The sequence below is a fragment of the Amphibalanus amphitrite genome, unplaced genomic scaffold (assembly GCF_019059575.1).
Source record: "Amphibalanus amphitrite isolate SeventyFive unplaced genomic scaffold, NRLGWU_Aamphi_draft 001001F_arrow, whole genome shotgun sequence".
NCBI classification, from domain to species: Eukaryota; Metazoa; Arthropoda; class Thecostraca; order Balanomorpha; family Balanidae; genus Amphibalanus; species Amphibalanus amphitrite.
In genome coordinates this window covers 44,931-270,198 of record NW_024882495.1, presented here as the reverse complement: position 1 = coordinate 270,198, position 225,268 = coordinate 44,931, and the positions used below count along the sequence as shown (strand labels likewise).

The window sequence follows — 225,268 nt, the reverse complement described above, 5'->3', positions numbered from 1 at the left end:
CCTTTGGCTATCTCAACTCAAATCTAATGTTAAGGTGGGAGGTCCCTTTAACCCTATTCCTGGCGGGCTCCGCCGGGACAAGAAACTGGCGGGGGGGGCCGATTCGGCCCCCCTGAGATCTCCAGAACGAAGCAAGATAGCGACAAACGGTAAACGGCATCGGATACGCACGGTCAAGATCTACAATTTTTACTAAGGTCATTTTCAGGTCAGGTCAAAGATGACGTCACAGGGGTCGAAAAAGTCAAAATGGCGGCGCTAGATATGGAGAGAGTTTTTCTCTAATAGCTTTCGAATTAGTCAAGATAGGAACAAACTAAGGGCATCATCGTGATCCTCTCGTCAATCCGCATCGAATGATATATATGTTGACCTCGCAAGGTCAAGGTCAAAGGTTGACCTCAGGTCACGTGACCTCGAGGTCATCATGTATATCATTCGATGCGTCTTGACGAGCTGAACACAATGAGACCATCCATGCGTCTGTATCTTGTTCCTGTACGGAGTTATTGGCCAAAACCCTTTGGTGACCTTTGATGACGTCACATGACCTCACAGCTGCCCAACAGCAAAACAGACCTCAAGGTAGTGAAGGTTGATCGTATATGAAGTCATGTATGGTATATGGGGCCATTCCGACCCGTTTTAGTGGTAAAAACAGGAAGTTGATTTTTCCCCCATTGACTTATAATGGGGAGGTCGCGAAACTGACCTGACCTTAGGTCACCGATATCAAAATTCCGAGATATACAAATTGCACATACTGGTACCCTAACTAAAGCCTGAAGAGAAGAAATTGATCGGTCAAAAACTCTAGCTCTGGCGTGATTGCAAACTTTTCTGAGGTAGGGTCACCAAACCGCCTCTGGTGACCTGACCTGAGGTCAGATCAACTCAAATTTTCAGACATGTTGCGTAGACGCCTTTTAGGAAAAGTCAGAAAATTTGAGCTTCCTAGCTCAACGCATTTGGGAGAATAACCAAAAAACCTCAGGGGGGGCTCCTGAGGCCCCCCCCCCGCCAGGAATAGGGTTAATAGTCAAATAAATTGGAAATATAATGAGTTAATTTTTGTAACAACTCTAGAATGTGTCGAACATGAATTAGAGATATATTTTAGCTGAGATGATACTATATCTGCGCATACATGTACATGAACTAGTACATTAACCCTCGCCGGCCGAGAAGGGGTGGGGCGGGTGCCGCCTAATAGGGCTTTTCGCGATACGCTTAGGGTAGACAGCTGAAACTTGGCATACCTAATCTTTTATTCAAGTTGGATCTTTTGACCTAAACTGCGTTTTCAGGTCAGGTCAGGTCACTGACCTATGACGTCATAAATGAGCCTCTGCGAGGTCCTCAGATGTTGCAACTTTGCAACGCCCTCAGTGCCAGAGGAACTTTCACAGGAAGATGAAACTTACAGGACTTAGTATCCTTCAGAGGTCTCACAACTTGTATATCTCGGATTTAACCTAAATGTCACATGAGGTCAGGTCGGTCACGTGACCTCACCATTATAAGTCAATGGGGGAAATATGAAAACTGTTATTTTGGCGCCGGAAATGATCTAAAACTGTCCCAAGCACATGAAATCGTGGTTTCATGTACTCTTCTCTTTGTATGGTCCGATCATCAGAATAAATGGATATCCAGGCCCGCCGACTCTCGCGGCCTCTCGCGGTAGGTATGTAAAAAAAACTAATAAGTCTTTTATTTATTTATTTATTTTACATCGTGAGCAATTCCGTCAAAACAAGAGGCTATTACATGCTCGTGTCATCATATAGCAATGGACTGGGGAAACGAGACTACATAACGCACATACTTGACACATGCTAACAGGAACAACACTACATCATCGCAGAATGTAGCATCACATTCCATGGTTGACATGCTGGGGCTCACGCTGGTGTTCTAACAAGAACTTCCTGAGCGTGGGCTTAAAGACAGCCGGAGTTGACTCTCGCAATGTCTGTGGCAGCTCGTTATAGTCAGATACCGCCGAGTAGAGAAAGCGGCGCCTCCCAAACTCCGACCTGATCGTGGGAGTCACGGTGACTATAAATAGTGGGAGTCACCAGCATGTCACTGCTACGGGTGTCTCTCCCATGTACACTCCGTCTAATGGACAGGCTAGCCGACAGCGCCGTAGGCTCAGACGTGGCTAACATTTTGTGAATCGACACAAGTCGGTGATACATGTAGGTACATGCTATCAGCATGAAGCCAGCCACGTTCATTGATGACGTCACTCACGCGATCGAATTTTTTTCGTCCAGAGACGACACGCGCGGCGAACCGAATCACCTTCTGAAGTCGACCGCGTTGAGTCGCATTGCTTGCCCCATAAACAGATAGGCAGTACCGGATGACGGAGAACACCAGGCCTTGTACCATGGTGGCCATCACCGACTGTGGCAGACTGTGTCTGCTGTGGCTCAGTCCACACAAAGTGCCGGTAACCGCCGTATGACGTCGTTTGTGTGCGTGACAAATTGAAATGTCATGTCCCTTTCAAACCACACACCGAGGTTTTTGACGGCGTCTGAGCAGGTGATGGTTGAGCCGGCGAATTTGATGCTGACTGATGGAATGCGACGGGTCATTTCTCGTGAGCCGAGCACGATGAACTGGGTCTTCGCTGCGTTGATTTTTAGACCATTTTGCTGTACCAGTTGTGTGCTACAGACAGGGCCTCTTCGAGCGACCCGACAAGCTGGGCCAGCTCACTCGGCTGTCCCGTGACAAACAGCTGGACGTCGTCGGCGTAGGCGATCATCTCCGTTGGGCCGCCGTCTACGTGCAGTGGCAGATCGTTGGAGTAGATGTTGTAGAGCAATGGCCCGAGGGCGGATCCTTGATAGGTGCCAATCGGGTTCATGAGAGGACTGGAGAGCGTGCGGTCAATAGATGTCCCTGTTGATTGCACCTGCACGCGCTGGTAATGATCAGCCAGGTAGCTTTGAAACCAGCGCGTGTCGACGCCGTATAGCTCCAGCTTGCGTAAAAGCGAGTGGTGCGGGATGGAGTCAAAACAGCGAGAACAGTCCAGCAGACACAATAGAGTGACTTCACGCCGGTCCATAGAACGAAAAACATGATCGGTGAGGGTTAGCAGCGCGGTGTCCGTTGAATGGTTGCTTCTAAAGCCATGCTGATTCGCGGAAAACAAATGGTGAGAACAAAATAGGCGTTCAACTGTTCGAACACGACTCGCTCTGTGATCTTCCCTATAGTCGGAAGAATGGATACCGGTCTATAGCGGCTGAAGTCATCAGCTTTGGAAGCCTTTGGAATAGGGTGCACGATAGTGAGTTTCCAAGACTCTGGAACGGCATGTGATGTGATGCTGGAGTTAACAATATGTGTCAACACTCTTACTTACTTACTTACTTACGAAGTACAGAATTTGGATAGGCCAGACTAGGCCTTTAGAAACCTTTCTAGTCGAGCTCCTCGTGCGTCTGACTATTCATCTGCGTGAGGGATGTCGTGTGCATGGTGTGCCCAGTGAGCGTCAAGCCGGTTTTTGAATTGGTTCAGGGTGTCGGATGCGACGACCACTGACGGTAGGCTGTTCCAGTCGTTGATGACCCGGATGGAGAACGCGTTGCGCCGGATCCTGGAGACCGCTCGCGGCTTGGCTAGTCTCCATTGGTGTCCTCTTGTAGCAGGAGTTCTGTCGGCTGCCATCTCGAAGAAGTTGCGAGGGTCCATGTCCAGTCCACCGCGGAGCAGCTGATAAACCGCGATCATATCTCCACGCTTCCGTCTGTAGTACAGCGTTGGTAGCTGCAGCACTTTCAGACGCTCTCGATACGGGGGTGTCGAAGATCGGGAACCAGCTTGGTCGCCCGCCTCTGCACCCGCTCTACCAGCCGCTGGTCCGCCCGGTTGAAGGGACCCCACACTAGGTTCCCGTACTCAAGGTGGGGTCGGACAAGGGCCTTGAGGAGCAGGGGGAGGGTTGATTTGTCAAGAAGGTGGAAGGACCGACGAATCACTGCCATCACTTGTGTTGCCTTCCTTACGGCCGCAGCAGCCTGCTTCCGGAATTTGAGCTGGGTATCCATGAGGACGCCAAGGTCTCTCTCGACATCCGACTCCGCGACTGTAGTTCCCCCCATCCGGTATGTGTGGTGCTGGCTGCCTCCGCCGATGTGGAGCACCTTGCACTTTCCAGGGTTGAATGCCAGCTGCCACCTGTCTGCCCAGTGAAGTGCCGCGTCCAGGTCCTCCTGCAGGGATGCCGAGTCGGACGGAGAGCAGATAGATCGATAGAGTTTGCTGTCGTCGGCGAATATCTTATCCCGCAGCTTAGCGGCTCCGGCAGGTCGTTCACGTACAGCGTGAAGAGCAGTGGAGCAAGGACTGAACCCTGTGGAACACCGCTTGGTACAGGAGCCCAGTCTGACTTGCTGCTCCCAACAGTGACTCGCTGTTTCCGTCCTTCCAAGAATGCGCCGATCCATCTCAGAATCTTGCCTCCGATGCCGTGAGCTTCAACTTTCCTCAGCAGTCGTCTAGGTGGGACTGTGTTGAACGCCTTGGCCAGGTCTAGGTATATGACGTCGCCAGGTCGGTTGCCCTCAATCATGCTGCTCCAATCTTCTATCGTTAGCAACAGCTGAGTAGAGCAGGACCTCCCTGGACGGAATCCGTGTTGGGCGTCATTGATCAGGTTCTCTGACTTAAGGTGTGCCATAAGCCGGTGCGGATGATCGACTCCAAGAGCTTGCACGGAACAGACGTCAAACTGACTGGCCTGTAGTTCCCTGGTTCATCTTTACTTCCTTTCTTGTAGATTGGAACCACATCTGCCAGTTTCCAGTCCTGCGGCAGGGTCCCCGTGTCCAATGACGATCGGTAGATGGAGGTAAGCGTGCTTGCTAACGAGTCGGCTGTTTCCTTGATGATCCGTGGGTGCACTCCATCTGGGCCCGCGGCGGAAAAAGGTCGTAGGGCAGCCGTCTTCTTTCTCACGAGTTCCACGGTGAGATCGATGTCAGTGACAGCTGGACCGTGGTAGGTGTTGTTCGGCTCCGGGATTTCTCCGGGGGGTTCCATGACGCAGACTGAATTAAAAAAGTCGTTCAGTGTCGTCGCTTTCTCGCAGTCGTTCGTAGTTAGGGTGCCGTCCGCAGAGCGTAAGTTCTCAACTCCGCTTGTAGTCTTCATCCTGGAGCCAGCGTATCGCCAAAAACCCTTGGGATTTTCTTTCAGGTTGGAGGCCAGTCTCCTTTCGAAGTCTTTGCGCAGGTTTCGGGTGAGTCGCCTGAGGTCGTTTTTGCAGCGAACGTACCTTGCATGACTGATGTCATCCATTTCTCGAGTGTAAGCGGCCCAGAGCTTCTTTTTCCTGTTCTTTAGCCTCAAGGCTTCCCTGTTTATGTAGATGCTTCTGTTTTTCCTTGGACACGCTTTGGGGACGCATGCGTTCACCAGGTGGGCTAACTCGGTCTTGAAGGTGTCGTAGCGTTCTTGCATATCCATATGCATTTCATCACGCCACTGTCTCCGTCTGATCAGGTTGTTAAGCCGTAGATAGTTGCCCTTGTTTAAGTTGAGTCGTCCCTCCTTCACTACCTCAGGCTGCATGTAGCAGCACACCTCAAATTGCAGTAACATGTGGTCACTGTTGCCAATAGGTGGGTGATAAGCAAGGTTGGTCACCAGGCCTTCTTCGTTGGAGAGGATGATATCTAGGCTGCTTGGTCTCTCGCCAGCACGGTATCTTGTGGCTTTGGTTACGTGCTGGGTGAGGCCGCATTCCTGTACGCCCTCAACAAACCTTTTGGTGTAGTGACCATCAGGAGCGTGGGAGAAGCATGGGTGTCGATTTGTATACCTTTGGGGGTGCTGCAGCACCCCCAATGCTCAAATGAGCACCCCCAATGGTTTTCCGGGCACCCCCAATGATTTTGTCCCTCAATAACTCCCACTAACTCTGCTTGAGGAAAATAATTGTTCTGCAGTCTTTCACTACAAAAAATAAAACAATTACGCAATTTACAAGGCATGAAATAAAGATGTAAAGAAAAGAAAAGTTAGTTTTAAGAAGAAGGGCGAAAAAAGACGTTAAATTGCAAAGACACTTGTGTGGGTCCGTCGTACACGGGTGTCGGACTCTTAGAGCTGCTGGTGCGTACCCTTTACAAGCCGGCAGGGGGCTCCAGAGACCGGCGACGGGCCCTCAGAGGCCGGCAAAGGGCCATCAGAGGCCGGTGGTACCTTCAGAAACCCTGCGGGGTCGTCTTTAGAGACCGGAACGGACTCAGACGCCGATGGGGCCCTCAGAGTCGCCGGTGTGGGGCCTTCAAATGTCACCGGTGGCAGGGTGGCCGTCACATGCGCACTAGTGGGGCCTTCAGAAGCTACGATGCTGGGCCCTCAGAGCCGCCGATATAGGGCCTTAAGAGGCACTAGTGTGGGGCCCTCAGATATGGCAATGTGGGGCCCTCGGACTGGAGGCGCCGGTGTGGGGGCTTCGCAGTCGCCGGTGACGGCCCTCACAGGCGCCGTTGTGGGGCTCTCAGAGACACTGGTTTAGGGCCATCACAGGCGCGCGTGGGGCCCTCAGAACTGCTGTTACGGAACGGACCCTTCATAGGCCGACAAAAGATATCAAGAGGTCACCGGTGCCTTCAGGAGCCTTGTGGGGTTCACTCGGAGACTGGCCTGGTGCGCTCAGACGCCGCTGGGACCCTCCGAGTCACCTGTGTGAGCCGTCAGGGTCGCTGGTAACTGACAATGGCCCTCAGAACCGCCCATGTAGGGTTTTTAAAGGCATTGGTGTAGGGCCTCAGAGTTAGGGGTGTGGGGCCCTCAGGGACGCCGGTGAGGGCCCTTACAGTCGCCGTTATATGGGCCCTCAGAGAAATGGGTGTGGGGCATAGGCGGGTGTGCAGCTCCTAGAGCTGGCTCCCTATAGGCCGGTTAAGACCCCCAGAGGCCGGCAAGTGGCCCTCAGAGGCTGGCTTGGGGCCCTTATGGAGATCTTAATGTTGGTACTTGTGGGCCCATGAGGTGTTCTTACGAGCCCTGTGGGGCCCTTCTGAGTCTAAATATAGCCAACGTGGACTCTCAGCGGCCAATTGGCGCCGCAGGGCCCCTCAGGCCCGAATAACCCGATGGGCCCCTGAACCTGATGGGGGGGGGGAAATCCCGTGATTATCAGTACCTTATGGTGATACCCAACCATGCCTTGCACGGTTGTGCCCCATGGCAAAGCTGCAATCTTTCACCCGGTGCAGGGGTTGAGCACCCCCAACCATTTTGAAAAATCGACACCCCTGGGGAGAAGTGATCGTTCCAGTCGATCTGGGGCATATTCACATCACCCGCAATCACTATGTGGGAGAACTTTTGGGAAACAACAGTTTTCAGCAGAGATAGGTTGTCAGTTGAGGTGTTCCCGTCACTGGATGGGCTTCTGTACAGACATCCTATGAGCAGCTGGTCAGCACCTAGCAAAGGTAGCTTGACCCACAGCTGTTCTTCATAAGAGTAAAGAGCAGGCTGGGAAAGACACCTCTGTAGCCTGCCACTTTGCACTGACAAATATGCAGATGCTTCGTGCGCCCCCCCTGTCCCAGTTTATCCTTGACAGGGTCAAAGTTCAGGAACATGGTATAGTTTGGAAGGGCCATAGTTGCAGGGTGCATTGGATGGCTCTGGGCTTTTGGGATGACCTCACACAAAAGTATCAGATCAGGCTCGTTGTTTGAAATGAACATGGCCAGGTCCTCCCTCTTGTTTAAGTATTGGTCAATGTTTGTGTACAGAATTGTTAGTTTCCTTCGACCACTTCTCTCCATTTCATCTAGTCATTTGTGATGGGAGATCGAAGAGGGTGGTACAGTGAGATCAGGCACTTTTTAACAAAACGAATACACAGACCGTCGGCGCCATCATCAAAGTCTGGTGATGATTGATGCAAGATTCTTATAGATAATGCTTGTCCACGTCCGAATATCAATTTCTTAGCTGGATATCTGCGAATCTTGCTGCGAATATCAATCTGCTACTTATTTGATGGTCGTGTAGATTTCGATGACCTTGAGCCTTGGATTTCGACATTCATGACGCAGTTTTGATGCAGTAGCACGTGGTTCAGCACGCGTGTTGTGTTGTGATGCGCGGTTGGACTCTCAACTGAAGGATATAGAGGCTATATAAAACTCAACTCACGCAGAAAACGAGAGATCTTGAGTTGGAGTTTGAGATGGATCAGCATGGTAAGAAGCAGCATGGTAGTACTGTGGGCATTACAACCAGTAAAACGCCTTCTGGGCGAAGAACGAGCGAGCGAGATGGTGAGCCCTGCACGTGCGGAAGGACGAGAGGGTACTTTGACTTCCAACGGGCCTGTGCAAAGCACCCTTCTAACTGGTAGGTAGCTAGCGGTGTGCCAAATTTGAACGAAATGGGCCCAGCCGTTCCTGAGATCTTGAAGTGGCATTCTGCACGTGCGCACGTGCAAATGGGGTCCAAACTGACTTGCATGACACCGGTCCCCAACCGTGTACCAAATTTGAGCGCAGTCGGCCCAGCCATTCTTGATGTTGAGATCTGGAAGCTCCCCCTGCACGTGCGCACGTGCAGTAGCACCCCAACTCAGTCGGGGAAACTGTGGTAAAATCTGCCATTTTTAGCAGTCTGCTATTTTTAACAGAAATCTGCCAAAAATGGGTACGGACCTGCTAAAAATGGGTACGCATGTGACGTCATCGTACCCAAATATAGCAGATTTGTGTACGGACCCATACAAAAACAGATTTGCGCACTACTTGAATCAAATGCGCATCAAATGCCTGGCAGATTCATGATGAGAATGTCTTAGCACGCCTGAATCCAACGTGCGTTGGATTCAGGCCGAAAAGATTCAGGCCAATGTGAGCCGAAGGCCCACGTTGGCCTGAATCCTTTCGGGGGCCTCCTGAAAACCTCAAGGGAGGGGCGGGCGCCCCCTCCGCCCCCCCTTGGCTACGTTCCTGAAGTACGGTACCCAGTTTTAAGGTCATAGGTCAAATGTTGATCTCTGAGGTCAGGTCAATGACCTAGAAGTTGGGAAAATTGAGACCTGTTGGGACATTGTAGTGTGGCTGCTATTTGGTTTTCGGGATGCTGAGTGCTGTTCACGGGCACCTGCGGTAGCTGCGGTAGCTGCGGCTCGGCGGTCAGCCGGGTAATGACGTCACAGAAAGTGGGGATGGGGCGGGTGGTGTGACGTCATACGGCTGCGGTCGGCTGCGGTCGCCTGCGTCTCCTGCGGTCGAAACGATCCGACCGCAGCGGCCGCAGGAACCATTTGTCATACAAAGTGGCGCGGCAGTTGCGCATTCGTGTTACTTGGGCGCAAAATTGACACAGCCGCCGCAGACGAACGCGTGATGACGTATACACAAGTGGGCGGGACTTACAGCCTGCGATCTACCGCAGCTACCGCAGTCACCGCAGGTGCCCGTGAACAGCACTCTGATCATGGATATCATGTTAGTTTTGATCACAGATGTTGCCTTGCATTTAGGCCAGGTCGGGACAGGTCAGGTCAATCAGTAGGGGTCCTGCTTGGTTAGGGTATTCGTGATAGGTAGGTGTCGATAGCCTCTGACAGCTTCGTAACTGTTACAAAGGCACCAAAACTACTTTTTTAATGTTCAAATGGTTGCTAAATTAGCCAGTGCCGGGCCGGTGCTCCCAGACTTCCGCGCTGGGCCGGGGGTGCCTGAACACCTCCCTTCTAACTTGGCTCCTGGGCCACATAGCGACGCGCGGTAAATGGCAGTCAAAAGAACATCCAAATAAGGACGAAAACACTGCAGTAATTTTTGGGTCAGGTCAAAGGTCAGATCACCAGAGGTCACCAAAGGTAAAATGTTGGCCAATTCAACATTTTGGAAACCGCCAACGGCTAACTCGGGAACCGATAGAGCTGCAGCGCCGCGGAAAAGCGCATTTGATAGCGCTCTTTTAATGCTCTTTTGCCAACATGTCCTCAGACTTGACCTCAGATCAACTGGAGGTCAGTTGGCTTCCAGAGGGCAAAAACTAAAAAAAAACGTTTTTACGAAGTGTTTTTCAGCAATAACATGACTCAAAAGAGCCACGATTTTACTTTTGCCAGCATCGTGTTTCACTTGTCGAGACCCTTCAAATGAACCATAATTTGACATTGAAAGGTCGTTTCTTCGCGATCGGCCGCTTTTTACGCGGGTGTTTTGCGAACAGTGGCGCACCGAAGGGGGCCTTGGGCTCCCCCCCCCCGCTCCGGCATTTTCAGGAGGCCCCTGGGCACCGCTTCGGGTACTTACTTTTACTTGACTTTCCTGCCTGACTACTTTAATTCTGCACAGAAGCACTATCTGGGCAGAGGCCAGGAGGCCTCTGGTAGGCGACCCTTGTTGAGCAGGAGGCCCCTTCTGGATGTGAGGTACCTTCTCACAGGAGGCCCTACCTGGGCAGGAATCACGAGGCCCCCTCTGGCAGGAGATCCTGTATGGGCAAGAGGCCCTGAGGCTCCCTCTGCACAGGAGGCCCTTTCTGGACAGGATTCAGGAGGCCCCCTCTGGTAGGCGACCCTTGATGGGCAGGAGTCCCCTCTGGCAGAGTACCTTTAATGCTTAGGAGGCCCCTTCTGGATGGGACGCTCCCTTTTGCACAGAGGGCCCTATCTGGGCAGGAGGTGGGAGGCCCCATTTGGCAGGAGCTCCTTTATGGGCAGGATACCCCGAGGCTTCCTCTGTACAGGACCCTTTCTTGGTGGGAGGCTACCTCTGCACGAGAGATTCTATGCGGGTAGGAGCCAGGAGGCCCCCTTCGGCAAGAGATCGTTAATACACAGGACTGGAAGCCCCTTCTAAATGGGAGACCCCTCTGCACAGAGGCTCTATCTTGGGATGAGCCAGGGGGCCTCATTGGCAGGAGGCCCTCTACATGTAAATGGGACGTTTCATCTACAGGACACCGTCTCTGGGCAGGAGACCCTATCTGGATAAGAGGGTTGGCTTCAAAATAGGTTGATGTTAGAATGATATGCTTCCCATAAAAATTCCTCCTGCTCAAGAACTGCTGTGAAAATATTTTCTGAACCTGGAAGCGAGAATGATCCTAAGTAAAAACTTTTCTTTACCTTTAGAGGTAAAGTCGATTGTGGGAAGTAAAACTAGTATCAGGTTCTGGCGAGTCGATCGGTGCCAGTTTCAGTCCTCTACCTCCACTGGGTGGGCCACAGTCTGCTGCGCAAATTTGGGGTCGTTACCTTTGTTGACCTCTGTAGCCCAAATGGGGAGTAGTAACAGACAGCAAGTGATTTGGGCCACGTATTCCACACCTTAACCCTCGCCGGCACAGGCCATTTTGCGTCCTTCGACGGCACAAGGGGGGGGGGGGGTTGGTACGACCCCCCTCGCGTTTGGCCCTGATCGAGCTAGAGCTTCGCGGAAAAAACGAGCGTGCTGCCCGTCACGAGACGAAGCCGATGATACCCAATTTTAAGGTCCTAGGTCATCGGGTGACCTTCCAGGTCAGGTCAATGACCCGAAAACCGGGAACATCGGGACCTGTTATAAAGTCGTAAAGTGTGGCTGCTATGTGGTTTTCCGGGGTGCTGATCACGAATATCGTGTTAGTTTTGATCAGAGTTGATGTCTTTAAGCATTTAGACCAGGTCGGGTCAGGTCAGGTCAGGTCAACCGGTAGGGGTTGTGACGGGTATTCGTAATACGTGTCAACCACCTCTGACAGCTTCGTAACATGTTACGAAGGCACCAAAACTACTTCGTTAATGTTCAAATGGTTGCTAAATTCGAATTCAGCTAAAAAAAACTGGCCTAGAAACATGTAAAACTCGAAAAAGTGAACCGAGGTCACCCGAGGTCACCAAAGGTCAATTACCTGACCTGATCTTCAGGTGACCTTGACATCCACCCTAATGCATGGGAGCAACATCAAATCACATGTTTGAACGTTGGAAACCACGAAAAGCTAGCAAACGCGCGGCTAATGCGAGCCGACATACGCCGAATCGCGATTCTGGCCAAACATGGTCTCGGAAAAGAGGTCACAGGTCAAAGGTCATTTGGGTCAGGGTCATGAAATTTTCAGGGTAGGTGTGAAATTGATCCATGCGAGGGTACTGAAAGTTTCGTCGCGATCGGCCGCTTTTTACGCGAGTTATTCGCGAAAAACCTTAGGGGGGGGGGGGTTACGCCATGTGGGGGAGGCCTCTGGTAGACGACCCTTGATGAGCAGGAGGCCCCTCCTGGATGTGAGGTACCTTCTCCCAGGAGGCCCTACCTGGGCAGGAATCGAGAGGCCCCCTCTGACAGCAGATCCTTCGTGGGCAGGAGACCCCCGAGGCTCCCTCTGCACAGGAGGCCCTTTCTGGACAGGATTCAGGAGGCCCCTCTGGTAGGCGACCCTTGATGGGCAGGGGCCCCTCTGGCGGGGGATTTTTATGCACAGGATTTTTATACTTTGCTACACCGGTTAATCTCAGCAAGTAAGAAAGCTAAAAAGACGCGGGGAAACAATGGATTGCTCGCTATGAGATCTTTTAGAACCAGTATAACGCCTTTTGGGGCGACTAACGGAGCGAGCGAGAGGGTGGGCCTTGCACGTGCGAAATTGCGAGGAGGTACCTCCAACTGACTTGTGCACGGCACCCTACTAACCGGTCTCTAGCGATGTGCCAAATTTGAGCGCAATCGGCCCAGCCGTTCTCGAGATCTGGAAGCGACACCCTGCACGTGCGCACGTGCAAAATGGGTCCCGACTGACTTGCACGGCACCCTACTAACCGGTCCCTAACCGTGTACCAAATTTGATCGCCATCGGTCCAGCCGCTCTCGAGATCTGGAAACGCCCCCTGCACGTGCGCATGTGCAGTAGCACCCTAACCGCAACACATTGGGAATGCATTGCCTGGTGGGTGCCTACCTGTATGCCAAGTTTCAGCGAAATCGCCCCAGTAATTACCGAGTTACTGAAATGGGAACAAATTTGGCACCTCTTATTGTTGTATTTTGCACGTGCAGTGGGGGTCACTCACATAGATGAAAAGTATCCGACCTTTGGTAGAAGGGATGCAGCTACCCTATAAAAATGACCGCAAGACAATCGCTCAAGCTGCTGCTGAGATATGGGCCTCTCAAAATCATTGCTTTTGCAAAATGCTTGAACACCCTTGACTTTTCACGTGGCACGTGCCACGGCGGTCACTGAGATGTATTCTTGTATTCTTGTATTTTCATAAATCACCAACAGGCTTACGCCCAATGACAGGTGAAGTCATACGCACACGCATGCATCAACATGCATAAATACCCCCCACCCCACCCCCACACAAACCACTTCTTTGCATCCGACAGAGGCCGACTGTCACATAACGCACGCCAGTGTTGACGCATACGCCGATGCCTCTCGCTTGAGCCGCCCGATCGAGTCAAAGAAAATATCTGACCTAGGCGAGAACTCAAGAAACTGATTGACGCAGCGAGGAATGCGCACAATAAGCCCTCCTGATATGGTGTTCACCCTGGCGAACGGCACATCAATGAATGGTGTGTTTCTGGTTGGCCTCGCGGATATATGGAGCTTAAAAGACCCAATTAAATATGATGATGAGATGAAGCCTTTAAACACCTTGCATAAAAACAGAACATCACACTTTGCGCGTCGTGCTCCTAAGTGTGGCACACGAAATGATGACAATAGGTCCGAGTACTTGAGCGACGAATTTCGTGGTGCGACAAGCCAGCCACATCAAAAACTTGTGTTGCACCCTCTCCACACGAACGAGATGAGATTTGGCCACTCCGCCCCATATCACTGAACAGTACTCGACCACAGATCGAACATTGGCGTAATAAGCCGCCAACACGGCCTGCCTGTCCAGCTTACACTTGGGGGAAGCCGACTGGAACGTTCGAATGAGGAGCCCGAGCGCTCTATTAGCCCGTGTGACCACTGAATGCACGTGATCGGCGAAATCTAGCTTTTGATCAAGAATGATGCCTAAATTTCGGATCGATGTGACATTTTCCAAAATAGTGCCATTGATCGAATATGTCGAGTCAATGGGGCTACGTTTAAGTGTGATTTTAAATGACTTGCATTTGGAGCTGCATTTAGCTTCAATTTCCAGTCGGCCGCCCAGCGTGTCACTGCGTTCAAGTCCCAGCGTGTCGCTGGAGCGTCTGAACATCATCATCGGACCTAACCTCGTGAAACAACTTCAGATCGTCAGCAAACAGCAAACAGCTGGCGGAAATAACAGTTGGCAGGTCATTCACATAGAGAGAGAACAGCAACGGAGAGATGTGACCCCCTTCCGGTGTTCCAGACACAACCGGAACCCACTCGGACACTTTCCCGTTCAACACAACGCGTTGTTTGCGCCTCTCCAAGTAGGACCTCAACCACTGCAGAGCGTTGCCGTCAACGCCGTACATCCTTTCGAGCTTATGCAGTAGCAAACAATGATTGACACTCTGAAATGCGCTGCTAAAATCTGTGTACGCGGTATCCAGCTGGGATTTGTTTGAGATGGCCGCCCATCCGTGCGACAGGAAGGACGCGAGGTTCGTGGCGCATGACCGGTTTGGGACGAATCCGTGTTGGAACGGAGAAAGGTGAGGCTGGACATGTTGGAAGAGTTGCTCGCTTACAATCTTTTCAAAGACCTTTGCACATAGGGGAAGAAGCGATACAGAACGGTAGTTAGCTGGATCGTTCCGCGATCCTTTTTTGAAAATGGGAACTATGTTGGCTTCAGACCACTTTTCAGGAAAGATACCGGATGAAAGGGATATGCGTAAAAGTTTACACAGAGGGGCGGCCAATTCATTTGCACACTCACGGAGAATGCGGGCGCTCAATCCGTCAGGACCACACGCCTTGCTGACGGAGAGCTCCCGGAGTAAACCACGCACAGCCTCCTCCGACACATTGAATTCCGACAGACGGTGGTCAACACAAGAAGGAACGTTGGGGAATACGGCGACGGTGGGGTCGGAAAATTTCGAAGCAAATGTGCAGTTTAGCAGAAGTAGTCAATGTATCAAAATGTATCAGTCAATGTATGTATCAAAAGTAGTCAATTACGGGGTAGAAGGGATGGGGCTACCCAGCAAAAAAAGACCGCAGGCCATTCGGTCCAGCGGTTGCTGAGATATAAGCCTCTCAGAAGCGTTACAGGCCGGGCCGGGCCGGGCCGCTCATACTGAGATTTTTCCGTTACCTATATTGAAAAGACTTCGCTTCGCTCGCTGCGCTCGCTCGCTCGTAATGAGCACCTACATTATTTACGTCGTGTAGGTATTCTTGTTGACAAACCAAACCATGCCAGTGGTATTATTCAGAGATATTTTATGGATCATCAATTACATAAGGAATTATTCAATTATTGGTGGTGATAACTCTGCAACTTTGCATTTTCTTGCTACATAACTTCTCCCTTTTGTGCTTTTATCTAGTCAACTCAATGTGAACTGACAATCAACGTTGGACCCCATTCCAGATCCACCAGTGTCTGAATTACTGCCGCTCATGCGGGCTGCATCAACGTCACCAGAAGGACCAAAGTGGTCTCGGAAGGGCTCTCCTGACAGCGACGAGGAATGGGGTCCTTCACAGAGTCTGAGGCACTCCCAGAGGGAAAGTGATTCCACTCCCATAGACAGTGGCTCTGAGAGCGACTTTCGGCCAGTTGTGAAGGAGGAGATAAAGATTGAAGTCACTTCACCAAGGGTAAGTTTATAAATGCATGGTGATCACCTCTCATTGTTTTTGTTTTTGTTTTTTGTTTTTACTGCAAGGTTGATAAAAGGGAATGGCAGCGCAAAATGTGTTCCAATTTTCATTTTTGTGGTTGAAGAGCATCTAATGTTTAATTGAATAATGTTGGTCTCTTGATCCGGTCTAGGTTGAGCGGCCGTCGTCTCCCTCGGTGTCGGACGACGATCCTTTGTCGGACAAAGCTCTGCAGTCTCTGGTGAAGGAGGAAAAGTTCCGACCTAGATCGCCGTCACCGTCTGAGGACTTCTTGGGGTTCACTGAGGTGGATCGAGACAGGTGAGGGCATGACTCAGTGTTGCTGAAATTTGAGTAGTTATTTGACATTCTAGACTATCCATTTGATGAAATGATATATATTTGTGGTGCTTCTTTTTTCAGTGCTTGTTTCATGTCCAATGTAAAAAGGGATATGCTACTGGGATGCCCGTCGGACAGTGAAGACTCGGCAGAAGGTAAGTTGACAGATGTCAGGAAAATGCATTTCGTCTCTCTATTTTATCATCGACCTTTGTATTGTACCTTTTGCAGACAAATTGTCAGTTTTTTAATTTTATTTGATTTAGACTCTACAAAGTGATGTAGTGGTCTGACAGTCATACGTTCTTTTGAATTGGCGCCTGAGATTAATGCCACCCAATCATACAAAACCATTCATTGTATTTCATTGCAGTCTTTGCCGAAGGAGAGTTCATGAAGAGTCCACGTCTCGTCATAAACTACCGTGATGTGGATGGTCTCGATGATGGTAACATATGTGAGTATTCTCCCTCCTTTTAGTCAATTACAACTTTTCCTCATCAACGGAGGAATTTACATGATAAGAGCTCACAAAATTGCAGACAAATAAGAACCACCAAACACGTACTGTTTCGGTGTAACAGAAACGTAAATGATAAAACCGTACTGTATCCTCCATCATGTCAATAATACTTTTCCGCCCTATTTTCTGACAGTTTGTGACGTGTGCTGCCGCGATTGGGACGGTGAATGTCCCGTCCATGGACCGCTAAAGATCATACACGATACCAAGGTAAGGGACTATCCTCCATAAGTCCATACCTATTATCTCTGTTCATGTTTTGTGTTGTTCTGTTTTAGTTACATCAGTAGGTGCCCCCCATATTTCAACATTTAATTTTGAATCTGTTCGATTTGGTGCTAAATTGCAAAATGACAATAGGTGCATGTGGAAGTTGTCGATTTTTATATATACAAAACTTTCTTGACAGTTATTGCCTGTGCTGCAATTTTGTCGATACTGACATGGATGCGACCAGTTCAACAGTTCTATGATCTTTGTTCCGAAAACATGCCGGCTGATTTCTATAGGTACAGTATAAGGATAAGCTCAATTCCTGCATTATATCATCCTCTGTCGACATTGCGCCCTACATAGGTACTAGAGATGTCAATCGGATACGAACTTTTTGGTATACCGATACCAAACCGATACCATCTTGGTATTTGGTATTTCAACCGTAATGTGTTTGGTATTTTGTTGGTATCATAAGCCCTCACTAATGTATAAGAGGCTAAGAAATCGGTAAAAAGTTGGTATTTCCCTCAGTTTCCCAAGTTGGTTTGGTTTCGGTATTTTCCCGTGGTTTTGGTTGGTATTTGGTTTGGTATCGGTATTCCGATTATCCGTAATTGACATCACTAATAGGTACATTACTATTCCAGGCACGACCCGGTATCGGAGATGCCGACAGGGACGTCAAGACCCTGCCGCCTTCTCTCAGCTCTGGTCAGTCGAGAAATCCAGCGTCTGGCACCGGTAAGTTAATGAGGCAAGACAAATGGCGATGCGTTTAGCAACTGCTGTATCATTTGGTAATGGTGCTTGTATTGCATAATTTGGTGTCCCGTGTATCAGTACAGTCATGTGTTTCTATTTAGGTGATTTCAAGTTATGCGTTTATTTGATTCCAGGAGTTTTGGCAGAAAAGGACCTTCCTGCGCGCCAAAGACTCGGTCCTTACGAGGGTATCTTGACCACCGAACAGGGTCAGGCTCGAACCACCGGGTACAGATGGCAGGTCAGTTTTGTCATTTCTGTCGAATCTCCTCTGCTCTTCTTGCGAATACATATTTTTGCTGGTTCATATATTGTATAAGAATATAGCGTCGGCCCCCATTGCTTTTACACTGTCACATGTCGCATCTCTTACTATGGAGTCATTTAGACGATTACAAACTTTTAGAACACATTTCAAACTAATGTTAGAAACATAGAAAATTGACAATGTTTTCATTGCATACGTGATATTTTTGTTTTGGTCCCAGGATTGATGTGATATTTTTGTTTGGTTCCTTGAATTGATGGACTATGTTTTTGTTTGGTACCTCAGATCAAGAAGGGTGACCGGGTGCATCACTCGGTGAATGCCGAAGACCCGAGCTGCAGCAATTGGCTCAGAAGGGTCAACTGTGCCCGCTCGGAGGAAGAACAAAACCTAGTGGCCTTCCAGTACCGGGGTCAGATATACTTCAGGTGTGTTGTTGTCTTGAAATCCACGGATCTGTCCTATCAAACTGCGTGTTATATTTTGTGTGCAGTTTGCCTTATGGTACCTGCAAATTTTCTCATAGATTCATCTAAGTTATTGATGACCATTGCTGTATTGACTGGATAAAGGTCATGTCATGACCAATTGTGATATATTGATCTCCCTATGCAGGACGTCAAAGCCCGTTCCGCGGGGCTCTGAGCTGCTGGTGTACTACGGAGACGACTCGGCCCGGGAACTGACCGTCCACTCGGAGACGTCTGGGCAGTCTGTGACTTCCTCTCCGGCCGGACCGTCATCTTCAGGTCAGTTCATCGTTGGCGGCTCCGAGGGCTATGGCGTCCATCGAAAGGATCCTGGAGATAAATTTACTTTCCTACCGACACTCTTGACTATGCTCTTGTCCGGTCCGTTCATTTTTGTTTGTTTTGTTGGGTTCGGCCCTTTCTGTCCTATAAGACCATTTCAGAGCCGGAAGGATGATAGGGATTAGGGAAGGCATTGGTCTGGACAGGCACCCCAGTGAGTCACCTGGGCTGAGCCCGTCCGGTTGGACAGGCCGCGTAACCCACTGGCACTCACTGCACCCGGCTACGGGCTAGCTCCAGTGGAGCCATTCCCGTATGGGTTATAGTTGCCCGTCCAGCCCGGAGCAGGGGGTTTGAGGCGTGGAGGAGAAGGATTTGACTGTCCTGAGGATGGAAACGACGGAACGGGTGGTCCGTTCAGTTGAAGCTGATCTAATGTAGGTATGTATGTAGGCTTGATGTATATTTACCAAACTACATGGTTTTGGTCTGTTGAACTGACATTTCGGTTTGCGATCTAATCCTTGCGCTTGAAGGTGAGGCGGATTGCCTCTGGTTTTGGTCAATGGTTCCCGAAAGAAACTTTAAAGGAAGGGTGCCACCTTTTGGACACAACGCAGTTTTTACAAGATTAGCCTCACATGAACCTAAAAACCGGCTTCACTTACCTATGCTCGAGACGGTCAGCATTGAATCCGCACGTGAAGTTATCATTTGCGAGTTTTGCTGCCAGCATTCGGGCAGGCAAAAATCTTCAGCACTATTTCCTCGTCGTGTTAAGGGTATTTTATAAAACATGAAATCAGCAAAGGTATGGATAAAAGTTATACTTTTGAAGCATGTTTTATCATTTTGAAAGGGTATATTTTTTCTTTATGGTATACACTTAAGTTTTAAAATTTTAATTGGGAAGTTTTTCTAGTAAGTTGCATGAAGGGTGAAGGGTTCCATAGATCTCTTAAGCATTGTAAAGGAAAAACCTTTACTCGACTTATTTGATGTTCTTTAACTGTTGGCAAATATGGCCAACAGTTACCTACTTGGTTACCTACAACTTAGTTCAAATCATGTTATCTTCTTCCTTTTTATTTGTTCATCTTTTTGTCTCAGTTGCGCCATCAATGCAAATGGCAGAATGATATGTTGCCATGACAACAGGATATGCCAGCCGTCCTAGCTGCCACATCAAACGACCTTGAGTTGTAGTGGTGATATAAACAACGATCTTTTTTTTTTGGCCAATGTATTAAATGCAATGTTTCGGTTTTTTGTATATTGTGGACGCGCTAACCACGTCTAAAAATTCAAATAAGTAAAATAGATTCATAGAACAAAAATTTCGGAAGGTGGCACCCTTCCTTTAACATATTGTTCAGTAACATATATTTGAACATTTAGCCCTCGCTGGGTCGGGGGGGGGGGGTGTTTTGACCCCCGTCTTGTTTTTTCGGCGTATATATATTGCGTATCGAGCGTTTAACACTTTCTTCGCCGTGTTTTCGAGTTCTCGGACTATTTTCTTGTATTCTCTTGGGTATTCAGACACGATAGTTCCAAAATAGGTCCCACTGTATTGATGAGTATGCGACGTTTCGTTCATAATAGAACATCTTCAGGCTAAATTAAAAGTACATATTTACAAAATTATACGAAAAGCTGCTTGACTGTGACTCTAAAAGTAGGGGAGAGTGGGGAAAGATGCCCAGGGTTTTACTATGTCATATATTATTCGAAAATGACGATCGGAAAGCAAAAACTTGGAGTTTCAACGGAAGTCGACATCATTTTTCTCCAAAAACATCACACTTTCGTGCCTGAAATATGATAACTTTTTTTGCTATAAAGCATTTTCCTGAAGAAGTCAAAGGGGGCATCTTACCCCACAGGGTGGGGAAGACGCCCCCTGGCGTTGGGGAAGATGCCCCCTGCACTATAAGTGACATAAATGGGCACGTGAATCGCCTGAACGAATCAGTAGTCCCTTCGAGCCTGCAGTAGACACCAAACGTCATCGTAAGGGCCCTCAAAAGTGGTCGTAAGGTGCTTCAGAGGTCATCGTTAGGGTCATCATAGTCCAGCGCGGCCAAACAAGCTTCCGTGGTGGCGTTCGGAGACCACTGTGGGGCCCTTATAGGTCTTCATGATGCTTGAGGGCCCTCGAGCCCATCGTGGGGACCGCAGATGCCAGCGCGGCCCGTGGAGCCAACGTGGGAGCCCTCAAAGGATATCGTGAGGGGCCCTGGAGCCAATAATGGGGCCCACCGAGGCCGTCGTGAGGGCTCTCAGAGTCGGATGCCGCCCAAAAAGTCGCTGTGTGGGCCGAGAGACCGGCATGGGGAGCACCCGACCGTACTGAACTCTCAATAGTCCCAGATCGGCTTTTGTCTCTCATCACAAGCATGTAATAAATGATTTGACGGGCTGCTTGAAGGACAGCCTACGGATTTAGGGGGGCGTCTTTCCCCATCAGGACAGGGGGCATCTTACCCCAAGGTACCGAAGTAACATTAAATCAGTACAATATGTTAGCCATAAAACTACACCCTGAAACAAACTGTTTGGGACACAGTACACGCATGTTAATGTATCACGACTATATCAAGGGACGCAAAAATTATCTACCTTCTTTGATATTTACAATGTTTTAACACCAAAATATTTTTCGAAAGCAGCAAATAAAAAACATGCATTCACCAGCCAGCCGTTGCCCAACTGAGCTTCGCAAATTTTTGTGCAGTTAACAAGGCAGGCTTCCGCTTTACGCTAAGAACATTAATTTCCGGGTTCAATTCTTTGTTTCGCCGCTAGAGGGGGTGGGGCGTCTTTCCCACCCTGGGCATCTTACCCCACTCTCCCCTATGTGGATGCGAGAGCAGCACGATAACTGATAAAGTAGGACATTTGTTTTTGGTTAACCCGCGCCGTGCTGGGGGGGGCGTTTTTACGCCCCCCCCCCTCAGGTTTTTCGCGAATATCTCAAAAACGGCGGCGCGCAGCGCCGCCGTTTTTGGTACACGTGTTCCTACATCATTTCCGCACATGTTGTGAAAATTTCAGACCTAGGCCGTTCAAGGTCAGGTCACCAGGTCACGTCAAGTGACCTTACCTCAGAAAAAGTTCAAAGGCTCGCTATAGCTACACCGACTGAACGATCACTTTGAAACTTTCAGCGATTGATATGAGTAACAGTATGTATAAAATGTATATCTCGGATTTTTGATATCTGTGACCTAAGGTCAGGTCAATTTTGCGACCTCTCCATTATAAGTCAATGGGAGAAAATTGAAATGCGCCTCTTTTGGACGAATATCGTTCAAAACGCTCTCAAACATCGGTTCATAGGTAAACATGACACACTGAATAGGAAAAATGCACCTGTGACCCCTCTGTGTGCCCCTGAGGTCATCTCAGGTCATGAACGGTCGCCAGCAGTTTTTTGGCTATAACTTTTGATAGAGACGTGCTAGAGCGGTGAAAACACGTCAGATGTGTTCAGCTCGACGATACGGATCGACTGATATGCAACATGACCCTTTTCGGTCAGGTCATGACCTTGAGCTGAGGTCAAATTTTCAAAATGACCTTTCAAGGTCAACAAATAGTTCATTCGACGCGTCTCGACGAGAGGAACACGATGCTGGCAAAAGTAATGTCATGGCGCTTATGAGTCAAAAGTTATTGACGAAAAAACGTTTTTCGTAAAAACGGCTATTTTTGGAGTTTTTGCCCTCTGGAGGCTAAACCGTTGACCTGAGGTCAAATCTTAGAACATTACTCAGAAAGGTCTGTAAAAGGGCTATCGAATGCGCTTTTCCGCGGCGCTGTAGCTCTATCGGTTCCCGAGATAGCCGTTGGCAGTTTCCAAAATGTTGAAATAGTGGACATTTGACCTTTGGTGACCTCTGGTGACCTGACCTTTGACCTGACCCAAAAAATGACCGAAGTGTTTTCGTCCTTATTTTTGACACTCTTTCGATTGCCGCTTACCGCGTGTCGCTACGTGGCCCAGGAGCCGAGTTAGACGGGGGGGCGTGAAAACGCCCCCCCCCCCAGCACTCGGCGGAAAGTTCAGGCCACCAGCACGGCGCGGGTTAATCACGTGAAAACTACCGGCAACTACTTCATATGAGCCGATGTACACATTTGCATACGGATGGCCGTCATCCTGACACAATGCTGCCCAGTGCCCAGTCTAAGGGTGCGCGGAGCCCGGCGCGCTGTCGTACAGCGTCAGCGCGCCTCGCATGTTGAGCTGGCGGTTGATGATGGGGTCCAGGTCTCGGTTCAGATACCCAAGAGAATACAAGAAAATAGTCCGAGAACTCGAAAACACGGCGAAGAAAGTGTTAAACGCTCGATACGCAGTTCTTTTCAACGAAACTTGCATTGTCAATAACCTGCTCCCCCACTATACTAATAATTGGGACTAAGTAAGATCTGCAATCTAACATAAATGAAGGTTGGCAAACAATGGCAATGGCTGTAAAATTTATCGACATTCACAACACCATACTTAGTTCCTCTGTTTGGGTAAAACATACAAGCATGTATAAGCAGCCGCCAGCCTAACAATATCCAATTTTCTGTAATATTCTGAAAGTTCAGTACAACCTGGGTCAATGAATCAAGTGGGACATGATGACAGAGAGATCCCATAGCTGCCCAGTGTTCGGGCGTACTGGAAAGCCGTGTTTGTGTTTCGAATGTGCCTCAATGTAGCTTAGTTGTGCGTCGGCGAGTCAGCCTGATTCAGTACTGTTTGGCTAGCGACAGGGGCACGTGCAGGGACGGAAGAAGGGCGACTTTGTTCATGGGCGGAAGTCGCCTGCTGGCCATGTGTGGACGGGTAAGAGGGCAGTGAGGCAGAGAGCGAGCAGGCGAGGGGACGGGTCCGTGTGTGGGGGGCGTTGTTGCCGTTAGAATGAAATAGAAGAGTAGACCGACTCGGACTTTTGTCGGAAACACCTGGCCACCAGCACCGCCCAACTGTAGGCACAGGTCAAGACGGCGTCGGTCCACATCAAACCCAGGGTGCTGGAGAACCCAGTGGTTGAAATGCTCCAGCGCATTCTCAACTTTGTTCTTATGAGGTGTGGCTTAACCCGGCAGGCGGTGGGCCTACCAGCCACCTTCCGCGCGGTGGGGGGGGCACTTTTTTGCCCCCCCCCCGTATCTCCGAAACTACTGGACGGATCCGGAAAATTCAAACGGCGTTCGATAGCCCTGTCAAATTTGTCGAAGGAAACCAAATTTCATTGACATCGGGGTTTTATGGCCATTTTTTTCATTTTCAATACACGATGTGCGCTAGCTGCTCCCGGGAGGGTGCTGAAAGTTTGGTGACGATCGGCGCAGCGGTTCTCGAGATATATCGAAAAAACTAAAGGGGGAAAAATGCCCCCCCCCCCCACCGCCTGGAAGGTTACTCGTCATTTACAAGGAAAGCCATTAGATTGTCTTGCTTTTTAATTCCAGCGGGAAGAAAGATGTCCGGATAAATTCGTTACAACCTGTGCAGCTGAGATCATAAGTGCGATCGTTCAAGGGCGCAATTTATGACCCATCCGTATTAGTTCATGTCTTTTCGAAATGCATAAAAAAACCGTGGGTCTTGCACCACCCACCCATGCGTTTTTGGACGTTCGATTTTCATCTGTGTCAGCCAACCGATCTTGTCCATTACTTGTCTATTGCCGTCGCAAGGTTACCGGCTGGTGACTGCCCAATCCATCACCGCTCCTCGACCTCTCCCTTCGTCGTGACCGCATGTCAGGCATCGGCCACCGCGCTGAGTGGCTACTGGCTCTCGAATTTCTCCGGCCAGCCCCAAATGGGACAACTGGGCCCTAATCCTACTTCACTGGCACTAAGGGAGCGATGCATGTCCTTCACTGTTAATTTTGAATCCAATCATTTTACCCTGATGTTGTACATAGCTGGCCAGAAACATTTTCGATCTCTCTCAATCTCTAAATGTGTTTTACAGGTATTGGCTTTACACTTCGGTGTCCCCACTGCGACTTCCGATGTCTGGGACAACATTATCTGGACGGACACGTGAAGACAAGTCACGGTCATAAAGACAGAAACGGCAGATTCAAGTGCGAGTTGTGTCAATACTCGACCGACAGGTCCGACTGTATGAAAAACCACCGCAGAACACACACAGGGGAACGGCCGTTCGGCTGCTCCATCTGCAAGGCACGGTTCTCTGACCGGTCACACCTCAACAGACACATGCGAACCCACACTGGGGAGCGGCCGCACGGCTGCTCCATCTGTACTGCACGGTTCACTCAACGGTCAAGCCTAAACAAACACATGCGGTCCCACACGCGGGAGCGGCCGTACAGTTGCTGTCGGTGCCAGGCCCGGTTCGCTGAACGGGGAAATCTCATCAAACACATGCGTACCCATTAGATATGTCAATCGGATAGACCTTCTGGTATACCGATACGAACTTGGTAATTGTTGTTTCAAACCTAATGTTTTTGGTATTTTGTTGATATTATAAATCTTCGCTAATGTATAAGAGGCTGTGAATTTGGTAAAAAGTCGGCATTTTCCTGCTATTCCCAAGTTGGTTTGGTTTCGGTATTTTCCTATGGTTTTGGTTGGTATTTACCATTTGGTTTGGTATCGGTATCCTGATTTTCTGTAATTGACATCACTAGTACCCATACAAGGAAGCGGTCATACGACTGCTCCATCTGCACGGTACGGTTCGCTGAACGGGGACACCTCAAGGCACACATGCGGACCCACACTGGGGAGCGGCCGTACGGCTGCTCCATCTGCAAGGCACGGTTCACTCAAGGGGCAAGTCTCACCTTACACATGCGTACTCACACGGGGGAGCGGCCGTACGGCTGCTCCATCTGCACGGCACGGTTCGCTCAACAGTCACACCTCAATACGCACATGCTTTTGCTGAATCACACGGGGGAGCGGCCGTGCGACTGCTCACACTGCCAGGCCCGGTTCACTAACCGGTCACACCTCACCAAACACATGCGTACCCATGCGAAGTGCAACCGCACTGCTGCCACTTCTGTCTAACGGTTCGGCAGTTTGACTCACAAAAGTCAGTTTTAAGTGGTACACAGTTTTAAGAATTACACAGGTTTGAGTGATGCGGTAAATGCTTTGATTAGCGAAATGCAATGCTGAAACGTGTTGACAAGTGCATGGCCGGCCGCCGTTGTATGTACGTTAGTTATTCGTGTTATAGCTGTGATTCTCGTTTGTGAGCTCCGTGGCTACCCGTGTCATATCTGGTTTGTTTGTTCTTATCCAGTGTGATTCAGGGGTTGTGTTTTAACCCTCGCATGTGTAGAGGGGGGGGGGGGGTCGGATGGACCCCCCCCATGGTTTTTCGCGAATAACTCGCGTAAAAAGCGGCCGATCGCGACGAAACTTTCAGTACCCTCGCATTGATCAATTTTACACCTACCCTGAAAATTTCATGACCCTGACCCAAATGACCTTTGACCTGTGACCTCTTTTCCGAGACCATGTTTGGCCGGAATCGCGATTCGGCGTACGTCGGCTCGCATTAGCCGTGCGTTTGCAAGCTTTTCGTGGTTTCAAACGTTCAAACATGTGATTTGATGTTGCTCCCATGCATTAGGGTGGGTGTCAAGGTCACCTGAAGGTCAGGTCAGGTCATTGACCTTTGGTGACCTCGGGTGACCTCGGTTCACTTTTTCGAGTTTTACATGTTTCTAGGCTAGTTTTTGGAGCTGAATTCGAATTTAGCAACCATTTGAACATTTACGAAGTAGTTTTGGTGCCTTCGTAACATGTTACGAAGCTGTCAGAGGCGGTTGACACGTACTACGAATACCCGTCACGACGCCTACTGGTTGACCTGACCTGACCTGATCCGACCTGGTCTAAATGCTTAAAGACATCATCTCTGATCAAAACTAACACGATATTCGTGATCAGCACCCCGAAAAACCCCTTAGCAGCCACACTTTACGACTTTCTAATAGGTCCCGATTTTCCCGACTTTGGGTCATTGACCAGACCTGGAAGGTCAACCAATGACCTAGGACCTTAAAATTGGGTATCATCGGCTTCGTCTCGTGACGGGCAACACGCTCGTTTTTTCCGCGAAGCTCTAGCTCGATCAGGGGCCAAACGGCAAGGGGGGGTCCAACCGACCCCCCCCCCCCCCTACACATTAGAAGCTGGAAAACGCCGCACACATGCGAGGGTTAAGCTAGCCGCCGCGCCCCACTGGGGGGGGGGGGGGGGAGGGTGCCGGGGCTATACATAGCCCTCCTCCCGTTTTTCTGCAATAACTTCCAAACCGCTTGACGTATCGACGCCAAACTTTCAGTAGCTTCGGCTGCATTAATTTGACACCTTGTGTCAAAAAATGAACTTCGTAGCTACCATAGGTCGGCCGGAAATGACGTCAGAGTGACGTCATGTTCGGCCGATTTCGACGCAAAACATTGAACCACGGCAATCGCTCCCAAGAGCTCAGTTTTTAAGCTAGATCCAATTTCTTTGCATGAAAGGACTCAGAATAGACTGCGCTATCAAACTGCTATCTCGGATTTTCAAAATTTTGAAAATTCCGAAAATTTTATATCATGAATTCATAATTTATATTTCTATATTTTTTCAAAAAGTTTTCGATTTTTCGAAGTAAAAAAAAAAAACGTTACATATGTGATAGAACGCATGTTTTGACTAACTCTAGCAAGTTTAGCTAATTATCCTAAAAAATGGCCAAGTTATACGCATTATTGCAAAAAAAAGATCACAAATGTTAATTTTTCTAATCAATTTTTCAGTACGTATTTGACATCGTGCACCAATATAAATAGCACCATCGTGTTCCTGAGCTCAAATTGCATCCAATAGACACCTTTTTTGTTCAAAAATTTTAACTTCAAATTTTGACCTTTTTTGACCTGCAAGTGACCTGACCTGAGCTAAATTCGACTCAAAATGACCTCGAATAACACAGACGACATAAAAAACACTGAACAAGTAGTGCATGGACGCGTTTCGATTATTAAATCTTCATCAGCACATGACATAATCACAGAGAAAACAAGATATAGCACACAAACATTCGAGCTTGTCACAGTGCAATCGTCTTGATTTTAAAAATTCATGCATATGACATATTCACTACTAATCCACCTGTAGGAGAATAGCCACGAAAAATTATAGCAAAATAGATCACTGACATATTATGACACATGGATAACGTCCATGCACTATTTGTTCCGTGTTTTTCTACTTGTCTCTTTCAATATACAGACGACATCAAATTCGAAACCTATGGCCTAAATGGACCATAAAACATGTGTCACGTGACCGACGTATGATACAATATTTCCGTGACCTGTGATGACTTGACCCTGACCTGAAAATCAAAGTACAAGTTTGGTACCCTGAGGATATCTAGAGCATCTGTTCACGAGTGTGTAAACCAAAAATGAGCCTGATCTGACTTGTAAGACGGCGGCCAGAGCCCAAAATGTAAAGAAGCAAAAATGCTAATAATTGTTTACTTTGACATGACCTGTGACGTCGTCAGTGACCTCAAGGTCAATAAAATTAGGTTTCGTTCGACAGTTTTTCCGGGGCTATCAGACGCCGTTTGAAATTTGACGATCGGCCCAGTAGTTTCGGAGTTAGGAGGGGGAGGGCTATGGAGAGCCCCCTCCCTCCCCCCAGTAGGGCGTAGGTACGCAGACCCCAGTGGGGCGCGGGTTAACATAGGAGGTAAGGACTGCCGCTGCAGTTTGTTTATGTTACAATTTGTGTGAGGAATATCCGGTAATTTGGAGATAATGCTTCTTTTTTGGCTCGGCTTCCTCTCGTATTCGCAGTAGTTCGTATTATCTGCGCACTTATGTGGACAAGTCGCGGGTCAAACGTATGTTGGAATGGAAGCGTGACTGGATGTTTCTGGTCTTGCAGCCTTCGGCGGACTACGTGCCGCTAAAGGGTGAAATAAAAGTAGTATTGCTAGATAGAAAAATGTACCTTCTGAGTTTCCATCAGGACATATGTGTATGGATCAGTACCTACCCACTACTGTGCCGCAGTCTTTTGTTTATGTACATTTTCAAGTTCAAATATCGTCATGGCCGAATGAACGCGTGTTAATTATGTTTCGGTGTTTGAAGTGTGATTACCCCTTTCATCCATGTTGTGCTCGCTGTTTATTTGTATTGCCTATGTGCTTAATATAAAGAAAATGCTCGCTACTACCCTTTCCATCATGCATGTAGGTATTTAAAGTGACCATGCCACCTTAACATTAGTTTTCAGTTGAGATAGCCAAAATGGGGTCCCTGGCCTGCACTTACCGGTTCAAGCATTCACAACATCGAGAAATGCCTCAAATCGAAAATATCTCATTTCAAAGGTGCAGCACTTTGGATTCAAAGGGGCTCATGCATTAGAATGCCCCCTCTGCATGTGTGACGTCAGTGCAAATCCAACGATTTTAACCTGCAGGCGGTGGGCCTCCCAGCCACCTTCCGCGCGGTGGGGGGGCATTTTTGCCCCCCGTATCCCCGAAACTACTGGACGGATTCAAACGGCGTTCGATAGCCCTGTCAAATTTGTCTCAGGAAACCAATTTTCATTGACCTCGGGGTCACCGATGACCTCACAGGTCAGGTCAAAGATAAAATGTTTCACCGTTCACAGGGCTTCTAGGGAAAGCGCTATAACACCGAGTAAAACGCATTTTGTCGAAAATCAGCGATAGGGCGTCAGTTTTCTAGTACATATGTTGCTAATAGAGGTCACTGGTCATACCAGGTCAGGTCACCAAAGGTCACCAAGGATCACCACATGAGCCCAACTTCACTAAGGTTGTGCGATGCATGTTTTATGGCCAGTTTTTCATTTCCAACTCAATGGTGTTGGTTATAAGACCATCAGGTATGGTTTAGGTGACTGTCTGGTGGAGGTCAGGTCAAGGTCAGGTCAAAAAAGGTCAAACTTCAAAGTTGATATTTTTGCATAAAATGGGTATTGATTCGATGCAGCTTGTCACGGTGAGTCAAATAGTGGTCTTTCTTTTGCGCTACGAGGTCTAGAATTGCTAAAACTTGAGTTTTAAAATTTGACGTCATCAATTTTGAACAGTTTTTTTCGGTATAACTTGGCCCAAAAAAAGAGATATCGATCTCAAATTTGGTATTTGGATAGAAGGTGGTAGGGAATATCATATAGGGGAAGTTGGGGCAATGCCGGAGTTGGGGCAAAGCCGAAATTCGAGATATTTCGAAAACTGTAAGACATGGATGCCACCTGTCAGTGATGCTCTGAAGCTTAAGTGACTACAATTATCGCATGTTTGTTACGAGTCGTCATTCGGAATACTTCGACTGTGAGGGCGCCAAGAGCGTTTTCAAGGTACGTTTCCCTTGTACTACATGCGCCTTTGAAGCTGCATTTCTTACTCATTATGCTACCGTTTGTCTGGCCAATTCGGTCAAGTAATCTTTAGCATGTCTTTGCATAAGTGTGCTGCCTATTTGAAATTTATACAGCACGTTGAAAAGTTATGGGCCTGCAAATGAAAGTATGGCAGGCTGGGGTAATGCCGAAAACGTGCGATTGCGCACGTGTTAAAAGCACGCTACGTGGACTTTACTGCTGTAGAATAGCAACGCGTATTTTTAGTCACACAAATTACACTTTCAACCGACACAACGGCCTGTTACCTATAAGGAATGATATACCTGGCATGTTCTTATTATATCACACAATTATAACTTCCAGTGTGCACCGCGTCCTCAAGCTCTTAAAACGCGTGTCAGCTTTGATCAATTCTGGATAAAGTTTGAGATAAAATGGCAAAACATCAATGTCGGCATTCCCCGTAGATCATTTCTCCCATTTTCGGCTTTCCCCGCAGTCCGGGGCAACGCCGAAAAAGTCACTTCTTTGATATTTTTAGTTTGTGCGCTTAACGGTATGCGAATTCATCAAATGCGCCTGGTATGTTTGAAAGGCAAAAGACTGGCCTCTCGAATGACGCCAACAAGAATAGCTTATGTTGTCTACCTTGCGTGCTACGGGCGTCAGAAAAAAAGTCTTCGGCGTTCCCCCAACTTCCCCTATATTCCGTTTTTTTTTCGACATTCAAAAAGCTTTTGGGATTTTTGGCTATTATATTCAAAAAATATATTTTTTTTTATTTCTGGGGGTCAAAATAAAAAAAAAATAAAAATCCGAGATAGTAGTTTTGTAGCCCTCCTAATTCTACATCTCTTATGTCTGAAACATTTTTCTGTATCTCTAAAGCTGTAGGCCTGACAGCTCTTCCCGCGAAACCTTTTTTTGGGTCGAAAATGGCAAAAATGACGTCACTCTGACGTCATTAGCGGCCAACCTATCATAGCCTTTGGAAAAAAAATGGTCACAATGTGCAATAGCTATTCACGGGAGGGTACTGAAAGTTTGGTGACGATTGGCGCAGCGGTTCTCGAGATATATCGAAAAAACTCAAGGGGGGGGGGCAAAAAAATGCCCCCCCCCCATCGCCTGGAAGGTTAAATCTTTTACTAAAACGTTTGGTAGCACGCGATGGTATATGCTGCTTTGCCCGCAATAAGAGCCGCACTTTCACATTAAGTCGCTAGGAACAGGGGAGATCACGAAAAGTAAACAAAGGTTAAAGTCTAATATCTTAAAAACCAGTGAATATTTTTTCGGTGAACTTAAAGGGACTATCCCACCTTCTAAAATGTTGTTAAAACCAGTTAAATTGTGCCCGACTTTATAGATTGGATGACCAGGAACACCATTCTGGTATTTATTTTTCATTAAACATCTTAGGCTTCCTATATTCCAAACACAAACTTTCAAATATGTGACGTCACAGCCCAAAATTACCTCCTTCCCCAGGCCACATTACTGTCATAAAGCTGATTCTTTTTACTCTGTAGGCACCACAACAAAGTTCAGACCAAGTTTTAAGCGATTTTTCAACGAAGAAACCCATTTAAATCAGAATGACTAAACGAGATGACGTCACACTAACGGTCGCTCCATGTTGAAGATAGGGCCTTGTACAAGGCCCATTTTCAAATGAAGGGAACGAATTTCTTCAACACCAAGAGGCCGCGGGGGTTGCAACCTAGATAGATAGTGGTTTCTGAACGTCGCCGCAAACTTGGCTATCTCAACTCAAACCCCATGTTAAAGGTGGGATAGTCCCTTTAAGTAAATATTCGTTTTTGCTCTTTCTGAACCGAGCGACATTATCTTCATTCATGCCAATTCATTAACTTTTTTGAAGGTGGGAGGGCCCTTTTGACCTGGCTCGTGGTGGGAACTACGAGAAGTGTAGGCATCTACTCAACCCGAACAGACATTGCTCAGATAAATAACTGATTGCGTTTTATTGGCTCTTGATAGCTAACATTTTAGAAAATGTATTCCTTGGCGTTGATAAACAGGCCTTTTTCATAGATAAGTTGGCTCTAAGTCCTATCTGTGCGCGAGTTAATAAACGTCAAGGGAGCTTTGCATTCCCTACGAGCTCAGCGCTCCGTTTCTGAAGGCTGTGCTTCTAGCGATAAATAGATCAACTCATGGGCGCTGATGGCTTGTCGCGTCAACATTGCCGCTGCCGTCCACGGCGCTCACCAAGGTGATCTGGAAACGTGACCAGCTGCGTGGGTCACCTCTGGGCGTCGAGATTGTTCCAGTGTATGTGCGACTTGTTTGGCATGGAACGTTCTTAATGGCCTTTCTTCTTCTTGCGTATTCTTCAGGCATCAGTGGCTCGGTCCAACGTCCCCACTTCGACTTCCGATGTCTGGGACAACATTATCTGGATGGACATGTGAAGACAAGTCACGGCCACATCGACAGGAACGGCAGATTCAAGTGCGAGTGTTGTCAGTACTCGACCGACAGGTCCAGAGACATGAAACACCATCGAAGGACTCACACTGGGGAGCGGCCGCACCGCTGTGATATCTGTACGACACGGTTCATTTTACAGTCACACCTCACGGCACACATGCTGACTCACACTGGGGAGAGGCCGTTTGGCTGCTCTGTCTGCACGGCACGGTTCGCTGTTCGGTCACACCTCAACAACCACATGCGGACCCACACTGGGGAGCGGCCGTACGGCTGCTCCATCTGCACGGCACGGTTCACTGAACGGTCTACCCTCACTAGACACATGCGGACCCACACGGGGGAACGGCCGCACGGCTGCTCCATCTGCACGGCACGGTTCGCTGTTCGGTCACACCTCAACAGACACATGCGGGCTCACACTGGGGAGCGGCCGTACGGCTGCTCCATCTGCACGGCACGGTTCACTGAACGGTCTACCCTCACTAGACACATGCGGACCCACACGGGGGAACGGCCGCACGGCTGCTCCATCTGCACGGCACGGTTCGCTGTTCGGTCACACCTCAACAACCACATGCGGACCCACACTGGGGAGCGGCCGCACGGCTGCTCCATCTGCACGGCACGGTTCTCTGAGCGGTCAAACCTCATCACACACATGCGTACCCACACTGGGGAGCGGCCGTACGGCTGCTCTATCTGCACGGCACGGTTCACTCAACGGTCCACCCTCACCAGACACATGCTGACCCACAATGGGGAGCGGCCGTACGGCTGCTCCATCTGCACGGCACGTTTCACTAAACGGGTCAGCCTCACTCAGCACATGCGGACCCACACGGGGTAGCGGCCGTACGGCTGCTCCATCTGCACTGCACGGTTTTCTGTTCGAGCAAGCCTAAACAACCACATGCGGACCCACACAGGGGAACGGCCGTACGGCTGCTCCATCTGCACGGCACGGTTCACTAAACGGTCTAACCTCAACAACCACATGCGGACTCACACTGGGGAGCGGCCGCACGGCTGCCCTATCTGCAATGCACGGTTCACTGAGCAATCAAGTCTTATCAAACACATGCGGACTCACACAGGGGAGCGGCCCTACGGCTGCTCTATCTGCAAGGCACTGTTCTCATACCGGTCACACCTTACCAGACACATGCGGACTCACACTGGGGAGCGGCTGTACGGCTGCTCCATCTGCATGGCACGGTTCGCTAGACCGGCAGACCTCACTATACACGTGCGGACCCACACGGGGGAGCGGCCGTACAGCTGCTCACATTGCCAGGCTCTGTTCGCTCAACGGGCATATCTCTTCAGACACATGCGGACCCACGCGAAGAGCGGCCGCACTGCTGGCTCGGTTGTTTGACACACAGACAGTAAGCCACTTTTCGGTGGTACACAGTTTTGGTTATTACACAGGTAGGTATGACCTATGCGGTAAATGATTTTCCAGACGGAATGCAATGGTGAGACGTGTCGACAAGTGCATGACCGGCCAAGAATGATAGCTATATTGGTGGTATAGCTATCATTCTTGTTTGTGAGCTTCGTGGCTACCCGTGTCTCATCTGAAGGACTGTCGAACTGTCGTTATTTTAAGCGCCGTAGCGCCATTTTAAGAGCGTCCGGTTGAAATAATGCTTCTTTGTACGGCTTTGGCTCCCTCCAGTATTTGCAGCATTCCGCATTATGTGCGCAGATTTTGTCGACAAGGTGCCGGTTTAAAGTAGATCGGCATTTTACGCCGTACGGTGTAGCGTAGTCTTATACATTGCATACTCGTACACTGTCTATAATGGTATATGCTCTGTCTGCATATCATTCCCCACTATAATGGACGTCAAGTACAAACCCGACGCCGTTCACACAGCGACATCCTGGCATGCCGAGCTGTGCCGCTATTGTAAGCCCGCCGACCTCTCGGTGCTCCGTGCAAGTGTATGTATGCTGCAGCGTCTTAATGGTACGTGAGGAGAAAGTCTTGCTTGCGCTTCTGAGGGATGATAACCCGGTTGTCTGAGCTGAGGCTGTCAGCATTTAATAAAGACATCAGTAGGGCGCCGATCCCGGACAGTGTGCGTCCCCTTCAAGGGTCGGGCTCAGCGGACGTCACCGCGATGAACAACTCGGCCGCCGCTTATCGTGGACTGGTGGACTTCCAACCGCGAGCTTTGAGCCGCCGCTGACCAAGCATCTGTCGTCGGAGCAGCTGGAGGGACTGATGGATCAGCTGCTGAAGTTTGGCTGCCCATGTTACACAGACACACAGTCAACAGAGCGGGCTGGGAAGGCCCCAGCCGAGGCGGCCGGCCTAGTCAACAGGATCCAACAGCAGCACGGCCACACCCTTAACAAACTGGCCTGGGGTACTGAAACCCATGGGTCGGCTGTTAAAAAATCGCACCGGCCTCTGGTACCTAACATTGGGATGTAGCGATGGAAAGCGAGCCGAGAAAATCCAGTATCTATGTAGTGTTTCGTTTCATTTGTGCCACCTCTTCAGATCGCCCATTCCAGTTGTAGGTATGTGATGTCAAATAAATTGTAATATATACTCATATGTCGCAAGAACATGTGGTAGCATGTGTCACAGATGGTTAAAAACAGGGAATATTTACCAATTTCCATACCAAAGTGACTATGAAACCCAGGTTTCACTTAAAAAGTCCCTTAATTAACCCGCGCCCCGCTGGGGGGCCGATTCTGCCCCCCCCCCGCCTAACTTCCGAACGGAAGGTCGTAGAGAGACGGGGAAAGCGGCCAACGAAAGGGCTCAACGAGACCGATCTTAAGAGCTCCAAAAATTTTGCTTAAATAGGTCAAAAGTCAGGTCAAAGGTAATAATAACAGGTTTTCACAGCATTGGCGTCTGAGCCCAGTTGGTGAAGAGGCGATTGACGGCTCTCATCCAGAACGCATCCTTAGGGTAGGGATACGATGTGCTTTACTTAAAACGCCATGGAAAGTTCAAGGTCAAGGTCAGGTCAGGTCAATAAAGGTCATCACAAAGTAGCCACTGAACGGGCTATGTGCGACACATGTTTTATGGGTCATTTTGCCCATAGAATGCAATGGCGATACTCACTAAATGATTTGGATCACATTTGGACGGAGTTCAGGTCAAGTCAGGTCACACTAGGTCAAATTTCGAAATTGGTCTTTTCAAACAAAATTGGTGTTTACTGTTTATCTAATTCAGTTTTTTTGACGGCGAATCCAACGGTGATATTTTCGTTGTCTTAGGTGGTCTAAAACTTCCAAAATTTGCAATCAAAAATTTTGTCATGTGTTATTTTGGCGGTTTTTTGGCCATTCTGTGACCAAAAATTGACGGATTGCCTCAAATTTTGTATGAGTATAGTAAATACTGGTTTTCATATGATGTATTCCGTTTTTTGAAAATTCAAAAAAAATTGGTTTTTATAGGTTTTTTCTAAAAGACAGTTTTTTTTTGAAAAATATGGAGACAAAAACTTATTTTACGTATTTGGTGGCTTTTTTTGGGCGATTTGCTGCAATAATGTATTTTTGGTGAATATACCGGGTGGCCCAGAAAAAAACGTTCCGAACTTTAGAGGCCTGTATATCAAATACGAGTACAAATAGCGAGCCAAAATTTTCATCAAGTTTGCGTCATTTCTTTGCGCATTGGTGTGCCAAATTATAACACTATACCATCATTTTCAAGCTGGCAATCTTGAGTTGAATTAAGCAAGACCTTTTTGCTTCTTTTGCCGATGTGAAACGATGGTGATGATTGGGTTAGACGTCCCATGTTATAAAAAAGAATAAAAAATAGAGCACGTAAATGAAACCAACACGTATGTTCTTATTTTAAATATTTTTGTATCACTTATGTGCCAAATATTCAAATACTGAGCCAAAATGGTGCTCATGGATGTCATTCGTTTTAACCCGCGAGTTGCTGGGGGGGGGGGGGGCGTTAAACGCCCCCACTTTTTTCGCCGGGCCATAGCATAAAAACGGCGCGCCGCAGGCGCGCCAAATTTTGGGTACCTGTAGGGAATTGAATGAAGTTTATTGTGACAAAGTTTCAAAAAAATGGGTCGGAAATTTTTTGAGATATCGAGGTTTTAGTGACGTCATGATTTCTGAGTTTTCGACCAAAAACGGCATATGTTCAAAAAATCATATAAAATCACAGAATAGACATACAGACATGCCGTAAACGCCACTGGACTGCTAATACCATGAACAATCAAATGGCTATCTTCGATTGTTGATTATCGTTCCGCATTTTCCAAAATCTTGAACTGAATCTTGGCAATTTCTCGTGACTACTTCACGACCATGATACATGCATTTCTTAAATTGAACTTTTTTAGCCAAACACGTACACATATGGTAAAATGAATGTCACCATCGTGTTCCACGCCCCAAATTACCCATAAAACATGTGTCACAGGCTGCGAATATTAGTTTTGATTTTCGGGGATATGTGCCTGCCCGGTTGACCTGACCTTGACCCTGACCTATGCTTGACTGACCCCTACATGGAGCTGACACTCTTGTAGGCCTTATATGATTGATTGTGCACCGTTTTGACAGAGTTTATGACGAGAGGCGCCCATTGCGAAGTCCTGAAGTCCATGCTGCTGAAAGCCCGATTTCAGGTGTTTGACCTGACCTTGACCTGACCTGTGACCTCAAAATTCAACTTAAAAGTACTCATCTGAAGCGTCTCGTCGCGTTCTTTCGTTTGCCGCCTCGTCCGTTTCGCTGCGCCTATTGGTTCTCGAGTTATCGGCTGGGGGCGTTTAACGCCCCCCCCCCCCCAGCAAACGGTGGGTGGCGAAATACCCCAGCAACTGCCGGGTTAACACCAAATCATGTTTCGAGCAGGAGTGGCACGATGCATGGATTACTGCTGATTACCCTCCTTTCAGTAGATCAAACAGTAAATCGACCGGATAAGGAAAACAAACTAAAGCAGACTGGTTCCTGTGCCAGAAGACCACAGAATAGCTTATGAAAAACAACATTGCCAGCAGATGCCAAAACAATATGGTTGAAAAGCTACCTTTTCCCAGGAATGTCAGCCAGGAAAGCATTTGAGCCACAAGATGGTTAAAAAACTGGAAACTTCTTCCGATGCCGCTGGCACAGAGCCATCGTGGTTGCCTGAGGGAATGTGTCATCCTGAGACCCGAACCATCAATGAGACTAGCTGCCAGTAGAAGTCATGGCTCTAGGCCGCGGTGCCGCGGGGTGAAAGTGACCCGTTCACTCACATTTTTTAGTAAACATCGGAGCAAAAAAGTAATTTTTACATGGCATGCTTGAAACACAAACCGTTTAAAAAGTTATTTACCGAGCACCATGAAAATCACACCATTTACTGAAAATGCGTGCCGCATTGACTATTCGAAGTTTCAATGTTGTATCTTTATCACTTTCTGAGAAATATTGATTTAAAGTTGGGAACGTTTTTTTTTCTGGGCCACCCGGTATAAACATTTAGACAATCTTGACCAGAAATGGCATGTAGTGACGCCACAAAAACGCCATTTTTTCAAAAAAATTCAAAGGGATTATGATGAAACTTGCACAGTCGATGTCAAATTGATGTAGCGTAAGGTACCCCGAATTTCGTGACAATATCTGCAACGGTTTTGGAGTTATCACGAAAATCCGGGAGGGGGGGCAGAATCTGCCCCCCCCCCCAGCGGGGCGCGGGAACTGCTATCGACCGTGCTACCATCTGTTGTGAGGATTTGGAACTAAGGCCGGGCGGGTGTCAGAGTGCACTCGGAAGATCTTCAACAGAGACTGTGGAAATGGAAGTAGAGGCGCGAAACACGCTGTGTGAGCGCGGAATTAGTGTCTTGTCTTATATTAGGCTCTTGCGATATGCTCCCCGATCACTAACAATATATTGTTGTCTCCAGAAGTGCAAATTTCACGAAAATCTGTCATTTTCTTATCCTTTTTGGTTTGGGGCCCGTTTTCAAATTTCGAATTTGAAATAAAAACAGTATTTTTGTGCTCAGCTCGACCAGACACGTCGAATCAGGGGCGGAAACATTAACTTTTTAATATTTTTGGAAAAACGGGTCACCCTAATGTGCATGCCTACTGATTATGAGTGGCAACTTTCAGACGAATCGGTTCAAACAATTGGCCTACAGGCCTTGCACTTCGTAGCGGTGCCAAAACTGCTTGCACTTGCACCGTGCACCCTACGACGTTCATGTGTACGTCACCGTGAAGCGCTCGTCAAGCTCCTCTACCAACGAACCAAATGTATTAGAATCTTGTGGCCGCCTGTATTAGAATATTGTGGCCGCCGAGCCACTGCGGCGCCGCCGCCGCCCCGTCCAGGCTCGGGATGAGTTATATGGCATTGTGCGGGGCGGGGCCGGGAGGAGACGGCCGGCGGCACGCGCAGCGCAATTGTAAATTTAAGATATGTCATTTAAGGCACGTAGGCCGCCAAGCTGGCGCCTTCCGTCACCTCGTCGCTGTTGTGCAAGTTCGCACTCGTTTTGGGCGTGTTCTAGACGTTTCGTAGCCTGTTGAATAAAAGGTGGGTCACGTACGACCCCCGGCCAGTCTGGGCCGGCGCGCGACGGAGGCAGCTGGCAATACAACGGCAATGTGGACATAAGGAGTTTACTACAAGCTATTTCGGCCTTGGAAGACTGCCGTGATGGGGAACGAGAAGGAGACCTGTGATGGTTCGGACGCTGCGGCTGATCTCCGCTTAATCCCGGAGTTTGACGGTGTGTCGCAGCCCGTGTGCGAGTGGCTGGACAAGGTCGAACTTGTGTGTCAGCTGCGCGGCATCAAGGGACTGCACGTCGTCGTCCCGCTGAGACTCACTGGTGGTGCGTTTGCGGTATATCAACAGCTCGGAGAAGATGAGAAGAAAAAGTACGAGGACATCAAAAGGGCCCTGACATCGGCGTTTGCTTCGGATCGGTTTGAAGCCTACGACCAATTTGAACGTAGGAGGCTGCGTCCAGGTGAGACGGTGGACGTGTTCGTCTCTGAACTGCGCCGGCTGGCTGGCTTGTTCGGAGGTATGCCGGACGACAGCCTGGCCTGTGCCTTCGTGGCCAAACTGCCAGAGTCAGCACGCCGTGCGCTCCGGGCTGGATCACGGATGGAGGACATGCCGTTTAGCCAGCTAATCGGTCGCGCTCGCGCCGTGCTGGCCGACGAGGAAACAAACACCGCGGCCGCCGCCGCTGGCACAAGGACTGGAGCACTCCCGGCCACAATGAAATGCTACTTGTGCGGGCAACCGAACCATATCGCCCGCGACTGCACGGCAGGCCGCGGACAGCGGGGCCATGGAGGCCCCCGTGGTGGACGGAGCCTCGTGAGGTGCTACAACTGCAACCGGCAGGGGCACATCGCCTCTGCGTGTCCGGAAAACGACGCGGGAGGGGAGAGATCAGCGCCAGCCTCCTCTCCTGTCGACCAGTAAACGGGGCGCTGCCAGTCGCGCAGCTGTCGGTGGACGGAGCGAGCTGCGAAGCGCTGGTTGTCGGTTGATACAGGATGCAGCCAGTGTGTAGCTCACGTGTCAGTTTGTCGGAGGTGGAACCGACGCCCGGTGAACGTGATGACAGTGAGTGGAGGGCGTTATTGGTGTGAGGGGTCAGGCGTGGCACGCGTGCAGCTGCGGTCCGGTGAATCAGTGTCCGTAGATGTGCTCGTCGTAGCACGTAAGCCACTGGGGTTTGAGTTCATCCTTGGGATGAATGGTATCAGAGCACTGGGTGGCGCTACAGTGAGTTCGGATGACCGAGTCAGATTCGGAGTTGAGGCAGCGGTGTCTCATATAGCGGCGTCAGTGGCCTCACCCGGTGACCGGGTCAGCTGTGATGGTGAGAGGACTGGGGTGTCGCGTGCAGTGGCAGCGACTGCACGGGTGAGTCATGATCAGGCGAGCAGTGAGGCGGCCCCAGCGTCAGGTGCAGCGGCGGCAGCTGCAGCAGTGAATCGAGCTGACAGCAGTAAGGGGGATCCGGTGTTGGGTGCGGCGGCGGCCGCCGCACCGGCTAATCGAGCCGACGAGAAGGACTTTGTGGTGAGCTTTGACGAGACAGAAAAGAAGTGGTTGGTGGAGTGGAAATGGTGTGGAGGAAAGGAGCCCGAGCAGCTGCACAATACAGCAGAGGAGTACGCGATTCCAACAGAAGCCCGACACGAATACGAGCGAGAACTCTCCAAGTGGGTGGCGAATCAATGGCTCGTCCCTTATGATGAGAGCGTGCACGGGAGGGTCAAAGGCACGATCCCGCTCATGGCGGTCATCCAACCGAAGAAGGACAAAGTGCGTCCCGTCATGGATTTCAGGGAGTTAAATACGCACCTGGACCCGCATACAGCTGACGCGGATGTTTGCAGTGAAAAAATCCGTGAGTGGCGTCGGTGTGGACGAAACGTGTCTCTCCTAGATCTGCGAGACGCTTACCTGCAGATCCACGTGCACGCATCGCTGTGGCCGTATCAGACTGTAGTGTTCCAGGGCAGACGGTGGTGTCTGAGCAGACTTGGCTTTGGGCTCAGTCTCGCACCGATGGTGATGAGAAAGGTGCTGGAAATGGCCCTGAAACGTGACCCGAGGGTGCACACCGCTACATCACCTTACGTGGACGACATACTCGTAAATGAAAACATCGCTACTGCATTGGAGGTGAAGGGTCATCTGGAGGCGCTCGGTCTGACCTGCAAATCCCCGGAGAAGGTGTCAGAAGGTGCTCGTGTCCTGGGCATTCGAGTCTGGGGGGAGCGGCAAGGACTGTTCTGGAAGCGGGACAACCAGGATCTACAGCCGCCGCCACAGCTGACGAGGAGAGAGGTCTTCTCGCTGTGCGGACGTCTGACAAGTCAGGTCCCGGTGTGTGGCTGGCTGCGTGTCTCCGCATCCTACCTGAAAAGACGCGCCACTGCAGCGACAGACGGCTGGGATGACGAGATCACCGACCCAGAACTCAAGAAAATGGTCATGGAAACGCTGCAGCGCGTGAAAACGGCCGATCCCGCACGAGGTCGCTGGGATGTCACCGGCGACGAGGGAGTCGTGTGGGTGGATGCCAGCTCCCTCGCCATAGGAGCCGTGCTGGAGATGGAAGGCAGCATCGTTGAGGACGCCTGCTGGCTTCGGAAAAAATCCCGAGACACACGTGAACCTTGCAGAACTGGACTCTGTTGTGCGTGGCATCAATCTGTCCCTGGCATGGAACCTGAAGAAAGTGACTGTCGTGACGGACTCGAAAACGGTCTATCACTGGCTAACAGATGCGCTCTCCGGCAGAGCTCGGATAAAGACGAAGGCGGCGAGTGAAATGCTGATTAGAAGGCGCCTGGAGACCGTGAAGAATCTGAGAGATGAGTACGGCCTCCAGCTGACCGTGAAGTGCGTTCCGTCAGTGGACAACAGGGCTGACGCACTGACGAGAGTGCCGAAGAAGTGGCTGAACCAACAAAGCGATCCTGAGGTCTGCGGCGCTGCCTTCTCGGCGCCGGATGTGGTCAGGATCCATGAAACAAGCGGACACCCAGGCATCGGGAGAACGCTGCGCCTGTGTAGGGAGCACGACCCGGCTGTGAGCAGGCACCAGGTGCGCAGTGTCGTTAGCCAGTGCGAAAGGTGCCAGTCCATCGATCCAGCGCCCCAGCGGTGGACACATGGTTCGCTGAGCGTGACTAAATGCTGGGACAGGATCAGCATGGACGTCTGTCACGTAAGCGATCAGCTGTACCTGACTCTGATTGACTGCGGTCCGTCTCGGTACGCGATCTGGCGGCGGATAAAGCGACAGGACACCGACAGCATCATCACCGCTCTGGAGTCGGTATTCCTGGAGCGCGGCGCTCCGAGGGAGCTGCTGACGGACAACTTCACCTCATTCCGCATTCCACGAGTTCGTCAGCCGGTGGGGCGTCAGCGTCCGGTACCGAGCTGCCCATGCGCCGTTCGGCAATGGTGTCTCTGAGAGAAACCATAGGTCGGTCAAAACAATCGTAGCGCGCAAAGGCTGCTCAGTGGCGGAAGCAGTCTACCGCTATAATGTGATGCCGCGCAGTGATGACCTGAACTCTAGTCCTGCCAACGTACTGTTCAACTACAAACTGAGAGTGCCGGACGTGGAGAGTGAGGAAAAGTGCGAAGAGAGTGAGTGTGCTATGTTCAATGTAGGCGATAAGGTATGGATCAGAGACCCTAGTCGCCGGTGTGATGTTCCAAGTTCCATAGGAACAGTCACCCGACAAGTGTCGGCGCAGTGTGTGGAAGTAGACAATGTCCCCCGTCACGTGAGAGATCTGAGACTGGCTTTCGTTCCCAGTCCGGAGAGTGGCCAGACTGAGCCGCCGAACAATGACCATGACGACTCTGGCCCAATTATCTTGCGAGAGTGTGCGCACGAAAGCCACGGGGAAAATGTGCCCCCTGTGACGTACGCTGAAGTTCTACGCCGCGGCATGCGGGAGAGACGCCCTGCCGTTCTGACCCAGTACGATGATTTGTAGATCAGGGGGGAGTGTATTAGAATCTTGTGGCCGCCTGTATTAGAATATTGTGGCCGCCGAGCCACTGCGGCGCCGCCGCCGCCCCGTCCAGGCTCGGGATGAGTTATATGGCATTGTGCGGGGCGGGGCCGGGAGGAGACGGCCGGCGGCACGCGCAGCGCAATTGTAAATTTAAGATATGTCATTTAAGGCACGTAGGCCGCCAAGCTGGCGCCTTCCGTCACCTCGTCGCTGTTGTGCAAGTTCGCACTCGTTTTCGGCGTGTTCTAGACGTTTCGTAGCCTGTTGAATAAAAGGTGGGTCACGTACGACCCCCGGCCAGTCTGGGCCGGCGCGCGACGGAGGCAGCTGGCAATACAACGGCAATGTGGACATAAGGAGTTTACTACACCAAATTTGATGTCGCTAGCTCAAACTGTACCAAGGCCAGAGGATCCCCGGTCAAAAAAGGGGAATAATTCTTCACCTTCCTTTTTATGACTTAAATATCCCTTTTTGTTGACAAAATATCCCCTTATTGAAATCTCCCTTCTTTTACACTTACCTCCCTTTTTTCTCCACAGCCTCCGTTTTTTTCCCACAACCTCCCTTTTTACCCCACAGCCTCCCTTTTCCCCAGAAGCTCATTTTTAGTTATGTCGCCAGATGTCATCATACATGCTTTAACTGCGGAAAGGAAGCTACACCAAAAGAAATCCACAAAAAAATGAAGCTAGTCGCACGTCTCACACGCCAAGGACCACGACACTAGAATGGGACATGATGCATTGTAATGGTGCATGGAGAAGGTAATGGCATTTTAAATTTGCCAGACCACAATGTGATTGGTAGAATTCAATCATTGCATTAGAAGTGCTACAATTTTTTGCAAAAATGTCTTCAGATGACAAACTTCAACTAGAAAAGGGGACTTGTGGTAAGAACAAGGGAGGTTTCAGTAAGAATAAGGTAGCGTTTTGCAGTGAAAAGGAGAAATTGAAAAAAAAAATTGTTTTGGTCATTTAAGGTTGCTTTTGGAATAAACAGGGAGCATTTGGTAAAAAAGGTAGAATTTGATAAAATTAGGGGAGCCGGTAATTACCAGCCTCAAAAAAGGAACCCGTCTCTGCCACGTGCCATGTGTACCATACAACATCAGGATCGCCAAATGATTAAATTTTCATGCCTACTGCTGACGGTCGACAAGTGAAGTTTCGGACTGATTGGTTCAACCACTTGGTCTACAACCTTGACATTGACAATACCTAGCAGAGGTGAAAACTGCTCGCACGTGCCCAGCACGTGCACTGTGCACCTCATCACGACCATTTTTACATGACCTTGTCATGTAGCGGTTCTCGACCTCTACCAGCCTGCCAAATTTGATGTCGCTAGCTCAAAATTTATCCAGACCAGAGGATCTCTTGGCAAAAAAATGTTATCGCTTCTGGCACGGGCGGTGTGCACCCCTCAGAGACGGAAACCTTAACGGACCACGGTTCAAGGTGGGCTGCATGTGCCCTGCGAGTTTACAACCTGTGCCGTCGGCCGTTTGGCCTTTAGCCCCGAAAATTGCAGTGTCGGCGTCATGGCACGTGCCACGGTGTGCGGATTGACACGGGACCAGCACCATCATCGTTTCCCCGGATCGGTGTGTCGAACGGTGGCCTACCCATTTGGGTAGTCTCGCTCCTCGTCTCGATGGGCCCAACCATTTGGGCTCCAGATGCCGAAATGCTTCAACACACAAAGACACACGCACACGCACATGCACACACATCGGTACAACGTTTATTGTCAGTCCCTCCCCAATGTGAATATATCCGAATGGAAACTTGAAAGCATGTGAAGCCATGCTTTCCATCCCCTAATTCCGGAATATTTTTTACGATTTTCAAAGTTGATGTAAAAATCATAGCCCACTTGTCCCCAGTCTCCCCTATCTATCTTTTTTTATTCAGAGTGAGTTCACTGCCGACACTGTCGCTTACGGTAAACCACACAGAGTCCAGATAACTCAGTATGTACTATTCACATTTCAGGCACGTCTCTTGCAAGGGACACGGCTCAGGAGTTTGCTGATGATGTGCCAGATCTGGGCACATGTGGACGCTCTGAGGGCGCAGCACTGACCGGAGCGGGCACGTCGACGCACCCGTCTGCCGGTGACCAGGCTCCGCCACACCGGTGCGACCTCTGTGGACTGGCGCTGCACGGCCTGGCCGAGTTCCAGAGCCACCTCGACGGCCATTCCAGACGCCTGGATGTCTCCTCCGACCACAGCGGTAGCGACACAGACGCCGTAAACACGGAGCAGGACGAATGCCGGAATGTGCGGCGCACATACCAGGACAGCAAACCGTCACTGGACAGTTCCGGGCAACAGCGGCGGTCCCACGCTTCGACTGTGTCGGATGGTGTTAGCGCCAGCCGAGTTACTGATGAGTCCGGAGACGGAGAGGACGGGGCGCCCGGGTCTGGTACTGATGAGTCCGGAGACGGAGAGGACGGGGCGCCCGGGTCTGGTACTGATGAGTCCGGAGACGGAGAGGACGGGGCGCCCGGGTCTGGTACTGATGAGTCCGGAGACGGAGAGGACGGGGCGCCCGGGTCTGGTACTGATGAGTCCGGAGACGGAGAGGACGGGGCGCCCGGGTCTGGTACTGATGAGTCCGGAGACGGAGAGGACGGGGCGCCCGGGTCTGGTACTGATGAGTCCGGAGACGGAGAGGACGGGGCGCCCGGGTCTGGTACTGATGAGTCCGGAGACGGAGAGGACGGGGCGCCCGGGTCTGGTACTGATGAGTCCGGAGACGAAGAGCACGGGGCGCCCGGGTCTGGTACTGATGAGTCCGGAGACGGAGAGGACGGGGCGCCCGGGTCTGGACCACACCGGTGTAAAAAATGCGGAAACTGCTATAAGTACGCTAGAGGACTTAAAACGCACTTGGCGACGCATTCAGATAAAGCGTCACACAAATGCAGTTTGTGTGAAAGGGCGTACAAAAGGAGAGATGTTCTTTTGAGACATATTCGAGAAGTTCATTTCGGAGATGTCAAACCTAAAACGAAAGACCTGAAACTGAGGCATGTTTGTGATTTATGTGGAAAAGGCTTCGCTGCGCCGATTGCCTTGAAAAGACACATTAAGTGTCACATGGGTGAAAAGCCATTCAGATGTGGCGAATGTTTTAAAACATTCGCGCTTAAAGGTGATCTGACGAAACATTACATGACGCACACTCAGGAGAGGCCTCACAAGTGTGAGCTATGTGACATGCAGTTTGCCAGGCGCACTACGCTCCAGAAACACATGAGAATTCACACCGGGGAAAAGCCTTACACCTGTGAGACATGTGGACAGGGCTTCTCCCGCCAGGATGTGCTATCAACGCATCAGCGCCGGCACACCGGCGAACAACCCTACAAATGTGGAATTTGTGGTGCGGGCTTCATCCATAAACCCCCTCTCATGGCCCATCTGAAAAAGAACGGTAAATGCGCGGGGAGCAACAGGCAGGGAGACTGTTGAGGAACTGGTGCACCGCCATGACCGTGTTCACGTGCAGAGGGCCCTGGACGACGGTCAGTGCCCCCAGGCCCTATCAGACATGTTCGTCCACCGTTCAACAGCGTCATCTCGCAACTCCGCGCAGTAGTATCGGGTATGCTCGACCTCATAAAGTGCAGACTCTCCAAAACCCAGCGAGTGTTCGCTGATAGGGCCGCGGCGGCGTGGAGCGCAAGCCGCACACATAAGGCACTAGGGCGCAAGATGGTGATGCATTTGGTTGTATTTTAAAACGCTGTTATATTGTAGTGTTTGAAACGTGTCGTTCGTGTCGCTTTTAAATATATCCCCAGTCTTTTTATACTCAACTTGTACAACACGTTTAATCATGTATATTTGATTGAGGATTGTTTTAATTTGTGGATTTGTGCGTTTTCTGTAAACCACTCGACCGAATTCGTATTAGCCATCACGTGGAAGAATTCTAATAAACGCTCATGGCTTATGGCTATGGCTAAGTGTCGTCTTCTGTCTGCTATCCGCCATCTAACAAAGAAACTAAATAAAAACTCATCGGAGGCTACCATGCTGTCCCATCACGGGCCTTCCTCAATTTAGGGCCCGTCGGCCTGCCGAGTTACCACTAACACCACAACACACGCTGCACCAACACAGCACCACGACACACTCGACGTCACCACATCTCGGCCTAACTTTTACGGGGGAGCCCGTCGACTCCGAGGACTTATCGATGCCCATCCCACCGACTAGGACTTATCAGGCCTGTCATTAACTTCCTACAAGAACGTAAAAACTCGATCTATGGACTCCTCAAATACCTTGATTACCAGTATAACGCCTTTTGGGGCGACTAACGGAGCGAGCGAGAGGGTGAGCCTTGCACGTGCGAAATTTCGAGGGGGTACCTCCAACTGACTTGTGCACGGCACCCTACTAACCGGTCTCTAGCGATGTGCCAAATTTGAGCACAATCGGCCCAGCCGTTCTCGAGATCTGGAAGCGGCACCCTGCACGTGCGCACGTGCAAAATGGGTCCCAACTGACTTTTGCACGGCACCCTACTAACCGGTCCCTAACCATGTACCAAATTTGAGCGCCATCGGTCCAGCCGTTCTCGAGATCTGGAATCGACCACTGCACGTGCGCACGTGCAGTAGCACCCCAACTCTGGCACATGGATATGCATTGCCTAGCGGGTGCCTACTAGTGATGTCAATTACGGAAAATCGGAATATCGATACCAAACCAAATACCAACCAAAACCACGGGAAAATACCGAAACCAAACCAACTTGGGAAACTGAGGGAAATACCAACTTTTTACCGATTTCTTAGCCTTTTATATATTAGTGAGGGCTTATGATACCAACAAAATACCAAACACATTACGATTGAAATACCAAATACCAAGTTGGTATCGGTTTGGTATCGGTATACCAAAAAGCTGGTATCCGATTGACATCTCTAGTGCCTACCTACATGCCAACTTTGAGCGCAATCGGCCAAGTAGTCACCGAGATATTGCAACAATTGCAAAACTGACACCTCTTCGTTTTGCACGTGGCACGTGCATGAGGGGTCACCCACATGCATCGGGAATAGTCCAATACTTGGTAGAAGGAATGAAGCTACCCTACAAAAATTCAAAAATCACCGCGTGCAAATCGGTCAAGTGGTTGCTGAGATATAAGCGTCGCAAAGTCGTGACCACGGCCGGCTGCCAGTGGCGCAGCCAGGGGGGGGGGTCAGAAGGTCAGCTGACCCCCCGAAATTTCTGTCAGGGGCCCGCTCTGGGATAGCGAGAGAGAGAGAGAGAGAGAGAGAGAGAGAGAGAGAGAGGGAGAGGGAGGGAGGGACGGAGGGAGGAGAGAGGTCCTAATATAATCGGACGAGCCCGCTTCGAGAAATGCCTACTGGGACACCACGGGTGATGGTCCATGGGCCCCAGGTGCAAAGGGCCCGGGCCCCGGGTAGATGGGGCCCGGGTCCCTGGGTAGATGGGGCCCGGGTCCCTGGGTAGATGGGGCCCGGGCCCCCGGGTAGATGGGGCCCAGGCCCCCAGGTAGATGGGCCCGGACCCCCGGGTAGATGGGGCCCGGGCCCCCGAGTGGATGGAGCCCGGGCCCCCGGTGGATGGGCCCGGGGCCCCGGGTGGATGGAGCCCGGCCCCCCGGGAGAACGGAGCCCGGGCCCCCGGGAGAATGGGGCCCGGGTGGACGGAGCCCGGGCCCCGTGTGGATTGAGCCCGGGCCCCTGGTGGATGGGCCCCGGAGCCCCGGGTGGACGGAGCCCGGGCCCCGGGAGAACGGGGCCCGGACCCCTGGGAGAACGGGACCCGGGCCCTCGGGTGGACGGGCCCCGGGACCCTGTGGATGGGCCCGGGCCCGGGAGAATGGGCCCGGGCCCCGGGTGGATGGAGCCCCGGGGCCCGGGCCCTCAGGTGGATTGGACCCGGGCCCCGGGAGAACGGGGCCCGGGCCCCTGGTGGGTGGGCCCCGTAGCCCCGGGTGGACGGACCCGGGTCCCCGGGAGAACGGGGCCCGGACCCCTGGAAGAACGGGACCCGGGCCCTCGGGTGGACGGGGCCCGGGCCCCCTGGTGGATGGACCCCAAAGCCCCGGGTGGACGGCGCCCGGGCCCGTGTGGATGGGGCCCAGGCCCCCGGGTGGATGGGGCCCGCTAGGGTCACCCACTTGCTCCGCAACGCGGATAAGGGGTACTTTTGATCGGTAGGCGTTTGGTTGGTCTTGTCTCCGTGGGCTATGTATCCATTTCCGTCGATTGCTTTTTGACGGCTAAACATTTTGGTTTGGGAAAAATATCCTTCGCATCGAGGTGTCCGTGCCAGATAAGCGTGCGTTCTACTATAGATCATGTCAAGTGTATTTTATAACATAGGTTGACGTAAGTTATTGAAAAATGAAAGCCAGCGATGAATTGCCATGTAGAGGTTTGGAACATTTATCTTTTTAAGAATGCTGTTGCTCGTCTTGCAAAAGCGATGCTTGGATTTTGGACAAAATTTAATGTTCTTTCCAACGATGCCATTTTCAATTGTCAAACATATCAGGTTATGTAGCAAAACCCATGTAATTAAGCAAGTGGCACATCATGGACAAATACTATGCTCTCCAGTCTGTTCCACCTTGTTTTTGATCAATTAGCTTTTCACATTTTTTCATGAGAAGCGGTACATTTCTCTTGCCTTTAGGTGTTGTTTGAGTTCGCCCCGTCTGACAGTCACCCGAAAATGGTATAAGGTCCAAAATCCGTATGAAACGTCAATTTTTAAGCAAAAGTGCCTCACAGGAGCACGTGGCGCGAGCCATTCCCTGCATCGCACACCATTCGATAGCCCGTTCGATTCACTACACGATACTGTGTTCCCCGTGCCGATCGGATCCACGGTTACCGAGATATTGCACAGGGACCGGACCCGTGTCGGGCAAATTTAACCATTTTCGCCCGATTTTGCAAGCCGACTTAAACATGTAAAGCATATGACGCGAATTTGCACTTTTTGGGCATGGGCCATGTGCTCACTATCGTCCCGATCGAACTGAGACCCCTAAAAGGCACGTTGTCCATCCTTGTTCTATAAGTTGCGCAAATTTCAGCGCGCTAGGTGCAACAGTCTGCAGGCCTGCACCCCGCGCTAAGTAACACCATGGAGTAACACCATGCCGGGACCTCGGTAACAGACAGAATCTACATCACCACATTACCACACCACAACAAACCCGGCCAAAGGCACTAAATGTCTGATATGAGCGCGTTAAAATTTCTTGTGAGCGAATTCGCGTAATGAAGAAGAATAATGGCACAATCTAGGTACTACAGCAGCCAATAGATGACTTTAGGACAGGCACATGGGACTACAAAGTAGGTACATATGTATATCATATATTGTCCGACAGAAGCAGGCAACAGCTCCGTTTGCATATATGCTATGCATATTACCGAAGGCGTACATTTCGGCCTCGAAAGATACGAATTCATACTTCATAGTGACAGTGCCTACCTATATTTCTGTCGTGGTCAATTTGCGTGGAAATTAACCCATTGATGACACACCGGGTGATTACCGAGCTATTGTTCTATCAAAATTTTCCGATTCAAACTCGTTCAGGGTTATCGGGCAGGTAAAGGGGGCCCGCCCAGCAGAATGTGTACCTATGAAATATGGAGATTCTGAAAAATGGGTGGGGGCCCGCACACTATGGGGCCCGCTTTGGAGGCGATGACCCCCCCCCCCCCCCGAAATGAAATCCTGGCTGCGCCACTGCCGGCTGCTCATACTCAGAAATTTCCGTTAATCTAAGGAAAGATTCCGCTCGCTTCGCTCGCTCCGTAATAATGAGTGGTAAGGCGGCCAGCGCAGCGCGGCGCGTCCCTGACCCAGCCCAACGCGTCTGTGCCGAGCGTGAGGCCAGAGGGATATACTGTACCGCTAAACCTGGGTGTGAGGCGGCGCAGTCTACCGTTGAGGCCAGGGGGATATACTGTACCGCTAAACCTGGGTGTGAGGCGGCGCAGTCTACCGTTGAGGCCAGAGGGATATACTGTACCGCTAAACCTGGGTGTGAGGCGGCGCAGTCTACCGTTGAGGCCAGGGGATATACTGTACCGCTAAACCTGGGTGTGAGGCGGCGCAGTCTACCGTTGAGGCCAGAGGGATATACTGTACCGCTAAACCTGGGTGTGAGGCGGCGCAGTCTACCGTTGAGGCCAGAGGGATATACTGTACCGCTAAACCTGGGTGTGAGGCGGCGCAGTCTACCGTTGAGGCCAGAGTGATATACTGTACCGCTAAACCTGGGTGTGAGGCGGCGCAGTCTACCGTTGAGGCCAGAGGGATATACTGTACCGCTGAACCTGGGTGTGAGGCGGCACAGTCTACCGTTGAGGCCAGAGGGATATACTGTACCGCTAAACCTGGGTGTGAGGCGGCACAGTCTACCGTTGAGGCCAGAGGGATATACTGTACCGCTAAACCTGGGTGTGAGGCGGCACAGTCTACCGTTGAGGCCAGGGGGATATACTGTACCGCTAACCCTGGGTGTGAGGCGGCGCAGTCTACCGTTGAGGCCAGAGGGATATACTGTACCGCTAAACCTGGGTGTGAGGCGGCGCAGTATACCGTTGAGGCCAGAGGGATATACTGTACCGCTAACCCTGGGTGTGAGGCGGCGCAGTCTACCGTTGAGGCCAGAGGGATATACTGTACCGCTAAACCTGGGTGTGAGGCGGCGCAGTCTACCGTTGAGGCCAGAGGGATATACTGTACCGCTAAACCTGGGTGTGAGGCGGCGCAGTCTACCGTTGAGGCCAGAGGGATATACTGTACCGCTAACCCTGGGTGTGAGGCGGCGCAGTCTACCGTTGAGGCCAGAGTGATATACTGTACCGCTGAACCTGGGTGTGAGGCGGCGCAGTATACCGTTCCAGTCAAACGCTGGGCCGTCGGGGGGGGGGGGGGCGAACATCACAATTAGTAGGCGAGTGTACAGTAGGTCTACTAAAAAAGTCCCCCGCTCCAGAGGCGGCCGGCCGGCCGAACCCCCGGATTCCAGCCCCGACTCTATTGCGCAGGCCGCGGCAGCGACACAGGTCAGGTCGCGGCGCCCGGCGAGTGGGTCAGTTGGCGGCGGCCGGCCGTGGAGCGAGGACGCCGTGTGTGGGGCGCAGAGATGCCGCAGTGCAGAGGAGGGGGAAGATAGCGACTCTGCACTATGCCGGAAATGATGCCTTTGTGATCTAAATTAAACACCTGCAGACGCAGTGCATATCCTCCCTCGCCCCATTCCTATTTTATCATAATCCTTCAATAATCCGTAATGAGTAATGACCACTCAACGCAAGCAAACAAAACAACCCGTTTAGCGGCTACATCATCTCGGATAAAAAGCGACAGTGATGATTAAAATAGACTTAGCGCGAGGGCAAATCGAGGGGTATATATGTATCACATACCGAGTATTTTATTCCCATCTAGCAAATCAAGATTGGAGATCTTGTCCAACAAGTCAGCGGCCGTTCTAGACACAGATAAATGCTTTGTTTTCGGTCGCATCATTATCTGCAATAATTCGAAGCGAGGTTTAACCCTCGCCTGCCGAGAAGAATGGGTGAATGCCGCCACCATGTATTTTTTGCGGTTGCTCAAAGCACACTGATGATAGAAGGCTGACATTTCATACGCCTTGCATTTAATTCAAGCCGGATCATTTGACATCAACCACGTTTTCATGGCGTCTTAAGTAAATCTCTGCACGGTTGTCGGTTATAAAATGATGCAAATCCGCAATGCACTTAGTGTCATATAAGCATAATGGGGAAATATGGAAACTGTTAATTTGGCGTCGAAAATGATCTAAAATTATGCCTCAAGCACTTCAAATCGTGACTTCATACATTCTTGGCAAGGTTTAATGCTTCACTTTTGCATTGTTCACCTTGCGTGACGTCATTTATGACGTCACTAGGACTAGGGTGATAGGAGTGCTTCGTCAATAACTCCCGATCAAAATGAGCTAGCCAGTCGGGACAGCCATCAATGGACTTTTATGCAACATATCCTCCTTTCAACAGCTTCGTGACCTGTGTTGCCCTAACATGACATTGACCTCAGGTAAACATCCTAAATTGCTTTCACCTAAACAAAAAAGCGTATAAATCGACGCGTCTGAGAACAGAAAACACGATTGTATCGAAATGACGATAATGCGACCATTTTTGCGAAGTTATTTACCAAAAACCGATCGAATGCCTTGGGGGGCGTTCCACGACAAATCGACAAATAAAAGATTAAATTTGCACCCTCATATTTTATTTTTCGTTAAAAACTGGTGTAAGGGGTTGTGATGGGCGGGGAAGCCAGCTGTGGCAAGGATTTTTTTCTCTGAACAACGGTTTCCGAGATATAGCCTCGGGCAATTCCTGGAGGTCGCGCTGCAGCCCTATGTTTGGCGGCCTATAACTCAGAAACCATCGGTTTTCTACGATAAAAACTTTATATGGTTCAACTCACAATCAGCCAACAAACATTTTGGCTATCTCTGATTTTCAATTTTTGAAAATTTTGATCACGTGACCTTTTGACCTATTTTTCGAAGAGTGACCTTGATATTTTCCCCACTGAAAGTTGCAATTTTGTCTGATGACGATTAAAGCCTTATCAATTGTCATTCATATGCGAAAATAAAAAAAGTGGATATCGCCCTGCGTTGACCTCAGGTCAGGTCATTTTTATGACCTGTCCATTATTACGAGCGGGAGCGACAGCGAGATCTCGAGAATAAAGCAAGATAGCGACAAGCGGTAAACGTTGCAGGGTACAAACGGATAAGGTCTATAATTTTTACTGAGGTCATTTTCAGGTCAGGTCAAAGATGACGTCACAGGAGCAAAAAGGAAGTCAAAATTGCGGCACTACATATATATGAAGTTTTTCTCGAATAACTTTCAAGGTATCCCAGCTAGGAACAAACCAATAGCACCATCGTGATCCTCTCGTCGATCCGCATCGAAACATATGTATGTTGACCTCGAAAGGTCGAAAGGTCAAAAGTTGACCTTAGGTCACGTGACGAGCGGGAGCGACAGCGATATCTCGAGAATAAAGCAAGATAGCGACAAGCGGTAAACGGTGCAGGGTACACACGGATAAGGTCTATAATTTTTACTGAGGTCATTTTTAGGTCAGGTCAAAGATGACGTCACAGGAGCAAAAAGGAAGACAAAATTGCGGCACTACATATGTATGAAGTTTTTCTCGAATAACTTTCAAGTTATCCCAGCTAGGAACAAACTAATAGCACCATCGTGATTCTCTCGTCGATCCGCATCGAAAGATATGTATGTTGACCTCGAAAGGTCGAAAGGTCAAAAGTTGACCTTAGGTCACGTGACATAAGGTCAACTTTTGACCTTTCGACCTTTCGAGGTCAACATACATATCTTTCGATGCGGATCGACGAGAGGATCACGATGGTGCTATTAGTTTGTTCCTAGCTGGGATAACTTGAAAGTTATTCGAGAAAAATTTCATATATATGTAGTGCCGCAATTTTGACTTTTTTTTTTGCTCCTGTGACGTCATCTTTGACCTGACCTGAAAATGACCTCAGTAAAAATTATAGACCTTATCCGTGTGTACCCTGCACCGTTTACCGCTTGTTGCTATCTTGCTTTATTCTCGAGATCTCGCTGTCGCTCCCGCTCGTAATAATGGACAGGTCATAAAAATGACCTGACCTGAGGTCAACGCAGGGCGATATCCACTTTTTTTATTTTCGCATATGAATGACAATTGATAAGGCTTTAATCGTCATAAGACAAAATTGCAATTTTCAGTGGGGAAAATATCAAGTTCACTCTTCGAAAAATAGGTCAAAAGAAGTTATAGGCCGCCAAACATAGGGCTGCAGCGCGACCTCCAGGAATTGCCCGAGGCTATATCTCGGAAACCGTTGTTCGAAGAAAAAAATCCTTGTCACAGCTGGCTTCCCCGCCCATCACAACCCATTAGACCAATTTTAAGCAAAAAATAAAATATGAGGGTGCAGGGCACTTGTCGATTTGTCGTGGAACGCCCCTTGGGACCCTTGACCTGCCCTAAGAGGTCACTGATATTTTAAAATCGGGTACCAGTCGCTGCGTCACGTAACGAAGCCAACGCTCGTTTTTTCCGCGAGGCTCTAGCAGCTAGCTCAATCATAGGAGTTAAACATGGGGTTGGGGGATCGCTCCCTTCTCACTCGCTATTTGGCCGGGATAGTGTTTGCAATTATTGTTAAAATCTAGCATTTTAAGATTTCAAATGACCCATTTTCCCGCCCAAGTCTTTCAATTCAAGGTCATAACACCATGTCACGTCAAGTGACCTTACCTCAAGGAAAGTTCCTGTGCTCATCATATCTAAATACACCGACTAACCGATCGCTTTAGAACTTTCAGCGATTTCAATGGGCAACACTATATGCATTTGAAACGTTTACTTTGCAAGTTTGACATTGTTGACAGAAAGGCCGGGTCAATTTTGAGATCGCTCAAGTCAATGGGAGAAAATTGAACTGTGACATAACTATGCTCTGGTGTAAAAATTATTGGGTTGTGCGAGACAGCCACAGTGATCTGCGGAGGCGAGACTGTTCCCGTGGGACGATTGCCCTGTCGGGACAGTCCAGCCGTCTCCCAAACGGTCACCCGAAGAGGATTATGTGTCCTGGAATGGATCCGACATCAACTACAGGTTGGCTGGTGGGGTGACCTCCAGTCCAGAGAGGGAAGCATGAAGACTAGGGGCGATGCGGATTGTTTTTTCCTGAGGATAGCGAGGACGGAAGGAATCTAGCACCCTTGACCCTTCCTCATACTGAATGTATTTCAATCGTTTTTTTTTCTCCACATCGTCAATGTGTCATGAATAAAAATATGAAATCTGGGAGGATAAATTAAAGATAGAAATTGTGGCCAACAGAACAATATCAGTTGCGTTCAACATACTCGTAAGCATGATCACACACCCAGCTTACATATGAGCCATGTAATAATTATTTTTGATAGACATGCTTAATTTATGAAATCATCTGAAGTGTTTGTAAAGTTCCACGATACGGATCTAATATCCTGCTATGCATCATGACAATTTCTGGTCAGGTCATGTCTTTGAACAATAGGCCAAATTTTTCAAATGACCTTTAAAGATCAACTTTTGATTCATTCGAAGCGTTTTGATAAGAGGAACACGAGGCTGGTAAAATTAATTTCAAGCAAGTTTTAAGCTAAAAACTTTTAAGTGTTTGTGGAAAAGCAATTGGTTTTCTCATAATACCGATGGTGGCAGTTGCTGTTATTTACGTGCTAAGCCGTTCACCTTAATTAAATCTGACACTATTATTCAGACAGCGGTAAACGAGCTGATTGTTGTATTAGGTTAGGCTCGGTCGATTTCAGAGTGGGAAGGATGACAGGAATTAGGGGGAGACAGGGGGCCCGGGCGGGAGTCCTGGACCTCATGCTCCGCTGGGGCCGAGCCCATCACGTGGGTTGGATTGCCCTGACACATGGATAGCCCTGGGCGGTGTTTCACGGCCCCGCGTTGCAGCACGCTGCGCTGCGCTGCTGCATTGTTGCGGCGGTTGATATGAATTCGGCTCCACGCTAGCGTTGCGAGCTTCCGAGTCTGTTGATGTTTCCATGGAAATTGGAAACCCAATGCACCGGTGCGCGCAACGCACCCTGTCCAAGCAAAATTTTACCACCGATGACCTCTGGTGCCATGACCTCTGGCTCTAACCCGATCTAAAATTGGCAGAAGTATTCTTCTTCTTCTTTTTGCTATTTTGACGCTACTTCGAATGCCACTTAAATGTCCAAAGCTGAGGTATAAGATTGATGCCCAATCCCCATTTCCCCTCCAACAGGGCGTGAAAGTCTAAGGCATTCCTGTGGGGCACGGGCTAACAATGAGTATCTCATAATCATTGTGGCCAGGCCATGAACATCTACTGCCATTCTTTAACACCGGTTTCGCTGCGCTGAGCGGTGGCCGTCCCGTTTGTTGGATTCTACAGCTGGCTGGCGGAAAGCGTTACCGGCCGCCCGTCCACCGCCCGCGGGCCGGACCGAGCGGTCCCGCTGACCCTACCTGACCTGATACCGGCGCGATACGGGACAGGCATACGGAGGTTCGGCTCAGCGGAGGCAGCGCCCACTGGTGCCGGGGACTTTTTTAATAGACCTACTGTACATACGGATCTAGAGGCATTTTCGTTTTTCTCCATCGACTTATTATGGAAAAGTCACGCCACTGACCTGACCTTAAAGGTCACGGATATAAAAAAAATCGGAGGTATACAAATTCTAGGCGCCCATAACATCATACAATCAACCAAGTTTGAAACCTCTCTGACAAACACCATGCAGGCTGGACATGATTGCAAACTTTTTAGGCTTGGTCAGTTAACTTGACCTGGTGGCCTGACCTGACATGACCTGGGGTCAAAAATATCACACATTGTCCAAAATTGATGTACCAAAAGCTGCTCCAAGCGGCGCGGCGCTACACGCCGCGGTTTTTTATTCACACGCAAAAAAAAAGCGGCAGGGTGGTAACATATGCCCCCTTCCCCACTGGGGCGAAGGTTAAATGTTGTTACGTTGGCCAGAGATGGTTATTTTTCTAGTGTTTGATATAGCTTTTTTTGTCATTTTTATGTTTTCTGCTTTTGCGTCCGTTTACAAAATCCCCAAAGGACAGTGAGGGGTGAGCGGCGCGAAGCTTGAGTTATTATGAGAGAACATTTGACGAACTTGAACGAACGAACTTGAACGAACGAACCTGAACGAACGAACTTATACGAATGCAAACGAACGTTGAATCTGCAGAGTTAAGTTCTTGCCGGTGGCTGGTGATCTGTTACACCGAACATGAAACAATTCAGATTGAGAGATATCTTAACTTTCCGTGATTTTGACTAGCTTTTGAACAGGCCGCGAAATCGTGGTGCCTTTACAACGGATTTTGACGGATCGTACCCTCGAGTCAGTGCTTGTTCTTAGAAATGGACAGGTACTACGAGCTCAGCGCTCCGTTTCTGAAGGCTGTATTTTTAACAATAAACGGATCAACTCATGGGCGCTGATGGCTTGTCCCGTCAACATTGCCGTTCACTGTCCACAGCACTCATCACGGTGATCTGGAAACGACCCGCTGCGTGGGTCATCTCTGGGCGTCGTTGTTGTTTCGGTGCGTGTGCTACCTGCTTTGTGCACGGAACTTGGTTAATGATCTTTCTTCTGTGTATTCTTCAGGCATCAGTGGCTCGGTCCAATGTCCCCACTGCGGCTTCAGATGTGCGGGACAACATTATCTGGATGGACACGTGAAGACAAGTCACGGCCACATCGACAGGAACGGCAGATTCAAGTGCGAGTGGTGTCAGTACTCGACCAACAGGTCCACAAACATGAAACACCACCAAAGGACTCACGCTGGGGAACGGCCGCACCGCTGTGATGTCTGTACGGCACGGTTCACTCAACGGTCACACCTCACGGCACACATGCTGACTCACACTGGAGTGCAGCCGTACGGCTGCTCCATCTGTATGGCGCGGTTCACTCGACGGTCAACTCTCAACACCCACATGCGGACCCACACGGGGGAGCGGCCACACGGCTGCTCCATCTGCACTGCACGGTTCACTACGCGGTCAAACCTCATCAAACATATGCGCACTCACACTGGGGAGCGGCCATATGGCTGCTCCATCTGCAAGGCACGGTTCACTCAACGGTCATACCTCATCACACACATGCGGACCCACACGGGGGAGCGACCTTTCGGCTGCTCTACTTGCACGGCACGGTTCACTGACCGATCAGGTTTTAATAAACACATGCGGACCCACACTGCTGCTGCTGCATTTTGTGAACAGCCGCACTGCTGCTCCATCTGCAAGGCACGCTTCACTCGACGATCGCACCTCAATACGCACATGCTGACTCACAGCGGAGAGCGGCCTTTCAGTTGCTCTGTGTGTCTTTCACGGTTCACTCGTCGGTCAACCCTCAATATACACATGCGGACCCACACGGGGGAGCGGCCGTACGGCTGCTCACGTTGCCAGGCCCGGTTTGCTCTACGGGGAAATCTCAGCAAACACATGCGGACCCACACGGGGGAGCGGCCGTACGGCTGTTCACATTGCCAAGCCCGTTGTGCTCTACGGGGAAATCTCAGCAAACACATGCGGACCCACACGGGGGAGCGGCCGTACGGCTGTTCACATTGCCAGGCCCGGTTTGCTCAACGAGGAAATCTCACCAAACACATGCAGACCCACGCGAAGAGCGGCTGTACTGCTGCAACTACTATTTAACGGTTCAGTAGTTCGGCACATAGAAAGTCACTTGAAACTGGTACACAGTTTTGGGAATTATGTAATACACTGTTATGACCGATGCGGCAAATGGAGGGATTGGCGAAGTAGGTACAGTCGTGTACAGGTTGATGGTCCTCTACTCTTTATCCACCGGGTTCCTATGGCTCAGCATTGGCAGCAGCCGCCTGGTACCGGTAGGCTGTGCCGCATGACCCGAAAGTTATGCGGCACAGTCTACCCACGCCGTTTGACATCGGCTCGGGTCGCCGGGTGGAGCGCTTTGTAGACCAGCTGTTGCGTCAGACCAGCGCGGGGGGAGGGGCTCGTCTCAGTGGTTGGCGTGGGCTGGCGAGTGGTGTGGGGCGTGTTGGTGGACCGTGGGGGCTGGTCGGGTGTGTGTGGTCACTTCCTGGACCTGCATTGCACATTTTGCGTCGCTTAACAATTGCATTCCTGTTTGATAAGCACAATGCACGAAGACCCAGCGAATATAATTTACTTTACTTGTGCATTGTGCAAAACGTGATTTGGCACGGTATCGAGACAACCATAGGTCGTGTGCCTATGCATGATGTTTAGCAGGGGCGCCGCCACGGATTTTTGACTGGGGGGGACGGACTGACCGACTGAAAACCCAATAGTAGAAATTCTTACCGTGGCTTTTTCGGTCGGATGCATTCAACGTTTAAAGCAAATATGCCACTTTTAACATAGGGTTTTGAACTGAAGTAACAGTTTTGTAGCTTGAGCTGAGACGAGAACAAATCAGGAGCTTTTATGGCCCAACGATCACCCTAGCCAAATATATCGGTATCGATTTTAGGTTTGAAGACTGAAGTCATTCCCATAGATTACACTTTGTCATTCTCTTACCGAGGAATCCATTCCCTTACGGAAAAATGCTAGCCAATCAGCATTCAGCTGGTTTGAACTACGTACTATGCTTGGTAGGTATTCCCTTAAAGTAATGGCTATAGATCGCATTCCCACCGAGTACCTACCTATATACACATCTGATTTCCGATTCAGTTTCACACGGCAAAGCCTCGTCTTCTATCACGGTATAATTGCTGATGTATGTCACTAATATGATCGATAATGCATATTGCATAGGTAATGCATGTTGCAAACCCGCGTTGGGGAGGGGGCGTTGTATAGTCGCAAATTTCTCTTTTGGTTTGTGCACGAATCGGCGCGAAGCGCCGCGAAAATTGGCAAAAAAAAAACATTATGCAAAACTGTTCCAAAATACGAATTTTGCAGCCCTTGTAACAAGCTTGATACCAGAAAACCTTAGGTCAGGAAAACTAAGTCAAGTAGTCAAGTCGCCTCAAAGTTTTGTGGTCCTGTCAACCGTATAGCTTATTTCTTAGAAGCTGGAAATTTAATGTAGCGTGACTGCAGAAGTGTGGGGTCGGAGCCGGAATCAGTCGGAGTTGACTGTTTTGGCCAGTTTTGGCCAGAGTCGGAGTTGAAGTCTTCGAAAATGTTCGGATTTTGACTTCGAGGTCGGATTGGTGTAAAGTCATGCTCTTGGCTGGTTAGACGAAATATATTAGGCCCGTGTTCGGCCAGTCGTGTTATACGACACACGTTGATCACGATATCAAAAATCGGCAGTTCCGCGATGACAGGTCGGCCATAAGAGCTGCAGATTTTGTTGGCCGAGGTGGCAGGGGTCGGACCAATGCCTGTAGGCCCACACCCCATATACTAATCTAAACCTCTAAACCTCGAGTATCTAAACCTCCTGGACCCTCTCAGATTCGGCACCGGCCGTTCCATCTCTTCCATCCTCATGACAGTAAAATCCTTCTCCTCCACGCCGCAACCCCCTGCTCCGGGCTGGACGGGCAACTCTATCCCATGCAGGAATGGCTCCACTGGAGCTATAGTCCTTTGCCGGGTGCAGTGAGTGTCAGTGGGCTGGGCTGCCTGTTCAATTGGTCGGGTTTATCCCAAGTGGCTCACTGGGGTGGCTGCCCCGACCAATGTCTCCCAATAATTCTTTCATACTTGCGGCTCTGAAATGGTCTCATTGGACCGAAGGGCCTAATCAAATTTCGAGTAGGATAACAACCAGTGAAACGCCTTTCGGGTCGACCAACGAAGCGAGCGAGAGGGTGGGGTGGGCCTTGCACGTGCGAAATTGCGAGGGGATACCTCCAACAACTTGTGCACTGCACCCTTCTTACCGGTCCCTAACGATGTGCCAAATTTGAGCGCAATCGGCCGAGCCGTTCTCGAGATCTGGAAGCGGCACCCTGCACGTGCGCACGTGCAAAATGGGTCCCAAATGACTTTTGCACGGCACCCTACTAACCGGTCCCTAACCATGTATCAGATTTCAGGACAATCGGTTCAACCGTTCTCGAGATCTGGAATCGACCCCTGCATGTGCGCACGTGCAGCAGCACCCGAACTGTGGCACATGGATATGCATTGCCTAGTGGGTATACCTACCTACATGCCAACTTTCAGCGCAATCGGCACAGTAGTTGCCGAGATATTGAAATTGTTACAAAACTGACACCTCTTCGTTTTTCACGTGGCGCGTGCATATGGGGTCACTCGCATGCATCGGGAATAGTCCGATGCTTGTTAGAAGGAATGAATCTAGTGCTACCCTACAAAAATTACCGCATGTAAATCGGTCAAGTGGTTGCTAAGATATAAGCATAGCAAAAGCGTGACCACGGCATACTCAGAAATTTCCGTTAACCTACGAAAGACTACGCTCGCTTCGCTCGCTCCGTAATGAGTTTGGGGGGGACGTCCCCCTTCCATTCTGAGAGTGGGGGGGACGCGTCCCCCCGTCCCCCCCGGTGGCGGCGCCCATGATATTTAGGCAATACGTTTATGAAAACGGTAGATTGATACTGGATGTCAATTCGTATGCTAAATGTCGGCACGTGTTAAATGAATGAATGAATCAATCAATCAATCAAACAATCAATGGACATGTATAAAACCGTAACCACTAATAGCAATCAAACCATCCTAACTCGGAAAAGCAGCCGGAGCCCTGATGAGGCTCGAACCGGGACACCACGCTGCAAATTTTGCCTATGATCCATCATCACTCCACCAAGCTAGAGTGACCTGCACCCGAACCCACAAAAACATTAATTGACTTTGCCGCCGACCTCCCGGCCCCGCCGCCCGCCCGGCCAGACTTTGTCCCGGCCATATCCACCGTCCGGTGTAGCTCAGCGTAGGAGTGCTCGACTGTCAAACTGACCGGTAGTGAGGGGCCCGGTTCGAAACGCTTCGGGTGCCGGATGTTTTTTTCTCGTTGGGAGGCTTTGCGTTTAGTCCACTTTTCAGAAAGATCATTTAGTGACTGAACTGTTTTCTTTCTTTGCTGCAATTCATGAGGAGACCGTATGCACCCTTACCTGTCCTTCCGCACCCCACTTGGGAGATGGGTGGTTGCCCCCCCCCCCCCCATGGGTTTTGTGAATATATCTAAAACGAATTTTTGGAGGGGGGATACGATCGGTTCTATGCGACAAGTGACCACAAGCGCCCAGCCCCAGGTCCGCTCACTCCTTACCCATATCACCCCCTCCCCACAACACACTCCAGCCCGCCTCATCCACTGAGCCGAGCCATAACGAGCCTCAGCGCCCCGGGGCGCGACCTGTCAGCGAACACTGTTATATAATAACAGTGACAATATATCAAATCCTTGAAACTCTATGAATGTCGTCTCGCAGATCCGGCAGTTTGGGCTTCAACGACTGAATGTTGAGGTGTCCAATTATCAGGTCTGGTCCAGTGTCGCCGTGGCGGCGCCAGCTCGCGCCGCCTCGATGTCCTCGACGCCTGGACGCGCCCCTGCCCCCGCGGCGCACGCAACCGCCGGCCCGCGTCCCCGCCGGTTCGCTGACAGGTCGCGCCCCGGGGCGCTGAGGCTCGTCATTGCTCGGCTCGGTGGATGAGGCGGGCTGGAGTGTGGTGTGGGGAGGGGGTGATGTGGGGAGAGAGTGAGCGGGCGGACCTGGGGCTGGGCGTGTGTGGTCACTTCAGTTGGTGACATACCAGGGAAATAAGCTAAAATTAGAGCGCTCTATTTATTGCTCCTGCCCTATGTTGAAGAGATACCCCTAAAAGCGTGATCTTTTATCGGCCCTTACGCAGCAAGGCAGTAATTCTCAGACCGTTGGATGGTATCAATAGAAAGAGAATGCGTCAAAGATTAACATGAATTAATTAAAATAACATTAAAATGTTAATTAAGCGTGGAAATTAGTCCCAAACATAAGCTAATTATTGCTCCTACCTCGGCGACGGCGCTCCCCGCAGTCGGCGGAGAAGCTAAAATAAAAGCCACCATCCTCCTCCGTAAGTCAATTTTAGAGCGGCCGAGTGGGCCGATGCGGGGCCACCAATTTGAGGTGAGACGTGGCTAGTAATTGCAAACCGCCATAGAAATCAATATCTTAAGACGTACAATATGGGATGATTACTCTGAAGCTGGAGTGAAAGCATGAGTAGATTGCAAGAAACGAAATGCATAGATGGGTTGAATTATGTACAATAGGCACAGCTCAGATGAAGCCATTTCTATGATGTTGACATATGACATAACCCTTCCTCTCCTCACCTATGACCTAAGTGCATTGGCAGTTACCGGCATAGTTTTTGAGCACGAGTGTAATTCGCCATCGGACCGCAATACATGTTGCAAGGCTGCTGCAATTACAACGAACATACGAATACTGCCTTCATTTGTAGACGTTTGTTTTTTAGGCGGTCTTTGACGTGCAAGGGGGCATACCTGTCGACAACTTGAGTTTCTCCGAATTTCAAAAACTCCCAGAATTTCAATTCCTTATGCACTGTTGTAGGTACAGCTATGTTCACAAGTTTTCGTTTCCTCCTGTTCTAAAAAGGATGATATTTGTCGATTTCGTGCGTCGCTGATAGGAGGGTGCGTTTAATAATTAGGCCCAACGCTTTCTGCATCCGCGAGTACCTTCAAAAGGGAACAACAGTTTCCATTTATTACACTATGGGACATGTGACAAAATGACCACTGGAACACGCATGAAACGGAGCTCATATTCCTAAAAATGTCTACAATCACTTCTTTTCTGACACTATTAGCAAATACCATCTCAAGTTAGGTGGTTGACAGACAGTCAATGGAGATCTGGGGAGACTGAGTGATGCCAATTCACCACTTAACTGATAATGAGGGCCGAGGGAAGAGAAACATGCAACATGCACAATTACTGACAACTTGACAAGTGACAAAACACTACCACTATTGCGCAGTGCACAACAAATTACAGCAGCCAGCCCAAAAAAATGCTTTTGGTGGCTAATTGCAAAACAAGTCACTAATAAATGTCTTAGTTGCAGCTGAACACTGCACAATAATCACACTGTTCACACATTGAGTGAGATGCCACAGGTGGTTTGAATCACACTTTGGTTCAACTGCAAATCTGAAGTGTTGTCATGAGGTTCATGCCTCCATGATCACAGCACTTTGGTTGTGGTTGGCATAACACTTGTAGTCTGCAGAGTTCCACATGAACTGCAGACACCTCATCTGGTGGTCTTCATGTTGCTCAACTTCTTCAGGAGGCAAATGTCGACCACCCAGCGGAAGCATGGTCCTGCAGAAAAGAAAGGTAATGCATAAGGTACAAACATTATCTGCTGAAACAGCTCCTTCTGTTGGCTGTTATTAAACTTTTAACATAGGTACCTAACATAACAACATGTATTCCATGTATATTACATTTGTTGAAGTAAAATACTGCCGGCTATTTCAAAACCAGAAAATGAAATTATATTGTGGCATAATTCACCTGCTCAGCTATCAGTATCAAATAATAATTAATTTAATATTTGGCATATTCTTTATAACACATTCATAGAATATTCTACTTCACGTCACAAGGACTCACAATCTTTCTGTTGGGTGTTTGATTGACGCATTAACTAAGTTTGTCTTAGGTTTTATTATTGCAAAAAAATTCATATTGCATTATTGTATCAAAATACTGCCAGCAATAACAAAACAAGAACATGAAATGCCAATGAGCAAGCCGCCTTTCCTTAAAATGGATTACTTTGAAAGGAATTTTAGTTTCTTTTAAGGAAAAGGAGAAATGATTATCAGGTAATTATCAGAAAACCACTCAACCAGCGAGTGGCTGGGTGGTTTCACAGCAAACATCAAGCCAAAACATATACTTACATCTATCTAACAATTGAGCCATTTGACTACTACAAGGATATGTGAGCAAAATGAGAATCCAATTATCCAATGTTGACTTCCTTGCAAAGTTTATGCCTTATTTTATGAAAATGTGTCACTAGAATATGATACTTATCATCGAATATTATTTAATTTACGATTTATTTCGATCGGAATGCACATGGAGTCCCGCGCCATTTTCGTCGACGATAAATATGATCGTGTTTCATGAAGAGATAAGGGGTTTCAATGGTCTTTCAAAGCAATAATTTGATGCAAAAATTTGTGGGAAATAATATGAAGCTGGTTCAAATGGCCATCAACCATTTAAAACACCGAAAATACTCACAACTCCGTCCCGACGACCACGCAGCACCGCGCACGCCACACTACTGGCACAATGCCAAAACTGCTGTCACAGCGGAAATGTTTTTTTTTTCTCGATTGCAATTGTGGAATTATTTATTAAACAGAAGATGATCTTTCCGAAAACCCGACTGATTTCATACACAGATGCATGGAAAATAAAAAAATCCCGGTAAGTTTATTTGTATTGTTTTGTCGATTTTGACATGCTCCTAGTTTGCAGCCATATTTCGATATGTTCTACAGGGCGTTCAGAATTATTTCAGGACCAATCTTTTCCTCATTCATTTTCCCGTCGATTATGAAATTTTTAGAGCGGAACAATTGGTTTCCAGGCGGTCCGAGCGGTTTTCGTGAGAAGGGTGCAAAAATCGGCGTCATTTTTAGAGCCTCGACACCAGCTCAACACAGGACCCTATGGGAGACGGTGAAGTAGCGGGAGCAATAAATAGAGCACTCTAATTTTAGCTTATTTCCCTGGTGTGTCACCGACTGACTTGTCGCATAGAACCGATCGTATCCCCCCCTCCAAAAATTCGTTTTAGATATATTCACAAAACCCATGGGGGGGGGGGGCAACCACCCATCTCCCAAGTGGGGTGCGGAAGGACAGGTAAGGGTGCATACGGTCTCCTCATGAATTGCAGCAAAGAAAGAAAACAGGTCAGTCACTAAATGATCTTTCTGAAAAGTGGACTAAACGCAAAGCCTCCCAACGAGAAATAAACATCCGGCACCCGAAGCGTTTCGAACCGGGCCCCTCACTACCGGTCAGTTTCACAGTCGAGCACTCCCACGCTGAGCTACACCGGACGGTGGATATGGCCGGGACAAAGTCTGGCCGGGCGGGCGGCGGGGCCGGGAGGTCGGCGGCAAAGGCAATTAATGTTTTTGTGGGTTCGGGTGCAGGTCACTCTAGCTTGGTGGAGTGATGATGGATCATAGGCAAAATTTGCAGCGTGGAGTCCCGGTTCGAGCCTCATCAGGGCTCCGGCTGCTTTTCCGAGTTAGGATGGTTTGATTGCTATTAGTGGTTACGGTTTTATACATGTCCATTGATTGTTTGATTGATTGATTCATTCATTCATTTAACACGTGCCGACATTTAGCATACGAATTGACATCCAGTATCAATCTACCGTTTTCATAAACGTATTGCCTAAATATCATGCATAGGCACAAGACCTATGGTTGCCTCGATACCGTGCCAAATCACGTTTTGCACAATGCACAAGTAAAGTAAATTATATTCGCTGGGTCTTCGTGCATTGTGCTTATCAAACAGGAATGCAATTTTTAAGCGACGCAAAATGTGCAATGCAGGTCCAGGAAGTGACCACACACACCCGACCAGCCCCCACGGTCCACCAACACGCCCCACACCACTCGCCAGCCCACGCCAACCACTGAGACGAGCCCCTCCCCCCCGCGCTGGTCTGACGCAATAGCTGGTCTACAAAGCGCTCCACCCGGCGCGGCGACCCGAGCCGATGCCAAACGGCGTGGGTAGACTGTGCCGCATAACTTTCGGGTCATGCGGCACAGCCTACCGGTACCAGGCGGCTGCTGCCAATGCTGAGCCATAGGAACCCGGTGGATAAAGAGTAGAGGACCATCAACCTGTACACGACTGTACAACGCTGAGACTTGTCCTTGAAATGCATGAGTGGCCGCCGTACGTTTTATTTTAGTGTTTAACCCGCGCGGGGCTGGGGTCCCCAGCCGAACGCGCGGGGCTGGGGGGGGGTAAATTTTACCCCCCCTGTTATCTCCCGAACTAATGGTCCGATTTGGAAAATTCAAACGCCAATCGAAAGCTCTCATCACGAACTACTAAAAACATGTACTTAATTTAAAGTTTGAGGTCAAGGTCAAGGTCAGGTCAAGGGTACAAATTGCAAGTTTCTACAGTATCGGCCTTGCACCGTAGTTGCCGAAGGATGGAGTCATGGACTGAGACTGATCGCCCAAAACGTGTTCTTAGGCTACCAAGACAATATTAGTTGCATACAATATCATTCAGAGGTCAAGGTCAAGGTCAGGTCAGGTCAGGTCACCAAAAAACAAAATATAGAAAAGGGCATGTGCGACACATGTTTTATGGGTCATTTTACTCATAGAATTCAATAGGCACACTCAATAAGTGATATGGACCACCTCTGGATGAATTTCAGGTCGAGGTCAGGTCAAGGTCAGGTCAAGTGAGGTCAAATTTTGAAGTTGGTTTTTAAGGCCTAAAAAGGTGTCTATCTGATGCAGTTTTTCACGGCGAATCGAATGGTGCTATTTTTGTTTCCGTACGAGGTCTAGAACTTCCAAAAAAGTCATTTTTCAAAAATTTTGTGTGTCGTGACGTCATAAAATTTTGAATAACTCCCACATTTTTGAACCGATTCTTCTCAAATTTGGTATGTAGGTGCACATAGACCACTTCTCTGACATATATTCCGGTTTTTTCGATAGACTCAAAATTTTGGATTTTATAATGATTTTCCCCAAAAAATCAGTTTTTTGAAAAAAATTAGGCCAAAATCCAAAATTTTCAAAAAACCGAGATAGCCATTTGATAGACAAAGTAAAATTACGTATAACCTTTTTTGTTACGTCTTGATTCCTTTAAAAATGAAGATGTTAGCGGCGTTTGAACTTTTGCCGTTTTTGAGGCGAAAATGGCGAACATGACGTCACTAAAACGTCAATTTCTCAAAAATTTTCCGACGGATTTCGCTCAAATTTTCAGGGAAGGTGTCAAATTGATGTAAGAAAAGGTACTGAAAGTTTGGCGGCGCTGCGCGCCGCCGTTTTTGAGATATCGCAAAAATTCGCGAGGGGGGGTAAAATTTACCCCCCCCAGCCCCGCGCGGGTTAATTTGTGATTCTCGTTTATGAGCGTCGTGGCTACCGGTGTCACGTCTGGCTTCTTCATTGCTACTAAGGATGATTCAGTCGTTGTATTGAAACTGTTCGCTTAGGGTTAGAAAAGAAGTGTCGTTTTTTAAGCGCTGTAGCGCTATGATTTGTGGAGAATATCCAGTTATATTTAGATAGTGCCTCTTTTTGTGACTTCAAATCACTCCAGTATTTGCAGTATTTCCTATTTTCTTCACAGCCTTTGTCGACAAGTCGCGGGTCAAATGTATGTCGGCATGTCTTTTAAATCTTACAGGTTTCTGTTCATCCTATGTAAACGCAGCTACTCTTAGGTATGTGCTTTCTGTATCTACAGGCGTCACTGCTATGTTTCTGGTCTTGTCGCTTTCGGCAGATTACGTGCCGCCAAAGAGTGAAATAAAAGTAGCATGGCTAGATAGAGGAATGTACTGAGTTTTCATCAGGACATATGTGTATGAACCAATACCTACTTTTTTATGTACTGCAGTGTTTTGTTTATGCACGACTTAGAAGTTCAAATATTGTCATGGCCGAATAAACGCGTGTTGATAATGTTTCGGCTTTTGAAGTATTGTTTCGTCTTTGCGGACCCACACGGGAACGGCTGTACGGCTGCTCCATGTCCGCGGCACGGTTCACTGAACGGCCAGCTCTCAATATAGGTACACATGCGTTCCCACACGGAGGAGGGCCCGTACGGCTGCTCACATAACCAGGCCTTGTTCACTGAATGGTCACACCTGACCAGACGCGTGCGGACTGACCGGGGAGCGACGTTACGACTGCTCCATCTGTACGGCACGTTTTGTTAGGCAATCGACCCTTCATACCGCACACATGCGTACCGTACCCACACGGGAGAGAGGCCGTACGGCTGCTCCATCTACGTGGCACTATTTGCCAGGCTAGCAAATCTCAACAGACACCTGCGGACCCACAGGAAAAGCGGCCGTGCTGCTGGGCCTGGAACTACCGTCTACCTGCAATCTGCATTGCATGCGTAAGGGGGCGCTCTGCATTCGAAAGAGAGGCAACTGTGAGACCTGTAGGGGCGCCGCTGATGCCCATTGGGGCGCCTGCATGTGATAGAGAGACGCCTGTGAAGCTAAAGAGGGCGCCTCCATGCGAACAAAGGGCGCCTCGGTAGAAAGAGAGTTGTTTGTGAAACGCTACTAAGGGTAGGGCACCGTCTGTGGCAAAGATAGGTATAGGTACTGAACAGAAGACAGAGAGGGGCGCCTTCGGCGCCCGTAAAACAAGGTGCGGACCTTCAGCACTGTCCGCTTAGGTGGTTACGACTTACGCCCCTGCCCTGAATCAAGATTGTCAATGATTTTCAAGTCACAAGGTCATGTCCTTGATTTAAAAGTCGAGCAGAAAATCCTGTTCCCCGGCCTTGAGGAACGGGAAATCAAATAAGTGCCTACCTGTCTGAATAAAGTTTATAGACCTGAGAGAGACTGACCGTCTTATCATCATTAAGACGGTCAGAGGAGTCGGACGTGTTTTGCGATGCTCTGATTCTAGAGTATTTTTCATGGTTAGCATTGTAGCACGGCTATAATTTGTTCTATCTGCGGAAAGTGCATTTTTTGGAGAGTACATTGATGCATCATTTCTACCGTTTGTAATTGATTCAAGCTTGTTTTTCACTCTCCAAAGTATTGAAAATTTTTGAATCTGGTTAATTTCGGCATAATTTTCTTACATCGCAAAATGCGCTGCTTGCGCTTGAATTTTTGCAGTTTTCCCCGTGCAACTGCATGACAGACTTCGTTACAGCGGATCGGGATAAAATATCAAGCTTGTGAAAACTGTTGATAAATAAGCCAGCATGGACTCCCTGGGCTCGGCCATTATCAAAAGTGAGCTTCTCTGCTTTGTCATTAACAAACTGGGAACCATGCCATTTGAAGTAATTGTGAGCACATGTATGAAGTTTTATTCACAACAAGCAATTCAAGATGCAAAAGATGTGCTCTGGGGCGAACTTATCACTAAGGCGTTTCCATCGCGCAAAGATCTCCGGAACATTAAAAGAAAAGTCTCCAGTGGCGGAATGAAAGAGAAAGCAGACATGGAAGATATCCTAAAAGCTCTCCAAGTCTGTGATAGAGAGGGGGTGCCTGTTCCCCAGTTCTACGCCACCGACCTGGGAAACCTTCCTCCCTCTACTTGCGATGATACAGGCATGGCTCTGGTCTTGAGCCAGCTCACTGCCATGCAGAGTGAGATGTGTCAACTACGTGAGGCTGTTCAAGCTCTAAAAGATAGCTCGCCTCAGCAAGCAGCAACATGGGCACAGGTAGTGCGATCTCAAACTGAATCGTCATCAGCTGAAGCTGGCATGTCAACTGAAGCCGGGCCACAGCAGCAGCGCGGTGCCTCTCACGCTGGAGAGACTCGACCCTTGCAGCAGCAACCGCAGCAGCAGCAGCAAGCGCATCAACAGGGCTCAGCTAGACAGACGCGTCAGTGTTCTGCGTCTCAGGGACAACAGCTCCAACCCCAACTGCTTCAGGAGCCGCGGCCCCAGGAGCCACAGCTGCAGTCGCAGCAGCAGCGGCGTCAGCAGCAGAACCAACAGCAGCAGAACCAGCCCACGGTTATCCGTGACCAGGTTCCGCAACCGTTGGTGGACGCTGATGGTTTTACTCAAGTGGTAAGGGCCAAACCAAGAAGACGGCAAATTGTTACAGGCTCCGCAGCGTCAGGTCAGTTTGGTCTGAAAGGTGTAGCTCCTCCGCCGAGAAAGGTCGACCTCTTCGTGGGGCGTCTAGATCCGTCTACCACTGAACAGGGTGTAGCGACCCACGTAGACTTTATCATTGGTGGTGCTGGCAATGCGGAGGTTAAGGAGATACCGCACTGCCTAGCTGCATACGGGTATAAGGGGTATGTCGTGTCGGTGCCAATGCAGTGTCGAGATGTCGTCCTGGCCGGAGACAAATGGCCCGCCCATGTGTCTCTGAAAAAGTACTTCCCTCCTAAACGTGTCCAGGATGGTCCTGGTGCTAGTCTTGCGCCACCCAGTGAGCCTCTCAGTCGGCAAAGACTGACGAGAAGCAGGAGCGCGAGCGACGTGGCCGCTGGTCGTGTTTAGTCTCGGCCTCCATGCTCAAAATATGTAGTCTAAACTGTCATTCATTGAAAAGTTCTGCACCTGACATAAGGTCACTATGCAATGACTATGACATTGTGTTCCTGCAAGAAACCTGGTTAGCTACTTTTGAGCTTCCAATGCTGAACATCATGCATGACAATTTTTTGGGCATAGGTGTATCGGCCATGGACTCTTCGGCCAACTTACTTAGAGGAAGACCATATGGCGGGCTGGCTATATTGTGGAAAAAGTGCATTCAGCCTTCCATTAAGGTCAGTGTTATTGATAAACGGATAATGCGTCTTGATATTGAAACAAATGCAGGTTTGGTTTGTCTCTTTAATGTATACCTCCCAACTGATTACGGTAACCATGATTGCTTAGATGATTTCTGTATGTTCCTTGGTCAACTCAGTTGTACGCTGAGTCAACAGCGTCACCGCTCGAACTTGTTGGGAATTATTGGTGATCTTAATGCCAACAGTCGTGGCTCTCGGTTCTTCACAGAACTACTCGAGTTCTGCGCAGAAGAGGGCTTATTCACTTCCGATATGTGCTTTCTAGGACCCTCCACGGACAACTATACATTTCTAAGCGCGGCACATGGCACAACTTCCTGGCTGGACCATTGCTTATGCAGTCCCACCCTGCATCATTTAATCAATGCTGTAGAGATACGCTTCGACATTTGTATAAGTGACCATTTGCCTTTAGTTGTCACATATAACTTAAGACCCTGCCGGCTTACACCATCAAGTCTGTCCGCTCAATGTGCGCCTTCTCTCAACTGGAGAGCTGTTTCCGTCGAGGATTTGTCTCGTTACAACGCTGAAATTCGCAATTGCCTGCCTTCGTACGATGCAGCCGTTGCAGAGATCCATCCCAACTGTCAGTCTGACTGTAACGTAACAGAACACGCGTATGCTTTGGCCGGTATGTATGATTACGTTACTCATGTAATTGTCCGCGCTGGAAACAGGTGCATCAAAAGGCATCCAATGGCACATCCAAAGTGCACACCCGGCTGGAATGGGTCTGTGCGTGCCGAGTATGTAGCGTCTCGCGGTGCCTTTCTTAATTGGCGTGCCGCTGGCTCTCCCAGGACAGGTGCTCTCTTTTCCCGAATGTCACTGGCACGTTCATCGTTTAAATACGCCCTACGCCGCTGCAAAAGGGAACGTGAGATCTTGCTGGCCAATCAGTTGGGTGAGGCTCTTTCCCATCAGCCAGATAATCGTTTCTGGGTTCTTGTCAGGAGGCACCTCGGTGGTGGCAGCCCCGCGGTGTCTAGCTTTGGAGAGGTGTCCGAGAGCTCTAACATTGTTAGGATGTGGAAGGACCACTATTCAGAAATCTTTAACGACCACAGTTGTGGTAGTGACCAGCAGTATCTGGACCAGCTTTACAGTACACCTTCAGATGATCTCCCCGATATCAGTTATGATGAGATCAGTGCTGCTATAAATAAGCTTAAAAATGGCAAGTCCCCAGGCTGGGACGGTCTATCCCCTGATCATCTCCGTCATCTGGATGGCGATATTAAGCAAATATTTGTGCTATTATTCCGCAGCTTTGTTAGCCATGCTTATGTTCCAGAAAGTTTGATGCATTCGATTATCGTACCCTTAGTTAAAAATAAGGGCGGTGCTTTGGATGATAAGTCGAACTATCGGGCCATTGCCCTCTCAACTAGTGTATCTAAAGTACTGGAACTAGTTCTACATGAAAGGCTAGCACCATACCTCCACACGAGCGACGCACAGTTTGGTTTTAAAGATAGTCATTCAACGACCCATGCTACTTTTGTGCTCAAGGAAGTGATCAATTATTATAATGTACTTGGCAGTCCAGTGTATGCATGTTTCCTGGATGCGAGAAAAGCTTTTGACCGTGTTTCGTACTCAAAGCTGTTTGGTATTTTGACCGACCGTGGCGTGCCTTCACAATACCTCAAACTGTTGCTGTACTGGTACAGGATGCAGACATTGGGTGTTAAATGGGATGGTCTTATCTCCGAAAAATTTCATGCTGGCAATGGCGTTAGGCAGGGGGGCATCCTCTCTCCGTTGTTATTTAGTGTGTACGTTGACTCCATTCTGTGCAAAGTGCGAGAAATGAGTGTTGGTTGTCGCGTAGGTGCATGTGCAACGAACATTTTGGCATACGCTGATGACATTGTGCTTCTGGCCCCCACGAGGGAAGCGTTGCAGACAATTGTAAATGAGTGCAATAGGCAAGCTCATCTTCTCGACGTTGAATTTAACCCTCTTAAATCTGTGTGTATGCAATTCCTCCCTCGAAAACCGTACTCGGCCACTCATCTGGTTAATTCCAGACCTCCTTCGTTGCTACTTTCTGGCCAGCAGTTAAGATGGGTGACGTCTTTTAAGTACCTGGGTCATGTAATTCGTGATGATCTGCGCGACATCGATGACATGCGCCGTGTTAAGAGAGCGCTTTATACCAATGTAAACATGCTATCAGCAGCTATTGGCTTTGCCGACAAAAGTGTACTGACGAAGCTCTTCAAATCGTACTGCACCAACCTGTATGGATGTGAGCTCTGGAACGTGTATCGTGACCAGCAAACGTTTCGAGAGTTGTGTATAGCATACCACAGTTGTCTCAAGAAGCTTGTCAAAGTCCCTCGGTGGAGTAGGAATCATGATCTGTGTCACGATCTTCACATGCTGACCTGCCCAATGCAAATCACCTATCGCCAGTTAGTCTTTTGGCTTCGACTCTCACAGGCCTCCAACACACTGATTGTGGCCTTGCTAGCCAGTTCCATCGGGAGCAACGGCTTGTCTGCCCGTATGCATACAAAACATCGCCAAAAGTACGATTTGCTGAATCTCAACTTATATGCCACTTCGTCGCCAGATCTATTCAATGTTTTTGTTGCACACATAGCAAGATTCGTTATGGAACGACGCAACCGTGTCTTATGACCAGTGCATCTCTCTGAGGAAAGAGTACCTGGCTTGTGTATTGGTTGTTTGGTGGTGTGTCTGTGTGTGTTTGTTTTAGTGTTCGCCTATATGTACCACTTATGGTATGAAATAAACATGTATTATTATTATTATTATAGATTTCTGAGTTACTGCGTTCCACGCCCGAACATCAATTTCTTATCTGGATGGTTGCGAATATCAATCTGCTGCTTATTTGATGGTCGTATAGATTTCGATGACCCTGAGCCTTGGGTTTCGACATTCATGACGCAGTTTTGATGCAGTAGCACGTGAGACCGCGCGCGCGTTGTTGTGATGCGCGCTTGGACTCAACCGGTTTATCAGGGGGGTTCGCTCCCGTGCCTTCAGCATTACGAAAAATGGCAACAACCCGTGAGCAGCATCAGCGCTCACGCACATGTTCAAGGAAAACAACGTGTAATGGACTGCTAACGACGGCCCTCTCCACCAATCAGCGTTCGGCATCTCGAGCGCTGATTGGCTGGTAGCAAACGCGTCATATGTGGGTCTCATTTTTTGCTATCAGTGAACGCGTTGTTTAATACACAGTGGCCTATGGAGAATGGCACGCGGAATTGAAGGTCAGTGTTTTATTGCTTCTTACATGCGAATGGGGGTATTTGAGTGGCATTTGACACCATTTTCGAAATCTACAGTGAATTTCTGATCGACTCATGTATATATTTTTATGAATTTGACAGTACTAGTGCTACATAGTCGGTGTTTTATGTTGGTGTTGTTTCTCTCGACCTTTGTCTTGGACTTATATCATATCTTTTCTCGAAAATGCTTGCCATAACCAGGTCTAAACTGTATCTGTATAAAGGGAATATGTGTTGAATATGAGGAGAAAGTAGTTATGACGATTCTGCCTATCAAACTGCCAGAAGGTGTGCTTGTAAGGTGATTGAAACTGCAGTACGGGTTGCAACTTGCAGATGTGGGTTTGACATTAGCATTGTTGTTGTAACCCCACTTGCTCTAATAAAATGGCAACATGGGGTTATGTACACACTATTGCACAGCCTGGTATTAAGCTGGTTGATATGTGGAGGATAATGAAAGCATAAAAGAATAGGAGCGTACTGCGTCTTGTGACTTACCTATGTCAAGTCATTTTAAATCAAATGATTGTGAATTGTGATTGTAACTTTTACTTCAATTATTATTGCAAGTTTTGACCTTTTTAATCATCAATTTTTATGTGTACCAATTTCATATGCCTCTGTAATGTCTGTGCGGCTTTGTGCAGTGTGCGTGTCTTGAAACAAACCAATTTATTTTGTACCTTTTTGTACTTCAACAAATGTATGTCAAAGGACAAAAATGTCATGTCTATTATCATTGACACTACTACAGCTAACTTTGCCTGTATTCCTATCTTTCAGAGGCATTCCATTCAATCTGCTTTCCAGTGCAGTACCAAGGAGGCTGCAACTGAAACTCGCACAAAGGCAATCAAGTGTCACTTCATCAGCCTACAGTAACAGCCCATCTGTAATCAAGATATGGATGAAGGGGCATAGAAGAACAACCAGTTCAAACATGAAAAGATTGTATTTTGTTTTGGACTATTTCTTAGCATAACAGAACAGTACACTTGCTGCTTTTTATGTTTGCCCTGTGTGCAGTTTTGAATAATTTTAACCATGAGATGCTTTTGTCAACTATTCTCTTTACATAAGCTTCCTTTGTCATGCATGTGTAATTTTGAGTTTACATGCATAATGTAGGCACATTTCCCCTGGCTTCATAGAAGTTAAAACTACTTGCAAGCTTTGGTTATGGACATTGGTATTTGGTGCTATATATGATGCTTCAAATGTGTCCAGTAGTTGATGAAGGGAGAAGAGGAGTAGGACAGCTGATAGCTATTACCAAAAGTATGTGCTTGTCTACACTTCGGGCTGTTTTACTTCCTTGAGTTAAAAAACCCTCATCTTTTGTTTCTTTCCTGTGTGCCCATTGTTTCCATGGTGCTATACATAAACGTCAAGTTTGAAGTTGGTATCCAAGTGAGCAAAATGTGTATTATTTCAGTCCGTCTTGAATCATTCGTCTTGAATTATATCCCTAACTGACATCCTGTTATTTGTCCTGCAATGTCTGTGCCTGTGTCCGCCGCTTACCTCCGGCTCCAGCCTCCAACCAGCCCTGCTGAGCTCTGTCGCCGGCGCGGTGTGTCGCAACGTGCTGTTTCTCCACTCCAGCCGACAGCTGCTAGGAATCGTCCTGTGCCATGCACCATGCGACACAGCAATTGTAAGCTGCAGGTCACATTCGGACTGATTGGCTCCGCGTATGTGCATCCGGCCGGGAGCTAGTCGATATCAGGGACGTGGGTCGGACTGTTGTGGCGGCGTGCACTGTGCTGGTTGAAGTTGTATTTCTGTTAGTGAAAAGCATTAATACATAACCGTGGCCGCAGCCCAATGTTATTGTGGATTTCAGAGGGAGTGGCCAGTCAGGAGGGCCCCATGTGGGTATGGATCCAGTGTCCAGTGGGATTGGCTAAGATTTCCGGCGATTGATAAACGCTTATATGATAGTAAACCCGTAAACCTATTGAGTTATGAGGGGAGGTCACGTGACGGACCTGACCTTACTAAACTCTTGTGAAAACACGACACATACGAACGGTAAGAAACCGACAACTCTTCTTTCTGCCAAGTGTCATCTTTCTGTGGATTTCTTGGCACTGAGTGTTCAGAAATTGCGTTGTTTTTGGACTGTGCAGAGGCTCACGAGCGACAACATAGGTCAACAACCTGACCTACCTTAAATATGCGACTTGTACCATAAGATCCAGCTTGATCAAAAGATAGGACATGTCAAATTTCATCTCTTTATCTCAAAAGAATTTTGAGCTATCGTAAAAACCGCCAGTGTGGCACCATATCGCCTCCGCGCGCGGTCGGAAGGTAAAAGTTCGACTCAACCTCAACTCAAGGCCCCTAACTCTTCAACAACAACAACAACATCAACTCAAGGCTGTGTATAAAACTCTTCAACTTTGACTTCAACTTATTCTCATCAAGGCCATCTATAGAATTATCATTCTGAGCGGACTCACACAGAAAACGAGGGATCTTGATTTGGAGATTGAGATGGATCAGCATGGTAAGTTCGGTATAATAGCATCGACTCACTTTTCAGAAGTAAGTAGTGCCTACTTACGTAATATGTATTCTTCCATTTTTAAAGTGACCATCCCACCTCAACATTAGTTTTGAGTTGAGATAGCTAAATTGGTGGCCATGGCCTTCAGTACCGGTTTGGGCACTCACAACAACATCGAAAAATGCTTTAATTCGGATATATGGAATTTCAAACTTGCAGTTTTCGGATTCTAAGGGGCTACTGCACTGTAATGCCCCCTTAAAATTTATGATGTCAGTGGAGATCTAACAATTTAAAATGTTTTACTAAAACGTTTGGTAGCACATTGCGGTATATGCTGTTTAAGAGCAACAAGGGCCGCACTTTCAAATAGTCGCTAGGAACAGCAGAGATTCCAAAAAGTAAACAAAAGTAAAAGCCTAATATCTTGTAAACTAGTGAATATTTTTTGGTGAAATTTGGTAGATATTAATTTTTGATCTTTCAGAACCAAGGGATATCACTTTTATGCCAATTCATTAACTTTTTTGAAGGTGGGAGGGTCCCTTTAACGAGCTAAATCCAGATATGATGATAAGGTAGGTGTCTCCAAAATATTAAAAAAGAAACATAACCAGACCTTACCTAACCTCAAACCTGACGCAATGATTTTGTCTAGGCATCCATCGATAAGGAAGAAGCTTCAACAGTGGGAAATGGAAAGTACCATCATGTAGGTCGCCACAAAACAATTCTAATAGTATTTACCCAGTGGTTTTAACCTTTGCCCCAGTGGGGGGGGGGGGCATTTGTTACCACCCTGTCCAGTTTTTTGCATGTGAATAAAAAACTGGTGCGAAGCGCCTCACCGCTTGGAGTAGCTTGTAGTGCATCATTTTTTGACAACATATGAAATTTTTGACCCCAGGTTGAGGTCATGTCAGCCTGCCAGGTCAGGAGGAACAGTAAAAATATTTCAGAATCACAATGATTTGGACTACTAGTGACAACAAAGGTGTCTTTTGCTGCTAGCCTGCTCTCTAGAAAGGTCATCAGAGATCATTTGAGGCTACAAACAGTTTTTTCATATAAAGCCAGGATCTAAAGACTAGCCCGCACCCCACTGGGGGGGGGGGCTATTTATAGCCCCCCCCCCCCCTCCCGTTTTTCTGCAATAACTTCCAAACCGCTTGACGGATCGACGCCAAACTTACAGTACCTTTGGCTGTATCAATTTGACACCTTGTGTCAAAATTTGAACTTCGTAGCTGCCATAGGTCGGCCGGAAATGACGTCAGAGTGACGTCATGTTCGGCCGATTTCGATGCAAAACATTGAACCACGGCAATCGCTCCCAAGAGCTCAGTTTTTAAGCTAGATCCAATTTCTTTGCATGAAAGGACTCAAAATTGACCGCGCTATCAAACTGCTATCTCGAATTTTCAAAATTTTGAAAATTTCGAAAATTTGATATAATATTCAAAATATGTATTTTTATATTTTTTTTTCAAAAAGTTTTTGACTTTTCGAAAAAACCGGAATATATGTGACAGAACGCTTGATTATGACTAACTCTAGCAAGTTTTAGCTAAATATCTTCAAAAATGGCCAAGTTATACGCATTATTGCAAAAAATTCACAATTATTAATTTTTCAAATCAATTTTTCAGTACGTATTTGACATCGTACACCAATATAAATAGCACCATCGTGTTCCTGAGCTCAAACTGCATCCAATAGACACCTTATTTGTTGAAAAATTTTAACTTCAAAACTTGACTTTTTTTACCTGAAAGTGACCTGACCTAAGCTAAATTCGACTCAAAATGACCTCGAATGACACAGACGACATCAAATTCGAAATCTATGGCCTAAATGGACCATAAAACATGTGTCACGTGACCGACGCATGATAAAATATTTTCGTCTGTGATGACCTGACCTTGACCTGAAAATCAAAGTAAAAGCTTGGTACCCTTAGGGTATCTAGAGCATCTGTTTAAGAGTGTGTGTACCAAAAATGAGCCTGATCTGACTTGTAAGACGGCGGCCAGAGCCCAAAATGTGAACAAGCCAAAATGCTAATAATTTTTACTTTGACCTGACCTGTGACGTCATCGGTGACCTCGAGGTCAATGAAATTAGGTTTCGCTCGACAGTTTTTCCGGGGCTATCAGACGCCGTTTGAATTTTGACGATCGGCCCAGTAGTTTCGGAGTTAGGAGGGGGGGGGGCTATGAATAGCCCCCCCCCAGTAGGGCGTGTTATACACAGACCCCAGTGGGGTGCGGGCTAGGTATAGGAGCACCTCTATTATTTTCCTGCTGCATTCTTGTTGGCAAACCATGTCATTGTCATTATTGAGAGATGTTTTATGGGTATTAATTCCATAAGGAATTATTCAATTATTGGTGGTGATAACTCTGCAACTTTGTATTTTCTTGCTACATAACTTCTCCGTTTTGTGCTTTCGTCTAGTCAACTCGATGTGAACTGATGTTGGACCCCATTCCAGATCCATCAGTGTCTGAACTACTGCCGCTCATGCGGGCTGCATCAACGTCACCAGAAGGACCAAAGTGGTCTCGGGAGGGCTCCGCTGACAGCGACGGGGAATGGGGTCTGTCACAGAGTGTGAGGAAGTCTCAGAGGCCGAGGAACTGCACTCCCATAGATAGTGGCTCTGAGAGCGACTTTCGGCCAGTTGTGAAGGAGGAGATAAAGATTGAAGTCACTTCACCAAGGGTAAGTGTTCAAATGCATGGTGCTCACCTCTCATTGGTTTTTAGCTGCGAGGTTAATAAAAGGGAATGACAGCGCATAATGTGTTCCAATTTGTATATCTGTGGAGGATAAACATCTCATGTTTCATTGAATATTGTTTGTCTGTTGATCCGGTCTAGGTTGAGCGGCCGTCGTCTCCCTCGGTGTCGGACGACGATCCTTTCTCGGACCGCGCTCTGCATTCTTTAGTGAAGGAGGAAAAGTACCGACCTCGATCACCGTCACCGTCTGAGGACTTCATCGGGTTCACTGAGGTGGACCGGGACAGGTTAGGGCACCGCATGATTCAGTGCTGTTATTGAAATTTTAGTTGTTATTTGACATAGTAGACAATGATATATTATCCTTGATGAATTCTAATAATATTTGCATTTGTCTGTTCTTTCAGTGCCTGTTTCATCAACAATGCAAAAAGGAGTCTGTTACTTGGTTGTTCGTCTGCCATTCGAGACTCTACTGAAGGTAAGTATATATATGTGAAGAGACTGTAAGCAATGGGTTTATCGTGATATCCTCGGTCTTACTTTTGTGCCCTTTTCAGAGAAAATGTAAGTTTTATTTTTATTTTTGGTTTCGTACTCTACAAAGTGATTGAATGGCATTATCGAACCATTCTTATGTTCAATTGCATGCACTCTATTAAACTGACGCGTTACCGAAATGCCACCGAATTATTGATTACCCTGTTGAATTTATTGCAGTTTTTGCTGAAGGAGTGTTCATCAAGAGTCAACGTCTCGTCATTAACTACCGAGATGTGGACGGTCTCGTTGATAGTAACATATGTGAGTATTCTCTCGATTTTAGTCAGCTAGCTATTCCTCATCAACGGACGAATGTACACGATAAGCACTCATATTGCAGACAAATTAAACCGAATACAGACGCATTGTTTCCGTCTAACGGAACCTTGAACGATTAAACCTTGGTCTGCTCTTCATCAAATCGCTAATGATTTTTTCGCCCTTCTTTCGGACAGTTTGTGACGTGTGCTGCCGCGATTGGGACGGTGAATGTCCCGTCCATGGACCGCTAAAGATCATACACGATACCAAGGTAAGGACTGGTCCATACTGGTCTGATTCGTATTCTTTACACATGACTCCTCTCACATTTAGACATTAAATAATATGACCAATTGTGCCTGATGCCCTAGTGATGGAACGACATGAGCTTCATGTAAAAATGATCTATTTCTTTCACATTTACGTAATCCTCTTTCTCATAGTTATATTATTGCTTTGCTACTGTCTTGTTAGCAGGTAATACTGTCATGGGTACGTGGTCAAGAACAGGTTCATGATCTATATCCACAAAACATACCCGTCTGATTTACAAACAGGCTTAAGATAATCTCAATGCGTGGATTGTATTGTCGACATTGCGCCCCACATGCGCTGAACATTCCAGGCACGACCCGGTATCGGAGATGTCGATAGGGACGTCAAGACTCTCCCGCCTTCTCTCAGCTCTGGTCAGTCGACAAATCCAGCGTCTGGCACCGGTAAGTTAATGAGGCAAGACAAATGGCGATGCGTAACAACTGCTGCTGGACGTTTGATGCATCATTTGGTGATGGTTGCTTGTATTGTATGATTTCATGTCCCATGTATCAGTACATGTTGTGTCCATTTAGTTAAGGTGAAGGCTTGTATTTATTTGATTCCAGGAGTTTTGGCGGAGAAGGACATACCTGCGCGCCAAAGACTCGGTCCTTACGAGGGAACCTTGACCACCGAGGAGAGTCAGGCCCGAGGTCGAACAACCGGGTACAGATGGCAGGTCAGTTCAGTTGTTTTGTTTTGCAGGTAAAAACGCATGTTTCCACTTAAGACTTGCTTCAACGATAAAAACTATAAAAACATTTTAGACCAATGTTGGCTACATGGGAATTTGATAATGTTTCCATTGCGTATGTCATATTTTTACTTTGTTCTTTGAATTGATGAACTATGTTTTTGTTTGGTACCTCAGATCAAGAAGGGTGATCGGGTACATCACTCGGTGAATGCCGAAGACCCGAGCTGCAGCAACTGGCTCAGAAGGGTCAACTGTGCCCGCTCGGAGGAAGAACAAAACCTAGTGGCCTTCCAGTACCGGGGTCAGATATACTTCAGGTGCGTTGTAGTCTTGGAATCCACGGATCTATTCTTCCTAACTGCGTTACGTATGTTATGCGCGGTTCGTCCTGTAGCCCATATTTTTCTTTAATGGATTCGTCGAAGTTATTAATGACAGTGTAAGTGTTGTGACTACACCAATCAAGCTTTCATCAATAATGCTATATTTATTTCCCTATGCAGGACGTCAAAGCCCGTTCCGCGGGGCTCTGAGCTGCTGGTGTACTACGGAGACGACTCGGCCCGGGAGCTGACCGTCCACTCGGAGACGTCTGAGAAGTCTGTGACTTCCTCTCCGGCCGGACCGTCATCTTCAGGTCAGTTCATCGTTAGCGGTTCCGAGGGCTATGGCGTCCATCGAAAGGATCCTGGAGATAAATTTACTTTCCTACCAACACTCTTGACTATGCTCTTGTCCGGTCCGTTCATTTTTGTTTGTTTTGTTGGGTTCGGCCCTTTCTGTCCTATAAGACCATTTCAGAGCCGGAAGGATGATAGGGATTAGGGAAGGCATTGGTCTGGACAGGCACCCCAGTGAGTCACCTGGGCTGAACCCGTCCGGTTGGACAGGCCGCGTAGCCCACTGGCACTCACTGCACCCGGCTACGGGCTAGCTCCAGTGGAGCCATTCCCGTATGGGTTATAATTGCCCGTCCAGCCCGGAGCAGGGGGTTTGAGGCGTGGAGAAGGATTTGACTGTCCTGAGGATGGAAACGACGGAACGGGTGGTCCGTTCAGTTGAAGCTGGTCTAATGTAGGTATGTAGGCTTGATGTATATTTACCAAACTACATGGGTTTGGTCTGTTGAACTGACATTTCGATTTGCGATCTAATCCTTGCGCTTGAAGGTGAGGCGGTCTGCCTCTGGTTTTGGTCAATGGTTCCCGAAAGAAACTTTAACATATTGTTCAGTAGCATATATTTGAACATTTAGCCCTCGCTGGGTCGGAGGGGTGTTTTGACCCCCGTCCTGTTTTTTTTTTTTGGCATAGGTATACTCGTATATCAAAAAACGGCTTCGTGGAGGGCTGCTATTTTTAGCACACCACTACATGCACATTTTCGGCACATGTTGACCTAAGATAACCTCGGGGACATAAGGATGGGTCGCGGGCAGACATGTGCATGGATCCGAGTGATGGATCTATAATCTCAGTGGATCTCGAGGCACATTACAGGTTTGGATCTATGATCCCACCGAATCCGGCGTGAAAATTTTATCCTGGATCTATGATCTCACAGGATCTGACGATAAACCAAAAGCATGGATCTATGATCTGAGTGGATCCCACCATGAACAACATTCGAAACCAGGTTTCCAAGTGTTTCTATGTCAATAAGTGCCATAAAACTATGGATTATGACGTGTTATCACATAAAAGCACTAAATAAGAACGTTTGTGAGTTGCAACGAGTGATCTTTTGGGATTTCTGTGTTGACCAAAAATAAATGAGGACCTATGATCCCACTGGATCTCAAGCAAAAATACTAGACTCAGATCTATGATCCCTACGGGTCTCTCGATAAATTGAAGAGCTGGATCTATGATCCCGACGGATCCGAGATCAGGATCCGTGGGATCAGATCCCAGATCCATTTTCTCGGATCCATGCACATGTCTGGTCGCGGGTGCCAATTTCCGGTCCTTTGTGTCTTTTTTTACTTGTAATTCGTTGTTTTAAAGTGTTTAAAATGACGTTCGTTTAAAGCAGGTACCTTCCAATTTTCTCCCATTGACTCATATTGGAGAGATCGCAATATTGAACTGACCTTACCTGACCGTTATTAAAATTCCGAGATATACATTTTGCACAAATTGTTGGTGTCATCAATAGCTGAAAGTTTCAATGCGATCGATCACTCTGTAGCTATGACAGGCATTGAGGCTTCAAAGGAAGTAAGGTCACTTGGCGTGACCCGATGACCTGACCTCGAGTGACCTCTAGAGCTCCTCGTCGAGAGCAGTTCTAACGTGCCGACCGTCAACAGCGTCAAACATCCGGCCAATATCCGTCTGGTGCATGTTTAGCTGCCGCGCGATGTTCCAATAGCACGTGGTGTCACAGAAAACCACTATCAACGACGAGCACTTACCGGAGCAGCCTCACGGCCAACGAATGGTTGGAGGCGCTCAAACGGACGGCACACCCAGACTCGGTTTCTGAAAGCGCACTGATGTCTGGTTCAAGTCACGCTGACTTCATGCGGGAAGGCGCGCCACCTCAAAGTCCCTAGAAAATGAAAAGTGATGCTGAGGGAGCCTCTTACCTTTCTGGGCTGACGGGCTATGACTTGGGAATAGCCCCGATCTTATTCCCATCGAAAACTTATAAGCACTGCTGCCCAACAGGAGGTGAATCAGGAGACACCGTCACCAGCACCGCCCAGCTGTAGGCACAGGTCAAGACGGCGTCGGTCGACATCAAACCCTGTGTGCTGGAGAACCCAGTGGTTGAAAGGCTCCACGGCACTCTAAACTGTCTTCTTATGAAGGTGTGGCTCAATCGCCATTGAAGGAAAGCCATCAGATTGTTTGGCTTTTCAATTCCAGCGGGAAGAAAGATGTCCGGATAATTTCGTTACAACCTGTGCAGCTGAGATAATAAGTGCGATCGTATAAGGGCGCAATTTATTATCCATCCGTATTAGTTCATGTCTTTTCGAGTTGCATAAAAACCGTGGGTCTTGCACCATCAATGGACGTTCGATTTTCATCTGTGTCAGCCAACCAATCTTGTTCATTACTTGTCTATTGCCGTCGCAACGTTACCGGCTGGTGACCGCACAATCCATCACCGCTCCTCGACCTCTCCCTTGGTCGTGACCGCATGTCAGGCATCGACCACCGCGCTGAGTGGCTACTGGCTCTCGAATTTCTCCGGCCAGCCCCAAATGCGACAACTGGGCCCTAATCCTACTTCACTGGCACTAAGGGAGCGATGCATGTCCTTCACTGTTAATTTTGAATGCAATCATTTTACCCTGATGTTGTACATAGCTGGACAGAAACATTTTCGATCTCTCTCAATCTCTAAATGTGTTTTACAGGTATTGGCTTTACACTTCGGTGTCCCCACTGCGACTTCCGATGTCTGGGACAACATTATCTGGACGGACACGTGAAGACAAGTCACGGTCACATCGGCAGGAACGGCAGATTCAAGTGCGAGTGGTGTCAATACTCGACCGACAAGTCCACCCGTATGGAACGCCACCGCAGAATTCACACAGGGGAACGGCCATACGGCTGCTCCATCTGCAAGGCACGGTTCTCTGAGCGGTCAAACCTCATCACACACATGCGGACCCACACGGGGGAGCGGCCGTACGGCTGCTCACACTGCCAGGCCCGGTTCACTCAACGGTCTAGCCTAAACAAACACATGCGGTCCCACACGGGGGAGCGGCCGTACGGCTGCTCCATCTGTACTGCACGGTTCACTCAATGGTCAAGCATAAACAATCACATGCGGTCCCACACGGGGGAGCGGCCGTACAGTTGCTCCCGGTGTCAGGCCCGGTTCGCTGAACGGGGACACCTCAAGGCACACATGAGGACCCACACGGGGGAGCGGCCGCACGGCTGCTCCATCTGTACTGCACGGTTCACTCAACGGTCAAGCCTAAACAATCACATGCGGTCCCACACGGGGGAGCGGCCGTACAGTTGCTCCCGGTGTCAGGCCCGGTTCGCTGAACGGGGAAATCTCATCAAACACATGCGGACTCACACGGGGGAGCGGCCGTACGACTGCTCACACTGCCAGGCCCGATTCACTCAACGGGCACACCTCACCAAACACATGCGTACCCATGCGAAGTGCAACCGCACTGCTGCCACTTCTGTCTAACGGTTCGGCAGTTTGACTCACAAAAGTCAGTTTTAAGTGGTACACAGTTTTGAGAATTACACAGGTTTGATGCGGTAAATGCTTTGATTAGCGAAATTCAATGCTGAAACGTGTTGACAAGTGCGTGGCCGGCCGCCGTTGTACGTTAGTTATTGGTGTTATAGATGTGATTCTCGTTTGTGAGCTTCGTGGCTACCAGTGTCATATCTGGTTTGTTTGTTCTTATCCAGTGTGATTCAGTGCTTGTGTTTTAAACTAGCCACCTTAACTCACTCCCCACGGGGGGGGGCGCGCTATACATAGCCCCCTCCCGTTTTTCTGCAATAACTTCCAAATTGCTTGACGTATCGACGCTAAACTTTCAGTACCTTCGGCTGCATCAATTTAACACCTTGTGTCAAAATATGAACTTCGTAGTTACCATAGGTCGGCCGGAAATGACGTCAGAGTGATGTCATGTTCGGCCGATTTCGACACAAAACATTGAACCACGGCAATCGCTCCCAAGAGCTCAGTTTTTAACGCCACGGTAAATGCTTTGATTAGCGAAATTCAATGCTGAAAAGTGTTGACAAGTGCGTGGCCGGCCGCCGTTGTACGTTAGTTACTGGTGTTATAGATGTGATTCTCGTTTGTGAGCTTCGTGGCTACCAGTGTCATATCTGGTTTGTTTGTTCTTATCCAGTGTGATTCAGTGGTTGTGTTTTAAACTAGCCACCTTAACTCACGCCCCACGGGGGGGGGGGGGCTATACATAGCCCCCCTCCCGTTTTTCTGCAATAACTTCCAAATTGCTTGACGTATCGACGCTAAACTTTCAGTACCTTCGGCTGCATCAATTTAACACCTTGTGTCAAAATATGAACTTCGTAGTTACCATAGGTCGGCCGGAAATGACGTCAGAGTGACGTCATGTTCGGCCGATTTCGACACAAAACATTGAACCACGGCAATCGCTCCCAAGAGCTCAGTTTTTTAGCTAGATCCAATTTCTTTGCATGAAAGGACTCAGAATAGACTGCGCTTTCAAACTGCTATCTCGGATTTTCAAAATTTCAAATATTTCGTTAATTTTATTTAATAAAATTCAAAATTTATATTTCATATTTTTCAAAAAGTTTTCGATTTTTCGAGAAAAAAAAATGGAATAGATGTGATAGAACGCATGTTTTTGACTAAGTCTAGCAAGTTTTAGCTAAATATCTTCAAAAATGGCTAAGTTTTCCGCATTAGGTATTGCAAAAATTCACAAATATTAATTTTTTAAATCAATTTTTCAGTACGTATTTGACATCGTACACCAATATAAATAGCACCATCGTGTTCCTGAGCTCAAACTACATCCAATAGACACCTTTTTTGTTGAAAAATTTTAGCTTCAAAATATGACCTTTTTTGACCTGAAAGTGACCTGACCTAAGCTAAATTCGGCTCAAAATGACCTCGAATAACACAGACGGCATCAAATTCGAGATCCATGGCCTTAATGGACCATAAAACATGTGTCACGTGACCGACGCATGATATAATATTTCCGTGATCTGTGATGACCTGACCCTGACCTGAAAATCAAAGTACAAGTTTGGTACCCCCAGGATATCTAGAGCATCTGTTCACGAGTGTGTAAACAAAAAATGAGCCTGATCTGACTGGTAAGACGGCGGCCAGAGCCCAAAATGTGAAGAAGCAAAAATGCTAATAATTTTTTACTTTGACCTGACCTGTGCCGTCATCGGTGACCTCGAGGTCAATAAAATTAGGTTTTCTTCGACAGTTTTTCCGGGGCTATCAGACGCCGTTTGAATTTTGACGATCGGCCAAGTAGTTTCGGAGTTAGGCTGGGGGCTATGGAGAGCCCCCCCCCCCCGTAGGGCGTTTTATACGCAGACCCCAGTGGGGCGCGGGATAACATAGGAGGTAAGGACTATCGCTGCTGTTTGTTTATACTATATTTTGTGTGAGGAATATCCGGTAATTTTGAGATAATACTTCTTTTTTGGCTTCGGCTCCCTCTCGTATTCGCCGTATTTCGTATTATCTGCGCACTTTTGTGGACAAGTAGCGGGTCAAACGTATGTCGGCATGTCGTCCAGATGTTACAGGTCTCTATTCATCCTGTATAAACGAAGCCGTTCTTAGATATGTGCTGTTTGTTTATAGGCGTGACTGGATGTTTCTGGTCTTATCGCCTCTGGCGGAATGGGGATTACGTGCCGCTGATGGGTGAAATAAAAGTAGTATTGCTAGATAGAAAAATGTACCTACTAAGTTTTCTCTGGACATATGTGTATGGATCAATACCTACCCACTACTGTGCCGCAGTGTTTTGTTTATGTACATTTTCAAGTTCAAATATTGCCATGGCCGAATGAACGCGTATTAGGTAATAAAGAAAATGATCGCTACTACCCTTTCCATCATGTATGTATGTAGGTATTTCAAGTGACCATCCCACCTTAACATTAGTTTTGAGTTGAGATAGCCAAAATGGGGTCCCTGGCCTGCACTTACCTACTGGTTCAAGCATTCACAACATCGATAAATGCCTGAAATAGAAAATATCTTATTTCAAAGTTGCAGCACTTTGGATTCAAAGGGGCAAATGGGTTAGAATGCCCCCTCTGAATGTGTGACGTCAGCGAAAATCAAACGATTTTAAATCTTTTACTAAAACGTTTGGTAGCACGCGGTGGTATATACTGCTTTGCCCGCAATAAGTGACGCACTTTCAAATAAAGTCGCTAGGAACAGCGGAGATCCCAAAAAGTAAACAAATGTAAAAGTCTAATATCTTGAAAACCGGTGAATATTTTTTTCGGTGAACGTTGGTAAATATTCGTTTTTGCTCTTTCTGAACCGAGCGATATCACCTTCATGCCATTCATTAACTTTTTGAAGGTGGGAGGGCCCCTTTGACCTAGTTCGTGGTGTAAACTACGAGAAGTGTAGGCATCTACTCCAACCAAACAGACATTGCTCAGATAAATAACTGATTGCGTTTTATCGGCTCTTGGTGGCTAACGTTTTAAAAAATATATTCCTTGGCGTTGGCAAACAGGCCTTTTTCATAGATAAGTTGGCTCTAAGTCCTATCATAGTGCGAGTTGGTAAATGTCAAGGGAGCTTTGTATTCCCTAAGAGCTCAACGTTCTCTTTCTGAAGGCTGTATTTCGAACGATGAACGGATCAACTCATGGGCGCTGATGGCTTGTCCCGTCAACATAGCCGTTCACCGCCCACGGCGCTCACCAAGGTGATCTGGAAACGCGACCAGCTGCGTGGGTCACTTCTGGTCGTCGAGATGTTCCAGTGTCTGTTTGGCATGGAACGTTTTTAATGGCCTTTCTTCTTCTTGTGTATTCTTCAGGTATCAGTGGCTCGGTCCAGTGTCCCCACTGCGGCTTCCGATGTCTGGGACAACAACATCTGGACGAACACGTGAAGAAAAGTCACAGTCGCATCGGGAAGAACGGGAGATTCAAGTGCGAGCAGTGTCAATACTCGACCGACAGGTCCACAAACATGAAACACCACCAAAGGACTCACGCTGGGGAACGGCCGTACCGCTGCTCTATCTGCAGGGCCCGGTTCACTGAACGGGGAAATCTCATCAAACACATGCGTACCCACACGGGGGAGCGGCCGTACGGCTGCTCACACTGCCAGGCCCGGTTCGCTCAACGGGCACACCTCACTACACACATGCGGACCCACACGGGGGAGCGGCCGTACGGCTGCTCACACTGCGAGGCCCGGTTCGCTGAACGGGGAAATCTCATCAAACACGTGCGTTCCCACACGGGGGAGCGGCCGTACGGCTGCTCACACTGCCAGGCCCGGTTCGGTCAACGGGCGCACCTCACTGAACACGTGCGGATCCACACTGGGGAGAGGCCTTTCGGCTGCTCCATCTGCCCGGCACGGTTCTCTCAACGGTCAAGCCTCAACAAACACATGCGGTCCCACACGGGGGAGCGGCCGTACAGTTGCTCCCGGTGTCAGGCCCGGTTCGCTGAACGGGGAAATCTCAACAACCACATGCGGGCCCACACTGGGGAGCGGCCGTACGGCTGCTCCATCTGCACGGCACGGTTCGCTGTTCGGTCACACCTCAACAACCACATGCGGACCCACACTGGGGAGCGGCCGTACGGCTGCTCCATCTGCACGGCACGGTTCGCTGTTCGGTCACACCTCATCACACACATGCGTACCCACACTGGGGAGCGGCCGTACGGCTGCTCTATCTGCAAGGCACTGTTCACATACCGGTCACACCTTACCAGACACATGCGGACCCACACTGGGGAGCGGCCGTACGACTGCTCACACTGCCAGGCCCGGTTCTCTCAACGGGCCTACCTCAGCAGACACCTGCGGACCCATTAGATATGTCAATCGGATAGACTTTCTGGTATACCGATAACAACTTGGTATTTGGTATTTCAAACCTAATGTTTTTGGTGTTTTGTTGGTATTATAAATCTTCGCTAATGTATAAGACGCTGTGAATCTGGTAAAAAGTCGGCATTTTCCTGCTATTCCCAAGTACAAGTTGGTTTGGTTTCGGTATTTTCCTATGGTCTTGGTTGGTATTTACCATTTGGTTTGGTATCGGTATCCTGATTTTCTGTAATTGACATCACTAGTACCCATACAAGGAAGCGGTCATACGACTGCTCCATCTGCACGGTACGGTTCGCTGAACGGGGACACCTCAAGGCACACATGCGGACCCACACTGGGGAGCGGCCGTACGGCTGCTCCATCTGCAAGGCACGGTTCACTCAAGGGACAAGTCTCACCTTACACATGCGGACTCACACGGGGGAGCGCCCGTACGACTGCTCACACTGCCAGGCCCGTTTCACTCAACGGGCACATCTCACCAAACACATGCGTACCCATGCGAAGTGCAACCGCACTGATGCCACTTCTGTCTAACAGTTCGGCAGTTTGACTCACAAAAGTCAGTTTTAAGTGGTACACAGTTTTGAGAATTTAACAGGCTTGATGTGGTAAATGCTTTGATTAGCGAAATGCAATGCTGCAACGTGTTGACAAGTGCATGGCCGGCCGCCGTTGTACGTTAGTTATTGGTGTTATAGCTGTGACTCTCGTTTGTGAGCTTCGTGGCTACCAGTGTCATATCTGGTTTGTTTGTTCTTATCCAGTGTGATTCAGTGGTTGTGTTTTAAACTAGCCACCTTAACTCGCGTCCCACTTGGGGGCTATACATAGCCCCCTCCCGTTTTTCTGCAAAAACTTCCAAATTGCTTGACGTATCGACGCCAAACTTTCAGTACCTTCGGCTGCATCAATTTGACACCTTGTGTCAAAATATGACCTTCGTAGTTACCATAGGTCGGCCGGAAATGACGTCAGAGTGGCGTCATGTTCGGCCGATTTCAACGCAAAACATTGAACCACGGCAATCGCTCCCAAGAGCTCAGTTTTAAGGTAGATCCAATTTCTTTGCATGGAAGGACTCGGGTAAACCTTACAGGTCTCTGTTCATTATATGTAAACGCAGCTACTCTTAGATATGTGCTTTCTGTATCTACAGGCGTCACTGCTATGTTTCTGGTCTTGCCGCCTTCGGCAGATTACGTGCCGCCAAAGAGTGAAATGAAAGTAGCATGGCTAGATAGAGGAATGTACTGAGTTTTCATCAGGACATATGTATATGAACCAATACCTACTTTTTTATGTGCTGCAGTGTTTTGTTTATGCGCGACTTAAAAGTTCAAATATTGTCATGGCCGAATAAACGCGTGTTGATAATGTTTCGGCTTTTGAAGTGTTGTTTCGTCTTTGCGGACCCACACGGGAACGGCTGTACGGCTGCTCCATGTCCGCGGCACGGTTCACTGAACGGTCAGCTCTCAATATAGGCACACATGCGTTCCCACACGGAGGAGGGCCCGTACGGCTGCTCACATAACCAGGCCATGTACACTGAATGGTCACACCTGACCAGACGCGTGCGGACTGACCGGGGAGCGACGTTACGACTGCTCCATCTGTACGGCACGTTTTGTTAGGCAATCGACCCTTCATACCGCACACATACGTACCCACACGGGAGAGAGGCCGTACGGCTGCTCCATCTGCGTGGCACTATTTGCCAGGCTAGCAAATCTCAACAGACACCTGCGGACCCACAGGAAAAGCGGCCGTGCTGCTGGGCCTGGAACTACCGTCTACCTGCAATCTGCATTGCATGCGTAAGGGGGCGCTCTGCATTCGAAAGAGAGGCAACTGTGAGACCTGTAGGGGCGCCGCTGATGCCCATTGGGGCGCCTGCATGTGATAGAGAGACGCCTGTGAAGCTAAAGAGGGCGCCTCCATGCGAAAAAAGGGCGCCTCGGTAGAAAGAGAGTTGTTTGTGAAACGCTACTAAGGGTAGGGCACCGTCTGTGGCAAAGATAGGTATAGGTACTGAACAGAAGACAGAGAGGGGTGCCTTCGGCGCCCGTAAAAAATGGTGCCGACCTTCAGCACTGTCCGCTTAGGTGGTTACGACTTACGCCCCTGCCCTGAATCAAGATTGTCAATGATTTTCAAGTCACTAGGTCATGTCCTTGATTTAAAAGTCGAGCAGAAAATCCTGTTCCCCGGCCTTGAGGAACGGGAAATCAAATAAGTGCCTACCTGTCTGAATAAAGTTTATAGATTTCTGAGCAGGGGCCCGGGAACGATTTTCAAGTTGGGGGGGCGAGCCTAAAATGCCTGACATGATGCATATGAAGCAGTGGCGTAGTTAGGGGTATAAGGGGACACGTACCCCACCCCCCCACCCCCCACCCATCGGGTTGAAAGGGACCCTCGGGTCCGAGAGGACCTGCGGTGCCATTTGACCGCTGAGGATTAACGATGACCATATTTCGACTCAGAATGGCCTCATAGGCATGGGCGCCGCCACCGGGGGGGACGGGGGGGACGCGTCCCCCCACTCTCAGAATGGAAGGGGGACGTCCCCCCCAAACTCATTACGGAGCGAGCGAAGCGAGCGTAGTCTTTCGGGAAATTTCTGAATTCTGAGTGAGCGGCCGGCCGTGGTCACGCTTTTGCGAGACTTATATCTCAGGAACCACTTGACTGATTTACATGCGTTAATTTTTGTAGGGTAGCTTCAGTCCTTCTAACAAGTATTGAACTATTCTCGATGCATGTGGGTGACCCATTATGCACCTGCCACGTGAAAAACGAAGACGTGTCAGTTTTGTAACAATTATAATATCTCGGTAACATACTGGGCCGATTGCGCTGAAAGTTGGCATGTAGGTAGGCACCCACTAGGCAATGCATATCCTTGACCAATGACCATGTGCCACAGTTGGGGGTTGCTGCTGCACGTGCGCACATGCAGGGGTCGATTCCAGATCTCGAGAACGGCTGGACCGATGATGCTGAAAGTTGACACATGGTTAGGGAGTAGGGACCGGTTAGTAGGGTGCAGTGCACAAGTTGGTTGGAGGTACCCCCTCGCAATTTCGTACGTGCAAGGCCCACCCCTCGCTCGCTCCGTTGGTCGCCCCAAAAGGCGTTTTACTGGTTGTTTTCCTACTCGAAATTTGATTAGGCCCTTCGGTCCAATGAGACCATTTCAGAGCGGGAAGGATGAAAGAATCAGTGGGAGACATTGGTCTGGGCAGCCACGCCAGTGAGCCACTTGGGCTGAACCCGACCAATTGAACAGGCAGCCCAGCCCACTGGCACTCACTGCACCCGGCAAAGGACTATAGCTCCAGTGGAGCCATTCCCGCATGGGATAAAGTTGCCCGTCCAGCCCGGAGCAGGGGATCGCGGCGTGGAGGAGAAGGATTTGACTGTCCTGAGGATGGAAGAGATGGAACGGTGCCGAATCTGAGAGGGTCCAGGAGGTTTAGATACTCAGTATATGGGGTATGGGCCTACATGCATTGGTCTGACCCCTGCCGGCTGCCACCTCGGCCAACAAAATCTCCAGCTCTTATCCGACCCGTCATCGCGGAACTGCCGATTTTTGATATCGTGATCAACGTGTGTCGCATAACACGACTGGCAGAAAACGGGCATAATACATTTCGTCTAACTAGCCAAGAGCATGACTTTAAACCAATCCGACCTCGGAGTCAAAATCCGAACAATTTTGAAGACTTCAACTCCGACTCTGGCCAAAACTGTCACTCCGACTAATTCCGGCTCCGACCCCACAGTTTTGCAGTCACACTACACTAAATTTTCAGCTTCTAAGAAATAAGCTATACCTACCGTTGACAGGACCACAAAACTTTGAGGCGACTTGACTACTTGACTTGGTGACCTGACCTAAAGTTTTCTGGTATCAAACTTGTTAAACGGGCTGCAAAATTCGTATTTTGGAGCAGTTTTGCCTGATGTTTTTTTTTTTTTTTTTGCCAATTTTCGTGGCGCTTCGCGCCGATTCATGCACAAGCCAGAAAGAGAGATTGTAACTATACAACGCCTCCTCCCCCACGCGGGTATGCATTACCTATGCAATATGCATTACCGATCAGATTAGTGGCATACATCAGCAATTATACCCTGATAGAACACTAGAGGCTTTGCCGTGTCAAAATTGAATCGGACATCAGATGTGTATATAGGTAGGTGCTCGGTGGGAATTCGGTCTCGGGTCTATTAAAGGAAATACCTAAACTACTTGCCTCAAACCAGTTGTTTTGCCACAGGTTTATGAGTTTTTATGCTTAAAATGGTCAGAAAATAACATAATGAATATTTGCAAAAGGATTTTATTTTTACTCTTACATAAGAAGTTAAGAACCAATTACCGTCTTTCGTAGAGGCCTGATATTGCAGCGGAAGTTGATTACGCGTTGGCCAATCATATTACGTAGTTCAAACCAGCTGAATGCTGATTGGCTGGCATTTTCCCGCAAGGGAATGGATTCCTCGGCAAGGGTCTTCAAAACCTCAAACCTAAAATCGATACCGATATCTTTGGCTAGGGTGATCGTTGGGCCATAAAAGCTCCTGATTTGTTCTTGTCTCAGCTCAGGCTACAAAACTGTTACTTCAGTTCAAAACCCAATGTTAAAAGTGGCATATTTGCTTTAAACTTTGAATGCATCGGGTCGAAAAAGCCACGGTAAGAATGCCTACTTTTGGGTTTTCAGTCGGTCAGTCCGTCCCCCCCAGTCAAAAATCCGTGGCGGCGCCCCTGCTCATAGGTCTCGTTAGTGCACCTTATGGGCCCTAAATAACCACACTAAAATCTCAACAAGGGCCCCACGCCGGCTTCTGAGGGAATCTTGCAGATTTTAAGGGCCCCTCGGTGGTCTCCAAAGGCCCGTTACTAGCCTCTGAGAGTTCTTACCGGCCTATGAGGGGCCAGTTCTAGGGGCATTTCCCGCCTGTGATGGTCACACACTTATTTTTCCGAGAGTCCCATAACGGCAACTGAGGGGGCCCTCATCGGCGCCTATGAGGGCCCACACCGGTGTCTCTGAGCATTTCACATCCCCAACTCTGAGTGCCTATACCAGTGCTAAAGCCCTATATCGGCGCAGGGCTGGTAGTGTTATGTCCTATTGACGTCGGGGACACAGTACCAGTAAAAGTTCAAGTACCCGGGGTCAAAATTACCACATTTAGTAAACTTTTACAGTAATAAATAACTTTCAAATAAAGCAGAAACTAAACGCGAGTAAAAGATATCATTGAATCCACAACGTATATCCCCTTTAACAAGGACATAAAAAGTCCCTATACCTAATACATACCTACAACATGGTTATGAACAATTAGTAGCCACAACTCACTTCCGTTAACAGCAAAACTACCGTCGACAGTTGCTAACGAAAACTAGATCAAACAAGATGAGCAAACACATACTAACAGAAGCTTAGACACCGACCCCGCTGTCAGCTGTGCACTGTGCTATTTCAAGCGGGGTTGATTGACGACCAGTTGTAGCCAGCTATACGACTAGACAAACGACTAGATTCGGAACCGGGGTCGGACCGGTTGGACATCAGACATGGTAAATTCATGCGGGGTCGATAGTTTCTAGCCGTCGTCGTTGTGAGCTACCGATACAATAGCGACACCTATTGCATCTGTTCGACGATCGTAGCGCCCCCTACCCTTTCCGGGTTCTTCGTCTGTTACGCTACCCGCTGACCGAGTGATGCCGTGACATTTAATTAACAAACTGGAAATTTCGAAGCGCGAGTCTGATAAGCAATTTAGTACATATGACTGCTCGTAAAAAAAAAATAATATAGAAATGAAACCTAAGGAAACGCGCATCGTAGTTGCATGCAGCCTGCATACCTACATGAATCGTAAAAAGGTCGGGGTCATTTTTCGCTCTCATTTTTTGGTCGGGGACGCAATTTGCTTTTTTACCAGCCCTGTATCGGCGGCTCTGAGGATACAACAGTCAACACCTGCGCATCTAAAGGCCACCCACTGGAAACTTTGGAGGGCCCCACACCGGTGACTCTGAGCCCTGAGGGCCCCACCGGCGTCTGACAGTACCATGCCGGTCTCTAAGGACCCCACAAGACTTCTTCTGCCGGCCTAAGGGCCCCGTGCCGGTCACTGGTTGGTTTGTAGTTCCTGTTGGGTTTCCCCCTGTTGGTTTGTATAGGGTTCGCGTCAGCAGCTCTAAAGACCCCACACCCGTCTGTAACGGCTCCACACCAGCGTCTATGAGATCCCAGAGCAACGCCTGTAAGGACAATCACACTAGCACCTCTGTGCGCCCGAACCGGCACCCATGCATCGCGGCCCATACCAATGCCTCTAAAGGCCCCTTACCGGCGCGGCGGCTCTGAGGGCCCTATACGCCGGTGATTCTGAGGGTGCTACCGATAACCAAATGCATCAGACAAGCCCTTAGTGTCGCTGAGCTTTAATCCCATAGATACCGGCCTTCCGAGGGCGCCACGTCAGTGCACTCATTGCCCCACACCCCTCCCTCACACCCGGAGCGGGTAAACTGTGTTATACCTATATTATAGTAAAGGCCTGGCTACACTATGCGTTTTCTTCGTGCGTTTTTTGCGTGATTGCGTGTTTTGCGTGATATCGTTCTAGAAAAAAAGAAGGTTATTACGTTTTTGTGATGTTTTTCACCTTAAATTTTAGTTACATAAGGGTTATACTAGCTTTTGTATATAACCAAAGTAAAAATTATATAGTTTATAACTTTTTTCCTAGAACGATATTACGCAAAACACGCAAACCTGCAAAAACGCACGCAGAAAACGCATAGTGTAGCCAGGCCTTAACGATTTTACCACCGTTGTACGTTATATATTTCTCAAAGTTTTCTCAAAATGGTCTAGTATAAAATCTGGCCTGCCAAACTCATGGCCAAGGCCAGGCCCAAACCAAAGCGGGATAACAATAGCAGATGTTGTGAAATCGATACTGTATCAGCAGAAACCATTCAGATGGCTAGGAAAATGCCGTGTGATGATGTTTAGATGGAAAACAAGAAGGAAAGAAGTCCGGAAAAGGGAAGAAAGATCCTTTCACGCTGCCTCAATGTTGAGGGGGCGCCGCCCCCTCGGCTCCCAAGTTGGGGGGCAAGCGCCCCCGCTGCCCCCCCTGTTCCTTGGTCTATGTTTCTGAGTTACTGCGTTCCACGCCCGGATATCAATTTCTTAGCTGGATGGTTTCGAATATCAATCTGCTGCTTATTTGATGCTCGTATAGATTTCGATGACCCTGAGCCTTGGGTTTCGACCTGAGTGCTGTTCACGGACACCTGCGGTAACTGCGGTAGCTGCGGTAGATCGCAGGCTATAAGTCCCGCCCACTTGTGCGGACGTCATCACGCGTTCGTCTGAGGCGGCCGTGTCAATTTTCCGCCCAAGTTACACGAATGCGCAACTGCCGCGCCACTTTGCATGACAAATGGTTCCTGCGGCCGCTGCGGTCGGATCAAGGCTATATAAACCAGGTAGAACGCTCCCGACGAAAAAGTGGTGACGAGCGATAATTAGTAGCCGCGACCCTCTTTTGTTCAAAACTATATCCGCAAGCAGCATTTACAGGCTAGCGGAAATCGACCAATCGGCGTTCGGCAATACTCAACGCTGATTGGCCCGATGCTCGTGACGAAATTGCGGGGGACTGCAGCTATTCCCCTATGGCGTTTAATAGACTTACGGCTTTTGAAGGGGATTTGTACCAGTTTTTGTTGGGTTTGAGGCCATTTTTGAACTTGGATATTCTTTCTGTGACTTTTGACTGTGTAATAACGACATTTAATCATAACATTTCTATATACTACCGGTGTCACATCGACCAAAAAGACCGTAAGTACATGGGATAGACGGACCACTGCTGATGGGGCCACACATGCCGGCGTGTGGTCATCGGAGGCCCATGAGGGCTCGACATAGGCCCTTCATGGGTCGGTATAGGCCCGGTGGGTCCAGTGCAAGCCTATCAGGGGCCGGTGCTGACCCAACAGGGCCCAGTGACATATAATGTAAGGCCGTCTAGGGACGTTGAGGGCTCATGGGGGCCATATAGGACCAATAGGGACCACATAAGCCAATCAGGGGCCATTTAGGCCAATAAAGGCACTTCAAGGGACTTGAAAAGGTCATTCAAGAGCTGTGGTGGGCCCATGAGAGGACGGCACTGGTCCAGCAGGTGCAGTCAGGGGATGTTGTACGGGTTTCTCAGTGGCCCATTTGGGCATATCAGTGACCAATTTAGACCCAGCAGTGGGCTTTGTAGACCTATCAGGGGCTGGTGATGGTTCATCAGGGGCCAGCGTTAGTCCATCGGGGCACGGCATATGCCCATCAGAGGTAATTGCGAGCCCACGCTGAACAATGCTGGCCCTTCAACGGCCCCATGGATCTACATTGACCCATAGGCCATGATGTGTCATGTATGCCCCTATGACAGGCCTACTCAGACCCCTGATGGACGTTCCCGGCCTCTGATGACCCTATGCTGAATGCTGATGGGGCTCTAAGAGTCTCCAATAACCCTTCGTCACCCCATTATTACCATACGCTGGCATTAGGGACCCCACATCAGCCGCAGGGCAGTCCGTACCATGACAGCATGTCTTTTCGGCCGATATTTCATCGGTAATATTTATCAAAATCATGATATTATGGTGCCATTATATAGGTAACAGTCATAAGAAATATATTTCAACTCGAAAACAGCTCGAAACAGCATATGATTTTAAAGAAACCCCTCCGAAATCCAAAAGCCTATTCGGGTCCATAGAGAATAACTGCAGTCCCCCGCAATTTCGTCACGAGCGTCGGACCAATCAGCGTCGAGTACCGCCGAGCGCTGATTGGTGAATTTTCCGCTAGCGTGTAAGTACTGCTCACGGAACAAGAGCTCGTCGACAATCCTCCACAAACGTCTGTCACCATTTTTCATAATGCTTAACAGCCGGAGCGTACCCCGCTGGGTCGGATCGTTTCGACCGCAGGAGACGCAGGCGACCGCAGCCGGCCGCAGCCGTATGACGTCACACCAACCGCCCCATCCCCACTTTCTGTGACGTCATTACCCGGCTGACCGCCGAGCCGCAGCTACCGCAGGTGCCCGTGAACAGCACTCTGGTTTCGACATTCATGACGCAGTTTTGATGCAGTAGCACGTGAGAGCGCGCGCGCGTTGCTGTGATGCGCGCTTGGACTCAACCTCAACTCAAGGCCCCTAACTCTTCAACAACAACAACATCAACTCAAGGCTGTGTATAAAACTCTTCAACTTTGACTTCAACTTATTCTCATCAAGGCCATCTATAGAATTATCATTCTGAGCGGACTCACACAGAAAACGAGGGATCTTGATTTGGAGATTGAGATGGATCAGCATGGTAAGTTCGGTGTAATAGCATCAACTCACTTTTCAAAAGTAAGTAGTGCCTAATTACGTAATATGTATTCTTCCATTTTTAAAGTGACCATCCCACCTTAACATTAGTTTTGAGTTGAGATAGCTAAATTGGTGGCCATGGCCTTCAGTACCGGTTTGGGCACTCACAACATCAAAAAATGCTTTAATTCGGATATATGGAATTTCAAACTTACAGTTTTCAGATTCTAAGGGGCTACTGCACTGTAATGCCCCCTTAGAATTTGTGATGTCAGTGGAGATCTAACGATTTTAAATGTTTTACTAAAACGTTTGGTAGCACGTTGCGGTATATGCTGTTTTAAGCGCAACAAGGCCCGCACTTTCAAATAGTCGCTAGGAACAGCAGAGATTCCAAAAAGTAAACAAATTTAAAAGCCTAATATCTTGTAAACCAGTGAATATTTTTTGGTGAAATTTGGTAGATATTAATTTTTGATCTTTCAGAACCAAGGGATATCACTTTTATGCCAATTCATTAACTTTTTTGAAGGTGGGAGGGTCCCTTTAACGCGCTAAATCCAGATATGATGATAAGGTAGGTGTCTCCAAAATATTAAAAAAGAAACATAACCAGACCTTACCTAACCTCAAACCTGACGCAATGATTTTGTCTAGGCATCCATGGATAAGGAAGAAGCTTCAACAGTGGGAAATGGAAAGTACCATCATGTAGGTCGCCACAAGACAATTCTAATAGTATTTACCCAGTGGTTTTAACCTTTGCCCCAGTGGGGGGGGGGGGGGGCATTTGTTACCACCCTGTCCAGTTTTTTGTGTGTGAATAAAAAACTGGTGCGAAGCGCCTCACCGCTTGATGTAGCTTGTAGTGCATCATTTTTTGACAACATATGAAATTTTTGACCCCAGGTTGAGGTCATGTCAGCCTGCCAGGTCAGGAGGAACAGTAAAAATATTTCAGAATCACAATGATTTGGACTACTAGTGACAACAAACGTGTCTTTTGCTGCTAGCCTGCTCTCTAGAAAGGTCATCAGAGATCATTTGAGGCTACAAACAGTTTTTTCATATAAAGCCAGGATCTAAAGACTAGGTATAGGAGCACCTCCATTATTTTCCTGCTGCATTCTTGTTGGCAAACCATGTCATTGTCATTATTGAGAAATGTTTTATGGGTATTAATTCCATAAGGAATTATTCAATTATTGGTGGTGATAACTCTGCAACTTTGTATTTTCTTGCTACATAACTTCTCCGTTTTGTGCTTTCATCTAGTCAACTCAATGTGAACTGATGTTGGACCCCATTCCAGATCCATCAGTGTCTGAACTACTGCCGCTCATGCGGGCTGCATCAACGTCACCAGAAGGACCAAAGTGGTCTCGGAAGGGCTCCGCTGACAGCGATGGGGAATGGGGTCCGTCACAGAGTGTGAGGAAGTCTCAGAGGCTGAGGGACTCTACTCCCATAGACAGTGGCTCTGAGAGCGACTTTCGGCCAGTTGTGAAGGAGGAGATAAAGATTGAAGTCACTTCACCAAGGGTAAGTGTTCAAATGCCTGGTGCTCACCTCTCATTGGTTTTTAGCTGCGAGGTTAATAAAAGGGAATGACAGCGCATAATGTGTTCCAATTTGTATATCTGTGGAGGATAAACATCTCATGTTTCATTGAATATTGTTCGTCTGTTGATCCGGTTTAGGTTGAGCGGCCGTCGTCTCCCTCGGTGTCGGACGACGATCCTTTCTCGGACCGCGCTCTGCATTCTTTAGTGAAGGAGGAAAAGTACCGACCTCGATCACCGTCACCGTCTGAGGACTTCATCGGGTTCACTGAGGTGGACCGGGACAGGTTAGGGCATGATTCAGTGCTGTTGTTGAAATTTGAGTAGTTATTTGACATTCTAGACTATCCATTTGATGAAATGATATATATTTGTGGTGCTTCTTTTTTCAGTGCTTGTTTCATCTCCAGTGTAAAAAGGGATATGCTACTGGGATGCCCGTCGGACAGTGAAGACTCGGCAGAAGGCAAGTTGACAGATGCCAGGAAAATGCATGTCGTCCCTCTATTTTATCATCGACCTTTCTCTTGTACCTTTTGCAGACAATTTGTCAGTTTTTTTTAATTTTATTTGATTTAGACTCTACAAAGTGATGTAGTGGTCTGACAGTCATACGTTCTTTTGAATTGGCGCCTGAGATTAATGCCACCCAATCATACAAAACCATTCATTGTATTTCATTGCAGTCTTTGCCGAAGGAGAGTTCATCAAGAGTCAACGTCTCGTCATTAACTACCGAGATGTGGACGGTCTCGATGATAGTAACATATGTGAGTATTCTCCCGATTTTAGTCAGCTAGCTATTCCTCATCAACGGACGAATGTACACGATAAGCACTCATATTGCAGACAAATTAAACCGAATACAGACGCATTGTTTCCGTCTAACGGAACCTTGAACGATTAAACCTTGGTCTGCTCTTCATCAAATCGCTAATAATTTTTTCGCCCTTCTTTCTGACAGTTTGTGACGTGTGCTGCCGCGATTGTGACGGTGAATGCCCCGTCCATGGACCGCTAAAGATCATACACGATACCAAGGTAAGGGACTATCCTCCATAAGTCCATACCTATTATCTCTGTTCATGTTTTGTGTTGTTCTGTTTTAGTTACATCAGTAGGTGCCCCCCATATTTCAACATTTAATTTTGAATCTGTTCGATTTGGTGCTAAATTGCAAAATGACAATAGGTACATGTGGAAGTTGTCGATTTTTATATATACAAAACTTTCTTGACAGTTATTGCCTGTGCTGCAATTTTGTCGATACTGACATGGATGCGACCAGTTCAACAGTTCTATGATCTTTGTTCCGAAAACATGCCGGCTGATTTCTATAGGTACAGTATAAGGATAAGCTCAATTCCTGCATTATATCATCCTCTGTCGACATTGCGCCCTACATAGGTACTAGAGATGTCAATCGGATACGAACTTTTTGGTATACCGATACCAAACCGATACCATCTTGGTATTTGGTATTTCAACCGTAATGTGTTTGGTATTTTGTTGGTATCATAAGCCGTCACTAATGTATAAGAGGCTAAGAAATCGGTAAAAAGTTGGTATTTCCCTCAGTTTCCCAAGTTGGTTTGGTTTCGGTATTTTCCCGTGGTTTTGGTTGGTATTTGGTTTGGTATCGGTATTCCGATTATCCGTAATTGACATCACTAATAGGTACATTACTATTCCAGGCACGACCCGGTATCGGAGATGCCGACAGGGACGTCAAGACCCTGCCGCCTTCTCTCAGCTCTGGTCAGTCGACAAATCCAGCGTCTGGCACCGGTAAGTTAATGAGGCAAGACAAATGGCGATGCGTCTAGCAACTGCTGTATCATTTGGCAATGGTGCTTGTATTGCATAATTTGGTGTCCCGTGTATCAGTACAGTCATGTGTTTCTATTTAGGTGATTTCAAGTTATGCGTTTATTTGATTCCAGGAGTTTTGGCGGAGAAGGACCTTCCTGCGCGCCAAAGACTCGGTCCTTACGAGGGCATCTTGACCACCGAGCAGAGTCAGGCTCGAACCACCGGGTACAGATGGCAGGTCAGTTTTGTCATTTCTGTCGAATCTCCTCTGCTCTTCTTGCGAATACATATTTTTGCTGGTTCATATATTGTATAAGAATATAGCGTCGGCCCCCATTGCTTTTACACTGTCACATGTCGCATCTCTTACTATGGAGTCATTTAGACGATAAAAAAACTTTTAGAACACATTTCAAACTAATGTTAGAAACATAGAAAATTGACAATGTTTTCATTGCATACGTGATATTTTTGTTTTGGTCCCAGGATTGATGTGATATTTTTGTTTGGTTCCTTGAATTGATGAACTATGTTTTTGTTTGGTACCTCAGATCAAGAAGGGTGACCGGGTACATCACTCGGTGAATGCCGAAGACCCGAGCTGCAGCAACTGGCTCAGAAGGGTCAACTGTGCCCGCTCGGAGGAAGAACAAAACCTAGTGGCCTTCCAGTACCGGGGTCAGATATACTTCAGGTGTGTTGTTGTCTTGAAATCCACGGATCTGTCCTATCAAACTGCGTGTAATATTTTGTGTGCAGTTTGCGTTATGGTACCTGTAAATTTTCTCATAGATTCATCTAAGTTATTGATGACCATTGCTGTATTGACTTGATAAAGGCCATGTCATGACCAATTGTGATATATTCATCGACCTATGCAGGACGTCGAAGCCCGTTCCTCGGGGCTCTGAGCTGCTGGTGTACTACGGAGACGACTCGGCCCGGGAGCTGACCGTCCACTCGGAGACGTCTGGGGAGTCTGTGACTTCCTCTCCGGCCGGACCGTCATCTTCAGGTCAGTTCATCGTTAGCGGTTCTGAGGGCTACGGTGTCAATCGAAAGGATCCTGGAGATAAATTTACTTTCTCTACCAACACTCTTGACTATGCTCTTGTCCGGTCCGTTCATTTTTGTTTGTTTTGTTGGGTTCGGCCCTTTCTGTCCTATAAGACCATTTCAGAGCTGGAAGGATGATAGGGATTAGGGAAGGCATTGGTCTGGACAGGCACCCCAGTGAGTCACCTGGGCTGAACCCGTCCGGTTGGACAGGCCGCGTAGCCCACTGGCACTCACTGCACCCGGCTACGGGCTAGCTCCAGTGGAGTCATTCCCGTATGGGTTATAATTGCCCGTCCAGCCCGGAGCAGGGGGTTTGAGGCGTGGAGAAGGATTTGACTGTCCTGAGGATGGAAACGACGGAACGGGTGGTCCGTTCAGTTGAAGCTGGTCTAATGTAGGTATGTAGGCTTGATGTATATTTACCAAACTACATGGGTTTGGTCTGTTGAACTGACATTTCGGTTTGCGATCTAATCCTTGCGCTTGAAGGTGAGGCGGTCTGCCTCTGGTTTTGGTCAATGGTTCCCGAAAGAAACTTTAACATATTGTTCAGTAGCATGTATTTGAACATTTAGCCCTCGCTGGGTCGGAGGGGTGTTTTGACCCCCGTCCTGTTTCTTTTTGGCATAGGTATACTCGTATATCAAAAAACGTGGAGGGCTGCTATTTTTAGCACACCACTACATGCACATTTTCGGCACATGTTGACCTAAGATAACCTCGGGGACATAAGGATGGGTCGCGGCCCGCGGGTGCCAATTTCCGGTCCTTTGTGTCATTTTTACTTGCAATTCGTTGTTTTAAAGTGTTTAAAATGACGTTCGTTTAAAGCAGGTACCTTCCAATTTTCTCCCATTGACTCATATTGGAGAGATCGCAATATTGAACTGACCTTACCTGACCGTTATTAAAATTCCGAGATATACATTTTGCACAAATTGTTGGTGTTATCAATAGCTGAAAGTTTCAATGCGATCGATCTCTCTGTAGCTATGACAGGCATTGAGGCTTCAAAGGAAGTAAGGTCACTTGGCGTGACCCGATGACCTGACCTCGAGTGACCTCTAGAGCTCCTCGTCGAGAGCATTTCTAACGTGCCGACCGTCAACAGCGTCAAACATCCGGCCAATATCCGTCTGGTGCATGTTAAGCTGCCGCGCGATGTTCCAGTAGCACGTGGTGTCACAGAAAACCACTATCAACGACGAGCACTTACCGGAGCAGCATCCCGGCCAACGAATGGTTGGAGGCGCTCAAATGGACGGCACAGGAGGACTCGGTTTCTGAAAGCGCACTGGATGTCTGGTTCAAGTCACGCTGTCTTCATGCGGGGCGGCGCGCCACCTCAAAGTCCCTAGAAAATGAAAAATGATGCTGAGGGAGCCTCTTACCTTTCTGGGCTCACGGGCTATGACTTGGGAATAGCCCCGATCCCATTGCCATCGAAAACTTATAAGCACTGCTGCCCAACAGGAGGTGAATCAGGAGACACCGTCACCAGCACCGCCCAGCTGTAGGCACAGGTCAAGACGGCGTCGGTCCACAATTCCACATCAAACCCAGTTTGCTGGAGAACCCAGTGGTTGAGATGCTCCAGCGTACTCGAAACTGTCTTATGATGTGTGGCTCAATCGCCATTGAAGGAAAGCCATCAGATTGTTTGGCTTTTCAATTCCAGCGGGAAGAAAGATGTTCGGATAATTTCGTTACAACCTGTGCAGCTGAGATCATAAGTGCGATCGTTCAAGGGCGCAATTTATTATCCATCCGTATTAGTTCATGTCTTTTCGAATTGCAAAAAACCGTGGGTCTTGCACCACCCATGCGTTTGTGGACGTTCGATTTTCATCTGTGTCAGCCAACCGATCTTGTCCATTACTTGTCTATTGCCGTCGCAATCTCCATCACCGCTCCTCGACCTCTCCCTTCGTCGTGACCGCATGTCAGGCATCGACCACCGCGCTGAGTGGCTACTGGCTCTCGAATTTCTCCGGCCAGCCCCAAATGGGACAACTGGGCCCTAATCCTACTTCACTGGCAATAAGGGAGCGATGCATGTCCTTCACTGTTAATTTTGAATCCAATCATTTTACCCTGATGTTGTACATAGCTGGCCAGAAATATTTTCGATCTCTCTCAATCTCTAAATGTGTTTTACAGGTATTGGCTTTACACTTCGGTGTCCCCACTGCGACTTCCGATGTCTGGGACATTATCTGGACGGACATGTGAAGACAAGTCACGGTCACATCGGCAGGAACGGCAGATTCAAGTGCGAGTGGTGTCAATACTCGACCGACAAGTCCACCCGTATGGAACGCCACCGCAGAATTCACACAGGGGAACGGCCATACGGCTGCTCCATCTGCAAGGCACGGTTCTCTGAGCGGTCAAACCTCATCACACACATGCGGACCCACACGGGAGAGCAGCCATACGGCTGCTCCATCTGCATGGCACGGTTCGCTCGACGAGGGAATCTCATCAAACACATGAGGACCCACACGGGGGAGCGGCCGCACGGCTGCTCCATCTGCAAGGCACGGTTCTCTGAGCGGTCAAACCTCATCACACACTTGCGGACCCACACGGGAGAGCGGCCGTTCTGCTGCTCCATCTGCATGGCACGGTTCGCTCGACGAGGGAATCTCATCAAACACATGAGGACCCACACGGGGGAGCGGCCGTACGGCTGCTCCATCTGTACTGCACGGTTCACTCAACGGTCAAGCCTAAACAATCACATGCGGTCCCACACGGGGGAGCGGCCGTACAGTTGCTCCCGGTGTCAGGCCCGGTTCGCTGAACGGGGACACCTCAAGGCACACATGAGGACCCACACGGGGGAGCGGCCGCACGGCTGCTCCATCTGTACTGCACGGTTCACTCAACGGTCAAGCCTAAACAATCACATGCGGTCCCACACGGGGGAGCGGCCGTACAGTTGCTCCCGGTGTCAGGCCCGGTTCGCTGAACGGGGAAATCTCATCAAACACATGCGGACTCACACGGGGGAGCGGCCGTACGACTGCTCACACTGCCAGGCCCGATTCACTCAACGGGCACACCTCACCAAACACATGCGTACCCATGCGAAGTGCAACCGCACTGCTGCCACTTCTGTCTAACGGTTCGGCAGTTTGACTCACAAAAGTCAGTTTTAAGTGGTACACAGTTTTGAGAATTACACAGGTTTGATGCGGTAAATGCTTTGATTAGCGAAATTCAATGCTGAAACGTGTTGACAAGTGCGTGGCCGGCCGCCGTTGTACGTTAGTTATTGGTGTTATAGATGTGATTCTCGTTTGTGAGCTTCGTGGCTACCAGTGTCATATCTGGTTTGTTTGTTCTTATCCAGTGTGATTCAGTGGTTGTGTTTTAAACTAGCCACCTTAACTCACGCCCCACGGGGGGGGGGGGGCTATACATAGCCCCCCTCCCGTTTTTCTGCAATAACTTCCAAATTGCTTGACGTATCGACGCTAAACTTTCAGTACCTTCGGCTGCATCAATTTAACACCTTGTGTCAAAATATGAACTTCGTAGTTACCATAGGTCGGCCGGAAATGACGTCAGAGTGACGTCATGTTCGGCCGATTTCGACACAAAACATTGAACCACGGCAATCGCTCCCAAGAGCTCAGTTTTTAAGCCAGATCCAATTTCTTTGCATGAAAGGACTCAGAATAGACTGCGCTTTAAAACTGCTATCTCGGATTTTCAAAATTTCAAATATTTCGTTAATTTCATTTAATAAAATTCAAAATTTATATTTCATATTTTTCAAAAAGTTTTCGATTTTTCGAGAAAAAAAAAATGGAATAGATGTGATAGAACGCATGTTTTTGATTAAGTCTAGCAAGTTTTAGCTAAATGTTTTCAAAAATGGCTAAGTTTTCCGCATTAAGTATTGCAAAAATTCACAAATATTAATTTTTTAAATCAATTTTTCAGTACGTATTTGACATCGTACACCAATATAAATAGCACCATCGTGTTCCTGAGCTCAAACTACATCCAATAGACACATTTTTTGTTGAAAAATTTTAGCTTCAAAATATGACCTTTTTTGACCTGAAAGTGACCTGACCTAAGCTAAATTCGGCTCAAAATGACCTCGAATAACACAGACGGCATCAAATTCGAAATCCATGGCCTTAATGGACCATAAAACATGTGTCACGTGACCGACGCATGATATAATATTTCCGTGATCTGTGATGACCTGACCCTGACCAGAAAATCAAAGTACAAGTTTGGTACCCCCAGGATATCTAGAGCATCTGTTCACGAGTGTGTAAACAAAAAATGAGCCTGATCTGACTTGTAAGACGGCGGCCAGAGCCCAAAATGTGAAGAAGCAAAAATGCTAATAATTTTTTACTTTGACCTGACCTGTGCCGTCATCGGTGACCTCGAGGTCAATAAAATTAGGTTTCCTTCGACAGTTTTTCCGGGGCTATCAGACGCCGTTTGAATTTTGACGATCGGCCAAGTAGTTTCGGAGTTAGGCTGGGGGCTATGGAGAGCCCCCCCCCCCCCCAGTAGGGCGTTTTATACGCAGACCCCAGTGGGGCGCGGGCTAACATAGGAGGTAAGGAATATCGCTGCTGTTTGTTTATACTATATTTTGTGTGAGGAATATCCGGTAATTTTGAGATAATACTTCTTTTTTGGCTTCGGCTCCCTCTCGTATTCGCAGTATTTCGTATTATCTGCGCACTTTTGTGGACAAGTAGCGGGTCAAACGTATGTCGGCATGTCGTCCAGATGTTACAGGTCTCTATTCATCCTGTATAAACGCAGCCCTTATTAGATATGTGATGTTTGTTTATAGGCGTGACTGGATGTTTCTGGTCTTGTCGCCTTCGGCGGATTACGTGCCGCTAATGGGTGAAATAAAAGTAGTATTGCTAGATAGAAAAATGTACCTACTGAGTTTTCTCTGGACATATGTGTATGGATCAATACCTACCCACTACTGTGCCGCAGTGTTTTGTTTATGTACATTTTCAAGTTCAAATATTGCCATGGCCGAATGAACGCGTATTAGGTAATAAAGAAAATGATCGCTACTACCCTTTCCATCATGTATGTATGTAGGTATTTCAAGTGACCATCCCACCTTAACATTAGTTTTGAGTTGAGATAGCCAAAATGGGGTCCCTGGCCTGCACTTACCTACTGGTTCAAGCATTCACAACATCGATAAATGCCTCAAATCGAAAATATCTAATTTCAAAGTTGCAGCACTTTGGATTCAAAGGGGCAAATGCGTTAGAATGCCCCCTCTGAATGTGTGACGTCAGCGAAAATCAAACGATTTTAAATCTTTTACTAAAACGTTTGGTAGCACGCGGTGGTATATACTGCTTTGCCCGCAATAAGTGACGCACTTTCAAATAAAGTCGCTAGGAAAAGCGGAGATCCCAAAAAGTAAACAAATGTAAAAGTCTAGTATCTTAAAAACCGGTGAATATTTTTTTCGGTGAACGTTGGTAAATATTCGTTTTTGCTCTTTCTGAACCGAGCGACATCACCTTCATGCCATTCATTAACTTTTTGAAGGTGGGAGGGCCCCTTTGACCTGGTTCGTGGTGTAATCTACGAGAAGTGTAGGCATCTACTCCAACCAAACAGACATTGCTCAGATAAATAACTGATTGCGTTTTATCGGCTCTTGGTGGCTAACGTTTTAAAAAATATATTCCTTGGCGTTGGTAAACAGGCCTTTTTCATGGATAAGTTGGCTCTAAGTCCTATCATAGTGCGAGTTGGTAAATGTCAAGGGAGCTTTGTATTCCCTAAGAGCTCAACGTTCTCTTTCTGAAGGCTGTATTTCGAACGATACACGGATCAACTCATGGGCGCTGATCGTTTGTCGCGTCAACATTGCCGCTACCGCCCACGGCGCTCACCAAGGTGATCTGGAAACGCGACCCGCTGCGTGGGTCACCTATGGTCGTCGAGATAGTTCCAGTGTTTGTGTGTGTGAGCTGGTTTGTTACGAAGCGTTTTTAATGGCCTTTCTTCTTTCTGTGTATTCTTCAGGCGTCAATGGCTTGGTTCAATGTTCCCACTGCAACTTCCGATGTCTGGGACAACAACATCTGGACGGACACGTAAAGACAAGCCACGGTCATATCGACAGGAACGGGAGATTCAAGTGCGAGTGGTGTCAATACTCGACAGACAGGCCCACAGACATGAAACACCATCGAAGGACTCACACTGGGGAGCGGCTGCACCGCTGTGATATCTGTACGGCACGGTTCATTTTACGGTCACGCCTCACGGCACACATGCTGACTCACACTGGGGTGAGGCCGTTTGGCTGCTCTGTCTGTACGGCACGGTTCGCTGTTCGGTCACACCTCAACAGACACATGCGGACTCACACTGGAGAGCGGCCGTACAGCTGCTCCATCTGCACTGCACGGTTCACTGAACGGTATACTCTCACAAAACACATGCGAACCCACACGGGGGAGCGGCCGTACGGTTGCTCACACTGCCAGGCCCGGTTCTCTCAATGGTCCGCCCTCACTCAACACATGCGGACCCACACTGGGGAGCGGCCGTACGGCTGCTCCATCTGCACGGCACGGTTCACTCAACGGTCTACCCTCACCGAACACATGCGAACTCATAAAGGGGAGCGGCCGTACGGCTGCTCCTTATGCACGGCACGGTTCACTAAACGGGTCAGCCTCACTCAGCACATGCGGACCCACACGGGGGAGCGGCCGTACGGCTGCTCCATCTGCACTGCACGGTTCTCTGTTCGAGGAAGCCTAAACGACCACATGCGGACCCACACAGGGGAGCGGCCGTACGGCTGCTCCATCTGCAAGGCACGGTTCTGTAGGCGGTCAATCCTCAACAAACACATGCGGATCCACACTGGGGAGCGGCCGTTCGGCTGCTCCATCTGTACGGCACGGTTCACTCAACGCTCACACCTCACCGAGCACATTCGAACTCATAAAGGGGAGCGGCCGTACGGTTGCTCCTTATGCACGGCACGGTTCACTCAACGGGGCAGCCTCACTCAACACATGCGGACCCACACGGGGGAGCGGCCTTACGGCTGCTCCATCTGCACTGCACGGTTCTATGTTCGAGGAAGCCTTAACAACCACATGCGGACCCACACAGGGGAGCGGCCGTACGGCTGCTCCATCTGCACGGCACGGTTCCCTAAACGGTCAAACCTCATCACACACATGCGTACCCACACTGGGGAGCGGCCGTACGGCTGCTCCATCTGCAAGGCACTGTTCAAATGCCAGTCACACCTCACCACACACATGCGGACCCACACTGGGGAGCGGCCGTACGGCTGCTCAACCTGTGCGGCACGGTTCGCTAAACGGGGAAATCTCACCAGACACATACGAACCCACATGATGAACGGGCGCATTACCAGCTCGGTTGTTTGACACACAGACAGTAAGCCACTTTTCGGTGGTACACAGTTTTGGTTATTACACAGGTAGGTGTGACCTATGCGGTAAATGATTTTCCAGACGGAATGCAATGGTGAGACGTGTCGACAAGTGCATGACCGGCCGCCGTTGTACGTAAGATATTGGTGGTATAGCTATCATTCTTGTTTGTGAGCTTCGTGGCTACCCGTGTCTCATCTGAAGGACTGTCGAACTGTCGTTATTTTAAGCGCCGTAGCGCCATTTTAAGAGCGTCCGGTTAAAATAATGCTTCTTTGTACGGCTTTGGCTCCCTCCAGTATTTGCAGCATTCCGCATTATGTGCGCAGATTTTGTCGACAAGGTGCCGGTTTAAAGTAGATCGGCATTTCATGTACATACGTCGTACGGTGTAGCGTAGCCTTATACATTGCATACTCGTTACTCGTACACTGTCTATAATGGTATATGCTCTGTCTGCATATCATTCCCCACTATAATGGACGTCAAGTACAAACCCGACGCCGTTCACACAGCGACATCCTGGCATGCCGAGCTGTGCCTCTATTGTAAGCCCGCCGACCTCTCGGTGCTCCGTGCAAGTGTATGTATGCTGCAGCGTCTTAATGGTACGTGAGGAGAAAGTCTTGCTTGCGCTTCTGAGGGATGATATCCCGGTTGTCTGAGCTGAGGCTGTCAGCATTTAATAAAGACATCAGTAGGGCGCCGATCCCGGACAGTGTGCGTCCCCTTCAAGGGTCTGGCTCAGCGGACGTCACCGCGATGAACAACTCGGCCGCCGCTTATCGTGGACTGGTGGACTTCCAACCGCGAGCTTTGAGCCGCCGCTGACCAAGCATCTGTCGTCGGAGCAGCTGGAGGGACTGATGGATCAGCTGCTGAAGTTTGGTTGCCCATGTTACACAGACACACAGTCAACAGAACGGGCTGGGAAGGCCCCAGCCGAGGCGGCCGGCCTAGTCAACAGGATCCAACAGCAGCAGGCCACACCCTGAACAAGCTGGCCTGGGGTGCTGAAACCCATGGGTCGGCTGTTAACCCGCGAGTTGCTGGGGGGGGGGGCGTTAAACGCCCCCACTTTTTTGGCCAGGCCATAGCATAAAAACGGCGGGCCGCAGTCGCGCCAAATTTTTTGTACCTGTAGGGAATTGATTGAAGCTTATTGTGACAAAGTTTCAAAAAAATGGTCCGAAAATTTTTGAGATATCGAGGTTTTAGTGACGTCATGATTTCTGAGTTTTCGACCAAAAACGGCATATGTTCAAAAAATCATATAAAATCACAGAATAGACATACAGACATGCCGTAAACGCCATTAGACTGCCAATACCATGAACAACCAAATGGCTTTCTTCGATTATTTATTATCGTTCTGCATATTCCAAAATCTTGAACTGAATCTTGGTAATTTCTCGTGACTACTTCACGACCCTGATAAATGCATTTTTTAAATTGAACTTTTTGAGCCAAACACGTACACATATGATAAAATGAATGTCACCATCGTCTTCTACGCCCCAAATTACCTATAAAACATGTGTCACAGGCTGCGAATATCAGTTTTGATTTTCGGGGATATGTGCCTACCCGGTTGACCTGACCTTGACCCTGACCTATGCTTGACTGACCCCTACATGGAGCTGACACTCTTGTAGGCCTTATATGATGGATTGTGCACCGTTTTGACAGAGTTTATGACGAGAGGCGCCCATTTCGAAGTCCTGAAGTCCATGCTACAGCGAAACGCATTGGTTCTCGAGTTATCGGCTGGGGGCGTTTAACGCCCCCCCCCCCCCAGCAAACGGTGGGTGGCGAAATACCCCAGCAGCTGCGGGGTTAAAAAATCGCACCGGCCTCTGGTACCTAACATTGGGATGTAGCGATGGAAAGCGAGCCGAGAAAATCCAGTACCTATCTAGGTAGTGTTTTGTTTCATTTGTGCCACCTCTTCAGCTCGCCCATTCCAGTTATAGGTATGTGATGTCAAATAAATTGTAATATATGCTCATATGTCGCAAGAACATGTGGTAGCATGTGTCACAGATGGTTAAAACAGGGGATATTTACCAATTTCCATACCAAAGTGACTATGAAACCCAGGTTTCACTTAAAAGTCCCGACTCCCTTCATTAACCCGCGCCCCGCTGGGGTATTCAGCCCTACGCGCCCCGATGCACAGTGGGGATTTTTCCGATCTAGCGCCTCTTAATTCCAAGAAATCTTTTTTGGATTTTTGTTTATTTTTTTGTGTCAGTGGGGCTAAGAAATGTCTGAATTTTTCCTATATGGCATTGTTTTATCTGTATGTCCACAGCAAAACTAGGAAAAATGCGCCCAAAGTTCACACTACCTAATGCGTGATTACTCAATTGGCTCAGCAAGGCCCGAAAGTATAGCTCAATTTCATTGTCCTGTCTTGTTGGTTTTAATCTTGCGAGGTCTTAAAGTTGCATATCTTCTGAAAGGCACCTTTATTAGGAATGGAATGGCAAACAGAAAGTATGCCACAACCTTACTAACAGGGTTGTGCTTGACTCATGAGTCGAGTCAAAAATTTGACTCAACTCTGACTCAAATGAGTCAGATTTGAGTCGAATCGGATAAATTTTTGAGCTGTTGAGTTGAGTCAGAGTTGAGTCGGACAAAAATATTAAGGCGTTGAGTTGAGTCAGAGTTGAGTCAGTAAAATAACTTTTGACATTGAGTTGAGTCAAACATTTAGGAACATGAGTCAGCTGACTCAACTTTCCAGAAACAAGCTTTTCATTCCCCACCCCCGCTTCCCTGACCCTGTTGCCGGACTTTTTCATCCCCCTCCCCCCGCTCAAGAGCTTTTTTATCAGAGTCAATTTTGAGTCAACTCACTTGACTCAACAAAAAATTTGAGTCAAGTTTGAGTCGACTCATATTTTCATTGAGCCGCTTGAGTCATGAATCGAGTCAAGGGAAAAAATCAGCTCCTTGTTTGAGTCAGAGTTGAGTCAGGGCTTTCTGAGGTTGAATGATGAGTCGAGTCGGTAAATTTTTTTGAGTCGAGCACAACCCTGCTTACTAAGGTCACAAAAATGCCATTTACAAAAAAAAACTTACAGACACCATATTGAAGCAATGGTATTCTAAATAAATGTAGGAAATCAACAATGCTCTCCACATTTATCCACTCCGAAATATATCCTATCGAATTCGCCACTTTCTCCTGCACAATACAACGCCTAGTTTGGCTGCCGAAATTTGCCTGAACACGGAATATTCACATTAGAGTACCGTAAACCGGGGTGAGTTGATATGGGGTGGTGAGTTGATATAAATTGCTCGGAAAATGTTAAAATGTGTGCTGCTCATCCATTTGTAAACCAATTTTTAGTTTTATTTTTCTGTGAAGTGAAGCAACCAATAATTGATGCATACAGCTGAGAAAGGCATTCATGTGGTGCAGTGCCTTCTTAACACATTACTTTTTTCAAAGTCCTTTTTTTCTTCTGATTTTGAAACTAAGGAAAAGTCCCCATTCTACAGCAAAGAGGGTGCATATTCATGGAACAACATGCACTGGGAAAGAAACTACCATCAATTTACTGTTGATCCCAGGTAGTTTTGGGTTTCACCTATAACAACGCTTTTTTATAATTTTAAGAAAAGTGACAGGTGGTGAGTTGATATGCCATCAAGTGGTGAGTTGATATGCATGATAAAAGCTGATACCAGGCTGATATGCATGCAAATTAGCATGAAATATGGGTCTGCAAGTAAGACAAAGTCAATTAGACCAACTCTTCTCCTTTTCTTTCCCCACATCATTCCATCAACCCCCAAAAGCTTAAGTTTTTTTTCTGAATGCTTGAGACGAGGCCTGTTAGTATCACTGATGTTAGTTGTCGGACTTTCGTCCCCGTCTTGAGTTGAGATGTTAGTTTCACAACGTTTCAGCAAGTAACTTCTCCGGCCATAGTCAAATCTGCCTCGATAGTGGAGTGGTTAGAACCCTGGACCATCACCGGGGAAACCCGAGTTCGATTCCCGCTGACTTCAGGAGCTTTCGAACGGTTGGACGCGTACGGCGCAACGCCACCAACATCCAGGTCCTTCTGAGGGTCAAAGAACACCTGACGAGTGACGACGGCCGGAGAGTAACTGGCCGAAACGTTTGAAACTAGCATCTCAATTCTCAACTCAAGACGGGGACGAAGGTCCGACAACTAACATCAGTGACCCCAAAGTTTTTTTTTCTGTGGACATTCCTAACATTCAAAAGGCACAGCACAACTCCCTGTCAAGTCTCAAGATGGCTCCCTACAAGCTACAAAGGAACACTATAGAACACCTATATACATACAGATTAAAAAAAAAATGTTATAATTATTCGTGGTTTCGAAAATGACAGAACTGTCGTTTCTGTACGGCTAACAGCGCGGGAATTCTGATCTCGTGAAACTGATTAGTTGCCAACCGAGAATGAGTGACAAAATGAAATGGAACAAACAATATAAAGAAATTGACTGGTGTTTTAGCCCTCGCCCGTATTCGTGTTTTGCCAGCGTTTAACGTATAGGGGGGGGTCCGTTGGAATCCCATCGTCGTTTGGCCCCTGGTGGAGCTAGAGCTTCGAGGAAAAAACGAGCGTGTTGCCCGAGACGCGAGGAAGCCGATGATAACCAACTTTAAAGTCCTAGGTCATTGGTTAACCTTCCAGGCCAGGTCAATTACCCAGAAGTCGGGAAAATAAGGGGTTATTTGTAGTTCGTAAAGCGAGGTTATTATTTTTTGGCTGTTGCTGATCACGAATGTCATGTTTGTTTTGATCACATGTGTCTTCGTACATTGAGACCAGGTCAGGTCAGGTCAACCAGTAGGTGTCCTGCCGGCTATCCATAGGGAGTGTCAAGTGTCAACTACCACTGACGGTGTCGTAACATGTTACGAAGGCACTAAAACTACTTCGTAAATGATCAAATGCATGTTAAATTCGACATCGGCCCGAATAAACTACCCTAGAAACATGTAAAACTCCAAAAGTGAGCCGAGGTCACCAAAGGTCAATGACCTGACCTGACCTTCAGGTGACCTTGACAGTTGACACCCACAATACTGCATGGGACCAATATCATTTACATGTTTGGACGTTACAATCACAAAAAGACTGGAAATGCGCGGATAATGTGAGCCGACTACGCCAAATCGCGATTCCGGCCAAGCATGGTCTCGAGAATCAGGTCACAAGTCAAAAACCATTTGAGTCAGGGTCATGAAATCTTTAGAACATGTGTAAAATTGATAAACTCGAGAGGCACTGAAAGTTTCGTCGCGATCGGCCGCTTTTTGCGCGAGTTATGTGCGAAAAGCCGAGGTGGTCCGTTCGCCCGCCTATAAGTGCGAGGGTTAATTTTGGCTTTTGATGCCGAATTCTGTTTTATGTCGCTTATTTCACCTGATAGAATACAGTCCGAATTAGATTCGCTTCACTTCACTTCATAAATATTTTGTTGACTACCAGTCCACAAAAGCTCAGAAGTATATGTATTCTTTCATTTCAATCCATTATTTCTGTCAGAGGCATATCAACCTTGACCCGCAACTGACAATGTGTTTTAATTACAAGAAAATACACTTGTAATTCCAAAATATATTGCCAGTTTTGATACCGTTGGCTTGAGGACACGTGACTAGCCAAGTTCAGAATGTTCTAAGTAAAACTAAGTATCATAAAGCGAAAAAATGATGCTGCTAAAATCAAGCCATTTTGATAGCGCTGTGTTGGACATGATTGCGTTTTCATGAATGTGAGGTCTGCTGCCAAACTACTATCATTTTTCTAATGGTTTCTTTCGGGATGTGTTCTCTCGTCCTTTTTTTAAACACTGGCATTTTATCAGCTCACCTCTGAGCTTCTTTAGCCGTGAAATTTTGAAAAATCCAAAATCATATCAACTCACCCCCTGGGGGGTGGTGAGTTGATATGAGCTTTGGCGTTTTAAAAAAGGGGCTTAATAAATACATTTTTTATTCATTTTTTGCTGATAGCCTCCCCAAGGCATGTGCCATGAAACTGGCACAAAAATAATTCCGTAAATGAATGTGGCTTTTAAAGAAATATAGAATAACCTCAAAATCCATATCAACTCACCCCGGTTTACGGTATCTTAACACCCCACTCGAGGAGCGCTAGGGCAAACAGCACGATATAGGTAATGGTATGTTCCGGACATAGGCGAATAATTTTACTTCGTGAATTATATGATGCATATTTTCCTGTATGTTTGATGCAGTTTTGCAATGCAATCCAGCCATCCAAGAAACTTTGCGCGAGACGTTTTCTTGGATGGCTTTCTTGGATAGCTTGATTTCACCGAGGGCTTCTGTTTTAAAGAAAATTTGTAAGCTTTGCTGAACTGTTAAGTAATTAGAACTGCCAGTATTTCAGTATTTAACGTGTAGTTAATGTTACTGTATTTTATTTATGCATATTTCGCAAATAACGAACGATATTAACCCGCGACCTGGTGGGGGGTCGCGGGTCGCATTTTTTGCCCCACCCTCCAGACTTTTCGATAAATCTCCAGAACCGCTGCGCCGATCGTCACCAAACATTCAGTACCCTCCCGGACATCAATTTTACACATTGTGACCAAAATTTTTTTCCAAAGGCTTTGATAGGTTGGCCGTCATGTTCTGCCGTTTTCGACCCAAAAAAGGGTTTCGCGGGAAGAGCTGTCAGGCCTATAGCTTTGCAAATACAGAAAAATGATAAATACATAAAAGCTGTAGATTGGATAGGGCTACAAAACTGCTATCTCGGATTTTTGAAATTTTTGGATTTTGAACCCCCAAAATCAAAAAATATATTTTTTGGATATAAAAATCGAAAAATCCAAAAAGTTTTTCGAATTTCGCAAAAACCGGAATATATGTGATAGTCCTTACCACCTTCCATCCACATACCAAATTTGAGATTGATACCTCTTTTTTTTGGCGAAGTTATAGCGAAAAAAACTGTTCAAAATTGATGACGTCAAATTTTCAAACTCAATTTTTACCAATTCTAGACCCCGTAGCGCAAAACAAAGACCACCATTAGTCTCCCCGTGACGAGCTGTATCGAATCAATACCCATTTTATGCAAAACTATCAACTTTAAAATTTGACCTTTTTTGGCCTGACCTTGACCTGAACTTCACCAGAAAGTGACCTAAGCCGTACCTGATAGTCTTATAACCAACACCATTGAGTTGGAAATGAAAAATTGGCCATAAAACATGTATCACACAACCTTAGTAAAGTTGGGCTCATGTGACCTGACCTGTGACCCTTGGTGACCTGACCTGTAACCTGACCTGGTATTGCCAGTGACCTCTAATAGCAACATATCTACTAGGCAACTGACGCCCTACCGCTGATTCTCGACAAAATACGTTTTCCTCGGTGTTATATCGCATTCCCTAGAAGACCCGTGAACGGTGAAACATTTCATCTTTGACCTGACCTGTGACGTCATCGTTGACCCCGAGGTCAATGAAATTTGGTTTCCTTCGACAAATTTGACAGGCCTTTCGAACGCCGTTTGAATTTTGCGGATCCGTCCAGTAGTTTCGGAGATACGAAGGGGGGGGGGGGCAAAAAATAGCCCCCCCCCACCAGGTCGCGTTATAAACAGACCCCACCAGGGCGCGGGTTAAGAAACATACAGGAAATAATATCTAGGACTCTACCGCGACGAAATATTTCTATCTCGAGTTTTCAAAGAATTTCATGCACTCGGCCAAGGCCTCGTGCATGAAATCCTTTGAAAACTTTGAAAAAAAATGAAATATTTCGTTTTCGCGGTATCGTCCAAGAATGTATATTTTGAGACACATTCATTAGGAATAGGATGACAAGCGTAAATTATACATACCGTAACCTTATTAACCATCGCACTTGTGGGGAGGGAAGGGGGAAGGGGTCTGATAAAACCCCATGGTTTTCCGCAAATTACTCGCGCAAAAGGCGGCCGATCGCGACGAAACTTTCGGTGCCCTCGAGATCATCAATTTTACATCTAACCTGAAAATTTCATGACTCTTACCCAATTGACCTTTGACCTTTGGCATATCTCTTATTCTCTTGAGACCATGTTTGGCCGGAATCGCGATTCGGCGTATGCCAGCTCACATTATCCGCGGTTTCCAGTCTATTTGTGGTTTTAAACGTTCAGATATGTGAAATGATGTTGGTGCCATGCATTTTGGTGGGTGTCAAGGTCACGTGAAGGTCAAGTCAAGGTCATTGACCTTTTGATGACCTTGGTTCACTTTTTCGAGTTTTACCTACTTGTTTCAAGGGTAGTTTTTGGTGCTGATTTCGAATTTAGCAGCCATTTGAATATTAACGAAGTAGTTCTGGGCCCGTATTCACGTCGGAATTTTTCGTAAGATTTATCTTACGATCGCTCTTTGTCGTACGATAATTTGGTATTCACGTTGGCATCGCAAACAGTTAAGATTTATCTTACGATCAAAATTTTGGTCGTAGACATTTGTCGTACGATCGATCGTAAGTGCGATTCACGTCGGGACATCTTAAGTCGAATCTTAAGATGATCGTAAGACCTTAATGATGAAGGTATTGGGAAGATACGACTACTCACTGAGCTGTCGTAAGACGTCACCTATGCTTATGAATTGTATATTTAGGTATTGAAATTGTTGTTTATGATTTTTTTTCTTGCGAGCGAGCGCGAAAAAGAGTTTTCAATGTAACGGGAAAATATCAGTATGAGTGGTACAGCTCGGACCGGCCTGCCCTATAACTCTTTTGAGAAGCTTTTATCTCGGCCACCGCTGGGCCGATTGAACCGCGTTTTTTTTTGGTAGCCCCATCCCGCCTACCTCGTAATTGACTACTCTTGATGCACCTGGGTGATCGCCGTGTCATGTGGCTCTTGCGAAGCCAAGGGTGTCAACTCAGAACCCAAAGTCGTTCTGCTGAATTTACGTTTTTGAGAGGATTATGTCTGAGTAAGCACAGGATCGATTTACTAGGAAATATGTTTGTAGGGTATATTCATCCATTCTGCCGAGGACACGACTTTTCTCGATGCAAGTGGGTGACCATGGCTCCACGTGCCACGTGCATAATAAAGAGATGTCATGTTTGTAGCAATAACAATAACTATGTAATTATCGTGCCCATTGCGCTGAAACTTGGCATGTGGGTAGGCACTCATCGGGCAATGCATTTCCATGTGTCACGTTAGGGGTACTTCTGCACGTGCGCACGTGCAGTGGTCGCTCCTAGATCTCGGGAACGGCTGGACCAATTGCGCTCAAAATTGGCACACCGGTAGGGACCGCTTAGTAGCGTGCCGGGCAAAAGTCGTTTGGGACCCCGTTTGCACGTGCGCACGTGCAGGAGGCCGCTTCCATATATAGAGAACGGCGAGGCCGATTGCGCCCAAATTTGGTACACCTTTAGGAACCGCTTAAGAGGGTGCCGAGCAAATGTCATTTGCGACTCCGGTTGCACGTGCGCGCGCGCAAGAGGCCCCTTCCGGATCTCGAGAACGCCTGGGCCGATTGCGCTTAAATTTGGTACACCTTTAGGAATCGCTTAGGAGGGTGCCGAGCAAAAGTCAATTGTGACGCAATTGGCACGTGCGCACGCGCAAAATTGCACACGCGCTCAAATTTGGTGCACCGTTGGGGACCGAATAGTAGGGTGGTCGTGCTTAAAAGGACCCTCCCACCTTCAAAAAGTTAATGAATTTTATTTATTTTTTATTTATTTTATTTATTCAAGTGATCACCAACAGGGTGGAACCCCACTGACAGGCGAAGTCAAACTAACACTATACATGATAAACAATGACATACGGGCAAACAATGCAGAGTAAACAGTAGGTAAATATTACGATAAATATAGCTAAAAATATAATGCACAAAAAAATATGTGAGTAAAGATGAATTGGCATAGAAGTAGTGTTGCATGTTACCTAGAGAGTGAGCAAAAATGAATATCTACCAAATTTCATTGAACAATATCAAAGGAAATAGTTCACTTTTAACATGGGGTTTTGAACTGGAATAGCAGTTTCGTAGCTTGAGCTGAGACTAGCACAAATCAGGAGCTTTTACGGCTCAACGATCACCCTAGACGAAGATATTCCATTTCTTGTTCCGAAAAGAGTGCCTTGCAGAGGAATGCGTACCTTGCACAGGAATGCAGCCACGTCATCGTCAGCCAATCAGCATGCTGCTTACAGCCAATGCATACAGCCAATGTCGGGTCAAGGTTAGGTCAAACACCTGAAATCGGGCTTTCAGTAGCATAGACTTCAGGACTTCGCAATGGGCGCCTCTCGTCATAAACTCTGTCAAAACGGTACACAATCCTTCATAAAGGCCTGGAGGATATAAGGATGAGTGTCAGATCCATGTAGGGGTCAGTCAAGCATAGGTCAGGGTCAAGGTCAGGTCAACCGGGTAGGCACATATCCTCGAAAATCAAAACTGATATTCGTCGCCTGTGACACATGTTCAATGGGTAATTTTGGGCGTATAACACGATGGTAAGATTCATTTTATCATATGTGTACGTGTTTGGTTCAAAAAATTCAATTTAAGAAATGCATGTATCATGGTTGTGAAGTAGCCACGAGAAATTGCCAAGATTCAGTTCAAGATTTTGGACAATGCAGAACGATAATCAAAAATCGAAGATGGCCATTTGATTGCTCGTGGTATTGGCAGTCTAATGGCGTTTACGGCATGTCTGTATGTCTATTCTGTGATTTTATGATTTTTTGAAAATATGCTGTTTTTGGTCGAAAAATGAGAAATCATGACGACACTAAAACCTCGATATCTCAAAATTTTCCGACCGATTTTTTAAACTTTGTCACAATATACTTCAATCATTTCCCTAAGGTAGCTAAATTTTGGTGCGCCTACGGCGCGCCGTTTTTATGCTATAGCGCGGCGAAAAAGTGGGGGCGTTAAACGCCCCCCCCCCCCCAGCAACTCGCGGGTTAAAAGTGCGGCAGATGTTGTGAGCAAACAGCATATACCACCACCGCTTAACCGGCTACATTTACAACCGGCTACAAGGTTTACAAGGTTTACAAGGTTTAAGTGTGGCTGCTATGAGGGTTTTCAGGGTGCTGATCACGAATGTCATGTTAGTTTTGATCACAGATGATGTCTTTAAGCATTTAGACCAGGTCGGGTCAGGTCAGGTCAGGTCAACCGGTAGGGGTCGTGACGGGCATTAGTAGTACCTGTCATCCGCCTCTGACAGCTTCGTAACATGTTACGAAGGCACCAAACTACTTCGTAAATGTTCAAATGGTTGCTAAGTTCGAATTCAGCTCCAAAAACTAGCCTAGAAACATGTAACACTCGAACAAGTGAACCGAGGTCACTAAAGGTCAATGACCTGACCTGACCTTCAGGTGACCTTGACACCCACCCTAATGCATGGGAGCAGCATCATATCACATGTTTGAACGTTTGAAACCACGAAAAGCTTGCAAACGCGCGGCTAATGCGAGCCGACATACGCCGAATCGCGATTCCGGCCAAACATGGTCTCGGAAAAGACGTCACAGGTCAAAGGTCATTTGGGTCAGGGTCGTGAAATTTTCAGGGTAGGTGTAAAATTGATCAATGCGAGGGTACTGAAAGTTTCGTCGCGATCGGCCGCTTTTTACGCGAGTTATTCGCGAACAACCTTAGGGGGGTTGCATCAACCCCCCTGTGCCGGCGAGGGTTAAAATGCATGTTTTATCGATTTATTCTTCATATGATCGTTTGTAATATAATAATATAGTTTCCATAATAGCGAATGGTAAAATAATTTCCATAATAACTTTGAAGCATACTAAATCTGTGGTACTTTTATAATGTTAAGAATAGCTCACTTAATTGAATATATTTCGTTTGCTGTATCATTTGACGGAGGATCCATTTTCTATGTCGTCCCGGAATATGCTGCTAAAAATCAAATCTTCGGAACTGCTACGACATCTTAAGTTGGGTCGTAGGATGAATCCTAGGACTTTTGACATGAATACCAAATTATCTTAAGATTGTCAACGTGAATTAGAAGTATCCTAAATATCCAGACTGATCGTACGATAAAAAGTTAAGATGGTCAACATGAATACCAAATCGATCGTACGATGAGAACTGATCGTAAGATGTCGACGTGAATACGGCCCCTGGTGCCTTCGTACCACGTTACGAAGCTGTCAGTAGTAGGTGACACCTACTATGGATGGCCGGCAGGACGCCTACTGGTTGATCTAACCTGACCTGACCCGACCTGGCCTAAATGCATAAAGACATGGTCTGTGATCAAAACTAACATGAAGTTTGTGATCAGCACCCCAAAATACCCCGTAGCACCCTAACTTTGTGAAGTTTCAAGAGGTCTCGATTTCCCAACTTTAGTTGGGTCATTAAACTGACTTGGAAAGTCAACTAATGACCTTGGACTTTGAAATTGGATATATTCGGCCTCATTTCGTCATTGGCAGCACGCTTGACTTTTCCGCGAAGCTCTAGCTTGATCAGGGGCCAAACGGCTGAGCCGGGGGTCCAATTGAACCCCCTATACTATGTTGATTATGCACATTTACAGGTAAAATTCTCACCAGGACACACCAGCCAACATCTGTGCACAATCTGGCTACAATGCTACCTATGGTTTGCCCTCTACGAATAAAGACGTGCTAGATCGGAAAAATCCCCACTGTGCGCTGGGGGGGGGGGCAATTCTGCCCCCCCTGCCTAACTTCCGAACGGAGGGTCGTAGAGAGACGGGGAAAGCGACAAACGAAAGGCCTCAACAGGACCGATCTTAAGAGCACCAAAAATTTTGCTTAAGTAGGTCAAAAGTCAGGTCAAAGGTCAAAATGACAAGCTTTCACTGCATTGGCGTCTGAGCCCAGTTGGTGAAGAGGCGATTGACGGCGCTCACCCAGAACGCATCCTTAGGGTAGGGATACGATGTGCTTTACTTAAAATGCCATGGAAAGGTCAAGGCCAGGTCATCAAAGGTCATCACAAAGTAGCCACTGAACGGGCTATGTGCGACACATGTTTTATGGGTCATTTTGCCCATAGAATGCAATGGCGATACTCACTAAATAATTTGGATCACATTTGGACGAAGTTCAGGTCTAGGTCAGGTCAAGTCGGGTCAAACTATGTCAAATTTCGAAATCGGTCTTTTCAAACAAAATTGGTGTCTATCTAATTCAGTTTTTGATGGCGAATCCAACGGTGGTATTTTCGTTGTCGTAGGTGGTCTAGAACATCCAACATTTGCAATAAAAAATTTGTCATGTGTTAATTCGGCGGTTTTTTGGCCATTTTGTGACCAAAATTTGACGGATTGCCTCAAAATTTTGTATGAGCGTAGTAAATACTGGTCTTGATAACATGTATTCCGTTTTTTTAATTCAAAAAAGTTTTTGTTTTTTATTCAATTTTTTTTTCTTAAAGACAAGTTTTTTTGAAGATTATGGAGTCATAAACTCAAAATTTTGAAAATCTGAGATAGCCATTTTGTAGCGCGCTTTATTTTACATATTTGGTGGCTTTTTGGGGCGATTTGCTGCAATAATGTATTTTTGGTGAATTTATAAACATTTAGACAATCTTAACCAAAAATGGCATGTAGTGACGTCACAAAACGCCATTTTTTCCAAAACAAATCAAAGGGACTTCGATCAAACTTGCACAGTACCTAGATGTCAAATTGATGTAGGATAAGGTACCCCAAATTTCGTGGCGATATCTGCAACGGTTTTGGAGTTATCACGAACATCCGGGAGGGGGTGGCAGAATCGCCCCCCCCAGTGGGGCGCGGGCAGAATCTGCCCCCCTCCCCCAGCGGGGTGCGGGTTAAAATCCGCTAGAACTGCTATCGACCGTGCTGCCACCTGTTGTGAGGATTTGGAATTAAGGCCGGGCGGGTGTCAGAGTGCACTCGGGAGATCTTCAACAGAGACCGTGGAAATGGAAGTAGAGGCGCGAAACACGCTGTGTGAGCGCGGAATTAGTGTCTTGTCTTATATTAGGCTCTTGCGATATGCTCCCCGATCACTAACAATATATTGTTGTCTCCAGAAGTGCAAATTTCACGAAAATCTGTCATTTTCTTATCCTTTTTGGTTTGGGGCCGGTTTTCAAATTTCGAATTTGAAATTTAAAAAAAAACAGTATTTTTGTGCTCAGCTCGACCAGACACGTCGAATCAGGGGCGGAAACATTAACTTTTTAATATTTTTGGAAAAATGGGTTACCCTAATGTGCATGCCTACTGATTATGAGTGGCAACTTTCAGACGAATCGGTTCAAATAATTGGCCTACAGGCCTTGCACTTCGTATCGGTGCCAAAACTGCTTGCACTTGCACCGTGCACCCCACGACGTTCATGTGTACGTCACCGTGAAGCGCTCGTCAAGCTCCTCTACCAACGAACCAAATTTGATGTCGCTAGCTCAAACTGTACCAAGGCCAGAGGATCCCCGGTCAAAAAAGGGGAATAATTCTTCACCTTCCTTTTTATGACTTAAATATCCCTTTTTGTTGACAAAATATCCCCTTATTGAAATCTCCCTTCTTTTACACTTACCTACCTCCCTTTTTTCTCCACAGCCGCCGTTTTTTCCCACAACCTCCCTTTTTACCCCACAGCCTCCCTTTTCCCCAGAAGCTCATTTTTAGTTATGTCGCCAGATGTCATCTGTATGCTTTAACTGCGGAAAGGAAGCTACACCAAAAGAAATTCACAAAAAAAAATGAAGCTAGTCGCACGTCTCACACGCCAAGGACCACGACACTATAATGGGACATGATGCATTGTAATGGTGCATGGAGAAGGTAATGGCATTTTAAATTTGCCAGACCACAATGTGATTGGTAGAATTCAATCATTGCATTAGAAGTGCTACAATTTTTTGCAAAAATGTCTTCAGATGACAAACTTCAACTAGAAAAGGGCACTTGTGGTAAGAACAAGGGAGGTTTCAGTAAGAATAAGGTAGCGTTTTGCAGTAAAAAGGAGAAATTGAAAAAAGGATTGTTTTGGTCATTTAAGGTTGCTTTTGGAATAAACAGGGAGCATTTGGTAAAAAAGGTAGAATTTGATAAAATTAGGGGAGCCGGTAATTACCAGCCTCAAAAAAGGAAACCGTCTCTGCCACGTGCCATGTGTAGGTACCATACAACATCAGAATCGCCAAATAATTAAATTTTCATGCCTACTGCTGACGGTCGACAAGTGAAGTTTCGGACTGATTGGTTCAACCACTTGGTCTACAACCTTGACATTGACAACACCTAGCAGAGGTGAAAACTGCTCGCACGTGCCCAGCACGTGCACTGTGCACCTCATCACGACCATTTTTACATGACCTTGTTATGTAGCGGTTCTCGACCTCTACCAGCCTGCCAAATTTGATGTCGCTAACTCAAAATTTATCCAGACCAGAGGATCTCTTGGCAAAAAATGTTATCGCTTCTGGCACGGGCGGTGTGCACCCCTCAGAGACGGAAACCTTAACGGACCACGGTTCAAGGTGGGCTGCATGTGCCCTGCGAGTTTACAACCTGTGCCGTCGGCCGTTTGGCCTTTAGCCCCGAAAATTGCAGTGTCGGCGTCATGGCACGTGCCACGGTGTGCGGATGGACACGGGACCGGCACCATCATCGTTTCCCCGGATCGGTGTGTCGAACGGTGGCCTACCCATTTGGGTAGTCTCGCTCCACGTCTCGATGGGCCCAACCATTTGGGCTCCAGATGCCGAAATGCTTCAACACACAAAGACACACGCACACGCACACACATCGGGACAACTTTTATGTTCAGTCCCTCCCCAATGTGAATATATCCGAATGGAAACTTGAAAGCATGTGAAGCCATGCTTTCCATCCCCTAATTCCGGAATATTTTTTTTACGATTTTTCAAAGTTGATGTAAAAATCATAGCCCACTTGTCCCCAGTCTCCCCTATCTATCTCTTTTTTTATTCAGAGTGAGTTCACTGCCGACACTGTCGCTTACGGTAAACCACATAGAGTCCAGATAACTCAGTATGTACTATTCACATTTCAGGCACGTCTCTTGCAATGGACACGGCTCAGGAGTTTGCTGATGATGTGCCAGATCTGGGCACATGCGGACGCTCTGAGGGCGCAGCACTGACCGGAGCGGGCACGCCGACGCACCCGTCTGCCGGTGACCAGGCTCCGCACCCGTCCGCCGGTGACCAGGCTCCGCACCCGTCCGCCGGTGACCAGCCTCCGCACCCGTCCGCCGGTGACCAGCCTCCGCACCCGTCTGCCGGTGACCAGGCTCCGCACCCGTCTGCCGGTGACCAGGCTCCGCACGCGTCCGCCGGTGACCAGGCTCCGCCACACCGGTGCGACCTCTGTGGACTGGCGCTGCACGGCCTGGCCGAGTTCCAGAGCCACCTCGACGGCCATTCCAGACGTCTGGATGTCTCCTCCGACCACAGCGGTAGCGACACGGACGCCGTAAACACGCAGCAGGACCAATGCCGGAATGTGCGGCGCACATACCAGGACAGCAAACCGTCACTGGACAGTTCCGGGCAACAGTGGCGGTCCCACGCTTCGACTGTGTCGGATGGTGTTAGCGCCAGCCGAGTTACTGATGAGTCCGGAGACGAAGAGGACGGGGCGCCCGGGTCTGGTACTGATGAGTCCGGAGACGAAGAGGACGGTGCGCCCGGGTCTGGTACTGATGAGTCCGGAGCGCCCGGGTCTGGACCACACCGGTGTAAAAAATGCGGAAACTGCTATAAGTACGCTAGAGGACTTAAAACGCACTTGGCGACGCATTCAGATAAAGCGTCACACAAATGCAGTTTGTGTGAAAGGGCGTACAAAAGGAGAGATGTTCTTTTGAGACATATTCGAGAAGTTCATTTCGGAGATGTCAAACCTAAAACGAAAGACCTGAAACTGAGGCATGTTTGCGATTTATGTGGAAAAGGCTTCGCTGCGCCGATTGCCTTGAAAAGACACATTAAGTGTCACATGGGTGAAAAGCCATTCAGATGTGGCGAATGTTTTAAAACATTCGCGCTTAAAGGTGATCTGACGAAACATTACATGACGCACACTCAGGAGAGGCCTCACAAGTGTGAGCTATGTGACATGCAGTTTGCCAGGCGCACTACGCTCCAGAAACACATGAGAATTCACACCGGGGAAAAGCCTTACACCTGTGAGACATGTGGACAGGGCTTCTCCCGCCAGGATGTGCTATCAACGCATCAGCGCCGGCACACTGGCGAACAACCCTACAAATGTGGAATTTGTGGTGCGGGCTTCACCCATAAACCCCCTCTCGTGGCCCATCTGAAAAAGAACGGTAAATGCGCGGGGAGCAACAGGCAGGGAGACTGTTGAGGAACTGGTGCACCGCCATGACCGTGTTCACGTGCAGAGGGCCCTGAACGACGGTCAGTGCCCCCAGGCCCTATCAGACATGTTCGTCCACCGTTCAACACAGTGTCATCTCGCAACTCCGCGCAGTTTTATCGGGTATACTCGACCTCCCAAAGTGCAGACTCTCCAAAACCCAGCGGGTGTTCGCTGATAGGGCCGCGGCGGCGTGGAGCGCAAGCCGCACACATTAGGCACTAGGGGGGATGGGCGCAAGATGATGATGCATTTGGTTGTATTTTAAAACGCTGTTATATTTTAGTGTTTGAAACGTGTCGTTCGTGTCGCTTTTAAATATATTCCCAGTCTTTTTATACTCAACTTGTACAACACGTTTAATCATGTAGGTATATTTGATTGAGGATTGTTTTAATTTGTGCATTTGTGCGTTTTCTGTAAACCACTCGACCGAATTCGTCATAGCCATCACGTGGAAGAATTCTAATAAACGCTCATGGCTTATGGCTATGGCTAAGTGTCGTCTTCTGTCTGCTATCCGCCATCTAACAAAGAAGCTAAATAAAAACTCATCGGAGGTTACCATGCTGTCCCATCACGGGCCTTCCTCAATTTAGGGCCCGTCGGTCTGCCGAGTTACCACTAACACCACAACACACGCTGCACCAATACAGCACCACGACACACTCGACGTCACCACATCTCGGCCTAACTTTTACGGGGGAGCCCGTCGACTCCGAGGACTTATCGATACCCATCCCACCGACTAGGACTTATCAGGCCTGTCATTAACTTCCTACAAGAACGTAAAAACTGTCGATCTATGACTCCTCAAATACCTTGATTACCAGTATAACGCCTTTTGGGGCGACTAACGGAGCGAGCGAGAGGGTGTGAGCCTTGCACGTGCGAAATTTCGAGGGGGTACCTCCAACTGACTTGTGCACGGCACCCTACTAACCGGTCTCTAGCGATGTGCCAAATTTGAGCACAATCGGCCCAGCCGTTCTCGAGATCTGGAAGCGGCACCCTGCACGTGCGCACGTGCAAAATGAGTCCCAACTGACTTTTGCACGGCACCCTACTAACCGGTTCCTAACCATGTACCAAATTTGAGCGCCATCGGTCCAGCTGTTCTCAAGATCTGGAATGCGCACGTGCAGCAGCACCCCAACTCTGGCACATGGATATGCATTGCCTAGTGGGTGCCTACTTACATGCCAGCTTTCAGCGCAATCGGCCAAGTAGTTACCGAGATATTGCAACAATTACAAAAGTGACACCTCTTCGTTTTGCACGTGGCACGTGCATGGGGGGTCACCCACATGCATCGGAAATAGTCCAATATATGGTAGAAGGAATGAAGCTACCCTACAAAAATTCAAAAATTACCGCGTGCAAGTGGTGGTTGCTGAGATATAAGCGTCACAAAATCGTGACCTCGGCCGGCCGCTCATACTCAGAAATTTCCGTTAATCTAAGGAAAGACTCCGCTCGCTTCGCTCGCTCCGTAATATTGACCCAGTAAACATGCCGACGTCGGCCCAGCGTCGGTTCAACCTCGGCCCGAAATCGGCCGGACGTCGGATATGCCCGCATGTTCCGACGTCCAGCCGAAGTCCAGCCGACGTCGAGCCGACGTCGGGCCGAGGTCGTTTGCCGAGATTGACGAGATCGTTTGTCGTTGGACCGACGGGGCCGACGTCAGCATGTTTATTGGGACAACGCGCCAAAAATATAAACCGGCGGCGGGATTCGAGCCCCCTAGTCGCCGACGTCGGCATGTTTACTGGGACAACACGCCAAAAGCATCAGCCGGCGATGGGATTCTAACCCCGTGTCATTCGAACGCGAGGTTAGTGCGCTAACCACTACACCACGCAGCCAGATAGCGAAATTAGTTTGTTTTGTTGGGTTATGCCCTTTCGGTCTGACAAGACCATTTCAGAGCCGGAAGGATGATAGGATGGAGACATTGGTCTTCTTGGCGAGCACCCTGGGTCCAGTTCATATAGAGTCCCTGGTCCCATTGCTGTTACGTGACACTTATTGGAAAGGGCGACCCCATAATGGATTCATATAGCCACTCTTACACACCTGCACCAACGTTTCCCAAAGTGTCCCTTTGATAAGTGGCACTTTGGCAAAGTGACACTTGCCGACTGGCCTTTCTATATGAACTGGGCCCGGCCCTGGTGAGTTGCCGGGGCTGAGCCTGACCAAAGGATAGGCCGAGCAGCCCCCGAGCACTCACCGCACCCGGCTACGGGCGAGCTCGGCTTACGGGCAATCCCAAATGGGATAAAGTTTCCCATCCAGTCCGGATCAGGGGGTTGCGGCGTGGAGGAAGATTTGAGTTTCCTGAGGATATTTTGAATACCTACCTACAGAAGCTCTTTATGAAACATGAAACATGCATTTTATATTATTTTAACGGTCAAAACAGCGGCCGAGGTCGGTCCGACGTCGCCCCGACGTCGGCTGGACCTCAGCAATTGATCTCGGTCCGACGTCGGCTGGACCTTAGCTGGACGTCGGTACATGCGGGCATATCCGACATCCAGCCGACGTCGTGCCGAGGTTGGACCGACGTCGGCATGCCGATTCCGAGTTGCCGACGTCACCCCGACGTCGGCCGACGTCGGCATGTTTACTGGGGAGTATTGAGTGGTAAGGCGGTCAGCGCAGCGCGGCGCGTCCCTGACCCAGCCCAACGCGCCTGTGCCGAGCGTGAGGCCAGAGGGATATACTGTACCGCTAAACCTGGGTGTGAGGCGGCGCAGTCTACCGTTGAGGCCAGAGGGATATACTGTACCGCTAAACCTGGGTGTGAGGCGGCGCAGTATACCGTTCCAGTCAAACGCTGGGCCGTCGGGGGGGGGGGGGGCGAACATCACAATTAGTAGGCGAGTGTACATACGGATCTAGAGGCATTTTCGTTTTTCTCCATCGACTTATAATGGAAAGGTCACGCCACTGACCTGACCTTAAAGGTCACGGATATAAAAAAAATCGGAGATATACAAATTATAGGCGCCCATAACATCATGCAATCAACCAAGTTTGAAACCTCTCTGACAAACACCATGCAGGCTGGACATGATTGCAAACTTTTTAGGCTTGGTCAGTTAACTTGACCTGGTGGCCTGACCTGACATGACCTGGGGTCAAAAATATCACACATTGTCCAAAATTGATGTACCAAAAGCTGCTCCAAGCGGCGCGGCGCTACACGCCGCGGTTTTTTATTACACGCAAAAAAAGCGGCAGAGTGGTAACATATGCCCCCTTCCCCACTGGGGCGAAGGTTAAATGTTGTTACGTTGGCCAGAGATGGTTATTTTTCTAGTGTTTGATATAGCTTTTTTTTTGTCATTTTTATGTTTTCTGCTTTTGCGTCCGTTTACAAAATCCCCAAAGGACAGTGAGGGGTGAGCGGCGCGAAGCTTGAGTTATTATCAGAGAACATTTGACGAACTTGAACGAAAGAACTTGAACGAACGAACTGTTGTGGTATCGGCCGCCCGGGTTGACCTTGACCGCCCCTGACCCAGCGGGCCGGGCGGCGGGCGGCGCGAGCGGGCAGTGTGGAGCGAGACGAGCTCGAGTGCGGGTGCGGTGCGCGCTAATAAATTACAGTGATTGTGAGACGCGTGTGTGACGGCCGAGGCGCGGAACAGAACATGGCGCGGTCGGTAGTGTTATCGCCGTTGTGATTCCGAGACGACCTGACCTTCCCATCGCTGTACCAGACCGCTCAGACCGCTCTACTCTGCCATGGGGGACCACGAGCAACTGGAGAGGCTGACGGCGCTGATGGTCCAACAGTCCGAGCAGGCCGCGCAGCGGGAGGAGCGCCTGGCTGCCATGCTGGAGCGGGCCCTCGCCAGCCAGACGCAGCCGCCGGCTGCTCGGAGCGCGGCGGCCGTCATCCAGGGTGGAGGTGGACAGCCCGCTACCATCGCCGCCGCGACCACCACCGCTCCGCTGGCGAAGCTCCCATCCGGCGCCATCACGGCGCCCCACCTGACCTCTTCCGCGTCTCTCAAGGAGTTCGGCGCCTGGCGCCAGAAGTTCGCCGACTTCCAGTTACTCACCCGCCTGGGCACGCTCTCCATCGACGAGCAGAAAGCGACGCTGACATCACTGCTCGACGACGAGTGGACGCGCACGCTTCGGTACAGCCTCCAGGACAGTACCCCAGGACGCCAACTTGGAGACTGTCCTAGACATCATGGAGGCCCATCTGCGTGGACAGCGGAGCATCATCCTGGATCGTAGAGACTTCTACTCGCGGATTCAAGAGCCGGATGAAATGTTCGATGATTTCCTGTCGTCTATTAAAGAAATCGCCGCGTATTGTGATTTTTGCGATGTTTGCGTTGACGATCAGTATCGTGACAGAGTCGTGGTGGGTACACGCGACGAGGAAGCGCTGAAGCGTATGCTGCACGAGCCCAAGCTGACTTTGCAGAAGGCCATAGACATTTGCCGTGCTTGTGAATCGGCGAACACAAACAGCGCGGCGATACTCGGCGAGCCGGCCAGCGTGACACGTGTGTCGGCGTATCGTCGGTCTCAAGCCTCTCTCCGCTCGGAAAGCTCGCGCCGGGGCGATCTCTGTCGGCGCTGCGGCCGGCCACGTCATGCCGATGGAGTACGCTGCCCCGCCACGGACGCATCGTGTCACACGTGTGGCGGCACCGGCCATTTCTCCGCGGCGTGCGCCACCCAGCCGGCTGACCGCGGGGCCCGTGGCGGCAGCGGCCGCGGCTGGCAGGGCGCCAGGTCACGTGACGGCGCGGCCGGTGACCAGCCGTCCGGCCGCGGCCGGCCAAGGTCACACCGCGGGCGGGACGCGGGCCCCGGTCCCGGCCTTGGCGCCGCGCCAGCGCACGTGAGCGCGGCCGGTGACCGTTCTGGAGTTCGACAGCTCATCGGAGACATCCACGTGGACCAGCTAGCTACGCGCCGGACGCCGCGGGTCGAACTGATGCTCACTCACCCGTCCGGCTCTGCCGCTGTTTCATGCGTGCCCGACACCGGCGCTGAGGCGACGGTAATGGGCGCTGAAATGGCCGCGTCACTCAGCATCCCGCTGCAGACGACACCCTCCTCGGGCTCTGCAGTCAAGTTTTCGTCTGCTGGAAACACGCCCCTGACCTGTATCGGCCAGTTTGGTGCCACGGTGACCCTGGGCGACAGCGAGATCTACACGACAGTCTACGTGCTGCAAGAGGTCACCGGTCTCCTGCTCGGCTGGTGTGACGCCGTGCGCCTGCGGATTCTGCCCGCTGACTTCCCGGCCCAAATACCTGCCGCCACCTGGCGTCGCCAGTCAGTGCCGGATCCAGCAAGGGCATCTCACGACAGTGGATCCCGTATCCGCTCACGATCGGCTAGCGCGCACGATCGGCAGCCCGTATCCAGCGGACCGCTGGCGACATCTATCGACACGCTGCAATCGCCACCTACCGGTTACCCGCTACCACGTACCGTGGGTGCCGGAGCGTCACGTGCCGCTGGAGCCGTGGCATGCCGGGCGGGTACGTTGAGCGATGACGGAGCATCTGCAGGCGGACTGGTGGACTCCGTGGGCGGCCGGGCGACTGCAGCGACAGATGCAGGAGCCGCAACACTCAGCGCAGCAGAGCCGGGGCCCAGTTTGGAGACGCAAGTTTCTCTGCCCGCGTGGGATCACGATTACGATCCATCAGATGACGTCATCCGGAGTCACGAAGCAGCCATAAGACGTCACTTCCGAGTGGTGTTCGACGGTAACGATGAGCTGCGCGAGATGACTGGCGGCCCCATGGTCATCGAGCTGACAGAGGACGCGGTCCCCACCGCTCTCACAGCCGCCAGAACTATCCCATACTGCTGGCGTGAGCAAATCAAGAGCCAACTGGACGAACTGGTGGCCAAGGGCATCGCAGCCCCGGTGGACTACCCTACAGAGTGGTGCCACCCCATGGTGCCCATTCCAAAACGCCAGGGAGGAGCCAGGCTGGTCGTGGACATGACCGCCATCAACAGATTCGTAAAGCGGCCCACCTATCCCGTCAGGCCGATTCACGACTCGGTGGCGTCCATCGACGGAGACACGCGATGGCTGACCACTCTGGATGCCGCCATGGGCTACTTTCAGGTCCCGATTGCCGAGGAGTCGCAAGATCTCACCTGCTTTATCACCCCGTGGGGCAGGATGAAGTTCCTGAGGGCCCCGATGGGCCTCGTATCCTCGGGCGACGAGTATAATCGGCGAGGTGACGCAGCACTCGGTGATATTCCGCGGACTCTGAAAATCGTGGATGACCTCCTTCTGCATGACGCCACGTATCGCGCCCATCTCGCCCATGTGATCGCCGTGCTTCAGCGCTGCCAGGAGACGGGCATCACGATCAACCCACGAAAATTCCAGTTCGCGCAGCCGTCACTGGACTACTGCGGCTATCGCATCTCTGGACAAGGCTACACTGTGGACAATCGCAAGCTGCAGGCGATCTCCGAGTTCCCACGGCCGGAGAATCTCACCGATCTCAGGTCCTTCCTGGGGCTCACCAATCAGCTGGCTGGATTCTCATCGGAGATCGCCAGTGCGGCTCAGCCCCTCCGTGACCTGCTGAAGCAGCGCACCGTCTGGAACTGGACCGTGCAGCACGAGGAGGCATTCAATGCCGTCAAAGGGGCGCTGGTGGCGCCACCTGTGCTCGCCTTTTTTGACCCACAGCTGCCTACGGTGCTGCGGACGGACTCGGCTCGCACCCGCGGCTTAGGCTTCGTTCTCCAGCAGCGCCACGGAGATGTGTGGAAGATGGTTCAATGTGGCTCTCGCTTCCTCACAGACACCGAGTCGCGTTACGCAGTGGTGGAGCTTGAGTGTCTGGCGTGCCTGTGGGCCCTTCGGAAATGTCACATATTTCTGGCAGGCCTTCCTCACTTCGACCTGGTCGTAGACCACCGCCCGCTCATCCCCATCTTGAATTCCAAACGCCTGTCAGAGATCGACAACCCTCGCCTCCAGCGGATGCGTGAGAAAATGTCTCTCTACAGCTTCACCGCCACCTGGCAGAAAGGAGCATCACACTGCATCCCGGACGCCCTGTCACGCGCACCTGTCTGTGATCCCGCTCCGGGAGACGAGGCCGCCGAGGTGACGGACGCGCTGCACGACGCCGTGGTCGCCGCCCTCACTGCGACCTCCGAGGACGGCATCTTGGTCGCCCCGCTGCAAGACCGGACTTTGGACTCAGTCCGGGCAGCGGCCGCCCGTGACCCGGAGTACCGCGAGCTCCGTGACGTCATCTTTACAGGATTTCCCGAGCACCGGCACGAACTGTCACCAGCGCTGCGGCCGTACTGGGGAGTCCGCTCCATGCTTGCAGTGGACGACGGCCTCATCGTCTACGGCGCGAGACTGGTAATCCCGTCCAGCCTGCGCCGTGACGTTCTCCACCGGCTCCATGATGCTCATCAAGGAATGGAGAAGACCAAACGCCGCGCGCGTCTCTCCGTCTACTGGCCGGGGATAGACAGAGATATCTGTAACACCGTCTCGGCATGCCAGAGCTGCCGACAACTCGCCGCCAGTCACCAGAACGAGCCGCTATGGCGAGATGAAGCCCGGCCGACCCGCGCGTTCGAGTCCGTGTCGGCAGACTACTTTCACGTTGCGGGCCGGACCTACCTCGTCTACGTCGACAGGCTGTCGGGGTGGCCGTACGTGACGGTCTGCCCTCGGACAGCTTCGGCTGATCACCTGGTGACACAGCTGAGACAGCTCTTCTCCCAGACTGGCGTGCCAGCTGTACTGCGAACGGACGGAGGTCCGCAGTTCGCCTCCTCGACGCTTCGCAGATTCTTGGATCGGTGGGGAGTGCTTCACGAGATGTCATCTCCTCATTACGCCCGATCCAACGGTCACGCCGAGGCCACCGTCAAAACCGTGAAGAAAATCGTCGTGGCTGCGTCGGCGAGCGGACGGCTGGATGACGACCTGCTCGATCGCGGCCTGCTAGAGCTGCGAAACACACCACGGGCAGACGGCAGGTCACCAGCTCAAATCCTGTTCGGCCACCCGCTGAGGTCCGGCGTGCCCACTCATCATCGGGCGTTCGCGCCCGAATGGCAGCGTGCCGCCGACGCGTGCGACGCCAGAGCCACCGCTCTTCGACATGACGTCCGGTGCTACCACGATGCTACCGCGCGCCCGCTCTCAGGGCTGCGCGTCGGCAGTCACGTGGACGTGCAGAATGCCGAGAGCGGTCGCTGGGACCGCACAGGCGTGATCGTCGGCGTGGGACATCGCCGAACATACCTGGTCAAGATGCCGAGCGGCCGCATATACTGGAGAAACAGACGGTTCCTCCGACCGCACCGCCCCATGCTAGCCAGCAGCGCGGGGCCACCTACGGAGATCGACCCCAGTGGGGAGCAGAGTCCCCCGGCCGGGCGTATGGCGTTACCTCAGCCACATTCTCGTCTAGAGACACCGGAGCCCACGGCGGAGCCCCGTCGGAGCAGCCGTCAGCGTCGAGAGCCTCAGCGGCTGCTGGTCCGTTGGGATGCGCACACATATGACTGATGCTCCATACCTGTGTGTACGTATAGATGTTAACCTGGTCTGCTGTTAACGCGGTGAACTGTTTTGTTTGCTGGTGTGTTTGTTTTGCCCCTTTGTTTGCGTTTATTGGTCCGTCTGTCGTTTGTTGCTTTGTTTCGGGTTTATGCTGTTTGAAGACGTTCGCCCCTCGTCTCACCTCTTTATATCGTGGCGAACATCTTGAGGGGAGGTGTTGTGGTATCGGCCGCCCGGGTTGACCTTGACCGCCCCTGACCCAGCGGGCCGGGCGGCGGGCGGCGCGAGCGGGCAGTGTGGAGCGAGACGAGCTCGAGTGCGGGTGCGGTGCGCGCTAATAAAGTACAGTGATTGTGAGACGCGTGTGTGACGGCCGAGGCGCGGAACAGAACACGAACCTGAACGAACGAACTTATACGAATGCAAACGAACGTTGAATCTGCAGAGTTAAGTTCTTGCCGGTGGCTGGTGATCTGTTACACCGAACATGAAACAATTCAGATTGAGAGATATCTTAACTTTCCGTGATTTTGACTAGCTTTTGAACAGGCCGCGAAATCGTGGTGCCTTTACAACGGATTTTGACGGATCGTACCCTCGAGTCAGTGCTTGTTCTTAGAAATGGACAGGGGGGGCTGTTTCGACCCCCCTCCCCCTACGGGGCGCGGGTTAATAATGGGCAAGTGAATATTCCGTAGGTACTACGAGCTCAGCGCTCCGTTTCTGAAGGCTGTATTTTTAACAATAAACGGATCAACTCATGGGCGCTGATGGCTTGTCCCGTCAACATTGCCGTTCACTGTCCACAGCACTCATCAAGGCGACCTGGAAACGACCCGCTGCGTGGGTCATCTCTGGGCGTCGTTGTTGTTTCGGTGCGTGTGCTACCTGCTTTGTGCACGGAACTTGGTTAATGATCTTTCTTCTGTGTATTCTTCAGGCATCAGTGGCTCGCTCCAATGTCCCCACTGCGGCTTCAGATGTGCGGGACAACATTATCTGGATGGACACGTGAAGACAAGTCACGGCCACATCGACAGGAACGGCAGATTCAAGTGCGAGTGGTGTCAGTACTCGACCAACAGGTCCACAAACATGAAACACCACCAAAGGACTCACGCTGGGGAACGGCCGCACCGCTGTGATGTCTGTACGGCACGGTTCACTCAACGGTCACACCTCACGGCACACATGCTGACTCACACTGGAGTGCAGCCGTACGGCTGCTCCATCTGTATGGCGCGGTTCACTCGACGGTCAACTCTCAACACCCACATGCGGACCCACACGGGGGAGCGGCCACACGGCTGCTCCATCTGCACTGCACTGTTCACTACGCGGTCAAACCTCATCAAACATATGCGCACTCACACTGGGGAGCGGCCATATGGCTGCTCCATCTGCAAGGCACGGTTCGCTCAACGGTCATACCTCATCACACACATGCGGACCCACACGGGGGAGCGACCTTTCGGCTGCTCTATTTGCACGGCACGGTTCACTGACCGATCAGGTTTTAATAAACACATGCGGACCCACACTGCTGCTGCTGCATTTTGTGAACAGCCGCACTGCTGCTCCATCTGCAAGGCACGCTTCACTCGACGATCGCACCTCAATACGCACATGCTGACTCACAGCGGAGAGCGGCCTTTCAGTTGCTCTGTGTGTCTTTCACGGTTCACTCGTCGGTCAACCCTCAATATACACATGCGGTCCCACACGGGGGAGCGGCCGTACGGCTGCTCACGTTGCCAGGCCCGGTTTGCTCTACGGGGAAATCTCAGCAAACATATGCGGACCCACACGGGGGAGCGGCCGTACGGCTGTTCACATTGCCAGGCCCGTTTTGCTCTACGGGGAAATCTCAGCAAACACATGCGGACCCACACAGGGGAGCGGCCGTACGGCTGTTCACATTGCCAGGCCCGGTTTGCTCAACGAGGAAATCTCACCAAACACATGCAGACCCACGCGAAGAGCGGCTGTACTGCTGCAACTACTATTTAACGGTTCAGTAGTTCGGCACATAGAAAGTCACTTGAAACTGGTACACAGTTTTGGGAATTATATGATACACTGTTATGACCGATGCGGCAAATGGAGGGGTTGGCGAAGTAGGTACAACGCTGAGACTTGTCCTTGATATGCATGAGTGGCCGCCGTGCGTTTTATTTTAGTGTTTAATTTGTGATTCTCGTTTATGAGCGTCGTGGCTACCGGTGTCACGTCTGGCTTCTTCATTGCTAATAAGGATGATTCAGTCGTTGTGTTGAAACTGTTCGCTTAGGGTTAGAAAAGAAGTGTCGTTTTTTAAGCGCTGTAGCGCTATGATTTGTGGAGAATATCCAGTTATATTTAGATAGTGCCTCTTTTTGTGACTTCAAATCACTCCAGTATTTGCAGTATTTCCTATTTTCTTCACAGCCTTTGTCGACAAGTCGCGGGTCAAATGTATGTCGGCATGTCGTTTAAATCTTACAGGTTTCTGTTCATCCTATGTAAACGCAGCTACTCTTAGATATGTGCTTTCTGTATCTACAGGCGTCACTGCTATGTTACTGGTCTTGTCGCTTTCGGCAGATTACGTGCCGCCAAAGAGTGAAATGAAAGTAGCATGGCTAGATAGAGGAATGTACTGAGTTTTCATCAGGACGTATGTGTATGAACCAATACCTACTTTTTTATGTGCTGCAGTGTTTTGTTTATGCACGACTAAAAGTTCAAATATTGTCATGGCCGAATAAACGCGTGTTGATAATGTTTTGGCTTTTGAAGTGTTGTTTCGTCTTTGCGGACCCACACGGGAATGGGTGTACGGCTGCTCCATGTGAAGGCACGGTGCACTGAACGGTCAGCTCTCAATATAGGTACATATGCGTTCCTACACGGAGGAGAGCCCGTACGGCTGCTCACATAACCAGGCCTTGTTCACTGAATGGTCACACCTGACCAGACGCGTGCGGACTGACCGGGGAGCGACGTTACGACTGCTCCATCTTGATCTGTACGGCACGTTTTGTTAGGCAATCGACCCTTCATACCGCACACATGCGTACCCACACGGGAGAGAGGCCGTACGGCTGCTCCATCTGCGTGGCACTATTTGCCAGGCTAGCAAATCTCAACAGACACCTGCGGACCCACAGGAAAAGCGGCCGTACTGCTGGGCCTGGAACTACCGTCTACCTGCAATCTGCATTGCATGCGTAAGGGGGCGCTCAGCATTCGAAAGAGAGGCAACTGTGAGACCTGTAGGGGCGCCGCTGATGCCCATTGGGGCGCCTGCATGTGATAGAGAGACGCCTGTGAAGCTAAAGAGGGCGCCTCCATGCGAAAAAAGGGCGCCTCGGTAGAAAGAGAGTTGTTTGTGAAACGCTACTAAGGGTAGGGCACCGTCTGTGGCAAAGATACGTATAGGTACTGAACAGAAGACAGAGAGGGGCGCCTTCGGCGCCCGTAAAACAAGGTGCGGACCTTCAGCACTGTCCGCTTAGGTGGTTACGACTTACGCCCCTGCCCTGAATCAAGATTGTCAATGATTTTCAAGTCACTAGGTCATGTCCTTGATTTAAAAGTCGAGCAGAAAATCCTGTTCCCCGGCCTTGAAGAACGGGAAATCAAATAAATGCCTACCTGTCTGAATTAAGTTTATAGATTTCTGAGTTACTGCGTTCCACGCCCGAATATCAATTTCTTAGCTGGATGATTGCGAATATCAATCTGCTGCTTATTTGATGGTCGTATAGATTTCGATGACCCTGAGCCTTGGGGTTTGTTCCCGTCGCTCCTCTAACCTCCTCCAAGCTCCTCTAACCTCCTCTCGTTTCAAAAAATCGTTCCCGTCGCTCCTCTAAGCTCCTCCAAGCTCATCTTGATTTCACATCTCACCACCACTATTTGCCTCCTCCCTCATCCCAAACGAAAGTTGGTTTTTTGGAGGAGGCTCTTGCGTAGACATATTTGGCGCACGTAATACAAATGTGAATTGTTTATAAATGAGATTTGAGGGAAGTGGAAATGATTTTAGTGGTTCATGACGATTGGATATCTTTAAATAGTAATGTTTGATATTAATCTAAGGTTATTTTATAAGAAAGCGATTATTATCTCTTGATTTATGTTTGCGCGCCATAAATCGCCGACCGTTACAGCCCGCAAACAGCTGATTTTCTCGCGAAAATGTTCCCGTGGCTCCTCTGAAACGGCTCTCCTCCAAGCTCATCCAACCTCATCCGATATTTTTTGGGAGGAGCGACGGGAACAGACCCTTGGATTTCGACATTCATGACGCAGTTTTGATGCAGTAGCACGTAGCACGTGAGAGCAGGGTTACCAAAGCTTGGGATTTGTCCCAAGATCTTGGGATATTGAACCCGACCTTGGGACCTTGGGATTCAACAGCAAACCTTGGGATTTGTCCCGAGCTTACGACTCCCGCTAATTTTAGCACATTTTTTTAATCATTGGAAAAAGGAAAAGTATTAATAAAGACCAAACAAAGGAATCAGAAACACATCTAACACAACTTAATTGTTTGTTTTTTGCAAACCGTCCTTTTTGGACGAACACAACCGAGCGTTCTTTCGTTTGGTTTCACTGTACCTTACCAAGCAACCAACGAAGCACGAATAAGTTATCCTTATTTGACGCGTCTTCACTTTGTTTCTCCCGTCTCAGCTCTCAAGTGAGGCATTTAGCGAAATACCCAGTGGCTTCCGCGTCGATTAACACCCGGCTTGGCCGCCTGTTTGCGAATTGTGACGCCCGACGGATCGGAGGCGGATCCAGCTCAGAGTTTTGGGGGGCAAACCATAAAATTTATCGATTCTTTCCATGCATCATCCATACGCGTAATGTTAAAATTATGCCGTTTGGGGGGGGGCAAATGCCCATTTTGCCCCCCCCCCCTGGATCCGCCACTGCGACGGATCATGCTTCAACTCGTAAAACCCAGACAGGTAACTTGCTGTGTCTCTGTACCTATGCCTGCGTGTGTAACTGTGCCGAATGCAAGTTATGTTAACGATATTGATTTATTTAGTCAACCAAAGATTTGAAAATACGTCAAATACACTTTATTTGCTCTATATTTGGTTTCTATAGACCTTGGGATGCACACTGGGCTTTGATCCTGTCGACCTTGGGATATGGAGCTCGATTTTGGGAAATTCGCGCGGCGATCTTGGGATTTAGAAAAATTCTCGTTGGTAACCCTGCGTGAGAGCGCGCGCGCGTTGCTGTGATGCGCGCTTGGACTCAACCTCAACTCAAAATTATCATTCTGAGCGGACTCACACAGAAAACGAGGGATCTTGATTTGGAGATTGAGATGGATCAGCATGGTAAGTTCGGTATAATAGCATCGACTCACTTTTCAAAAGTAAGTAGTGCCCACTTACGTAATATGTTCTTCCATTTTTAAAGTGACCATTCCACCTTAACATTAGTTTTGAGTTGAGATAGCTAAATTGGTGGCCATGGCCTTCAGTACCGGTTTCAGTTGGGCAAACTAGACCTTTGGAATCAAAATATGGAGGCATCAAAAGATTGGTTCCTTTTGGGCATAAATGCAGACCATTTCTAACTTACTAATCACATAAAAATAAGAGAGTGTTTCCAGAAGGAGCATGCCTGATCTTGAACAGAAATGCTTGCACAATCTCCTAAGCAAAATAATATTGCTCCTATCATAACAATTTGAATTCTATAGGTAGTGAAAGGCAATCAAGGAATTGATTCACTTTAAACAGATAATCATAATATTGATTCCCCATCAGCTGGCTAATCATTATTTTGATTCACAGGTAATGTTAACAGATAGGCAACAATGACTTGCAAGAATACAGCATTTATCTTGCTATTATTCTCATTTAGTGGTATCCTCAGCACCACAACTGATACCTATAGCATTGTTGTACTTTACCTTCACTACATTTGATAATAATTCACAATTTTTAAATGTCAAGAATACAAAAACTGAAGCAACAGGTAAAAACCATATAAATAATATAAAAGCACTACAACAATGATAATTAGGGGTTTAAAAATTTCATTTTGCCATTTTACACAAATACTGATTGGTTAGTATGTGATTCATGATACAAAAATAACATACAGTGTGATTTCCCCAAAACAGCTTTTACGTGATGGACAGTGGCTGTCTTTTTCCCATTCACAAGGCCAAAGGGACAATTTCTCAGCTTTGAGGTAACACTTTTTGCAAACCTACCACATTTTTCTACCTTTTAAAAGAAAAATCTCACCGTCATGGGCCTTTTTTCAACCGTAATGATTCATTTGAAGTCAAAAGTGTACTCAAATGAATCAAAAAATTGATTCCATGCCCATATTTGGTCATGGCTCCTCCCACCAGAATCAAATTATTGATGCCTCCATATTTTGATTCCAAAAGTCTAGTTTGCCCAACTGGTTTGGGCACTCACAACGACATCAAAAAATGCTTTAATTCGGATATATTGAATTTCAAACTTGCAGTTTTCGGATTCTAAGGGGCTACTGCACTGTAATGCCCCCTTAGAATTTGTGATGTCAGTGGAGATCTAACCAGGGGCGGCGCTGACCTATTGAAAGTAGGTAGGCACTTGGTAGGTAAGGCAGAAAAGCTGAATACGGAATATGTAGATAAAAGGGGGAAAAGACAGTCTTATTGCTCAGTCGGGATGCGTCAAGCAGCGACAGCAGCGTCATCTACAACAACCATTAACTTAACTAGAGCTTACACGTCTGCCGCCAGAGACAAGCTAGTCTCCCAGTAGGAGTCTAGTTTGTCCAATATAGTTTTTAAGAAACAATAGAATAACACAACAGGCATAACAACGCTAGGTACCATAAACTAATGATAAAAAATTGATAACGTAAAATGTGTTTTATTTTATGATAAATGGACTTAATAAAAAGTCAAGTTTGAAAGTTAGAAGGTAGCACCTAGTCGATGTGCCGACCATCTAAACTTTTTCTACCAAAAGGCTCAATAGCCTCAACATGGCAATAGTCGATAATCTAGTAGGACGAGGTAGGCACAATTAGGCAAAGGTTTTTGTCAAGTTGTTGTTATAATACGATCTTTGTTTGACGTTTTTTGAAAAGTTTTGGCAATTCTCTTTCGTTTCAACCCATTTTAAAAAACGAAGAGAAAAAGATCTTAAACAAAAGCAATCAAACAATCAAAAGCCACAGTCTAGTGAGGGTGTAGACGCAGGGGAGAAGACAAATGACGTAGGCACTGCCTACCTTGCCTATATGGGAGAACCGCCCCTGGATCTAACGATTTTAAATGTTTTACTAAAACGTTTGGTAGCACGTTGCGGTATATGCTGTTTTAAGCGCAACAAGGGCCACACTTTCAAATAGTCGCTAGGTACAGCGTAATGCTTTTTTCCACCCAAAGGAAGGCGCTATACGGAGAATATCCCATTGCGTCATTGAAAAGTGACTTACACCTCTCACCGGCCAGCTGGCTGCGTGGTGTAGTGGTGAGCACACTCGCCTCGTGATCTAATAACTAGGGTTCGATCCCCGCCGCCGGCCGAACTTTTTGGCGCGTTGTAGGTTAGGTTGTAGGTTTGAAGGTTGTAGGTTTGTAGGTTGTAGGTCTGTAGGTTAGGTTGTAGGTTAGGTTGTAGGTTAGGTCAGGTGAGGTTAGGTTATGTTTGTTTTTGTTTGGTTTGTTTACCAAGAAGCATCTTCGGGTATAGCGCCTTCCTTTGGTTGGAAAAAAGAAACACGCCTAGGAACAGCAGAGATTCCAAAAAGTAAACAAAAGTAAAAGCCTAAAAACTTGTAAACCAGTGAATATTTTTTGGTGAAATTTGGTAGATATTAATTTTTGATCTTTCAGAACCAAGGGATATCACTTTTATGCCAATTCATTAACTTTTTTGAAGGTGGGAGGGTCCCTTTAACGCGCTAAATCCAGATATGATGATAAGGTAGGTGTCTCCAAAATATTAAAAAAGAAACATAACCAGACCTTACCTAACCTCAAACCTGACGCAATGATTTTGTTTAGGCATCCATGGATAAGGAAGAAGCTTCAACAGTGGGAAATGGAAAGTACCATCATGTAGGTCGCCACAAGACAATTCTAATAGTATTTACCCAGTAGTTTTAGCCTTCGCCCCAGTGGGGGGGGGGGGGGCATTTGTTACCACCCTGTCCAGTTTTTTGCGTGTGAATAGAAAACTGGTGTGAAGTGCCTCACCCTCACCGCTTGGAGTAGCTTGTAGTGCATCATTTTTTGACAACATATGAAATTTTTGACCCCAGGTTGAGGTCATGTCAGCCTGCCAGGTCAGGAGGAACAGTAAAAATATTTCAGAATCACAATGATTTGGACTACTAGTGACAACAAAGGTGTCTTTTGCTGCTAGCCTGCTCTCTAGAAAGGTCATCAGAGATCATTTGAGGCTACAAACAGTTTTTTCATATAATGCCAGGATCTAAAGACTAGGTATAGGAGCACCTCCATTATTTTCCTGCTGCATTCTTGTTGGCAAACCATGTCATTGTCATTATTGAGAGATGTTTTATGGGTATTAATTCCATAAGGAATTATTCAATTATTGGTGGTGATAACTCTGCAACTTTGTATTTTCTTGCTACATAACTTCTCCGTTTTGTGCTTTCATCTAGTCAACTCAATGTGAACTGATGTTGGACCCCATTCCAGATCCATCAGTGTCTGAACTACTGCCGCTCATGCGGGCTGCATCAACGTCACCAAAAGGACCAAAGTGGTCTCGCAAGGGCTCCGCTGACAGCGATGGGGAATGGGGTCCGTCACAGAGTGTGAGGAAGTCTCAGAGGCTGAGGGACTCTACTCCTATAGACAGTGGCTCTGAGAGCGACTTTCGGCCAGTTGTGAAGGAGGAGATAAAGATTGAAGTCACTTCACCAAGGGTAAGTGTTCAAATGCCTGGTGCTCACCTCTCATTGGTTTTTAGCTGCGAGGTTAATAAAAGGGAATGACAGCGCATAATGTGTTCCAATTTGTATATCTGTGGAGGATAAACATCTCATGTTTCATTGAATATTGTTCGTCTGTTGATCCGGTTTAGGTTGAGCGGCCGTCGTCTCCCTCGGTGTCGGACGACGATCCTTTCTCGGACCTCGCTCTGCATTCTTTAGTGAAGGAGGAAAAGTACCGACCTCGATCACCGTCACCGTCTGAGGACTTCATCGGGTTCACTGAGGTGGACCGGGACAGGTTAGGGCATGATTCAGTGCTGTTGAAATTTGAGTAGTTATTTGACATTCTAGACTATCCATTTGATGAAATGATATATATTTGTGGTGCTTCTTTTTTCAGTGCTTGTTTCATCTCCAGTGTAAAAAGGAATATGCTACTGGGATGCCCGTCGGACAGTGAAGACTCGGCAGAAGGCAAGTTGACAGATGCCAGGAAAATGCATGTCGTCTCTCTATTTTATCATTGACCTTTCTCTTGTACCTTTTGCAGACAAATTGTCAGTTTTTTTAAATTTTATTTGATTTAGACTCTACAAAGTGATGTAGTGGTCTGACAGTCATACGTTCTTTTGAATTGGCGCCTGAGATTAATGCCACCCAATCATACAAAACCATTCATTGTATTTCATTGCAGTCTTTGCCGAAGGAGAGTTCATGAAGAGTCCTCGTCTCGTCATAAACTACCGTGATGTGGATGGTCTAGATGATAGCAACATATGTGAGTATTCTCCCTCCTTTTAGTCAATTACAACTTTTCCTCATCAACGGAGGAATTTACATGATAAGAGCTCACAAAATTGCAGACAAATAAGAACCACCAAACACGTACTGTTTCGGTATAACAGAAACGTATATGATAAAACCGTACTGTATCCTCCATCATGTCAATAATACTTTTCCGCCTTATTTTCTGACAGTTTGTGACGTGTGCTGCCGCGATTGGGACGGTGAATGTCCCGTCCATGGACCGCTAAAGATCATACACGATACCAAGGTAAGGGACTATCCTCCATAAGTCCATACCTATTATCTCTGTTCATGTTTTGTGTTGTTCTGTTTTAGTTACATCAGTAGGTGCCCCCCATATTTCAACATTTAATTTTGAATCTGTTCGATTTGGTGCTAAATTGCAAAATGACAATAGGTGCATGTGGAAGTTGTCGATTTTTATATATACAAAACTTTCTTGACAGTTATTGCCTGTGCTGCAATTTTGTCGATACTGACATGGATGCGACCAGTTCAACAGTTCTATGATCTTTGTTCCGAAAACATGCCGGCTGATTTCTATAGGTACAGTATAAGGATAAGCTCAATTCCTGCATTATATCATCCTCTGTCGACATTTCGCCCTACATCAGTAGTAGGTACATTACTATTCCAGGCACGACCCGGTATCGGAGATGCCGACAGGGACGTCAAGACCCTGCCGCCTTCTCTCAGCTCTGGTCAGTCGACAAATCCAGCGTCTGGCACCGGTAAGTTAATGAGGCAAGACAAATGGCGGTACGTAACAACTGCTGCTGGACGTTTGATGCATCATTTGGTGATGGTTGCTTGTATTGTATGATTTCATGTCCCATGTATCAGTACATGTGTCCATTTAGTTGAGGTGAATGCTTGTATTTATTTGATTCCAGGAGTTTTGGCGGAGAAGGACATACCTGCGCGCCAAAGACTCGGTCCTTACGAGGGCACCTTGACCACCGAGCAGGGTCAGGCCCGAACTCGAACAACCGGGTACAGATGGCAGGTCAGTTCAGTTGTTTTGTTTTGCAGGTAAAAAACGCATATTTTCACTTTAGACTTACTTCAACGATAAAAGCTATTAAAAAAACATTTTAAGACCAATGATAGCAACATATAAATTTTATGTTTTCATTGCGCATGCCATATTTTTACTTTTTTCTTTGAAATGATGAACTACGTTTTTGTTTGGTACCACAGATCAAGAAGGGTAAGCGCGTGCATCACTCGGTGAATGCCGAAGACCCGAGCTGCAGCAACTGGCTCAGAAGGGTCAACTGTGCCCGCTCGGAGGAAGAACAAAACCTAGTGGCCTTCCAGTACCGGGGCCAGGTATACTTCAGGTGCGTTATAGTCTTGGAATCCACGGATCTATTCTTCCTAACTGCGTTACGTATTTTATGCGTGGTTCGTCCTGTGGCCCATATTTTCTTTAATGGATTCGTCGAAGTTATTGATAACAGTGTAAGTGTTGTGACTACACCAATCAAGCTTTCATCAATAATGCTATATTTATCTCCCTATGCAGGACGTCAAAGCCCCTTCCGCGGGGCTCTGAGCTGCTGGTGTACTACGGAGACGACTCGGCCCGGGAACTGACCGTCCACTCGGAGACATCTGGGGAGTCTGTGACTTCCTCTCCGGCCGGACCTTCATCTTCAGGTCAGTTCATCGTTTGCGGCTCCGAGTGCTATGGTGTCCATCGAAGTGACGCTGGTAATGCCATTTACCCTTCTGCCGACAGTAGACTGTTTTTTGCCCGGTTCGATGAGAAGTTCTACTACTTTGACGTATGCAGGCACGACGTTTATATGCCAACTTACATGGGCTCGGTTCGTAACTTGAACTGGCATTTCGGCTTGCGACCTAACCGGGTTAGGTCGTTCTATGCTAAAGCAGGTCGCATAATGCGACCTGCTTTAGCATGGAACGTTTTTTTAATGGCCTTCTTTCTGTGTATTCTTCAGGCATCAGTGGCTCGGTCCAATGTCCCCAATGCGGCTTCAGATGTTTGGGAAAACATTGTCTGGACGGACACGTGAAGAGAAGTCACGGCCATATGGGCAGGAACGGCAGATTGAAGTGCGAGTGGTGTCAATACTCGACCGACAGGCCCGACCGTATGAAAAACCACCGCAGAACTCACACAGGGGAACGGCCATACGGCTGCTCCATTTGCAAGGCACGGTTCTCTAGGCGGTCAGGTCTCACCGATCACATGCGGACCCACACTGGGGAGCGGCCATACGGCTGCTCTATCTGTACGGCACGGTACACCAAACCGTCCGCCCTCACTATACACATGCGGACTCACACTGGGGAGCGGCCGTACGGCTGCTCCATCTGCACTGCACGGTTTTCTGTTCGAGCAAGCCTAAACAACCACATGCGGATTCACACTAGAGAGCGGCCATACGGCTGCTCCATCTGCAAGGAACGGTTCACTGAACGGTCAAATCTCACCAGACACATGCGGACCCACACTGGGGAGCGGCCGCACGGATGTTCACATTGCCAGGCTCGGTTCGCTAGGCGGGGAGATCTCAGCAAACACTTACGTACCCACACGGGGGAGCGGCCTTACGGTTGCTCTGTTTGCACAGCACGCTTTGCTCAACAGCCAACCCTTACGACACATATGCGGACCCACACTGGAGAGCGACCTTTCGGTTGCTCCATCTGCAAGGCACGGTTCACTCGACGGTCACACCTCGATACGCACATTCGAACCCACACTGGGGAGAGGCCGTACGGCTGTTCACATTGCCAGGCCCGGTTCAATGAACGGGGAAGACTCAGCAAACACATGCGTACCCACAGTCACACGAAGGAACGGCCGTAAGGCTGCTCAGTGCTCAACTTGCCGGGCTTTGTTCGCTCAACGGGGAAGTCTCATGAAACAAATGCCTACCCACCCGAGGGAGCGGCCATATGGCTGCTCAACCTGCACGGCACGGTTCGCTTCGCTTCGCTGTCAAACCTAACCAAACAGATGCGTAGGTGCTCACACTGGGAACAGGCCGTTTGCTTGCTCTGTCTGCGTTGGACGGTTCACTGTTCGATCCAGCCTCACCATACACATGCGTACCCACACAGAGGGAGCGGCCGTACGGCTGCTCCATCTGCACGGCACGGTTCACTGAACGGTCTACCCTCACAAAACACATGCGTACCCACACGGGGGAGCGGCCGTATGGCTGCTCCATCTGCACGGCATGGTTCACTCAACCGTCACGCCTCACTAAACACATGGGGACCCACACGGGGAGCAGCTGTATGGCTGCTGTTTCTGCAAGGCACGATTCATTGTTCAATCAAGTCTCGTCAGACACATGCGGACCGATGAGAGGAGCGGTCCGCATGCGTCCGCGGTCCGCAATTTTAAAACATTAGGTATACTAAAACCTCTGTAAAACTGTGGTGGTATATGCTGCTTTGCGCGCAACATCTGCCGCACTGTTAAGATACCATCTTTCTTACCGACAGACAGACCGTGCTCTTCTTCAGTCCTTTGCGTTGAAGCTATGCTGCTCTGATGTATGTTGGCTTGACGTTTAATTACCGCGTTACCAAGCTACGTGGGTTTGGTTCGTTGGACTGACATTTCGTGGGGAATAGCAATCGGTCCTGTTAAAGACTAGGTCCACTATGTCGATTCGATTGTTTCGGAAAAAACTTCTGCCACATCGTTCAGTAGCCTTTATTTGGACCTTTATCCGTCGCCGGGCCGGGGGATGGGTTGGTCGCCTCCCCCGTCCTCTTTTTCGCAGACATCTAAAAAGCGGCTGTAGAAGAGGCCAGTGTCAGCCAATCAGCGTGCAGCTGTTTTTTAAGAACGCAATATGATTGGTGAACGCGTAATATCCTCCGCCACCATATTTAGTCCCAACGGAAGATATAATATAATTCTTCGTACCTATACCTGTTATAAGTAAGAAATCTTAAACATGTTTTTTAATCGGCATCATTTTTGTCATAAAATAATCATTTAACTGTAGGAAGAAAAAAATATATATATTTGGGAGTGGTACCTATATCCTTAAAGGACTGCTGAGGGGAACGATTTTACCTTTTGAAATATTTTTGAATAGTTGACGGCCGATGGGTAGGGAAGATTGGGGCAGATAGTGTCACGGGGCACATCCTGTCAGCAGGGTTTTCTCGAAAACTATCGAGCGCATTTATGTTGTTGAAGTTAAAAGGTTTGTTTTTGCTTGACAAAGTCCGGTACTGTCAATTCAACAACGTGCCGGTGACCAGGCTGTAGTCACTGGCATACCTGTAACGTGTTCGTTTTACGTGATGTCATCGTGTGAATTTGCCCTTTTTATGAGGTACCCAATCTCTTTAATTACTTAATTGTTTTGGGATATTGCGTAATATTCAGCATCAGTCTAACGAAACAAGATTTCAGTGTCTAAAACTATCAAATGGATGCAGTTTTTTTACTCCCGAAGAAGTTTGCACCATGACGTCAGCATTCTCTCGTGACGCCACTTAGTACATATTTATCGCCTTGGTTCCTGTGGCCATGTTGGATGAAATATAAAAAAAACTTTGTATTTGCAAGGGAAATCCAAACTTTTTGACAAGAACAAAACGCTAGTTCATGACTGTGCAGATAGCGTGATGGTTGCATTGAATACCGTTTCGGGTAGTCTTGAATGTCAACATTTTTTTTTCTGAACATATTGTCCATATTGTCGAAGTTTTCAATGAGAACCACAACATTTTTATTGACATCGAGTGGGGCACATCATGTTACTCAATCCGCAATCTAGCCCATCTGTTCAGCATTGTTGGAATTTATGCAAGCTGCTGCAGTGGCGGATCCAGGGGAGGGCAAAATGGGCATTTGCCCTCCCCAAAGCCAAATCGTGTGGGCAAGACTATCTTTTTGCCCCTCCCAAAGCATGTAGCGATGAGCAAATCTAATACGGCGTCGATGCCTATATGGACGAAAAGCAGGGCTTCTTTCCGTGACGGCCATTCCGAAGGAAGGAGCTGACCACTGGCTGCTGATATTTTGGGTCGATATGCTGATATTAGATTGAACCCCCTGAACTGAATGCATGCATAAGCATATGCAGTGTGGCCAATGGCCATGGTGTGGGGTAACACGGGGCAAGATGCCCAGTCGGGTAAGACGCCCACCACCCTATATTCGAAATTACCTAAGCAATCCACAGTTTCGTCATTTGTTGGGAGCCTCATTGCTGTGGAGCGTTCCGCGTAAAAGAACGGCGACGTGACTAGCCGCCATTTTATACCTATTTTTTGCATATGTTCTGAAAATGTCAGACCAAGGTCTCTCAAGGTCACAAAGTCACTAAGCTGTACGTCAAGTGACATAACCTAAAAACAGTTCCAATGCCTGCCATAGCTACACCGAGTGACGGATCGCTTTGAAACTTTCAGCAGTTAATAAGGGTAACAGTACCTATGTACACAATGTTAGTCACATGATTTTTATATCGATGACCTAGGGCTAGGTCATTTTTGCGACCTCTCCACTATAAGTCAATAAGAGAAAATTGAAAGGCACCTTTTTGGGCAAACCTGTCCGGTAGCTCAGTTGGTAAAGCAGTGGACTCCCGGTAGTGAGAGCCCGGGTTTGAATCGCTCCGGCGCTCGATATTTGAGACTCCTGACGGGGATGGTCTGAGGTTGGTGGGAGCAGCCGCAGCCATTCAAAGTCAGGAGTGGGACAGGCCGTGTCCGGCTTCGAAGGGCACGTAAAACATTGGCATCGTTAAACGTTAAACTAAATTCTCCTGTCACCCGGAATTACGCGATCGGACGGTAAGGGTGGGGCTCTGCGCAACAAGCTCTGCTTAGCGTAGGCTCCCGCTCCCGTCAATCCGCCCTTTCAAACATTCGTGCTAAATTTATAAGAAACGTCACTCTTAACAATACCGAGTTACAACCTAAACAGCACACAGTGAACCGGAAAATAGCACCCGTGACCCCTCCTTATGTCCCTGAGATCATCTCAGGTCACGAAAGATATGCAATAGTTTGCAGCAATTCGCTAATAACTTCTGCTGGAGGCATTCTAGAGCAATAGAAACACCTTAGATGTGTTCAGCTTTACGATACAGATCGACTGATATGCAACACGACCTTTTCCGGTCAGGTCATGACTTGACCAAATGTCAAAGTTGTAAGTCCACTTTTTAAGATCAAATTATAACTCATTCGACGCGTCTTCGCGAGAGGAACAAGATGCCGGTAAAAGTAAGATCGCACAAGGTTTGATTCAAAAGTTATCGCAGAAAATCCGTTCCCGTAAAAATATTATATATTATGGCAGTTTTCCCTGGAGGCTAAACCGTTGATCTTAGGTCCAATCTGAGCGCATTATCTAGAAAGAACAGTAACAGTGCTATCAAATTAGCTTTTCTGGGGCGCTCTAGCTCTATTCGTTTCCGAGTTATGCGCCAGTTCTTCAAAAATTGTCGAAACTGGACCTAAATATTATCCAGATTTGGCCTTTGATGGGCTCTGGTGATCTGACATCTGACCTGACCTTAAAAGTGACTGGGGTAATTTGGTCATTATGTTTGACACTCTTTCAAACGCCGCCTACCGCGTGTTGCTACGTGGTCCAGGAGCCGAGTTAGAAGGGATAGGGCGTTCAAACATCCACCAGGGGCGTGAAAATCCAGGAGCCCCAGCGCGGCTGGGCACGGGTCAACCTAAGACATTTTACACCATCTTACGGTAAGATGGTGTAACTGGCGTTGTGAAGTATCTTGGTCACTGCACTGGCACGGTGGTGGGTCGGGGTCGCCGATGGTCGGCTAAACTTTTGCCCTCCCCAAACGGATCGGCTGGATCCGCCCCTGAGCTGCTGCATTTTAAGGAGCTGCATCAAAAACCTGGGGGTCTTGAGCCATCCTTGCGTTTGGGGACATTACATTTCATAGGGTGTTGCGGCACCCATGCCTCTGTGGACGTTCAATTTTCATCTGTGTCAGCCAACCGATCTTGTCCATTACGTGTTTATCGCCGTCGCAAGTTTATCGGCTGGTGACTGTTAATTCCACCACCGCTCCTCGACGTCTCTTTACGTCGTGACCGCATATCAGGCATCGGTCAGTACCTTCAGTGGCTCTCAAACTTCTTCGTCCAGATGCGGACGGCAAAGCTGGGGCCCTAATCCTGCTTCACCGACAACTAATGCGTCGCTACTAAGGAAGCGATGCATGACCTTCATTTTTTATATTGAGTATCACCCAGGATGAAATCATTTTTGTCTGATTTTCCACATCTGGCCAGAAACATTGTCGACATCCCTCTTCTCTCAATGTGTTTCACAGGTGTTGGTCGCACACTTCAGTGTCCCCACTGCAACGTCAGATGTCTGGGACAACAACATCTGGACAGACACGTGAAGATAAGTCACGGTCACATCGGCAGGAACGGGAGATTCAAGTGCGAGCGGTGTAAATACTCGACCGACAAGCCCACCCGTAGGAAACACCACCGGAAGACTCACACGGGGGAGCGACCCCACTGCTGCTCTATCTGTACGGCACGGTTTGCTCAGCGGTCCACTCTCACCACACACACGCGGACCCATACGGGAGAACGGCCGTATGCCTGCTCCCTCTGCCATGCACAATTCTCTGACCAGGCGCACCTCATCAGACACAAGCGAACCCACACTGGGGAGAGGCCGTATGGCTGCTCCCTCTGCAAGGCACAATTCAATGAACGGTCAAAACTCACCGGACACATGCGAACCCACACTGGGGAGCGGCCATACTGCTGCTCTATCTGCAAGGCACGGTTCTTTGAACGGTCACATCTTACTGCACACATGCGGACCCACACTGGGGAGCGGCCGTTCGGCTGCTCCATCTGCACGGCACGGTTCGCTGAACGGTCTACCCTAACAAAACACATGCGTACCCACACAGGGGAGCGGCCGTACGGCTGCTCACACTGCCAGGCCCGGTTCGCTAACCGGTCACACCTCACTACACACATGCGGACCCACACTGGGGAGCGGCCTTATGAGTGCTCACACTGCCAGGCCCGGTTCACTCAGCGGGTTGCTCTCACTCAACACATGCGGACCCACACGGGGGAGCGGCCGTTTTGCTGCTCACACTGCCAGGCCCGGTTCACTCAACGGTCACATCTCTTCAGACACATGCGGACCCACGCGAAGAGCGGCCACACGGCTGCCTCTACATCAGCAACGGTTCGGCAGTTTGACTCACAAAATACGTTTTTAACTGGTACACTGGTAAGAATAGCAAGGTGTGAGTGACCGAAGCGGTAAATCGTTCGAATGTCGAAATATAGTGTTGAGGCTTCATGACAAGTGCATGAGCAGCCCCCGTTGTACGTTAGTTATTCGTGTTATAGCTGTGACTCTCGTTTGTGAGCTTCGTGGCTACCAGTGTCATATCTGGTTTGTTTGTACTTTTCCAGTGTGATTCAGTGGTTGTGTATTTAAAATAGCCGCCCTTACATAGGAGGAAAGGACTGTCGAACTGGCGTTATTTTAAGCGCCGTAGCGCCATTTTTAACCCATTAATTCCGCTTGGGTCATGTATGACCCAAAAGCAAAATCTTAATGTTTCTTCTCAATGGAGGCAAGTGGCACTTTGATGAACTTGCGCGTGTGTTTTGTCGATTTTGTGGGTTTAGTGACGAGCGTCGGAGCGGCATAAAACTGGTGTGAGCTCGTCCACTGAAGTTTCTGGAGCCAAAGACGACGGGACTGCACAGCCGCCGGTCACTGGCAATGGCGCGCCGTCCCAAAAAGTAATGTATTATGTTTGCAATTTACTATCTGTTGAATGATCGTCTACCTATTTAAATTTGTCTGAAAAAGTATGATGTGTATTTTTGCCCTTCTTCTCGTCACCGGATAACTTTTGTTCCTCAATAAATATCCTTGGGTCATAAATGACCCAGCCGGCAATAGTGTTATCAATTTACTCAGTATATTAAATACAATGGAAGCAACTGATGATTATACGATTATTTATTTCTGGGGGTTGTGATCAGATCACAGTGGCGGATCCAAAGGAGGGGATCCGCACATCACATGGGTCACTCATGACCCACCTTGGGGCCCGGGGGCACCACCGACCTATCAGGAGCACCACAGGCCTGACAGGGGCACCACAAGCCTAGCAAGGGCACCACGGGCCTGTCAGGGGTACCACTGCACAGGCTTGTTAGGGGCACCACAGGCCTGCAGGAGCACCATCGGCCTAGCAAGAGCACCACAGACCTGCCAGAGGCACCAGATGCCTGCCAGGGGCACCATCGGCCTACCAGGGGCACCATCGGCCTCGCAGAGGCATCACCGGCCTCACAGGGGCACCACCGGCCTCGCAGAGGCACCACCGGCCTCGCAGGGACACCTTGGGCCTGTAAAGGGCTCCACGGGCCTGTTGGGAGCGCTTCAGGCTTGTCAGGGGCACCACAGTCATGCCAGGACCCAGGGGCACCAGCGGCCTAGCAGGGGCACCACAGCACTATGGTTGGAAACGGCCTCACGGATGGCCATGGGCAATTTCGGAATATATGTATATTTGGGGCGTCATTCGGTTGGAAATTGATGAAATGTTTTGAATTGGGCAGAAAAAATATTTAGTTGCGCATTTAGTCTTCATTATCGTACGTGGAATCGGGAGTTTCTGATAGTGGCTTTTTTGGTGCGCCGTCGAAGGTTTAAACAACCGCGCTGGTGATAGCATGTGGAGTACGGGGACCCGCAGTTGTTACTGTACACGAACCCCAACTCCAGACGTCTGCCCTGTCCAGTAACAACCGATAACATTGATGTCGACTGCCAGTCCCTGTACAAGAGCAGCTGAGGTTTTCTGTGCGTGCCCTCTGACAGCTTATCGTTGTTCCCTGTGAGGGTACTGGGACAATTTACTCAGGGTCGCTGTACAGTAGCAACTGCGGGTCCCCGTACCTCAATAACGTTGTAAAACTGGATTATTATATATCAAAATAATCCTTGTTATGTTGGCTATCGAGTGGAGTGACTCTTTTTCCCATGCGTGTTCAAAATCAGGAACGGCATTGCATTCTGTTTGCAGTGTCATCACAGCAACATTTGCAAAATTACGTTTATGTTTCATTGGACTTACAAAAAGTTCTCCATCGAACTCCATTGATCTTTTTGGCAGAATAAATCTCTGTTCAATTCTGCGTAAGGGGAACCTAAAAGCAAACTGCGCACTTGTGCGCAAAATCTTCTGTAAAGCTTCATCTCCCGAGGCGTACCTATCCGTCGCTTCGTTAGCAGCGGGTCGGCTCGTCAGTCGTGCAATCGCTTATCCTAATAAATGATGGTAATAAGCAGGATTGCGGAGTCGTGGTGGCGCCAAATCCGACTCCGACTACGACTCCGACTCCTGACTCGTTGCCATGACTCCGGGTGACTCTGTCTCCGACTCCGGACCCCTGCCAGTGTTTCGGAGTCGTGATGGAGCTGTTCCAATTCGGACCGACTCCGACTTCCACTGCGGGCTCCTGACCGACCCCGACTCCGACTCCGACTCCTGGCTCGTTGCCACGACTCTGGGCGACTCTGACTCCGACTCCGACTCTGACTCCGACTCTGACTTCGACTCCGCACCCCTCGTAAGAAGTAACTGCTCGCCCCTGCACCTGGAGTATGGATATCGTGCAAACGTGTATGGATATCCTGGAGTATGGATATGGATATCCACTGACAGAACAGACATACAGACATGCTGTAAACGCCATTACACTGCCAATACCATGGCAAATCAAATGGCTATCTATGATTTTTGATCATCGTTCTACATTTTCCAAAATCTTGAACTGAATGTTGGCAATTTCTCGTGACTACTTCACGACCATGATGCATGCATTTCCGAAATTGATCTTTTTTAACCAACCACGTACTCGTATGATAAAATGAATGTCACCATCGTGTTCTACGCCCAAAAGTACCCATAAAACTTTTGTCATGTGTCATGGGCTGCGAATAGGTACCAGTTTTAATTTTCGGGGTTATGTGCTTACCTGATTGACCTGACTTTGACCCTGGCCTATGTTTGACTGACTCCTACATGGATCTGACACTCTTTTAGCACTTATATGAAGGGTTGTGACAGTTGTGACAGAGTTTATGACGAGAGGCACCGATTGCGAGGTTCTAAAGTCCATGCTACTGAAAGCCCGATTTCAAGTGTTTGACCGGACCTTGACCCGACCTGTAACCTCGAAATTCAACTTTTAAGTATTCATGTGAATCGTCTCGTCGCGTTCTTCTTTCGTTTGCCGCCTCGTGCGTTTCGCTGCGCCTAATTGTTCGCGAGATATCGGCTGGGGGCGTTGAACGCCCCCCCCCCGGCAAACGGCGGGTGGGGAAATACCCCAGCAACTGCCGGGTTAATCTGACGCTTTTTTGTCATTTGATGGTCATTTAATTTCTTACTTTTTTGCCCAATCTAAAAAAAAAATCATTAATACTTTTTCTCCAAATTTTTTACCCTTTATGACCAAAAGTAAGACACTGCGTCACTATGTTGATATTTCTCGCCCTAAAGCATAACAACAATATCCATTCAGTAATAGCAGTATTCAAAACATGTTCAAAATGCCTCGCGATATCGATAACATTACGAAAGACATAGGCGACTTATAACATACTTGCAATGATGACGTCACTCACGCGCGACGTGACGTCACCTCGTCATTTCTGAGTTACTGTATGATGCACAAAAGACACTGGTATACCTATGCAAAGTTTCATCGCAGTCGGTCTACGCATTAACAAGTTATGGGCAAAACATTTTTTTCGCGTTGACCCCCGGCCATCCGTGAGGCCGTTTCCAACCATAGTGCACAGGCCCGCCAGGGGCACCACAGGCCTGCCAGGGGCATCACAGGACTAGCAATGGCACCGCGGACCTGTCAGGGTCTCAAAAAGCCTGTCAGGGGCACCTCAGGCTTGTCAGGGCCCAGGGGCACCACAGTCCTTCCAGGGACACCATAGGCCTGTCAGGCCTATGGTGTCCCTGACAGTGTCAGTGGCACCAGAAGCCTAGCAGGGGCACCATAGGCCTGCCAGCGGCACCACCACCCTCGCCAATGAGACGTCGCAAAGCATTGCAATGCAGTGCGTCTTAATATTGATTGGCTGCTGAGACCGCCATACAGTAGGTATACAGTATACACAATAAGGTATCTAGATAAATCAGTTTTCGTGATAACTCCCATTTGTGACTATACTAATGCCGGTTGGGTCTTTTAGAGCCCATGCTTATAACTTGAGAACCGATGGAACAGTTTTTTTTTTAAAGCTTGCGCATTTTTTCTTACTGGGACCCATGTGGCTAACATTTGTTAAGGATAACTTAAGAATCAAAAAATAAAAATTCCGGCATTAATGGGTTGAGAGCGTCCGGTTATATCGAAATAATGCTTTTTTTACGGCTTTGGCTCCCTCCAGTATTTGCAGCATTCCGCATTATGTGCGCAGTCTTTGTCGACAGGGCGCCGGTCTAACGTAGGTTGGCATGTTATGTAAATATTTATACTCTATTCATCCCGTGTACATAAAGGCGGCTACTGTTGCTATGTGCTGTCTGTACCTACAACTTTACAAGCTTGACGGGATGTTCCTGTCGTGTCGCCTTCGGCAGATTATGTGCCACCTAAGGCATTGTTTGCATTGCTCTATTGAAGAATGTACTGACACTTCCTAAGGACACTGGACACATGTCTACTAACCAATACCTACTACATGTGTCTTAGTGTTATGGTGTTCATGTTGAAGCACATATATTGCCATGTTCGAATAAACGCGTGTATAACAATTTTCGGCTGTTTCTAAGTTTTATTACTTGTTCAACGCGTGTTTTTCTCGCTATTTATTTGTATTGCTTTTGTATTAAAATGTAAAGAAAATATTTAATGCAACCTTGTGTATCCTGTATGTTTTATTTTGGTCGTGGTGTGGAATACGGGAGGCGTGCGGGGCATGGCTGTTTTGCACCTTACCATCAGCGATTTCATTATAAATTTGTGAGCGAGTTCCTGTGTGGCCCCGGACATTACATTGATGTTTTTTTACACATTCTGACCACAGGTCTTCTAAATATAGGGCATCAAATGTTTACAAAATGTTGCATCTTTATATTTTTGAACGACCATAACTTTGGTTGTACTTGTTTGATTTGAATGAAATAAACCTTACTGTTTAGGTAATTTCTTAAGCATTTGTTTAGAATTGCACCTACTTAAATATATGACCTTGAAATTTGCTTAACTCTGTTCTTAAGCACAAATATTGAAATAGCAAAAAACACGTCACCTTCGATTTGGCTCATTTTCATATATTTTATTGCCTACCATATTCTTAACAACCTGTGAAAAAATAAGAGTGGGCCATTCATAAGTTTTGAAGAAAATTGCACATATGCAAACGTATGTTAGCGCGCGCAGTGGAGGGGGAAGAGCGAATTTCGCCCACCCCTCCTGTTTTTCGCCAATATATCATAGGATTAATGCGAAATTAATTATGGCTACCTGTCAAGAATTGAATTGGACATCTCATCGTGCAAGCAATAAGAAAATTGGTTCACAACTGTTCTAGTAATAGCGGTGTAAAGTGAACATCCTGTCGCCGCAGCGACGCGGCGACTCGGCAGCCCGGCGACTCGGCAGCCGGCGCCGACCGCTACGCGCCGCCTGAATTGTAGACTGTGCCGGGACGGAACGGAACGGTTCCGTCTTTACATCGCGCTCCCTACCGCTGATTACGTTCGATTCACGTCAAATTTTGTGAGAAGACTAAGAAATGTACAGGCAATCTTATGGTGAAGGAATTTTGAAAATCGGTTGGTAAACAATTGAAATATGAACGTGTAAACACAAAATTGTGATTGCTGCGTTTCCCGCATCGGCCCACGCTGGGCCGGCGGACCGGAAAAGCGCTAGAAATACCCCCAAGAGTGACTTTCCACAATATGAACAAAATATGTATCATTCGATCCCAAATTGATCAAAGCATACGATTCTGATGCAATTTTTGCCCTAAGGTCGAAATTGAGGTGGTCAGTTGTCACCAAACACAAGACTATTTAGACCCGCTAGTGGCCACCACATTTGCCGATTTTAATGCTAATCTTTAGTTGATATTTGTTAATTGACCAGTTGTCGTTTTGAACGCAATTTTCTGTCAGACTAGTTCAGGGCACTGTTGTTCACTGTACCAACAACATTCTTACATATTGCATCGCTTTTCTGCAAGATAAGCTAGCTTTTTGCAAGCAGCTGCAAGACCTAAATAAAAATCATATCTAAATTTTTAAATAGACTTTTATAAAAACGTTATTTCGAGCGGCTAAAAATGAACATCTTATACTAGCCTCTGATTACTCATCTTTCGTTCCATATAGGTGCTTTGCTGCTTTTCCCTGCTACTTTTCGAGATATGCGCCAGTAAACCATATGATGTAGGGGCAATTGTCACCTTGCCGCTCTACTGACGGCCCGGCGCTCTTTAAAGCGCCGAAATTTATGAAAAACGAATGTTTATAATCTGAATAAAATATATGTCCCTGAGCTCAGAATTGATCAACGCACACAATGCTGTCAAAATTTTTGTGCCAAAGTCAATAATTAAGTCATTATGAACCCCCAAACACAAGTCAGTGATAATCAACAACAACTTGCTCTTTAGTTAGACTTTTTGAGAAATGTTATTTCGAGCCGCTTAAGATGAGCATGTCATGCAAACAACTAGTCAATTGTCTGCCATGCCCTATTGACGATTATTGCCTATTACTGCTACTTTTCGAGATATCGTCTGCTTAGTCACCTAATATAGCTGCTATGCTAGCCTACCGCGGCAGGGTGGCATGGCAGCTATATCAGGTGACTTAGCAGACGATATCTCGGAAAGTAGCAGTAATAGGCAATAATCGTCAATAGGGCATGGCAGACAATTGACTAGTTGTTTGCATGACATGCTCATCTTTAGCGGCTCGAAATAACATTTCTCAAAAAGTCTAACTAAAGAGCAAGTTGTTGTTGATTATCACTGACTTGTGTTTGGGGGTTCATAATGACTTAATTATTGACTTTGGCCCAAAAATTTTGACACCATTGTGTGCGTTGATCAATTCTGAGCTCGGGGACATAACATCTGTCCCCTAAAATAGTGGAAAATTTTCCAAATGCGATAACTCAGAGGCTATACCATATTTATTCATGAAACTTTCCACGAATATGTGGGTGACTGTGCTTCACTCACACACATGTCTAGATCAGGGCATCGGCGCCCTCACGACCCACGAGACGGAGGTGCCCGGGCACGCGCTCCAGGAGGGTGCGCACAACCTCGATGTCCACTTCCTTGATTTTTCTTCGGATCCTGCCCGCCAGCTGCTGCTTCGAAAGGGCTGTCCAGTTGCCCTCGTAGACTTTCTGCTTCAGAAGTGCCCACAACGTCTCGATTGGGCGGATGGCTGGCATGTTTGGTGGGTTATCCTCCTTCTTGACGAATGGGATCCCGCTGGCCTCGAGAAATGCTGTCACATCCTTGTGATAATGACACGATGCCAGGTCCGGCCAGAACAAGATGTTCCTGTCAGGATGTTTTTCGTCTAAGAAGGGCACTAATCTGCCCCTCAGACAGTTTTCCAGGTACGTCTGACCGTCCATGCACCCCTTCTCCATGATGAAGGGGGTGCTCAGGCCCCTTGGACTGATGGCGAGCCAAACCATTATCCTGGGCGGAAACTTTTGTTTCCTGGTATACTGAACGTCGGGAGGGCAGTTGCTCTTGTCTGAGGAATAAAACCCCCTGTTCCTGGCATATTCGGATCCCGAAAATCCGAAGTACGACTCGTCGTCCATGACGATCTCTGCGCGTGCGCTCAAGGCGAGTGGTCCGCGGTACAGCCTCATGCAGCGCGACTTGATCTTGGTTTTCTGGGCCTCTGTTTGCAGACTGGCTCTCTTGCGCCTGTAGTAGGTCAAACCACATTTGTTTGCGACCACTCTGTGCAGATACGACTTAGAAATCTTGTATTTTCTGGCCAAAACCATGACCGAAGAGCCAACTTTGTGTTCCAGATCCCTTTTTACGTTACTGATCTTCGATTGTGTCATTTTCATTGCCTTCCGCCCACTCCCCGGCTGTCTTTCCAGTGTTTCACCATCATCGACCCTTTTCAAAACATTATAGACTGTTGATTTTGGAATACCTTCTTCAAGAAAATGCTTAACCGTATACTTTTTCCCCAATTCCCGATGGTTTTGATAAAATTGTGCGACTCTTCCCAGATCACGCATGCGATTCGGCCGAGACATAGCTGCTGAATGATACAATTGACAAAATATTTTAGGTTCATCTGAATCAGAATTTCACGCGCTTTCGAATGATGCCAAATACATTAAGGATCTTAAATTTTAAAGCTACCAAAAAATCAGTTGAAAATTTTCCACTATTTTAGGAGACAGATGTTATATTTTATTCAGATTATAAACATTCGTTTTTCATAAATTTCGGCGCTTTAAAGAGCGCCGTCAGTAGAGCGTCAGTAGAGTGGCGAGGTGACAATTGCCCCTACATCATATGGTTTACTGGCGCATATCTCGAAAAGTAGCAGGGAAAAGCAGCAAAGCACCTATATGGAACGAAAGATGAGTAATCAGAGGCTAGTATAAGATGTTCATTTTTAGCCGCTCGAAATAACGTTTTTATAAAAGTCTATTTAAAAATTTAGATATGATTTTTATTTAGGTCTTGCAGCTGCTTGCAAAAAGCTAGCTTATCTTGCAGAAAAGCGATGCAATATGTAAGAATGTTGTTGGTTCAGTGAACAACAGTGCCCTGAACTAGTCTGACAGAAAATTACGTTCAAAACGACAACTGGTCAATTAATAAATATCAACTAAAGATTAGCATTAAAATCAGCAAATGTGGTGGCCACTAGCGGGTCTAAATAGTCTTGTGTTTGGTGACAACTGACCACCTCAATTTCGACCTTAGGGCAAAAATGGCATCAGAATCGTATGCTTTGATCAATTTGGGATCGAATGATACATATTTTGTTCATAGTGTGGAAAGTCACTCTTGGGGGTATTTCTAGCGCTTTTCCGGTCCGCCGGCCCAGCATGCGGCCGAGCCCGCCTCAGCCGGCGACATGTTACTCTTAGCAGGCCTCTAACTGCCATATTTATTATTGGATTAACTAGAAATTCCCCATACATACTAAAAAATGTATGTTCTTTCGTATAGTGAAGATCAAAAGACGTGAAGATATCGTTGCGTGATAATGTTTTCGTTGAATTTACTTCATGATGCATTTCCACACGGCTCAAAATTCACCGCAAAATACCGTTTGCCTGAGACACTTTTACTATGGAACGGGAATGCTTGACTACGATGACTATGCATTTCCATTCTCGCAGAGTTTGGGATTTCACTAATCAGCAATCATTCATTTCAGAAAGTGTACACAAGCAAGCATGTCTTGACTCTGTCTTTCAAGGTCACGCGCGGTTGCGTGATGTTGATGCATGAAAACGGCGTTTGCCGCGAAAGTTATGAATGGCCCACTCCAATTTTTTTCACAGATGGTTAGGAACATTGTGACGGACGTAATATGTAAAAATTACCCAAATCGAAGGTGACGTGTTTTTTGCTATTTAAATTTTTCTGTTTTAATTCAAGGTCAAATGCATTTCAAGGTCACTTCAATTTAATTTTATAATTAAAAATCAAAGCCTTATCAATTGCCTATAAGACCCTGTTAATATCATTTTGATACCAGAAAAGGAACCAGAGTTATAGCCATTTAAAAAATTGGATGTGTGGCATTTTTCGCTATATTCGATGACCTATATCTCAGCGATACGTTATCAAATTTCGAAAATATTATACGTTTATAACTCAGTTTTGAACCATGCCCAGTCTGCCTACAAATTTTCAGAAAAATCGAAGGGGATGACGGATTTTGGTGTTTGATTTGACGTGGAATGCCCCGTGCGTGCCACGGTGGAGTTTTCCAAAATAGGGACATTCCTTAGAGAAAAAATTGATTGTGTTTTGTCCTCTCTTTATCTTTCAAATTTTTATTCCTTGGTGTTGTCAAATAGGCCCTTCACTTTATGGTTAAGTTGGGTCGGATTTCTGACCCTGTGATATAGTTAATAAAGGGCAAGTGAACTATTCTGTACGAGCTCAGCGTTCCCTTTCTGATGGCTGTATGTCGAACGACAAACGGATCAACTCATGGAAAGCTGATGACTTCAAGGGCGGATCCAGCCGGCCGTCTTGGGGGGGCCAACCGGTTGGGACTAGCCAAACCTAGGGTACCCCCAAATCTAGTTTTCTCACCGGTTTTAGGTCACTTATTTTTCACCCTTCGCCTTTTCATCGAAAAAAAAAAAAACGAAACGAAAACATTTGCAAAAAGTGAGATATTTTGTCTCAGCTGAGTCAAGGAACTACCTTTTTGGTAACGTAGAATAAAGGCTTAAATCTTCCACATGAGCTGTCAAGCCAGGTAAAGAGGGGGATTTTTTTCTTAAATGTTTTCTTCCCTTTAGTTTTCCTTTGTGACCCACAACCGCTAATTCAGGGAGGGCAAGCTGCCCCGACGGTTCCTAGCCCTATGAAAAGTTGTGGGGCGGAGCCCCCACGGCCCCAGAGTTGTGGGGGCAGGCTACCCTCACTGACCCCCAGCTCCCGCTCCCATGACCACAAAGTTCAGGCCCATGGCCCGGCGTCGAGCTCAAATTCAGACTCGGCAATGTTGATGGTGTGTCCGAGTTCAGACAAGCTGAGCTTATGCTGGATTCAGCTAGGACGATTGAAGAGGTATCCTGTTGGGCTAAATGCCGGACAATCTCAAGCTCTAATTTTGCATTTAATGCTTCATTATCCTACTATGTTGAGTGAAAACTACCCATGTGTCATTAAGTATAACTTCAAATAGTGTATTTAGTTAGTGACATATGGTGGAGCATTAGGGGTTTTAGGGGTGCACATGCACCCCCTAACTGAATAAAGCACCTTCTCAAAATGACGCTTGAAACCCTTCAAAAACAAGTACAGGTAAGGGGAAATTGTGTCTTCCTCTGTTAACCCGCGCCCCGCTGGGCTATTCAGCCATACGCGCCCTGCTGGGGGGGGGGGGGGCAGATTCTGCCCCCCTGTCTAACTTCCGAACCGATGGTCGTAGAAAGACGGGGAAAACGGCAATCGAAAGCTCTCAACAAGGCGGATCTTAAGAGCCCAATTTTTTTTGCTTAAGTAGGTCAGAGGTCAGGTCAAGGTCAGGTCAAGGGTACAAAATGCAAGTTTCGACAGCATCGGCCTTGCACCGTAGTTGCCGAAGAATGGACTGAGAATGATTGCCCAAAACGTGTTCTTAGACTACCAAGACAATATTCGTTGCACACAATGTCATTCAAAGGTCAAGGTCAAGGTCAGGTCAGGTCAGGTCAGGTCACCAAAAACAAAATATAGAAAAGAGCATGTGCGACACATGTTTTATGGGTCATTTTACTCATGGAATTCAATAGGCACACTCAATAAGTGATATGGAACACCTCTGGATGAATTTCAGGTCGAGGTCAGGTCAAGGTCAGGTCAAGTTAGGTCAAATTTTGAAGTTGGTTGTTAAGGCCTAAAAAGGTGTCTATCCGATGCAGTTTTTCACGGCGAATCGAATGGTGCTATTTTTGTTTCCGTATGAGGTCTAGAACTTCCAAAAAAAAAATCATTTTTCAAAAATTTTGTGTGTCGTGACGTCATAAAATTTTGAATAACTCCCACATTTTTGAACCGATTCTTCTAAAATTTGGTATGTAGGTGCACATAGACCACTTCTTTGACATATATTCCGGTTTTTTCGATAAACTCAAAATTTTGGATTTTATAAATATTTTCCCAAAAAAGTCAGTTTTTTGGAAAAATTTTGGCCAAAATCCAAAATTTTCAAAAACCGAGATAGCCATTTGATAGACAAAGTAAAATCACGTATAACCTTTTTTGTTACGTCTTGATTCCTTTAAAAATGAAGATGTTAGCGGCGTTTGAAATTTTGCCGTTTTTGAGGCGAAAATGGCGAACATGACGTCACTTAAACGTCAATTTCTCAAAAATTTTCCGACGGATTTCGCTCAAATTTTCAGGGAACGTGTCAAATTGATGTATGATAAGGTACTGAAAGTTTGACGTCGCTGGCGTAACGCGTTTAGAAGTTATTGGCGAAAAACGGGAGGGGGGCAGATGGGGAGCATTCATTCTGGCCAGGGTTCATAATGTCCAGGGTACGATATGCCCAGTGTCGGAATGGCCAGTGCCTTGAATGGGCCAGAGTTCATAATGTCCAGGGATTGCATGGTCCAAATGCGGCCAACTGGCTGCAGATAGGGTATATTCAAAGAGGCCAGGGTTCATAATGTCCAGGGCACGATGTGTCCAGTGTTCGAAATGGCCAGGGTTCATAATGTCCAGGACACGATGTGTCCAGTGTTCGAAATGGCCAGGGTTCATAATGTCCAGGGCACGATATGTCCAGTGTTCAAAATGGCCAGTGCCTTGAATGGGCCAGAGTGCATAATGTCCAGGGATTATATAGTCACTGATAGTGACGTCATTATGTAAAAAACACGGAACCAGCTCAATGCGAAGCAGTGCAGTGCCGAAGGCAATGCCTTAGGAGAGATTACAGGCAATAGTAAATCAAATATTTTTAGGTTAAGTGGTTATGTATCTGGCTTCAGGCCGAAGGCCTGAAGCCTGATGCATAACCACTTAACCTAAAAATATTTGATTTACTATTGCTTGCAATCTATTCATGCGAGAAACTATTTCCTTATCCCCGGTAGGCAAACATCATTACCTTAGGTTAGGTTAGGTTAGGTTAGGTTAGGTTAGGTTAGGTTAGGTTAGGTTAGATTAGGTTAGGTTAGGTTAGGTTAGGTTAGGTTAGGTTAGGTTAGGTTTGGTTGGGTTGGGTTGGGTTGACTATGTAATCCCTGGACACTATGAACTCTGGCCCATTCAAGGCACTGGCCATTTTGAACACTGGACACATCGTGCCCTGGACATTATGAACCCTGGCCATTTCGAACACTGGACACATCGTACCCTGGACATTATGAACCCTGGCCATTTCGAACACAGGACACATCGTGCCCTGGACATTATGAACCCTGGCCTCTTTGAATTTACCCTATCTGCAGCCAGTTGGCCACATTTGGACCATGTAATCCCTGGACAATGTGAACACGGGCCAATTCAAGGCACTGGCCATTTCGAGCACTGGACACATTGTGCCCTGGACATTATGAACCCTGGCCTAAATAATACGCACCCGGGGCAGATTCTGCCCCCCCCCCCCCCCAGCGGGGCGCGGGTTAATCCTCGCCCGTATAGGGGGAGGGGTCGAACAGACCCCACCCCCTCGGTTTTTCGCGAATAACTCGCGTAAAAACGGCTAATCGCGACGAAACTTTCAGTACCCTCGAGTTAATCAATTTTGCATCTACCCTAAAACTTTAATTACCCTGACCCAAGTGACCTTTGACCTGTGACCTATTTCTCGAGACCATGCTTGGCCGGGATCGCGATTCGGCGTATGGTGGCTCGCATTAGCCGCGCGTTTGCAGTCTGTTCGTGGTTTCAAGCGTTCAAACATGTGATATGATGTTGGTCTTATGCATTTGGATGGGTGTGAAGGTCACCTGAAGGTCAGGTCAGGTCATTGACCTTTGATGACCTCAGTTCACTTTTTCGAGTTTTACATATTTCTAGGCTAGTTTTTGGAGCTGAATTCGAATTCAGCAACCATTTGAACATTTACAAAGTACTTTTGGTGCCTTCGTAACATGTTACGAAGCTGTCAGAGACGGTTGACAGTGACACGTACTACGAATACCCGGCAGGACCACTACTGGTTGACCTGACACGACCTGGCCTAAATGCATGAAGACATCTTCTGGGATCAACACTAACACGATATTGGTGATCAGCACCCCGAAAAAGCTCAGCCACACTTACGACGCTCTAACAGGTCCCAATTTTCCCGACTTGTGGGTCATTGACCTGAACTGGAAGGTCAACCATGAACCAATGACCTAGGACCTTAAATTGGGTATCATCGTCTTCCTCTCGTCACACGCAGCACGCTCGTTTTTTTTTTCGCGAAGCTCTAGCTGGACCAGCGGCCAAACGGCAATGGGGGCAACGGACCCCCCCCCCCATACGTTCGCGGCTGACAAAACGCCAATACGGGAGAGGTTTAAATCCATATACCTTCAGGTATGAGACAAGAAAGCTACTGGTTAATAGTGTTAATGATCTATGAAGAAGCTTCAGCTATTAAAAAGCTTCTGAAATTTCTCAAGCTTAACCCTCGCATGTGTGCGGCGTTTGCCAGCTTCTAACGTGTAGGGGGGGGGGGTCGGTTGGACCCCCCCCTTGCCGTTTGGCCCCTGATCGAGCTAGAGCTTCGCGGAAAAAAACGAGCGTGTTGCCCGTGACGAGAGGAAGCCGATGATACCCAATTTTAAGGTCCTAGGTCATTGGTTGACCTTCCAGGTCAGGTCAATGACCCAAAGTCGGGAAAATCGGGACCTGTTAGAAAGTCGTAAAGTGTGGCTGCCAAGGGGTTTTTCGGGGTGCTGATCACGAATATCGTGTTAGTTTTGATCACAGATGATGTCTTTAAGCATTTAGACCAGGTCGGGTCAGGTCAGGTCAGGTCAACCAGTAGGCGTCGTGACGGGTATTCGTAGTACGTGTCAACCGCCTCTGACAGCTTCGTAACATGTTACGAAGGCACCAAAACTACTTCGTAAATGTTCAAATGGTTGCTAAATTCGAATTCAGCTCCAAAAACTAGCCTAGAAACATGTACAGCTCGAAAAAGTGAACCGAGGTCACCCGAGGTCACCAAAGGTCAATGACCTGACCTGACCTTCAGGTGACCTTGACACCCACCCTAATACATGGAAGCAACATCAAATCACATGTTTGAACGTTTGAAACCACGAAAAGCTTCCAAACACGCGGCTAATACGAGCCGACATACGCAGAATCGCGATTCCGGCCAAACATGGTCTCGGAAAAGAGGTCACAGGTCAAAGGTCATTTGGGTCAAGGTCATGAAATTTTCAGGGTAGGTGTAAAATTGATCAATGTGAGGGTACTGAAAGTTTCGTCGCGATCGGCCGCTTTTTACGCGAGTTATTCGCGAAAAACCATGGGGGGGGTCCATCCGACCCCCCCCCCCTACACATGCGAGGGTTAAGTTGATTATACTCAGTGTTGTTATGTTATGATCATTCCTCAGTTTTCTGACAAGAATCACACATTTGGCCACGGCAAACATTAAAAATACCTTTTTCTTTAAAAAAGTGCTCAAAGACAATCTAATTTTCCAACAAATTTGCAATTAAAACCAACCAGTACACAATACAGAACACGTGCCTATGAATGCGAATAACAATGTGATATCATGTCGATTTCTCCTACATGGTAACCCTCGCCGGCACAGGCCATTTTGACTCTGGTTGGCAGAGTTTTTCACGTTTGCCCCAAGGTCACTCAATCATCAAGATCAAAGCAATATTTCAGTTTTTCAGCATAGGAACTTTGAGAATGTTTTAGTTTTCTTGACTTATGTCTTGGGGGGGCCAAAAGATAGTATGCCCCCCCCCCCTTTGACCGTCTTGGGGGGGGGGCATGGCCCCGTTGGCCCCCCCCCCCTTGGATCCGCCCCTGGATGACTTGTCGCGTCAACATTGCCGCTACCGCCCACGGCGACCACCAAGGTGACCTGGAAACGCGACCACCAGCTGCTTGGGTCTTCTCTCGGCGTCGTGATTGTTCCAGTGTATGTGCGACCTGTTGGCATGGAACGTTTTTAATGGCCTTTCTTCTTCTTGTGTATTCTTCAGGCATCAGTGGCTCGGTGCAATGTCCCCACTGCGACTTCCGATGTCTGGGACAACAACATCTGGACGGACACGTGAAGACAAGTCACAAATACTTGGGCAGGAGCGGAAGATTCAAGTGCGAGCGGTGTCGTTACTCGACCGACAGGTCCACAGACATAAAACGTCACCGGAAGACTCACACGGGGGAGCGACCCCACTGCTGCTCTATCTGTACGGCACGGTTTGCTCAGCGGTCCACTCTCACCACACACACGCCGACCCATACGGGAGAACGGCCGTATGTCTGCTCCCTCTGCAAGGCACAATTCACTGAACGGTCAAAACTCACCGGACACATGCGAACCCACACGAAGGAGCGGCCGTACAGCTGCTCCATTTGCATGGCACGGTTCGCTCGACGATCAAGTCTAATCAAACACATGCGGACTCACACGGGGGAGCGGCCGTACGACTGCTCACACTGCCAGGCCCGGTTCACTAACCGGTCACACCTCACGGCACACATGCGCACCCACACTGGGGAGAAGCCGTTCGGCTGCTCTGTCTGTACGGCACGGTTCACTACACGCTCCGCCCTCACTACACACATGCGGGCCCACACGGGGGAGCGGCCTTACGGCTGCTCCATCTGCACGGCATGGTTCGCTCATCGGTCCACCCTCACTGGACACATGCGAACTCATAAAGGGGAGCGGCTGTACGGCTGCTCCATTTGCACGGCACGGTTCACTGAACGGTCTACCCTAACAAAACACATGCGTACCCACACGGGGGAACGGCCGTATGGCTGCTCAACCTGTGCGGCACGGTTTGCTCAACGGGCAACTCTCACCAGACACATGCGAACCCACGCGAAGAGTGGTCACACTGCTGCTACTCCTGTGTAACGGCTCGACAGTTTGACACAATATACGGTACACGGTTGGAGAATAACAGGTATCTCCAATGCGGTAAATGGTTTGATTGGCGAAATACAGGGTGTCCCATAAGTTCCTTCTCACCTATATTTTTCTTTAAGAGGCTCTCTTATTTAAGGCCTCGCTTGATTTATTTTGGAACTTAGCTTTTGGGGTTGCCATTGCAACTGTGAATATGCTTCACGGTAACTCGTTCGTCTAGACAATATTTTTTTTTTTTGCTAGAGAGTTCACTTCTGTGGAGGCGCCTTACCCCGCAGCATAGAGGTCTCCGATACGGGAACGTCTCGGTATTTAGTCCGCACTGGGCCATTCACGACGGTTGAGGGTGATTGAGGCCATCCAGTCTGTAGCCAATGTCTGTCGCTAACTGGACGCACAGTCAGCAAGTGACGCCGATGATTTGTCGGGAGTCAATCGCTGCAAGTTTATGCTCTATTTTTGTCACCTCTCAGGAGTGAGCCATGTGGCCAAAAATATGTGGCGCCAAAGTGGCCGTCAAAAAGGTCTTAGCGTTAGAAAGTTGGTAAGCAGGCTTTTCAGGATGGATTACCAGCTGTCTAAGAGTATTATTTCGGGGTACATAACTCACGGTCACTTGGGCTTAAACTTACCGGAGGACGCAAAACAGTCGAGAATGTCTTAAAATGGCCAAACATTTGTTTCGTTATGCCTGAGGCTAAAAAAACTGGAGGGCCGATGACATCAATGTGGTCATCTGGACTACCTAGTCCGTGTTCGAGATAAAACACCCGTCCAACCCCAAAACGGTCCCATATGGGCGACGGTAAAGGCCTTCGTGTCATCCCGCTTTATTCCTATGCAAAAGGCCAGGGTCACCGTAATGTGGGTAATATGCGTCCAGACGCTGAGCAGGTTGCGATTGATACTCCAGAAACACTGTTGGGACGCAGAATGCTTCACCAAGAACTGAAGATCTAGGAGGAGTTTCAGCTAACTCGAACCGCAAGTATGAACACATTTTTGGAGGAGAAAATGACACCCGGGAGGTCGTAGGCCCATCTTCAAGCAAGACAGTGCATCAGTACAGAGGTCAAGCAAAGCTTAAAAGCAGTGCAAGGAGACTGTGACAGGCGTTTGTGGCAAGACCACATGCCAGGCACCTCATCGGATCGAAATTTCATAAAAATGTATTGGAAAAATTGAAATCGAGGCTCGTCGAAGCGAAGCGCTGTTCCAGCCTCGACGAGCTCACGGCGCATGTCAAGTCAGTCTTGGCTAACTTCAAGCCTGCTATGCTGCCAAACATGCCAGTTGGCATGCCGCAGCATGTATTCATGTGTTTGCTTATGAAATGACGAGCACATTGAGGGGTCATAAACATATCAAAACGCAATGTACTCTTTTACATGCAAATATAAGGTGAGAACGAACTTTGGGACACCCTGTACAGTACCTACCGAGAAGTGCCAACAAGTAATGACAGGCCGCCGTTGTACGTTTGATGTTAGTGTGATAGCTGTGATTCTGGTTTGTAAGCTTCGTGGCTACCCGTGTCATATCTGCTTTCTGTATAGTATACTTTTTCAGGGTGACTCAGTTGTGTGTTTTTTTGTTTTTTTTTTTTAACTAGCCCCCTTTTACATAGGAGGTAAGGAGCGTCGCTTTCTTATAGCGCCGTAGGGCTATAATTTGTTGAGAATGTACGGTTGTATTGAAATAATGCTTCTTTGTATAGCTTTGACTCCATCCAGAATTTGAAGCATTCCGTGTGCGCAGTCTTTGTCGACAAAGCGCCGGTCTCACGTAGGTCGACATGCTATGCAAATTTCTAGACTCATTTCATCGTGTACATAAACACGGCTATTGTTGATAGGTGCTGTCTGTAGGTACCTCTAAGCCTGTCTGGGTGTTTTCTGCCGTGCCACCTTACCCAGACTACGTGCCGCCAAAGGCTGATATGAAATGTTGCATTGTTGTAGGTATATATGGATGTGCTGAGCATGCGCAAAGACACGTTTATGAAGTTATACCTACGTAATACGTACTACATAAACTATAGGTACAGTTATTATTATGGAATTTTGTATGCAAGCACAAATATTGCCATGGCAAAATAAACAGACAGTATTTATCAATTTTTGGCTACCTTGTAGTGTTACTACCTATTTCAATGTTTTGTGTTTGCTATTGGTTTGCATTGTTTATGTATAAAAAAAGAAAATGCTAAGTAAATGGCGGGGGAACTATTCTTTATGAACTCAGCGTTCCGTTTGTGAAGGCTGTATTTCGCACGACAAACGGATCCGATCAACTCATGGGCGTTGATGGCTTGTCGCGTCCACATAGCCGCTCACCGCTTATACTGCGCCCACCAAGGTGACCTGGAAACGCGACCACCAGCTGCTTGGGTCTTCTCTCGGCGTCGTGATTGTTCCAGTGTATGTGCGACCTGTTTGGCATGGAACGTTTTTAATGGCCTTTCTTCTTCTTGTGTATTCTTCAGGCATCAGTGGTTCGGTCCAATGTCCCCACTGCGACTTCCGATGTCTGGGACAGCAACATCTGGACAGACACGTGAAGAGAAGTCACGGCCATATCGGCAGGAACGGGAGATTCAAGTGCGAGTGGTGTCAGTACTCGACCGACAAGTCCAGAAACATGAAACACCATCGAAGGACTCACACTGGGGAACGGCCGCACCGCTGTGATGTCTGTACGGCACGGTTCACTCAACGGTCACACCTCACGGCACACATGCTGACTCACACTGGAGTGCAGCCGTACGGCTGCTCCATCTGTATGGCGCGGTTCACTCGACGGTCAACTCTCAACACCCACATGCGGACCCACACGGGGGAGCGGCCACACGGCTGCTCCATCTGCACTGCACGGTTCACTACGCGGTCAAACCTCATCAACCATATGCGCACTCACACTGGGGAGCGGCCATATGGCTGCTCCATCTGCAAGGCACGGTTCACTCAACGGTCATACCTCATCACACACATGCGGACCCACACGGGGGAGCGACCTTTCGGCTGCTCTATTTGCACGGCACGGTTCACTGACCGATCAGGTTTTAATAAACACATGCGGACCCACACTGCTGCTGCTGCATTTTGTGAACAGCCGCACTGCTGCTCCATCTGCAAGGCACGCTTCACTCGACGATCGCACCTCAATACGCACATGCTGACTCACAGCGGAGAGCGGCCTTTCAGTTGCTCTGTGTGTCTTTCACGGTTCACTCGTCGGTCAACCCTCAATATACACATGCGGACCCACACGGGGGAGCGGCCGTACGGCTGCTCACGTTGCCAGGCCCGGTTTGCTCTACGGGGAAATCTCAGCAAACACATGCGGACCCACACGGGGGAGCGGCCGTTCGGCTGTTCACATTGCCAGGCCCGTTTTGCTCTACGGGGAAATCTCAGCAAACACATGCGGACCCACACGGGGGAGCGGCCGTACGGCTGTTCACATTGCCAGGCCCGGTTTGCTCAACGAGGAAATCTCACCAAACACATGCAGACCCACGCGAAGAGCGGCTGTACTGCTGCAACTACTATTTAACGGTTCAGTAGTTCGGCACATAGAAAGTCACTTGAAACTGGTACACAGTTTTGGGAATTATGTAATACACTGTTATGACCGATGCGGCAAATGGAGGGATTGGCGAAGTAGGTACAACGCTGAGACTTGTCCTTGAAATGCATGAGTGGCCGCCGTACGTTTGATTTTAGTGTTTAATTTGTGATTCTCGCTTATGAGCGTCGTGGCTACCGGTGTCACGTCTGGCTTCTTCATTGCTAATAAGGATGATTCAGTCGTTGTGTTGAAACTGTTCGCTTAGGGTTAGAAAAGAAGTGTCGTTTTTTAAGCGCTGTAGCGCTATGATTTGTGGATAATATCCAGTTATATTTAGATAGTGCCTCTTTTTGTGTCTTCAAATCACTCCAGTATTTGCAGTATTTCCTATTTTCTTCACAGCCTTTGTCGACAAGTCGCGGGTCAAATGTATGTCGGCATGTCGTTTAAATCTTACAGGTTTCTGTTCATCCTATGTAAACGCAGCTACTCTTAGATATGTGCTTTCTGTATCTACAGGCGTCACTGCTATGTTTCTGGTCTTGCCGCCTTCGGCAGATAACGTGCCGCCAAAGAGTGAAATAAAAGTAGCATGGCTAGATAGAGGAATGTACTAGAGTTGCAAAATTTCCCTACCGCACTACCGGCATGCCGGTAATTTTTCACTACCGCAGGTTTTTTCGTGGTATCTGGCATGTCTTGCCGGTAGCATGCCGGTATTTTTGATTTTGTGCAAAAAAAAAAATCAGCAAAAGATTCAAACTTTGGACACTAAGAGGCTCTCAAATTGTAATAAAACAGCAATATTAACCACTGCAAGATACATTTTGTGGTAGAAGTTCCATTGCTAAGGGTAGGGGTAACACATGGACCTCAGCATTTCACAGGCTTGGTTATAATTAGAATTGTCAAGAATCTACTGTGGTCTACAAAAGGAAGAATTGGAATGGTACTCATTCATGTTGCAAAAGCACGATCAATTAGTAAGTCTAATGGTAGGTAATAACACAATAAAATAAATAAATGTTCATGACAACTTTCCCTAGGGGAAAAGGCAGAATCAAAACACCAAAAAAAAAACACATTGTTTGGAAACTGGCCTTGAGTCTTGAGATCATGAGATGTGGTCTGAGAAACTCTACAAAGAATTTGACACTGACAATCCAGCTGAAAAGGCAGGTGTTAGGTAGCCCTGAGCCTGACTTTGGTCCCATAATTAAATGAAAATGGATTTGAACTGACATTTTGTCTTATCTTTACAAGAAAACACATCATGAAGGCATAATTGACACGAAGTAGCGCAAAATAATACAATCAAGGATTTACTTTTAAGATTGAGATGCTCTCCCCCTAATGAATGGATGTAATCTGATGACGCAAAAGGTATTTATTCATATACCCTTTTTTGGTTGAATAACTGAAGAGAAATGATTTTTCTTGTAGTGAATTACACTCACATTGTTGATTTCATTATAAATTAATATTGTGTTGGATAATTTTTATTAATATAATGATTCACGAGGCAGTGTCTTGCAGTCGTAAACCTCTTTTTTGCAGCGTTTTATTCAGCTGGTTAAAAGCCTCTGTTATGGCGCATTTGTTTCGAAATCCTTCATAACCTTTTGTTTGTTCCCGTTTGAGGTTGGAGAGGATGGAAGATATCGTTTTTATACATATTATTTGGTGACTGTTCTCAGGACCAGTGAGTTATTAACTCATTTTTTTACATGATTCGTATCTTATTCACGAACCAGCAAGCCATGGTGGATAGGAAACAGTAGATGTTGATCTCGCTTCCTCAGTTAGGAAGATGGCCGAATCTGTACTTGTTTATGTTTTGACCATCTAGATTTTAAACATTTGGCTGGTGCCTGCAACATTTTAGGAGAATGTGGAAAAGTAGAACACCTGTGAAATGTAAATGTGATTACTGCTCAGTGCTCACTGTCCAGTCTTTAACCCGCGCACCGACGGGGGGGGGGCGGATATCCGCCCCCCTGAGGTTTTTCGCGAATAGCGGGAAAACCGCGGCGCGTAGCGGCGCGAAATTTGGTATGACTATAACCTCATCAATTTTACACATGGTGTGCAAGTTTGAACTTCCTACCTTTAAAGGTCAGGTCACCAGGTCACTTTGAATGACCCAACCTCAAGTCACTTTTTTGCAACTTTGTCACCGTGCCACAGCTACAGTAGATGTCGGAGGCCTTTGAAAGTCGCAGGATATTATTAGGTCATTAGTAGCTACAATTTGTATATCTCGGAATTTTGATATCGGTGACCTAAGGTCAGGTCAATTTCGCGACCTCCCCATTATAAGTCAATGGGGGAAAAATCAACTCCCTGTTTTTACCACTAAAACGGGTCGGAATGGCCCCATATACTTTACATGACTTCATATACGATCAACCTTCACTACCTTGAGGTCTGTTTTGCTGTTGGGCAGCTGTGAGGTCATGTGACGTCATCATAGGTCACCAGCGGTTTTTGCCAATAACTCCGTACAGGAACAAGATACAGACGCGTGGATGGTCTCATTGTGTTCAGCTCGTCAAGACGCATCGAATGATATACATGATGACCTCGAGGTCACGTGACCTGAGGTCAACCTTTGACCTTGACCTTTCGAGGTCAACATATATATCATTCGATGCGGATTGACGAGAGGATCACGATGATGCCCTTAGTTTGTTCCTATCTTGACTAATTCGAAAGTTATTCGAGAAAAACTCCATATCTAGCGCCGCCATTTTGACTTTTTCGACCCCTGTGACGTCATCTTTGACCTGACCTGAAAATGACCTTAGTAAAAATTGTAGATCTTGGCCGTGCGTATCCGATGTCGTTTACCGCTTGTCGCTATCTTGCTTCGTTCTCGAGATCTCGGGGGGGGGGGGGGCGGTCATCCGCCCCCCCCCGTCGGTGCGAAGTTGGCGCAGACCCCCGTCGGTGCGCGGGTTAAAAACACATTTCAGTAATTCAAGTTCTTTTTGTCCTCGCCTTTTTGCTGAATGTGTTAGTTTTTTGTAGGCAATACCGCTTTGATTACAGGTGATATTTTAACAGTATAGACTGAAATTGAGTTTCAAAATTTTGGGTATTTGTGTGGCCAACTCAGCCAAAATCAGCCTGCTGGTATTTGTGGTTGGACAATGGATGGCTGCTGGGTGGGACAGGTACTGCATGCCAAAATGTGGAATCTCTTGTAGGGGTAAGCTAGAATCAAGAATGCAGGTTTTTTAGTATGCCGGTAATTTGGCGGTTTTTTTGCTTGGGGCGTGGTAGCATGCCGGTATCCCAGAAAATTTTTGTGGGGCGGGGTGGTATGAGTATGAGTATGAGTTTATTGTAGAGACCATCCACGCAGTGGCTATTCTGATCTCACGTCAGATGATACATTACTAAAACACAGGATTAAAACACATACCTAAAAACACCAGGCCATTACATTTTAAAAGTAAAGTAAATTAAGCAGTAGGCAAACACTATAAACACGTTAAACACCAGATAAAAGAAGATGAGGCCTATGAGCGAGTGAGTAAAGTGAGTGGAGCACTAAGTGTTGTCACATTTTCTGACCGCCGCCTTGAAGGCGCGGAGGGTGGGCATGCCACGGACAGACTGTGGAAGTCCATTCCAGGTTACCGCCCCGCGGTATGAGAAGGCTCTCTGGCTCGATGACAGTCTGCAGCGCTGCACATGCAGGTCGCCGCCATCGGAGCCGCGCGTCTCCCGGGTCGACACCATTTGGGTGCCGGTAGCAGCCTTTGGGGAAAACTTTGCAACTCTAGAATGTACTGAGTTTTCATCAGGACATATGTGTATGAACCAATACGTACTTTTTTAAGTGCTGCAGTGTTTTGTTTATGTTCGACTTACAAGTTCGAATATTGTCATGGCCGAATGAACGCGTGTTGATATGTTTCGGTTTTTGAAGTGTTGTTTCGTCTTTGCGGATCCACACTGGGGTCTGGGGAACGGCCGTAAGGCTGCTCCGTCTGTACGGCACGGTTCGCTAGGCCGGGTCCACCCTTCATACCGCACACGGGTACCGCACACGGGCCGGGCCTACCCTTCATACGTACCGGCACACGGGCGAGAGGCCGTGCGGCTGAGCTCCAGGGGCGGCGGATTCGGGGTGGGGGGGGGGGGGTGGCAGGGGGGGGCAGCTGCCACCTGGCAAATTCGTGGAGGGCAAAAGTATCTTTTTGCCCCCCCCCCATAATTTGTGACAAAACTTAGACAAGAAACCATATACCTGATTATTCTGTTCGATCATCTGAAGATGTAACCAGATGTAACTATTCTTTATCATACGTTGCCTTTCATAAATGACAAGAGTTCGCGTTCAATTGAAGTTTTCCTCTCTTCAACCTACTATGGACGTCAAACCCCTTGAGACCCCACTTTTTGCGATAATCTTTAAATGCGTGAACTCTCGTTGACGATATTCTGGTAATGTGTGTTTCAGAACCAGCCGAAACTTTTATTACTAAGGTATTTTGACGCCAAACGATTATGAAAGGTAGTTCTCATTCACTCGTAATGCTAGGGTCAATTCAGGCCCGGGCAGAGACTTGCGTTCGGCCATACTCGAGCCCTGCCACCAGCGCCATCTGCTCTTAATATCATCTACCAGCGCCCGCTACCGCTACCAGCTACCGCCCACCATCAAGCCTGGATGGAGCGCGAAATGCGAGTGACCGGTCACCAGTCAAGGAGCGCCGGAGGGGTAGGGCGGAGCTTAGCGCTGACGTCATTACGTGGCTCCGCCCCATGAGTGCGTAGCCGTTACCCAAACAGAAGATTCGTTCCGTGAAATTTAACATTACGAGTGAATGAGAAGTACCTTTCACAATCGTTTGGCGTCAAAATACCTTAGTAATAAAAGTTTCGGCAGGTTCTGAAACACACATTGCCAGAATATCGTCAACGAGAGTTCACGCATTTAAAAATTATCGCAAAAAAGTGGGGTCTCAAGGGCTTTGACGTCCATAGTAGTTTTGGAGGCATTATACCTAAGCGTCAACGTGACGCAGCGGCAACCCAGGCCTTCAGTGACCGCTTACAGGGGCGACGGATACGGGGCGGCAGAGGAGGCATCGTTCCCTATAAGAAACTTTTGGAGGAGGGGCAAACGTAGTATTCTTGCCCCTCCATAATTTGTGCCCTTAACCCGCGCCCTGCTGGGGGGTGTTTGAACACCCCCCCTTGTGTTTTTTCGCGAATATCTCAAAAACGGCGGCGCGGAGCGCCGCCGTTTTCGGTACACCTTGTTATACATCAATTCTACACATGTTGTGAAAATTTCAGACCAAGGTCATTCAAGGTCAGGTCACCAGGTCACTTGAAGTGACTTCGCCTCATAAAAAGTTTCAATGTCTGTCATAGCTACACCGAGTGACCGATCGCTTTGAAACTTTCAGCGATTGCTAAGAGCAATAGCATGTACGAAATGTTTACCTCAGAATTTTGATATCGATGACCTAAGGTCAGGTCAATTTTGCGACCTCCCCATAGTCAATGGGAGAAAATTGAAATGCGCCTCTTTTAGAGGAAAGACATTATAAACACTCCCAAACACTGAATTACAAGTGGTTTAGACACACTGAACATGAAAATGGTGTCCGTGACCCCTGTTTATGCCCTGAGGTCATCTTAGGTCACGAATGGTATCTAACAGTTTTTCGCAAATAACTTTTGATAGAGGCATGCTAGAGCGAGGAAAACGCCTTAGATGTGTTCAGCTCGACGATACGGATCGACCGATATGCAACATGACCCTTTCCGGTCAGGTCATGACCTTGACCTGAGGTCAAATTTTCAAGTTGACCTTTCAAGGTCAAGTTATAGTTCATTCGATGCGTCTTGACGAGAGGAACATGATGCCGGTAAAAGTAAGCTCGTACAAGACTTGGGTCAAAAGTTATTGCAGAAAAACTTTCCGAAAAAATCGGCTATTTTTGCAGTTTTTGCCCCCTGCAGGCAAAACCGTTGACGTTCGCTCAAATCTGAGAAAATTACTCAGAAAGGGCGTTAATAGGGCTATCGAATGCGCTTTTCCGCGGCGCTGTAGCTCTATTGGTTCCCGAGTTATGCGTTGGCTTCTTGGAAACTGTCTACATTCGACCTGGAAATCGGCGAAATTTTGCCTTCAATGACCTCTGGTGACCTGACCTTTGACCTGACCAAAAAATTGACCGAAATGATTTCGTCATTATTTTTGACGCTCTTTCGAACGCCGCCTTCTGCGTATCGCTACGTCGCCCAGGAACCGAGTTAGAAGGGGGGTGTTCAAACACCCTCCCCCCCCCAGCAGGGCGTGGAAATCCAGGACCCCCAGCCGGGCGCGGGTTAACATGAGGGAAATTTCTATAACCTGGTATTGCAGCTATGCGCTCCTACAGTTTGTCCAACGGTGCCTTTTGAATATGTGTAAATGCTAACCATTTCCGCTTTATAGCTTTTTTGTCTTTTCATATTCGATTTAGAGTTATTTTAAGTGCACAAGACTCAAGAGACGCAACTCATACCTTCAATGGTCGTTTGCCGCTATTTTGTACCTGCATAAATGCCAAACCGCAAGCGAGCGGAAACTGAAGGGCATAAATGCCATTCGCTTGCGGGTAGTTGACTGATGAGCGCTCGAGTAAGCCACTCCCCTGATTTTTTTTAGCGCAACAGTTTCCAGTGCATAAAATGGTAAACGCCGAGGTCGTACACATTGACCACATTGACCAATGCACGGTATGACACCCAAAGGCCATTCATCAGAGATCTTCTTTGGGCATTCGGAGGCTTGTGTGGGAACAGCGTAAAAACTGGATGTATACAGTTCAGTATCCGCTTTATTTCAGTTTTCACTATTAAATAAGTAAAAATTAATGTTGGAAACTTTTGAGGGTTAGGGCACTGATCATTAGCGATTTACCGAATGTCATTTTGCCGAATGCATTTCGCCGAATGTCATTTTGCCGATGTGCTTTTTGCCGACGTGTCAAAAAGTCGAAATGCTAAAAGTCGAAATGCCATTTGCCGACATGCCTTTTTGCCGAAATGCCAATTTGCCGAAATGCCTATTAGTCGAAATGTAAATTTGCCGAAATGCGATTTGCCGAAATGTCGATTAGTCGAAATGTTAGTTCGTCGAAATGTAAATTTGCCGAAATGTCAATTTGCCGAAATGTCAATTTGCCGAAATGTCAATCTGCCGAATTGGCAGTTTGCCGAAATGTCAATTAGTTGAAATATAACTTTGCCGAAATGTCAATCTGCAAACCTTGGTTAGGTTAGGTTAGGTTAGGTGGTGTTTATTTACTTAGGACCGATCACCAATTTACTTTTGGTGCCCAAGTAAGAAGCAAATCACATGATATCCTTTGACCTCCTGATTTCATAACTAATAATTATTCATGGCACAAGCAAGTTTAAAAGCACCAATACCATGTGGAAATAAACATCAAATTGCTCGTGGCGAAGCAGTGCAGTGCCGAAGGCAATGCCTTAGGAGAGATTACAGGCAAAGGTAAGTCAAATATTTTTAGGTTAACCCTCGCCGGCCGAGGGGGTGCGGGTGCCGCACCCCATAGGTTTTTTTCGCGATAGCTCCGAACACGCTGGCGATAGAGCTGAAACTTTGCATAGCTGACCTTTGATTCAAGCCGGATCTTATTACATCAACCGCATTTTCGGGTCAGGTCAGGTCACCGACCTATGACGTCATAAGCGAACCTCTGCACGGTCTTCAGATATCGCAACTTCGCAACGCCCTCACGGCCAGAGGAGCTTTCACAGGGAAATGAAACTTGCAGGACCTAATATCCATTACGAGTCTCACAGCTTGTATGTCTCAGATTTTCCTAAAGGGTATTTGAGGACGAGGTCAGGTCATTTTCGTGACCTCACCATTATATCTAAGTCAAGAAGAAAAATGAAAACTGCTATTCTGGCGCCAGGAACGACCTCTAACTATCCTAACTATCTCAAGCACACAGAATCGTGATTTGACGCTCTCCTTGCAAGGTTAGATGCGTAACTTTTGCAATGTTGACCTTGCGTGACGTCATTTATGACGTCATCAAGGTCATATTCGTTTTTCGTCAATAACTCCCGATCACATTGAGCTAGCGAGTCGGGAAAGCCACCAATGGACTCAAGAATACCTGCCGAATCGAATGATATGCGACATGACCTCTTTCCACCAGCTTCATGACCTGGGGTGCTGATCTGACCGTGACCTGAGGTCAACACCCTAAGTTGAGCTGACCCAATTAAAAATTATATCATTTGACGCGCCTAAGCAAGGCAAATACGATGCTGCCAAAATCGCGGCCCTGCGGCCCTTCGTGGCGAAGTTGTTCGCCAAAAAACTGAACCGTACCTTGGGGCACTTGACCTGACCTCAGAGGTCACCGGTTGACGTAGGACCTTAAAATCGGGTATCAATCTCTGCGTCTTGTAACGGCGCACACACTCGTTTTTTTTTTTCCGCGACGCGCCAGCTCCATCAGGGGCGAAACGACTAATAAGCATTTCGGCAAATGGCATTTCGACTTTTTGACAGGTCGGCAAAAAGCACATCGGCAAAATGACATTTGGCGAAATGCATTCGGCAAATCGCCTTTCAACAATTACCACCTCGGCCGGCGCGTATGTAGAAAATCAATAGGTCCGGTGAGGGTTAAATTGTTGTGTATCTGGCTTCAGGCCGAAGGCCTGTAGCCTGATGCACAACCACTTAACCTAAAAATATTGACTTATCATTGTGTGCAATCTATTAATGTATCTTCTTCCTTATCCATGGGTAGGCAAAAATCAGTAGGTCAGGTAAGGTAAGGTTTAGTTATGTTTTTCTTATACTTTGGTGACATGGAAGTGGGTTTCTAACTTTGAAAAGCGAGTCGGTCCTTAAGTTAATACTTAGGGGAGATCCGTGTAAGACGCCCAGGGTCGGTAAGAGGCCCTATCGCTTTTTTTACCAAACCAATAATGTTATTTATTTTTTAATGTACTTGTAAAGCAGAAGCCCTCTTGAAACAACAACTCACGAAACCTGAGGTATCAGGTGCGTCGCAGAGACTTTTGGTAAGCCTGTTTCTGTTTTTGCCCCTTTACTTGCCAGATATATGCATCTTTATCACCCTTATATATCTGAAAAAACAATGGCTATCAAATGCAATCTTATCTCATCGAAATTTGTCACATGTTAGCTTCAGAATAGACCATGTTCTGGTGCGCTGCAAATGTCTCATAAACCATAAAGATTGTGACGTTAAAACACTGCATTTTTTTAAGAGGCCCTCCCTTCGAGGATGATAAAACGCCCCCCGATAAAAAATGCCCCCGATGCTAAAACGCCTGCACCTGCGGCAGGCGTGGCATTCTTTTTTCAAGGAGTTTGTTTTTGTTTCTTTTTTCTGTTTCTTTTCTTAGAGGTAATAGGTACAATGTTCATTGGTCATCAGCGTTTGGTTGTGCTAGTTTTCGCATTGTTCGAGCGCTTTGGAAGTGTTATTGGTTTCGATAACACCGTATTTGCTTAGCGTTTCGAAATAAAAGGCCTTGCAGCTGTGTTCGCAAAGCGTCTTTTACAAGTCGACTTGACTTGTAAAACGCCCGAGGGGGGGGGGGGCGTCTTACCATACCCATAGTGTAAGAGGCCCTTTTGCAACTTTTTCCAAAATGTTAAAGTTTACGGTTTGTGTACCCCCTAGATTCATTTTGAATGCAAATATGTATGGGAAAATGATGCATGCTCACAGCGCATGCACACGTTAGCTCTTAAATATTATCATTTGTCTAAAAATAGCAACTGAGCTTAAGGGGGGGCCTCCTGCACCACTCTCCCCTACGGGTCAGGTTAGGTTAGGCTAGGTTAGGTTAATGACTAATTGGCATTTCGGCAAATTGACATTTCGACTAATTGACTTTTCGGTAAATTGACATTTCGACTAATTGACACTTCGGCAAATTTACATTTCGACTAATTAGCATTTCGGCAAATTAGCATTTCGGCGAATTGACATTTCGACTAATTGACATTTCGGCAAATTTACATTTCGACTAATTAGCATTTCGGCAAATTAGCATTTCGGCGAATTGACATTTCGACTTATTGACTTTTCGGCAAATTGACATTTCGGCAAATTGACATTTCCGGCTTATTGCACGTCGGCAAAAAGGCATGTCGGCAAATTGCATTTCGACTTTTAGCACTTCGTCCTTTTGACACGTCGGCAAAAAGACACGTCGGCAAAATGCATTCGACATATTGACATTCGGCGAATAAGCATTCGGCAAAATGCAGTTCGGCAAATTGTCCTGTAACCCCCTAGTGGTGTAGCTATTGTATATCACGACAGCATGAATGCATCATTAACTGATTGCAATAAAGAAAGAGTTTAATGTCAGGCAGGGGAGCAACCCGCTGTCGTCAGTCCGCAAATTATTTCTCTCGTCAAACTTATAATGCAGCTGCCATTTAGGCTACGAACTTGTGGTGTAATTGACAAAATACGACATTTTCAACATGGACTCAGGCGTGAGAGGTGACAGCTATGATAAAAAAGTAAAAACTGATGTCATAAAGCTGTCGAAACAATAAAAATTACTAATTTTGAGAGAAACGATTGAAAATGTAACCGTATAGGCGCATACGTTCACATATATCTAGTCGGTTACAGTAAACGTTTTCGTTGCACTTTTACAAGCGTACGAACACATGTAAAGTTATCTACCTGGGCAAAAAACATCGCGATTTACACCTACATTTATTATTTAACCAGCGTGAATAACATTATGAATGTTAAAGTAAGCCGCAATGACATTAGACTGCCGGGGTGTATGCATTCGGTCTCATTCGCTTAGCCTTGTTAAAGTATAGGGCGCAATTGGGTTCTAATTGCGCCATCCCCCTGGCGCAATTTACAGCAGTTGTTGGCAAATGCGCCCTTTTACATGTTTCTGAAAAACAGCTGTCAGAAGCAAACGAAACATTATTAATTGATCGGGAGGCTCTTAAATCGTAGCCAATGAGTTCCTCTTTGAAATGGTCACCAATGCATGCTTATATCTCCAGCAGTTTTCTTACAATTAGCGTTTTTCCTTAAGGTGGCGCAATTCACCCTCCTTCCCCTAACTCCCATTGGCCCATGATGGGCGCTTTGCCCCACACCAAAGTGTTCGTATTACCCCAACAGCACATTCAAAACAAAATTTGCCAAAATTAAGCCTGTCACAATTGTGTTGCAAGCAAATAAATGCTCAAAGCATAGCTTAAAGGAAAAGGGCCACCTTTAACATGGGGATTGAAACTGAGATAGCCATCTTGTAGCCCGTGTCCGAAAACCTCTCTGTCTACCTCCTTACGGCCGATTTCGGCCTCCATTCGTAGTTATCGGCAATTTTAAAAGAAAATATGCCAGGAATGCGTTCTTATCCCAGGAATGCGTTCTTATCCGACAATACAGCCACCCGCGGCGAGGCTTTGGTTTTTAACCAATCAGCTTGCAGCAGTACTGATCAGGCACGGATCCCTGTACTAGCGAGCAGACCACGAGCAGTTGCGTTATTTTTCGTTGTCTGTTCTGGCAATCGGCCGGCGGATGAACATCCGCAATCGAATCTTGAAATCCGTCGCGCTGATTGGTCATGAGTTTCATGAGCTACTTTCATGAGGTCTATGAAAGTAAACCTATGCTATGCCCTGAACAGATGACATCTCGTTTGGTAGCCAATTGCTAAAATCAAAATGCATTTTTATCTTACGCAAGGCAGTATACCATATTTTATACCGTGGCTCTGATCCGAAATCAGGGCATTTTTGTTCGAACAAATACCTATAATAACGATGAAGAAGTGCGTGATCCGCGGAGCAAACGACCTACGTCGGGTCGGGACTGATATGCGTGTGACTGTGCACAAGTAAGTACCTAGGTACCTAGGTAGGTACCTAAATTCTTATTTATTGCAATGGCTCTTCTATTACTTTTGTTTTCACAGAACTCTCCCCTGGATTAGCAAACCCTTTTGAACTGTTCAGGCTTTCACAACTGAAATGCCAGACTGGATAAAAAAACGCAAGTTATGCCGAATGTCATGCGAAGTGGCGTGATTGCGGCGTTGCCCCGAAAATTTCATCGCACATCCAGCATAATTTTGCATGCGTCAAATTCAGCGCATGGTGGCAGCTGAATTTTTAGGCGCAGGGTGACCGCATGGCGCATAATGTTTATGCAAATGGCTGTCACCGAATTTTTTGACATGCTGTGGTCAATCTAGCAGCAGACTTGCCCTGCGGGCACTGGCAGGTCTGAAGAGAGTCGGAACTTCCGGCCTGGGCCTTGTTTCACCTTAAGATTCTACAGTGTGCCACACAAATTGTGGTGTTGGTATTGGGTTTTCATGGGAACATTAACTAATTCAGACGCTCAGAAAGGGAAGAGCGTCTGACTCCGAGGCCCCGGAACGATCTGTCTGGTTGATATAGCCTTGGTCGGTAGATATGCACATGTGCTTTATGTAAAAGTGGCTTAATTTTGGTGCAAACAGGCACCCAACTTTCAGTGGAAATCATGCATTGGAATTTCAGCTCAAAATTGCTTGCTTCAAATTTTGGCGCATGAGGGGCTCACGGGCATCCGGCGTAGTGTATGGATGTTTTCCAGTCTGGCTGAAAGGCAGAACTCAGACACATTTATCCAGCCCTTCAAATCCCATTTCCTGGTTGTGGTAACACCTACCTTTCCATGGGGGTTTGGTTCATCTCTTGTCTACACAGTTTCCTTTCACTTATGTGCTGACAAGAAAAGGAAACTCACCAGAGCCCAGTTTCACCAAGTGCGGTAAACTCAATTTGGGGTAAACTACCAAACTACCCCACTACTTAACTACAAAAACTACCCCAAAATTAAGTTTACCGCACTTGGTGAAACTGGGCTCAGTGGAGCTATTCAGCTTAATACACAGAGTATGTGTTGCATGGACTAAGCATGTGTTGACCCTTTTTTACTTTTAGGTTCCCGCTAAAAAAGAAGTACAGAGAAAAGTGGATGAGGGTGTGTGGCATGACCAATGAGCCAAGACCACATGACCACTTAAACTTAACAAGAAGTGCACACCATGATAAGCACAGTCAAAAACGTTTGCGTCTAAAGAACAGTGCTGTGCCGGATCAGAATGTAAGTTATTTTTTAAAAGTGATGAAAATGCCTGCAAAGTTATCAAAAGACTTTGAATATTGCTTTTGTAACACTTCACTCTAAAGTTATTCCTAGTACCAGACATTACAGCTTTAGTGCAGAGTCTTTATTTGTGATATTTTTAGCCAAAAATTATTACTAGTACCGAGCCCTTACAGCTTTACAGCCCTAGTACCTTGCCCTTATTTTTTATATTTTTTAGCCATTTCAACCTAACCGAATATCTGTATGTTTGTATGTTATTGTTTTGATCTGTATTTTATGCTACCTCCCTATAGGTAAGTTTTATTAAAACATGTGGTAACGGTGTGCTGATTTTTTTACAGATTCCGTATACGCCTTGGGTTGCTGTCGCTGCTCGGTCACCCACAGATGAAAGTGATCAAGAAATGGACATCACTCAGGTAAGATTCAAGCGTCCTTTATTTTACACATAATACACTAAGCAGTAGCACCCTAACCGCAACATATGGGAATGCATTGCCTGGTGGGTGCCTACTGCCTACCTGTATGCCAAGTTTCAGCTAAATCGCCCCAGTAATTACAGAGTTATTGAAATGGGAACAAATTCGGCACCTCTTCTTTTTGCATTTTGCACGTGCAGTGGGGGTCACTCACATAGATCAAGAGCATCCGACCTTTGGTTGAAGGGGTGCAGCTACCCTACAAAATTTACCGCAAGACCGCCCAAGCGGCTGCTGAGATGAGCCTCTCAAAATCACTTCTTTTGCAACTTTTGACAAATAACACCCTTGACTTTTCACGTGGCACGTGCCACGACGGTCCCTGTAATGTATCAAGAGTAGTCAATTACGGGGTAGAGGGAATAGGGCTAGCCAACAAAAAAAAAAGAAAGACCGCAGGCCAATCGGTCCAGCGGTTGCTGAGATATAAGCCTCTCAAAAGCGTTACAGGCCGGGCCGGGTCGGGCCGCTCATACTGAGCTTTTTCCGTGATATTGAAAAGACTTCGCTTCGCTCGCTCGCTCGTAATTAACAATTCATGGTTGACTATATGGATTAAGCTAAGTGATTGCGCTCTATTAGCACACTATCTAAGTAGCCCTTAATTGCTGCCGGTGCGTGGACTGTGAAAGTGAGCCGAGCTGTGACGCAAACCGTGCGCCTTTTTCAGGTGTGGGATCACTCGTGGAAGTTCACGGCGGATACGGAGCCGTGCATGCAGCTCTGGTTCGATCCTGCTCAGGGAAGCCCCAATGACGCCGTGGCGCGCATCTGGGCTGAGCGGGTGGTGGCGGCCGGTGCGCGGGCGCTGCCGCGTGGCTGGTGGCCGCGGCCCTGGCGGCAGCGGCCCGCTCCTGACCCGGTCGCCCTGTGCCGAGCACAGAGCGCCGACTGAGGTCAGTCTTGTGATCGAGCTTCCGCGCCGGAGGTGGAACAGGTGGAGCTGGCGGTCACCTGCGCGGGCTCGGCGGCCTGTAAGCCGTGCCGAGACGAACCGCGACACTCTTGCTAGATCTGCACCCCATTGTAATCTTCTGTAGTCGATATTCGGTAGGTACTCAATGCTCATTTTTCTGATATTAGACGAGTGGCGGGTTTTGATGTTACATTGGAGACTGCTGTCTCGGGTGGCCCGACAGTGTTCGATTGTGGTGTAATGTAGATACATAGACGGGATGCCGCGGCTCGGATTCGTAGCTGGACTACCATGTGCCTGTCGATTGAGATGCTTTGCCTGGCGATTGAGATGATTCGGGGCGCGGCCCCACACTGACGCCATGGTGCAATGAGTGACTGGCGACAACTAAGCAATTATGTACTTTTGTAGAACACATGTTTTCATGGATACGAGAGGCAGTCCTTTTTTCGCTAGCAGTCATTTGGTTCACGATACTTTCGATACCGACAAATATGTTCGGGCGGCCGGTCCGTCCACAGCTAATGCGTGCTTGCCCGCCGATGCCTAACGGAGCGCTGTGCTGTCTACGCTCACTGGTCGCTGGCCCGAGAGCCGTTCGGTTGCTGCTGTTAAAACAGTTCTCACAAAAACACGCTGGCTGGCTGCCAGTTCTTCACCAATGAGAGGCCCAGTAGCATCAGCAGGTAGCATTGTTAAATATTACTATTCCATTTTGTTTACCCATATGTCCGACCTAGAGCCGACTGGTAAAAAGCGGCAACCGAGCAGCCCTCCGCAGCGCTGCAGATCATGTACGCTCGATTATACACAATATATGCGTCTTTCTTGCACACAGAGACATGACGTTTTGTAGAGCTTTTATATCGCTTGTGGCTGAAAGGAATATTGTACATTTTAGAGCTTTCATATACGCGAGAAAATATGGTGCAAAAAAACATTTATGAAGCCTGTTGAATTTTAAAGGTTGTTGGGGCATTTCACAGACTGTGTCGGTGGGCAGGGCAGCCCGGCCCCGGCCGCCGCCGCCGCCGCCTCCTTCACTGGTATGTGGCAGGGACGGAAGCTTCGTATTGATATACCGGGGTGCAACTCAAGCAGCACATCACCTATCAAACAACCTTCGGTTATGAAGTGAATGAAAACTAAATATTATGTATAACTGTGATCTGCGCTGCGGTGTTTCCAAAGTGGAGGAAGTACGGGGAGCTGGACCCGGACTCGATGAGCCCTCTACTACGGATCTGGGTCTTCGCAGCTGATCGTCTGTGAATGAGAGATCATATGATACCAATGCATACCGAACGGATCAAAAACAGTGCCATTATATATTTGCAATTCTACAGCTTTACGTAAGCCCATCCTAGTGAATGCATTAATACGCGTTGATTTGACAACTGACATCCGGTTGAAGGCGTTTTTTTTCGGCCAACAGCCGGCCAGCAGTTGTTGCAGGCCGGCCTCGTTGGGAAGCAGGTTCATTTTCCGACAGCCACTGCGTGCGGAAGCACTCTCTGATGGCGCGGACGGCGCGCGCCGGCTCCTGTTTCTGTAACGTGTAGAGGCGGGTGTCGAGCAGCTGGGTGCGTAGCGGGCGGTCCTCGAGCACGCGGAACGCGGCCGGCTGGCGCGGGTACAGGCGCTCCCTAAACAGTTGGCCCGAGTGGTGGCAGAGTCGAGCGTCGCGGCGCGGCAGAGCGCGCGGCGCGGCCGCCGTCTGTTCCAGCTCGGCGTCGGCGCGCCCCTCGGCGAACAGCAGGTGCAGCTGACGGTCGGCCAGGCAGAAGCCGCTGATGCCAGGTGTGCTGACGTCGCCGGGCCGGCGCGGCGCGGCGCCCTCGGCCGCCGCCGGGCTGGGCGGCTCGTTGAGCTGCTGGATGAGCTGCAGCACGCCGCTGCGCTGCAGGCCGCGCTGCGAGACGACGGCCAGCAGGCGGCCGTAGGCGCAGCGCGCCGGCGCCGGCCGCGGCAGCAGGTCCAGCGGCACGGCCAGCGACACGGAGACGGACAGCTGCGCCGCCGACTGCAGCAGCTGCAGCGGCCCGAACGGCGGCGGACACGTGCCGCGCTCAATGTCGGCCGCCGGAGAGGCAGCCGGTCCGGCCGGCACCGCTGTCAGCGGCACCTCCACACTGAGCAGACGCACGCCGCGCGTCAGGGCAGAGACGTCCACCACCACCTGCCGCGCACACAGAGGGCCGACAGTGGTGACAGCGCGCGGCGGGTCAGACCTCACAGTGGGGATAGCGGCAGCGGGTCAGACACCCTTATAGAACAGCACGGGGCGGAGCCGACAAAAGAGGACGAGGAGACGGTCATACAGCCGACTGAGGTCCGGGCACCGACTGACTCAAAGTGCTGAACATGTCACACATTTCTAAATGGCTTCTGTAGGACGGAATAGTGTCTCTTCCTTCCAAGGCTTACTTGCAGAATAATATGGAAAGACACAATTTTACAAGTTGTGTTTTTATGACATAAGTTCTTTATAACATTTCAACACGCAAACATCATACCTCGACAATTGTTCACGATGAAGATCATGCAGGAACATTTCATATTTAGTCACCCTTGATTAATTTGTTGGTAGTGATGCGAAAGGCAAATTACCAAAGCATATATTTGCAATTATTTGAGTTAATAATTTCAACTTTTTTGTGTTGAAAAATTGACTTTTGAAACAATAAAGGCAAATGAATTATCAGTGTCTGGAAAGGTGCAATGCTGAAAGCTTCTTATTACATTCTAATTTATATCTAAAGCTTTGTGATATCCAAACTCTCAGAAATAACCAGGGACGTAACCAAGGAGGGGGGAGGGGCACGGGAGCCATGCCCTCGTGCCCCTTCCCCCCTCGGTGATGGCGATTTTTTTTTTAAATAAAAACAGCTGTGACACACCCCCAAAATAGTGGGCCTAATCAGAGAAATTTTCCTTTTTTGGAGGGGGTACAACACTAGGCCACAACCTGTGACCCCCCCCCCGAGCAAAATCCTGGCTACGTGCCTGGAAATAACAAAGCACATCCTATCCTTTGATGTTGGACGCAAGAGCCAAGTTGCTACGCGCCCTAACCCATAACAACAACAACATCCTATCCTTTGATGCCACTTACCAGCAGCTTTGCGCACTACCAAACAGCCACCTTTGGGCCTTTGTTGTTCTTGTTTTGGGCATTGTCAGTGGTAACTGGAAATAAACAGACATGATGGTCAGAGTAGGGAATGTGACTACAACAAAAATCATTTCATTCCTATAAAATAGACATGATTTAATAGAAGACCTTCTTCTTAAGAAAGTGTGTCATGGATACCAGCTAATCTGTATGGTATTTATCTCCAGTATTATCATATAGGTATAACAATTATCACCACCCGCCACCATTGAATGTAGGTTTTAGGTTGTAGGTTGTAGGTGGTAGGTTGGGTATCGGTAAAGCTGGTGTCACCGTCAGCGCTAACCGGTAAATGTGTAGATAAAAGGAATCTTAAAAACAATATAACCTAACCTAACCTTACCTACTGACCTGCAACCTACCTACCCACAACCTACCAAACTAATATACGCTGACAGTGATGCCAGCTTTACCAATGCCGTACGTTGTAGGTTGTAGGTAAGGCTAGGTCAGGTAAGATTATGTTTCATTATATATTTACTGAGAAGACGGCTGAATGCTCTTGAGACGTGGCTATACATTTACATTTTGTAAGTAATTTTCAGGTTTCAATGAATATTTCCTAGTGGAATGTTTTGAAAACCATTCTAAATGATGACCTTTAGCATTCCATAGTACTTTAAAGCTAATTAACCACATCGCCAATGCTAGGTCACATTGCGTGCCTACTTCCACCGGCAGCTCCATGGGATATATGATAGGCAGGGGTAAATGGAATATTTTTTATTAATATTCTTGAAGAAAATTATAGGCATGAAAAGAAGATGATCTGCCTTTGAGATTGATATGTGATGCCTACTTTGGAGGAACATAATCATAATAATTACACAATCATAAAAAATGCAATGTAACCAAACAGCCGCTTATGCCGCAAAATGAGAATCAAGCCAATCACTGAGGACAAACAATTTCAAACCACCAAAACTATATTCTTGCTATTCACCAATAATCCTAAAATAGCGTTCCATGGCCATTATATCCATCTTTCACCCTTACCTTCGACAGATAACTAGCGCCACGGGCAGACACACGGGGCGACAAGTTGTTTACAACCGCTACAGTCCGACGAGTCTATCCTCCTCAAGGCTGATTGGCTTGAGTGTGACGTCATTGCTATGACATCATACAGTAGCTGCGGTAGAGAGTATAAACATAGTACCAATATGTTAAATAGTTTGAAATACTTTTTAGCGAATTATGCACTTCTGGCACCGGTTTTGAAAAGAAAATGGAAAATAATAATGTCAAAATAAAAACCAACGATATCTTCATATTTCAAGAAGGTGGCACTTTTCCTTTCAACATAACAAAATTTTATTGCCTTCTTCAATCTCTATTAGACAAAGTTTTGGCACTAAGAAAGCTTTTAATTTCTAGAAAACATCAGCAATATACCAATCTGTATTTTATATCCAGAAAACCCCACTTGTGGAACCAAAAAAAGGGAGCACAAGCAGATTCCTGCGTGTTCTTGAAAGTGGCTATCAAGGATTCTTTAAAAAGTCGAGTATTTCACAAATAAGAGGGGTGGGCGTTTTACCCGCCCTGAGCGCTTTGCCCCACTCTACCCTACACAATGACACATGTATCTGTACATTATCTCACTTGCATCGATATTACTTTTTGTGGTGGGTGCGTCTCAACTCTTAAGATTACTTTACTTATAGGTGCGTCTGTCTGTGGTCGAGGTCCCGACTTGGTGGTGCTTTGCGTGGACTACAGGCCAGACCGTTGCACCTAGCCCGGTGAAATTTGCACAACTTATAGATCAAGGATGCGCGACGTGCCTTTGAGGGGTCTGGGCTCGCTCGGATTGATAGGGAGCGCGTGGCGTGTGCTCAAAAAGTGAAAATTCGCGTCATAGACTTTACATGTATAAATCGGCGTGCGAAATCGGGCGAAAACGGCTATTTTTGGCCGACACGGGTCCGGTCCCATATCTCGGTAACCGGGCGCCAGAACGGCACGGGGACAGCAGCATCGTGTAGATAATTGAGCGGGCTGTCGAATAGTGTACGATGCAGAGGATGGCACGTGCCACGTGCACCCGTGAGGATACTTTTATTGGAAACATTGTGGTTTGTGACGGATTTTGGAATTTATTTTATTTTTAGGTGACCGTTAAACGGAGCGAGTTGGAACAACGCCTGTTGGCAAGAGAAATGTACCGCCTCTCATGGGAAAATTGTGAATAGCTAATTGATCGACGACAAGGTGGTACAATTCGATGGAGAAAATGGTGTTTGTCGATGATGTGCCACTTTATTAATTACACGGGTTTTGCTGCATAACCTGATACGTTTGGCAATTGAAACTGGTACCGTTAGAAAGAGCATTCAATTTTGTCTAAGATACACCCATCATTTTTGCATGACAAGCAACAATATTCTTTAAAATGTAAATGTTCCACACCATTACATTGTCATTTTTAGCGAAATTCATCGATGGCCCTCAAAAGACTCCACGCCAGTTTTCGAATCTATATTATGATTTATAAGTTGTCTGTGCGTGCGTTACATAAGTCATCTGGAGTTACAGTAAGTCATTACAGTAAGTCATTACAGTAAGTCAAGTTACATAAGTCATCTGGAGTCTCAGTAAGCGCGTGGGCACGTGCAGAGGCCCATTTATATATCTCAAGAACAGGTCAAGGTAGGACGATAGCACTCAAATTTGGTAAAACTCCTCAGTCAAGTATGCGTAGGGCATGAGTATGCCGGGTATAGGTAGGGTACGGTATGGGAAGGGTAGGGTATAGGTAGGGTAGGCCTTGGGTAGGGTAGGGCAGGGTAGGGTAGGGTAGGGTAGGGTAGGGTAGGGTAGGGTAGGGTAGTGTGTAGGATGGAGGTAGTTTTGGGTATGGGTAAGGTAGGGTAAAGTATGGGTATGGTAAGGTATAGGGTAGAGGTAGATTTGCCGTTTGGGTAGGGTAGGGTAGTTGGGTATGGTAGGGTATAAGGTAAACGTATGGTAGGGTATGGGTAGGGTATGGGTAGGACTAGGGTATGGGTAGGGTATGGGTGGGACTAGGGTATAGGTAGGGTATGGGTAGGACTAGGGTATGGGTAGTGTATGGGTAGGACTAGGGTATGGGTAGGGTATGTAATATGTATATTGGTAGGGTAGGGTAGGGTCTTTTGCGGCTTTTCCGATTGGCGGCGGATGGGCGTGCGATGCGGGCGGTTTCCTTTGTTGCGGCGCTTGCGGCGTTTTGCGGTTGGCGGCGGGCAGGCGTGCGATGTGGGCGTTTTTTTGCGGTGGTGTTTGCGTTTTTGCGGTGTTTGCGTTTGTCGGCGGGCGGCTGTTTTTTTAGGCGTTTTGCGGTTGGCGGCGGGCAGGCGTGCGATGCGGGCGGTTTTTTGCGGCGGTGTTTGTGTTTGGTGGCGGTCGGGCGGGCGATGCGGGCGGTTTTGATTTGTTTTCGGCGTTTTAGCGTTTTTTTGCGGTTTACGGCGGGCGGGCGATTTTTTATTTGTTTTTATTTATTGCGACGTTTGCGTTGGCGTTTCGCGCGTGCGTTTTGCGTTTGGGGCGGGCGGGCGCTTTTTTGTTTCCTTTTTTCGGTGTTTGCGTTTGGGGCGAGCGGGCGCTTTTTTGCGGTGTTTGCGTTTGGTGGCGGGCGGGCAATTTTTAGGCGTTTTCGGTTGGCGGTTAGCGTGCGTGCGATGCGAACGGTTTTATTTTTGCAGCGTTTTTGCGTTTTTTTTTTGCGTCGGGCGGGCGATTCTTTATTTTTTGCGACGTTTGCGTCGGCATTTCGGGCGTGCCTTTGGCGCATTTTGCGGTGTTTGCGTTTTGCGGCGGGCGGGCGGCGCTTCACAATTCAAAGTCCCAACATTCGGATCTCCATTGCTCCTCGAAAAGCCATACACACCTACTATACAGTTTAATGAAGAAACTACCAAACTCTACTTATTAAACCTAGAAGTTTTGACAACCAAACTGATAAACCCCTTAATATATCTCAAACCTATACAGTTATCGCGTAAACCTGTATTCTAGTCGGATATATTATAAAAGAGAAGTTGTCTGTGTGTCACAAACGAAAAGCGTCATCCACATCTGGGTGTCTTGCGCCGGAACGGCGCCATGTAGGGGCGTGAAATTTGGCAGGCACCAAGCGCGGTCAAATCGAACGATCGTATCAAAATCTGGGTACGATCCGACCGGGGGTGCGTCTCTGGCGGGGTCGCGAGCACGAGGCACGCTCGCCATTGGTTTAACACGGGGCGCGAAAAATGGCGATATTGGCCGAAATCGGTCCGACGCGTGCTCCTTTCCGGGCTTATATCTTGACGACCGGTGGTCACAGCGACACGCGGTTGCCACCGATCGATAGAGGAGAGCTAAAGCTAGCGTATTGTTATGATTTTATAACGTTGGGCGCAGCACGTGCACATCAGGACCAATTGTTGTGAAAAAATGACCGATGTCGTGCCTCGTGGAGGAAAAATCGGTGCCGTTTGAAAACGGTTTGACCGAATGAAATCGGTGTGGTACCATTTTTTAGGTAATTGCACGTGTGATACAATGAATGAAAAGAAAAAGTGATTGTTGCTACCACTTCCTTAATAATGAGAAATTTATTTGAAAATTTGATGCGCGCCGAGTGCGCTGTCCTTTACAACATCATAACGTATCGAAAACGTTGAAAATTGACCATAAAACACACATATTCGGATAGCGCATTCTTTTGTGACCAATATCCACCCAAAATTTTATCAAAAAGTCAATAAACTTCTGTGAAAATGACTCAGGCATGCCACCGTGTTTTGTTAACGTTAGACATGTTTTCCGATGAAATCCGATCGATGGCTTATAGCCGGCATGTCTTTAAACATTTGACCATCAGTCAGCACGGCATAGGCTAGAAGGCACCGCCCGCTTAGGGATATTGCAAACCCTTGAAAATTGTGCTTGCATATAACTCAGCCGTTTCTGGGCCGATTGCGCTGAAACTTGGACTGTCGGCAGGCAGGGCACTCATCAAGCGATGTAGGGTTATGTGTCACAGGTGGGGTGGACCCATGCACGTGCGCACGTGAGGGGGTCCCTTTCTACATCTCAACGGCTGGGTCGATCTCCATCAAATTGTGTACACTGTTAGGGACAATTAAGACAGGTGGGCATGCGATGCGGGCGGTTTTTTGCGACGGTGTTTGCGTTTTGCGGTGTTTGCGTTTGTCGGCACGCGGCCGTTTTTTGCGGCGTTTTGCGGTTGGCAGCGGGCAGGCGTGCGATGCGGGCGGGTTTTTTTGCGGCGTTTTGCGGTTGGCAGCGGGCAGGCGTGCGATGCGGGCGGTTTTTTTGCGGCAGTGTTTGCGTTTTTGCGGTTGTGTTTGGCGGCGGGCGGGCGGGCGATGCGGGCGGTTTTGATTTTTTGCGACGTTTTTGCGTTTTTGCGGTTTGCGGCGGGCGGGTGACTTTTTATTTGTTTTAATTTATTGCGACGTTTGTGTTGGCGTATCGGGTGTGCGTTTTGCGTGTTTTGCGTTTGGGGGTGGGCGGGCGCTTTTTTGTTTCCTTTTTGCGGTGTTTGCGTTTGGGGCGAGCGGGCGTTTTTTTTGCGGTGTTTGCGTTTAGTGGCGGGCGGGCGATTTTTTAGGCGTTTTCGGTTGACGGTTAGCGTGCGTGCGATGCGGACGGTTTATTTTTTTCGGCGTTTTTGCGTTTTTTTTTTGCGTTGGGCGGGCGATTGTTTATTTTTTGCGACGCTTGCGTCGGCATTTCGGGCGTGTTTTTGGCGCATTTTGCGGTTTTAGCGTTTGGCGGCGGGCGGCTGTTTTTCTAGGCGTTTGCGGTTGGCGGCGGGCGTGCGTGCGATGCGGGCGGTTTTCATTTTTTTTGCGGCGTTTGCGGTTGGCGGCGGGCGGGCGCGCGATGCGGGCGGTTTTTATTCTTTGCGGCGTTTGCGGTGTTGTTTGCGGTTGGAGGCGATCGTTTTTTATTTTTGCGGCATTTGCGGTTGGCGGCGGGCGGGCGTGTTTTTTTTTAATATTTCAAAGTCCAATTTTTTGGGTCCGTAGTGCTCCTCGAAAAGCGATGCCTACTTACTATACAATTAAGTAAAGTAACTATCAAACTCAACCCTACTTATATATAAATAAAAGTTTTGACAACCAAACTAATGGCCCCATCAACAATATCTATCCAAACGTACAGTTATCGCGTAAACCTGTATTCTAGTCGGATATATTATAAAAGAGAAGTTGTCGGTCTGTCTGTAACAACCGAAAAGTGTCATCCACATCTGGGTGTCTTGCGCCGGAACGGCGCCATGTAGGAACGTGAAATTTGGCAGTCGACAAGCGTGGTCAAATCGAACGATCGTATCAAAATCTGGGTGCGATCCGACCAGGGGTGCGTCTCTGGCAGGGTCGCGAGCACGAGCCACGCTCGCCATTGGTTTAGCACGGGGCGCGAAAAATTGCGATATCGGCCGAAATCGGTGCGACGCGTGCTCCTTTCCGGGCTTATATCTTGACGACCGCTGGTCACAGCGACACGCGGTTGCCACCGATCGATAGAGGAGAGATAAAGCTAGCGTATTGATGTGGTTTTATAACGTTGGGCGCGTCACGTGCACATCAGGACCAATTGTTGTGAAAAAAATGACCGATTTCGTGCCTCGTGGAGGAAAAATCGGTGCCGTTTGAAAACGGTTTGACCGAATGAAATCGGTGTGGTACCATTTTTTAGGTAATTGCACGTGTGATACAATGAATGAAAAGAAAAAGTGATTGTTGCTACCACTTCCTTAATAATGAGAAATTTATTTGAAAATTTGATGCGCGCCGAGTGCGCTGTCCTTTACAACATCATAACGTATCGAAAACGTTGAAAAATGACCTTAAAACACACATATTCGGATAGCGCATTCTTTTGTGACCAATATCCACACAAAACATTATCAAAAAGTCAATAAACTTCCGTGAAAATGACTCAGGCATACCATCGTGTTTTGTTAACGTTAGACATATTTTCCGATGAAATCCGATCGATGGCTTATAGCCGGCATGTCATTAAACATTTGACCATCAGTCAGCACGGCATAGGCTGCAAGGCACCGCCCGCTTAGGGATATCGCCAAACCCTTGAAAATTGTACTTGCATATAACTCAGCCGTTTCTGGGTCGATTGCGCTGAAACTTGGACTGTCGGCAGACAGGGCACTCACCAAGCGATGTAGGGTCATGTGTCACAGGTGGGGTGGACTCATGCACGTGCGCACGTGAGGGGGTCTGCTTCTACATCTGATGAATCCCTGGGTCGATTTCACTCAAATTTTGTACACTTTTGGGGACAACTTAGAAAGGTGGCTCACACAAGTCATCTGGAGTCTCAGTAAGCGCGTGCGCACGTGCAGGGGTCCATTTATATGTATATCTCAAGAACAGGTAGGACGATAGCATTCAAATTTGGTAAAACTCCTCGGTCAAGTATGAGTAGGGCATGAGTATGCCGGGTATAGGTAGGGTACGGTATGGGAAGGGTAGGGTAGGGGTAGGGTAGGCTTTGGGTAGGGTAGGGTAGGGTAGGGTATGGGTAGGGTAGTGTATAGGATGGAGGTAGTTTTGGGTATGGGTAGGGTAGGGTAAAGTATGGGTATGGTAAGGTATAGGGTAGAGGTAGGCTTGCCGTTTGGGTAGGGTAGGGTAGTTGGGTATGGTAAAGTAAAGTTGGGTATGGTAGGGTATAAGGTAAACGTATGGCAGGGTATGAGTCGGGTATGGGTAGGACTAGGGTATGGGTAGGGTATGTATATTGGTAGGGTAGGGTAGGGCCTTTTGCGGCTTTTCCGATTGGTGGCGGATGGGCCTGCGATGCGGGCGGTTTATTTATTGCGGCGTTTGCGCGTTTTGCGGTTGGCGGCGGGCAGGCGTGCGATGCGGGCGTTTTTTTGCGGAGGTGTTTGCATTTTTGCGGTTTTTGCGTTTTTGCGGTGTTTGTTTTTGGCGGCGGGCGGGCGGGTGTTGCGGGGGGTGTTGATTTTTTTTGCGGCGTTTTTGCGTTTTTTGCGGTTTGCGGCGGGCGGGCGATTTTTTATTTGTTTTAATTTATTGCGACGTTTGCGTTGGCGTTTCGGGCGTAAGGTTTTGCGCGTTTTGCGTTTGGGGGCGGGCGGGCGCTTTTTTGTTTCCTTTTTACGGTGTTTGCGTTTGGGGCGAGCGGGCGCTTTTTTGCGGTGTTTGCGTTTGGTGGCGGGCGGGCGATTTTTAGGCGTCTTCGGTTGGCGGTTAGCGTGCGTGCGATGCGGTCGTTTTTTAGGCGTTTTTGCGTTTTTTTTTGCGTTGGGCGGGCGATTGTTTATTTTTTGCGACGTTTGCGTCGGCATTTCCGGCGTGCCTTTGGCGCATTTTGCGGTTTTAGTGTTTGGCGGCGAGCGGCCGTTTTTTTTTCGAGGCGTTTGCGGTTGGTGGCGGGCGGGCGTGCGATGCGGGCGGTTCTCATTTTTCCGGCGTTTGCGGTTGGCGGCGGGCGGCGCGCGATGCGGTCGTTTTTTATGTTTTGGGCGTTTGCGGTTGGAGGCGGTCGTTTTTTATTTTTGCGAACTTTGCGGTTGGCGGCGGGCGGGCGTGTTTTTTTTTAATAATTCAAAGTCCAAACTTTTGGATCCGTAGTGCTCCTCGAAAAGCCATGCCTACCTACTATACATTTAAATAAAGTAACTATCAAACTCAACCCTACTTATATAAACATACAAACCAAACTAATGGCCCCATCAACAATATCTATCCAAACGTTTAGTTATCGCGTAAACCTGTATTCTAGTCTATATTATGATTTATAAGTTGTCTGTGCGTGCGTAATCCGTCATGACTTATGTGTCTTATTGCGCCTGAAAGGCGCCGCGTATCGGCGTGAAATTTGGCATGCCGAATCTGTGGGCGTGGGCGGCCTTTGTATTAAAATTTGGGCGTGATCGGACCAGGGGTGCGCCGTCGGCACGTGCAAAAGGGCGCTCTCATAGGGATAGCATGGTGTCGGCGAGAGCGGCGGTCGGCCGAAAATCGGGCCGAAACGGCTCGCTTTCCGGCTTGATATCTCGGCAATGGGTGGACGCAGCGAAAAGCGGTTGCCACCAATGGATAGAGGAGAGATGGAACTACCGTATTGATATGGTTTCATAGTATAGCACGCGTCACGTGCAAGGCAGCACCCCCAGTTGTGAAAAAATGACCGATTTCGTGCATTGTGACAGGAAAATCGATGCCGCTGGAAAACGGCTTGACGGAATGAAATCGGTGTTGTATCATTTTGCAGACAAATGTATGTGTAATCAGAGAATAGCAAACAAAAACTGATGATCCGTACCATTTCCTTAATAATGAAAAATTAATTTGAAAATTTGATTCGCGCGGAGCGCGACGTCCTTTACAACATCAAAACGTATTGAAAACGCTGATCAATCGCTATGATACCTACATATTCGGAAAGAGCATTCTTTTCTGACCAATATCCACCCAAAATATTATCGAAAAGTCAATAAACTTTTGTGAAAATGACTCAAGCATGTGACCGTGTTTTGTTAACGTTACCGGTATTTTTCGACAAAATCCGATCGATAGCTTATGGCCGGCAAGTCATACAACTTTTCACAATATGTAGCTATCAAAGCATGGGCTGCAATGCACCACCCGTAAAGGGGAATTCCAAACACTGAAAATAAGCGCCTACCAATAAACAGCACATTATTGTACTAGGAATAACTCAGCTACTACTGGGCCGATTGCGCTGAAACTTGGACTGTGGGTGGAGGGGGCACTCATCTGGCGATGCATGGTCATGTGTGACAGGTAGGGTGGATCGATTGCACGTGCGCACGTGAGGGGTCCACTTATACATCTCAAGAACGGCTGGGCCGATTTCGCTCAAATTTTGTACACCGTTAGGAACAATTTAGAAGGGTGGCTGGCACAAGTCATCTAGAGTCTCAGTTAGCGCGTGCGCACGTGCAGCGGGCCGCTTTTATATCTCAAGAAAGGCTGGGCCGATTGCGCTCAAATTTGGTACATTACTTTAATCGAGTATGAGAAGGGTAACTATGTGTTATTAGTAAGGTAGGGTATGGGTAGGTTAGGGTAGGGTAGGGTGGGTTTGAGTTCGATAAAGGCAAACCATGAGAAAGGCTCTAACAACCCGCAACCAGCACCGGCATAATATGCCGTTCAAAAAAATATCCAACTCTGACAAAATAAGACAAATAAATATCATAAGTTCCCACACCCAAACTAATGCCCCATCAAATGCATCTATCAAAACGCACAGTTATAGCGCAAAATATGCCATCTAGTCTATATTATAAATTATAAGATGTCCGTGCGTCCATCCGTGTGTCATGACTTATGTGTCTTATTGCGCCTGAAAGGCGCCGCGTATCGGGGTGAAATTTGGCATGCCCAATCTGTGGGCGTGGGCGGCCTTTGTATTAAAATTTGGGCGTGATCGGACCAGGGGTGCGCCGTCGGCACGTGCAAAAGGGTGCTCCCATAGGGATAGCATGGTGTCGGCGAGAGCGGCGGTCGGCCGAAAATCGGGCCGACACGGCTCGCCTTCCGGCTTGATATCTTGGCAACGGGTGATTGCAGCGAGTCATTCTGAAGTAGAACGCATGATCCAGAATTGGAGGATCAAAAGCATGCGATAGCATGCTTTTGCATCCGGAAATTCCCATTGGTGGGTCGCTGAAAAAAGTTCGGCTGAACCTGTTTGTCAGTGAGTATGTGAGTATGTGAGTGAGTTTGTCCAAGCTTTTTTGGACCTGGAATCAAAATGGGTGGACCGATCGGGACGAAAGTGGGACCGTTTGATTCGTCTCCGGCGAGGTAAACTTTTGGTGCTGGCCTCGGTTCGCTCGGTGCTTCGTGGCACATGCTATTCCGCTTCAAAGTTTCGGTGACACGAAATTTTTTGTCAAGGCTACAGGTCAACCCGAGGTCACGGGCAAAGCCATACTGGCGGGACACATCGGTAACACCTTGAACCAGTTTCCAGGGGGGTCACCGTCTGCGAGGGGTGCAGGCTGCACGTGCTGGGGTCGGAAAACCGTTTTGACGTGAGGTCCTCTGGTTCAAAGAAATTTTAAGCTATCAACCTCAAAATCGGTTCAATGGTAGTCCCAGGCAAGGCCTCCAAAATAATGCACATTTCATTGGGCTATGGATCCTCCAATTCTGGCCCAAGGCAACGCACGAGCGCTGCCGGCATCTAGTAATACGACACGGGCACCTCGATGCGATGTATCTTTTTTGTTTTATTACAAAATGCTTGGCCGTCAAAAGCAATCGAACGAAATGGATATCAACCAAATCGACACAGACCAACCCAATACCCACGGGTCAAAAATAACCCTTCTTCGCGTTGCGGAGCACGCGGGTCACCCTAGTCTATATTACTATTTGAGGAGGGTGCGTCTGTCCGTTACCGAGGTCCCGACTTGGTGGTGCTTTGCGTGGACTACAGGCCAGACCGTTGCACCTAGCCCGGTGAAATTTGCACAACTTATAGATCAAGGATGCGTGACGTGCCTTTAAGGGGTCTGGGCTCGATCGGATTGGTAGGGAGCGCGTGGCGCGTGCTCAAAAAGTGCAAATTCGCGTCATAGACTTTACATGTATAAATCGGCTTGCAAAATCGGGCGAAAATGGCTAAATTTGCCCGACACGGGTCCGATCCCCGTGCAATATCTCGGTAACCGTGGGCCCGATCGGCACGGGGAAAACAGCATCGTGTAGATAATTGAACGGGCTATTGAATGGTGTGCAATGCAGAGGATAGCACGCGCCACGTGCACCGGAGAGGTCACTTTTATTTGAAAAATTGCGCTTTTTGAGGGATTTTGGAATTAATTTTATTTTTAGATGACCGTTAAACGGAGTGAGTTGAAACAACGCCTGTTGACAAGAGAAATGTACCGCCTCTAATGGGAAAATTGTGAATAGCTAATTGATCGACGACAAGGTGGTATAAATCGCTGGAGAAAATGGTTTTTGTCGATGATGTGCCGCTTTATTAATTACACGGCTTTTGCTGCATAACCTGATAGGTTTCGCAATTGAAACTGGTACCGTTTGAAAGAGCATTCCATTTTGTCCAAGATACACCCAACATTTTTGCATGACAAGGAACAATATTCTAAAAAAATGCAAATGTTTCAAACCACTACATAGTCATTTTACCAAAATTCATCGATGGTCCTCAAAAGTCTTCACGCCAGTTTCCGAATCTAGAACGCATGATAATACGACACGGGCACCTCGATGCGATGTATCTTTTTTGTTTTATTACAAAATGCTTGGCCGTCAAAAAGCAATCGAACGAAATGGATGCCAACCAAATCGACACAGACCAACCCAATACTCACGGGTAAAAAAATAACCCTTCTTCGCGTTGCGGAGCACGCGGGTAACCCTAGTTATATACTATTTCGCTTGCAAAGTGCCCTTTCCGATCAAAGCATGTGCCCTATGCCACCTTTGGGACGCAGTGAAAAATCCTTAAAATATGCCCTGTAGGTATGTAAATATCCCCCGTGGCGTCCGAAATCGAGGAAAATTTCTGGCTTTTTCACTTTCGACAATAAAACAAGATGCCTTTATTATAAGAAAAAGAATTTAACGGCACAGCATTGCGCAAGCAATCTAACCGACCCCAGAAAGTGTGAGGGTTAACCCTCGCCTGCACCTGGGGTGAGGGTTGCCACCAGGGCTGGTAAAAAAGCAAATTGCGTCCCCGACCAAAAAATGAGAGCGAAAAATGACCCCGACCTTTTTACGATTCATGTATGCATGCTGCATGCAACTACGATGCGCGTTTCATTAGGTTTCATTTCTATATTATTTTTTTACGAGCAGTCATATGTACTAAATTGCTTATCAGACTCGCGCTTCGAAATCTCCAGTTTGTTAATTAAATGTCACGGCATCACTCGGTCACCGGGTAGCGAACAGACGAAGAACCCGGAAAGGGTAGGGGGCGCTACGATCGTCGAATAGATGCAATAGGTGTCGCTATTGTATCGGTAGCTCACAACGACGACGGCTAGAAACTATCAACCCCGCATGTTATACCCCGGTTCCGAATCTAGTCGTTTGTCTAGTCGTATAGCTGGCTACAACTGGTCGTCAATCAACCCCGCTTGAAATAGCACAGCCGACAGCGGGGTCGGTGTCTAAGCGTCTGTTAGTATGTGTTTGATCATCTAGTTTGATCTAGTTTTCGTTAGCAACTGTCGACGGTAGTTTTGCTATTAAGGAAGTGAGTTGTGGCTACTAATTGTTCATAACCACGTTGTAGGTATGTATTAGGTATAGGGGCTTTTTATGTCCTTGTTAAAGGGGATATACGTTGTGGATTCAATCATGGGTGTAGGAGCGCCAAAAATATTGGTGAAGGATGTCACCTGAACCCTCGGAGAAGTCATCTGAACCTTCGGAGAAGGTGCAGGACCTTACCGCAGGGGAGGGGGGGGGGAATTTCGTCAACTCCTGTTTTTTTTTCTCGCTTTGGATACCTACCAAAGGTATCCACTATCCAAGCATACCTTTGGAACCTAAAGGTATGCTCCACTGCTCTTTTTTCGTGACCAAAGTCTTACAACTTTCCCACGAGTAAAAACAAGCCAATATATTTTGATATTCACGGCATTTACTGAGATTAACGGAAATTTCTGAGTATGAGCGGCCGGCCGACCGGCCGCGGTCACGGTTCTGCGACGCTTATATCTCAGCAACCACTTGACCAATTTACACGCGGTAATTTTTGTACGGTAGCTTCATTCCTTCTACCAAGTATTGGACTATTCCCGATGCATGTGGGTGACCCCTTATGCACGTGCCACGTGCAAAACGAAGAGGTGTCACTTTTGTAATTGTTGCAATATCTCGGTAACTAGGTACTTGGCCGATTGCGCTGAAAGTTGGCATGTAGGTAGGCACCCACAAGGCAATGCATATCCATGTGCCAGAGTTGGGGTGCTGCTGCACGTGCGCACGTGCAGGGGTCGATTCTAGATCTCGACAATGGCTGGACCGATGGCGCTCAAATTTGGCAAACAGTTAGGGACCGGTTAGTAGGGTGCCGTGCACGAGTCAGCTGGAGGTACCCCATCGAAATTTCGCACGTGTAAAGCTCACCCTCTCGCTCGCTCCGTTAGTCGCCCCAAAAGGCGTTATACTGGTTTATTAACCCTCGCCCGCACATGCCATTTTCCCATCCTAGAACGCACATGGGGGGGGGGGGTGGTTGCCACCCCCCCCGCGCCATTTCGTTCCTGTTGGAGATAGAGCTTAGCAGTAAAGACCAAAAAGATTCTTTGGGAAGAGACGAATCCAATGATACCCAGTTTTACCTTCTCAGGTCAGTCATTGACCTTCCAGGTCAGGTCAAGCTAAAAAATGTTGCTGTTTTGGGTCACCGTTGGATATCAAGTGCGCTGCTTATCAAATACCGATGACGATGCTGTTTTCTGGTGCCAAGCCAGCTAGAACCTCTTTGTCACACTACCCGACCAGAATTTTGCTGCTGAGGTCATTTCAGGTCAAGTTAGGTCAAGGTCAATTATATGTGTTTGTATGTCTGTGTGTGTCTGTGTGTATACTGATGTGTGCATCGATTGTTTTTGGGTCCATATTACATGAAATCATGATCTGAGAAGCTTTTACCAAAAAATGCAGTCAAAAAACTTCACAAAAAGTAAATTCAGCTTGCCTAAAACGCAATTATCTTAGATGACCTAGGTTGACCTTGACCCTGACCTTGACCCCTGTACATCGTCGAACAACATGTTGCATGATATGTGGGAGGTAAGACTGGCAAAAAAGGCCGAAATCAGGGTGTCAAAAGCTCACAAGGCCCATGGCAAGCGCAAGATGTTGAGAATTGGCCATTTGGGTCATGACATGACCTAAAAAACAAGGTCATATCTCCGAAACCAAAAATCACAGAAACTTGAAATTTTCAGTGGACATCAAGAAAGGATAGAGGAGCAGCTATACGAAAAATCAGCCTTCTAGCTCTAAAAATGTTGAGTGCAGAGCAGAAAGACTACCTGGGGGGGGGGGTGGCAACCACCCCCCCCCCATGTGCGGGCGAGGGTTAACCCGGCGGTTGCTGGGGTATTTCGCCACCCAGCGTTTGCTGGGGGGGGGGGGGGGCGTTAAACGCCCCCAGCCGATAACTCGAGAACCAATAGGCGCAGCGAAACGCACGAGGCGGCAAACGAAAGAACGCGACGAGACGCTTCAGATGAGTACTTTTAAGTTGAATTTTGAGGTCACAGGTCGGGTCAAGGTCAGGTCAAACACCTGAAATCGGACTTTCAGTAGCATGGACTTCAGGACTTCGCAATGGGCGCCTCTCGTCATAAACTCTGTCAAAACGGTGCACAATCCATCATATAAGGCCTACAAGAGTGTCAGCTCCATGTAGGGGTCAGCCAAGCATAGGTCAGGGTCAAGGTCAGGTCAACCGGCCAGGCACATATCCCCGAAAATCAAAACTGATATTCGCAGCCTGTGACACATGTTTTATGGGTACTTTGGGGCGTAGAACACGATGGTGACATTCATTTTATCATATGTGTACGACTACGTGTTTGGCTAAAAAAGTTCAATTTAAGAAATGCATGTATGATGGTCGTGAAGTAGTCGCGAGAAATTGCAAAGATTTAGTTCAAGATTTTGGAAAATGCGGAACGATAATCAATAATCGAAGATAGCCATTTGATTGGTCATGGTATTGGCAGTTCAATGGCGTTTACGGCATGTCTGTATGTCTATTCTGTGATTTTATATGATTTTTTGAACATATGCCGTTTTTGGTCGAAAACTCAGAAATCATGACGTCACTAAAACCTCGATTTCTCAAAAATTTTCTGAACGATTTTTTGAAACTTTGTCACAATAAACTTCAATTAAATCCCTACAGGTACCCAAAATTTGGCGCGCATGCGGCGCGCCGTTTTTATGCTATAGCCCGGCGAAAAAAGTGGGGGCGTTTAACGCCCCCTCCCCCCCAGCAACTCGCGGGTTAAATGGCGTGAATTGTGAAGAAGGTGGGCATAACACTTCATAACTGAAAGGATGGGGTAATTGGGTACCTGTTGCCGTTTTAGCAATAGCCTTTTTGTTCATCCCATTCGGCATTGCTTTTCTTTTTTTAACATTAGATCGACCGTCGAACCCAGTCGTTCTAGCATTGGTGAAGACCCTCACCTGCATTGCTCAAGATTGGTGAAGGATCCTTCACCAATCTAAAACTTTGGTGAAAGGTATCCTTCACCAAAGAGATACGTTGCTACACCTATGGATTCAATGATATCTTTTACTTGCGTTTAGTTTCTGCTTTATTTGAAAGTTATTTATTACTGTAAAAGTTTACTAAATGTGGTAATTTTGACCCCGGGTACTTGAACTTTTACTGGTACTGTGTCCCCGACGACGTCAATAGGACATAACACTTTACCAGCCCTGGTTGCCACCCCCCAAGTTAGTTTTTCTGCTCTACACTAAACATTTTAAAAGCTAGAAACCTGTTTTTTTTTTGTATAGCTGCTTTTCTATCTTTTCTCAGTGTCCATTGAAAATTTGAAGTTTCTGTGGCTTTTGGGTTTGGAGATATGACCTTGTTCTCCAGGTCATGTCATGCCCTAAATGGCGAATACCCAATATATTGCGTTGGCTATGGGCCTTGTGAGCTTTTGACGCCTGATTTCGTTTTTTTTTTTTTGCCAGTCTTACCTCCCACCTATCATTGAACATGATGTTCTGCGATGTAGGTACAAATGTCAGGGTCAGGGTCAAGGTCAACCTAGGTCATCTAAAATTGCTGCGTTTTAGGCAAGCTGAATTTACTTTTCGTGAAGCTTCTTTGACCGCATGTTTAGTAAAAGCTTCTCAGTTCATGATCTCATGTAATAGGCAGGGACACATAACCCAATCTGTGCACACATCAGTACATACACAGACATACGAGTACATAGACATACAAACACATATCGTTGACCTTGACCTAACTTGACGTGAAATGACCACAGCCAGCAAATAAGTCGGATAGTGTGACAAAGAGCTGTTCGACCGTTCCGTGCTTCTTTCCTCAGGATACTGAAATCCTTCTCCTCCATACCGCAACCCCCCTCCGGGCTGGACAGGCAACTTTATCTCATGCGGGCTCCTCCCTTGGAGCGGCACCGCTGCTCCCGAGGGAGCGCACCCCGTAACCGGGTGCAGTGAGTGCCTTGGGGCTGGCCGCTGGGTGGCCTGTCCTCTGGACGGGCTCAGCCCCGGCGACTCACTAGGGTGCCTGCCCAGACCAATGTCTCCCCCTATATCCTATCATCCTCCCGGCTCTGAAATCAGTAGGCGGAACTGTGGTCAAGCGTACCCATTTTCGGGAACGCATTTTCGTTCCCATCTTTGGGAACGATAAACCCAAATATGGGAACGCCATGTAGGAATTATTTAAAACAAGAAAAAGAACCGTTAAATGACGTCCAAAAAAATATAAAACGGTCGTGAACCGCCTGATATTTGTCTCAATATTGTTGGGAAAGAGTTTGATATTGTAAGGCCCATCGTAGTTTCAAATCGTTCCCCTATTTCTAAAGCAGTCCATCATCCGGGCCGCGAGCCCAAATTTGGGAACGCTCTCGTACACTGGCGCTGCAAGCGTTCCTTATTATGGGAACGGCGTACCCAAAATTGGGAACGATTTCACCGACGCCTTTCAGGGGCTCTTTTCATTAACAAGCATCACGTCCAACGCCGCAAATTATTGTTAACGTAACAATCATCAGATGACCTTTCCGGCAAGACCGTCGCATGTTTCGCCCGGTCTTCTGCGCTTTTATTCCCGTCGATCTCGCAGCGGGCACGCCCCCCTCTGCAGGATTACGTAATTCACTACGCTCAGCGATGTTCAACAAGGTCTTCCATACCTATATCCACCGTCCGCGCCGAGGGTGGAGACAAGTCAAGCACCTGTCTGTCTATCACCGATACTTGACGAGCACAAGGAAGTATCCAAAAATGGGAACGCTGAATATGTTACACCCGCAAAACACCTAGTCCCATGGAAAATCTAGTTTTTTCCTTTCTTAATGAGTGTAAGTGGCAAAAGGCCTGGTAGGATGGGCACGAGGAATGATCGAAATCAGCATAAAAATTATAAATAAGCCACACAGAGCGACCTATATAAGAGAAATTCCCCCAAAACGATCATGCTTAGAAACACGGAAGACAAAAACCACGCTCATGACGCTCCTTATAAAACAACGCTTAACAGCTAGCATCCAAATAAAATATGTCTTTCCGGACTGATAAAATACAGCTGAATAATTTTAAACCACTGAAACTGAGTTTACAACAGTAGTTCGGTAAAATCACTGACGTTCCACGCGGTCGTGCGCCTCGACATCAAAAGTCAACAATATTACCTCGGGACTGTCCGCGTATTCCCTTGCATATGTCAGCATCTGGTGTCGCTAGTACGAAACTTCATAACCAGGCGAAAATTATTATACTTGACCTCAAAATGTAAAAACGCTTCATTTTCCTTTAAATTGCATGTTAAATGTAGTATAACCCATGTTTTCACCATTCCGCCATTTCAAAAAATCATTAAAAATATCATTCGACGGTCAATTTCCTTGTTCAACGGTGAGATTAAAGATAATTTTATAGAGATTTAGTAGATACTTTAATTAGCGTGCACTTTTTTGAGACGTGATGCACTAATGAGTTTTAGTGGGCGAACGGCCGAAAAATTACCTTCCGTTCTCATAAATGGGAACGCCCGTTCCCATATTTGGGAACTCCGTTCCCAAAAATGGGAACGTTCCTATATTTGGGTACTCATGACCATAGTTCCACCTACTGAAATGGTCTTATTGGACCGAAAGGGCCTAACCCAAAAGAAATAGAAAGAGCTGTTCTAGCTGGCTTGGCACTAATACGGCAGCGTCATCGGTATATGATGGGTTGGCCCGCTGCTTGTGTAGGTATTTTATTCGACATCACCACAATTTTTTCTTTTCTTCAATTTTTTTTCACCACTAAGCTTCGCGGTCAAGAGCAACAGATTCTTTGGGAAGAGACGAATCCAATGATACCAAATTTTTATAACGAGGCTTGAAATGATCTCACGCATGTCAAAGTGTTTTTATTTTAGGCAAAATAAATATCTAAAACAGTAAAACATTTTTTTGCCTAAAATAAAAACACTTTGACATGCGTGAGATCATTTCAAGCCTCGTTATATTAATAATAATCATGTCATCCATCCTCGCCCACATAAATACCAAATTTTACCTCATCAGGTCAGTCATTGACCTTCCAGGTCAGGTCAAACTAAAGAATGTTGCTGTTTGGGGTCACCGCTGCCCGTTGGAATATCACGTGCGCTGCTCATCATATACCGATGACGCTGCCGTATTGTGGTCCCAAGCCAGCTAGAACCTCTTTGTCACACTATCCGACTAGGTTTTTGCTGGCTGTGGTCATTTCAGGTCAAGTTAGGTCAAGGTCAATGATCTGTGTTTGCATTTCTGTGTGTGTCTGTGTGTATACTGATGTGTGCACCGATTGTGAATGTGTCCCTATAGCATGAGATCATGAACTGAGAAACTTTTACCAAAAATACAGTAAAAGAGACTTCACGAAGTAAATTCAGCTTGCCTAAAACGCAATATTTTTTAGATGACCTAGGCTGACCTTGACCCTGACCCTGGCATCTCTACATCATCGAACAACATGTTTCATGATAGGTGGCAGGTAAGACTGGCAAAAAAGGCCGAAATCAAGGTGTCAAAAGCTCACAAGACCCATAGCCAACGCAAGATACTGGGTATTTGTCATTTGGGTTATGACATCACCTGAAGCATAAGGTCACACCCCCGAAACCAAAAACCACAGAAACTAGAAATTTTCAGTGGACACTAAGAAAGGAATTAGAGAAGCAGCTATACAAAACATCCGGCTTCTAGCTATCAAAATGTTGAGTGCAGAGCAGAAAAACTACCAGGGGGTGGCAATCACTGCCCCCCCCCCCTATGTGCGGGCGAGGATTAAATAATTTGAATATCAGGAAAACAATTTATTCAAACAGGTATTCCAACAGTCCTGCTTTTTTATAGGTGACCTCCGATTTGTGTAGCATCTAAGCTGCCCAGGGGGCCTCTTATGTATAGGTACAGGACAGAGAGCCTCCTACTTCGACTACTTGCACAGAGAGCCTCCTTTTTGTACAATGTACATACAGCTAAGCTTCTACAGGTCGAGCGCCGGTCTTCTATTTGTACGTACAGAGAGCCTCCTACTGTTACAGAGGCCTCCTATTTGTCTAGGGGCCTCCTATTGGCTAATGGCGCCTCCTTTTTGTCCAAGGGGCCTCCTATTCGTCTAGGGGGCCTCCTATTTGTCCAGGAGGCCTCCTGCTTGTCCAGAAGGTCCCCTATTTATCCAGGGGGCTTCTATTTTCCAGGGGGCTTCCCCTTTATCCAGTGGGCCTCCTACGTGTTCAGGGGCCTCCTATTTGTCCAGGGGCCTCCTATTTATCCAGGGAGTCTTCTATTCGACCAGGGGTCTCATATCTGTGCAGGGGTATTCCTACTTGTCCAGGGGCCTCCTTTTTTGAAGGGCCTCCTTTTTATTAAGGGAGCCTTCTATTTGTCCAGGGGGCCTCCTATTCGTACAGAGGGCCTCTAGCTCCTACTTGTCCATGGGGCCTCCTATTTGTTCAAGAGGCCTCTATTTGCACAGGAGGCCTCCTATTTGTCCCAGGGGCCTCCTATTTGTCCCGGGGGCCTCCTATTTGTCCCAGGGGCCTCCTATTTGTCCAGGGGGCCTCCTATTGGTTAAAGTAGCCTCTTATTTTCCAAGCGGCCTCCTATTTATCCAGAGGGCTCCTATTTTAGGGGGACTCCTCTTTATCCAGGGGGCCTTCTTCTTGTTCAGGGGGCCTCCTAATTATCCAGGGGCCTCCTATTTGTCCAGGGGGCCTCCTAATTGTCCAGTGGGCCTCGTTTTGTGAAAGGGCCTCCTATTTGTCCAGGGGGCTCCTAATTGTCCAGGGGGCCTCCTTTTGTGAAAGTGGCCTCCTGTTTGTCTAGGTCTAGGGCCTCCTATTTGTCCAGGAGGCCTCCTATTTTTTCAGGGGGCCTTCTATTTGTACAGAGCGCCTGCTACTTATCCATGGGGCCTCCTATTTGTTCAGGGGGCTTCTCATTTGTACAGAGGGCCTCCTATTTGTACATGGGCCTGCTATTTGCCTAGGGGCCTCTTATTTGTCTAGGGCCTCCTATTTGTCCAGGAGGCCTCCTGCTTGTCCAGAGAGCCTCCTATTTCTCCAGGGGGCCTCCTGTTTTCCGGGGGCCTCCTACTTGTTCAGGGGGCCTCCCATTTGTCCAACAGGGCCTCCGATTTGTCCAAGGGGCCTCCTATTTATACAGAGAACCTTCTATATGAACATCGGACCTCCGTTTGTAAAGTATCTGGTGCGTCTCGGGGGCCTTCACTATTGGGGTCCCAAAATGACCTTTGGGGTCCCAAATGTTCGAATTGGGGTCCCACATGGGACCTCAAAAGCATACAAAGTTACACCCATCCTCATGAACCACTTTCGCTATCTACTTGAAACTTGGCATACCTTCTCCCCCATCAATTTGACGTCTCCTGTGCAATTTTTAAGAAAAAAATTTCCAAAAATTTTCGAGATATATCGATATTAGTGAAGTAACTACATGGCGTTTTTAGTCGAAAAGTGGTAAATATTTAAAAAATCGCCAAAAATCAGGGTTTAAGGCAAATTGCAAATTAAGGACATGAAAAGACGCAGCTCAACGAGTTCTTTAAAATGGCTATCTCGGTTTTTCCATAAAATGCGTTTTTCACCCCTAAAAATTAAAAAAAAACTATATTTTTAGGAAAACATCTAATAAAATCCAAAATTTTCAATATTTCCAAAAAAACGGAATATATGTTGTAGAGCTCTATTAGAACATTAGATGCCCCAAATTTCAACTTTCTATCTTGATTTTTGACCCCCAAATTGTAAAAAATAGCTCCAACATGCATAGGGCATGGTGACGTCATAAGCATTTTCGCGAATTAGAGGCACTTCTGAACATCGCATGTAAAAACAAATGGCACCACTAGATTCCTGGGACAAAGCTCGTCTAGAAAAGTGAATTTTTATGTCAAAAATAAAAAGTTGAAAAATTGACATTTTTCTTGGCCCTCGTTTAGTTATGTATGGTATAAACGATTTTTTATGCTTTCAATGCACACTTATCACCAGCACAGTGACTTGGGGTCACATATAACCATTACCATCGGATTCGGCGAGAAAAATAAGCCATAAAACATGTGTCGCACGCCCATGTAGCAGAAAGTGAAAACCGTGACCTTTCGTGACCTGACCTGACCTTGACCCGTACTTAGTATGACCCATATACGCACATGGTACCTTCACTAGGCCTTTGAGATCATTTTTGGTGAGTTTTGAGGAGCAGCTATCGATTCCGCTGTCCGTAAGCCTAATCATGCAAAACCCCTGAATTTGACCTTTGACCTGACCTTGACCCGAAAGTTGACCTCAATTTTAAAATCTTAAGAGTGCTTTGGGAAGGTCTCGTAGAGACCTTTCGAACGCCGCCTCGCGGGGCTCCATACGACCATTGGTTCTCGAGATAACAGGGGGGGGGGGGGTCGGATCCGACCCCCCCCCCAGGCTGTCGTGGGTACGGAAATAGCCCAGGCGGTGCCGGGTTAAGGAAGCAAAAAGTATATCAATCGACGCGCCTTGACGTGCTGAGTTCACTGGTGTTTTTCTTTTTGCTCTATCGTAATTAGACCAAAAGTTATAAACAAAAAACTTAACCCTATTAGTGGCAGGCTCCTGGCTACCCCCATTAGTGGCAGGGGGGCTGTTTACGACCCCCCCCCCTGATATCTCGAGATCTAACGAGCCGATTTTCATAATTCAAACGGCATTCCATTTCGCTCAACGTGATCTACATTTCTAAAAAAATAAAAAATAAAAAATGTCAACAGGGGGGTAGAGGGGGGTAAAAAACGGGCAAATTGCAGATACATTTTAGACTGTTTGTCACGGCCAGGTTTCTGAACCAATCTTAACGCAACTTTTGCCGATCGATAGAGAATGAACCAGGGATTCACATGGATCCTAAAAATATGCATTTTCAAAAATTATAGGCGGATACAGATCATTGAGATTGGGGTACACAAAAAGTATAGTAAATGTTTTTGTTGGTACTGTTTCTAAAAAGGGTGCTAATGGTCTTGTTATGTTACAATTTTCTTATGTGAGAACGACTACAATTGTATTGGTCATGCATAGGCGGTGTCAGGGCACCTATGTTGGGAGGTAAAACATAACCCCCCCCCCCCTTTTTGGACGCCTGGATCCGCCTATTATAGCAAAAATGTGTCAAAAGAGGATGCACAAAAACTTTGTATATGTTATCACATGATACCTTTCATTCACTGTTCGTAAAACTGGTGCATACAGTTACCTATAATACATCAGCATCGTGATCTTCGCCCAAATGACTCGCTTCACGAATAGGACCCCCCAATTCCCAGTGCTCTGGAGCCGCCCCTGGTAAAGTTATGAACTTGAAATTTTTAGGGAATGTGCCCAATTTAGTTTTAGGAAAAGTCAGAAAATTTCAGCATCGTAGCTTCAGCGGTTTCCGAGATATTCCCGAAAAACCTGAGGGGTGGATGAAAACAACCCCCTGCAACTAATAGGGTTAAGACCTGTCTTAAGCAAAATTTTTACATTCATACCCCCCATAAACCCCCTAAATATTGACCTAGATCAACCAAATTTGGACAGGGGCAAGAACTCCATGGGACCCAACTACCTATCAAATTTCATGTTTCTAGGTGCCATAGGACCCTATCGCGAGGGAAGGGGGGTCGCATCGACCCCCCCCCCTCTGCCAGGCCGTGCTATGAAAAACGCCGTGCCAGGGCGAGGGTTAAAAATGACAAATCTGTTTTTTCGTTGTTATTTTCGCGGTTCTTTCGAATGCCATCTACCTCGTGTCGCTACGTGGCCCAGGGGCCGAGCTAGAAGGGGGGGGGTGTTCAAACATCCCACTTCCCCAGCAGGGCGTATAAATCAAAGACCCTCAGCGAGGCGCGGGTTAAGAAGAGCCCAACAGAGGTGAAACATGTAATAACTTCAAAATAGCCGAAAATTGATCAACACGCGTTTATTGGGCCATGGCAATATCTGTGCTTGCACATGAACACCATCACACTACGGAACATGTAGAATATCGGTTAGGAGACATGTGTCCTGATGGTGCGTCAAAGTACATTCTTCTATAGAACAACGCTACTTTTATTTCAGCCTTTGACGGCACATCGTCTGCCGAAGGGGACACGAAAACAACAGCGAGTCAGGCAGTTTGTACGTCGTACTCGTATATCTTACAGTAGCCGCAGTAAAAAAGATGGATAGAGTTGTAAGATTAACATGCCATCCCGATCTTTTAAAGGTAGTGTGCCATCTTTCAATGATTTCCCATTTTGTTTTTTCCTAGGATAAGAAGCTTCTGTTTTTACCTAATATGTATCGCAAAAAAATCAAAAATGGGCCTGGAATAGTGCCTTTTTCGCCTAAAAGTTTATCGGTTGCATCGGTTTTTCGATATGTATAACCAGTAAAACGCCTTTTGGGCGACCAACGGAGCGAGCGAGAGGATGGGCCTTGCACGTGCGAAATTGCGAGGGGGTACCTCCAAATAGCTTGTGCACTGCACCCTACTAACCGGTCTTTAGCGATGTGCCAAATTTCAGCGCAATCGGCCTAGCCGTTCTCGAGATCTGGAAGCGGCACACTGCACGTGCGCACGTGCAATCGGGGTCCAAACTGACTTTTGCACGGCACCCTACTAACTGGTCCCCAACCGTGTACCAAATTTGAGCGCAATCGGCCCAGCCGTTCTCGAGATCTGGGAGCGCCCCCTGCACGTGCGCACGTGCTGTAGCACCCCAACCTTAACACATGCAGATGAATTATCTGATGGAGACCTAACTGTGTACCGAGTTTCAATTCAATCGGCCCAACCGTTGTGCCGTTATCGAGGTTGCAATTTTGGGGGTTCTTAAAAAATGTCCAACTTTACCACGCGCCACGTGCGGTGGTTGGCAAGAACGCATGGTGGCCATCACACCACAGAACTTTTACGTCCAAGTGACATTCAGTAAAGAAGACCGCTTGTCAATCGGATGTCCCGTTCCTAAGATATTAGCTTTTGAAGAGCGTCCCCACGGCCGGCCGGCCGGCCGGCCGCTCATACTCAGAATTTTCCCTTAATTCAGTATGAGACTCCGCTCGTGGAGGCGCTCGGGAGGCGAGCGAAGACTCCGCTCGCTTCGCTCGCTCCGTAAAGACTACGCTCGCTTCGCTCGCTCCGTAACAACTGTAGTGGGCTGACCTGCAAACAGGCGTCGGCAACAATCGCGAATGCGGCGCACATGTGACAATAAGCAAAGGTCATTATCACTGAACTCTATAATGTGGAAGGCGCATCGGCCGCCAGATGGTGTCCAACGGTGCCGCCATGTTGCGCAGACCAGGAAGCGGCCGCCGCCTGTGTTGGGAATAGGGAATTCGGGACCTCGATTTACGTTTGCGGCCGCTGCATCCGTTACGTTCAAGCTATGTAGACACGGAACCCGGCATCTTACGCAGAATTGAGTGGAGACCAAGGTGCTATCTTTAAAAATCCTCAGATATAGGTAACTTATACGTTAAACCCTTTTAAGTCAATAGAGAAATATGGAAATTGCTATTTTAGCGCCGGGAATGATCTGAAACTATATCTAGCATATGAGATCGTGATTTCATGCACTCCTTGCAAGGTCCGATGCTTCACATTTGCATTGTTTCCTTTGCGTGACGTCATTTGTGACGTCACAAGGGTCATAAACTTTTCCTCAATAGCTCCCGATCAAATTGAGCTAGCGAGTCGGGAAAGCCACAAATGGACTCAGAAAGACCTGCCGAATCGAATGATATGCAACATGACCTCACTCGACCAGCTTCGTGACCTGAGAGCTGTGACCTGACCTTGTCACGAGGTCAATGCCTTAAAATGACCTCACCCGAACAAAAAGTGTATCACTCGACGCGCCCGAGCTAGGTGAACACGATGATGCCAAAATCGCGGCTCTGTGCGCATTTTTAGCGAAGTTATTTACCAAAAACCGAACCCGTGCCTTAGGTCACTTGACCTTGTCTCAGAGGTCACCGGTTGACCTGAGACCTTTAAAATAGATTCCTACCAGTCACTCTGCATTGTACTAGGTGCGTTCAGTAAGTAAGTTCCGGAGAGCAATTACATAAAATTCACGAGGTCTACGCACGTGATTTTTTCAGGGATTAGAATTCAGACCTTTATGTCGAAGTGACCGCATTTTCAGCTTCTTATTCCATTTCTGTGACGACATGGAGCAGATCAAATAACACCATTTTTTAGACTGCTTTAGAAATGGCATCGGCCGCCCGAGAGGATCAACGTTCAGTGATAAGATTCCTAGCTATCCACTATCCAGGGCTAGCCGGCAGCTAACATCCACGCCAACTTCGTGAATGTGTACGGGAGCCATGCTCTTAGTGATTCCGCAGTTCGGAAACGGAAGAAAAAGTTTGGGGAGGGGAGGGAGAGCGTGCGCGACCTGGCACGTGCAGGCAGGCTGAGGACGATTGTCACAGCTACTGACGTCGCCGAAGTGGAGGAGATGGTGATGGCCAACAGAAAGATTACTGTCCAGGCGATAACAGAAAGCCTAAACATAAGCCTACACCAGGATCATTAGACCATCTTCTGCCAGTAATCGCCAGTTGCCGCCCCCGAGAAGGCCCGTGGTCGGTTCATCCTCCACCAGGATTGCGCGCCTCCTCACCGTGCCCTCGTGGCGAGGGATGCCCTGGAGGCAGAGGGCATTGAGGTGCTCTAACACCATCCCTACTCTCCAGACGTTGCACGCAGTGACTATTGGCTGTTCGCAGACATGAATAAAATCTCCGGGGCCGGAGGTTCGGCTCGCGGTCTGCACTCGGGTCTGCTTTTTACCAGTATGGCGAAAAGACCCTCACTCAAAGCTTCCGTGCGGCCATCCGGGACCTGGCCAAGCGATCGGAACGATGCGTTCGCCTGCAGGGTGAGTTCGTCGAGCCGTGAGCCATGTTTGGTTGAGAATTGAGATGTGCCAAAAAATAAACGAGTTATATCAAAACGGAACTTACTTATTGAACATACTGGTACTCTGCCGCACACGACCACTTTACCGCTAAATTCAAGCTAAAGTAGCGGCGCATTAGCGAGGTGGGTTCAATCAACCCTCTCGGCAGGGGCAAATGTAGAAAGACAATAGTCCGGCGAGTGAATTTGAGGAATTCTTAAGATTCCATCGTGTTCCCCACTCAATTCCGCGTAAGACGCCGGGTTCTGTATCGACGTAGCTTGAACGTAACGGATGCGGCAGCCGCAAACGTAAATCGAGGTCCCGAATTCCCTATTCCTCAACACAGGCGGCGGCCGGTTCCTGGTCTGCGCAATATGGCCGCCACCGTTAGACACTACGGCCAATAGGGTTGAAGCGGCAGTGCTCCCCTGTGGTCATTATTACGGAGCGAGCGAAGCGAGCGGAGTCTTACGTAGAATAACGGAAATTTCTGAGTATGAGCGGCCGGCCTCACGATTCTGCGACGCTTATATCTCAGCAACCACCAGCAACCAGATAGGGGACGGCCACTACGAAGTAAATAAATAAATAAATAAACAACTTGACCGATTTACATGCGGTAATTTTTGTAGGGTAGCTTCATTCCTTCTACCAAGTATTGGACTATTCCCGATGCATGTGGGTGACCCCTTATGCATGTGCCACGTGCAAAACGAAGAGGTGTCACTTTTGTAATTGTTGCAATATCTCGGTAACTACTTGGCCGATTGCGCTGAAAGTTGGCATGCAGGTAGGCACCCACTAGGTAATGCATATCCATGTGCCGTAGTTGGGGTGCTGCTGCACGTGCGCACGTGCAGGGGTCTATTCCAGATCTCGAGAACAGCTGGACCGATGGCGCTCAAATTTGGTATATGGCTAGGGACCGGTTAGTAGGGTGCCGTGCAAAAGTCAGTTGGGACCCATTTTGCACGTGCGCACGTGCAGGGTGCCGCTTCCAGATCTCGAGAACGGCTGGGCCGATTGTGCTCAAATTTGGCACATCGCTAGAGACCGGTTAGTAGGGTGCCGTGCACAAGTCAGCTGGAGGTACCCCCTCGAAATTTCGCACGTGCAAGGCTCACCCTCTCGCTCGCTCCGTTTGTCGCCCCAAAAGGCGTTATACTGGTAGAGTAACGACGTACGGGAATGAGTTATCAGCTGTCTAATCGTAGACAACACAATGTCGAACTTAAACTGTAACCCTGTATTGGTATTGGGTCATTCCACGTCAAATCGAACAAAAATCGGCTGTTTTGCACCTCACCATCAGCAATTTCATTATAAATTTGTGAGCGAGTTCCTGTGTGGCGCCGGACATTACATTGATGTTTTTTGAACATTCTGACCACAGGTCTTCTAAATATAGGGCATCAAATTTTTACAAAATGTTGCATCTTTATATTTTTGAACGACCATAACTTTGGTTGTACTTGTTTGATTTTAATGAAATAAACCTTACTGTTTAGGTAATTTCTTAAGCATTTGTTTAGAATTGCACCTACTTAAATATATGACCTTGAAATTTGCTTAACTCTGTTCTTAAGCACAAATATTGAAATAGCAAAAAACACGTCACCTTCGATTTGGCTCATTTTCATATATTTTATTGCCTACCATATTCTTAACAACCTGTGAAAAAATTAGAGTGGGCCATTCATAAGTTTTGAAGAAAATTGCACATATGCAAACGTATGTTAGCACGCGCAATGGAGGGGGAAGAGCGAATTTCGCCCACCCCTCCTGTTTTTCGCCAATATCTCATAAGATTAATGCGAAATTAATTATAGCTACCTGTCAAGAATTGAATTGGACATCTCATCGTGCAAGCAATAAGAAAATCGGTTCACAACTGTTCTAGTAAGAGCGGTGTAAAGTGAACATCCTGTCGCCGCAGCGACGCGGCGACTCGGCAGCCGGCGCCGACCGCTACGCGCCGCCTGAATTGTAGACTGTGCCGGGACGGAACGGAACGGTTCCGTCTTTACATCGCGCTCCCTACCGCTGATTACGTTCGATTCGCGTCAAATTTTGTGAGAAGACTAAGAAATGTACAGGCAATCTTATGGTGAAAGAACTTTGAAAATCGGTTGGTAAACAATTGAAATATGAACGTGTAAACACAAAATTGTGATTGCTGCGTTTACCGCATCGGCCGAGCCCGCCTCCAGTCGGGGACATGTTACCCTTAGCAGGCCTCTAACTGCCATATTTATTATTGGATTAACTAGAAATTCCCCATTCATACTAAAAAATGTATGTTCTTTCGTATAGTGAAGATCAAAAGACGTGAAGATATCGTTGCGTGATAATGTTTTCGTTGAATTTACTTCATGATGTATTTCCACACGGCTCAAAATTCACCGCAAAATACCGTTTGCCTGAGACACTTTTACTATGGAACGTGAATGCTTGACTACGATGACTATGCATTTCCATTCTCGCAGAGTTTGGGATATCACTAATCAGCAATCATTCATTTCAGAAAGTGTACACAAGCAAGCATGCCTTGACTCTGTCTTTCAAGGTCACGCGCGGTTGCGTGATGTTGATGCATGAAAACGGCGTTTGCCGCGAAAGTTATGAATGGCCCACTCCAATTTTTTCACAGATGGTGAGGAACATTGTGACGGACATAATATGTAAAAATTACCCAAATCGAAGGTGACGTGTTTTTTGCTATTTAAATTTTTGTTTTAATTCAAGGTCAAATGCATTTCAAGGTCAGTTCAATTTAATTTTATAATTAAAAATCAAAGCCTTATCAATTGCCTATAAGACCCTGTTAATATCATTTTGATACCAGAAAAGGAACCAGAGTTATAGCCATTTAAAAAATTGATGTGTGGCATTTTTCGCTATATTCGATGACCTATATCTCAGCGATACGTTATCAAATTTCGAAAATATTATACGTAACTCAGTTTTGAACCATGCCCAGTCTGCCTACAAATTTTCAGAAAAATCGAAGGGGATGACGGATTTCGGTGTTTGATTTGACGTGGAATGCCCCTATTGTTTCTTTAATTTGGCTGTCGAACATTAATTTATGGTTTGAAATGTGATTTTATGTAAAATAATTGATATGAAACAGCCGTCTCTTAATATGACCCCATTTCACCACACGCAAGTGGCAGAAATGACAATGATCAGCTGACGCATTTTTCTTGACCGAAGTCAGAGCGCGCGGCCCGACGCGCCACGCGTATTTGGAAATTCCAACCTCGACGAGCATCAGAAGCCACCTAACAGCCCGTAACAGGCGTGTTCAAAACCGCAGGAGATGATGATGAACGGGTTTATCGAAACTTGATTGGATGAGCCTATCGGTAACAGGTAATAGCGATTTTAGTGCGTGCATTTATTGTTCATAATGGTGTGAAATGTGGTTGGGGTACGACCGACAACCCGTCGGGGCGAATTTCGCACTGGGGTACTCAAAATTTGAAGAATTTAAGACGTTTCCATGAGTTTTGAACTTTGAAGGTATGGATAAGTTCTAAAAATCCGGTTCTCCTTATCCGGGTCATTAACTTCATATGGTCAAAGAAAATTGGCACACTACCTTTTACCTGCACC

General features: G+C 47.9%; 5 protein-coding genes across 16 annotated transcripts; 3 read left to right on the top strand and 2 right to left on the bottom strand.

The window, feature by feature from the left end:
• Nucleotides 1-2,733: 2,733 nt before the first annotated feature.
• Nucleotides 2,734-5,328, bottom strand: LOC122369049 (the record flags this gene model as incomplete). Its single annotated transcript, XM_043343425.1, has 4 exons — nt 4,765-5,328; nt 4,035-4,241; nt 3,572-3,813; nt 2,734-2,891 (listed from the first exon to the last, which is right to left on the bottom strand). Coding segments are annotated over exons 1-4 (1,171 nt in total), but the record flags the coding sequence as incomplete, so codon positions are not given.
• A 2,756-nt stretch (nt 5,329-8,084) lies between these two features.
• Nucleotides 8,085-130,460, top strand: LOC122369044 (histone-lysine N-methyltransferase PRDM9-like). 5 transcript variants are annotated; one of them, XM_043343414.1, is made up of 12 exons: nt 8,106-8,240; nt 15,524-15,753; nt 15,929-16,077; nt 16,180-16,253; nt 16,472-16,555; nt 16,755-16,831; nt 17,485-17,578; nt 17,734-17,840; nt 18,153-18,295; nt 18,483-18,616; nt 45,028-45,780; nt 129,310-130,460. In XM_043343414.1, exons 1-12 carry the CDS (start codon nt 8,228-8,230, stop codon nt 129,954-129,956), a joined length of 2,505 nt encoding a protein of 834 aa, XP_043199349.1. In that variant the 5' UTR covers nt 8,106-8,227; the 3' UTR covers nt 129,957-130,460. The 5 variants fall into 5 exon arrangements, with proteins under 5 accessions (XP_043199347.1, XP_043199349.1, XP_043199348.1 ...); XM_043343413.1 differs by lacking the exon at nt 129,310-130,460 and having other exon boundaries at nt 45,028-45,465; nt 45,511-47,019; XM_043343412.1 differs by lacking the exon at nt 129,310-130,460 and having other exon boundaries at nt 8,085-8,240; nt 45,028-47,019.
• LOC122369042 (histone-lysine N-methyltransferase PRDM9-like) lies at nt 77,898-177,278 on the top strand. 7 transcript variants are annotated; one of them, XM_043343405.1, is made up of 29 exons: nt 77,898-78,079; nt 80,574-80,803; nt 80,962-81,110; nt 81,231-81,304; nt 81,544-81,627; nt 81,822-81,898; nt 82,253-82,346; nt 82,512-82,624; nt 82,817-82,959; nt 83,146-83,279; nt 101,970-102,199; nt 102,358-102,506; nt 102,612-102,685; nt 102,906-102,989; nt 103,184-103,260; nt 103,914-104,007; nt 104,163-104,269; nt 104,583-104,725; nt 104,913-105,046; nt 147,221-147,450; nt 147,609-147,757; nt 147,860-147,933; nt 148,154-148,237; nt 148,437-148,513; nt 148,904-148,997; nt 149,160-149,272; nt 149,467-149,609; nt 149,795-149,928; nt 172,207-173,111. In XM_043343405.1, the coding sequence occupies exons 1-29, from the start codon at nt 78,067-78,069 to the stop codon at nt 173,091-173,093; spliced, it is 4,188 nt and encodes a 1,395-aa protein (XP_043199340.1). In that variant the 5' UTR covers nt 77,898-78,066; the 3' UTR covers nt 173,094-173,111. The 7 variants fall into 7 exon arrangements, with proteins under 7 accessions (XP_043199340.1, XP_043199339.1, XP_043199341.1 ...); XM_043343404.1 differs by lacking the exon at nt 172,207-173,111 and adding an exon at nt 155,589-157,207; XM_043343406.1 differs by lacking the exon at nt 172,207-173,111 and adding an exon at nt 150,234-152,915.
• An 11,142-nt stretch (nt 177,279-188,420) lies between these two features.
• Nucleotides 188,421-191,622, top strand: LOC122369050 (folate receptor alpha-like). Of its 2 annotated transcripts, XM_043343426.1 has the most exons (4): nt 188,421-188,597; nt 189,691-189,853; nt 190,201-190,278; nt 191,009-191,622. In XM_043343426.1, exons 1-4 carry the CDS (start codon nt 188,524-188,526, stop codon nt 191,231-191,233), a joined length of 540 nt encoding a protein of 179 aa, XP_043199361.1. In that variant the 5' UTR covers nt 188,421-188,523; the 3' UTR covers nt 191,234-191,622. The 2 variants fall into 2 exon arrangements, with proteins under 2 accessions (XP_043199361.1, XP_043199362.1); XM_043343427.1 differs by lacking the exon at nt 189,691-189,853 and having other exon boundaries at nt 188,422-188,597.
• Nucleotides 191,623-192,563: 941 nt separating this feature from the next.
• On the bottom strand, nt 192,564-221,428 carry LOC122369048. Its single transcript, XM_043343423.1, has 3 exons — nt 221,369-221,428; nt 194,370-194,384; nt 192,564-193,433 (listed from the first exon to the last, which is right to left on the bottom strand). Exons 1-3 carry the CDS (start codon nt 221,426-221,428, stop codon nt 192,630-192,632), a joined length of 879 nt encoding a protein of 292 aa, XP_043199358.1. The 3' UTR covers nt 192,564-192,629.
• Between the last annotated feature and the right edge of the window lie 3,840 nt (nt 221,429-225,268).

Excerpts from the sequence above, each read along its gene's own strand:
- LOC122369044 (XM_043343412.1), top strand. Across the intron at positions 16,078-16,179 it reads ACTGAGGTGGATCGAGACAG|TGCTTGTTTCATGTCCAATG; the intron begins GTGAGGGCATGA and ends TTCTTTTTTCAG. Across the intron at positions 16,556-16,754 it reads TCTCGATGATGGTAACATAT|TTTGTGACGTGTGCTGCCGC; the intron begins GTGAGTATTCTC and ends ATTTTCTGACAG.
- LOC122369042 (XM_043343404.1), top strand. Across the intron at positions 81,305-81,543 it reads CATTCGAGACTCTACTGAAG|TTTTTGCTGAAGGAGTGTTC; the intron begins GTAAGTATATAT and ends AATTTATTGCAG. Across the intron at positions 81,899-82,252 it reads AGATCATACACGATACCAAG|GCACGACCCGGTATCGGAGA; the intron begins GTAAGGACTGGT and ends TGAACATTCCAG.
- LOC122369050 (XM_043343426.1), top strand. The coding sequence starts at position 188,524 with ATGAAGAAGTGCGTGATCCGCGGAGCAAACGACCTACGTCGGGTCGGG. Across the intron at positions 188,598-189,690 it reads ATGCGTGTGACTGTGCACAA|GTTCCCGCTAAAAAAGAAGT; the intron begins GTAAGTACCTAG and ends TTTTACTTTTAG. Across the intron at positions 190,279-191,008 it reads AAGAAATGGACATCACTCAG|GTGTGGGATCACTCGTGGAA; the intron begins GTAAGATTCAAG and ends CGCCTTTTTCAG.
- LOC122369048 (XM_043343423.1), bottom strand. The coding sequence starts at position 221,428 with ATGGTGTTAGAGCACCTCAATGCCCTCTGCCTCCAGGGCATCCCTCGC.